General features: G+C 39.5%; 3 protein-coding genes and 1 non-coding gene across 5 annotated transcripts; 2 read left to right on the top strand and 2 right to left on the bottom strand.

Moving 5' to 3' along the window:
- Positions 1-4304: 4304 nt before the first annotated feature.
- Positions 4305-11778, bottom strand: COMMD6 (COMM domain containing 6). 2 transcript variants are annotated; one of them, XM_058824418.1, is made up of 7 exons: positions 11711-11778; positions 11453-11511; positions 10919-10984; positions 10713-10789; positions 9240-9408; positions 7995-8147; positions 4305-6983 (listed from the first exon to the last, which is right to left on the bottom strand). In XM_058824418.1, exons 1-7 carry the CDS (start codon positions 11757-11759, stop codon positions 6933-6935), a joined length of 624 nt encoding a protein of 207 aa, XP_058680401.1. In that variant the 5' UTR covers positions 11760-11778; the 3' UTR covers positions 4305-6932. The 2 variants fall into 2 exon arrangements, with proteins under 2 accessions (XP_058680401.1, XP_058680408.1); XM_058824425.1 differs by lacking the exons at positions 10713-10789; positions 10919-10984; positions 11453-11511; positions 11711-11778 and adding an exon at positions 9877-9937 and having other exon boundaries at positions 9240-9403.
- Positions 11779-15756: 3978 nt separating this feature from the next.
- Positions 15757-56809, top strand: UCHL3 (ubiquitin C-terminal hydrolase L3). Its single transcript, XM_058825218.1, has 9 exons — positions 15757-15836; positions 16073-16084; positions 25551-25679; positions 28760-28916; positions 29256-29341; positions 30412-30459; positions 52598-52673; positions 55256-55314; positions 56580-56809. Exons 1-9 carry the CDS (start codon positions 15795-15797, stop codon positions 56661-56663), a joined length of 693 nt encoding a protein of 230 aa, XP_058681201.1. The 5' UTR covers positions 15757-15794; the 3' UTR covers positions 56664-56809.
- A 5840-nt stretch (positions 56810-62649) lies between these two features.
- LMO7 (LIM domain 7) lies at positions 62650-194367 on the top strand. Its single transcript, XM_058822655.1, has 35 exons — positions 62650-62750; positions 97619-97689; positions 101108-101177; positions 120257-120363; positions 149474-149504; positions 149894-150007; positions 150452-150650; positions 151783-152035; positions 152476-152775; positions 153134-153421; positions 153699-153899; positions 154366-155082; positions 156619-156648; positions 158918-159035; positions 160181-160323; positions 161592-162045; positions 162792-163109; positions 165964-166078; positions 171646-171807; positions 173206-173390; positions 174066-174126; positions 175125-175181; positions 175334-175375; positions 177309-177334; positions 177643-177747; positions 179502-179594; positions 180937-181307; positions 182970-183035; positions 183373-183438; positions 185106-185158; positions 186678-186897; positions 187793-188065; positions 189409-189517; positions 191251-191353; positions 193636-194367. Exons 1-35 carry the CDS (start codon positions 62682-62684, stop codon positions 193656-193658), a joined length of 5613 nt encoding a protein of 1870 aa, XP_058678638.1. The 5' UTR covers positions 62650-62681; the 3' UTR covers positions 193659-194367.
- An 85005-nt stretch (positions 194368-279372) lies between these two features.
- TRNAK-CUU (transfer RNA lysine (anticodon CUU)) lies at positions 279373-279442 on the bottom strand. The gene has a single exon. It is a non-coding gene; the product is annotated as a tRNA-Lys (tRNA).
- Positions 279443-288358: the final 8916 nt, after the last annotated feature.

Raw genomic sequence — 288358 nt, forward strand, 5'->3', positions numbered from 1 at the left:
TTTTTAATAGGTCTCCTGCCCCCCCAAACTGCATCACATCAGCTTACCAGAATCCCTGTTGTTGAGGTTATACTGAGTTTGGTAGCTGTCAGCAGCTCAGATCAGCTGCAAAACTAGTTACTGCAGGAGATAGAGCAACATGTGCAACAAGAACTTCCATATTCCCTACTATTTCTTTCGTAAAAAATGAGCCATTTACTTCTCTACTATTCCCCAGCCACTGCAGTAACAGTAACATACAAAAAAGGAGAAAGAAGAGATGAAGTACTGTGACTACTGGAGTCTACTTCTCTCCTAACAGTGCCTACTACATCTACCTCATTTGTGATTGGGAAGGGATCTTGGTCTGCTCCAGTCCTCTAGCAATGGAAACTAAAACAGAATTTCTTGTCATGGCCAAAGTTAAAAAGAACACATTGATATTATGTCACAAATATATTATTACAAAGGATGAACCACAGGCTAGAAAGGTTTGTGAATCTGGACTAGAGTGCAGAAATAACACAGAAGAGAGGATGCTTTGAAAGGCAACAATACTCCAAAGGGCACAAATTATGTCTCTTCAAGAGGAAAATGCAAATACCATTATGATTTCAAGTGTATTCAAGTATTATTGCAGCTTCTGCACTTGGTACTGTATGTGTGTAAGAGAAGGTACAACTTAGCATGAACAGCAGGGCACCAGTAGGCTCAACACAATACCAAGAATGGTGCCAGTGTAGCTGCAAACATGAAAAAAAAGAACAGATGGGAACTCCTTAATCCTCTTTCTCACCGTCCTTGACTCTCTCCTAGGTAAATCGACATCTGTTGTCTTGACTCAGTTGGCTGCTGAGTATCTCTCATCTCCCCCCACTCCCAACTGTGAGAAGCAGCGTGCCACAGCACACCAGTGATTCATGCCAGACATGCGTTACAGTCCTCATTTTAAATGTAAACTTCAGCACCATTCTCAAGCTTCGTGTCTGGCTGCAGCATCCAGGACTTCCCTGCTCAGCAGCATCACTGGGAAGGAAGCCTGTCTTGCTTTAATTTGGGCAAGCTCTCAGATGAATATTTTTTTTACAAACACCTGTAAACTGACAAAGGCTCAGCTGCGATGACATTCATGGGGAACAGAAAAATTCTTTTCAGCTTCAATAATACCAAGAACATCTGAAAATGACTTTTCAGATTCAGAGGTAATTCATAGTGTAATTCAGCACCCAGGCCACTTTCAGTGGTATTCCTAAAAGTGGCACAAATACACTGATAACTAGATTACATAACAGAATATGGAAGAATTTTAGACTGGTCAAACAGCATGAAAACTTTGCACAGACAAATGCAAATACTTTTTCTATTATCAAGATACAGATCTAGAAAAATCTCCGTGACAAATGTATAAACAGGGAAAAGAGTAAAATGAGAACAGGCCCCAAATGCAATATGATACTATTTGAAGACCAAGTCATAATGCAGAAATGTTAGTATAATTAAGTTACAGATTTAAACTGCTGCAAATATGCAGTGTATGGTGTGTATTCTGTTACCATTAAAATGCTGAATGTTGTTTATGTAACTGGAAATCTTTGTGTTCATCTCGATAATAATTAAAAAAATAAGTTAGTTAGTTTCCCTATAATGTAAGAAGTGGGATGGAGGTTATGGTGACATGAATTTATAGTTCCAGATCAAACTACAGAGGTTCCCAAAAGCCAGAGGTCCTCATCCTATAAGCACCCTGAAGCCAGACATGGTGTCAAAGGATTTCTGTGAGGCAGGACTGTATGTGGCACTGCCACCTGGTGACTGATGCTGGGACAAATCCTCTGGAATTATTATCTAGCACAGAGACTTATTGTATGAAATAATAAATTTTCCTTACTTTTCCAAAGCTCATTATGTGAAGTGCAAAACTAATATTGAAATTTCCAATTTATATAAACATAACAATATTTGTAATGTAAACGCTGACAGTATTTGGAAACTATAGTACTTACACAAAGGGTTCTTGAACCAGGGCAGCTTTGTCATTAGCCATAGCAGGTAAATGCAGTTCAGGGAAAATACTAAAATTAGCCTTCCTTCATGGAGAAGATCAGCCATCTCAGCTTCCTTATTTTCTCAGTGACACAAACTCATACATAATTAAGAGACATTTCCCAGTAACTCAACTAAATGCCAGGTCATCTCTCTACCTTCTCCCAGAAAAGCCTTGGAAACAAAAATCAGGAAGTCTTTCCAAGCATCCAGGACTGAGTATGAGGAATGCAGAGTACCATCCTTCTGACTCATGTGCTCCTATTGGCTAGGGAATAATTCCTTTTCTCCACAGGAGCTAGTAAGGGCTGGTTTGGATTTGTGCTGGAAACATTGTTAATAACAGTAGAGATGGGTTTTTTGTTGCTGAGCGGCTCTTACCGAGAGCCAAGACCTTTTCTGCTACTCACACCACCCCACCACTGAAGGAGCTGGGGGTGCATGAGTACTTGGGAGGGGACAGTTGGGACAGCTGGTCCCAACTGACCCAAGGGACATCCACTACCATAGGACATCATGCTCAGTCTATAAACTGGGGGGAACAGTTGGAGTGATGGTGTTTGTCCTCCCAAGTAAGCACTACACAGGATGAGACCCTGCGTCCCTGGGGATGGCTGAACACCTGCCTGTCCTTGGCAAGCGGGGAATGAATTCCTTGGTCTGCTCTGCTTGCCTGTGCAGCTTCTGCTTTACCTACTGAACTGTCTTTATCTCCACCCATGAGTTTTCTCACTTTTACCCTTCTGATTACCCTGTTATCCCCCAGCAGGAGGACTGAGCCAGCAGCTGTGGGGTGCTTGGCTGCCAGGTGGGGTTAAACCACAGCACCTTGTACACTCAAGAGCCAAGAGCAGATCTGTATGAGTGAGTGTGGCCACCGTGCAAAAAAAGCAAAAGTACAGGAAATATTTGGCCAAAATTTCACAGTGACAAGCAAATCCAGTAACGAGCTGGGTGAGCCTCAGGAAGGAAGCACTGCTACAGCATACCAGGCAAGCTGAGGTCAAGGCACTCAGGTCAGGTACTGACCTGCACCAATTCAGCTTCCAAATGAAGCAAATGCCTGGCAAGTCATCAGCCCAGCCAGCAGGTATGTAACTGTAGTAAAAATCCATCTGGGAAAGGAGCTCTACCATGAGCAACCACAGAATCTTGGAGGGGACAGAGACTGCTCAGTTTTAAGTGTTTCCCCCCCACAGTCCCCAGCCATTAGTCGAGGTTCTTCAGAGATATGGCATTTTTTTTCTCTGCAGGTAGATCAATTGACTCACAACACATTTTTGAGTTATTCTAGTACCTACAAGGTCTTAACAGAACCACCCTGCATGCCTCTGCAAAGGAGTGGAAATTACCCTCTCATTACACCTACAGCCAAGAGGGTAATAATAGATTCAAACAGGGCAATAATACATTCAAACAGGGCAAACAGGAAAAAGAAACTTTTTCCCCCCAGTTTATCACCTCTCTACCTTTGTTTTCAATTCATCCAAGGCAATGTGTCTTCAAGTGCTCAAATAGAGTGCAAAGGCTTATAAGAGGGAAGGTAAAAAATAAAGGGGGTGGGCTCACAATGAACAGGAAGGTCACATACCTTCAAAATGTGGTTTAAAAAAGGCAGTACAATTTTATGGAAGCAGAAACAGAGACATGCTTTTACTCGGCCTAAGTGTGCAGAAGCTAAATATAAAAACCACCAATGCACAGACATAGTCCAGCTATTTGTGCACTCCTCCCGTGGAGCTTTCTACAAAATAGCTTTTTGCAAGTGTGCTGGTGTGTTTGAACTGTATGGAAAAAAAAGTCATGTAACGAAGACAACAGTCAGGGCTCAGACATTCCTTCATTATTCCCTCCCCTGAATTTGTTGACTGTGCAAGACACCACCCCCCTCCTTCCTTCCGTCTGCTCTGTTCTAAGCAAATGTTGAAAAAAATAAAATGTTTACTTGTCTCCTAAATACAGCTAAGGAAAAAATCACTTGAATGTAATTTCCTGCAAAATTTCATTTATCTCACATGTCCTCTGCCTCTTCCTGGTTCAATACAACATTTTGTCTAGCTTTCAGTAATTGATACAAAGAGTCCTTGCAGCCTGCAGTTACCCATTAACTCCTTGGTAGCCCATCACAGAGAAAGACTGCATATGTCTGATCTTCATCCTAATTTAATAAGGAAAGAAATTTAGTCACTGTCGAGTCCTGAACTTTACTCATTGCAGTATCTGCTAGACAAACTTCCATGCAGTAGGCTTAAAACAAAACACAGACAAGCTTTGTTGTTATTACCTACATGTTTAATCACTGTCTTTGGACTTACAAAAATATTCATGTTATACAATTTTTATTAATCAACAATTAGAATAAGGAACACATAAGGACTCCTGATTTTCTTTGAAAAGATCTGGTTTCTGCACATATAGACAAACAAATCACCAGCTTGTTTGGACGTATTAGTATTGCTACCCTTAAAACTCAAGTTTTTTGTTTGGTTTCCTTTTAATAAAATACTTAATTCTTCCATTACTCAGTAGAGGAACTCCTGCTGATAGTGATCAGGACACATTTCAAAGGTTTGAGTACACAGCCAACTTTAAATCGTAACTCCTCTGAAAATTCTCAAGACAGTAAACTAGTATAGTATACATGTCCAAGCATCTTCCAGCCAGAATTATAACATGCTGGAATTCAGGGACATTTAAAAAAAATATTCATCAATACTTCTAGAATATCTGACTTGACAAAATAAAAGTCTTTACAAAGGCTGACAACTTTCTCCCCTCACTGATGGAGCAAGCAAAACTGCTAATTGGGTGTTTCCTCATTACCTTCCAACATCTACTGAATTGTTAAGACATGATTTAATTAAATCTTTTTTTCCATGCAGCTCCAATGAAGGCACAAATATTTCCAGCTATATGAAGAATTTATGTGCATTAGAACACAGAGGAAGTTATTTGTAAGGCTCCAGCTTTACTAAAAAAAGACAACCTTATTTTTTTCTGGAACTCTTGCATTGATGTAAAACAATTAATTCACTAGGCCAAAGCATGACAATGTTTTCCAGTTATAGCAGCCTTACACTCCAACTTCTGCACAGTAAAAAACAACAACAAAAGAAATCAGCTGCTCACATCACTTTTCCATACACATTTGTTTGCTCTATCCTTCAGCCCTGAGCCTTACAGAAAGACAAGGGAAGAGGCAAAGGGGAAGTGTGTTCCCAAGAGCATTTTGTGACACTGTACCAGGAGGATCCCAGAAATGAGCAATCTGCACTCCCTAGCCACAAAGCAGACACCTCAGACTTCAACCAGCATAAACAAAGTATTATCCAGATCCATGGACATGGCCAAAAACTTTTGTCAAAGCCAACACTGTTTCACTTATTTGGGCTTCTAATAAATTCCAAGTACTGTTTATATGCATCATGCACAATGCCTAAAATAGGGGCATTCCTGAAAGGATTGTAGCAAATGCAGCACACACAATGTGCTGCACTTTATTTTCATAGCACAAAAAGGCAGACATAACCTGTCTCAATGACTTTCATCCAGCTCTTAAAAATGTTAATTTAAAAAACAGATTTGACTTAGAAAGGTAGAGTAGATGTTCACATTTTAAGTGGGCTTGAAATAATTTGAGGAGCTGTCCCAGCTGAAGTTGAAGCAGAAACTTCAATCTGCATATCAGTGTGAATTAGCTCTCTCCAGATTTACTTGTTCTAGTATACCACCAACACATCTGGAGATGCAACAGTATTGCTCTCATCACATACCACAATATTTGCAGTGTGTTTTGTTTTCTGGAATATTCAAGGAAAAAAAATTAAGAGGCGAGCGTGCAAGCGCATTGGATTAATCACTCCCCTTTAGAAATGCCCCCATTTTCAACATCACAGTCAAAGTTTTGTTGGTCAGGACACCTTCTTAGGGCAACATGCAGAACACAGTCCAGTGGCTGCTTGTTACAGTGCAACGCCCAAAGAAATCTTTTAGTGTGGTCCTTTCTCTGATGTGCTTGGCTACCTCTCCAGACAGAATTTTCAAGTTTTCTCTTGACTTTTCTAGTTCAGAGGTTGAAGTGAGGTAACCAAATCAATATTTTAATTTCATTAGAAAGAAGACTTTAGACCAAAACATCAAGCAGAATGCCACAGATTAACAACGGATTAAATGAAAAAAAACCAAAAACCCATTAAAATACTTTTGAGTTAATTTTCCTTTCTACCTTTATGTAAAATTAGCCTCTAGGCTTCATTTCAGAGAATTTTGAAATGAAAAATTCTCAGAAAAAACTTAATGTATTAATCCAGTCATTATAAGCCCAGGTGGTGGGAAATAAATATTTGAAATCAACAAGCTGTTAGGACAAGTACAGTCTCCAGTTAAAAAGACTGGAAGCCAGATCTGCAAATAGCTGCAATCAACATCCCAACAATGCTGTTCTTCAAGAGTAGCTGTATGCCTGTAACTTTATACTCTCCTTATATGTAATAATACTGTTGAGTCCAAGCCCATCCTAATTTTACAGATAAAAACATTAACGTGGGATTTACACTTCTGTCAGTATCTTCCCAGTCAACATTTTCAGATGTCTTTATGCACCACAGAATTTAGTGTGTAGTTTCTTACGTGAGTATTAGGAAGTCTACAGAGATGCTTCTCCTTACACATCCTGATCTTTTGTCTACCAGGATGAGCAAAGCTGGACACATTCTCACAAACACTGCAGAGTTGACTTCAAGTTATCAAAAGCGAAGGAATCTTCACAGCAATGCAAGGATGATGCTGACCAAGTCCTGTCAAGAAGACAAGGATACATACCTTGCTGAACAATGGCACTTTATTCCCTATGCAGAATGGAAAGTTTACTTGATCTTCCTCCAACATGTCACTGGAAATAAAAGTTCCCTTCAAACTGTTTCAAGAACAGATGCCATTTCCTTGAACTGTCTGACGAAGTTCTAAAAAGCAAGAATTGGGACAAATTTCAGTTGCTTGAAGAAAAGCTCAAACTGCAGTTCAAACTAGTGTGTTAGACAAAAAATACTGTCCATATTTCTCACTTTCAATGTACAGCTTGAAAATATCTGCTTTCCTTTCTATGTGCTGGCCGGCATTTGAGTACATTAACTATCAAACCTACGAAGGTGATGCCTTATTAGCATGGCATTAATAGGAAAAGGTGCTACAAAAGAAAAAAAATAAAGTAGCTCTCATGCCATAAAAATAAAAAAAAACCTTTCTCACATGAATGTTTCTACTCCCATCTGAAATAAACCAGACTTCTCAAATGTAGCATTCATTTCCTGAAGTAGCCAAAGAACAAATTATCAAACAGGCTTCAACCAGAATAAATACAACATTTTACAACACCCAAGAATTCAGAATATCCTTCTCAAATTTCTGCTAATCAAATTCCAAGGATCTATTTAAGTTGGTATGATATTCTAGGTGATGTACTGACCCTTTAAACAGGAATGACAATACAAGGGCCATGTTTATGCAAAACTAAAGTTACATAAATTCATAGATGGAGACACAGCAACTAAGAGTCAGTCATGATAAAGCAGACTGATCTCCATTCCTAATCATTAGCAATTTTTAGGCTTAAGCCAAGTTTTAGATTTTGAGGCTGGGGAACAGTTCCGTAGATCAAAAACATTCTATGAACTCCTAATATGGCAGAAGGAGAGCTGGCAAGCTCTAAAAGATTTTATGTCTTTGTTTGTTAGTTTATTTGTAGGAGAAATGATCAATTACTGCTCAATTGACATTTTCAGTTAAGTGAGGTAGAACTAAATACTCAAGTAAGTATTCTGTGTTTTAAACAGTTATTTAATGCTTCCTGTTTGCACGACTATACAAGTAAACAAGCAGCACAAACAGATGCACCAGGGTACACAGCTGACCCTCCCAACAATGGCACTGCTGTTTTCAGGACACTGAACATTCAAGTAACACTCAGAACAGACCTTGAACTGTGGGATCGTCATTTCAAAAGATTTGTCTGTTATTTGTCCTGAAGGGTCTGCCACTGTTAGTGTCACTGTGACATAGGGGTACTTCAGAGACCTGCAGGTGTCAGAGCTCATCGCAACTCCCAGCTTCCATTTCATATCTACAAACTACAAAGATGAAAATCGTTGGAAACAGTGTCACAGACAGAGATCTACCATTGCTATTCACTTGAAGGGATAATTCACAGACAATACAGGACATCTAGAGATCTTATCCAAATGGAAAACAAACATAAATATTCAAGTTTTATTATGACTACAAATCATCTGCCCTTCCCTTTAATGGTGAATAAATAGGTAATTTAATAAGTTATTTCACTTTATCTGTTCTCCTTATTCAAGTACAATCAACAGGCAAGTACACTCTTCTTAAAATTCTAGTAAGAGGAGCTTAAGCCACAGAGTTCACCCAGCTTGTATACAAGGCAATCAGATTTTTGACGGTTTTTTTTCAAAGTTTCAAAATCAGAAGCTTCTAAGTCTAAACCAAGTAATTCAGAATAGCAATAACAGAGAAAAATTATGGCATTTAATAACTACGTTTTAGATAAATCAAAGTACATAACAGATACATTTCAGACAAGCAAGTTATAATTTTTAGCCTTTTGTGAAGAAGAGCCTTTAGAAGTTTATATCAAGCCTCAGAAAAAGATCCTCCTTTCCTAAGGCTATACTCATTTAAACTGCTGTCAGGAAAAAAAAAATCTTAAAATTTAAACAAATTGCTACTTTTTCAAGTAAAAAGGGGATGCTGGAAATTGACATAAAGTACCTTTAAAAATAATATTTAAATTTAAGGGACACAAAAAATGAGCAGTCAAGTGGTGGTGTTAACAACTTTAAAGAACAATTTACACTTAAAACAGATTTACATAATGAGCTAATAGAATAGTCTGCCAGACTGACTGCCATTCATCTTCCCTAAGAATAGTACAAAACATGAATTTTTAAAAAGGCAGAAAATGTGACTTTATAATCCAAACAATAATATCAGAAAACTGTTCAGCACGCAGACAACCTTTATTGTATATGCTGCTTTAACCGAGTAGGTATTTGGCAACACGTAACTGTGCACACAGGTAGGAAAGCTTTCAGCAGCCCATCTACCTCTGCCTGCCTGACAACACAACACACACAGTGAGACACTGACATGTCTGAAACGTTCACCATCAGCTCTGCTGCTCTTTGTCCTTTAGTTACCTGCCCCACTGTGGCCGTAGTTGTTGCATCTTCTGACACAGCGATGGCTTTGCCCTGCTCGTTCCACACGTGCCGAATGACCTGAACCGCGTGTTTTGGCAGAGTGCTGACGCCACTGCCCAAGGAGGTGACGAGTTCCTCTGTAGAGAGGTTGTTCCTGGCTGCTGTGCTGCAACAGATACATCCAGAGACCTCGGCATCAATTTCATTCTCCACCACCTTAATACAATTCCTCATTTCACCCCAACGAGACAGCTTTTATTTCTACCTTACGTGTACTTTAAAACAATTCAGCAGCCCATGATTACTTTTTTTCCAGAACCTTATTGATCTTCTATATCCATGTGCAGAAAACAACAAGACCTTAATGTGCCTTAATATGCAGAGGCCTAGCCTTGCTGGGCTTGCACAACATCCAACATCAAACCAAAAATAATCACCGCCTCCAAGTGCTGCACCAACTGGAAGAAGGCTGAAGTCAGTGAGGGCTGTGTGTGTAGAGTTAAACAGTATCATTATTTTAGAAACAACTCAATTTAATTAAACACGCAGGTGGAATTGAAGAGCCACCAAAAGTAAGGACTTCAAGGTCACAGTATAATGGATACACTAACGGGAGTCAAATGATGCCACGAACCCTTCAACTGAAAAGGCAGCCAGTCTAAAGGAAAACTGCCTCTTGATTTCCTCTACAGAAACAAGTACACAAAAAATCCTTCTCTGTGTTTGCTCATGCAGGTTCACTCCTCCTAAAGAAGCATCAATACAAGAGAAAGTGAGTTAGTCCTCCAAGTAGCATGGTTGAATATAACTTCAGATATTCTTTTTTATAGATGGAAAACTAGTATATTAAATTTCTACTGATATTTTCCTGATCTGTATTAATGTTACATAAAACATTTAGATACTATATATTAAAAGGACAAGCAAGATCTTGAAAACTTTATCTTTCTAAAAATAGAAACATTTATCAACTAAAAATACTTCCTAAAAACTTAATTCATGGCAGAATGCAATATTATAAGCTCTGTATCCTTCAAAAAAGCACCAATGCCGATTTCTGATCTCCAAGAAACAAAAAGTTTTTAAAATACACTTTTTCCAGGATGAGCAAAAGCCCATCTGACTTTTGGCTTTTTCCAGGATTGTCAAAAGCCCAGCTGACTTAGCTTTAAAAGTGAGCTTAACTTCCTCTATCTTGCCACTTAGGTCTAGAGCTTGCAGATGGCATCTCAGAACCATTTCCTCTTTTTATTTTTAATTACAAAAAGTGATACTATATATTAAGTAACTACACTATTTAATAATCAAACTAAGCCCAGGTGCTCTTTTCTGTGTACTGAGACTTACAAACTTTTGCCTTTTTCCCAAATCAGTTCATTTTATACTGACATTTGATATAATTTTCTCTACCACCATTAAGTTGTGATGGAAGGGAAAGACATGGTGAAAAGTAAATTATTTTGTGCTTACCTAAATAGAAATGAAAGAGTGTTAGCTACTTTTGCCAGGTCACCAATATTAATGTCAACCCCCGATGTTTGAATTCTCTAAAAACAGAATGTTCAAATAATTACAAATAATAAATAATGCATTAGTAAAAGCATCTTTGTATATACAAACACACAAGAAACCCCACATCAGTTTGGGAATTCACAAGGGCTGGTGTGCCAACTTACCTGACACAATTCAGCTGTATTTATACCTGGGATCTTATGGTTCAGATGCTCGATTATTTGTTCACACTGTGGAAAAAAACATGTTTGAAGACATAATTTATACAAAAATGGACAAAGAGAGTGTATAGTGCAGAGTAAAGACTGAAGTAATTGAAATGACTGATTTTAAAATTCCATCAAAGCCAAGGAAAGAAAACGAAACAAACCAAGACTTTAGTTTCTACCTCACTATTGCTAATTAACACACCAGTTTCTTATTAACTGTTCAAGTGCACACTACAGTAAACAAGCTAAATGTTTTTTTAGACGAATTACCTTGGTATAGCATTTAAATTACAGACAAAAACAGATGTTTAGAAGTCTTCTGTGATAAACATAAATTTAAATCAAACCCATTGCTCTTAGCAGGACAGATCTGTTTCATGAGTCAATTCAAGGTTCCCTCTGCATCACACAAAACCTAAAACAGCTTAAATAAAAAGGCTTCCTGGAGCGCTAGAAGCCTTTCCCCATCCCATTTATCGCCCTACTTACCAGCTCTGCAAAAAAGTCTTGAGGTATTAAACGAATCTTATCTGCTGCACCACCACCATCTGAAAAACAGCAGCGATCAGAAGCAAATACATAAATAAAATGTTACAGCAATAAATCAAATCTTTCCCTGAAGAATGCCTAGGCCATCACGCACGCGTTACCGTCACTGAACTCAGTCAATTTTAACTTACATGTCCCCAGAGAAAGCCGCGGCTGCCCTCGCCCCCCACTCCCCTCCCCGGCTCCCGCCGCCCTCACCCAGCGCCACCAGCGCCCTCGCGAGCGCGCCCGCGGAGCCGCCGGCCATGGCGCCGCGCGCCCGCCGAGCCCCGGCTTCCGCACACGGCGCTCCCCGCGCTGATTGGCTCCCAGCGCCCCCAGAGCGAGGCGGCGGCAGCGGCGCCGCGCTGATTGGCTGCGGCGCGGGGAGCACGCGCTCCTCCCGCCGCGCTGCGGCCGCTGCCCCACCCTCGCGGAGCGGCCGCGGGAGGGTGGGGGAAGGGCAGCACCACCCCGGAGCCAGGCACGCTCGGCTGGCGCTACACGGTGTGCGCAGAGAGTGGTTTGCTGACAGGGTTTTCTTGGTGCTCGTTGTCAAAGGCGCAGGCACGCAAATCACAGAACCATAGAATGTTAAGCGGTTGGAAGCGGCCCTAGAGATCATTCAGCCCCAATCCCCTGCCATGGGTAGGGACACCTCCCACTAGATCAGGTTATCCCACCCAACCTGATCTCCAGCATGTCACGGATGGGACATCCACAACCTCTCTGGGAAAATATTCCAGTGCCTCACCTTCTTCGCAGTAAAGAATTTCTTCCTAATACCTAACCTAAATTTCCCCACTTTCAGTTTGTACCTATGCATTCCCCCTCGCCCTGTCACTACATTTCCTGACGAAGAGTCCCTCTCCGTCCCATGTACATCCCCTTCAGACACTGGAAGGTTGCCATGAGATTTCCACGCCACCTTTTGCTCTCCGGGCCGAACAGCTCCAGCTTCGTCAGCCTGTGCTGGCAGGGGAGCTGATGCCTGTTCCATACAGGGTGTGTGTTCCACATGGGGTCACTTGGTACCGAATGACCATGCTTTGTACAGGTGGACTCTGCAATCAGCCCATATGCCTTCAAATAAACTGTGGTTTGGGGGTGACTTGTGTAGGTAAACTACGTATAGGTAAACTTGTGTAGGTAAACTTCAGCTTTATGGGGAAATAACCACCTTTTGTAAAACTACAAACAGTACTATGTTAAATAAGCATTTCATACTGATGTTAACGAAGTTTGGACTGTGGCTGGAATACTAAGGCAACACTAACCCTTCAGCAGTTTCCCTTATAAAAATAATACTTTTACACTTCTCTAGTATCAGTTTTACATTTGCTTTTAGCCTTTTTAATATATATAGAAAGAATAATGTTATAATCTCAGTAGATCAATTCTGAGGCTGTGACAGTAGTAAACCATAAATCGTCCCACAGCAGTGGTGACTAAGCTCTATGCATTTTCAGTAAGTGTTAATGAAAGAATTGATGCCTATATAACTTAGATCAAAGTTACAAAGTGCTTATATAGCTTGAGTTATGAGATATCAATATAACATAAATCATGATGTTTTGTATATCCATATAACTTGATATATCTATATGACCTGAAATATCTATATAACCTAAATAATGACTTTTTATATGCCTATATAATCTGAATTATAGCTTTTTTAAAATAATTGAATGCTAGTATATGGTTAACTAGTTGCTTGATGCTGAATAGACAAGAAAAAGAAGAAAAAGCTCACCACGTGGGTAGCTTTAGAGATTGATAAGTATAGCATTAATGAAAAATTGGCTACTACAAAGCCAATTAGCCACAAAAAAAAGAATTTAGACCAGTTCAGACTAGACAGACCAAGGAACACCATAACTGTGCATGCTCCAAAGACAAAGCTGAAAAGTTCAGATGTGAAGAAGACCTTGGAAGCCTTCATCAAAGACCCCTGACGACCCTCAAACTGGGGAGATGCAAGCACAGTGCAAAAGAACGATCTAATAACCATGAGATCATACTGTGTAAATTAATTCTGGCGTGTATGTGATGATGCTGTAGTGACATAGTGCCACTAAGCAACACTTACTGCATAAATACACCCCAGCACTTGACAAATGTGGGTGAGTTAGGTGGAGAAATCCCCCTCACCACCAGCACTGCAACAAACAAATACCTGCTCTATTAGACATCAGTCTGTGGGGATTTATTTCCAGCCTATCTTTCAGGCATCAAAATCTGTAATATATTTCAGAAAAAGACTAACATTAGGGAACATGGTGTGTTTTTATAAGCTTTATACATTTATGACCTGTCTGATCTTGGCCTCTCCCTTCTAAAGTATCTAATTAAGTGTGCAAATGATTTTGAGCAGTCTATGTCTTTACGATCTCATGGTTGTTAAAATACTGGCAATGTATGCATCACTGAGATCTGTCTCTGATGCTGAGGACTTAACAATCTCTTTGTTCTTAACATACCAAACTCTTAATACATACTTTGTTATCTAGAGAACTTTACATATTACTTTATATTACAATTTCATTAAGTCTCTCAGTAGTGCCCTTAGCACTATGACTAATACTCATTATGGTACTTTTCTTTCTTACTTTCTATCTCCAACATGTGGAGATGGGAGCTGAAGTTTAATATCTTGGTGGTTAGGTAATTACAAAATAATTTGCCAAAATTTTAAAATATTTTGGTTTATTTTAATTGGCATATAAATATGCATTACATGTTTTAATTTGGAACAGAAGTTGGTGAAATATGAATGGATTTTGGCTTGTCAGCCTATCTGTGTAAAAGAGGCTGACCCCAACCTGTCTACAATCTCTTTCCAAATAGCTGTAAAGAGTAATAAGGTCCCCTCCCACCCTGAGCCTCCTTTTTTTCCATGTTAGGCAAGCCCAGCCTCATGGGATGTGCTCTCCAGACCCTTCAACAGCTTTGTTGCTGTTCTCTGGATTCGCTCCAGCACCTCAATGTCCCTCCTGAACTGTGGATTCCAGAATGGACACAATACTGGAGGTGTGCCCTCACCAATGCCATGATGTGTTCCTTTTAGCCTTTCTGAAATAACTTGAAAGAAGGCATTAACACTAAATCTGGTATGTGTACATATATGAAATGTAATCACACTGTACATATGTTTTAGATTGTGCTTCATCTTAGCCAAAACACCAAGAAATGCCATGTTTAATGGGATGGGAAGTATGATGGGATTTGTAGCTACAGAAGATAAATGTTTTTAATCGTGTTTAACACATCTTGCAGTAATTTTCAGGAAGGTGTATGGGGACCTCACCACCCAAGTCCTCGCTGCTACACTGAGGTCTTCTCAGGCAAGATGAAGCCAGGGGAGCAAGCACTGACCTTTTCTCTCTGGCAATCAGTGCTAGGACCTGAGTGAACGGCCTGAAGTTGTGTCAGAGGGGGTTTAGGTTAGATAACAGAAAAAGGTTCTTCATCCAGGGGGTAGTTGGGCAGTGGAAGAGGCTCCCCAGGGACGTGGTCACCAGCCTGGCAGCGTGCAAGAATCGTCTGGACAATACTCTCGGGCACATGGTGTGACTCGTGGGGACGTCCTGTGCAGGGCCGGGAGCTGGATTCCATGATCCCTGTGGGTCCCTTCTGACTCAGAATATTCTGTGATTCTGAGGGGTAATTTAGTGCCACTGCTGCTCAGCAGTTCCTCTGGCTCCCTTTGTCCCGCCTCGCCCCGTGGCCTGCCCCGTCCCCGGCGAGCGTATATCGCTGAACGCTGCCTATGCCTTCCCGCAGCGGTTCAGCTCAGCTGCTGGAGGCCGCTTCGGAGGGGCCGGGCTGCCGGGGCGCTCGGCGGGCGCTCCCGCGGCCCCGCCGTGCCCGGCTCCGACTCCAGCTCCGGCTCCTACCATGCCCCGACCCCGAGCGGCCGCGCCCTCCGGCGGCTGCAGCGCGCCCCGCAGGCCCCGGCGGCGGCGGGGGAGAGGAACCACCCGTTGCCCTGTTGGGAGAGTCCATTGCCGGGGGAGCCAAGAGGGCGGGGAGAGGGGAATCTCCCGGGCCTCGCCGCCCGGAGCACTCCGGGGACGGACGGCGGCCACTGCCGAGCGCGCCGTTCCGGCCATCAGTGCGAAGCGGCGCAGCGGTGCGGGCGGGCGCCGGGCGGTGTTTCCTCCTTCGCCCGCCCCCCCTGCGAGGCGCGGCGCGGTTACGCGGCCCCGGGTCAGGCTGAGGCGCGGCGGCACCGTGAGGCGCTGTCAGAGCCGCGCTGAGAGGTCCGCCCAGCTCCGCACCGGGATCCGCCGCCGCCGCTGCCATGGAGCCCCATCGCTGGCTGCCCCTGGAGGCCAACCCCGACGTGAGTGCCCGGCCTGGGCAGCGGGGCGCTGCCGTGCGCGGGGGCTGCCCGCCCGACAGGCTGCCTGCTGTGGGGATGGCGGGAGGATGGCGGAGGGGAGAGGGCAGAGGGCTCCGGGCCGCGCCGGACCGCATCGCTTCTTCAGGGGTGGCTGGTGGAGGTAGGGATGGAGGAAGGTCTCATTCCTTGGATCCGGCTGAGTCTTAACTACCTTCTGTTTTTTGCTTTCTTTTCAGGTCACGAATCAGGTAAGAAGCTTTTATTTGAGATAACCTTTAGTCTCTGCAGCTTTGGGCCCGTCTCCTGTCGTTTTCGTGTAGTACAGGCTCTGTCTTGTCCAAGGAGAGTGCCCCCTTCCTTCCCTGCGCGTGTCTGCGCTCGTCTTCGCATGTCCGACCGTGCTGGAACCTCTCCCGTAAAGATACGTATGAAAGAGAAACGAACAGTAAAAAGAGAATAGTTGTGGCCTGGCTATTACTGTTATGAAATTTCTGGTGTTTTTCAAGGTGAGTTTTAATTCATTAATTAGTGGTTAAAACATTAATTTATATATAATATGTGCCAGGTGTGGACCTGTATGTGATGGCTTTGGGCACATTAATTTGTACATAACATGTGCCCGATGTGGACCTGTACACGGTGGCTTTGGGCACATGTATGGATCTGCTTGCATCACGGTATTGTAGTCTCATACTTTTTTGGCTGACCATAAAAAATAATGTTATTTTACCATATTTGCGCTTTCCTGCTTATTAATGACAATATGTACATGACTGGTTGTTGCTGTTTTTGTTAGCGTGGTAGAACCCACGCTGGAGAAAGGAAGCTTGTTCTAGTACACAAAACAATGCTCCCGCTAAATAAGCTCTGGCTGAAAGGAAATCACACATACTCTAACCCTGCATCATGTTCTCAGTGACGACTTTGAGCATAGTGTTAATGGTCAGTTGTTGATTTCAGCAGGCCTCTTGGTAATGTTAAAGGTGGTGTTTAAGCCAAAGGCCTCTGAAACTTCCATCAGCAAAATTGTATTCTTAAAACTATATTGTTGAAATATTTTGGAAACTGGGAATTTCTGTGTGTAAAGAATGTTTTGTTTGGTTTTTTTGGTGTTGTGGTTGCTGTAATGTACAAACTACATCTGCAGGAGAGTGAAGGGTTGTTTGAAACTGGGTCATTTTGTGTGTTATAGTTTCCTAGGGCAAATAATTTTACAATTCTTACAGTACTGCTGCTGTGGAGCGATTTGAGAAGTCTGTAATCCCAGTCTTCTGAGTTAAAATTGATGGCCTTTCCTGGGAGCCCGTCTTGAACACATGCTATAGTTTCCTCTTTTTCATTTTGAAATTCAGAGGCTAAATTCCAGAAAATAAGTGACTAAATAAATAACTGAATAAATAACTTCCAATTATCTAACTTTTTCTTCTGACTTTCCAGATGGTGAGATGAGCTCATCATGGTACAAATTAAGACCACCTTTAAAGTAGAAATTGAGGAGGAGAAAATAGTGACATTCTTTCATCTGAAATATCTTGTATCCCTATGTTTTTATGGTGTATGGAGAAAATCCTAAAAGGATGTCAAATGTACAGTTTTAAGTGTGTTTAAAATTCACCTCTTTTGCCCATTGGTGATGGATGTAGCTGTTGTAGATGATCATGGATAATAGGAGTTTGTACCCCACAAGGATTTTCTTGTTACTGTTTCTGTGTAGAAAAGGCCACTTGAAAGCAATTGGATTTCCTCCTTCACTACCAGTCTTGACTGAGCAGGATTGTTATTATCTAGAGAGAGAGATGTATATTAAAAATAATAAATAGGTGGGTGTTGAACATGAATACACTTTGCATTATTAATCATTGTTCTTTTAATCTCATCAGTACAGTGGTGAACTGTGTAGCAACAGGGCTGTTAGTCGTAAGTTATTCATATCCTGCTTGTGTTTAAAACAATAATAGTAATTTGAAATTCTAATGAAGTTGGTAACTAATTTTTGGAAAATCCTGTTGAGTTAATTGCAAGGATGGGCATTTCTTGTAGTACTCTGTACTGTGCTCTGTAAAATATTCTAGAAGTCTTTAGCATTAAAAACCCCAATGATCTACATCTACAAACTGCAATATTCATGTCCAGTAGTAATTTAATAGATGTTTTTGGTCAGACATCTAGACAAGTGCCAAGTGTTTCTTCTTGGGGTTTCTTATTTGGCTTTTTTAGTTGAGTGTTAGACTATCTCTTATGCATACTGCTTTTGTTAGTGTTAAAATTATTGCTAGGAATGGTAGTGAAGTCTTAAACAAAAAAAAATTCCAGTGACCTGTAAGATGCATAGATTCTTTGTGTTAGATTGTAATTAGAACCATCATCAAGTGCTTACTCTGTTTTGATTATTTTGCCAATAATTTTATTCCCCTCATTAACAATAATTAGTAAGGAAATGTACTAAATGCAGGTTCATTTACTTTTAGTATGTTCTTACAATACTGTGTCTTCTCTGGTTTTAAAATATAGGCTATAAATTTGAGGCTTTCAGTCTTTGTGGTAGAAATTCTGATGATAATGGGAAAAAAGGGTATTTCTCAGTTAGAGGTATGTGAAGTTGTTAAAAAATATGTCAGAAGTTTTTCTCTGTCTGAAAGTGTTTATATTATAATACAAGTCCAGGAATTTCTAAGTCCTTAATCTGTATAGAACCTCTCTTTGTACATGTGTGTTAAAATTATTTGAAGGTTCAGAAACTGGCTGATGAGGGTAAACAAGAATATTCTTTCTTATCTCTAAAGATTTCCAGTGGCAGTGGGAATGTGCCACGTGTCTGTAATGATGTTTTCAAGAAGAAGACAGTCATTCAATGCAGCACACAGTGCTGGTTGAAATGAGTTAAGGCAAGAGTTAAATGTACCATACAGTGCTAAGTTATTGTCACAGTACTTCTTTTTCTCCTTCACTTCTACAGTCTGATAGAATGAATTGTTGTCTACCTCTGATACAGAAAGAGTTGATGATTCAGCATTCACAAAGCTCCATTTTGTGTAGAGTGATGGCAGGGAATGAATGGTTTCTTCTCTTTGACCTTCCTTTTGCCAGGGCCTGATGTTACCAGCACTACCCTCCTTCCTGGCTATCTCCTTGCTGAGAGAAAGCTAGGAAATTGTTTTTCAATTACTATCTGTGTGATGTTTGTTATCTTGTTCTCAGTTTCTTCTGAGGAAAAAAAAAAGTAGACTGCATATAAATTTTTTGGAGTGAAAAGATCAGAACACAAGCTGATTGTTCTTTGTCATAATGTTGCTTCAGTCTGGCTTGCAACCCACAATTGATTGTTTAGGAAGTGTAGACAAACAAAAAGTATGGGTGGATATTTTTCTTGATGTCCCACCATTTTTCATTACCTCTTCCCTTTTTTCATCTTACACATTGTAAGAAAGATCCCTGCTTCCTGGATAAGATAACATAAGACAGCTACTCATGCCTTCATTGGATCCAGATAAGGATAGAGTAATTGAGTGCATCTGATTATGAAGCACTGGCTTCAGAGTTTGACTACTAATTGTTGGCCGTGGCTTGAGTTCTTTTTGCCCCATAGGGCTTAGTTGCTGGTTCTTAGTTGCCTTCCAGCATTATTTGTAGGCCTTTGATCCTACTTTTTGGCGGGGCTTTGGAGTTTTGAGTTTTTTAAGCCATTAAGGTATTGAGAGTCAGCTGCGTAAAGAAAATTATTTTAGGTCATGAAACCGTTGACAGCTGTGACTTGAAAGTTACAGGGACAAAAATGCTCACAAAGCATAGAACAAATGGCAGAAACTGGATACAGCCAGTCTTTATCCATTTATGGAGCACCTCTCTTCAGGGTGTCAGGCAAATACAGAGAAGAATTAAGTATCTTGGAAGCAGGACTTAGTCTTCCTGAAAGATCTTTTCCTTTGCTGGACTCTGGAACACTATCCTACAAGCTTTTCCACAGAAAAGCTGTAGTGATCAAAAGAATTGAAAATGTGGTGTGCACAATTCCTGAAGTGCATTGGAAGGTAGTGCTCATAGATGAGGTACTGAGGTGCTGTCTTAGTGTGAAAGGATGTTGGATGTGGAGAAACACACATGTCCTTCTAAAATGCCTAGCTAAGATTACTACTTTTTTTTTTTTTTCAGGTGAGGGAGTGGAGTTTAACTCTTTTGTGGTAAGCAGAGAGAACAATAGTGGAGATAGTGTACATGCTTGGAAAACAGCCTGTCATTACTCATGTAGCCTCAGAAAGTTGAAGACCAGGATTCAGTTTGTGTCTTTCTGTAAACACAGTATCTCAGAAAGGCTTTCACAGAGCCAGCAAAGAGGGAATGTTGAGCCTGTGATGCTGCATAGCCAAGAATAAGCACAAGGATAAATATGAAGGAATTGTAGGTGACCACTGTGAGAACACTTTGTGAATGGCTTCTTCTAGTTTAAAATATCCCCAACTATGTAGTCCTCTTACTGATGTTTATATTTACCTATTTAAATAGGTAAATATGTTGCACAGGGAAAATTGTTACTTGTTTGGGGGTTTAGAGTAGTATTTATATGAATAGTTGAAAGGTTGTCTTAGCTCAGTCTTCGTATGTTCTTCAGTAATTGAAAGCTATGAAAAACATATATTTCATTCATCTACTTGTATTTGCCTCTTCTGGTCCTTCTTATGATCTTTTTTGCTCAGGTTTTTAGTTTTTGTTATGAGGGAACCCTTACTGTCTTGAAGACAAAGGGGAAAACAGGTGACAGTTACACATTATATACGTTATCTCACTGCACTGAAATGCTTTTACCCACTTTGACATTTTCCTTGCTTAAAGAACCAGCAGAGTCAGTAGAATCCAATGGTGGTTTCAGTAAACTGTAAAAAATGAAATGTGTATAACAGCTTATTTAGAAGACTGGATTGATCCAGCTAATTTCTGTTATGAGTAGCTTTTTAGATCATGCAAACAGGTCTGTTAAGTGTTTTTCACAGAATAACAGTATTCTATTTTGAATCTGTGTCTCAGTATCAACACCTCAGGACTCTGCTGGAAGCATTTTGAAGCTCTTGCTCACTGGTTTTGCAGGAGGCTCGGGTCAGCTGGTTTGTCCAGATTTCTGAGTGCTTTTTTTGCATTGTTGCCTGTGGGATGCCCTGGTTGGATATGTACAGCAGTGCCTGGGCATACTGAGTGTTAAGTTTCAAAACTGCTTTATGGATATGTGAAAAATATATACCTTTCATTTTGAAGAACAGCAACACTAACTGTGAGTCAGTGTTGCTCTTCTAGATACCGTGATGTAATGAACACAACTGGAAGGATAAGAATTTTGTGGATGTAAGTTTTCTCACATTTTTGAAAAAAAAAAATTGCGATGGGCTGTATTGTTTGAACTTTATTATGGTGTCCCAAAGTACAGAACCTGAGGATATTAAAGTATTTGTAATAAATTTTGATTTTCCCAAAGAAGTCTATTATAATGGGTCATCTCTTGTTTGGACAAGATCACACTTGTTCAAAGAACAAGATCATACTTGTGGCCATTCTAAGTGAGAAGGAGTTGGTAAAGAAGAATAACGCAGCTTATGTAAGTTCCAGCTATCTCTTTGCTCCTGGTGTGCCTTTTGACCTGCTGTACAGAACTGAAGTTTTTACAGCTGCTGCATATCACTGAAATGATGCTGTCTCTAAAATGTACTGAAAAATTGCTCCTTCATTTTAATTCCCTAAATGTCATGGTCAAAGAATGAAGAAATATATCCTTACAATGCTCCAACAGTAAAATACTGTTTGGGTGGTTCCCTTATTTCTAGAAAGGAATTTCACTTCTCAGAGAGACTTGGTTTTGTTACGTGCTGCTAGAAATTACGTGTAAAGAATTAAAAGCAAAATACTGTGCAATTGTATTTTTAATACAGATTAATAAGAATTGGATACTTTAAGAAATGAATAATTTTCCCTTTCTTTATGATTATTCAATCAGTTACATTTTACTCAATGTCTTACTACAATTTAGGGGAAAAATTACCTTCAATTCAATAAAGTGCCAAAAATTCTTGTGCTTTAAAGAAAAAGTTAGACAATATTGATTGGCTTAATTGGTTTATTTATATGTTGTCCTTCCAGTTTCCTAAAGCCATAGGAACACGTCATTTTTGCAGAGGAAAGTCTTAACTGTGGTTTTATTGTGATATAGAGATGCTTTAATGCATTCAGCAGAAGTACAATAAAATGTAGATGCTGTGGGTGTTTGGTTTATATTTGTGCTTAGAAGAGGATGGCAGTGGTTGGTTCTTCTCACAGAAGCTCTCTTGACTTCTGCATCTAAGAGTCTGGAAATGTTTGTGCATTTTACCAGTCTTACGTTTTCATGGTTTCAACTTTTATATAAATACCACAGTAAGATGTGGAAAAATCTAGGCCTTGAGTATAATGCCTTAGTATTTAAAATGTGACATTGCTGAACTATTTGCAGAAGCTGTCCAACTTCAGTTGCCCTTAAATGTCAAGCTCCTGTTTTGTTTCAGTTTTTGTCCTCACTTTGTTTTTACATGCAAGTGACAGAGTAGAAAAGCCCATTGCTGCTTAGACAGTATTTCAGTTGTGCATTTACTACATAAGTTTATAATAAATTTCACCCTTACATTGACTTATCCTACTTACCCTTTCTGCATTGCCATAAACCTGGTAGATCTAATCTTCCTACTGGCTCTGGAACTGTTGGCAGAAGTAGGATTTTAAATTCACATTAAAGATAACTGCTCTGTGCTTTTTTTTAGTTAGTAGGCTGAAGTAGTGGTACCAGCAAGGAAAACATAATAGCTTATACCACATGCTGCGTAGGTAGAGTGCCTAGAAGTGCCTATTGTAATGTTTTTGCTGTTAACCAACATTTAGACATACAGATTTACAATTTGTGATCAGTTAGAATAGAGTGAGGTAGGCTGGAAGGTATGGTCTGCAGACCAACCATACTCTGTTCAAAACAAGTTGTTCAGCAACCTGTCAAGTTCTGTATTTCTCAAGACACAAACTCCACGGTCTCCTGGACAGTTTGTGGTAATATTTTACTATGTTTCTTAGTTTTTAAATTTATTTTTAAATTCCTTCCTTATGTAGTTCCATTTCCCTGTGTTTCAGCCAGTTGTTTCTCTCTGTTTTACTGTGTGCTGCTGAGATGAGTCTGTCTCTATCTTCTCTGTGCTCTCCCTTAGCTAGGTATGAACACTAGTAGTCAGGTGAGAAAGAAGGGTCTTCTGGAATACTGGGGCAAAAAGGACAGTTTCGTAGCAAATGCAGATAAGGGTGAGGGGTGTGTAGTTGTATTTAAAGTGGCTTTTTGTCTACTAGCTAGCTGAACCAGTGAAAAACCAGAAAGTGTTTTTCAGCAAGGTCCTTTAAAACAAGAAGAAAAGACACAACAAAAACTATGACAACAATCTGTAAAAATAAAGTTGTGAAAAAGTGAATGCTAGATACAGATGTGTGGGAGGGTTTGTGCTGCTGTTGTTCTTCCTGAGATCCTCTAAGACTTCTGTAATATAGCCAAGAATTTTTCTTTTTTTTTCTTTTATAAGGTGAAAGCTCAAAGACCTATAAATTAAGAGTTGTCAGCAGTGTGATAAGCAGTGTCTGAGAAAAAGATTCTGATACTCTCTTGTGCAGATCTAGAGAAATATGAAGCTGCTAATTTATGTTATCTTGCATACATATTATCAAAGAGAAAGTGAACAGCTGAAAATGAGTGAGCCCTCAAAGAACCATAACTGTTCTTTACAGTAGGTATTTGTAGAGTAAAATTGCTTGGATAATCTCTAAATAATTGGAAAGGAAAACAGCAGAGATCTCTCACCTTTTTAGACAGTGACGTTGTCTAAAAAGCGTACTGAACTTCCTGCTGTCCTAAAACAGGAATGACTTTGTCTTCCCCTCCAGCCATCTATTGTTCATCTGTTACCCATCTGTCACTCTCTCTTGCACAGGGACTTAGCCTGCACAGTTTTTAAATCTATTTAATAATTTTCAGAAGGATATTTCTATCTTTTTTTCCAGGCCTGAGTGAAACCCTCTTGACGCACAGAGAGATATTTTCTTTGCCTATTTTGAATCTATCCTTAGTATTTTATTTTTGGTTTATGATTCTACAGTAGAGTTAGTCTGGTTATGTGTTAAGATCACTGCTTGTCATACTAAGCCTATGCTCTTGCTGTTCTCTGTAGTGCTGACTCTCATTGTTTACTGGAAGATAAAATTTCTTGGATTGTAAAGTTTGTAGGTGGTATGGTAGCATGAATAATGAAAGGTGCCCTGTATCAATGGAGTTTTAGTTCTGTTAAATTCTTAATTCAGGAGTTTGAGGAAACCATTCTTGTGTTTGGCTAGCATTTTGTTGACGTTGGGTTTAAAGGGGTTGGTTTTATTTTTGTTTGTTGGTTGGTTGGTTGCTTGGTGATTTTTTTTTTCCCCAGTAGTGTAGAACAGGACAAGAGACTAAAACACTTATTTGTCCAGTAACTTAATAAGATTCTTTATTATTATCTTTTTCTAGGTGAGTGTCTTTTTTATTTTTGGGCATTTGTACCCTTATTTCATATAATATTGCAAAATATCAAATTATATTAGAATGGAAAATGGATTTTTTTCAGTTGTGGTACTTATCCTGCAATAAAAATGATAGCTTAATCACTGGCTTAATAAGAGAAGTACTGGAAGTACTTATTAATTAATATTTTAATGCACCCATACATGTAGTCTCTTCTCTTTTGAACTTTTTTTTTGGCTATTCACAAAGTGGTAATTATCTTCACAATGTAGAAAGTTAGAATAGAAGTTCAAAGTACACTGTCTTCTGTTTCATCAGTTACTAAATGCTTAACACTTTCCCCTTTCTTCATGTTCATTCAAAGATCTGTGTATGCCAGAGTGTACAATTAGTTTCTTCATATAATTGTGAGTGGTCACTATGTGTATAGTAGCAACAGTCCCAGAATTCAGATAGGTTCTTCCAGTCTGACAATGAAAAGATTTCAAATTGTCTTTGACCATCTCTGTGGTCATTGATTCTGCAGCTGTTGTTGAGGTGCCTAGTTTACTTGAGTAGAAGAATATCCCTTTAAAAAGCGAGCATCCAGTCATCAAAATATTACTCCATGAATATATTACTCCATCATAGTTTGAAGGGATTTTTCTTGTAAAAGCTACACTTACTGAAGCGTGTGTCTTGTATAGTTTTGCTCCTGACATCTTTTTGCTTGTAGGAGCTCCAATATGAGCCCTGGTGCCAGGCATTCTGAAGTCATGGAGTCACATAATACCATATGGAGTCAAATAATGCCATAAGTTTGTTCATGTGTCCTCTGACTGATGGTTCTGATGATTTCTAGTTAACATAAATATTCAGTAAAAATAGATTCACAAAATCTTCTGTTTTGTGACAGAACAGTTTTTAGATGGTTGAAATGCTTTGATGCTTCAGTAAATAGTGCTGGGAGTGTTTCCACTTCCCTTCTGTAAAGACTATTTAAATACATAAAACATGGGAGTTTGTGATTTATTCAGCCTTATTTATTAAAACTTCTATCTCCTTTATTCTCCTTAAATTTTAGAAAGCATGGGTTTTTTTAATGTATTTCACATTGTGGATACTCTGTTATTCTTCTGAAAAGATAGATGTTTGAGTGTTCTTGTTTAATATTATGGGTTTTTTTTTTCCTCTTCCAGTTCCTGAAACAGTTGGGTATACATCCTGACTGGCAGTTTGTAGATGTTTATGGTATGGAACCAGAACTGCTTAGCATGGTGCCAAGACCTGTATGTGCAGTACTACTTCTCTTTCCAATAACAGAAAAGGTAAATGTTTATTTAATAATCAGTTAATTGCTTTTGTCAAAAGTGAAATGGGAATGTAAGTTTGAATCTTGTACTTGGCTGTCATATTAGAATCAAAATGGGACTCAAGCTTTATTCGAGACTTCTTCATTAAAAATAACACAAAAAATGCTTCTTTTGATAACCTTGCATGTATATTTCTGATTTCAAATCAGAATGGGAAAAGCTAATGTAGAAGCACAAAGAAATATGCCTCACACTTTTCTATTACAGGCAATTTAAGGTATTTTTTATAATAAGCGCTGTGAAATGGCTCAGTTTGCTAATTTTAGCAGAAAGCTCCAACAACATAAGGAAAATAAGAAATAAGGTGTAGGACAATATGCTACTCCTTTTTGAGTTTTTGTCCTGTTACACTGACAGTCCTTCAGTCTTCAATCCACTTTCAGTTTGGTCATCAGTATTGATGTGGCTTTCACTTCTTGGGATGGGATGTACTATTAAGATGAAAGACAATTTCCCCTCCATCTTTCACTGTGTTGGACTTTGATTAAATCTTCAATGTGCTTATTTTGTGTCATCGCATGCCTTTACTAGTGTGATTCAATTGATCTTTCAATTTATAAGAGTATTACATGATTGTGATAAGGTCAGCCAAAAAGGTTGAAGTGAATCTGTCCACAATTAATTCTTTTAATATGTCACTCCAAAAGAATATGTAGCTTATAAGGACAAATCACTTGGCTATTGATGCTTAACTTCTGAACACAAGGTGTTTAAATAGACAGGAGTGACAGGTCAGTCTTCCTGCACATTATGTCCTGTAAACCTCTGCATTCTCAGTTTCTCCAGAGCAGCTATGCAGGCAGTACTTCTCGAGCTTGATTTCAGCCACCTTGATAGTTTTGAGCTTAAACAGACTTTCAACTCACCTGTCCTCAGGAAATGTCCTTTTTTGTCACCTTTGAGGCATTGTTTTCTGTGTGCTGCCATTTCTGTCTGGCTGTTGGAGGTACAGGTCTGACTGTCACTTTTCTTTTGACTCCCTGCTTGTGCAAACCATTTTTTTGGATCATGCTATGGGAGCATTATCCCGTAGGAAAGAACCTTGCTCTTGTCCAGAAGGTGTATCTGATTTCATCCTAAAGAAACATATGACAAACCAAACCAGAGAAACAACATTTGCTCTGTTGCATCAATCAGTCAAATCTGAGCACAGCCAAATGTTCAGCATGTTAACCTTCGGAAACATCAGGGACACAAATGTTTCTATCACTGTTTAGCCTGGCTGTGTGAACAGTGAATGTTTCATGGGAGGTCCCAGTGTTATGAAGCTTTTGTTGGTCACTGTGAAGTCCACAAGACCCTTGAGCATTATTTGGTATTTCTAGAGTAGTTTTTCCCTCCTCAGTCTCCCTTTCAAAATGGCCTGTAAAATTACACTTTTATTTAATTTGTGATTTATTTGTTTCTTGGCTGTGTCTAGAAGGTGCCTATTAGTTTTGCTGCCTATTTATGAAAGTACCTATTAGTTTTGCTGCCTTTGTTAACACTTTTTTCACTGTCTGTCTGTTCTTCTGTCTGGAAGTTCAGTGGTTCTGTGGTTGCTGTATATCAGTTTCCTAGAACTTGCTTTTAGGGCAAGCTACTCTTGTTAGCATTCAGATAATTTTAGGGTTGTTGTACACTTTAAAGGTCAATGCTTTCTTAGTCCGCATAGTATGTTGTAGACAAAGTGAATATTGTGAGTGCTGGCATTGTGGGCCTAATGAATGAATAGACCCAAATGAATCTAAATTTTGGGATATAGCTTAGCTTAGGAAGAATCTGTTGAGATCTGGTCTATCCCTTGCTCAAAATTGTATGTTTGCTATTCTCAGCACTTATATGTTTATTTTTTCTGTGGATTTTATTTTAGTTGGGAAGGAATGAATGGCAGCTGTATTGTTCACTTCTCTAGTCTGAACTTTTTGTCTGATTGAACTCTGTGAAATTTTTATCTCAATTAAGGCTATTTTTTGTTAGCTTGTAGATAAACCAAATTAAAATGGTTTATAATGCTCTTGCTATTAGTTAGCCTATTCAGAACATTGAGGCAACCTACAAAAGTGAAATATGGTGCTGGAAGCTTTTAGTTTTGTTTGTCATGACAGTACAGACAAGGGAAATTTCTCAGGAGTTTGCAGGAAGAGTTCCTTGGTAACATTCTGCAGTCTTACTTTACTTTCATCATACTTGTATAAAAAAGCCCATCTACTTCAGAATTCTTTTTTTTTTATCTGCAAAAGTACCTAATAAAAGATGCAAAGGAAGAATCATTAACTGGAACATTTGTCGATTTATTTATTTCTTTTTCTGTTTGAAATTAAAATTTAACAAAAGCAAATAAACAAAAATCTCAAACAAATCCAGTAAAAAAGCCCCATAACAGAAACCTCCCGCAAAAGATCCAACAAATCACAGCCAGCGACAACAAAAAAAAAAGCATAAAACTGACACACTATTGCACAGTATAACAGGTTTTAGTCACATATGATCGTTATAAAACAAGTATTTTAGATTGTTCAGTCAAAGCAAATTCTCTTTTTGCTACAGAAAATAAAAGTTTACTTTATGAATATTGCTTCAGAAAGGCCTGTTTTGATGCCTTGGGTGTTATATAGATCTTATTTTAAATTCCTGGGAAAAATGAAATGTAACAGTGGAACATTTAAAGAATGCTTTATGATGATTAATCACCTGAAGTATTATGGCTTTCTTGATAGCACTTTGACACTTCTGTCCTTAAAAAGCCATTAAAGTTGCATTGAGGAGAGATGGTGACATGAGCTCAGATAAAGGAAATACTTTGAAAATTTTTGAAGTTGTTTTAGATTACACATATTCAAAATGATGTTTCAAGTGTGAAGGCATTGGGTTAAGAAACAGCATAGAGCAGTTCAGGTAAGTTTAATACACTTGTTGGACCACATGTGTTAAACATTTCAAATGGCAGTAGTAATTAGCTGTTGTGTTTTATAAATTGTTTTGTCTTGAATGATGAAGCTATTTGTACTATTTGTTGAATAACTGTAACTATTTGTGTCTAACTTTCCTTCTAGTATGAAACCTTCAGAACAGAGGAAGAAGAGAGGATAAAAGCTAAGGGACAAGATGTCAAATCATCAGTGTATTTCATGAAGCAGACCATTAACAATGCTTGTGGGACAATTGGGCTCATTCATGCTATTGCAAACAACAGAGATAAAATGAACTTTGGTAAGATTTTTTTTGTTTGGTTTTTGCTAGCTTCTCCCTTTTTTTCCTCAACTGTGGGAAGCCATGGAGGGAAGGATATGTTTTGTACTATTTTCTCTGAATATAACCATTCATAAAGGCTGAAAGAGTGCATTTTTACCTATAATTACAAAATTATTATTTTATACTAATTTAGGAGCTAAAGCACTTGAAACATTACAAAACATTATCAGCCTTCTGTGTCTTAAAAATACAGTGCAATTCTATCTTATCTTCAGATCTTTTGTTGGATTCTGTAAGCTGTGAATGAAGTTGGAATTAAAACATGACACTAATTATGTCTTTTTAAATTTTTTTAAGAAACTAATTCTTCACTGAAAAAGTTCCTAGAAGATTCATTATCTATGACTCCTGAAGAGAGGGCCAAATACCTAGAAACTTACGAAGTTAGTATCATGTGTTTTTACTTATATTTAAAATGGTGTAAGAATTACTTGCATGAGCAGGTGCTGTCCTTGGGGGTTGACTCAGTGAAGCAGCTAAACAAATTTGATTTTACAGTGAACTTGTGGTCAGACAGTTGCTACAAAGGAAACTCTGCTTTGGTATTTTAGAGTTTTCCTGCCTGCCCATAGCTCAGTCAGCAGAACGGATTTTGTCAATGTTCTCATCCACATTAATTCCCTGGCTTAGTTTAAAATTACTTTGAAATGCATGAGAAATGTGTGCATAATCTTTTCTTTTTATGGGTTCAGAATATAGTTTAATGGTCAATTTAAGCTGATCTGAGAGTATTGCTGAAAGGATAGTCCTTTTGCTGCCTCTTTTAATTTGTGCCTTCTGGTCATACCTCCATGCTCTTAGCAGTTGAGGCACACAAAGAGCTGATTTGGCTGAAATATGATCTCCTTCCCCTACCATGCTCAACCATGAGATGAGGTAGCTGATAATGTGATTAGCCACATCATTAGTATTGTTTGAAAGGATGTGGCTGAAACATCTGGCCAGTGGTGGATGGAGGACAGTGCTGTTGCTCCTGATGGTAATGAGGATCCTCTCTCAAAATGAAAATCTTGATGATTTTTAAGTCAAAGCACATTGTGAAGCCCTCAGGAACAGAAGTGTTTACATGTGGCTAAAGGAAGTAGTAACAAACAGAAACAGCAGAGATTTATGACATTTTCCATGGAAATGTTGGACACAAAATGACTGATGGGAGCTTCTATCTAAATTATTTTTTCTGCTCAAAATGATAGCTAAAAAAAGCATTTTCTGTGTGCAAAAGTCCCATTACAAACTGAGATATTTGACCTGAATTGACTGTTATGAAACTGAAGGAGTGGTCTTCTGAGATCCTTGGAAGTGGAGATTATCAATTTATTAATTTTCTTATTTATTATAAGCACTGAATAATGTAGTTACATCTATGTAATTGATAAAATGAAGTGCAAGAATGGTTCTTACAACACTGAAAGTCTCTCATTTAATGTCTGATTGAAGTATATTTTAATTTTAGGCTATTCGTGTCACTCATGAATCCAGTGCCCATGAAGGTCAGACTGAGGTATCCATTTTTTTAAAAAGTCTTTGTTTATATCTACTTTGAGTTGAATATAATTGATGTGAAAGCAATCACATGTTTCAGGTTTTCAGTGAAATTGAGATTATTGCTTGGTTTTCAGAATTGTGTCATTAGTCCAAAATTAAGTGACATTGCTGGGGGGGAACCAAACTTGAAGCCTATGGGCTTTTTGTTTGTTTGTGGGTTTTGGTGGTGGGAGTTGTTTGCATTAGGTTTTTTTAGCTCTTAAATAACATGAAAGATATTTCTAAGCTCCATTTCAGAGTAAAACGGACAGAAACTTGAGGTTTTCATGTTACACATTTGTAGTAAGACTGTAAGATTCATAGTAACCATACAAGTGTATCGAACATTTTATGAGAGTTTAGAAAATTATAATTCAGGAAAAGAATTAGTCCAATAGTTGGTTTGCAGCTGTGTGTGTGCCGTCTGTATACAATACAAATTCAGATAAATTCTCATGCCTACATACATTTATAAGCATTTATGCCCCAACAGATTGTGTGTGATATGGAAAAAACAGCCTAGTAGCTGACAAAAGAACCCTGATATAACCATAAACTTGAACATTCAACATTTTTCTGCTTCAGTCATACTAAGTCAGTTTTCCATCTTTCCGGTTCAGATTTCACTATCTGGTTGACAAAAAAAAAAAAAAAAAAAGATTATATTGTTGCTAGCATTGCTTTGTTTGACAAAAAGAGAAACACTTCTGTGTTTGGCTGTGGCTCCAGTGACTCATCCATTCTCTCTTTTTGAAGTGCAGTAGGTAACATTTTTTTTTTGTGCAGTGTCTTCTATACAATGTAGGAGAAAGCAAATCAATCCTTTCTGCTCCCCCTTGCCCTGTCTTGAAATGAAAATTATGAGAATTGGTTTAACTCTTTATGTTACAGATACTCAACTTCCTTTGTAGTGTTTTATTTAAAAAACCACACCACTCTCTCTTTTTATCTCGCTCTCTAAATTAGCCAAGGTTCTATATTTCAAGAAGAAGGATCAGAACAAATTTGTTGCTTTTTCCTTTTCTAAGTAAAAGACTCAAAAATATGGTCTGTTTTTTTTTTTTTTTCTTTTTTTCTCAAATGAGTTCATTTCTAGATATTCTTGGCCAGCTCAGAAAGAGTGATTATCCCAACAAATTGCTGAAGATTGAATCTTTTCCTGAGATCCTTGTGAAAGAGAAACTTGTGTAGTTGTTTTGATGTACTGTAAGGTTCATGTAGGGAACGATCTGTCTCTGCCTTCTTCTGGCAGATATTATGGAATGACTGAGAAAGAAAATACAAGGGCTGCTTGTTTTGAGTGTCTTCATGAAGATTCAGGAAGCACCTAAGTGATGATGGAATCTCCTAATAACGGACAGTTAGCTTCTTGAACTTCCACTAATTAATTTGTTTCCTGATCGAGATAACCACAATACAAAAGATTAATAATTGCATGGAAAGATGAAGACTTCTTTTCATAATAAAAAATTACAAGATTGTCTTAGCAACCATGCCTCAACACAGATATTGAATAGCTAGTTTCCTTGCCAATTGTTTATTATTCCATTTTTTATAACTCTATCTGTAAGTAATTCAATATGGGTATTCCTTAGACTAGTGAAATGACTTTTTCCTGTCTTTTTGTTTCCAAAGTTGAAATAGTACAAAGACTGAATATATTTTCCAGGATCATTTTTTCAGAATAGTTCTCATCCATCAGTCAAGGAGGGAAGAAACAAACAAGCTTTGTTACTGGAACATCAAATTGCCTGGAAATCCTGTCCTACCAGATGGTAGTTAAACAAGGCACCAAGGCCTCCCCATTCATTGGTACCTAAGGACTTGCTTTACTTTAAAGTAAAATTCTTTTTAAGTGAAACAACATATATATATATGAAACATGAATATGCTGAGAAGTGTAACTGAGAGATAAAGTGAGTTAATCTCTTCTTCCTTCCATGGGTACATTTTAAATGTCACTGTGTACTCTCCATGTAGGGGTTGAAGGGACTGATAAGCAGCATGATCCTGCAGCTGCTGAAGTTACCATATGTAGATCAAATGAGGTTGTTGCCTTGTCCTTTGGGGTAAGTTGAGGATTTCTAGCACCTTTTGGGAAAGAAAGAAGAGAATCCTATTCCTCCTGCATATCCATTACTTGTTAGGATTACTTTCCTGAGAATTTAAAGTTCCTATAAGAGCACTGGAAAGGAACCTATGACTGTGGTTTTTGACCTCCATGCACCTCCTCCGCTGTCCATATAGTCAAGGCATGTTCCATAGAGATCTTTCCTTGAGTAAAGTGGTTTATTTAGTTGCTTAGTGATAGTAAGTGCTGTATAGTTAATGCTTTGTGAACAAAAGCACTTTCTAGGTCTTTACAGATCTTTTCTAGGTCTCTTACAGATGTAAAGATTGAGAAAACATGCAGGCCTACTTTTTCTTAGGATGATTAACTTGGCTTGTGTTCTTCCTGAGAAAATCCTGCTGTATGGGTGGTTCTGTCCCTTAGATAGGTGTTGCATACTACTGTCCACTCACATTTTTAGAAAGTCTTGCTAAAACTTATCTGTGTTAGACAGGGTAACTTGCAGAAGTGGGATGGATAGCAGTCAATTCCATTGATTTGTTTAGGAAGGAAGGACATTTCCTTCCACCATAAAAAACACATCATCATATAATCAACATAAATTTTCTGGAATCATGAGCTGCAGAAGGTTTAAAAACAGCTCAGAGTACAGACAGGTTCTCTTCTGATAATTCTGTTTGGTAGGTTTGGGGTTTTTTTCTATGTTCTGATGTTTCAGATATTTGAGGATTCAATCTTTAATACTTCTAAGTAAAGTCTTTATTTGTTGATTGCCCTTGACAGTCTTGCTATGTCTTCACAGACTTTTTTATAATCTCTGTGATGACTTAGTTTTTACAATATGCTCATGCATTTTCTGCTTTTTTCTGTTTCATGTACATAAGTATTTCAAACCTCAAAATAAAGTAAGTCTAGCTAGAGGTAAAAATCAGAAGTAATAGCATAAAGTAGTGCTGTCTTCCTAATATTTCTGTATTTTGTCATCCTGTCTGGTGGTTAGGATTTGTTTCTGTTTTAGTATAATCTGTAATTAGATTTTTTTTCTCCTAAATTTTGTTTGTTTTAAAGAGCTCTTCTCAGGGGGAAAATACCCTCACACTAGGCAAGATATTACTTGTAATGGGCTTCTAGATTCCAGATGATGACTGCTAGAATTTACAGTGGTCAGTTTGCTTGTGGGATGTATCATTACTGTGGGATCTATTTGGCTGAACATGAGGATGAATTGATAAGCGGATTGAAGCTGAAAACTATAGAATGTTCTGCCTTGTTGGGTGCTTTAGCAGGCTTCCCAGGTTTGATAGCTGTGATTCATTTGCTTAGTTAAAAAAAACCAACCACTTTTCTTAAAAGTCAAAGAGATTTTTTTTCCTTCAAGGAGATTAATATTTCAAGAACTGTTAAGCAGTTTTCATTTTGATTATTCATTTCAAGTGTGCTAATTAAAAGGGTTGTAAATTTGCACTTAATCCTTCAGGCCAGGTTTTGGACCAGGTTCTGTTAATACTTCTGGGTTGTGTGGCTCCATGTCTCGCTTTATTGCTACAATAAATAGCTAATGCAGTCTTATGGGAACTTTTTATGGATACTTCTGTGTAAATAATGTAGGTCTGTTTAAAATTACTTTGGTAGCAAGCAGTAAGACTGGGAATGGTTCCACAGAAGAATTGTCTTGTTGGCTTCAAGAGTGGTTTGATTCTGGTTGTCTTTTCACGTACCATAATGAGGGCAATTAATGTAAGATTCCTGGAACAGTATTTCTGTTGAAGTTTATGATGATGAAGCTTACACCTTCTTAAATGACAGGTATTTCATATCCTAAGCTGCCAAAAAAAAAAAAAATCTAGGTCTTTACCTTAAAGCTTCATAGATCTGGTGTATTCTTTTCTGGGTGACAGCTCCTGAACTGCAACTATTGTTGAGAGTAGAAAGGGTCCTAGATATTCAAGATTCTCTTTATTCTTCCATGAGTCTTCTGCTGAGCATGCACTTCTATTTACAATATCTAGGATATCTTAAGATGTGGAAAATAGAACCTGTTTCTTTGCCCAACTGTACACACTTTTAAGCTGATCCTTATTTTATTGCTTTTGGCTGAGCCATCTTTGAGTTTTCCCTTTTGTTTTGCATTTGGGGTTTTTTTACCTTCTTGTTCTTCTGATGCCTCCTTGAGGAGCTCATAAGCTTTGAAACCCTACTGTCACACACCTTAACATTTTGGATACCCTTTTACAAAAACAAAACCACACTCTCCTTTGAGAAACCACAACCCTTCAAAAATATTAAAATGACAGATTGTGGATCTACATTAGCTGTCTAATCAGCAGTGATCAATTACAACTAAGTTATAGCAATATTTGAGGGAGGAAAAGTACCAGTTTATAGCAGTGATCAGGATGAGGTTCATCCTTACTTTCAAAACAATTGTAGTAACTATTTGCAAGTAACAGAGCAGAAAATCTATAGGGAACATTTTTTTGAAAACAGGAAAACGTTATTAAATGAGAGTGACTTCCAGGTCTAGAGTCTTTGCAGAGTAAATAAATTTTGAAATTTGAATTGGGGAAGAAACTTATTTTGTATCCTACCCCTCATTTCCATTAATATTATAAAGTTACTATATAGCTGCCTGGGAGAGGAGGAAATGCAAAGGCACACTTTGTGTAGAAATAAGCCAGTAGAAATTGTTTAACTCAATTAAACAATTACATGCTTCAGGGAAGTTTTTCCAGGTATAAAATAGTACCTGATTCTTGAAATAATTTACCTTTTTAATATGTGAATATAATAACATGAATAGAAGATACTTTTGTTCTGCTCTCATATTACTGGCATCGGTATCCAGTAATTTTGCAACTGTGCTTCATTACAGCTCAAGACTGCAGTAAGGAAAATGGCAAACTATGCCACAGAAATCTTTTAAAAATATTAATTGGCCTTTAGGCAAGGAATTAGATCCAGAGAATAATTTGTATTCAATTTCTACATTTCTCAAGGCTTTGACATGCTTAGCTCCTGTTCAGGTGCTATTTTGGTAATACTATCTGAAGTTTTAGCCAGCTGTGTGTATCTGTGGCCGTAAAAATCATGCTAGATTGGCAAGTTTCCTACAGTGTCTTCATGGGCTTCCCAAACAGCTTCCTCAAACAGCTGATCCTGTAGCCTTGTAGGAGCTAATGCTGGCACAGAGGGGTTACAGGCACACTCCTGGAAAGACAGGAGAAAGTTTAACAGACTAGACTTAGATCAGTTTTTGTGAACAGCAAATACTCCAATAATTGTGCTGTTAAGTGATTGGTAGGCTCTTGGTGTAACATAAGGTATCACTAGCTGCTGCCAATGGCTCTCCATATCACTTTTTGATGTAAAGTACAAGTGATGGAGTGAGCTTTTTGTTATGTCATGTGGTCCTTGTGGCATATGGAACCACTTTTGTGATGGAGGTCGAAGTTATTTTGGACCGGGGAGTTTCAGCAACGTTTATGCATTGCTGCTTAGCAGAATGTGATCTGTGGTCCTTGGGAAATTCACTTGTTTAGGTGTTATTACAGCATGGCTCAAAATGATGTTTCAATCAAGCAAATAAACACAAGTGATATGGCCACTTGAAATACCTATGCTGGATATTGGTTACAGAGTAGTAAGAACTGTGTTGGATATTGGCTGGAGAGTAATTAAGAGCTTTTGATTTTGTTCATGACCTAAATTCTTAGGAGAAAATTAAGAGCTCTGACATTCATGTATTTTCTTTCCTCTTCCTTTGAGGCTGATGAGAATGTCCAGCTAAACAAAGTTTACCTACAGTGTTTAAGATTAGTTGTTAAGAAGAGAAAGATAGAAGAAAACAGAACTGCAGAATAAAATATATCAACTATTAAGGGAGGGCACAGAAAACACTCCTTTGTTCTTAACTCCTCCTGTTTAAGTTATTTTAGTACACTTTGTACATCTATCTCCCATCTGACAGCTTTGGCTACTAGAACTGTATTCTAGTGAGATGAGGCTCAGACTTGAATGGACAGAGGTGCAGCATCTGAGCTGCTACTTCAAATGGAAACAACATTCTTGCACCTCATTAGACTCTTATCAAAAATATTGATTAAAAAATCAGCCTTTGAAAATCAAAACTGGTGTTTATACTGAGAGAGTCAAAAATCACAAAAAAGGTCATGTCTCAGATGTTCACGAAAAGCTGAAATACTGGCACACATCAATGTGTTTATTTAGATACTCTTTTGTTCACAAATTTGATCAGGAATATTTTTAACACAGATTGAAGTTGGCAGCCTCTAAAAACACTACCACAGCTTGATTTCTTCTTTAACTCAAAACATAACTGCAAACTGTAGTCTGTAAACTTGTTTCATGTGCCTGGAGAACTATAATCTTGCTTGGAATGCACGAAGTTAGACTTTGATCACAGTAACAGTCGTTAACATTGGCAAGAGCTAAGTAGAATCAATGCACTCTGTTCCCAACTGCTATAAAACTTGAACTTCCAAAGATCTCTGGTCCCCTGGGGCATTACAATTTATTGTTAGAGAAGAAACAGAAAGAGCTTCCCTTTTGCTCCTGCCAAGAGCATATGGTGGGATTTTTTTCTTAAATCACCCATATTCCTTGATGTTTCTTCTGAATAATCCATAGTCCTCTAAAGAAACATTTGCATCTTGAGAGAATATAAAATCAATGATGGAACTGTTTCATGCATTATTTTTAGCTTAGCATTAGAGAACAAGCATATAATCTCTCCTGTAAAGGTGGTGAAGTTCCTAAAAATTTTAGCTATGGCCTTTCTTTTTTCTTTTACAGTCTACAAAGTAAAAGTGTGAAAAAGAACTTACTGGAATCACGTGAAATGTTTTAGAAATTGTGCTTGGTTAGTCTGTGACTCATTGCATTGCCATGTTACCTAATGTGTTAGTGTTTGAGACATGCCTTAATCTGATTTCTGTACTGAGCAAATTGCTAAAAAGGTATTAATACAGTAGAATTGTTATTCTGCATCCTATGCTTAACTATAAAATCTGCATGAAGGAATTCTGATTCCTGGGATGAAACATAACTATAGAGGATATTCGCACCCATAAAGCCACCCACAGATTTAAATAACAAGTTTATAAGAAATAAATAACACAAGTGAAAAAATATTTCTACAGTTTTGCATCCAACATCTCTACCAATCAACTGCCATAAGTTTGTTTGTTTGTTTGTTTATTTTGTTTGGTTTTTTGCATCTCTCCAATCCATAATGCTTCCTGTGCTGTTCTTGCACTATCTGTAAGAGACAGCAAGCAGCAGGGTATAGCCAGGTGTGACAGGTGATGGCTGAGGTCACAGTCAGCCTCTTGCTCTTAGGCAGAAGAGAAAATTATTTGGCTCTCTCCTGTTTGGTTTTTTTTTCCTTTATCATACCACTAATTTGGAAGGAGAAAAGAAAAGAGTTTACAATTCTTAAGACTTGCAACATTTTACCAATATGGCTGAAGCGAGACAGTGGGCTAAAACCCCTCAGAGAATTGATGTTGCATCAACTGACTTTGCTCGAGGAAGCACTCCAAAAATACAGTATTTGGTGTGCAACAATGCTGTTCAATTTATTTCAGAAAAAAAATCTTGTGAAGGAAAAACTATTTGAAAAAAAATCTAGTCATTTAGCCTTTGCAGAGCTCCCTAACCTTTGAAATTTTCTTCTTTTTGTTGTGATTACACTTTTTTTTTGATCACAGAAGTCACCATTGTGATAATCTAGCTTGACTTTTGCCTAACATAGACCATAGAACTTTAAGTCTTCAGGGAGAGATAAATGACCACTAATTTTGGAAAGATTTTTTTGGGGGTGCTCTAATCTCACAATTTTTCTTGTCTTTACCCGTATGTCTAGCAAAGTAATACTCTTGGGATATTGTCCATTCTTAATCATGGGTTAAACTTACATGGAGAATACTGTAAATATTTTTTAGTGGCTGCAGAAGGACTAACTAAAATGACTGGCTCTGATGTTGATCTGCTGGCAGATGTAGCCCAGTTTGGTCTGTAATCTCAGTCTCAATAATATTGGTGTTGATAATTGTAATGTTGGAAAAGGAGTAGATCTGTGAGGACTGGAGTTTCTGAATCTTAACTTTCTAAGAATTTGCATGTTGGTCAGGTTTTTGTTGCATGTAAGGAATATCTAGTTTGGAACAAGCTTTTCTTGCAATCGAATTGCACGCATCTCTAGTTCATGTGAATTCTGTAATGTTGGAGATGAGCTCATGAAGCATCTTCTGCCTCTGTGGAATTCTTCCTTTGTCAGATCCCTCTCCTCTGTCTGGCTGCTTATCTTTTTATAAAAATATGAAGGAACTTAATGTCTCTCAAGGTTTCACCACCACCACCAACAAAGGCTTGAAATGCTGTTGAGAAAGTTAAAACCCTTGTGAAGGAAAGAGGAGGAAGAGGGTTTTTTCAGACAGTGTGATACATAGATTTAATATGCATGTTAAAAACCCCAGTAATGGTAATGACTAAGGAAGAAGAACACTTAGTTTTAACTGTAATACAGACCCTTTAAAATACTGTGTTTAATTCAATAATGAGCAATTATTTAAGAAAAACAAAGCTGCAAAAGGTGGTGGGGAAAAGTGATTGATAGATACTAAGTACACCCTCTCTGAGAATAATCTTAAAGCTGTAATAACCCTTATATTGCCCACTTGGCTGGAAAAGTTGTACATTTTATTGTTGCTTCAACCTTCTCCCACCTCTGCTCCAGGGATTACTCTATGGGAACTGTATAATGAGCAGCATGTTGGGACGAGTCCCTGCATGCTTATGGAACAATGCAACTGGGCAGATGCAGAACATGTGCCAGGGCCTCTGATCCCAGGCTTGTGCCTATGAAACAATGACCAGGACTGAAAGTAAGCTACCTCCTTCTGTTTCCCAAGTTGCCAGACATGTTGTTATGTAGTTAAAGTTCATTTTATCTCTGTCCTAGTGCAGCTGGCGTTTCTTTCTACACAGTGACACAACCTCAGAATGGAGAAAAAGAGAAAAGCCCCTGTCCCAGCACAGGTTGTGAGCTGATAGGCAGGGAAGCTTCCAAAGAGGAAGGTAGCATGGGCTTGAACATCTCGCTGCAAGGATGCTCTAGACCTGAGTTTCCAGATAGATGAATTTTTGTGGCCACTAGCAAGGTAATCAATAATATGTATTTCTGTTTAGAAATGGTCATGCAATACCAGGTACTGCTTTGTCCTGTCAGGTCCTCAGTGCATTACACATGGACTGAAATAATTTGCTGGATTGGGTTCCACAAACAAGATGAGCAAACAGGTCCCTGTTTCTAGAACCTGACAGGTTTGGTGTGAACCAAGCCACGAGCTCTTCAGCACTATCAAACTTAGGCACTTTTAGGTATGTGCAGAAGCACAGCTCTTGGTGCCTGACAAACTTTGCATGTGATTCCTTTTAGATCTTAGATTTTAGTAACAGCTAGGAGTGAATTTTGGATTGGGGCAGATGGTAATTGCCTGAACATTTTCTGGACCTACTCCATGAAGCTTTTAACTTCTTTATAATGTATTTTTTTGCATTTCAGACAATAAACTTTATGTGCTTACTGGTTTATATGACAATAACATTGAATTCTCTTTCAGGGCTTTTGTTTTACCACTTCAGATGTTTGACCTATTATAATTTTCAGCACAGGAATATGCTTCTGTGATCTTTTCTTCTTGTGAAGTCAGACTAGTTCTTGCTTTTCTGCAGTTTCTAGCTGTTAATAAATTTTGTTTGAATAGGGTGTTTCAAGTTAGGATTTGTCTTCCATATTTTAAATTAAATGTGAAATGTATGAATTACCATTCTTTTTTTTTGAGATGTATATTTAACATTAATTTCATAGTAATATTAGCATGTAATTCTAATTTAATTTTAATATTCATTTTAAATCAACCTCAGTTCACATAGCTTAATTTGTGCTTATTATTAAAACCATGCATAGAATTTTCTGGTTATTACAGCCTTGTTAATTAGTTTGTTAATCCAGTATTAAGTTTGCTTTTCCAGAATTCCTACATATTGTCTGCTGAAATTCTACTCTTACAGATGCAAAAGTATATTTTAAATAGAGGAAAAGTTTCTCGTTCTCTTAGTTTATCTCACTAGGGGACCCACTAGTACAGGAAATAAAGGATAAAAAGATTCAATGAATGGAAGTAAAAATCAGGACAAATACTAACTAGATATACTAAAGTGTTCGTTTCCCCAAATAGTATTCTATGGTGTAAATTCAGTTTTGAAAAGCTAAAGTATTTCTTGGTCTCATTACATTCAGGCAAGGGGTTTTTTTTTATATTTTCTCATTATTTTAGCAATATTGGCCAGAAAACAAAGAAGTACAATGTAGAAGAATGGTAGAAGTATAGACTTGTGGTAAAAATGGTAGCAAAATTAAAAGAAGGCTCTCTAAAGAAAATATTTCAATATTGTGGCTATCCCTCTACTGTTGAACAATTCTTAAATTTGGTATTGCTCAAAATCTTACTAACAATTTCACAGTAATTACACAGGGGTCCTTAAAAAGTAGGATTTTTTTTCAGAGCAAAAGTATACAGTTTAACAGCTTCCAGTCAATTTTTAACTATTTCTCACTAAAAAGATACTACAATTCAGATTCTTGGAAGACTTATCAATCCTGTCTGTTATGATGGCAGCACCTTACGAAATTGTAAAACATAAAAGTGTCTCTTGCCTTTTATCATAAACTGTCTGGTCAGCAAAGCTCTTAAACTTCTGCCTGACAGCAGGTTCTAATCTCACAGGTTCCTCCCTGCATTGGAAGGTCCGTGGACTATGAGGAATTCTAGAAGCAGTCTTTTATCAATCATCTTTTAAAATTTCCTTAAGCAAGCTGATAACAGATCATTTCTAAAGCCATCTGATACATTATCTAAATGTAAAAAGTCTCATTTTAGATCAGTTCTTCAAGTGAAGCATATGAAAAAACCCCAGTCAGTAGTACAGGTAAACTGTAATAGCAATTAAGCTATTGTAAGACATTGCTGAATTCCTTTTTATTCATGTAGTTCCATTTTTGGATTGGAGGTTTTCTAGTTTTCTCCTCTTTTATTAGGAGCTGATGAGATGTAGGTGGATCAGAATGCTTGAAATTAAAGGAAAAAACCAAACTGTGACAACCCTGTGGAAAATTGTGTTCTCTGGACAGTTTATGAGATTTGGTAAAGTTCCATGTCTTTGAGCTTTACAGTTTCTACTGTACTTGATGCTTGCTCTTCATGAAAAATCCTTAACCCTATCTTCCTTCTTTAAGGTCAGCAATATGGGAGCAGAAAGAACCAATTCATTGTCCCTCTCTTGATAGGAAAAAAAAAAAGAGAACTAACATTAGTTGCTTCAAAAATAATAAATAATGCAAAGAAAGTAAATAGTTTTAACTGGCATTACAGTGACTTATTTTGACTAATAAGAGTGAAAATTATTTATTTTTTCAGAGAAGCTATCTAATGCTTGGGTTTTCACAGCCCGTACTGCAGTCATTCCATTGAATGCACCATTTGGGACATACCTTAAGGAATTGCAGTTTCTGTTCTGCCTGCCCTAACTTTGCAGGTCTCAGGGCAGATAAGTGGGGTGTCAGTGATGAGTTAGTGTGTTAGCTTGTGGGTCTCTGCAGAGGCTGGTTCTAAGACCTGTACTATCAAGTAGTCTGTCAGTGACATGGAAGACAATAGCAGGGTGACCAGGTTGCAACTCCTGAGGAGACAGACTATGCAAGGGCTTGTCCTGACAGGACTAAGGGCAATGGCTTCAAACTTAAAGACAATGGGCTTAGATTGGACATTAGGAAGAAATTCCTTACTGTGAAGGTGGTGAGGCAATGGAAAAGGTTGCCCAGAGAAGTTGTGGATGACTCATGCCTGGCAGTGTCCAAGACCGATTTGGGTGGGGCTCTGAGCCACCTGGTGTAATGGAAGGTGTCCCTGCCCACGTGGGAGTTGTAACTAGATGATCTTTAAGGTGGGCCCTTCTAATCCAAACCATTATTCTGTTATCCAAACTATGATTCTGTTACTAAAATACACCTCAAAGCTTACAGGCAGTGGAAAAAGATCAGCAGATATTAAAGCACAAGACATCAACACAGGACAATCTGGATCGCCCTTTAGATTAGCTTCAAACAAAGGAGTGTTTTTCTGAGGCCAAATAAAAGCTGTGTAATTAGCACAAAAGATTAACTTCATTTCTTGACAGAAGGCAAGGGGTTCTCTGAGAGGCTCTAGATAACACTGGGGATTTTTATATATTCCAGGATAATAGTGGATGAAATGTTGAAGATGAGCTCCTGGTTTGGCATCATGGCCAGATGAATGATGTAATCTATTGTTCATGTTATGTCATCATTGAACAGGACTAAGAAGTTTGCATTTTCATTTATTATGAATTTTAGTAAACTGTATGAATATGCTGCTTATTGTCTCTATGTAGCTATAGACAGGATTGATTGAATTTTTTATTTGTTCTGATTTTTTTCAGTAGTTAAAAAATTGTTAAGCTTGAATGTTTGATTTTGTTTTATGAGTATGCTCTGATCCATGCAAAACTTGAACTTGTTTGGTCCTGTGGCCTGTGTGGGACAGAAGATCAAAACTAAATCATCACAATGGTCCTTTCTGGTCTTAATATATTTACTATAACTTTGTCAGTTGGAGCTGAGAGTCATTTTTAATACTTCTATGGTCTTTCTTCTAATAGTAACAATTTGAATGGTTTAACATAGTCCCACTGCTTCCACGGATACTAAAGGGATCCTGAGTGTTAATGGCAGTACTGCCACTGGCCTGCTATTTTAGAAGAATAGGTGAAAAACTTAGGAAGTTGCATACCTCACCACGGTAAGCTTCCCTTTTCCTTTGCTTTCCTTTTATGTTAGACATGAAACAGTAAAGAAAGACTCTGGGTTCTGTTGCCATAGTTACTTGATTCATCTTAAATCCCAGAGCAGCACAGTCTAGCTATCCCAAATTGCCAAAGAGCTATTGCTCACAGCCCTTGTAGCTGTAGACAAAACTGATTCATTCTCTTTCTGAATGATTTCTTCTATTAAATGATGCTTAAATCCCCTCCCTCCTCACTTTCCAACACTGTCTCTTGAATGAGTCAGTTATTTTGTGTTCATGTTGTCAAGTTCCCTGGGTGTGAATAACCTCTAGTTTATCTGTCTGTAAACTTCAGATTTGAACAATGTCTTTGCTTATTTGCGGTGTTCTTTCATCTTTTCATTCAAATTCAACACATTCTTGATTATTATCTGTGTGATTTGAGCAGTTGAAGGACAGTATACTCAATAGTGGACATTTCTGCAGTTGCTGTTTGCTGCAGTTGCAGGGATGCTATTTCAGGTTTCAGTGGGCTAAGTATGTTCTTTTTTAATGTTTATGTAGTCGTCATCGTCCTCGCTGTCTTCACCACCATGCTCATCGCAGCCTCAGGTTAGCCACAGCAGAACGAAGGCCTCACCATTGTGTCACTCAGCATCCCTCTCCTGGGCCAAACGTAATCATGTAGGTCCTGCAAAGGCTCCCAGTCCGTCAGTCCGTCTGCGCCGGTGGCGGCCCTTGATACGCCTTCCATCTGTCGGGCTTCATTCTGTTGTAAGTGTAGTCCATCTTCAGTCTTTTCTTACTCTGACACACTGGCCTTCCGCCACGTAGCTTCAGTCTTGAAGGCATCATGTTTTGTTGGGGTCTTTTCTCAACCATTCCTAAGATTTCTTTCTTCCTGGTTTGTTTTTTTCCCTTTCCACCATGTCAGACAGCAAAAGTACATCATTCCACGCTTTGCTGTCCAGGTATTTTTGATTCCATACATATGCTAAATCATTTTCAAAGCATAAAAGAAGTTTACCTTTCATTAACTGGCACTTTTTTTTGCCATAGGCTCCACATCCAGCCTCTTCTTTTCACCTCATCTTCATGATCTTTCATTTGGATCTGCTAAATCAAGGGGCTTCTAATTTTTTGCCACGTGGTATTATTTCTTCTGTGTTTGAGACCTGGTTTTAAGTTCTCATATCCTAAACCTAGTCTCCTTTTCTTTGCTTAACTCTTGGTTAATGGTCCCTGGGTATTTCAATAATGATAAAATATTTCCTTTAATCCCAAGGGGCTGGTTACTTTCTCACTTGACGTCTTGTTTCTTCATATAGTTTGTACTCAGACATTGCAGTTGAAAGGGAAGATGTTCCAATAAGAAAAGCTTGTCATCAAATGAAAACTTTATTCCTCCTTCACTCACCGATCACAAATGTATCTTGAAAAATAAAATTATATGTACAGAGTAGCCAATGTTTCTAAATGGCCTAATGGCCACCAGCAGAAACATCAAACTGAAGGAGTCTTTTAGTGCTATTTCATCCTGCATTTAAGGAGTGATCACACTTCTATTCATGTAATGCATACATGAATAGAAAAATAAATCTTGATGTATAGAAGTTAATGCTCTTAAATGCAGAATTGGGACATTGATTTTGTTTTTATCATTCTTTGATACTGATCACATTTCACCTGTGTTCCTGGAAATTCTTCTTTGAGATAGGTGGGTTTTTTACAGAGGTGAAATAACTACTCTAGCTGTGGTCCAAATAATTTTCTTTTTCATTCAGATGTGCCTTTGCACATGTGGAAACCCTTAATGTTTTACTGATATTAAAAATTAGTGTCAAATGCTTCCACTTCTTTATCGCTTTTTTATTTTCATCCTGATAAATATCTCAAGATGAGGCCTTTTCCCAGACTCTTTTCTCTTCATGCAAATAGTAATTGCTTTTATTAAGTATCTAGCTCTCATGTAATATTCAGAACTATGGACCATTCTTGATGTTATCATTTGGAGCTAGTTAAATATTTTGGGATCTGAGGAGTTGTGAAGTTAAGTACTGACTTAAATTCTTCCCAACTCATGCTCCTTACCCTCATTTGTTTTGCTGACATTAACAACATCTGACATTTTACCTGGGGATTTTATTGTTTAGCAAACCTTGAAAAATTCTATGTCATGTTTCTGTAATTTGAAACTGGGATCATGTTTGAATTTGACTTATCTGTGCTTGTTGTTAAGAAAACTTCTTGAAGGAGACTTGAGCTTGAGTGTGCCTGCTTAGAACAAAATCATTAATTGAACATGAGTTTACTTCAGCAGTAAATAAGTGATGACTTATCTAAGACATTACAGCATAATCTGTTGTCATTATAGCAGAAAACCAAGCTGAGAGTTTTGTTAACTTCAGAAAATGTCTAAAAACGAGTCCTCATCCACTAGTAGCAAACATTTCCTTTAAAAATGTTCAGAAAATTAGTTTAGCTTTCAGTACAACTCTATTTAGCAAAGCAGAAGCTTGCTTCTGAGAGGTTTTAAAATATTATACCTTAATTCCCCCGATGTCCTGTCTTCATCCAACAGATTAAAATTTCAAGGCCTATACATAAAGATTCATCAGTGAATACTGATAAATACTATATAGTCTGGTATGTATTGGTGACTAAATGTTGTTCTCATCTTTGCACATTCGTATAACATGCCTTACAAGAAAATTAAGACCACCTTTTTGTAAATTAGTTTATTATGGAAGAAACCAGGCAACATTTTTGGCATTAAAGCTGTCTCCGTTGGCTTTGTAAAATTTGAATGACAAGGTGGTATTTAATGTCCTGTCAACAAGTAGTATTAGTACAGCTCTGATATTCTCCTAGCTGTACAAAGAGGCTGAACTGCTCAGCATTGCATGAGACCAGCATTGTATGAGAAATGTATGAGCACTTCAGTATTGTTTTTATTAAGAAATCTATGCTCTTGAATTTAAAGGGGTGGGAACATCCTGTATATTGTGTTTAAAATGTAGTTGAACTTTCTTGTAGTTCTGAGTACATTTCTACCACTAAAACATTGACAAACAGAAAAAATATTGTTTCAAAATCTAGAGCAAAAGTTGTGATGCTGAGAGGCTTTTTCTAGGCTCCTTAAATAAAAGCAGTTTTCCTAGCTGAAAACTTTCCTTGACTTCAATGGTGGTTGACCTTGGCTGAACACCAGATGCCCATCAGGCAGCTCTGTCACTCCCCTCCTTTGCAGGCCAGGTTGGGGAGAAAATAAGAGAAAAAAACTTGTATGGCAAGATAAAGGCAGTTTAGTAAAGCAAAAGCTTCACATGAAAGCAGGGGAAAACAAAAGATTTATTCTGTACTTTCCATCAGCAGGGGATGTCCAGACACTTCCTGGGAAGCCAGTCTTGAGTGTGTGTAGTGGTTGGCCAGGAAGACAATTGTCACAATTACTAATGTTATTAGTTCCTTTTCCCTTTTTCCTCCTCCTTTCTCTTAGCTTTCATATCTGAGCAGACCTCATATGATACAGAAAAATCCCTTTGGCCAGTGTGGGTCGCCTGTCCTGGCTGTGTCCCTCACAGGGCTTTGCCCGCCCCTCTCCTGCTGCCGAGGGTGAGATGTGAGACAGGGCAGGGATGCAGGGCCAGCGCTGCTCAGCAGTGGCCACAGCACTGGGGTGTCACAGCCCCTTTCCAGCTACCAGTGCCAAGCTCAGCAGTGGGAGGGCTGCTCTGGGGAAGCGAGGCCCATCTCTGCCAGACCCAATACATCCTTTTAGAGCAGGTCTCTAGATGAGTTAAGGACATATATTAGGAGGGGGGGGGGGGGGGAATTGAAAATACTGTCCTGAAGCGTTCTGTACAAATCTGATAAATTGCAGTAGATGTGGCAAATTTTTAAGATAAGCTAACAGCATGCTTGTTTAGTAATGTTGACTTTCCCTCCATCCTCATCACTTTGTCTTCCAGATCATCTATTCTTTCAGTGTTTCTGTTTGCCTTAGGGTTGCTGCCTTTTATATGACAAACTCACTGCAGTATATTGAGCATGAATAGAGATGTCACTGTTTTGTGAGAAAAAGCCAGAAACAGTCTTGAAAACTTGTGACCATCATTCCAGTGGTCTTTGTTTTAGTTGCAATACTTTAACTGAGACCCAAATGCCTTTCACAGTCCTACACAGTGTATTTGCCCAAGCACATCCCATGCTGCAAAACAGAAGTTACAGATGTCTGATCTATTCAACAGCAATTGCATCACTTTTTCCATTTTACTTCAGAATTTATTGAATATAAACCATACCTAGTAGTCTTCTTTTTTGGATCTGTTTTCCTTTGGCTTCTTGTAATATCTGGTGTAGATAAACCTCTAAGGTTTTTTTCTTCTCTTAAAACTGTAGATGCTTTTGTCATGATCTTTCAATTGGATGTATCTGTATTTTTTTATTCTCGAAGGTTCTGCAAAATTCTCTTCCCTATCAGTCTTCAGTACTCTTCCATAACTTAACAGACTCCTGATGCCAGTTTCTTGACTTAACACCAAGTGACTTTTTCCTTTCCCAGTCACTACCTGTATTGCAAAGTATTCTACTAAACTGGTTCGTGGGGCTTCTTGCTTTGCTTCTCCTTTCAAAAGCAAGCGTAAGGGAATAATAAAAATACAAGATACAGTTGGAAGAAATTGCCTGAAAACTGTCATGTAACACTGCATCTGTTCTTATAATGTGGTCTTTCATAAATACATTTTAAGCTGTGGTAAGGCTTGTTCAGTGGATCCATGAGAGCAAGACCATTTTTTTCCTCAGTTGTAAGTTTGTCACAGAAATGAAGTTCTTAGGAAAAGAAACCAGTTGCACATAAACTTGACAAACAGTTATGTCTTGACTGAGCAACATTTGAAGATCAAAAGATTTAAAATGCATGAAAGTTGAACACCAACTTTTAGATTGGGATGATGGTCTAAGTGCAAGAGAAACTGTGCAGGTGATGAAATATACTTTATTAGACAGGCTGACACGATTGGGCAAACAGTGATGTGGCATTGTACCATTGAGTTTCTGAAGGTTAGTGCAACAACTGGAAAGACTGGTTTAGTTCATGAGGAGAGGGCAGCATGCACTGGTGAAAGGTAAAACTAAAGGAATTTCTTAGTACAAGAAGGCATAGGAAGGGTTATCATTTATATTGTGAAAACTTTGGGAAATGCAGTTTTAATTATAGATTTGATTCCTGCTAGAGGAAGAAATGTAGAGGTTCTGTTTCAACTAATGGGTATTGACCTGAGACAAGTCAATTCAAATTGATTTCTCACAAAGGTCAGCACTTGTTTATTATTCTATTTGAATGTCCAGGTTAACAGAGACGGCAGTCAAATCCTCTGAAAAACAGGGACTCTGATATCGAAGTACTTTTAATGTGATATCCAGAATTAGAGGGCAGACAACCTTGGCAGTCTCTTTTGTGTGTGCAACTGAGTATTCATGAAAATATTCTGTGTTATTGTCATTGAATGTTACCTTAATTCCTTGGAAAAAAGTTACATTTGAGATGATGTTCTCAGAACCATCACTTTGAGCACTGAACTTATATTTTTCTTCTTTAAATCAGTTTTGAGTCTTCTGGTTTTTATTTTTTAGCATGTTTTTAGTTTGGAGAAGTAAATTGGAAAAATTATTTCTACTGACCCAAATTACCAAAACTTACTTCTTATACTATGATTGCAACCATAACAGAAGTTTTGTGAGCTACTCAAGGTGCTGGTATTCTTCCTCTTTATGTCTTTCCTGCATAGGAGAGAAGTATACATTTCCAGTACTCACCATGACAGCTCTTCAGAAGACTTGAAAAATGAGTCTTGAATCCCATAGGTCAGTTCCAAATCCTAATTAGACAATCGCATAATTTATACTCCCACATCTTTCTCCGTGTGGTTCATACACACATGTGGTCCTTCAAATGTGCTTTTTTCCTTTTGCACACTGACTGGGCTTTTAAGTGAAAAAAATTAGAGGAACAGATAATCTGAACATTTGATTGATGTCTGTGCTACTGTAGTCTTTGACAAGAAGAGCAGTCAGGAGAAAATCCTCTGTAACTGTTCTAAGCAATACTTCGTGATTAATGTGCAGGAAGACTTCTTAAAGCTATGCTCCTTGTTCTTTTAAACATTCACATAGACGCTTTATTAGAAACTTGAAAACTTGGCCAAAGGTGTAGCTTTTTGAGGAGACCACAAAAGACATCTCCCTGGAGCTGACATGCCCACTTTTTTCCATTCCTTTGAAATTTAAAGTCTTCTGGTTCAAGTGTTAGAATTTCTAGGGCTTCCCAGTGAAGTGGAAATTGGCCTGAGTAGGCTTTTCATGTGGTGTCTGTGTGTGTTTGAGTGTGCTTGCACACATATGGATGTGTTGGGGGCTTTTTCCCTAAGGAGGGGAGGAGTGGAGGGATTTTGAATCAGATTCATCACATTGGGAAAGATTAATCCAGTTACTTGTTTGCTTAAGTTATGAGCAGCAGATTTTTATGATACAAAGTTTTAGGTCATTGTGACTATTTAGATCTTATTGTTTTGTTGTGCTTATGATTATGCAAATTTTTTCTGTCAAAAATTATTGAAATCCTATTTTTTCAAGACATATAAAAATCAACTTTACTGCTATCTAGATTAGATGGAAAGAAATCTTAATGGAAGGAGACTGCATACACTAGAACATATGGTAGAAAACTTAATAATGGCATGGCACTTTCATTCTCTCTGGGATTGGGGAATCAAAAATGTAAAAACACAGCATTTCTCACGGTTTATGGCAATAGCACACTGAAAGCATGTTATTTAGATTAGTCTTGTACAAAAACTCAGCAGGATTCTATAGCAGTCTGTCTCTAAGTAAACTTTATGAAAAGTCAATCATGCTTTTTTTGATGGCTTACTTATTCATCTTCTTTCTATATATAGCCTCAGCATTCCAAGCATGCCAATGGTGTCTCTCTAGAGAAAGGGTGTTTATTAGAATTTGACAAAGAACTTAACACCCAAAATGGTCAAAAGGGCAACTATATGTTGTTTCTAAATGTAGTAAAAATCAATTCCTGAACATCTCAAAGTCCTCAGAAATAGTGATGTACTCTCCTGCTTCATGTCACCTTGAGCCCAGGTAGAGTATGTTTAGATGTAGGCTTTAAATTGTTAAGCCACCTCCTTCCTAAAGTGACACTAACTGGCAGTGGTCTTCTTCCTAACCATGACATTTCTTAAACCCAGATTTCTTAGTTGATATGTTTAATTGATAAGTGAACAGCTGTGAAGTGGTATGTCTATGAAGGGAATTAGGTGACAGTGTGGGATTTTACAAACCTTGCCTGCCTGCACACTTTTGTAGCACTACAGTTTAGATGTCTGTAAAAAGTTGGGTGGTCAATAGCAATAACAACAATTGGACATTACCTGCTGTCTTGTGTGGTTTTATGGAAACTTCTGGTTTCCATAGTTTGCAACTGGAGTAGTCAAGTTCTTGGGGCTGTTTGGTTTTGCTGAGTCCTGGCTCTGTTTGGCTTTCTGTGGAACAAAATTATCAAAGGCCATTTCACTCAGACAGCTTGAATTTCTGGTGGAAAGATCCTCTTGCCCCTTTGATATCAGATGCCTCATCTTCAGTGGCCAGAATGCATTTTCTCCATTCTAGGCTCTCTGAAACAGTGATGAAATAGGATGTTTGTGCCTTTCACACTTCTGACTGGTCATGGAGATAAATCTTAAATGAGAGTGAAGGGAAGTTGTGTGGTATTCTGTTTTCTTTTTCTTTTTTTCCCATTTTTGAGCTTGCTGCACAGAATTTCTGTAAGCTGTTAGCATTTCCTCCACAGCACTGCATTCGTTGGCCTTCTTAATGTATTTGAAGGACTTGTGGTGACTTCTTGTCCTTCACTCTGTTGTTCTGGTTGTTTGCCAAATTTCTTCAATTTATATCATCTTTTAAAGTCTTTTTTCATGGCCATTAAAAAGGAAATTTTGAGCCCAGTCTTTAGAAGATGATACAACTTTGAGGTTCTACAGCTTATTTTACACTCTAATCTGTTTTTAGCAAGTTTTTACATTTTTGGAGTCTTTTAGAAAATTCATGTAAGCCTAGCAGTAATTAAAGATGAAAGAAAATTCATGAAATACATTTTCACACAAGTCAGGTTTTTGATAATTAAGAAAACCTGAAGTCCTTTTTCCCATTTGATCAAAACAATATCATCTTAAATTGTGTTCAGATGCAGACTGGACAGACTGATAAGGAATTAACACCATCAGTTGCTATTAAACACAACAGTGGTGATAGAGGTTTTGGCTCAGAAGTGATGAATGATCTTCTGGCTTACAGGTTCCAACACCACTGCTCAGCAGGTGCTGGGAACGTGTGTTGGTGGAGCACCATGCTCTGGATGCCCACAAACTTCTGCAAAAGCTTTTGCTGCTTGCTGTAGTTGCCAGCACAGTACTGGGCTAGGTGGATCTTTACTCACTGTAACCATTTTTTATGTTGTGTAACTTGGTGCTGTCACTGCATTTCAGTCCTTACTGGGTATAATGAGTATGATGCCACTTGCAAAATTCAGTCTGGGCACCTCTGGCTATTATCTTTCCTCCCCACCTAAGATGTGTTTGTTTTGACTGCCTGTGAAGAGGAAACTGGTTAACTGGGGTTGGCTTATGAGGAAAAAATTATTTTGACCAGTGAATATTTTCAGTTCTGAAATATTACCATTTCAGAGTCGAGTCTTGCATCACTTTCTTATGGGAGATAGATTAGTGAAGGATTAATTATTTATATGAAAGTCTATTTTTGATGTTTATGTATTTGAGCTGATTTTACTTCTAATTCAGTAATGAAAAATAGAGTTTTTATGTAGAGCTATAATCAGAAGTATTTCCAGATACTTTAATGCATGGATTCTTACTGATACATGCATTGCAGACAGTTCCTTTGTATTCCAAAATGTCCCTCACTTGACTTCTGCCATTCTGTATAGATCCAGAATTACAATTGCTTCCCAATTGTAATCTCTTTTGTCCAGGTATATTTTATATTATGATGATACATGCTCATTAATCATATAGCAATAAGAGTTCAATAAACACAATTTCTTTCTGTCTTGTTTTGTCTTGCAGGCACCAAGTATAGATGAAAAAGTAGATCTTCACTTTATTGCATTAGTTAATGTAGGTGGTCATCTCTATGAATTGGGTAAGAACACTTTTTATCCACTCTCCATTTTTTAGAAACAAATTCAAGTAGTGATGCTGTTAACTGTCAAAGTTTCAGAGAGATTTCTTGATGTTATGTTGGGCTTAGATTCTTTTCAGCTGCATCTTAGGGTCTGGGGATTTCTTTCAAACAACTGCAGCCTTCTTCTTAGTTTTTTGGGATTTTTTTGGAGGCGGGGGAGTTTGTTTGTTTATTAGGATTTTTGGTTTGTTTTTTGGGTCTTATTGTTTTCCTTCCCTTAACTCCATCCTATTAAGGTAAAATGGTACAGAATACTAGACTGCATCCAAACTTCTACGGGCATTTATAAGGACAGGAAGCAAGAAAAATGGATAAACACTCAAAATTTCACAGGACATTTGTTATGTTTATGTTCCCAAGCTGCTTGTGGAAGTATTAAGTTAACTGTGTGCCACTTCAGAAATGTTAGCTGTATTATTAAGCAGCTGTGTTTAATAAGCACAGCATAAGTGATAATGTTTAAACTCAAATTATGTAGTCAGGTTACTAAGAGATATTAACACTCTGCAACTTGTTTGTAATAGTCTTGTATTTTTTCCTTTACTTTTTGTGGTCAGTAGACAGTTAACTGTGCAACAGTAGTCCTTATTTATTTTTGAAATACAGCTGTTTTTTCCTGTTCAGATTGTGTAGCACTTAGTTTTGCTCAGATATTCTCTAATGACTCCAGTCTTAAATATGTTGCTGGGCAACTAGGTTTTCCAGCAGGCTCTTCAGAAACCCAGCAAACAAGTCAGCATGTAAAAACTGCAAGTCACTGATCTTTCCTAACATAATTTTTGCAGTATTTTATGGTGATAAGACTTTAATCTTTTGAAAATCAGCATGTAATTAAGCAATGCCCTTAACAGGTGATAAGTAATCACAGCATGGGGCATAAGCAATATATAAGAAGTGCTTATGGTAATATTAAGTTGATCTAAGGGGTATTAGCAGGGATAAGTCATAACCAATAGGCACACATTTTTGTATTTTATGATGCTGTCTATTTGTCAGTGGACTAGATCAAAAAGGTAAGTACTGTAGGATGCAATAAATATTTTACGGCTCTAGATTTCAAGGCATAAGGGATGACTTTCACTTTTTCTGGTTGTCTGCTGTGATACATTTTCATTGTCCATGAATTTATGCTGCTTGAAAAGCTGACTACATACTATGATGAGCATGTTTACCCAATTTCTGTCGGTATGATGTGAGAGAAGCCCCATTTGAATTTTTCCTAAAAATAACAAATTAGAAGGAGAAGAGGCATTTAGTTCTGATGTACAGTGGAATGTCAATAGTACTATTTCTTTTGTTCTTAAAATAACTTCTCTGTGTACCAGTGGAAGGAAGCAAAAAACCCCCAACTTAAAAGTAGTAAAATGGAAGGTTTTTCAATTGATTCACTGGCTTCAGACAGTGTGGGCAGCATGTGGGCTTTGGCATGCAGAAAATGCTAAGGAAGCACATGGATATTAAATATATGTGATGTTTCAGTCATAGAAAACACATTATTTATAGACACATGAAATTAAAATGTTGTTCTGACAGTAAGGACACAAAAAAGCCCCAACATTAAGGTAAACTTGCAACAGTGCAGGGAATTCAGTTCTGTTTCCCTGGCATTTTCTGAGGGTTTTGCCTTGTATCTGCAGCCCTGGTAGTTACAATAATGAACAACATCTTGTTCATATAAATCCAAATGTTTTTCAACATCAAATCTATTTTTAGTTATGGAAAATGTAGTTTGGAAGTGTTGTCAACTTTGGTGGCAACTTTGGGGAGGGAAAAGCCTTTTACAGGGAAGACAGAGGCAAAAGGATTTTGTTTTGTATTTTTAAAGAAATATTTCAGATAACCTGACATAAGTTTTCATACTGTTAACTCATTGCAAGTAACCTGAAGCATATTTATATGAATGAAATTCCTTTTTAAATGCTGAGAAAGACAAGCTTTATTCTATTGGAAATGCAAGGAAAAAAAATATAAGAAAAATAACCATAGCAATCCTGTTTAAATGCTGGGAAAATACTAAATATTTAGAGCTGTTGGGTTTTGTTTGCTAATCTATTTTAAATAACAGAAACATTTTCAGTGATGCCAGACTCTTCAGAATGGTGGGTTTGCTACTCTGGTCTGTTGTGGAGTCCTTGATCACAGCTGTCAAACACCACAGACATTCAGCTGTCTGTCTGTGTAAATCCATCAAGCGTAGCTGAAATTTTTCTACTCTGTTTGAAAATTGAAGTACTATACAACCACTAAACCAACAGCATCTTACAGTTTTGAAGTTTTCAAATTAAATACTGAAAAATATTTCATTGTTTTTATTGGATTATTTTTTAAAAGCAATAGACTGTATATAATGATACTGGTAGAAGCAGTCAGCAGTGGAGAGACCAGGGAACATCTAGCTGCATGTGTGAACTTTATGAAAAATGTGATAGCATTTTGGAAAGCAAAGTACAAAAGATCTGCTTAAATAGTTTTAACTGGAAAAAACAAAGCTTTTATAATTTTATAAATGTGTTATTCAATCCCACTTTGTCTTCCAACAGATGGGCGCAAGCCATTTCCAATAAACCATGGGGAAACCAGCGACGACTCTTTTTTAGAGGTAGGGATACAGAACCTCCTTAAATGGTGCTATATGAAATTCTTGCTGTGTTTCTACAAAATTTATAAAGTAGATATATGAAAATACCTATACAAGTCTAGCTATATTTGTAGTTGGATGAGGAATAGAGCAAGTGGGACGGTGAGGCCAAATTAGGTTTGAAAAGAGATACTTTAGAACACTTACATTGTGGCTGTGGATGAGAGAGTATCGTAAAATAAATATCATAAGGGTCGACTACAAGATCAGACTGACTTATCTTCTGTGCTTAGATTTTCATATACTCCTGCTCCTTTCAATTAGTACATCTAACAAGAAGTTAGCAGACTGAAAACTTACAATTTTTCATCCTCTTTCCTTTGGTTTATAGTTTGATAGGTGTCACGCTGACAGAAGCTGATTTCCTTTCTGACCCATGCTAATGATTGTTCTTCTCTACTTTCACAGCTTCTTTTGGGTGCTTCTTTGTGTCATGAGCTCAGAAAATAATTGGAAAGGGATACACTGAGTTGGGAGGATAAACTGTCATCCCCACAGAATGATGCAAAGTTGAAGTTGAGAGAAGTCAATGCATAGATCTGAGTTTTATGATATCCAGATTGGATTAGTATTACAAAAGGAAGAAACCAGAGAAACTAAAACAAACAAAATAGAAAATTATTTTGTAGTCTAGAAGCATAGACTAACGTCTGTAAAGTTTGCAAATAATTTGTGCTTGCTTGGACAGGGGAAGAAATTGGATAAAGCTTTCCTTATTCTTTATGTGTCTTTTTCCTGTTTTTGCTGATAACATGTGTTCTCCAGATTGCACCCTAAAGCTAGATGAAGGAATTACTTAAAATCTTTCAATCACCCCACCCAGCTTAGATTCATCTTTAAACAAAGGAAAAATTTCTGAAGGCTGCAGTACTAGTTAAGGCAAACTTCAGAGATGCATTTAGAAAGTCAGAAAAGCAACACATCTGCTGCACAAAGTAATATTCAGTCACAAAAATCATCATTGCTAAAGGTCCTTCATAAAACTTTTTCTTTTAGGCTGCCCATATGAACACTGTAAGTAATCTTGAGTCATGGTAACTCACATCAGAAATACCATTTATGTAGGTTTGTCACACTATTTAGGAAACCTTTATGGAAAAATCCATTTTGGGCCTAGTTTGGATAAAGCATATCTTCGTTTTCAGTTGTGTTTTGTTTGCTTTTTAATAACAAATATGATTTATATTGTTTTTCATTTTGATTTTCTTTGTACTTTTTTCCCCTAGGATGCAATAGAAGTTTGCAAGAAATTCATGGAACGTGACCCAGAAGAATTAAGATTCAATGCAATTGCACTGTCTGCAGCTTAAAAGCCTTTTCCTGTGAGGCAACTCTATTGCAATGTATTGTAAGAATAAAACCATTGCCATATGTTAATAGTACAAATTTTGATACTTCCCTAACATCTTGAGTAATTGTAGCATACATGGAATAAACTTTGCATTTGTCCTTGCTATATTTTGCTGCTTGTTCCTACTGCAACTTTGGGTATTTCTCTACAGGCATGCATTTCGTGCAAGATTTTTATGTGGTGGGTTTTTTCCCTTCCACCCCCTTAAAAGTTTTGGGATACTTACTATCTGTGATATTTCCTTGTAATAATGATGAGCTGCTTCAGAGCAGGATTGTCATTTGTATCATGCACAGGTAACATTTTGAGTGGAGTATGGTGATATGGCTGAAAACTTGGAGTATGAGGTTATCTCCATCCTTTATTTATAATGGTGCAAGAATACTATAAGAACTTCTTCAGGTGACTCAAGTGAAAAAAACATTTTTTCAGTGCATTATTTTAAAATAAATGTGTGGAAGAAAATAGGCAGAAAAAGGACTATTCTTACTGTTGGTGAGCACTAACATTTTAAAATTATCTTAATGTTTACATTTTGAATAAAAACTTCACTTTTGTTTCTCAAGTCTAATAATGTTAATAAATTGTCAAAAACTTTAGTTAAACCAATGTTTGCTATTTATATTATATGTGGAAAAATGACATGGGTTTTTGCCCCTGAAAAGGCACATTAAGAAATTCAAATGGTAGGACTGTGGAGGGCACACACAGTTGAATACAGCAATGTGAAGTACCTCACCTAACTGAAATAAATGATAGAAAAGTGATGATTGTTGTAATGAAGTTTGTTTAGCAACAACAAACAGACTGGAGGTTTTAAGGCAGCCATGATAGTCATGTACTTTTCTCCCCTGTTGGAATACGTCTTGTAAGTTTGTCAGGTGGCATTACTGAATGCTATCTGATAGCCTTCCCCTGTGCCATCCCTCCCACTCCACCCACTGATCTTAAGGTACTGTTGACCAATTTCTATACCTGAATCAGTAACATTGTGGTTGTTTTGAGTTTGATCTTCCTGTTTGGTTTTGGGTTTGGGTTTGGTTTTTTAGCTAAGCAATCTTAACACTAGGATTCTTGTGAAGATTGGTTTGGGTTAATGTGTGTGTTTTTGACATTCCAGAACAATATTCCTTATTCACTCCTTTGAAGTGGAATTATTTAGGTTTGCTTCCAATCAAACCCACTGCCAAAGGAAACTGAGCCCTCCACGTCCCAGAGGGTGCTTTCATTCTCTATCAATTGTCATTGCAGGAAAAATGAATGGGGTTATGCCAGAAGCATTCTGGCAGAGTTTTCCTTCTTTATAGAAAAGAAAGAGGCCTGGCCTCTGTCTTATCACTTAAGAACATCTCTTGCACTCTAAAGAAAAAGTTGGCATGTCTGTCTAAAACATGTCACCTGGAGAGTCCAGTAACAGCAACAGTCTGTTTTCTGTAAGTGAGCTGCTTGGAAAAGCAAAGGAGAAGAATAACACTAATGAGCTTCTATTTTTGAAGCTTTTGCTTTTTCACCCTAATAAAATGCAGTATCATTAAGACTCGGTTTATGTTGCCATGCTCATTAGTAAAGCCCTGAAACTTGCTTTTAAATAAAAATCAGAGGCTTTAGTAACCGAACCAGCTGTGTTGTCTTCTTGCTAATATCAGCAAAATCAAATAAAGGTTGTCACCACTGAATTGGGAAATTGCATTTTTTAAGCTAATGATGACTTGGAGGATTGCCTTTCAAGTAAGCCATAGTTAATATTGATAAGGCCCTTTTACGATAGGGGAGAGGGTGAGGACAGAGAGGAAGTGCAGTTCAAAGCTGTTAAACAAGATACATCAATTGTCTTCTCTAGAGAAATATCTCATCATATATGATCTTCAGTGTTCAAAAGTGGGTTTAAGTAATCAATGGTGTGTCTCTGTTTTTGTGCAGCTGTTTATTGCAAAATCCCTTCAGAAGTGGAGCTCCTTGTTGAGTAAAAGGACTGACTAGACAAATTAGGACAAACATGATAAGGTTAGAATAGTAAATTTGGGGGGGATTTTCTGTGGTCATGCTGAAAAATACATCTTGAATCTTAAGTAAAAACCTATAAATAAGAATTCTTAGTATTTTGGCAGTATTGCAGTTTTGCTCAGCATCTATGTAGTCTTCAAATCAGTTGTTCTGCAGGGTAAGGTTTCACTCTTTTATTTGCCCTGTTAATTTCTGGTTTATTAAAATGTAAGATGGTACATTTTGAGATGCCAAAGGAAGAGCGGTGCACTAGTTTTTGTGCTGAACTGTATCTACTCACTGCATGGTCTCTTGGAGAAACTGTGAAAGACTGCACTGCGGAAATTCATCTCACCCAGCATGTACAGTGTAAGAGCCCTCCAGAGCTTGTGAGGCCATGCTTTGGCACAGGCTTTGGCACTGTCTCAAGGAGCACGGGAAGTAAAGGGATCTACAAGCTGCTGGAATATCTTCCTCATGGACATAACCTGTACAACATGGGTTAAAAAAGTGAAGTATGAAGACTTGGCTGACTTGTAAAGCTGAGCAAGGTCCTGCTAGAGGCTGATAAACCCTGTAGACCCCATGATGCTTTTGGCTCTGTGATGCCCCAGTGTCTGCATCATCACATGAGCTGTACAATCTCTGCTTATTAGCTCAAGCTCTGTGGGAAAATAACACTGTATGTTCTATCTTGTGCAGCCCTGCTAGAGCCTCAACACCTTCGTGTGGAGGAGCGTGGCTTGGCCGTGGGCACACAGTGCAGGAAATCCCTCTGCAGTCTGGGCTGCCTGTACACCCCATTTTATGGAAATGGTGTGTGTAGGAGTGAGGAGGTGATGCATGCTCCACGCTTGCATTAATTTTAGCTGTGTGGAGCTGGTGTGCTATTAAGCAGTCAGGATTGTTCAAGCTTTTTAAGTATATTGGTGCAAGTTTTCCTGTGTTATTTGCAGACATTTTGTTAAGAAATGATAATTTAATAACCAGTACAATGCCCTTTCAGTCATGGCTGCATGATTCATTTAAGGGAAGAAGAAGAAAGTTGTTTTCTGACATTGAAATGTATGTTTGAAAATAAAGAGACTTAACAGCCCACACTTACAAAATAAGTACGGTCTTCCCTTAAAGAAAGAAGCCTGCCTTGGTAGAAAATATTATTGTGTCAAATATTTGTAGAACTCTTCTTGAAAAGAATATGACATAAGCTGTTGCTTGATTTATCCCCAGGAACACACACATTGAAAGGGTTTATTTTTGTCTGGTAGAACAATATTACGTTTGCTACTTTTGACAGCAACAATTAGCAGTCATATCTGGTATATGTAATCTTTCTCTGATCTAGGACTCTGATGACTTACATTGTTAGTGCAAAGGAATAATAAAACTATTTTGGTTGCTCAGGCTCACATAGATAATTTATCTGTGACAGTTGATTTAAAATTCACTTTGAGGATGAGATTTACATGTTGGAACTTTTTTTACTTAGTGAGGAACTTCGACTTGAAAGTTGCTGTGATCCATGCAGTCTACTTAAACACTTAATCAAATTACATGATTACTCAAATTACTTGAATTACTTGATCTAAAACATTAAACTCTTCATTTGTAAGAAAAGTGACTTGATTTGTTATGAAGTGAAATAAAGCAACCAGAAATAAGTGAGAAATGTGATTTTTTTTTTAACATGACCTCTTTTGAAGCCTGTTTTATAGAATTCTTAGTTACTTTCTCCTACTTAGGGACAAGCACTGTACTCTTAAATGAAGTGAAAGTCCTTAAAAACCTGAGAAAGGCTGCTGTAGTTCTCCAGAAAAATGTTTGGTAACCTCAGGTAATGCAAACTGATGTCAGCCAGCAGCAGTAGCTGATACATGTTTTATTTAGACATTTTTAAGCTTTGTAATCATGGATGTTAAATAGTGAGATGAGAGGGTTTTTTCTGATGTTCAGGCTTCCCACTCAAGAAAAATGCAGATTCTTCATTTGTATCTGGTCTTGTGGCTGATCTGGCTTGGAACAGGAAAAAAGGGTAAGAAAAAACCCCTTGAAATTACAGCTTTGGTTATCATATTATTCCTTGCTGACTCCATAGCATAGATGTCTCAAATCATACCATGATGAGGAGCTAACTACATAACTTCTATACATTTGTAACTTTAATAAAAGGCCAAATTTCTCCCGTGGAACTTATTTCAGCAAGAGTCACTGCATTTTCCCTCCTGAGTCTAACACCAGCAACACTGATTTCCATATACCACAGAAACTGATGGTTCATAGCTTCTTGGCTTATTGATCTCCTAAAATTCTTATTCTCCATTCTGAGAAGGTTTTTTGTAAAACAAGATGTGTTCCCAAGTCAGCCTCTCAGGAGAAGTGAATTTGCGTGTAGTACAACAGCTTTAAGTTATCTTTTCTCAGTAGTCCTTTAAAAATTACATACGTTCTGCCATGGGCTATAATAGCAAAAAATGTGTGCAGCAACTCAGTTTTACTTACAGAAAAGACATGGAAAGAAAAAAATAATACAAAAAGTTCAAGTAGGAAAAGATCATAGAATTGTGAAGGTTGGAAAACACCTCTAAGATCATTGAGCGCAATGTTAAACTAACATTGCCATGTTCACCACTGAACCTTGTCCCCAAGTACAACATGCACACTTTTTGAACACTTCCAGGGATGGTGATTCCCCTACATCCCTGGGCAGCTTGTGCCAATGCCTGAGCATACTTGCATTGAAAAAATTTATCCTTATATCCAATCTAAACCTCCTCTGGTGCAACTTGAGGTCATTTCCTCTTGTCCTGTTGCTTGTTACCTGGGAGAAGAGATTGAGCTCCACCTCGCCACAGCCTCCTTTCAGGTAGGAGTAGAGAGCTTAAATACAATGTCAAAATGAATTCTAGTACTCTGAAAATCCCAAATAAACCAAAGCCAAAACACAACAACCTAATGCTGTGGATTAGTATTCTAGAAAACGGCTCTTTTCCCTGATACTTAACTTTTCTGCTTAGCACTTGTCCACTTCCGTATTGGAAGAAAGGATTTCACTGTTCAGCCAGCAAACCATCTCCCGGCTGCCTCCCGCGCTCCGGTTTGCTGCAGCACAGCGTGATCCCAACCTGTGGAGCCGTGCTGAGACCGGGCTTTACCTCTGAGCCTGGGATAGCGCGTGCTATGGAGGAGTCGCAAAAAATCTGTTGCACTGAGCCGGGCACAGGGACTCGAATGAGCCAGAGTAATGGGCACAAGTGTGGGTAGTGGGAGCTAAACCAGAGCTGAGGCTAGCGGGGCTGGGGAGGGAAGCATGGAAGCCGAGCCGTGCGCCTCCAGCTCAGCCAGGGCACCTCCGCCTCGGTCACTTTGTAGGAAAAGCGCTGGAAACAGAGCGTGGGTCTCTCACGCCCCCGTAGCTGAGGAAAAGGCTCCTAACTTCGTCCCCAGACGGGACACGCTGCGGAGCGCAGAGCCGCTTCCCCGGGAGCGCTGCCCGTGGCTGGCCGGGGAAGCCCCATCGGTGCGGAGGTGAGGGAGGCGGCCCGGGCTCCCAGGGCTCCCGCGGCCCCGCCGCAGCGAGGGAGGGCGCTGGGTAGTCCTGGCCGGGCGAGGCGGCAGGTGGCGGGGGCCGGGGCGGCGGGGCCGGCCCTGAAAGGTGCGATTGTCCCCAGCTATTCCTGGTATGCGCCGGGGCGGGAGCCGCCGGGGGCGGCCTCCAGCGGCCGGGAGCGCGAGGGGCGCCGCGTCCCGGCGGGAGGGAGCCGCCAGGCCCGCGGCGGCGCGGCCCCTCCCGGGCGTGCGGCTGCCCCGCGGGTCCCGGCGCTGCCACACGGCCCGCGGCTCTCCGGATTCCTGCGGCCGCGGAGCGCCAGCGAGCTCCCGGGAGGGGGAGTTCCGCGGGGAGGAGGCGGAGGGGGAGGAGACGGCGCGGGCAGCGTTTAAAGGAGGCAGCTGAATGACAGCGGCCGCCGCCGCCCCCCGCTCGCTGCTGCTGGCCATGGACGGGAGAGAGGACGCGGAGTACGACTTCCAGGCGGCGTTCGCCGAAGCCCGGCGGTGGCTGGAGGTGAGGCGTCTCTCTGTGCTGCTGGCTGCCGGCCCCTCGCTGCCCCGGTCCCTGCCCGGGGTCCCGCTCAGCCCCGCACGGCGGAGCGCGCAGCGCGCTCCCGCGGGGCTGCCCCGCTGGCCGGCAGCGGCTCCCGGGACGCGGCCCCGAACCTGGGCTCCCTGCGGGCACATGCGGACTGCTATTTTTAGAAAGTATCGTGGCAACTTGCAGAAGTCTGTCTGTGCAGTATCGCCACCGCCCCCTCCTCGCAATCCAAATTAAAGGCTGGCTTGGTTGCCCTCCTGTCGTTAAGGCTTATAATTTCTTGCCATCTTGTAAATTACCTCTGTAGCGCTTGCTCCGAGACAGTCTGAATTAAAGACACTCCTTCCTGTCTCGAAAGAGTTCAGGACAGAGAGCAGCCTGAAATTAACACTCATTTTCTTCCCTCCTATTTTTAAACATGACTGTCTGACTGCACACAGCGCTTGACGTAAATATCCGTGTTTCTGTGTGACTACCCCGAGTCACACCGGGGCGGTACGTGCCACAGCTTGGGGAGAGAGTTGTTCCTGCATGTACCTGAGTGCCACCAGGGCAGCATCGGCTGGGCGAGAGAGGCTTGGGAGCTGAGAAATGTTAGGAATACTGAACAGCCTCCCTCAGAGTTGTGGTGTGCTTTTAAAGAGGAGCTTTAGAGTGCTGGTTTAGATGTTTTTTAACATATTAAGCTTATTTCTTTGTTCTTAGTCATTTAAGGTGAAACTTAGTGTTGTCAGCACCACTATCGCAGTAACTTTGGAAGGGGGAAATATTCAAAAAAAGGATGTTTGTTACTTTTTTACCCCTCATCTTTTAAAGCTTGTCAAGACCTGAGTTCAGGTTTCTTTGTTTCCTCTGTAAAACAATGACATCTAGTGCTTAAAATCTATTGAGGATGTTGAAGTGAGCGCACCAAAGGCAAGGGTATTGTGAATGACCTCCATAAGTGTCAGTTTTGTGTCCTCTGTTAATGTAGGTAATTACAGCAGTCCTGGCTTCCCCGTGTGTCAGTTCTGTAAGAGCTAGCTGTGGGTTTAAGTAATTAAAGCATTCCTCTCTCACGTATACCTTTCTTACATTGCTTTCTTTAAATTGGCAAAGCTCGCTTTAAAAAGCTTCATTAAGGTGTTATGTTGACTTTGAAAATCCTACTTTAAGGGGTTGGAGATTTGTTTTAATTATTATTAGATTTCATATGATACTGGCTGGTTGTACCATTCCTACAAAAGGTTTTGTGTCTTTGCCTGCCAGTAGCATGTGGGAGCTCTAGCAAAGTAATATATGTAGTGTGCACTGTTTGTATAGGGGGAAAAAAACATATGCTCAGCTTCCCCCTTGCCCAGTCCAATTTGTGTGGCTATCCTTTGATATGTGAAAGCTGTTCTTATTTTAAAGTAACTTTTAAACTTCCCCCTTGGAGAAACATTTTACTGTAAAGAGAGTAACTTGCAAACCTTAAGGTATTGATAAACAGGATGCTAGGAATTCCATAATGTTAAAGGAAGATGTAAATATTTATTTCCCTATGAAATGAGGTTTGTGTTTCAGAAGAATCGTTGTGTTTCTCTGCGCTTTACATCCAGATGGATTAAAAAGCCAAGACTAACCATTTCCGTTGTATGGAAGAGTAATGATATTTTTAGGGTAATGAGGCATGTCCCAAGGTTGTGTGTGTCTTGGTGAAACAAAGTGGTGTATACATGACAGTGAAACTTGGTGAGTCCTAGTGATTAAACAATTAGTTTTGAAGAGGAGGCAGATTTTCAAATATTTATGAACTTGAACTTCTGATGTTTTGGTAAGTTTTTGTGTACCAGCTTCTCCCTAACATTAGAGGAGATGAAAGCATACAGACACCAGCTACTATGTATTTAAGGGAACAAGCCAAAATATCTTTGTAAACTGTTACTCTTTCCCTTTGCTAATGAAAGCTTTGTTAACATATTTCTGTATTTCAATGGAGAATTTTATGGACTCTGAGACTTTAGAAAAAAAACTCCAACCTTGAAGCTGAGGGCTTTTTAGTAACAGGAATGAGCAGCTGTATTTGTCAGATCCCAAGAGGAGTAAAAAATACCCCAAAACCATGAAAAAATGTTACCCTGTATTTTTTGAAGTTTTTGGTGAGAGGAAACTGTGTCCTGGTCAGGTTCCTTTTCTGCATGTTCCCAGCTGAATTCTCCATGCTGTAGGGCAGCCACTGGCTCACTCAAATATTTGTTCCTAGTTCTTATGCTACAAAAAAAAAAACCCATAAAGCCAAACCAACAAAAAAAACCCCAAAACTAAATAAACCCCAAGCCTCCCCACCCCCTGCAACCTAAACCTCCAAACAGCCCTAACCAAAAAAGCACAAGAGCTTGATTAAGAATAATAACAACAAAAAAATTGCATCTGATATCTGGTGTTACTTAAAGAAAGACTTTGTTCTTTAATTCAGGTTCATGTTGAGACATATTTTATGATAATGCAGACAAGGAATGTCTGAAGCCTTCACAGTGCAGAGACCTCTTAAACTGTGGTCCCCAACCTCTTGTGTTTCATGTGTTGGGAGCTGGGAGGAAATGTTGCCTGTAACAAGAGCTGGAGTCACTGTGGAGCTGCCTGTTGAGGATGTCTGCTTCTTTGGGGGAAGGAATGGTCATTTGCTGGGCAAAACTCAAGCTCTTCTCAGGTGTCCTTTCTACAGAAGGCAGCAACGTTTAGTGCTGTTGGCTTCTTGCATCTGAGACTTTTGGCACTTTCTGAGCTCTGCCTGGAGCAAGTGGTGCTGATCAAACTCATCCAGCCTTCACCTGGCACCTCAGCTGGGCAGATGGTGCGTGCTGAGAATAAAACATTGAAATACCATGACTTGGCAATAGTTTCTCAAAGAAAAGACTGAGGAGAGGCCTCATCACAGTCTCCAAATTCTCATGAGGGGAAACGGAGGGCAGGCACTGATTTCTCTCCAGTGACTGGTGATGGGACCCCAGAGATTAGCATGGAGCTGTGTCAGGAAGGTTTAGCCTGGCTATCAGGGAAAGGTTTTTCACCCAAAGGTGGTGAAAATGGAACAGGCTCCCCAGGGAAGCAGTCCCAGCACCAAGCTTGGCAGAGTTCAAAAAATGTTGGGACAATACTCTCAGACACATAATGTGACTCTTGAGGCTCTCCTGTCCAGGTCAGGAGTTGGACTTAATCCTTATGGGTCCCGTCCAGCTCAGGATTTTCTCTCATTCTATGAAAGGTAGAACATGTTTGCCAAAGCTAGAAATAGCTGGGTTAAAATGTTTTACTGTGTTCTGTTCCATATTATAACTTCAGCAAGCCAAAAGCTGTTCCTCCAAACCAAAGCATTCTTCCCCCAGCTATTAAATATCCCAGACTGCCGAGTCTGTTTTCCTGCCTCAAGATGTGGGAGGGCAGTCTGCCTCTCCCTTTCTGCAGTCCACCACCAAGTTCACCCTTGTGAATGAAGGGGAGACACAGTACCTCTCTCCCAACACATGCTGCACTGTTTTAGGAGTGATGCCCTTTGAAGAGTTCGAGAGGAAAGAAGTGTATGCTGTTTTCTTGTAAAATGTCTCAGCTTCTGATTCTACTTCTGTGTTTTAATCAAATTCTAATATTCTGGTAAATGTCTATTGTTCGAAATTGCTTGCTAAAGCAACTTGAAACCTGACCCACAAAGTCTGTAAATCTTTAGTTAAAGTGCCTTGAGGCAAATAACGCTTGGATTTTTTTCCCCCTGAAGTAGTCAAATGTACAGATCCAGTCTGTGGAGGGTGGCCAGCGAGCGTGTGCCTGAATGAATTGTTGGAGTGAAGCTGCAGAGCTGTAGGAAAGCATGTGGAGCAACTTCAACAAATCCACTGAAGTGAAAAAGGGGTATTCAGCCAAGTAACTATTAATATTGCAAATTATTACAGCTCTTCTTGTGAGCTGAATTTCTTTCTCTAATAACTCCTGTGGAGTTGTAAGTCAGTTATTCTGAGAGGTACTAATTTCATCAGAGTGTGTTGAGATTGTCAGAATCAGGACCTTGGAATCCTGGAATTGCTCCTCACGCAGGGACACTGCAGCAGAAGTTCTTCCTGGTGCTAAACACTACCCAGTGATGATGGAGAGATCTGTTTCACCATGAAGATTTCTATAGCAAGATAAGGTTTTTATCAATTTTAATAGACAGTGTTAGCAGAAGGAAGCCCAGCTTATCTGGACAGCAACTAAAGCCACTCCTCTCTGTCATGACCATTAAATAGATAGTGAAATTGCTTAATTATTTATTTTGAATGCTGATGTGTATTGACAGCTGCATGCATTATTGCATTACAGTGGATGTTGGAAATTACTTAGGGCCTTTCTTTTCCAGGAGAAAAAAAGTTTATATATATGTATGTGTGTGTGTGCACCCCCTGCCCACATCCTCTCAAACCTACTCAGAAAATTGAAAAAGCAGATTTGCAAAGTAACTTCATAGAAAGAGTCTGCTTGAGGATAAAACTTGAGAATCAGGACAACTTATTGAAATCTTTTGGTTTGGAACAACAGTACAGCAATCAAATTTAGGGAATGGTCTCTGACATGTGGTCACCAAATGTTTCTTTTCTTTTTTTTTTTTTTGAAGCTGTTTGGAGTTTGCATTTCTCCTGTATATTTTCATGGCTTCTGCAAATGCAGCTAGAGGTCTAGCAGTGATGTTTTCCCTGTATTTGCATAGAGATCTTACCCCAGTGATTATTTTGTTTTGTTTCTCCCCCAAGCATGAATCTAATGCATAGAGTCTGGTATGGGAAGAATAACTGTGGAAATAGAAGACTAATTTCACTGTTCAAATCCTCTTCTTTTAGGTACCTTTATTTAAGGTGAACTAATCAGTATGAAAAAAAGAGTAGTGCTAGAATAAAAGATGTGTGAATGAGAAGGCAAAATCTATATATTCTGTTCCCTAAACCATGTTTAATACTGGGTAATTCTGTCAAGTCATAAAACCTGGGTGGGCTGGTTTCTGGAGAACTTCCTACAGCACAGCTGCCAAAGTCCTGGCTCACGTTTACATAAGGGGTGTATTTAACCCTGCTTTAGGTGGATGCATCAATATTTTATTACTGTGTGTATATTCTTGGCAATGTGTATTTCATGGAATACATCTAAGTGTATCTAGTTGATGTATAAATATTAATTGATGTATAAATGTGCATGTTGTGAACTAAATACTGTGGGGATTTTAATCCTGGAAATAATATTCTCTCCATTGCCTGCAGACTATGAAAGTGCTGTGGTAAAATGCCACATAATAGGGCTAGCAACAATGTGTTAGAGAGAGAGGGTGACAGTAATGCCCTTTGATCTGGCTGAACACTTTTCTCTGTTTCTTTGTCCCCTTGCTTCCAGATCTCAGGAAAGGTGTCTGTAATATGTTTGAGAGGAAAAGGGGACTAATTTTTGCTTAGAGAGTAAAATCTATTTCCTGGTTTCTGCAAGGTGGGTTTATATATTTTCAAGTCTATATTTGGAAATTCTCAGGGATAATCAAAAATCTGTCTTCACATAGTCCTGTGTGATGGGCATGCATAGCTTTGAGCTGAGTTCACAATGCAGTTTCCTTTATGAAGTTTCTCTTTGTAGTTTTGAGCGTTGTATTAAAATTTTGCATGAAAGCAGCATCTGCAGGCACTTTGAGAAAGAATTCACTTGTTGACTGTAGAAGTGGATATGTCTTCTATACTGGGGAAATGCATTGCAGTTTAAGGGGAACTGCAGACAATTCTGACCAGGCTTTTGTTTTCTTCCAGTCTGTATTTTGTGGTTAGCAACTAGAGTTAGTTGTGGCATTACGTTTTTTTTGTTTTTTTCTCCTGTCCTTTAGTTTATTTTTTTGAACTGTGTCCTGATCCTTTCTGCAGTTTTGTGGGTCAAGCATTTTTTTCTGCCCATAGTTTAGGGAGAGGGTGAGATGATGATAATGATTTCCATGTTTAGTATGCATTGCCCCCTCCTCCCCCACTACTATGGACTCACTTTTATCACCTTTTCTTTGTCAGGTGCTTTTTTTGGTCTAAATTTTTAAGTTTATAATGAGCACTTGTGCATATTATGTTAGACAGTGACCTTGCTGAGCTTTGGAAAACACTTGGGTTTTATTGTGTTTTAAGAACCAGATACATTGCAGCTGTTTCTTGTACCTACCACTCCTCCACTTTAAAGTTCCTCTATCCACTCCTGCAGGACATTTTTTAAAAACAAAACAAACCCCGACCTTTTCTGCTTAACAAGACTAATACAGCTCTTAACTATCATTTTCTAAACAGGCTTTCCAGCTACAGCAGTTTAATGAAAAACAGCATGTGCTCCCAGACCCAGTGTACTAGAAATGCTTCTGCTGGCCTAAGGTGTGCTTGACACACCTCACTTATTATCCAAATTATCTTGGGAGGAGTGTTTTGGTTTTGCTGTTTTTCACATTTCTGAATGCTGTCAATCCAAGTGAAAACCTAACTTTAAAGGAATGTAGTGAATAAGTTGCTTTAAAATAGGTTCTGTTGCTCTTCATGCTGTGAGCTTCTGCAAGGGGTTGTGAATTTAGTGTTTATTATTAGTGCTAATTTTTTATTTTTCCAATGAAAAGAAAGATGTATGGATCTGACTCACAGCATGCTAGCTTCCAATTGGATACTTAGCTGTAAAACTTTCATTTGTGTTTTATTGAATAGAGAAACCTAATTTCAGGAGTGTTTTCCATTTGTGGTACAAAACATCTGGGATTATCTTGGAAGGGCATGAAGATTATAAGACTTGCTTTATATTTTTTTGCCAGTGTTGGCACACGTTGTGCAAATGTTGGCACATTTTTTTAGTACCAGCTCATGTGAAAGTTCTCAGTTTTGTTTCTGGATGTGATTCAGCTTTCAGTTGTTACTATTAGAAAAGAACACAATATACTAACTTTGGGCAATAGTTATTACTGTGTTGGCCAAAAAAGTCAAAATCCTTGTAATGTATCACAGATTTAAAGGAGTTAGTGTAGCTGAGATCAGTTCAGCTAGCACAAACAGTGAAATCTGTTGTTTGGGCCGAGCTGTCCTCCTCCAGCAGATCCCACGACAATGTGGTTTTGTGTTAGTGCTGAGATGTTATCCCAGCAGGGTGTCATTGAAACTCCCGTGCTTGGCCCGTGCTTCCCCTGCCTCCTTTTGCTGTGTCAGTGGTGTTCCTCTGATGCTCTGGTGAGGTGGCTCAGGGGAAAATCAGAGTGTTTTGTGGTGTTTGGTATTTGCTTGGCTCCTGAAAGGCAAGAAGGAGACCAGTGCTCCAGCCAGGGAAGAGGTAGTGCTGATGGGGTGGCCTTGTGGCAGCAGCTCGCTGTTGGGCTGCAGCTGACTGGTGGGATGAAGAGAGGCAGGCACCTGAACTCAGACAAGCCATCTCTCTCCCTGGAGGTTTCTCAAGTCAGCTGCTTCTGCCATTGCCTGGCTCTCTTCCTTACATGACTCAGGAGCTGTTTGCTAGGTGCCCAGGGTCGAGGTAAAGGCTAGACACCTGGATTAGTGAGGCTGGCTTCCAGCCATAAATAACTTCTTCTGGATGAATTTCATAAGGTTTGTAAATACAGTTGGAGCTGTTTTAAATAGAAACTCTGCCAGGAGTTTCTGAGCCAAAGCATTTGATATGCCTGTGCACTGACTTCTACTGTGGAAGAAGCAGTCCTTGTGTCTCACTGAGGCTGTGTTGGTTGGGAGATGGTCCTTCAGAGGTACTGGGATATCTTGCCCAGAAGTTCTGCAGTCATCATCACCTGCCCTTTGCAGGGGCAATCTAATCCCAAAACCCATTTCCAGTGTTATTTGTAAATTCTTACCTGGAATTGCTTTACTGACCCTGCTATTTGTTATTTGTTTATTATTTTTTCCTTCAGGAAGGAATTGAGAAGTCTAGCTTCTGAAGTTTGATCTGAGATTTTCTGTGTGGTCAAATGACCATGTCAGCTAATAAATCAAGATGTGGTAAAGAGCAGAAACAAGTGTGGGATGTTTTTTCTTCTTAGTTTAAGGAAGTGGATGAAAAAGCAGCCAGTACACCATGGGGCTCCAACATGCCTTTTGTGCAGCTGGTGTCAGAATTTGGGGATGCTGGAAGAGGTGGATGGATGCACTGTGTCAAGTTTTTCTGCCAGTGGTAGCCACATAGCCTGGGTCAGTCATGGCAGTACTGTGCCATTTGCTGATGCCTCCAAAAACAAGTATCCAATTTCTATTCATTTGGCATTGAAAGAAGCAGAATGTTAAGCTTGATGATCTTTAAAAATATTTTCCAACGTTAATGATTCTCTGAAGCCAGATGTCAAAGTGGTTGTGGAGGAGGAAACAATAAAGATCCAGGTTTGACAGTACAGCATTGGAGGAGTTTTGTAGCATTGCCTGTTGCACTGCCTTGAAATGTTTCTTTGGAAACTATTTAGGATTAGGTGAAGCAGGGGACAAAGGCATTACTACATTTTTGCTCTAGGAAAAACCTTTTCTTCCATGTGTCACCATGCTCTGTTTGCCTAAACAGTGCCATTGGCACTTGATGAACCTGAAAATGTAATCCTAAATGAAACAGGGCCAGACATTTGGTTGCAGGTTCTTTTGCAAATATAAGGCGTTGTAAAAAAAATTGACATTTGACTGTCTTAACTAACTGCAAGGGTCTCACCTTGGTGTGTATGTGTGTATGGGGGGTGAATTTGGTTTATTGGTTTTTTTTGAATGTCAAGTGGGCATCTTCATTGTGAGTTCTCAATATTGAATAAAAAGGCTGCTTGTAGTTGACCTTATTCAGACTGAATGGAAATGGAGTGAGGATGAAGGCATGAGCTCCAGGTACAGATGGATATCTTTCACAGACATTTGCCTGATGTTGTGGAGGCAAAAAAAAATCCCTGATATAATAAACATCAACTTGATGATTATTCAAGAGGGTATTGCTTCACAGCTACAAGTCTTACGTGTGGATGAAGTTTTCAAAGCCAAATCCCCATTAAAATGCACAGACTGGGTTGCTCACTAATGACCTAGCTTTCATGTGTCTGATAAAATCCCAAAGTCCTCTGTGTCTTTGGGGTAGGTCTGGCAAAGTGATCTCAGACTCCAGGAAGGTCTGCATGTCAGGTGTCAGTGGAATAGGGCTGGGATCTGTGCGCTCCGAAGACATGATAGAGAAGAGAGGCTTGGAAAGGGACGAGGAGAAATGTGCACCTCAAGTTACTTGTAAATAACTACTTTTTCCTTCATTAATTTCTCACCTTGTAAGTATTTAAATAGTGAAATTTCATAGAATGTGCCAGCTTTTTCAATCTGTTGTTTTCTGGTGTTTTGCATTTTGTTTTGCATTTAGCCATTTAAAAGATTGGGGGAATGCGGTCTCAGACTATTCTAAATTTCTGAATGTGTTACTACAGTTATTTTAATTTTTCACATATTTTAAAATTAGTATCTCATCTGCTTTACTTACCATGGAACATGGAAGCCTATTGTTATACCTGACTGAAAAATGCTTATGTGTTCCTTTTTTTTTCTTCTCTTTCTTACCTCCAAGCTAAGAATTTCTAAAATAGTTTTTTTTTTCTTTACTGTGGTAACTGAAATCTTGTGTCAATCCATTTCCCAGTAGAATCTTTGATCTTTCCTTGTGAAAACTCTCTTCCTTTGGAAATGATGGTAAAAACGCGAATGTTCTTTCCCTAAACATACTTAGATATACCATAGTCAAGGAAGATAATGCTGTTGTGTGATTCTCAGTGCAATGGTTAATTTTTTTTGTCAGAACACAGGGTATTTACCGTGCACATTTCAGCACCAGGGTTTGGCGTGTGCAGGCAGGCAGGTCTCTTGCAGGACCCTTGCGGGCTGTGGCAGTGCAGCGGCGGCTCCCAGCAGCGTGGCAGATGTGGCTGGGATGAAGCTGGCAGCAGTTCTGTTTCCTGTGTCTGCTGCAGTGGTGGCTTAGATCTGATCCAGCCGTGCACATTTCCAGTGGTGACTCATCTGATTATTCTCTCTTCCCCCTGTGATTAGCTGAGGAGGTAGGATAGAGGAGGATGTCTCTCTGGAGGTGGAAAACTTCTTTGTCACGCTACATTTCCGATATGGGGGAATGGAATGAGGAGAGGATATTGGTGTGTCTTGGCTGTTCATAAAGGTGTGCCAGTCTTCCTCACCCTCCTCTTATTTTTGTTGTTTCCTTAGAGTGTTATCTCTAACTCAGCTGTGCTGTGGCTGTAGCTTGGCCATGTCTTACCTTTATTTTTGCACTGTTCTGGAGTATGGGGACAGGTGAATCTTGTGCACACTCAGCTGAACACACACTGATCCTGGGGGCAGGATGTGGAGATGAAATCTGGATCTCCAGGTTCTTCTCATCTCAACCTCAGTGTTTCTACACTCAAGTAAAGTAGTGTATATGTCTTTTTATTTTTGGGTGGGGTTTTTTTTGTTTTTTTTTTGTTTTTTTATTCCTGGAGGCAGGAAATATGTATTCCCATTTGGGCAGGGGCACTTTTCTGCAGACTGCTAGTGGAGGCAGATGTGAAGTGCACCAATTTTACTAATTTTTTAATCTACCAATGCATAAAATGTTGTTTAGGTTGCATGTAGTGGTAGTAATTTTTGATGAGCTGAAAACTGAGACTTCTACATGCTTTGATATTGTCTGCCTACCTGATGTAGGCTGGAAATTGGAAGCAGCATGGCTGCTGACACACAGAAGTCCTTGTGAGCCAGTATAGGTCTGGCAAGAATACCCACAGCATTATGCAATATGAATATCCTTTGAGCGTAGATTGCTATGCATTAATTGAAGCCAGACATAGGTCATTGTTTCTTCATCTAAAGAGCCTGGATCTTGCTCACTTTTTTTTTTAATGTTTTGTGAGAGAAGATATGAAGTATGAAACTTGCTTCAGTGCTTTTATCTGTCAGGAAGACCTGTTTACCAAAGTACTAGTACACAGGTGCCTCAGCTATTGTTAAAATACAATGTCTCTTCAGCCTTTCAAGAGCTTTATAGTCTTAGTTAGGGAATGCATCATCCTTATCATGAGAAGTGTCTGTTGGAAAAGCTGTTCTTGAGAAAGCTGCTTCAAACCCGTTCATGTTTAGAGATTTGTGGATTTCATGTGCCCTTTTCTTTCCTTTATTAGATCTTAATGACATATTATGAGAATTAAAGTCTCTGTGTAAATGTTAGTATTATGTATCCCCTCCTGTCTACTTTTCAAGTGGTTTTAATCCTGGGATTTGGAAGAGAAATAGGAACATAAGGGATATGCACCTAAAAATCCATCCCATGCCTGGGACCACTCTGATAGACAGTGTGATGTATTGACAATCTTGGTGCACAAGAAGGAAGATTTGAGGTTTGAAGGTTATGGTAGCACCAGCAATCAAGTACTGAACACAGCTGCCCATTAGATGCATGGTGGTGCCTCAGCTTAGAAGTTTTGGTCATCATCTCAACTTCCACCAGCAGCTCCTGTTTACTGGCTCTGTTTAAATGATCATGTCTTTTTTAGCATAGGTTTTATGGTAATGATGCTCTCTGGTTTTCTGCCAAGAAAAATCTGGTTTTGATATTAAATTCTGAGCTGTGGGTTTTTGGGAAGTGCTTAGAAATAGCCATGAGGTTTCAGTATGAACTAAAAGTTCAATTGTTTCCTGGTTATGAGTTCCAGGACACTTTCTACTTTACAGTGAATTTGACCAGGATCTGTTGCAGTAGCTCCCAGTGGTCGCTAAAACATTGCCTCTGCTGCTGTTGTTTCATTGCTACATGAAATTTAAGTGACATGGTTCAGAATATTTGCATAGTGCACTTCTCTGTATTTAACTTTTTAGCATAATTAGGCTACAGCACTGTCACAAGAACACAGTTTTGGTAATGTGGGATCTTTAATGACCTCTGGAACATTGCATAAGTCATAGCTGTCAGGCTGCAGTTGTGAAAAAATCTCTGAAGCAATGGCTAGTTTCAGGGAGAGCGTTCAGCAGTCAGAAAATTGGCATAATGCTGTTTTAGGCCATAAAACCCCTTGCTTCAATTCATATTTTAGGGTCAGTGGGAGCTTGCTGATGATGCTTGTTGCAGATATCACATGCTGCAGTCACAGACGATGGGGAAACTGCTGCATAGAGCAAACAAGCAGCTCATGCTCTCCCTCTGCATAGATTCATTACTGGAACCAAGTTACATATATGCAGTCTGGAAATACTAGAGGTCTTTGATCTTTAAAACTTAATGTTTGAAAATGTAAATGATGCGCTCCTTTTGATCTGCTTCTTAAATTAAATGGTAATTGTGAAAATTACATTTGGCAGTTTTCCACTTAAGGGCTTGTACTTCTCATTTCACACTATGTTAATTTTAAGCTGTATGTCCTTGCTGGTTTTCTGTCAGTGAATTCTGGTGAGGGGGTATTCCTTATGTTTCTGCATGGCCTAATTGTCAGCAGCGTGTGTATTTGGTGCTATGACTTCAACATGCAATTCCTCTAAACCCAGATGCCAGGGATTGCCAGTTGTGCCTGTATGTCCATGACTAGGGCAATGGGAATCACTGAGGCTGAGCAGGAGGGCACTGTGAGGGTTTGAGCTGTGTGTGCCCAGGATGGAGACCCTGGCTTGTTCACCTAAGGTGTCAGGAGATGCTTGGGCACGTGCTCCTCTGCAGTCTGGTGATGGGTCCTCACAAACATCTGCTGATAGCAAAGTAGCAGAGGCTTTTTATCTGTGTGCTTCTGTGCTCCTGGACTACTTGCCTTTCCAAATTACTGGCATCATCTAATCAAAAAACTACTGGATAATTTAGGGCTCCTAAAATGTTGATGAAGCTCATGCAAAGCTCAGTCTTTTCCTTGCATCAGCTTTCTAGTGTGTAGAGGATTTGTCTCTTATTTACCATAAATGATGATAAAGACTTCTCTGTCTTTGTCCTGTTTTCTTATGAAAGGGGCCTTTGAAGTCTGAGGGCCACATCAAACTGCAGCAAGTCACTCACAAGTTTATTCAGAAACTTATCCCTGTAATAGGTTCTTTTAAGCTCCTGTTGGTTTAAAGCCAACTCAAAATCAGCTGCTGAACTGAAATGAAGTTTCTAATTACCCCCTTAGCAAAATCACTTTGTGTACTTTTCAATTATTAATATTTGTTTCACTCTGCAGAGATTAAATTTGTGGGGGAGAAGGTTCAAGGTTGTTAGTACTGAATGTCTGCCACAACTTTAGGATGTATTCATGGCTGGAGGAGGTTTTCTGTGGGTTTTTGTTTTATTGGGTCTTTTTAGGAGGAGGTAAAGATTCTTTGTTTCAGATCCTAAACAGTCTGTGGAGTGAGGTTTTCTGTTTTGAATATCATCATGTGGACCTTCTGCTGTAACTCATGCTACAGTCCCCAGATTTGTCTTGCTTCCCATCTTCTGTTGAATACCTTTAGGGATGTTTGCATTAAGTTCAGCATCATGCTGAATTAGCATATTGCTGATTTTGCTGATTTCTGTTTGTCTGTGTGCTGGCAGATTGGAGCATTCATCCCCAGGAATTTGCATAGGATGTTAAACAATCTGAGCGCTTTAGTGGCGCCCATCAGAGTGAGGAAATTGCCCAGCTGAGGTGAACAGGAACATTGCAACTCAGACCTGCTACAGCAGCCTGCCTGGGAATTTGATTTTTTTCTTTTAAGCTCAAAATAGAAAATATTTCCAAGTGGCGATAAAAACAGTTTCCAGGGAAAGTAAATTTTAAGTATCTTTCTGAGGTTATGGGAAGCATTTACCTTGTGTTTGTGCTTCAGAGTAACCTTTCCTTATTAATTTTTTTAGTAAATAATGACTTTAAAAACCTTCCAGATAAGTTTTCAAAATTAAAATGAGCTCTTACATTTTTTTAAAGTTGGAAATTGGATGCTTAAAATTTACCTCTCTTTGCTGGGGTGTGGAGGATTTGGGATCATACTGTTTCAAAATTTCTCCCTCCTAAAATGTTCCTTTGGCTTCTGCAACATTTTAGGTAAGGAAGACTTGTAGAATTATTAAACCCCTTCCTCCCCCCACAATTTCACTTTTATACGTGAATTTAAATTACCCGATGGAAATATTTGTGTGGGAAGCAGAGGGTGCCACAGAGGCCTGCTATCCCTTCCTGCTGTTAGCACAGAGACCCCCACCAGAGAGGGCTGGCTATGAGTGGGACCCTGCAGTCTGTGCAGTGCCATTTTAAAGATGTTATTTTAAAATATCATGTGACGCTGAACTTTTTGTTTTCACAGTTCCTTCGTAGTGATTAAACTAATTTGAGGCCTAATTAAAGCGAGTCATTAATTAAAGCAAGGAATTTTTTGAAGTCCAGATTTTTTTTCTCAAACTTGAAGAGCTTGAAACAAGTGAATTTCATAGTTTGAATTTCATAGGTGCCTAAGAGCAGAAAACTTGTATTTCTGGTGAATGATGTAGCCAGTTTTAAACCTCTCTCACTGCTCCTTTAAGGCTAGCCCAGAAGTAAATAAAATAAAATAGAAGACCTTAAGCTTCAGACCAAAGCTTTGATTTTGAATGAATTGCTCAGGATGAAAAAAGAAGAGGTGGGTGTGTTCTGTTTCATGGAATTTAAAAAACAAACAAACACAAAGTAGTGTCTGCAGTCAGGAGAGCTTCTTTCCTGGAGCCAGACATTCATAAACATTCTGGAGGTCTTCACTTGACCCAATGTAATGTCATTTTTAGCCCTGTTTGGGGGGGTCTCACAGCCTCTGCAGAGTGGAAGGTTTTCCTAGAGACCAGACTACAGAGCTGCCATGGCTCTGTAACCCTCAGTGCAGCTCCTGTGCCAGAGCTTGCTATTTCCTGTAAAACTCAGTAGGAACAGGATCCTGATAGGACAAGTCTCCTTCCTTTTTAAAGTGTGACAATCCCATTTCTCTTGTAACCAGAAAAATAGATGGTTAAACAGCATTGGGCCTGGTTGTGTTCTTCTTGCCCTCCCCTCCTACTGGCACTATAGGAAAAGGCTTGACCGTGACATCTCAAGCTAAACTGGCTCCTCAGGGGCTTGGTTACCAGCAGAAATGTAGGTCCTTGTTTGAAATCTTAGGAAACTGAAAGGGCCAAGATTTAGGGTTACATAAAAATATAATACAGTTGTACTTATATGATGGCTTCCTGTACCTACTGGAAGCCATCAGACGTCCTTCCCAATTTTATGATAAATAATATATGCTGGGGTTTGGCATTAGATTATAAATGGTGTTTAATTTAAACCCTCATGGTTGGATAAAATTGGCTTAGACAGGCTCTACTTTGTTTTGGTTCTCTAGAGCTAATCATTTACAAATTGCTGAGCTAAGGGGCACAAATTAATGACATTCCAGCATCTTAAAATATCCCTTACTATGTCATACTGAAAAAAATGTGTATTCTGCATTCAGATGTTATGAATTTCACAGATGCTTCATTTATGTGAAAAATTAGAATCAAGACAGAAGCTGAGTTGCTGTTTTGTGTCAGTTACTTTGTTTATGAACTGCTGTGTATTTTTGAGTAGCACAGAGATCTTTACAATGTTTGCAAAATTGCTTTCTAGTAAAAAGTTGCAAAGAATTTTCTGCCATAGTATTTCCCCCATGTAAGGTTTTTTAATATTTTTAATGGAGATACGGGTTTCACATGTTTATTCACAAAAAAATTCTCTCGATGTCAAAATGTTTACTTCTTAACTCAGTTTCACTTTGTGCTGTTTTCAGATTTGTTAAAGTAACAATGTCTTCTATTGAAGAGTGTTGCAACTTTCCAAGGATTCAGAAGAAATTTTGCAGGGATTTTCAATTTACCATTGCACTGTTTATGAAGGAAATCTTTTGTTTCATAATAGGATGTTTTCAAATAATGTTAAATATATGTTTCAGAATTGTTTTACTGTACCCCTTTGTTTTTGGCTAAATGTGTTTTGGGTAGTTACGTTGTAGCCTTCTTCCTGCATGTAGGTAAGAATGTTAACAAGACTTTTGATTGTTTTGTTGGATGTTATTTAATTTTAATTTGTTTTTTCTGAGTAATTAATGGACGATGGGTAATTTACTTTATTGACCCCAGATTTGTTCTTTGACATCTATTAATAAATCTAATGCAAAGACTGACAGTGACTTTTCACAGCCATATCTTTTGATAGAGATATCCATTGGTATGAGTTTTGTACATTTTAAAGTGTGGCCTTGACTACTACAAATCTTTGTCCAAACAAAACCTTGAAGGGCAACCTCCGAATGTCAAAAGCTAGTAAATCATATTTGATTTTTTTGAGGTTCTGCTGCCAAGCGTCATTACTATGGAATATTTAGTCACCAGGCCTTGGGGCTATTTCAGTTTGCCAGGTTTCTGTGTACTTTCCCTGAATTCAGCAGTGATGTTGCCCAGGATCACTGGAAGCAGCAGTGGAACTGGAATTATCCAGGCTTGCAACTTCTCCAGCATGTGTGGGTTTGGATGAAGGCAGGAGACCAAGGTGCAGCAAATGTTGTGTCCCTGTTGCAGACCTGAGGCAGGGTTATGTAGGGCTGTGCTGGGTGCTCTGCTGGTCTGGGCTGGAGGGGATAGGGCAGAAATTAAAGTGGCTCTTCTCATCTTCCCACCCCCCATTGCTCATATGCAAACTGGAACAGCACATTTTCTAGGGTTCTCCACTTTTGTCCTGTGCTTCTGTTTGCACCTCTGGCAGCAAGGCTATGTTCAGGTTTGCATGTTCTTCCTTGAGGTAGCAAAAACTTGATTTTTTTTTAATTTTTTTTTCTTTTTTTAATGTGTATCTTAAGTAATACCTTGAGCAGGTGGATTTATGTACCTATAACCAAAAGCTATGTAATGAAGTCCAGACCTGCTTTTACTTTGAATATTTCCTCCCCTAAAAAATAAAAGTTATTTTTCTTATGTGGTTTCTGGAGGTTCTTCAAAGAAGACCCTGCTGTGGTTGTAACAATTCTCTCCACAGGTGTCCGCCTTATTCCCACATAACTGTCATTGCAGGAGCCCTTTGTCCTTCAGAGCTTGTAGGTCAGTCATTTTTACTAGCTCAAGACATCAAGGAAAGGGAAACCAGATTTTTTAATTTGTTACCTGACTATAATGTAGTCTCTGTGGAAGTGCAGAAATGGTGCACAGGCATCCTCAGCACCACCACCCTGCACCCTCCCATCTCTGCAGGCATCTCCAGGGTCACTGGAGAAGCACAGGTGGGCCATCCCTAAGCAGTGTAACACTAGTAACCTTGCACGTAAAGACCAACCAGTTTCTTCCTCCCTACCCACAGCAAGTGATAAGAATTAACAGACCATACAAAAGTATTGATTAAAGTGTTCATTAGAGAGTGTAAATTGGATGTAGCCTTCAAATTATAGTAAATCCTATCTCTCTGTGCATCTTTTACCACAACATTATTTGCAGAGCCTGGTGTTTGGGTAGTGTAAATGCCACTTAAATGATGTTCCCTCAGAGTTGGCAAGTATCCTGATCTGAATAATTAAAGATACTTGTGTCAGTCCCTTCCACCGTGCATATACAATATTTCTTTTCTGTTGCTTTAACAATGCCATGCCATAGCAGGCATTACAGGTTCAAATTTCTGCTTTGGCACTTAAGAGTGTATGTCATAAAATAAACTGAATTATTTTTTGTAGATTTTTTTTTTACATCTAGGTTATTGTGTGCTTCGAGCAGCTGCTGCAAAGTACCTGATTTCCAAAACACCACCAAAACTCTCCCTGAAACTCACTTTGCTCTCTCTTGTGCCTTAAATCATGGAGATACACCTTGCTTAACTAAGAATTTTTACTGGGTTTGATATTTAGATGATGAGACTGAGTGAGTAATAAGTTCTTTTATGTAGGAATTGCATATATATGCCTCAGAGAAGCTGAGGGGTCACGTAGTTCATGTCTACTCTTTTGTAAAATGAATATTCTTATACCTGGACCATTCCTGGCATGTCTGTCTGTCTGTCTGTCTATCTATCTATCTATCTATCTATCTCCATATATTTTAACCTCTTAAAAACGGGTACTTAACTTTCCTGGTTAACTTTTCCTCCCTGATGCCTGACAATCTTCTTTGCTGTGAAGTAAATCCATTAGTGCAAATTTTACTTTGATACATTTGGAGTATGTATCTCATCTCCTCTTTGCAATAACTAGTCCTCGTACTCCTAAGTGTCTTTTCTTGAAGCACAATACATGAAATGGCATGACCCAAACTAAGAGCAGGACACCTACTGCACCAATACAGACTGGTGAATAACAATTTAAAGCAGAGTCATTGCATAAAAGAGTATGAGGATGGCTGAAGGAAAACTGACATTGTCTGTTGAAAAAAAAAGTTGTAAAAGTTGTAAGAGATGTACAGGAATATTCTATTCATATGTTTGGTTGCCCTGTTTTAAGAGCAAGATTTTATAGCCAACCCTGAGTTTTTCTTGCTGAACTTTTGCACTAGTGCTCCAACTTAGGACTTGAACATGGAATTTTTGTTTCATACAAGGTCTCAGGTTGAGTTGGTAAATAAATGGTGGTTGTCCATCGCCTAATTCTGTTAAGAACACACTAGAGTTATTTAAAATAGCTTTTCTTGCATCCAGTTTAGTACCTTATCCCAGTGAACACACCATAGAAACCTGCTCTTGACATGTGTTGTCTTCCAACTTTCATGTCATGGCCTTTTAATCTCCTTACCTAGACTGCATTTCCACAGTCTGCCTTTAAATAAAATAACAAGGGTTTTTTGCAGTTGCATCACTTCAGTTAATCTATAGCACACTTGCTGCTTTTCTTGTGTCAAACCAGTTTATTTGCCAAGGCAGGGAAAAAAGTGTCTTTTCAGACCAAAGTGTTCCTCCCTTTCAAAAGTTATGTCCTTGTGTTGGTGATGTGTCAGCAATATCTAATACCCTTCTAGAAGCTAAAGTTGGGGAGAGTAGTCTAAATGTTTTTCTAATCCTTTTTCTGCTTTCTTTCTCATGTCATCATGCCTCAAAAGGGGATCTTTATTTTTTATTTTTTTTCCAGTCAGTGAGGTCTTTCCAACCCTTTGAGTTGAAGATAATTGTTAATGGCTTAGAGCGTGCTCTAGAACAGACAAGAACTTTAATTATGCAAATTCTTCCAGGCTTTGCCATCTCAACACTTACACTCTCAGCGGTTGTTTTCCCAGTCCTGTGCTTCTCTGAAGCATCTGCCAGCTCTTTAACTGAACATCATAACCATCTTTTCATTATCTATTTACTTTCCTCACGCCTGCTCTGTCCTTTCTGTTTCCCCTAGTAGGACCATAGAATTTCTTCTCTGTATGTTGTATTTAGTTACTTTTTAACCTAAACTTGCCTGACTCCTATTTTTGGTAGTTGTATGAATTTTATTCACTTCTGTTTTTGTGAATTGATTTCTCAAACTTCCTGATTAATCATGCTGTACTTTGGCTTAGGCTATTCAATTTCTCATCCTATTTTTTGAGAGAATACAAAATTAAACTAACCATAGTACTTTATTTTTTCTTTTCAAGGGTATTACAGAATCTGACAGATGTTCAATCAAATTAATAAAGCCTTGAGACCACTTGCAGTAAGCTGCTGGGTGGTCTCTCTACGAAGAGAACACAACTAAGGCTTCCGCCTTATATCGTCCAAAACTCTTATATTTATTAATAAAATTTTTGGGTGGGAAGCTGAGGTGTTTTAACATGTTTTATTTAAAGTAGTTCCATATTTTTAAAAGTCAGCTGTAATGTTAAATCCTACAGCACACATGTGGAAATGTGTATAACTCATTGTTTACCATCCTTGCTAACAGTCTAGGCATCAGTCACTGGAGGTGCAGTAACATTTTGGGGGTCCACACTGGTTTGGTTTCCAGCAGATGGTGGTTTTAACTGGGGCAAAACAGAATGTGTGGGGATGTTTATTGAAATGGGGAGTGTGTGTAAGCTAACAGGCTGTCTTGGGACGTCTGTATGGTGGGATAAGGTGCTGTGCTGGGCTTTAATGGCAGCTTGTTTTGTAGCTGGAGTTGAGGATCCCATAAGAGTCTGTGGTTTATCTGCATTATGCAGTTGCATTTCCTGTGTTTACTCCAGCAAAGGTGTGAAGGCAAATTTCCATATGTTTCTCTCAGTAGAAGCAAAGTATTCAAAGATTAAAAAAAAAAACAAAACCAAAAAAACTATGCATGAAGGTGAAAATAAAGTTGTTGCATGCAGAACAATAAAAAAATTCATTCATTTTAGTATTGCTTAGAAAGAACACAGTTAATGGTGAAAATATACTGAAAATATCTGAACAAGACTATTTCTTATGTTTAGAACTACAAGAGGTAGGTTCTTAGGATAAATGTGAACTAGCTGATTTTAGATTAGGGTCTGTTCCCTAGTTAGACATAAAGATAAAATTAGCATTTGGTGCTGAAACGCTCCTTTTGCACTGTGTTGCTGCCTTTCTATTACTTAATCAAAAGGGTATTCTGACTGGGAGATAGTCTGAATTCATACTGCTTATAAATATTTGATCAAGTACTTTATCATCTCTCAAACTGTGGGGAATCAGCAAGTCTGGTGGAAATCATGTAAGCTGCACATGCAATTTTATTTTGAAGTGTGACAGGTGTTACGATAGGAAAAGGAGAGGAAATGTTCTTTGAGCATTTGTGATAAGTACAGTACAGGTTCAAATGTTCAAATTCAAGATAAGGTCTGAGAGGAGACTTCTTATCCAAAGAGAAAGAGAAGTTTGGAAGCAGAGAATCATGATGGACACCCTCTCTTTCTTCTTTTCCCCTCAAAGTGTGCCTATAACTTTAAAAAATTGTTTTGCTGCTTTCAAAAGTTTGCCAGCCAATATACCATCCTTCATTCACATTCACATTTTTCACTGATGTTAATGTATGGCATATTTAGAATATGATTTCTTTCCTATATACAGGAAAGAAATACTGTCAAAATTCAGTGCAGAGTCCTAGACTCGTACATGATTTAGAGCTTGCTAGGCTACTGTAGAGTATTTTGGTGGTGAAAGTCCAACTGGCACTGGAAAAAAAAAAGTACTGTCTAAAATTAGTATGAATGATTTCAGATTAGTGGTAGTCTCTGTTTTGGTATGTGCTGGGTGTTTTTGCTGGTATCTGTCACAAAAGCCTAAAACAATTCATTCTCAGAGAGATGACTGGGAGCATACAGAGTGTCTAGATCCCAAAAAACCACCAAAGTATGTGTATTTATGTAATAGTCAAATGATGCAGTTTACAGTAGATGACAGGATGGCAGAAACATGAGGGGGAGGGAAAAAGTATGGAAACTTTGTTTATGTTTTATGGTGTAAAATAAATGTGATTTTCCCATAATTTCTTCTCCCTTGATAATCGGAGATATTGAAAGTTCTTATTCAGCTGAAGGAAGTGTTTTAAAGAAAAAAATTGTCAAAATAAATTCCACTTTATAACAGCAGAGGTCAGAATATGTCAAGAGATATGAGATCAGTTTTGCAGTGACTCCCAGCTGGTGTATGAATTCCCACTTGATACCAACACAGGCTCTCAATCTGAGGCACCAGGCTTGGAGAATACTGTCCTGCATAGGATGCATGAGTTTTTAGTGGGATATTCATGGGTACATGGCCTTAGTTAAAAAGGCATTGCATACATTTATCACCTTGGACTTATCACAAGTTAGACTTGTGTTCGGGTTCTTCTGGATGCACATCTCCATAGTTGTATAGTGCAAACAAAGACATCTTTAAGCAACCAAGTATTTTAAAAAGCTTGGCTTGTAGGCACAGGAGGAAGTGGTGGGTGACATTTCTCCTTTCTGTAATGATTTCTGATGCAAGAGGAGTGTTTATGAAAAGATGTATTGCTCTCCCTATCTGTGTTTTTTACTATTTAATTATAGAGAAGGCTAGAACACCACTGCTCTAAATATGAAAGTGCTGGTGTCCTCCCTCCCCACCCTGCAAACGCGCTGACGTACCTGCTACGTGTCACTGCCAGGCTGAGGATGCTGGGTGGGATGGACAACTAGTTTAACTCAGTGGAGTAATTCCTTTGTTAGTCTTTAAATGTTGTGCAAGTCATGTCTGGATGCTTCAAGTTGAAATTATATCCAACTTCTTGTTCTAACAAATGATCTGAGTATGTATGACCAATAAAAGACATGGTTTTGTGATGCCCCCAAAACCAGAATTAAATCTTGCATTGGAAATAGCATCAGTGCTACGAAGTGTCATTCCTTTCTCTCTGGAATTTTGAATTAAAAAATCCACAGAGACATGATTCTGCTTTGATAAAGCACTGGACCTAATGTTAAAAGCACTTCCCAATTTTGTTTTTGTTTTTGTTTTTTTTTTTTTCCTTTTTTATGGTAGGAGAAACATCTTTATGAGCTTCAAATAAAATGGTAACATTTTTCATGTAGACATCCCAACTGCTTACTAGATCAAGCAGCAGAAATTGGCATAACTTCATGCAACATGTATAGAGTAAAATGTTTAAAGTGGGGGCAGTCTGTGCTTTGTCTGTTGCTAGGCAAAGTTTCAGACATTCCTGGAGTTTGCATGCCCTGGAAGACAGCTGGTCACAGAAACCATTGTGGCTCAAACCCGAAATGCTTGAGGCGTCTTGTCTATGAGAAAAGAAAATCTCAGTCTTCCAGGGCATAGATAATTCTGTCTATGAAAAAACTGTATGGATTACTGATGGTATTTCTCCATTTAATGCCTTGTTATTTTTAAAGACAAAATTAAGTTAAGCTAAAGACAAAAAATGCCCAAAGAACATGCATCTGTTCATAATCTAAAAAGAAGATTCAAGGTACAAACATACCAAATGTGTAGAAGAGAGTAGTCTTTGAAGACTGTTTTTATAGTTTTCTAGTGCAATTTGCCTGCTTGTGTGTCAGAGCTTTTTTGTGTGTGTTTTGTGGAGCTTTTTTAATCACTGTAGATGTATCATTAGGGGAGATTATGTGAATGTATGTGAACCAGCCCACTGCTTATTGAACACTCTGTTTTTCTACACAGGACTTAAGGTCAGAGTGTGTCTTTGAGAAAGGCTGTATTTGCCATATGCAGATAAATTGTTTAGTACCCTGCTGACGTATTTTCCTCTTAATAAGAACAAAAAAAAAATTCATCAACATGGAATTTTCTAATTATATAAAAAGGTGGATATCAAGGATTCACATTTTAAATGCTTTATGGGTTGAATATAGAGACTGATGTAAATTTTTGCCTCACCCATGCAGAATATGGAATTGTTTACAAAGAGTTGCGAACATTTCTGCAAGGATGTCATAATAAATACAAGCAAATTATAATTTTCTTATGTAATCAGGGGGAGATAGACTGCTTTTGACTGGTAATTAAATCCTACCTCTGGGCAGTGTACGTAGCAACTCTGGGTAGCTGCTGTGATAGTCAATCTTATCTTGGGTTCCTCTGCACACCCAAGCAAGGAGGCAAAAGCATTTTGTCAAACCAGTTTGGCTCCTCAAATAATGAAATAAATAACGCTGCATTTGCGGAGGAGCAGTGAAATGGCTGGAGGAAGTGTCATGCTGGAGGTGGTTGAGTAACACCTGGGTCATGTGCAATGCTCACCTGTGTCAGAAGTGGAGTGATGAGTGATGGTGTTGAAGAAGAAAGGGGGATGGGAAGGGGGAGGTGTTAAAAGAGTTTGGGAGAGCAGCAGTGCTTTCCTTCTGGACCTCTGTGCTCTTCACCTTAATTCTTTAATTGCAGTGCAGCGATTATCCCTGCGTGGGGCTGTGTGTGACTGGCAGCTGGCAGTGCATCGGCTGTCTGTGGTTTTGCAAGCCATGCATCAGGGATCTCTGGAGAATAAGAGCTGGCTAGTAATGCTTGGCTTAATAAATACTCCATCAGCTTCACCAAAACGTTTAGCTAGGAAGGACACGTGACAGGGCAATGTGGTGCTTAAAGAGGGACCTTTTCAAGAAATGCTTAATTGTAAAATAGTGTGAAGTCCTGATTTTGAGGTTGTTAGTAGCCTGATCCCTGATTTCTGCTAGCAATGACCTTTGATTTTTTTTTGTAAAGGCAATATATCTCAAACAGTGAAGGAGTTTGATTTTTTTTTTTTTTTTTGAGAGAGTGGGGGAATATATCTATAATTATGAGTAATGTGTGGTTACTGTTCAGGGTGGCACTGTGCCTGCTGTGAGATGATGGAAGGGTCTTGAAGGAGCTGTAGCTACAACAGGATCCTCTTAAAAGCTGAAAGCTGTGTGGTTAAGCCCAAGAACATAGTCATTTCAGAGTTCTCAAAGTACAAAAACACTTGACTAGCTTGCTACTTGTTCACCAAATATTCCCTTTTATTTAAATGCTGTGATAGGGCAGATTCATATTTTGGAACTCTGCAAACACCTAATCAGTGACAAGCGTTGGGTAGCACAACTTGCTGAGCCTAAACTTCCTTATTCCTTTGCCCCACTGATACTCTGCCTCATCTAGTTGTTCTCCTGTCATCATTTCATATGCACGCCATCCTTTTGTGGCTCCCTTGGACTTCAATTTCCTCCACAGCCATTCTTCCTCCTCTGACTGCAATTATTTAATTTCTGTGCCAGAGGCCATTTCTTTCATGTGCTGCCAAGGAGCGCAGAGCCCGTGGTCATGAGTCGTTCGGGATGTCTCCCATTAGATGGTGCTGTGCGGCAGCGGCGATGGCCTCTGCTGGGATACAGGAGCTCACTCCTGGCGGCATCATCCCCAGGGGCCTTGGGAACGGGAGCGTTTGAAAGCCTTGCTCCCAGTGTACTAACTTGGTCCATGCACAGTGCTTTCCAAATAGCCCGATATAGTTAGTTGTATGTGTTTGTATTCCTTTCAACTCCATGTCTTAAAATTTTCTAAAAAACAGCTAGGAAAACCCTGAAATAATTTTTTTTCTTGGTGTCACTGTTCTATGTAGCTTCTCTCACTGTCTACCTGCTATCATATTATAAATTGTAAATGTAGTTAAGAAAGTCCCCAGCTACCAAACAGAAGCTTTGAAATCTTGCTTTTATTGTTACTTAGGTCAGATCCAGTGGAGTTCTTTTAAGCTAACCCTTCCCCTCAAGTTGTTAAAATTCCAGAGAAGAGTGTAGTATTTCTCCACCTGAAGTCAGCATTAATTTCAGTGACTTCCACCTGATTGTTTATTTCTACATAACTGCTGCTAAATAATATTGACATTTCCAAGCTGCATTGTTTAAGACCTGCAGTTAATGCCAAGTGCCATAGTTTTCTGGGAAGTGATGTTGTGACTACTTTTCCAGGGTCTGGACATGCCACTAATTGCCTTTACGGTGTCTTTGACCCTGTTAAACGTTCGCTTCCGCACAATTTCTTTTTTCACTGTCCATCTGTTTCCTTGTTAATGAGCCAAGAGAGCCTGGTGAAACGGCTTGGAAACCAGTGTGTGTAGTAGAGAGAGATGTAAAAGTCAGGGGATGTGGGGGCAGGAGGGAAGATGCACAGAGAAGGCTGTTGGTTCCCTGAACCCCATGTGCAAGCAAATGGGTGTGGTGTGAGAGAGAGGGGGGGAGAGTTGGGAGAGAGTGCTTTGGGCTGCAGAGGACTTGTGCACGTCTCAGTATGTATGCTGCTCAAAGTACTGCTTACAGTAAAGGCTGAAAAATTTGAAAGGCTTGACGAATCTCTAGTAATAGCAAGAAACTACTTTTATGCATGAATAACCTTGCTAAACATGGGAAAACAATTGTATCTAAAGGATTTCCCCTCTGTGTGCATTTTCTTTTATCTAATGCCTTTTTTCCTCCTCCTGCTGAATGTCATTTCAAGACCTTGTGGTTAGCTCCCTGGTTTGCTCATGGCACCAGTGCTGGTCTCTGAAGAAGCATGGAGAAGTATTTAAAATATATGAAAAATCAGAGTATTGAACACAGCCAGGATCAAAGCAGTAAATTTGTAAGAGATAGCTGTAATCTAGGACCGAAGCATGCTCTGGCTCTTGGCCCTTTCATCTGATATCTCTGTATGTCTCTGCCATTTATATAAATAATCCCAACAGGGACCTGCTTGCAGGTAGCACCAGAGTTTTAGCATGTTTTTCTTAATCAGCATAAGCAAAGATATTGTTTTCTTTAAGGTCCTTCCTGTAAAAATAGATGCCAGTGGATTGAGAGCATGTATTGAAATTTGCAGCATAGACTCCAACCAGGAATTATAACAGTAGTAAAACTGAACTTAGAAAATACAAACATCCAAAGGCTTTTTACAATTTGCCTTTATCTTTTGTTCCAAATTAGCAATACCAAATATTTAGAAATTCAATTACAATGAAATGAAGACATCATTTAAAATACTAAATATAAATACATTAAAATGTTAAACAAATGTTATTTTATTACATCTACAGCAAAAAGGTCTAAGCTGTTACTGGCTTTAGTCCTTTTTTATGTTTGCCTTAGACAAATATGATTTTTATTATCATAACGTTTTATCTGTTAATATTGCAAGTAATGCCTCTATTTGCATTGAAGCTTTTAAAGACTTTTTTTTTTTCTTGTTCCCGTGAAAGAAAACTGCTGCAGTTGTCATAGGCCTTTTATTCCCCTCCTTTAGCAAAAGAAATTAGACAAAAATTTTGCACAGAGGCTTTTGGGGCAGAATTTTTGACTGCTGCTGTCTGAACTCGAAGTTCTTCATGAAGGCAAGTGACTCCCTGTCCCATTGGTCACATACTGCCTGGCTGCCAGGGCACTGAATCACTGGATCTTTGGGTATGCCAAGCTTCTCAAGAATCTGCATAAAATCTGAATGTTGTCCTTTTCTTATCTCCAGCATGCTGTGGCTCCAGCCCTTCTCTGATGCTTGGCCCCCCTGTTTCAGCTGATATGCTCATTTTTGGGGAGTGGGAGAGGTGGTGGGATGTGTGTGAGGGAGTTACATGGAGATGGGGTTGGGTTTCTTTAAAATATATTTAGTACTATACTGAAGCACAAATAGCCTGGATGATTGCAGGATGCTTCATAAATGCAGACCCTTCACATGGGCATGCGGAAAAGAGTGGGAATAGAGGCTCTGGTGCAGTTCCAGGATAGCAGGAAGATCATGGCTTTCTCCTGTGACTGGACTGCTCAGCCAGCCATACAAAGCCTTGTGCATCTTAAATCTGGAGGGAGATATTGAGAACAGACTGATATTCTGTCCAGGACAAGCTTTCTTTAAGGCCCTGGTGGACACTACACAGGAGGTATCTATGCATGTACTCATTTATCCACCTGCAACAGCTATGAATGGATTTGTCTCTTGATTGCTTATCCCCCAACTTGGAAAGGTTTTAACAACTTGAGGTCAGATAAGAACCAGTGCAGTGATGAATATGTAGATGTTTCAGAAAAAAGAATAAGAAATGGTGTATGGAGAGACTGACTTTTACAGTGGGCAAGTTCAAAATCTGTCTAGCATGAGAGCACATATATTATAAAACACAGTTATTAACAGATATCTAAGTAGTGAAACTGCAATTTCTCCTTGTAATTTCTTCTGTTATCTCAGTTTATGACTTTTCTGGAAACCATTCCTTCATAATTCTTGTTCTCAGGGTATGTTTAACTATTTTCTATTAACTATTGTCAGAAAGAAGCACTGAAGTCTAGTACACCACTGTTTTACTGTGAATTAATTGAAAAAGACAACTTTCAATAAAGCAGGTTTTTACATACTTATGGAATTCAGTGCTTGCTTTTTGCTTATTTCAAGGGTGAACAGAATGTTTAAATGTCTTTTTCTTCATGAATGCTTTATCCTTTTCTCTGTTTAATAAGGAACATTTATGGTTTAGGGGCCCAATACCACTATTCTTTTACCACAAACTACTAAATTAGTAGGGAGCTCAACTGGAAAATTTTAAAATACTAATGTTATTATTCTGTTGCCTTGGGAAGGTGAACAAATGCCCACTTTTATTTAACTGTAAATATGAGAAACTGAATGTGTGGTTAAAGTTGAAATCAGCATGCATCACTTAAGGTGGCAGCTTTAGAGCTTGTGTGCATTCAAATGGTGTTTGCAGAATTAATAGTTTCCCAAGAAATCAGATGTAGCTATGTAATTAAAAATAAAATGCCAATGCTTTATTTTTTTCAGAGATGTCTAGTCATTCAGATTTCACTTTGCATTGGCAAGCTTTGTGTTACTGGAACATCTACCTCCATCTAGTTGATGCCGCCCATATCTGCACATACAGTAACACTTCCTTGTCACACAAAGTAATGTATGATGGTTTTCCCAGTTTGACACCTGTCAGTACAGTCATCAGGATAAACAACAGTAGGCTTATTCATCTTGTTTTCCTTTGTGAGATGGATGGTCTTGTTTGTGGGGGAGAAGCTTGATTGAGTTTATGGGTCCCAAATGTTTATCCCTGCTCTCTTTGCAGCATTGTTTCCCCAAGCCAGGCGTTCCGTGAGCCATTGGAAGGAAAATTTTCCTTTCATCCTTCAGATTGTGTTTCCATATGTGGTTTGACAGAAAAGCTGAAATGAGCAGAGTATAAGGATCTGATGAGCAGAGATCTGTGCTTTTCACACCTACTGCAGCAGTAATGCTTTCCCTTCTTGCTCACCCCTTACTGTTTTTCTTCATCTTTTGTAAGAATGTAGCTGTGTGTTATTTCAGGAGTCTTGGTATGTTTGTCCAGAAGGCATACCACAATAGGACCCCATCATTATGTTGATGATAGAAAATAACAGTTAAGACCTTTTATTTTTTCAATAATGAACCATTTCCTTTTATAAATATCTGTTCTGGTTTGCTATCAAAGGCAGTTTGGACTGAAGACTGAAAAATCTCTACATTCTCTGAAATGTAATGATGCCTAGGGATTTGGGGTATGGAGTTAAACAGGGGAGTACAGCCTTGCATTGAACCAGAGAGAGTGAATTATTCCAACTGAAAAATAGAGATAAAGAGGAGCATTCACAGGGCCCAGCATAAGTGATCAATGGCAAAGATACTCATTTCCTTCCCTTTTCTTACTTTTGCTACATTTATTTGTAGATATTTTTCTTAGTCCAGCCATCCCAGTTCTTTTCCTCAGTGGCAGCATGCCTGTCACGGATTTTAGCTGTGAGTGTGGGGATTTGAGTTAAAGAGCTTTTTTTGTAGAAACCTAGGTCTTGCTCTTGACTCTTGTGCAGGTTAGCTTGGGCAGTGTCATGCTTTCATTGCTGGAGAGCTGACTGGGAGAGCTTCTTGAGCACTTGTTGACTGACCCCTTAGGAGTTTGTTGGACTGTGAATTAAATTGTTGATCAGGAGGGAAGATAGCAGCATTTTTCCCACAATAGCAGCATTTTTCCCACAGTGACCTTGCCTGCTTTGGGCCTGGCATCCCTGCTGCTACCAGAAGTGAAATGCCAGTAGTATTTTCCCGTGGATGGGAACTGTGAATGCTCATTCTTTCTGTACATTTTCTTGGGGCTCAAAATTCAGGGAGACAGATCCTGCTGACCTCAAAAATGAGCTGCTGTTTTGTACTGCTTGACCTTGAGAAATCCAGTCATTGCTATGGTTGGGCTGATAACTGCAACGTCAGAAGTTTTCTACCCAAATGGCTGATTTTTCAACTTCTGTTCAAGACTGTGTACAGCAACCCTCTAAATATGGCTCCTACCACCCTATGCCCTTTGGGAGGGATTTGGATAAAGAAAATTACTACAGGAGAAAATTGAGGCAATGTTATTGTTTGGGTTTTTTTGGGGTTTTTTTGTTTGTTTTTTTAAAGAGGGAGGAGATTAAAAAATTTGGGAGGAGAAGACTGTATGGGAAGACTGTAAATGCCAGGCAGCACAAGCCATTTACTTCAAAGCATAATGACAGCATTTTCTGGTAGCTACCACATAAGCTGTTCAAATGCAAGCTCATGTACTGCATGGCATTTAAATGGAACTGCAAATAGCCATGAAAAGGGGAGGCAGGACTTTGGGTAGTGCCTCTGAACGTAGAAGAGGGAAAAAATCCTTACTGCCTTTTTGTATTTCTTTTTTTGATGTTGCTCTTCTTCCGTGATGGACAAGAAAAATCTGTCAAGCTGAGATATACCATGTTTTGACAATTGGGTATAAAATGCAGTGGACTCAAAATGCTACTTGAAAACATTTTGTGAATCTACTTGCAGACCTGGTTATGCTGTACAGATGCCAGCACACTGGGAGTTGTCTGCATGCTTGCTTGTTGGCTGGGGTGTAGCCAGTGTATCTCCTTATGCGTCTTGCAGGAGCAGTACCATTCTGCACTGCATGAAGGTAGTTATAGCCAAAGGAATTTTGTAAATGGAAGAATGCAATGCTGGGGTTATTTAAAGACAGAGCCATTTGCCATGTAGCCTGATCCAGATTTGTGGTAATGGGTAGGGAGAAGAAAGGCCATTGGAAAGGTGGGAATTCAGACATTCATACGTACATGGGATGATCTGCTCAGGCAGGCGTTGTTACATGAACTGGCAGGTGTAGCCAAAATTCTGTACTGGGGATGGCACCATTGCATCACTGTTGCATCACTGTCCCAGTTCCCTGCAGAAGACAGCCAGTCCTCTCTTCAGCATGCAAAATTTGTCTTTTCTTGCTGCAGACCATGCTGGGGACCTGAAATTGATAAATCAGTGTTGATCTGATTAATTGCCCTCTGAGTAATTGTTTGCCTCATGAGATCCTGGTATAAGCCTTCCTTCAGGCAGTTGCTGCCATCTGTGGTTCAGTATCTTGCATCTTCCTTCCATCCCTAACCTACGTCCTTGCATCAGGGAGCTGTGTGCTTCTAGCTGATGCAAGCAGCATTTCTCTCAAGTTGAGGCATAGGGACCTTGCATGGTTTGAGGTGTTGTAGTCTAAAGGAAGGGTGGCAGAGGAGCTCTGAATGAGGTGGAGAGAGCAGGCTGGATGGCAAGTACCTGTGCCAAGGCATTGCTGAGATTGCAGGCTGGGCGTGGTGCAGCCCTGCCTCCTTGGCTCTGGGCAGCTAACGCTGTTGTGATGGAGAACTGGTCAGCCAGCATGCCTGGGTACATGGTAGGATTCTTGCATTGGTTGGGCAGAGTCTACTTGGGCTGTTTCCATCACGGCAAAGTTAAATTGAGAAACCTACCAGTCCCTTCACTTTGAGTTTCGTGTGGTGGCAAACATTGACTGGCCTGTGGTAGAGCTGCCTTTTTTTTGCTAGAGCCATTCAAACCTGTGTAAACCATGGAAACAACTTGATATGAACTCCCTCAGTAATTTTTTTAATATTAACACTGAAAGAATCTTTTAACTTGGGATAGATTGTAAGGCAAAAGAGCCCTGCCTTATGATCAGCTATATTTGGCCTCCAGTATAGCAAGCCAAAGAAATGTACTCAATGATTATTTTGGTATTTAGACATACAATCAGCATATTCTGTGCTATGTGCTTTTTGTTCAGTTCATGATGAGCTTGATGTCATGCCATGCTCAGAATGGTCATCTGGTTGTTCTTGATTTGTCTCCTGTTACAGGAATCACAGCAAACCTGAAAATAAACTAGCCCTCTGTGTGTAAGCATTTTTAAAATGTCTAAATTTAAATAAAGACTTGTTATGCATACTCTTTGAAGAAAATTGGTTGGACCTGGCAATTGCAAATTACCTAAGTATTAGGGGACGCTGTCTTTGAAAAACAACATTAAACTGTTTTATAGCAGCAAATAAATTTGATTTTATTATATAGCCTTTAATTATGTCATTGCTCTCATTCTATCAAAAAAAGCAGTGATCGAAGCAGAATATATTCAACTGAATGGAGGAGAGAAAAGAGACCTATAATTTGGAGAAGGATGTTGTTCAAAGATGGATAGAAATCACTCTTGTAAGGTATTTTCTTTATTATTTGGTGGCTCACATGGCTAAATGGTTGAAAAATTGTTCAAAATCAATTATGCCTATTACATAAGAGTACCACACCCAGTATAAGCAGTTTTCATGAACAAACAATGACTCAGAAACCATAGACATAGTTTGAAGATGTAATATCTTAGGGTGGAATTCACTTTGTCTTACTTAGGTTCACCCAGGGAACTCTGAGGCAGTCTGTGTCTTTGCATTTTTTTAATGGTACCTGTTTCCTGGTAGACTATCATAGTTAGAGCTGAGCTTGAAGCTCTGCACTGGGTATAAGCCAGATGAAAATCCATAATGAGATAGTCCTCTGTCTCTGTACAAAAACAGATTTTAAAATGGAGCACTTACTTTTGTGACATCAACAAATTCAAGTTGTTGTGCAACTTGGAAAATGTTTTGGTTTCATGCACCAGTGTTAAATTGTTCTTTGAGAATACTTCCTAATTACTTAATTATTAGTTATCCTTTGAAAGTCAATATTAATGAAACCTAACTTGGCAGAACCAATGCTTTTATTTTAATATCAACAAGCCATGTAGTTGTCAAAATCAGTGGGTCACAAGATCAGTCTGACAGTTCCATCCTGTGTAGCAAATCAGTGTTGATTGCTGCAGCAGCTGCACAAATAGCTTAGTCAAAATGCTTCCAGTGTAATGTCTTCTAATGTAGTTTTAAGAGGTCTGCAAGTCTAATAGAGGCATTCACAGCCTTGTACTCAAATTGGAATCTTGCTGTTCAAGGAAACAGGATTATGCATTGCAGTGTGGCATTCTTGTGTTCTGGAGGGGCTTCTCTGAAGTGTATTTTGTCCTCAGTGGCACATGTTTCTTGTCTTCCTCTGAACGATTTTTGAGGAGATTTGGTCTTAGCTACATACTCAATTCTGGGACACCTTTTTTTTTTTTTAAAAAAAGGAGGGATTTCACTGTGGAGGTTGATTGTGGGTTTAGAAGACATTGCAGGCTTGGGATGGGTTCAACTCTTGTTGAAGGGAACACCTTGTCATCTATTGAGTGCATGACTTTACAGTAAACTCTCTATAAACACAAACATTTTGACTGTGTAGTCCTGTAGATGTCAGTGACAACTCCACAATAAGAACAACTTAAGGATTCTTAAGAATTTATTGGAGATTGAAGCATAGCTGTAAAGCTAGATTCCAGAGCTACGACCCTTATTACAGTACAGTTCTAATGTATGGCATGCAAATGTCAAATTTCTAACTTGCAGAATGAAGGGCATAATTTTAAACTAGGTATTCCTATTCCTCATATTCCCTATAACCTAGGGAACATAAATATTTATTCCTAAAGTTTCTGTGCTGTTGTTATGTTACATTGGCTAGCTTCATCAAAATCATTATCACAAAATATACAGGTTTGGAAACAAAATATGCCACATATGAGATAAGGGTAGTTCTCAGATTCTGTGTTTTTAAGTGATTATTGACAATTATATTTCTAAGATGCAACTTCTAGTTTTCTGTAGGAACAGACTGTTGTTATATGAATATTGTATAAAGTGCAGTTCTCCTAGGGGAATCATTATCATCCTTTCTTTCCCTGAATTTTGAATTTTTTCTTATCTTGAGTTGCCATGCCATCATTCATTTTCCGTCACTATCTGTTACATTTTAGGAAAAAACCTTAAACACAAAAGAAGATTTTTGTAATATCTAATTTTCTTCTCAATAGTAAGATTGACCTTTTAGCATTTGAATGAAAAGAAAACCTATGTTAAAGCTAATTACTTAATTTTTAGGATTTCTGGTGTTAACGTGCATCCCTCTTGGAATTAAAAAAACCGATAGGGTGGTAATGTAATAATTTTACAGATCCTGAAACAGCTTCATCCTGTCCTTTGCTCTTTTTACCAAGCAATTTCCTTACTTACTGTGATAACCAGTAGCTTTGCTCTTGATGCATGCAGGTTCCACAGCACTTTGAACTGTGTGCCTGAACTCCTGCACAGGATTGAGGATGGTCAGGATCCCCAGAGGCTGGCTTATAATTAGCTGGTTGGCTGAACATGGTGACATCTAAGCTCAAATAAATACAATTCCTAGTATTTGATTTCTGTTCCCAGCTGGCCTAAAACCTCTCTTTTGGACTGATGGCAGAATTGTATAAAATTCCTTTTTTGACTTGGATGTGGGTTATTAATCTGGGTGTTTAGAAGAAATCTGCCAGATTTGGTCTCTGCAGGGAATGTAGGCACAGGGGGGGGATCTAGTAGTGGCTCCAAATGAGTACAGGTTTGAGCAAATGCTTTGTTTTTTGGGGTTTTGGGGTATTTTTTGAAAACTACTTTGCTGAAAACTTGTAGTCAATTCTTTTGGTTTTGGGTATCTTAAGTCCTTTATAAGATGTTGTTCTTGCTCACTGTTTTTCTCCTCTGAGTATACAAACAAGTCCCATTAGTATAGTCCTGCCACTTGCCAAGGAATGGGAATTGATGTGCACGTGGTAATGCAGACTTGGAATGGTTCTTTAGTCACACTGCCTTAGGTGCAAGTGGCACAAAAACCCCCACTATTAAAATACTTTGTGCTAGATATCATGGGTATACACGCTGTAACATGAAGTAGGAGATAAAAGACTTTCTCTCTCTTTTGCATTTCTGTTTGAAATTTCTTTTATGCTTTTCAATGTGACTGGTATTGCTTCAGAAAATAAGTATTCCCACAGAATTTAGCTGAAGATTGAGTTACACTAGAGGAAACTATTTTAAGATGTTGGATCTGACTTCTTTTGAGGCATAAAGAACCGCCTTTTAAATACTTGCTTCTTTGAAATTAATGTAAGAAAATAATAGTATGAACTAAGTGTTAAATCAGGGTTTGTTTGTTTTTAACTACTACTACTAAGATTTTCTTTCTAGTGCTGATTTTGTCTGTGTGTCAAATTAACTCTCAACTCTGATTCTTATAGGCAGTTACCAGGCAAAGCTTTGGAACTAAAGACTTTCGAGCAGCTCTAGAAAATGGAGTCCTGTTGTGCGAGTGAGTATTGGCTTACTTACCTATATAACAACCCTTCAGGTTAACATCAGCTGGCCTCTCTCCTTCCTGGCCTCTGAATTTTTTCTTTTTTTTTTTTTTTTTGAAGTACCAAAAGTATTTTGTAGTAAATAACTTAAATTTATAATACCTGTTGTTTGTCATGGGAAGTAAAAGCAGGTTTTGGACATACTCTTTCCAGATCCAAATGTTCACTGTGTTGTCCCACACACTTCTTTGTCTGATACTGAGAGGACCGTGCTGTTGTTGATTGGTTATATTGGTTTTGGTTATAATGCCCAGGATATCTCTGGGCTTTCTCTTCAGCTTCTGCAAGGTGGTGTGGCTGTAGCTGGGATCAAAGCACACAGTTACTCCTCTACCCACTGCTGTTGTTTGGGTTTGGATTTCTGTCTTCCATCCCCTGCCCTTTAGTGTTGATTTCATAAATCCTGAAACTACCTATTCCTGTCACAGAACTTTACACTCAGCTTGTTTTGGAGCACTTTCTGTAAGAAGCTTCCTCATGCTTATATATTGTAGGTTTGGCAATGATGGGACTTGCCTGGTTTCGTTGTTAGACTGAGTCAGAGGTGTAAAATGTCCACTCAACAGGTCTCATCCACATATCTGTAATTGGCTTGGTACCTACTGGAACAGGTTTCCAGGACTGGAAGTGGTGCTAATCCCTTAGTATTTTAACAAACAGCAGTTGTAAGTGTCATTAGAACACCAGTGCAAGAGCAATATCGTTAGAGAACTACCTGGGGTGGTAAAAACAACAACAAAACCAACCAAACAAACCTTGAAGAAACCCAAACCCACAAATCTCAGGACCACTCTAAAATCAGTTCAGCAAAGCTGAACTTTTAGAAAATATTTGTGCAAGTTCAGTTGTCTGAGCTTCTTTTCCTATACATAATTTTTTCCTTCTGTGTATATTGCCATGTCTTCTGTCCTTACCTTTATTTTGCTTTGGACTCTTTGCCTTCCAGTCTTAACTTTAGAAGCATCTAGCAAGATATCTGTGATATGAGGCATTAATTAATTTTCAATAATATTGTAGAGCTGGATGCTCTATTTTCATTACTTATGTAATTAAATTTTAATGAGTGTGAATGTGGTAATAAAAATAGTTTGTACTTTTAATAAGAAAGTATATGTTTAGTGGGATGTATATATTGTATTCAGATGTTTAAGAATTGGCTATTAACTAATACATACTAATCTTCTGATATCTTCATTGTTGATACTTACTTGACAATAGAATGAGGATCCCTCTGCAAAATGCAAGTCAGTTAAATTTATCTGTAATTAATAATAATGCAAGAAAAAACATCCTGCAATTTCTTCAGTGTCTTGGTTTGAAAAGACAGGTGTCTGCTAAGGAAGGCAGGAGTCTCTCTTGAAATGGAAAACGTAAACCCCCTCCCTCTGGATTATTATAATTTTGAAATTAGGGGCTCTCAGGCAAAGATATGGGAGCAGGAATAACTGTTCTTTATTAGGAAAAAAATAATTAATTTATACAAAACAACACTGACAAAGTCAGAATATGACCTGACACCCTGTGGCTCAGGGTGTCGGTAGCAGTCCCATTCAATGGTGGCTGCAGTCCTCCTGCAGTGACAGATGTGCTTCTGCTGAAGCAGTGATCCTGTAGAAGGGTGTAGTTTTCCTCTGAAGGTCCAGTGGTGGTGTTGATGGCCCTGGTCTTCCTCTGGGAATCCAGTGGGAAAAAGCTGTCTCTGTTCTTCCAAATCTCAGATTATATCCAGGTGGGAATGCTTGGCTCCTCCCCCTGGGTGGAGCATGTCACAATGGGGTGGTGTAATTTTATCAGTGAGACTCAATGGCCCATTAAGAGAAGATATTTCCCAGAGGGAGGATAGGTTGTGGAAGAGATAAAGAAAACTGCCCCACCTGGTTTTAACAAGTGGCAGCCACATCTTGCATTGCAACCCAAGACATTCTAGTGACCAGGTTGCCTTAGGAGGCATGCAACTTTCTTTAAAGCAAAAGATGCCTTATTATGTTGTACTAAAATAGCTGTTCTCTTGTGTCATAATTTTCATAGAATTTCTGTGGAAACAGGAAAGAGCAGATGCCAAAAATTTTCACATGCCCAGTTTTCACCAACGACAATATAGTGCAAATAATTGAGACAAACTAGAAATTAGATCGTCCATTTCCTTGGTTCACCTGTAGCATGGCTAATTTAGGTGGATGTATTATCTCTGTAGATTGTAGATCTGACTTAAACCACAGCAGATAAGACCTGTACTTGCACCACATATTCCTATAGCATTCACTCAGTTTGTTTGTCCTACTCAATGAGTAAGTGCACGCATTGGCTGAGTGATCAGTAGTTGACAAAATAAAGCCTTTTACATTTTGCCAATTCTAGTGTGCACACACTAGAGAAAGAAATTTACTGAAATTTTTCTGGTCACATGCTACATCGTGTTCTTCAGTAAAATAAATTTTAAAATTATGCATGTGGAAGATTTAAAAATAAAAGGGGAGGAATTCAAACCTTTTTTTTTTATTCCACCTCAACAGATCACTTTTTTGGGTAGGAAAAGTGATCAAATGTGTCTTGTTTGCTAAATAACTCAGTGTTATTAAAAAATCTCAGGACCTGCAGTTTTTTTGTTTTTTTTTTTTGTTCCTGCAGGTATTTAGAAATGTATCCTTCATTCCAGTGTATAGGGGTCAACTGTTCTTTGTGTTTATTCCAAAGTACATTTTCTGCCTGAGCAAAAGACGCTTTTCCCCCACAGAGAGTTGTAAACTCCAGGTCTTGTCTCTGCACCGGTGTGGGCAGATCACAAAGCCTTGCTGATGCTTTGTGTAGGGTAAAGGGTCTGGCCAGAGAAGCAGCAACAAGAAATGAGAGCAAGTAAAATATCCTCAAAGGTATAGAGGCAGATGAAGTCTGCAGGGTGTCCTGAGGTCCCTGTTCTCCACTGGCCCTCTGGTCCAGTGTGTAATTTGGTGATCCACAATATTTCAGTAGCTTCATTATTGAAAACTTGGGTATAGACTTGCAAGGAATCCTGTGCCTCATCTTTACTACAGGATAAGGTATGCATTTGGGCATATGTATTCAATAGTGATGTGTTAGTCTGTCCTATCTTCTCAGCTTAATTGTGAATTTTATGTGAAGAATGATATCAGGTACAGTCTTTTCTTTCTCGCTTTGCTGTTCCCAGCAACCTCTTTGTGTGTGACTTGTTTCATTTTTGTTTCTACAGTCTGTTCTTGCTTGTCACTTCTTGGGAGTGTTAATACATTCAGCTCAAATTCATTCAAATGATGTTACGTTAGGACCACATGCAAAGTATTTCTTAATAAGCATTGATGCTCATGCTTAAGTTCAGTAAAGTATTTAACAGGAAATCATATAACTTTTTTTTAGTTTGATTAACAAGATCAAACCTGGCATCATTAAGAAGATCAATCGTCTGCCAACTCCAATAGCTGGCTTGGTAAGTAATGGCATTGAATCTAGTATCTGGCATATGAACCAAGTGATCTCTGTTTTTAAAGAATTTTCAAAATTTTATCTCTATTTTCTTTTTTTGTTCAAAATTGTACCATTTCTATGTTATCTTAGACTGCAAAGGATACCTAATCTGTCATTTGCATCTGTAACTTCAGTCATCCTGTCACTGCATCAACCTTCATCATCCCCAGATTTATCAAGCACTGGCTCCTGTGCACAAACCTCTGTGGCATTACTTGTCTCTATTTAAAGGCCACCATCCTATCTTAACATTTAGAAGCCACTTCCAATATCCCTTTCTTAGGGAATGGGCAAAGTAAGAAATGTTCTGTGTAGTTAAAGTATTTTTAGAACCTGTTTCACTCCACCCACAACAAAGCTTCAGTTGCATTAAAATAACTCTCATGATGCAAAGATCTCTCTGCAGGCTTCTGCTGAGGGATTTGCCAATGTTTTGGCTGTAAATCACATTGCTGGGGGTAGAGGTGGGAGATGTATGTCATAATTTTTACAGGAAATGTAAAAGATTTCCTGTGTGCTGTTTGGAAAATTTGCTGCCCAGAGCCTAGATTAAGTTTTCTAGCCATTTAGCATCAGAAACCCTTCTGTGGCCAAAGGAGTTCAAAGAATTCCTTCTTCATCACTTTTTCATTACAACAACCTTGTTGCCTGTTCATGTCACTTAGGGTGTCAAGGCTATTTAGCCCTGTCACAAATGCCATTGGTCTCATATTAAAAGATCCAGGATGAACAGGGACATATGCATGATTCCTCTGACAAATGAAGATCCCACCTTATGACAAACATGCAACCTTAACATTAGGGAAAATTACCTGGTTTCTTAGTAGGAGTAGAATGCAAAACTTCCCTAGATACTTTTATTTATATGTTTTAATGTGATGAGCCAACAGAACATTGGCTTTTGCTGGTCACCCATGCAGCTCATTAGAGAATAAGTGTAGTTAACTTGGCTGGAGGTCATAAGATTAGGTTAAATTGCCATAAGTTATTGCATAAGCTGAGAATGTGCATTTCCACATCAAATGAATGTAGAAAGTGTTAATTGCCTTTGTCCCAGACAAGCTTAGGTATTTAGGCTTGTGAATATGACTGCTGCACATTCTTTTCCTGTGAGGCATACAAAAAAGAATTCAAATGAAACCAAAATAATTCTGGGGAGGACAGCACAGTTATTTGATCAGTGGTTTGATTCTCTATGTGGCCTCTGAAGTAGCCATTAGATTCAAGACAGAAAACCAGAAGCTAGATTTCATTTTTGTGGTTAAGTGCTGTCTTGAATCGTAACTGCAGGCACTTTTGTTTTTATATGCATTTTTTATTTCCAGATGTAAAAATGCAGACTGTTCACTTGGTGTGTAATTTATATTTTCCTGATAGTGTATTTCTGTTTTTTGAAGTTGCTTCTACTTCCTACAAGTCTTCAAAAATAAAGGAAAGGCAAATGTTTCTTGTAAATAGAGCTCACCCGGTGTTATTGTTAAAACACAACTTAAAGGTAGTAATTGAGAGAGCTGATGTTTTCTGTTAACCTGTGGAAAACGTTTTACATAAACACTTCAGTTTCTGAAGACAACAATTATGAAGACTATATCGGGATGGTTTCAGAAGATGGTGCTTATGGTGATGATAGTGGAAGACTGGTTTTTACACACTTGAGAGGAACCTTCTCAGTTATACCAGCTTTGAAGAGCCCAGGTTTCATCCCAGCATGTAGAACTCAAACTAAAAATTATGGGGATTTGCATTTATAAGAAAGCAGGCATTGATACCTGACAGGCTCAGGATACTATGGTTGAAAGATAGGTTTTAAAGATAGAATAAAACTTACTAGGAAATTCAGTGGTAGGCTTGCTTGACATGTTCTGGAGACATTTTCATTGTTTGTAGGTTGCTTCTGCCACAAATTTGCTTCTAGTATTTTCTGTGGCTTCATAAATGTTACATATACTTCTGTGGCTCTCGCTTCTGCTGTCTTCAGTGCCTTTGAGTCTCACACTAATTGCTCCCTAGCAAGCTTTCATGAGATCTAGAAATCACTGTTGGAAGGGCTGAATTTGGTTGCCATTTTTTGTCTTTTTTTTTTTTTAATCCAGATGAAAATTTTAATATTGAGAGATGACGGGGTTTTTTTCTAAAACAAAAAGGGATTGGATCATGTTCTTTCTACAGCTTCTTCATGATCATCTAGACTCATATCCTGAAGTCCATTTCCAAAACATTTTATGCCTTTATTGCCTAATTAGCATCCATTTCTCTCCTGAGTTTTCTGATTCAAAGGAAACAAACCCCCCATGGTTTTAAGAGTTTTATGGCTGTCTGATTATCAGAAGGAAACAAATGCTTTGAAAGACATCTTGTTTCTCTTCCCCCTTCCCCCCTCAGCTTTCTCTCCCCTTTGTTTTTCTTCCCCTCCAGAAATTCCTTGAATTTTGGTTTTGTTCCCTAGGGAGTTAATATATTTCATTTCCATTAAGTATGTTGTTTAAGCATTGTGTTCACTTCAACTATTTGACAGGCTTTTTCAGCTGTACAGAAATGTGGTGTTGAATAGATGCCTTTGGTTGAATCTCTAGAAAGGTTTTGTTATGTCACTTCTTTGTATTCATGGTTATTTTGAAAACAAACTGTTTCAGTAAATTAGCAAGTGAAGGCCTATAGGTATAATTAAACATTCTGTTCTATATGGAATATTGTGCGCTAGAGTTCTTTTGCATTGAGTTAATGTGAAGTGCTGCTTTTAATGAGGTCAGTGCATTATTGATTTGTTGGGTCTTGTTTTCTTTTATGACACATTACTTCTCATAAGATCTGATAGGGACTTTATGTTAGTAGGAACATTTTACAGAACTTGGATAAAGCCATAGCTTTTACCTTTATTTTGATTGTAATACTGCCTAGTGATTTTTAGGTGCAGATTGCAGTGGTTCAGGTTCATTCTAATCATGACAGAATGGAAAAATAAATAGATGTGTTTTGAGGATTAAATACTAAAATAAAAGTTGGTATTCAGTTAATTTAAAATGCTTAATTGCTACCCGGAAAGTTCAGAAAATTGATTAAACTTTTCCCCCAGTATGGCATGGCATGGGAAATCTGGGCTGCAGCTTGTGTGGGAGGATTTGTAAGAAGTCTTTGGCAAGAAGAGTTGGATCTGGCTATAACTTGGTATCCATAAAACAACTTTTTGCTTTAGCCTCACTGTTCCAGTTCTCTCCTGAGGCACGTGTGTGAGATGTAGCCATTGTCTTAGCTGCCTGTTCATTTCTGTTCCAGTTTGGAAAATGGAACTCCTGGGGGTAAGGCAAGTGCCAGAGTGGCCATAGGGACGCTGTGGTCAGGAGCAGCTGACTGAAGAAATGTCCATGCAGATTTTATGGTGGTTTCCCGGACAGTGAGGTATGCCAGCTGCAGGGTGCCAACTTCTAACTCCAGCAGTAGTTGCAGAAAGTTGCCTCTTGTGGCAGGTTGATTTTAACAGCATGTGGCAGATTTTGGAGCCCGTGATGTTCCCATATATTTCCTGAAGGGAGTTAACTGGGAGGTAGCTGTTGGGGTTTTTGCTTTAATTTTGATGATTTTTTTAAAATGCCGTTTAGGACCTTTGCACTAAAATAGTTTCTAGAAAATTAAAATTTAATTTCTGATAATATGTAAGGGGATAGAATATAAGAAAATAAAGATAGTATAGAAAGTAACCTGACCCCTAAGGAGTTGCAGCTGGGCCAATAATCAAAGATTAGGAGCAGGCCTGGCTTTAACAGGCCACAGCTGTAACCAAAGAGAAGAAGAGTGCTATAAAAGAGTGGGGTGGCCAGTTGAGAAGGGAACTGGGGTTGGCTGGCTGCTGTGAGAAGCACAAAGAGTCAGTGTTCTGAGGAGGTGCCCACGAGAAACCACCAAGAAGTTATGAAACTTTTGTGATAAGGAGACAACAGTGTGGAACCCCTGAAATAAGATGACAACAATTATATTTCAGACTGTCTAAAATATGGTTTGTATAAAAAGCAGTGCACATATTTTTTCCCAGTACAGCAGAGGGGCAAGCAAACTGGTGGAGAGTAGGTCCTGAAGCCCTCAGGTGTTTCTGGGGGGTATTGGAAGGGTAACAGAAAGGTCAGAGCATTGTGGAAGCTGAGATTTCATTATGAACAGTAGAAAAAGTGCAGACTGCACTTTGTTACTATAAAGATCCACTTTTTTTGGTCTTTATTTGTGTGAAACAGAGATGGTGTTTAAAGAAAATTACTCAAATTGATAAATCTTGCTGGGTTCAGACCCTGCAAAATTATTTTGATTACAGTTCTTGGGTAGTGGGGTGGTAAAATAAATGTTTAGCAAAAGCAAACTCAGAGGAATTTTTTTTTCTCAAAAAATATAGCATTTTCAGCTGGAATCCCAGCATATAAAGATGGTTTGAATATAATCACGGGGAAGATTTTGTGGTTTGACAACATATTTTCCAACAAGGCTTTGCTGAACAGTTTCAGAGGCGCATCTTTGTCTGCAGCACCATTGTTCCACAAAAGCCTCCTGTTTTCACCTCAGATGGATGAACACAGAGAATCATAACCAGGAGTGAAAGTCACCGGATGCCATGAGACAGCTGGAAGATGAATGAGTTATATACAGTTTATGCAAGCTGAACATATCTCTCAGAAGAATACATTGCTTGTTGCTCAGGAGGAACAAATGTACACTCTTCAGCAAGGCAGAATTTCAGTGAAGGTATATTTCCAGCTGAGACCAGGTGGTGAAGCAAATTCTGAGGTAGAAGCCAGTGTCTCCCTTGGAGAGGGGGAGCAAATGGAAATCTTGCTTATACCAATTTTTGCCTTGCAATATCCCAATTTGGTCTTCTAAGACCATCTATTTTTGCTTGCAGCTCCTGTGAATAAGATGGAAGTGCAATACTTTGCACTGTGTTTGGGAAGCTTTTTCTCACATCCCAGACATGAGGGCTGTGATCATACAGCAGGGCAGAATAGGAAGCTATTGGGTTTTTCAGAGCTGTAAATGAAATGACATTAGCACCTTGGTTTCAAGTTGGTCTGTGATTTCAAACAAGGTGAGATGTTGCTAACTCAGACAGTTTTCTCTGTGTGTGCTGGATGAACACAAGCACAAAATATCATCTTTATAAAGTTCTTCAGCTTTGGAAAAGAGATTTTTTGTGAATTTATGTTTCCTGTTCAGACACAAAAAAAAAAGTTGCGCATCTCTAGGCAGTGGCAGGTTTGAAAATGTTTATCTGAAATACTGTAGAGTGGGATTCTTTTTTTTCTAGTGGGGAATTAGGGTTGCTTCAGGGTGGAGAACATCTTGATGCTTTTCCATGCAGATTTTTTCAAATGTTTGTTGTCCTGATTCAACAGGAAACATATCCTTCTGACAGCTGCTACTCCAGCATCATTGCTTCTCTTTAATGCAGTGTAATATAATGTCACTCTAAAATGTGCTTATTGAATGTATCAGGAGGTATTAATACCACTTGCAACAAGGCAACCACCTGAAACAGTGTTACTGAGGCCATTGGCATATACCTTCTAAGCCAGGAAAGTGGGGAGTAATAGAGGTAAAAAGAGACAAATATAATAGAAAGCTAAACTAAAATGAAAGGGGAGATAAAGAAAGGGGTGGAGAACATGAAAAATAAAAATATTTTTCTGTGCCTAACATTTTGCAAACCATGGAACCGCCCTGGTATTTCCTTATCTTTTGTCATCAAGGAGAGCTGGCCAAAATTTCCTTTTCTGTGGGAAAATTTTCTCACCAGGGTAATGGGGTTTTTTGGTGGTGTGGGTTTTTTTTTTTTTCCCCTTCTGTAGCAGGGGAATGGTATGCAGATGACGTTTTTACTTTATTACTGGACAATTTCAAAACAAATTTTCAGGCAAAGTTCATACTTGTACATATTAGTTCAGTTGTATGCTTTACTTAAGACTTAGCTACAAACTTCCTTTTCTAGATTACTTAGAATCAAATTAGTTGTTTTCTCCACTTAAATTTAAGAAATCTAATGATATATGAAAGGCTTAATTTGATCTAAATTAATTTTTTTTTTCAAAGCACCACTACTTTCAAAGTTCATTCCTTCATGCTGATTATTTTCTCTTGCTGTTCACATTCTAGTCTTTAGCATAGCCTTTATGTTGGTACATTCTTTCTGTCTTTCTGCATTATATATTTTTTAAATAATTATTTTTTCATCCTAAACTCCTGCTCTGTGAATTTGACTAGTATGCACTACAATAGTAATAATAAAAATAAATATTAATAATAAATAGTAATAAAAATAAGAAATAAAAATAGTAATAAAATATAAAATGCATGTTTAACAAATGCAAACACAGAGGGAAACTTTTTTTCTCAAAAAATACAGAGTTTTCAGCTTGAATCCCAGCATGTGGAGATGGTTTGAATATAATCACGAGGGGGAGGATTTTGTGGTTTGACAACATATTTTCCAACAAGGAAAAGGTATCTTGTCTGCTATGAGCAATTTATTATAAAAAAACTTCTCATTTCCATTCCTCATGAAAAATGAGGAAGGGCAAGTACACAAATACTTGAGGTAAGTTATGGAAAAGCTGCTGTTGCTTGCTTTGCTTCACTACAAAACACCAGAAAATATAGACTTAAGTTTCCTGGTTGTACAGCAAAACTGCTTGTAAGAAATAGCCTCATAAATTTTGGTCAAGATCTGACTAATGAGCTGATAAGCATTTGATGTGCTCTGTTTGCTTTTTCTGACCTTTTTCTTGTCTTTTTCTTGTTTTTTTTTTTCACCGATGAGGGAGTAATACTGAGTGATGTGGAGTGCTGCTATTTCTTCTGAAGGTTTAAGTCACCTTTTTGCAGACTAACAGAACACATCACAGCCAATGTGGGAGCTGTGGGCTCTGCTTCCAGCCCTGCTTCCATGGCCCTGTCTTGTGGCTGATCTGGGTCATGGGGTTTTGATTTGTCAGTGTCATGTACATTCAGAGGTACAGGTGAGTGCACATGCAGCCCTGCTAAGAGTGAAGCTGAGCAAGTCCTGTTTGATGTCATTCTCCAGGAAGCTGATTAGTCTGGTAATGTTTTTCATAAGGCAAGGCACAAGGTGATACCTGTATTATTTTTTTTGTTTTTTTGAAAGTTGTTAATTTAAACATGTAAACAAAAATAAAGAGGCATCATTACCTGTTTTCTGGATGACTATGCTCAGCAAATTTTTTGGAAATTCAGAAAGACAAGTATTTTGAGAGACTTATTACTTGGCATAATCCTTACATGAGGGAAAAATTCTGTTTTACAATAGCTTTGTGAACTTTACTTCAATAAATCTAAAACCAAAGAGGAAGAAAGTGAAAGTGGGTATGACCTACCCAAACTCATGCCCTGCATCCAATGTGCTCTTCTTTATAATGCAGTTTATATGTTTAATACAGGCTCAGGAGCACTTTGGATAGTAGGAATGAGGACAGGTTCCTCTTTATAGTTCAGTAGTCTTATGCTGCAGGTAAAAATACTTACCAAAACTTTCCTTTTTCTTGTGGGAAGCAAGAAATCTGTGGGGAAAGGGAAACACTATACCCAGCTTTGAAAAAGGTTGGAAGGAGGACCCTGGGGACCACCGACCCATCAGCCTCACCCCTGTGCCTGTTTAGAGCATGGAACAGCTCCTCCAAAAAGCTCTCCTAAGGAACATAGTGAACAAGGACATGATTTGGAACTGCCAAGGATAAGTCCTACCTGACCCAACCTATTGGATTTCTGTTACAGAGCGACTGCATCAGTGGACAGAGGAAGGAATGTCACTTATCTGGGCTTCTGTAAAGCCTTTAATACAGTCCCCCACAAGATCCTTCTGTCTAAACTGAAGAGAGAGAGATTTGATGGATGGATGTTTGGTGGATAGGGAATTGGTTAGACAGTTGCATGGAGAGGGTAGTGCTCACAGTTGATGTCCAGAGGGAGATTAGGGACAAGTGATATCCCTTAGGAATTCTTGCTTGGACAAGTTCTGTTTAATGTCTTTGTCAGTGACACAAAGGGATTGAGAGCACCCTCAGCAAATCTGGAGATGACACCGAGCTGAGTGGTGCAGTTAACACACCTAAAGCATGGGATGCCTTCCAGGGGGACCTGGACAAGCTTGAGAAGTGGGCCCATGGGAATCTCAGGAGGTTTAACAAGGACAAATACAAGGTGCTGCACCTTGGGTTGGGGCAACTCCCCACTATTAATATAAGATAAGAAATGAAATCAGCCCTGCAGAGAAGGGCTTGGGGGTGCTGGTGGTGAGGGGCTGGACATGACCCAGCCATGGGCACTCCCAGCCCAGAGAGCCAAACGTGTCCTGGGCTGCATCCAGAGCAGTGTGGGCAGCAGGGACAGGGAGGGGATTCTGCCCCTCTGCTCTGCTCTGACCCCACCTGCAGGGCTGCTTCAGCTCTGGGGTCCCAACACAGCAAGGACATGGAATTGGAGCAGGTTCAGAGAAGGAACACAAAAGTGATGAGTGGCTGGAACACCTCTCCTATGAAGACAGGCTTAGAGAGTTGAGGTTATTCAGCCTGGGAAGAGAAGGCTCTAGGTTTCAATATTTAAAGGAAGGTTATAAGAAAGATAAGGACAAACTTTTTAGAAGGCACTCTGTTGTGATAGGAAAAGAGGTAATAGTTTTAAATAAAAACCATTACCTCAGCTAGATTTAGATTAGATATAAGGAAGAAATTCTTTGCTGTGAGGATGGTGAGGCATTAGGACAGCTTTTCCAGAGAGATGGTGGGTGCTTCATCCCTGTGAACATTCAAGGTCAGGTTGGATGGGGCACTGAGCAACCTGATCTAGATGGATATGTCACTGTTCGCTGCTGGGAGGTTGGACTAAGATTATATTTAAGGTCCCTTTCAACCCAAACCGTTCTGTGATCCCATGTTGTTATTATGAGAAAAAAAATCTTTTCACCTGGGAATTGACACAGCACTATATTTCAAATGTAGCCATCAAATAAAGTGTTAAATTTCTTGCTTATTGTATTTTAGTGCGATTTTGTCAGTGTTCAAAAAATTGCAGTTGGAAATCAGTAACTGTGTTTCCATTGGCAACTTCTGAATTTTACATTACTTCAAACTCCTAAGCAGATGTTTCTTCAAGTTTGGGAACATGATGGCCACAATAACTGGGATGAAATTTCTGTTTAAATAGAAACCAAAAAAAGTTTTGGTCTTTTAAAATGTTTTTGTAAATTTATGAAGCAGTGTAAAAATCTGATTTTTCAATAGTAATGTTTGAGAAAAGTCTTTCTTTTTCTTATATAAGAAATTTTTAATGTGTCATATCTTGGAGTACTCGAAGTTCTTTACCATTGCTTCAGTTCTATACCTAAAGATAGTAGTGTGTGGTTAGTGAGAGTTTTAGTGGCTTTAGTGCTGAGTCACATAGTAAGTCACAAGCAAGTCATAGTAGGGTGGGGATGAAATCTTGACTTTCAGTCCAGTTTTCTCACTGACCACACTGTAAACAAAAAAAAAAGGGTAAATTAGCAAATTTCAGGAGTAATGCAAGACCTGATAGGAATGCATATGGAACTATAAATCACTTTTGCTACTCTTTCTGCTGTGTGATGGGAAAGAGGAATGTGGCCTGTATGGAAATGCCTCTAGCAGACAATTAAGAGAAAAGGATTGTGTGCTAGAAAGGAAGTATGGTTATTAATAGTTAGAGATGACATTGTTCTGTAGTCTTTCAATGCCTGATAGTGGGAGTATGTAATCTCAGCAGTGGTTTACTGATGTTTTGTGCCCCTCTGCTTGAAAACATATGGTACATTTCAGTCTTAGCTCTGAATTTCCTTTAATTGTTTTCTGTTGCTGCCTAAACACTTTGAAATGTAGGGTGTGGAGAAAGAGGAGGTTGATGCAAACTCTTTGTGAAATTTTTAGTAGCTGCTCGAGACATCAATCAGGCAGAGTGAAACCCAGACACGGGGTTGAACTTGACAGGTTTTTAGGTGAGTGATGGTGGAGTGAAATATGTCTAGGAGACATAAGTGGGGAAAAAGTGTATGGATGCAGACCCCAAGGAATGGTGGTTCAGCTTCTTGCCCTGGCCTCTTGTCAGGGGTGCTGTAAGTGCTGTGCCTGCTGGTTGATCTCTGAATCAGAATCAGTATTTTGGGATGCTTTAAATGAGATCAGGTCTTCCAAACCAATGCTTTTAGCATGTTACTGGGATGAGATGTCAAAATGCTAACTAATTAATTATTGCTTAAAAATCTTGTCAACTGACTATAAAGTAATATGATGGGCAGCAAGAACTTTCTAATATGGAAAATTGTTACTCTTTTTCCTGCTTGAAACCAAAGCTCTGAAAAAGTATTACCCTTTTTGCATCAGCTTGCTGTCACTTAAAAAAAAAGATAAATATGGTTGCCAAATGAACTCCGAGAAATATCCATTTATCAATTCAATCAGCTGTACTCTGTGGTATACTCTGTCATTTGTATGCTGGTTTTATTTCTAAAGTAACTGATGACTGTGTCTGTTTGTCAAGAAACATTCCTTCCTAACTGGAAAAAAAATGTTAACCATGTAGAAGAAGTACACACCTTAATTCATACTTGTGACATTTGTAATCTGATTTCTCCTTCCTTTGTGAAGGAAGTGCAAATTTGAGATTCTTTTCAGCACTTAGTGTTTATTTGTGTTAAATCTTCATAAGGTGGACACTGGAGTACCTTTCCCCCCCACCACCTCTGGCTTGTCAGATATTTATCAGCGCCAGGTGCTTAAAATTCAGTTTTCAAAGAAAGCAGATATTAACTGCAGCAGTGATAACTTTCTCTGTGGTATCCATGGTGGGGCTGTGCAGCTCTGCTATCCACCCTTCTGTTTAGTACAAAATCCTCATTCCACATCTCCGAACGCCTGCCCGAACACCTCCGCGCCCGTGTGTGTGCTGAATCACCCTCCTCCAGTGAGGTGTGTGAAAGAACTATTAACAACAACACCAGCAACGGCCACTGCCAAATGCAGTGCTGGGAGCTGTTTCAGCTGCACTGACCGGCTTGCTGTCTGCCTGGCAGGAGGATGGGGAGGGCCATGAGGAAGCCTGGCACTGATGCAGGGGTTCAGGTGGACTCCAAGGCAGTCATCTCCAAACCAGCTCATCAGTCCATGGTGCTGGGAAAGCTTGACAGCATGGGATAAGCCCATGTAGGGCAGGAAGGATTGGATCTGGTACTAGGATGCTACTCCTGTTAAGAAATAAAAGATGCTTGGCTCTTGAAGGAAGCAAACTTCCAAATGCTCTCTTACAAAGAATGAAGCACTAAATAACTGTCTGAAAATCAGGGGCTACATGCGGCTCTGTTTCAAGTCCTGTGTATGAAGAAGCTGAATTTCACCTATATCAAGTTGTTAACCTGTGTGAGCAAAACAAAAAACCTTATGTATACAAATAAAAAAAGGGGGTGGGGGGTGGAGGAGGAAAGCAAGCTCTGCCAAAACTTTGTGTTTTAAGAACAAGATGTCTACTTCTTTATTACTCATTAGGCTTCAAGGGAGTTTCACCTTTAAGTGGATTACTGTCATTCCAGTTCTGTGTAGTGTGGTGACTTGGCATTGGAGTATTTAGCATACTTTGCTTGCAGAGTCTGTTTTGTATAAACTGTTCAGGGTGTAAAGCATATCACTTGAATTTTTATTTTTTTCCTTTGACTTTGATTGGAATGCAACTAACTGGTGTGAAAGTTAAGGCTTGTCTAAACAAGGAAATAGCCCTGGCTAGTTCTTCCATAGTGGCTTTCCAAACCTATACTTTCATTTCAGTATGAATGCCTCTGAGTGGATTAGCTCTAGTAGCAAGGCTTGTCTGCCAACATGCTGTACTTTAGCCCTTCTCCATTCCAGGTTGCCTTATTTGGTAGCAGTGACATCCCAGAAACACACCTGCAGTTTACAACCTGACATTCACTCTCTTATCAATAAAAGGCTCATTTGGTACACATTGTTGCTGTGATATATGTTTGTAATGTCATAGTGAAGGTTATGCTGTAGCACAGTTAGAGATATGAGCCTGGGAGGCATTTTGAGTCCTTGAAGACAGTTGGTCCTTTCCTATGTTAAACACCTTAAAGGTTGTCAGCTCTGAAGTCCTGTTTAAAAAACCCATCAACCCACATTAATTTCTCCTGTGTGTTTTCCTTAATCCAGTTGCTCCTGTTGTGAAGAAAATGTGGAGCTCAGTGCTGCAAGAGGTGGCAGGCAATGGGGTGGGCTGAGCAGAGGTGCCTTCTGCTGGCCATTTCCCATGGTGGTGGGCAGTGTCAGGACCTGAACAACAAGTTTTGGGGAAGATTCTTCCAATACATACCTTGATCTTAGAGATCCATAACCAGCTGCAGTCACTGGAGATGGAATTGGGGTTTGGGAGACAGATTGACCTTTTTGTCCAAAACCAGAATGATTCTTTCCCTAAGGGTGCTTCAAAATGTGGTTTCCATAATGGTTGCAATGGCAAAGGGGAATGTTCCTCCTCTTCCTACAGTTATTGATAGTGGCAGCACCAAGGTAACCGCAAAGTTTGTGCGCAAAGTTTCATTCCTGCATTCTCACAGCAGGAGCACCTGCTTTCTGAGAGGAAAGCTGGCAGTGAATCATTAAAGATTTAGTATCTGTAATCATGCATAGAGCTGGAGCAGGGAATCCCTGTGTCAAGGATCACAGTAATTTATTGTTTTACCCAGTATGGAAAAGCAATGAAGGGCGGGCAGAGGGGAGTGGCAAAGCAATTAACGCAATTTCTGATCTTTGGCCAACACAATGCTCTGTGCACTCTGTTATAGGTGGGATAATTTACTGAACAGGAGCCCTGAGGTCACTCTAAGTCAAATTATGTCTGCAGGATGATTGTTTTAACTGCTATTTTTAGTTTTGGGCCCAAAAAGGGAGGAAAAGAGCAGTTTAAGTATCCTATCCACTCCTCCTGCATTTGGTTCAAGGTTGAAACTGTTGGCCTTCAGAGAAACACAGAGAGCAGTAGGAGCTGGGATCACGCACTACAGATGGGATGGGTGGGTAATGGGCACTGAACACACTGACATTACCAAGGTGGTAATGGGGAGTTCCTGGCTCCCAGGCCTGTGGTCAGACCACGGGGTTTGCGTTCAGCCCTGTTCCCTCCTGTGCTCTCACCCCTTCTGCCCCAGCCTGCGCCCGCAGCCGGAGCTAGCAACCGAAACGTACCTCCGAGGAAGAGCGAGTCACCCAACCCGTTCAGCGAGCTCCTGCTGCAGGCTCCTTCCTTTACCCCACCTCTGAATATAAACAATGTGGAGCTGTGTGGTGATGCTGCTGCCAAATGCAGCTCTGAATTCTGCCTTAAACTGATTTGAGCTGACTTGAGTGGACTGTATAATGCTGTGTCTATAAAAAATATTTTCTGATTTGAAAAATACCATTTTTTTGTGATAGAAATTGGCCTTACTTAAGGGAATGAGGGTGCTAATAAAGAGGGTTTGTCATGAATGCAGAGTTGAAAGCTGTGTCTCCTTCAAGATGACTAAATATCTTGATAAATGCAGTACTAAGGAAAAATGCCTGTTAAATGTGGTCTACTCAAATGACTTTCAGAATTCTGTAGCCAAAAAAATGCATCAGTCACTCTTAAAATGTCAAGAGCTTTTGTTGCTAGGCACTATAGGTACTTGGTGGTTTTTGTCTTTTGTCTTTTTTTTTTTTTTAAAGCCTGGAAACTGAAAACCACTTCTGGCGCCAAATCATGGTCTGGATGATGATGTAACACAGTGCAAATACGCTTCATGGCCTTGCAAGCATAGGGTACCATCTCCTTCATACACTGAAAATAACTGCTTAAAATCCTCCCCAAAACCCACCAAAAATAACCCTTCTCCTACCCAACTCTCCCCTCCAAACTAGAGCTTGAATAGCAGTAGAAATAAGGGATTTGACTGAAAGAGTGGGTATTTATATCAGAATAGGAGACAACCTGGAGCACTGTCTTTTATTGGCTGATACATCCAGGAAAAAACAAAAAACAACATGTTAATTAAATTGTTTTTCTCCCTGTTGCCAAGTGATTTGAAAGATGTGCCATAACTTGTATGCCTACGAGATTTCACTGTGTTTTGGCGCATACACAGGGATTCAGAGAAACAGTTAACTAGAGAGATCAGGCTTACCACACAGCATGACTGCACCCTAAAGAAAGCAAATGTATTTAAGCACTTGTTTAAATTAATATTCCTGTCCCACCCAGATAATCATGATAATGTGGGATTTTTTAAAAATAAAATTGCAGCTCTATTACACAAGCTGAATTTAGTGATGTTGCATTGCATGTAAGTAGTCAAAATAAGATAGTATTTACATGCTGTTATGGGGAGACCTCTTTTAATTAGCTTTTCCTTTAGATGTTTAAATTTTTTTTCTGTTTTACACACTCCACACTCTATGCCCCTTCTCACGTAGGTGACTTTGGGGCTTTTTCCCTACTTAAGGTCAACCTCTTCTTGATCTTTTTTGCATCTTTTGTCTTTTCTCTTTCTTTCCTGTTGCTCATGCTGATTTTTTTTTTCTGGTTTAGAAGTACTCTTTTTCTTTGGTTTATTAGGTGTTGAGGAACCTCTGTACTTCCCCACCACCAAGACCTCACCAGCGCTCTGTCTTTCTTTTCAAATTCTTGCCAAGGTGACATACATTAGGAGCTGATCACAGGTGCAACACAGAACCATGGTCCAGTGGTCCAATGCCTCAATTTTGTTTTTTTTTTAGTTGCTCTTTAAAATTGTTATTTTTAAAGGAAGGTGTCCAAATTCTTGTGTTTCCCCATGGAGTTACCAGCTTCTTTCTTCTTTGTGGTCTGGAGGCTGGTGATAGCAATGAGGAGCCCTGCAGCAATGGCCCTGCTCTTTCCCTCACATTCACCTGCTCTGGAACAGCCTCCCTGCTCCTGGCATAGGAGCAGCACTGAGGACCAGTGAGGAAAGATTCAGCTCTTTCCTCTCCTCAAGTCCATGGAGTTGCAGGAGTGAGAGGCAGTTCTGCTCTGCTCAGATGCTGGAGGGAGGGTGTGGACCACAGTCTCATTTTCAGTGTGGAGATGGCATCTTGGCTCCTTCAAAGCATTGGTTGGAGGGAAATGCTTTAACAACAGGAGAGGGAAGGGTTTGTGTCCAGTGGTGCCCCATGGGGACCAGAAAGTCAGGTACAGAGCTGCAAGTGTGCAGTATTGTTTACCTTTTCCCTGAACAGCAGTATTTAAAAGCCTGCTTGTAGATGACCTGTTTCCCACTGGCAGCTCCGTCTCTCCCATATTATGACTTCGCAGCACTTTTGGGTGCGGTTCACTTTGAAGTTTGAGGCAAAAATGGAATACTGAAGGGTAATAGCTTTATCTAGTCAGTGTTCTACGTTGTGCATTTAATCTAAGTGTGTACAGCATGTGGAAAACTCAAGCCATGCTAGGAACATTTGAAATGCTCTGCTGTTCCATCATGCCCACCATTGGGGGAAAAACTAGCCCTTCCCACAGTCTCAGTCAAACCTCCACACCCCTTCTCACTAAGACACTTAGAAGTAGAAATAGCATACCAGAAATTAATTACACTTGAATTTTGTGGTTTAGACTTCAGGCTTTATTTTTGTTGTGATTTAAAACCTGTAATTCTGTGATGTGTATTCCAACTTCAGATGCTCAGGGAAATGCAGTGATTGAGTTCTCTTAATAACATGAACAAAAATTAACTGATGATTTCATCCCTGTTAGTTCAAGAGCTTTCTCTAATAATGGTCAGAACCTTATGTTTTCTGCAAAAATGTATTTGATCTGTCCACTGATTAATCCTTGCTTTTGAAATGGGCGGCCCCTCTCTCCCCTTCTGGTTTTGCTTCTCTTGTGCTGATAGGTAGCACCAGTATTGCCTCTCATGATCCACTTTATTGGTATCAAATTCTCCAGTTTGTCTTAAGTCCCTTATCTTCCCTTGGCATCATAATTCTTTTTCTCTGCTAATTTGTTTCTTTATTAAATTTAAGTAGCCTCGTGTTTACAGAGATTGAGAACACGGTGGAAGAAGAGGGTAGTGGATGCAAGTATGAACCTTTTTCTCTTGAGGACATCTTGTCAGTGAATTTTGTCACCTGGAGATAGGTTTGGTGTGCTGTGCTTTTCCAGGATTTTGAGGTCTGGTTGTTTAAATAGAACTATTTTTGTGAAGTGCGATGAGATTCGGATTACAGTATGTTCTTTGAAGCTGCAGTGGCAATGACCATTAGTCTTGTTAAAGTACAGTTACACTGGTGAAAAAAATGGTGTAATGGTTTCTATATCTGAGTGCATTAATCTCTGAAAAATGTTCCTGTTCACATGTCTAATGATAAATTTAATTGCAAGGTTGATAACTTGTCTTTTTTTCCCTACTTATTTCTGTAGTGCTATTTAAAATTCATCTTCCTATTCATTATTCTGGTAGAGTTTAAAATGGCTGCTAGCTATTTTAAGACCTGTGGCTTTGCTGATTAACTATGATGATTAGAGATGGTCAAGAATAATCTGGCAAAGACAGTATTTAGGAGTGCTGATTTGTTTAAATGATACCTTTTTGTGTCAATCTCCAAACCTGATAAAAGGTCTATTGGGTGTGTCATCTCTTGATGCTGTGAGGGTCATTTCCAGGCCCTGGCTGCAGAACAGCTGGTGTTGGGGCAGTAACCTGTGAGATGGCAGGCATGATCAAACTTCTGGCTTGGGAGCTGAGGGAAGGAAGATTTGGAACCCTGTTTTATCCTGCACATGAGCACTGTAACTAACGGTGTTCTGCCTTCCATGTTATCTCCTCCTGCTTCCGACCCCATTCCTGATGGTCTTGACTCCTGTCAGCAGGGATGTTCTCAGGGGCTGTAAGTGCTATTTATCAGGAGGTTGATAGGTTTAATTGCTGAAACACCTTCAAAATTAATTATGTCATGTGCCAGAAGTTTGGTGGTTGTGCAGCCAAGCAGCCACTGGTGAGCAACTCCTCTGCTTTGTTTTTGTTGCTGTCAGGGTGTAGACGACATCTGTTTTTCTAAATCTGACTCTTCTTCCTTGTTTACCTGCACAATGTGCTCATTTTCAGCCCTGTGGTTGATGTAACTCCTTGGTTTGGGAGTTTGCTCTGAGTTGCTGTGGTGACTGGGCAGACCAATCAAACCATATTGCCTTCACTGGTGTTGGTGTCAGTTCATTATCTTGGAGTTACTCATTCTTTCTGCTCTGCTGCTTTCTTCTTGTGCCTTACTTGCCAGATTCATAGACTCCCTAGTCCCCTGAACACTGACCTGGTGGTTGTTTAGCAAGTAGTTCCTCTTCTTGCAATGGGACTGTAGCCTGTGGCTTCTTCCATGCAGAGGAAACAATGCCTTTTCAGGTCCTTGCTGGTTTAGTACTAAGGGGACACTCAGGTATAAATTGAATAAAGTTGGCACATCTAGACCACTTTCCCTATATTGTATGGAAAGAAAAAAGGGGCATTGCATGAAAGGAAAAGCAAATGCCCCTTCTGAGGCTGCATCTCACAGCATGAAGCACTTCCCTGGGCAAATGTGCAGCAGCCCCCTGGGCACTGCAGGGACCTGGGCATGGGCGAGGCTGCCTGTCCTCCATCCTTCCCAGCTTCCTCCTCTCATCTGCCACCACATGGTGTCCCCCATGTTTGCCATCATGTTGCACCCTCCTGCAGCAGAGCAGCCCCCATCATGGCACAGCACTTCAGGCCTTGGGGCACAACCTTCACGGTATGAGACACCTGGGATCTTTCAGATGTGGTAACGCAGAGCCCGCAGCCTGCATGGGGAATACCTTGCTCAAATATTTTCCTTGAATTAAGCCATGTTTACAGACTGATAAGAAATACTAGAATCCCAGGGACCTTCAAAACAGAAGGTTGTGGGGATTCTTGGGTTTGTTTTACTTTCTTTATTAGAAGCAGCTGTCATTTTCTTTGTAGATTGTTTTTTTAAGTGTTTTTTAAATGAAGGAATAACTGTTACATCCAGTGATTATGTGTCAAAAAATAATTTTAAAGCATATTAAATTGCTAAAGCAGAGCTTGTCTATACTGTGAAATTCTGATATCAGCACCTTGACTTACAAACTCTTAATGACAGGGCTGTGAGTAGCTTATGAATTAAGTAACTTCATGTACCTTTTCCTTTGGCTTGCAGCTGAAGGAAGCAAGTGCGCAAGAGGGCACATTCTTTTGTTGTTGATAGCATTCCGCCTTAACAAGAAGGAATTTCTTGCCTATTGCCCACTGTTCATGAAGTGGAAAGAGATCACAAGTTGTATAATCTCTGTATATATCATTAGATTTATTCTTTTTTTAACATTTCTCTCATGGGTCAGTCCATCCTGCAGCAGGTGCAGAGAGTGGGTGCTGCTCCTCTATTTTGTGACAGATTGGTGTGAAGTTGAGGAGGGGGTGTGGGAAGTGGAAGGGGAGGGACTCGGGAAGAAACCCCCACCCCAAGTGAGGCGGCAGCAGCAGCAGCAGCTCTGAATACAGTTTGGTTTCTGTCTCTCCGGAGCTTTGCTCAGCAACCAAACCCAGACTCCAGGTGCAGTATTCCCTCATCAGTCTGTGAGCATAGAAACGAAGAGTCCCTCCTCTTCTTCCTCCCCTGCCAAGAGTTTCTGGGTGGTGAATGTCAGTAGCTGGAGTTATTTTTAAAGGCATTGAGGTGAGGCTTGTCGTGCAAAGCTAGGAAGAGGGCGTTTGTTTGCTGAGCAGAGCTGACATCAAAGTGGAGATTGCTGCCTACTGGCTCACTGCTGCCTTATGCCAGGTAATCTTTAACATACCCCTCAGTCCCTGCCATCGCAGCCCAGCCTGCTGTGTGCATGAGAAACGAGCAGCGTTTATGATCCAGAAGATTGCTTTTCCAGTTTCATTTATGTGAGCTGGACTTTGACATTTAAAGGCTAGTACTAATCATCTTGCAAAACCTGCTTAGTGCTCTTAACTGAGCAACTGCTTTCTGCTTCTCTTTGCAGGATAATATAAATGTTTTTCTGAAAGCGTGCGGAAACATTGGACTGAAAGAAGCTCAGCTTTTTCACCCAGGAGATCTTCAGGATTTGTCCAATCGAGTTACAGTCAAGTGAGTTTTGTGGTTTTGTTTTCTCCTTTCTCTTCTCCCTCTAAGCGCTTTCACAGTCTATTTTTTTTTTTTAATGTTTGCCTATGGAAAATTCTTCTTTTAATCTGGTATGAGCAGTTCTGAATACTGTGGTGAGGGTTTAAGCCTTGTTAAAGCTAGAGGATAAGACTTGCAGAAATGTAATTTAAAAGATGAAGTATTATTATAATACTTACTATTATAATAGTAACCTTACAAGCAAACTAATTGTTAATGAATATTTACAGCATTTAATCTGAGATGGAAACTGTTCGGCTTATTTTAGACTTGGGGCAAAATTGTTAAATGATATCAAAAGCATCACTTTTCTTTATGATTTGTGATCACTGATGTAAATCTGAAAGTCTGAGGTGGTACTTCTGATACTTATCCAAATGGTTTTGAGGCTTAGGTATAGTGTTCCTGAAGGACTGCTGGTCTTGCCACTCAAGTATTAATCAGATGTTTGTCTCTGAGTGTTACATCCCCTGTCAAGAGATGTATGTGTATGTATGAGTAGAAATCAAGTACTGAATGGCATGTTTATGGAGATGAGAGTTTTCCTGTGAAATAGCAGTGGCTTGGTTCTAAAATATATTTCGTGGATTTTCATATTTCAAGACTGCTCTGTCTCCTAATAAGAATTTTATTACTAGTTTCTGAGAGACTAAGGTGAAACTTTACTGTTAAGACAGGTGTTTTAAGATAAATGAGTCGAGGCAAAAATCATCCTAGGGCACATTGATTTGTTACAGTGTTAACTGTTTATATTATATTGGGACAAAAGGGTGAATTTATTGTCTCCAAAAAAAATGAAATCTTTAGTGAGTTTTGCTGGAAACCTTGCAAGTTAAATGTGAAGGATTGATTCCTGTCTTAAATTACCAGTTTTATCAAAGATGAACAGGCAGTAAACCTTCTGCAAATACAAGGAAAAAAATACTGTGAAATGATATGTAGCTGCTTTAATTAGAAAGAAATCTCTCGTAGGTGGGTTGAGTGGTAGCCTGTTGACATTCTCTCTGCCTGGTTTCAGAACGAAAGTTCATGCTGTTTTGAGGTCTGATATGTGAGATGGCAATGTGTTTTCAGTCTTTGACTCATACCCAAAATGTAATTTCTCACTAATCTGCTGTTTAGAGACTTGGCACACTTCCAGGACATTGGCATTCTCCCTGCCAGTCCCTACGTCACGCCAAAAGCCGGAGGGTTGGTAACCTCTGCCGTGCTTAAATTACTCACAAAGCCCTAGCAAAAGTTGTTTTGGTGGAGGTTTGCTCCCAGGGAATGGCTGGGAAGGGTTGGAGGCGGTTGGGAGCTGGCGTTCAGCAGCGTCAGTAGCGACAGGCTGGAAGCGCAGGGAGGCCGAGATAGCGAACTCTTGTGCAAGGTATGTTGTCCAACTTGTCCCAACGTGGAACCGCGGCGCCCGGGAGAGGTCAGCCGGGAAATCCGTCCAGTGGGTCTGTAAGCCAGGCTTTTTTGGGTCCTTGCAGCACCGCCAGTTCCCTTCCCGGCTCCGTGAGCAGAGAGTAAGGCTGGAATTCGAAGTTGTCACGAGACAACAGTGGTTTTACATCATACCTTCTCAGCAATGCTTTAATTAGTGTTTTTCAAAAAAGCAGATTTAACTATTGAGTACTTCTTATGGACAGCAGTGTGGGGGGTCTGGGTTAGAGTCAAAAGAGCTGCCAGCCATACAGCCATGTTCTTGTAATTTGTTTCAGTATGAGTTTGCTTCTCCACACATTATATATCATGTGACAGTCCCACAGCGTGTATTAAATGCTTCCAGAGTAATTCAAAACTTCTGTATGTGAGCATGCTGTTAAGTGGTGTCCTAAATATAATAGCACTTTTGATGTATTTAGGAGGTTGGAAAGGGATGGGAGGAAAGTTTTATTCCAAGAAATAAAGGATGAAGATAACTCTCTCCATTGAAAAGTTAATTACAGAAATAATTTTATTACCCAGAGGGCAAGCTATTCTTCAGGGAATTTTCAGAGAGATTTATATTTGTGTCAGGAGAGAAATGCTGTCTGATCAGGAATTTTATCTGATGTGTCCTTTTATTATTTAATAGAAATAAGCAGTTTCATACATTCAAGATGAATTACAAATGTCTTCAAAACCTGTAGGATGCCAGGCCTCAGAAAAGGGGTACTATTTCATGTCTTGCTTTTGTCTTATCCTCTGTTAATCTAGTTTCATAATTAGAAGTAAATAATTTCTTGTCACCAAGAAGTAAAACTTTTCATTTGCTGACTTATTCAAAAGATTGCATTTAACTTTTGGATTTCTAACATTCCAAAGCAAATTCATTTTGCTGCTATCACCTGAGGCTATTTGCCTGCATCTTAAAGCAGCGGTGATATGCTGTGTGGGATAACATTAATGTGTGCCTGAAGCAGTGTGTGTTTTGACACCACAAGAGGACTGCTGTGTTCTGCTGTTGCACCACTGTTAGCACAGGTTTTTTTTATCTACCCAAAACAGATTAAATAAACTGTTGCTTAGAAAAGTCAGCTTAACAGGCAGAGAACAGAGTGCTGGTAGGACATGCATCTACTGTCAGGTATGACAAGGTGTTTGATTTGCCTTGGATGTTGAAAACTGGTCAGAGGAAGGTACCATTAAAAGGGTGGGTCTGCTTCTGCTGCTAAGGAGGACACGAGAGTTGGCATCTTGTGTAAGAGCAAAACCAGTCTTTCCCATTGTCTGGGAGGTTGCATCTCTGTCCCTGTTACACTTGTTCGATTGATCTGTCACCTCAGGAGCTGGGCAGGTCCTCAGGAGGAACACCTCCCTTTTGAGATGGATGAGCTCTGTGTAGTGGTGCTCCATGTGCTTCTCCTGTCTCTGCTGCCTGGCAGTTACCTGTGGTATCTCCTTTTTACCTTGTGGGAAGTCATATTCCCTCAGGCTGTTGCCATCTCAGGCTGCCATCCTGTCCCACCTGGGCAGGCTCCCTTCCCAACAGGAAGAGTTATTTTCTCCTTGTACTTTATTTCTGAGTGTGCTTGCTGCCTTTTGCCATACCTTTGCTGACAGCTGTCTGATGAACAGCGCCACAAAGCCATTCAGAGTTTCCAAACTCTGTTATGTGGTACGGTGTTCTTGTGTCACCTGAGGTAAGGTCAAGACCCTCAGTTCCTCATGAATGGAATCTGTTCTGAGAAAATAATCTTTCTATCTGGTGAGGAGGCTACTACTTTCACTTATGTTTTGTTTTCTCTTCTAACTGAGATGATGCTCAGGCATGATGTGAAACCCTCCTCTATAATTACTAGAAGTAATCTGGGACAAGAGGAGCAAGAATCCTCTTACATACCCAGACTTTCAGTTCCAAGTGATTATGTGATTATCCTTTTTGTAAAGAAAAAGCTCCTTAAAATTTTATTGTTTAGAAGTTTGTATGAAAAAGACTGGCTAAAATTACTGGTTGCTGCTCCAACCCTTGCAAACTTTATGCTTTGCCAGATCAGCAAGATTAGTAGTTGGGTGGTGTGGAAAAATGGTCCTGGCATGGATGATTTCTTTTCTGCCAGTGAAAATGGGAGTGTGGATTAATGTCTGAGATTTATAGTTCAGTCTTTCTGTAAATCTGCAGAAGTTATTGCTCAGTGGTACAGTAGAGCAATATGTCATGTGTTCCAAGAAGGATCATCCAGATGGACTTACTCCTCACATACCCTGTCTGGCAGTCATGTGCATATCATCTTGTTCAGTGGCCAGTTATTTGTGTAAATGCATATGTGTCCCTCTTCAGTTCTTTTGGTATATTTGATTTTTGTTTCTCAGTGTAGTGTTTTATAATTTCTAATTGGTGATGTTGTTTTACAACACAGCAGTTAGTGAAGGATTTTTAAATTTATTTATACTAATGCAAGATTGTCTTAATACTTCATTTGATTCTTTTTTGGTTCTGTCAAAGTAAGAACGTAATACAAGCTTAGTGACTCTCAGTTGTCAGCCTGGTTACTATTTAAAAATGTTAAGCACTTCCTCACCCAGCTCTTTAGGGGTGACACACCCAGTTGTTCCCAGCTGTGGAAGGGTTCTTAATAAAATCATACCAAGGAATTATAAGGGGCAGTTCACAAAGGCAGATACCAAGCATCAATTCAGTGGAGTTTATCTCAATTATCAGTTTTAAAGGAGGCAGCCTGAATGCTCAGAATGAGAGTGTAAATTCAAGTTTGTCTCTGAAGAAAATTAATTCTTCTACATGAAAAAATGTATAATTCTGTAAAATGAGATCTCTGGTTGAAGAATATAATTAAATTCTAATATTAAAAAAAAGGTGGGTTAATAGAGTAAAATATTAAACTAAGAAAAAAAAAAAAATTTACTGCAAAATCCTAAATAGCAAACTTTTCTAAAGCTACCACAGCCCTGACTTCTGATGTTGAAGTTTTACCACACTAATTTCATTTTTCAATAATAGGGCAAATTAAAATACATAGCTGCCACTAATATTGTTACTACATTGTTATATTTAGAGTGTGTCTTGAATGAAACTAAAAAGGGAGGCCCCACCTGGAGCACTGTGTCCAGCTCTCAGGCAGCCACCACAGGAAGTGTGTGGAGCTGCTGGGTGACTCTGGAGGAGGGCCAGGAAGGTGAGCAGGGAGCACATCTCTCATGAAGGCAGGCTGAGAGAGCTGGGGTTGTCCAGCCTGAAGGAGGGAAGGCTCCAAGGAGACCTTCCAGCACCTAAAAGGGGCCTAAAAGAAAGATGGAGAGGGACTTGTCGCAAAGATGCATAAGATAAGTGTAATAGTTTAAACTAGGATAGGATGGGTTTGGTTTTGGATATTGGGAAGAAATTCTTTACTATGAGGGTGGTGTGGCCCTGGAATAGATGGAGCTGTGGATGCCCCAACCCTGGAAGTGTTTGAGGCCAGATTGGATGGGACTTTGAGCAATCTGGTCTGCTGTGGAAGGTGTCCCTGCCCATTGCAGAAGGGTTGGAACTAGATGATCTTTAAGGTCTCTTGCAATCCAAACCATTCTGTGATTTTTTTTTTTCAAGATAGATCGAAGTATCTCATCACCTTGCAGAACCCGGTATTTGGATAAAGCCTTCATCTTTTTTCTGGCCTGCACTTTTCCCACATATTCATTATCAGTCTTGTAATATGTTAGTTATGTAAAGCAAACAGAAAACCCTGTTGGAGAAGTTTTGCTGAAGTGGGACTAAGTACATACATGAGAGGAAATAACAGAGCTATGACTTTGGCCCTGGCATTTCAAAATGTTGGGTAGTTTTTAACTTAATCCATTTAATGTTTCTTTAGCATAATCTTTTTTTATGAATTCCTAAACAAAAAGCAATCCTGGAAAAATTAAAATGCCATTCTTTCTGTAACATAAAGCTCTCTATAACTAAAGCCAACTGGAGAGAAGTGACAACTGTTACATGAATGTTCATCCTTGTGTTCCTGCATTTCAGCTAAGCTTTTGAGACAGGCTCTCTATTTCAGTTCAGAGACAACACTTTCTGAATTTAAAATACCACCCAAAAAAGTGGTTCAGAGAATAGATGCTCCCTAAATAAAAACTGAGAAAATGAAGTGGTTGCTGTGTGGTATGGCTTTAAGGACATATTCTGCACCTGTTGTTCCTTTTGGAGCAGGATATATTTAATGGGGTGCTCTTCTGATTATATAAGAGTGAGCTATTATACCAACCTTAAGTTATTTAAGCATATGTACAGAATCACTACCTTGCATATCGCAACTCTTGTCTCTTATTAAGAAACCCTCTCCTTTTGGGGGCTGTCAGAAGGGAAGCCACCTGGCAGTGAGTTAAGCTAAACACAGTGCTCTCTAGTACCTGTCTTCTTTAGCCTGTAATTTAAATTACAGTACTGCCACCGCAAATTACTGGCTTTGTGGTAGGAAGTAGCTGTACACTATTTCCTGATACAGTAGATACTGAATTAAAAAATATTCTTCTTTAATAGTAGTTGATATTTCTTATGACTTGAATGTTCTTCCTGTCTAGTCCTGGGGAATATGCTATATTTCCTGATTCCACTTCTGTTTCCTGCTCAGGGTGCTTTTTTTCCAGGGTAAACAAAGGCAAAGTGAAATTTCTGTTCTATGGGATGAATGTTAGCACTGTTGGGCAGACCACTGAAAAAAGCAGTCTACATAAAAATTCCTGAAAATATGATCTTTTGAGTGGGAATTGGTTATCAAAGCTCTTTGGAAATTTTTTGAGAGCTTTAACTGTAAAAGCAATACCACATCTCAGTGTTTGGAGGAATTTTTTAGGTTTGCTTTGCCAGAATCATTCAGATCTTTAAACTGTTTGGCAAATCAGGTGAAGCTGAGGTATACCTGAAAGCCTGAGGTGTGATGATGAGACACTCTTTTGGGACTTGTATCTTATTTTGCCCTTCAGGAAGAGCTGTTGTATTTTGCTCAAAGGAGACCGAGTCAAATACCCTGAAAATGGATACTTGAAAAACCAATCAAACAAGACCCCAAACCAACCTCAAAAACAACAATGAAAGGAGAGAGAATGCAGATCAATTAGTGGACAGATAGTTCAGAGCTGGTGTTTTCTGTTGATAATACTGATTTTGTGGTTTTCTTTCATATCTATTTGCTTAGTTACTATATTATCTTGAACTTCTTTTTGCTCAAGAATTGAGTGCTTGCAATAAGAGAGTATGATAGAGCTGAACCTGAACTTGCTGTGCTGATTTTTCTAAGAAGCATGCATTTCAATGAGTTGAAGAACTTATTTTCTAATTTGGCCTCATAATAAAAAAAAAAACCAACCAACTCAAAACACTCACACAACACAGAACCACCCTTTCCTGCCTTTTTATTTTGCGTAGAATAGAAAGTGGTGAGATGGATGAAAGCCAAAAGCTTCAGTGCATGAAGTATGAAAATGATTGGACCAAAACTTGTGTCTCCTTAAATTCTCTTGCTTGTACCTATGTGACTGAAAAGTCAATCATCCCAAAAGCTTCAGCATTTTAGAAACTATCTTTGAATTCAAACTGAGGTGAAACAAATAAGAGACAGCTTTTTGTGTGTCTTGAAAATTGAAATGCAAACCATTTAACCAAAATTTAATTAGGACAATGGATGTGGCTTTCCCCATATTTATATTCAGGGAAATAACATTTCTTACACATATGGTTGTAATAGGCCTTTATTGTGGTAACTAAGTTTCCTAGTGACAGTTCCCTTGAAATGGAAAACTGCAGCACTTCAGACTGACTCTAGAAATGTTTCCACAACTTTGTAAATGTGTAAATTCTCTTTTTGCTATGGGCATTGGCAAAGAAATGTATTTGCTTCCTGAGTATAGCTATATTCTAAATATTGAAATTGCTGTGTTTATTTTTTTAATGATATATCTAATTGCAATATCAGTAATTGCACATGTTTTACTTAGTATTTGGGACAATTATATAGAGATAAAGAAAAAATTGGGTTTTTTCAGTCTTGTGAAACTGATGTGCTTAAGTGAAAAATATTCGTGCTCATGTCACTAATCTGCACAAACTGTAAATCATTCCAGTAAGAACGTTGTAGGCAATAAAATATGTTCCAGACTTTGGACCATACCTGCTAGAAATTTACCTTCAATTCTTAGGTTTAAAGTCTATAAAGTGTTAGGTGTGGTGCCATTTAATCTGTCTGCTTTATTTTCTGGTCATTATGAATAATATTGGAGATAGATCACTTTTGCTGTTGAGTAATTTAAAAGTTAATAATTTACACTTCCTTTATCAGATTATACTTTTGCTAGTGTTTGGAGTTTTGTGAAGATGATTCTGCTCTAAGAATGAAGAACTCTGGAGTTCTGTACCTGTACCTATATGTGTACAGGAGGAGTTTGAACAATTCAGAGTAACAATACAGGTAGCATGTGTTAGTTGTATCAAAAGCAATTCAAGTATCTCTAGTGACACAGATCCACAGGCTTATATTGGAATTCAGGTAGTTCTTCTACAGAAGTGAATGATTCCCTGCAGAAAATTGCAGTAGCTTTCTACAGAATTGCACTGGTTTGTTCAAAGTAATCATATTTGATCCTATTACATTTCAAAAGTATCTCTGGGATAACTTTGGGGTGGGAGGGGCTACAAACCCATTATTACTGAAGGCCTTTATGCTTTTTCAGTGTTTGTTTGCATTAACAGAAGTGTCTCTAGCATTTTAGGATTCCCATGGGAATCCATCTAAATCTTAAATACCTGTATTCATTTTAATCCCCTAGCTTCCCAGGATTAAATGCAGTTTATAAAACAATGCATGAGAGGGAAAACAGCATTTTTGATGAGTAGCAGTGAGTACCTTACAAAAGGAGGTAAAGAGAAAGCCTGCATTTTTTGGTGGTGGCTCTTTTTTCCTCCATACAAAAGAAGTGTTTGTGTCTGATGCTGGAAATTGAATGACTTAACCAACATGAGTTTATTCTTTTTCTAACATCAATTACACAGAAGCATGTAGGCACGTTCACTATTGTATTATTCTAAATTGTATTTTACTGCTAAATTGCTGAAGTTCAGTTAGTTTTTCTGCAGACAACTCAACAGGAAGAGCTGCTATATTTAAATGGTGGGGGAAGCTGACTTCTTGAAGTTTTCCATGGGTACAGGAGTTTGCCAGTTCACCATACTCTGTAAATAAAGAAAGTAAAGCTGAACAGTGTACTGACAGTTTTTGATCTTACTTCATGCAAAACCCTACTTGTGGCTATTTTTATTCCTTTCAGACATTTCAGTTCTAATTATTATTACTGCTTAATTGGAGCACTTATTGTATCCTTTGAAGTGACATTAATGATTTGGGGTTTTTTTTTGCTGTGAATGTTACAGAATGCAATTGGCAATGAAATAACAATTTCAAATATTCTTACAAACTGCATTTCCAGAGGGTTACAGGGTTGTTTTCATGCCGTCACTGAAACCAATTAAACAAAATAATGTCTCACCACATGGTTAGATGATAAGAACAGGCGGAGAGTTGGAAATAAAGAGCCCTAGATAGCAGCCAAGCTTAACCACACAAAGGCATGTTTCTTTTAAATGATAGAGATCTGTTGTCTTTAAGAAACAAAAGGAAAAAAACCCCAACAACAAAAGCAAAAGAAAACCCAACAGGGGAACTGTTCTCCAGACTGAACAAGCTGGATGATCAAACTCAGGATCTCCAGCCATGCACATCCTGGTGACCTCCACTCAATTTGCAATTTGCTCCAGTTTATCCATGTCTTTCCTGTGCTGTGAGACACCAAACCAGAGACAGCAGTGTTACAGAGGTGGCATAGTAAGTGCTGAGGACAAGGGGGAATGATGGGCTCTGTCAGCCTTCTGACATGCTCCATTTTGCACACCCAAGCACCATCTCATTCAGCCCTGGGTGCTGGTGGCCAGTGGTGCCAGGACTGGCTGCTGGCTGAGGTTCAGCCCAGCAGGACCCCCGGGCCCAGCTCTCCTCTCCACTCTGCAGTTACAGGAATTAGGTCCATCCATGGGGCAGGACTTGGACTTTGTGACTATTGGATGTCATATGAGGTTCCTGCAGAGCCAGTCCTCCCAACAGCCCTGCCCTCCAGCATATGTATCCCCTCCCTACCATTCTGTCTGCCCAGGGAGGGAGTGCAGTCTCAGAACCTGACTCAGAAAGCAAAATTCTGGAAGCTGCTGCAGCTGGTTTCTGGGACTAGAGTAAGAAGGTTGACTAATGCTGATGATATTTTCTCTTTCCTTTCCCTTCCAGAAAAAATGTCCTGCAAATGTAAACACGCACACACCTTTGAACCCAGTATGTACAGATATGCATCAACTGACGTGGATTCCAATGCGTTATATGATAAAATATTTAACTGGGGCGGGGAAAGGGAGTCCAAGTTCAAAATACTTCTGCTCTTGCAAAGGCTATTAAATTACAGACAGCCACTTGTTCCCTGTGAATAACCACTGAAATACGCTTGTCAGATTTATGATGCAGTAATGTATTCTTTTTAACTCTATGACCTGATGTTGTAAGATGCCCTCAACTGTGATAATTTTCGGGGGTGAGGGATGTACTTGGTAAAGCGCTAGCTAAAAATGCCTGAGCTAACAGAAGGCAGTTTATTTATGTGTAGTTTGACTAGAAGCTGTCATGTATTTTCAACACAGATCTGTGCAGTTAGAGAATTACTGTACAATTCCACAACTGAATCCTAATGTGTCCAAGTATACCAGTGTTAACTACTCTTGTAAACAGCTTTTAGTAGTAATTTTCAGGTCATTTTTTTCAGTAACTGTGCTCTTTTTATGTATAAAATAAAAGGAAATTTGGGTTACTTTATTGAGAACAAGAAAATTTAGTACAATTTTGGTTTTGTGTATGAAATTATGAGTTCTGGAATGCCTAATACTGCTCAGGCCTGAGGTAAAGGGCTCAGAGGTTTTGTGAAGGCAGTGTTCAGTGCCAGTCATAAAAACCCCAAACAAACAAAAGTACAACCAACCACACACAAAAAAAGAAAAGGACCCAACCTTATTCTAGAAACAAGTACTAGGAATAGGAAAACCAACTGTACTGCGTTGCTGTGGTTTATCTGACATTTGCTGGTGTTGTAATACCATATGAGGCTTTGGGCTTGGATAATTTTCCCTTTTCTTACTTTCTCACTAGCCCAAATTCCCCCAAAAGCAGATCTGTGGAACTGGAATATCTTCACCCTTATGGCATCTCTCTGACTAAAAGTAGGGATAGCTTCCCCTGCACGCTTAGTTAAGCATGCTGAGAGTCCTGAATGAGAGGTGATGGATGAAGGAGAGAGCTGGACAAAGTTGCAAGCTTATAACAAACAAATAAACAAAAAAAACCCCAAACAAAACAAAACCCTAGCAGATGGTGTGGACAAGTGATTGAGCTGGTCACTTCATGCAATGTTATATGAATAATCAGCGAAGGGGAAGTAGGCTTCCTTGCCAACAGATGATGTGGATAATCAAAGTTTACTTGCATTCAAGGGATAGTGGAGAAGTTTAAGTAAGGGAAATATTTTAAGAGTTACTTAGTATGTGGAAATCACATCTAGCTTAGAGAGTCCACAAAGGAGAAACATCTCTCCTGTCTATTTTTGCTCTTCCTTAGGCAGCCACTTGGGATTACATGGGAGGATGAGATCTTGAGCTTGATACAGTTTTTTGATCTGGCCCCATGTGGACGTTGCTGTGTGTGGTTTTGGAAAGGTTGCATACAGTTGTTTTGCTTTTAACTTCTGTAGCTGTATGGAAAACTCCAAGAAGCAAAACTAAGGAAAATATCAAACACAAATCATATGGAAGCAATTAATTTGATTTGATAAATCAATCAAGCAATCATTTTTAAGCTTTAGCAAATGTGGACCATTATATGTACAACTATTTGAAAAGATGAATAAAATCATGGTAGGTCTCTTAATCCAGACCAGCATTCTGTATGTGACCGGGTTGTGCAATCAAAGGGAAAAAAATGTTATCATTAATTATTAGCAATTTAACATATGACAGTTCTTCATTAAGCCATTGGAAGCTTCATGAAAAACTTCAGAAGAATAATGAATAAGAATGGCTGAAAGTCTGTCGAAATAAGCTGGTACATGTGTTTGCCTTTGCTATATTCAACATAATTTCTTAAAAGCTACTTTCGCTTGCAGAAAATCAGTTAATTTAAGAGGTTTTGTTACTGATTTTGGCATGGGAAGTGTAACTGGAAAATCACACATCATATGGTTATGTAGAAGGCACACCCACACAGGTTGAATAAGCACAGAATAAGATGCATTGGTAATGATACTCCACTTGTCCTGCAAAACCCTCTCTCTATGTGCAGAACATTTTATTCTTTGAAATCTGAGCTTGCCTCTGGTATTGAATGTTGGCTGCTGTTGGGAAATCATACAGAAGTCACTTAGTGCTGATGGTTTAGTAGCATTTGCCATTTCATAGTGATATTTTTATTCTCTCAAGAGGAACAGAATCTCTTGCAAAAGGATAATTTTCTTTTTATAAACATTTTGTCTTTCTGAAGCGTGTTCCATGTAGAGATGCAAGCAAAGTCCTTAGTTCAATTCTGTTTTCTCTAAAACTGCTTGAATAATTTGTGAATGTATTCAACAAGCTGGTTTGATAAATAACCTATACAGAAATCCCTAGTTATCCAGGTATTGCACTCAGTCTGGCATCATGATCATGACCTAAATGATGTGACTGCATTTGTAAATTACTTCCATTTTTTGGTCAGTGTTGTTTGTTTCATTGCTAGGATAAGATTTAAATCTACAAGTCCAGGGAATGGTGGCACCGAGTAGGATGAGTCTGAGTGCTTGAGTTTTGCTTGTTTGGGTGCCATGTGAGCAATGGGTGGCTCAGCAGCTGCTCTCAGTGTGCACAGGGCTGCCAGCACGGGAGAACTAAGGCAGGTGTGGGCCAAAGCTGCTTGCTAAAATTCCTTCCTTTAGTGAACAGTGTGTTTTATCAGGAGAAAAGCTGGAATGAAGGACTGGAACTTGGTTTTCTCAGAAAGTGTATTTACACAATGGGACACGGCAGTAAAAGGGCAGACAAGGGGGATGGGGCAAAGTTGCACCCTCAGTCTGCTTGCCGATGACACCAATCTGGGCAGAAGCGTTGATCTATGGGGGGTAGGAAGACACTACGGAGGGATCTGGACAGGCTGGATGGATGGGCTGAGGCCAGTTGGATGAAGTTCAACAAGGTGAAGTGCCAGGTCCTGCTCTTGGGTCTCAACATTCAAATGCTTGGGGAAGAGTGGTGGGAAAGCTGCCCAGCGGAAAAGAACCTGGGGGTGCTGGTTGACAGCCAGCTGAACATGAGCCAGTGTGTGCACAGGTGGCCAAGAAGGCCGGTGGCATCCTGGCCTGTGTCAGCAATGGTGTGGCCAGCAGGACCAGGCAGGGATTGTGCCCCTGCACTCAGCACTGGTGAGGCCACACCTCAAATCCTGTGTTCAGTTTTGGGCCCATCACTTCAAGACAGACATTGAGGCACTGGGGTGTGCCCAGAGAAGGGCAGTGAAGCTGGTAAAGGGTCTGGAGCACATGTCTGGTAAGGAGCAGCTGAGGAAACTGGGGATGTTTAGTCTGGAGAAAAGGAGGCTCAGGGGGACCTTACTGTTCTCCACACCTGCTAGGTGGGGGTCAGCCTCTTCTCCAAAGTAACAAGTGACAGGCCAGGAGGAAATGTCTTCAAATTGTGACATATGGACAACCAATTGTGTGGTTTAGAATTGGGGTTTAGTAAACTTTTCTTCAATTAAAACACTTGTGAAGCATTGCAACAGGCTATTCCGGGCAGTGGTAGAGTCACCATCCTTGGAAGTATTTATGAGTCTTGCAAATGTGGCACTTGCGAACATGGTTTAGTGGTGAACTTAAGAGTGCTGGGTTAATGGTTAGTCTCAATGATCTTAAAGGTTTTTTCTAACCTAAACAATTCTATGATTCTATTAGGGTTCAGGAGAGATGGAGAACAGCGAGCACTCAAAATTTCTTCTTGTCACCTGTTGCCCAAGAATGTGTTTGTGTGGTTCCCATCATTTAAAAATGACTTATTACTGCCTGAGAGTCACACGGGGAGAGAGAGGAGAAGCCTGCTTTCATCTCCCAGGGCAGGAATCTTTTTGATGGACGTGTACCAAAGGCACGTGTACATTACTTATAGAAGGAGCTTTTGTTTGCAGAATTTTTGTCAGGAAAGCAAATATGTTCAAGCTCCTAGAAACTGTTTGGTCAGGCTTAATTGCATGTAGGTTTTGGCATTCAACATTTAATGGAACATGTTACTGTTATTTGTGCATCTGCAGTCACAGGAGAGACTGTCCTCCTTAAGAGCTAAAGTAAGCAGCAGTAAGCACAGTGGAAGAAAACTACTAAACTTTGGAGTTTTTTTCCTACCTCCACATGTGAGAGGGTACTCCAGCTCATTAGTTCAGGTTACTTCAACTCTTGGTAATATGACTTCTTTGTTAATGCAATTTTAAATTATGAAGACTCCCTTCAGTTTCAAAACAGGTGCATTGAGATTTTTCTCTAATTAATTTTTTTTACTTTACCTGTGAAAAACTTCATAATCTGCTTTTACTGTTAATGAAGAGGAGGTAGCATCTGCTTGATTTCTAGTTTCTTCTAGTTTTTAGGTAGTCTGTGTGTCACTGCTGCTGTTATTTGGAATAGCCTTCTGTAACTCTTCAGCTAATTTGGGATACCCAGTAAAGATGCTTTCCCGCTGTTTTCATTCTCTATTGCTCAGATGTCTCTGCCAGGCAACTCACAAAACAAACAGCAACACCAGGTCAGCTTCAAAGAGTGCAGGCTTTGAAGTAGAGAGCAGATGACAGTTATGAAAGGTTAGTCTTTAATGGTATTACAAAAGGTAGCTGTACAGGTTTCCATGCATTTGCTTATTAAAGTGTGTAATGCCCCAATCCTTATGTACAAAAAATAATTAGTGGGTAGTTTTTAGAAAACCTTGTACTTTCCCTAGTGGTAGAGGATACAACAGAGATTAGTTTATGACCTGAATTTCAAAAGCATGTGACTTTGTTTTTTATTAAGGTCAACACAGCAAGATACAGGGACAAAGAGAAGAGTGTAAGACAAATTGGGTATAGATGGTCAACTTAACACTCCTAGAAAAGAGAGGGCAGAAAAAGTTGTCTCGTTAAATATGGCAAGTTTCAATCCATTCTAATCTTGGTGCCTGCAATAAAATTAATAATTACCTGAGAGTAAATACTGTGATATGGTGTTCATTGGATAATTATATGCTTAATTTTTCAGAGACAATTGCTTTTTGTTTCAACGGAAGCTCCATTACTGCTGGTGGTGCTCACTGGCCAGTCTTCAACTTGTGAAAGAACTTTGGCAAGCCTTGGTTGTGCCCCTGAAACACAGGATCCTCTATGCAAGCTAAAATTAGCAAAAATAAAAATCTTTGTAAAGGAAGTGGAATTTAAAAGCAATTTTTATTTTTGTAAGCTGCTCTGTAATCGTGAATGTGTTAGTCAACTTATTTTTGAGGGGAATTGGTATGACACTCAAAATGAGTGCATATGAGATTTTACAAATTGAAAATCAGCACAGACTTAATTTAAATGTGCATTTATATACTTTAAATGGCTTGTTTACTTCACATCCTATCTGTTGATTTCTGTGCTATCAGCATTCATCAATTTTAATTAAAAGGAGAGGAAGTTTGAGAGTGAATTTGAGATGAGAGTTCATTTTTTTCTTTTTGCCAAGAATGATATCTCAGTATTTTTAATTTATTTTTCTTTTCCTTTTGGCTTTCCTTTTTGAAGGATTGCACAATTTTTGTTGGGAGCTTTATTATGCAAAAAAAAGTTCAAATATACTCACCTGTGTACCTATCCTGTGTCAGGGTTTTTCCTTCAGGGCCTTAAGTAATAACTATGTTACTTTTAATAATATTTCAAGTAATTACATGTTTGACATTCTGTCTGGAGTTCATGCAACAGTTCTGGATTTCTTTCCCTAGCAGAAGCTTCCAAAGAATCTTTCCTACCTGAAAAAAATTGGGGCACATATTTTTGCATGTATTCAATGTGCTGTTTTGTAAGGGAAGAGCTTAAAATGCAGTGTGGCAGAAGGCTTCATATCTGTCTTCTTTCTGAGCAGTAAATATCTGACTGTTGGAGCAGTTCTGAATCGGTCTCTCTCAATAAATCAGCATCCAACAGATGGCTGATTTGTTATTTCATGAACTGCTTTTGATAGTACTGATTTCCGTTACTAAAGATGATGCTTGCATAACTTACATGGCAGAATGAACTGGTTTTTAGTATCTTAGGAAACTGGTGTACTGTCCTACTCTGCCATAAATGCATTTCCTTGATGGTGAAGACTGTTGCATATCTTTATACCTTCAGTCGCTAAAAAAAAAAAGCCTACAAAAGGGACTTCTATTAAGTTTATTTTTAAAATATATTATCATAGCAGGTTAAGTGGACCACTAACTGCATCTACACTGAAATGGAGAGAAGAGAATACATTAGGAGAAATTTTTTTCATGGTATTTTCCACCCATTAACTTCATGCAGTAAGAAAGTGGTAGCCTATTGCAAAGCACTTTGAATGTTGTGTGGGCAATGTGGTCAACAGTTTGCTGTCTGGCAACCAAACCTGATGATAATGCTCAAGCTTATCATCCATGTTTACTATCTGTGGGTCAAAGTGTGAAGGTATGTTCACTCTGCTCTTTTCTCCTGTACTTTCTAGGGGTTACCTTCCTGTCAAGGAATAGCTGGGCTTTGCTGCGATTTAGCAACCTATTCCTAAGCCATCAGCAGAGATTGATGTGTCCTCTCCTCATTGGAGGATACTACTGGGTATTCCTCCTCCACACTGAGTTAATTTCTTCTTGTAGTTCTCTTAGCCTGCAGGTGAAAAGAAGGGGAGATCTTGGTAATTATTCTGAGTCTCACTGTTGTGTGTGTTGCTGATGAGACCGCTGAGATGACTTTTTGTGTGATTCTTCTGCAACTGTAATTTGTTTCAGGTAGAATTAAGTATAATCAAGGAGAGAAACATCCCATTAATTTTATTGAGCTGCCTTTAATTTTTCATCCTGTCTAGACTATCAGTCCTAATTGCAGGATGATGGTAAAGTCTTGGCTTTTCACTGAATTGTTAAACTATGGATATAGTGACAGCACTGCTGCTGTTGGGATTTCTGAATAAAATAGGGCCAAACACTTGAGATCAAAAGGGATACGTTCATAGACAATTCCAAGGTAACAGGTCTGGATGTAGCAGTTGCTAATGCAGCATGTGTACTGTCCCACGGGAAGCTGCAGTTTGTAGTAAACTGGCACTATTGACGTATTTTTCAGTTTAACCATTAGTTTGATAATCTTTCCAATGATTAAATGCAGTAATGATTGTGCTTCTCAGAGGTTTTGAGACACCCTGAGTTTTTTGTTAATTTTCTCTTGGTGATAAATAATACCTGTTTTTCCTGTAGAAATTATGAGGACTGTTGGACAAAGAATTCATAGAATAACTCCATCAAGAGCCTGAGGGTTGCTTTTGTGTTTTATTTTGGCTCTGTGGTTTGATTGACTTCTGGGAAGGATAGCTTGCAACCACCATGTGTGTTTTAAGGAACCCACTTCTCCAGTGCTTCATCTGGCTGGGCAGCTGGTGAAATTGTGCAGATGGCTAACTGCAATTTCCAAGACTTGATGCATGTAGTATCTTCTTTCTCGTGAGAAGGAAGATTCCCAATTTAGCATTTACTCATGCACTCGTTAAAGATGTTGGGAATATTGCCATGGCCTCACTTGGAGCAGAATCTGATAGTTTTGTTCCACTCCTTCCCTACCAGCAGACTTAGTTGTAATAGCTTGTTGGAGCACTTTGGTGATGTCTTAATTGGTGTATTAAGCCTATTTTTTTCCTCAGTCATCAGTTTTGTGATACAAATTACATACTTCATGAGTACTGGTGAAAGAGCGGTGTGAGATCATCTATAGTTCCCTGGCTAGGATTGTTTTCCCATATCATTAATTTTCTTCAAGTTTTTATTCTCAGACTCCTCTAACTTTACAACAGAAACTCTTAAGTGACTAATAGCACATTTGGTTTCAGTTGGTTGGGATGGTCAGAATGAATGTAAACTCCAACTTCAGAGGTATATGGTCAGACTAGCTTAACTTCTCTCCTCCCCCCACCCCTCTTTTTTTTTTGCCTCCCACAAAAGTTTTATAACATTCTGGCAAAGCAAGTATTTGGACTTTTACCCATTCTCTCACTTTACAGTAAAGAAGCATTCATTTTTCCAACATTAAAAACTTGGCCAGAAAACCTGGCCCCAAAACGTTAATGTTTTGAGCAAATGTTTAAAATTACCCTCTGACTTGGCTGCTCCAGGCAGCCTTAAAGCACTGTTTTCTTTTGGGATGGAAAAATTGTTTTTCACCCAAAAAAAGCTAATTAAAAGAGGTAATATTTATCCAGTATTACTGATAGCAACAAATTGAGTTTATATATTTCAAATATCATAGAAATAAATCTGAAGCCATAAGGAACCTGAATAAGAATAGCTGAATCCTTAAGGAACTCCATTAATTGTGGATGTTTCAAGAGCTGAGGATAGGAGGTGAGAATTGCAGGAAATATGGAAAATAATATATACTTGTCTTAGATCTTGTCTGTTCTCTAAAAGAAAAGGGACACGTTTTTCCTTAAATGAAGTACACTTGGTAAATTTTTCTTCATTTTTGTATCTTGTTTTTGGTTTAAATTTTGCTGCTACTTCACGCCACATCTTCTGGGAGGGCTGGTTCAAGGCAATACATCCTTTTTCAGTGTTTTTTTTTCTGTTAAGCTTGCATAAATATTTGACTTTGCATTAATTGAGGAGCTCTTTCCTGGCTCTAAGTATATTTTTACAAATGGAGACAGATCAAGAAAACATGGGAAATAATAAAGTTCCGTTGTATCTGCATATCTCATTCCTTTTGGACATATTTGATCACCTTAAGTTAATAGAGAACGAACTTTAATAAAGAGAAGTCAGGTTCAGCCTGTATTTCATACTCTTGTGCTCTGTGTGATGAGTGATGATGTTGTGCTCTGTGTTGCTAGGGTAACACAAAGAAACATAGAGAAAATACGGCAAAATTCCAAAAAGGAAGCATTTTCTTTTTTTTTTTTCAGTGCTTCTTATTTGCTCATGAAATATTTTGCCAGCATATTACTGAGAAAACCCAGTACAGTAGTTTTTTAAAGCTTTTAGTCCAAGTGTACAGACTAAATGAAATTATTCAGTCATGCAGTAGTGATTTACTTAAGGACAAATGCAGCATCACTTCATCTTGTTTCCAAAATCTTTATCATGGACTAAGCTGCTCTTACCTTGTACCTCCATTTCTTCATCTTTGCTCTGCATCTCTGTCAATAAATCTAATTTTTTTTATCACTCTTTCCCAAAAGCTTTGCTTTTAGTAGTCCCCCTTTGAACTGCAGAACAAAAAAGCATTTGTTTTTTAATAATGTAACAAAACTTTAGAATGAAAAGAGGTCTGGTATATACACTGCCCCTATTCTCTGTTCTCCTGCGCAACAGTTTGGCCAGCACTACACTGGAATTGCTCTAGAGGAAGAAATGAGCCATTGGAAATCTTTGAAATGACTCCCAGGTTCTGTAAATTCCATGTATCCCTAAAATGCAGGGGGTCTGCCTCTTCTCCAGAAGATATAACTATCCATCATATATATATATGTGGCATTTATGGGTCTTGGCTTTCCTGAGGAGATGATGACTGGAGTGGACTGAATCCTGGATTACTTTTATGGGCCTAGAATAGGACATCTGTAGCTTCTGCTGGTAACTCTGAGTCACCTGTGTGCTGAATTGTTTTCTGAGTATGTGTCGTAACAACAGCAGCCAAGCAGATGCCTATTTAGACTGGTGAAACTGGCTGTAAGCACAAGTGTGAACACAGCAATATCCAGTACAAGCTACTGTCAGTCATCTTTTGTTTTTTTTATCAGAGGATATGTTCATTGCCAAATATCTGATATAAATTATGCAGCATAGACTTGAGTTCTGGGTTTTCTTTTTTTTTTTTTTTTTTTTTTTTTTTTTTTTTTTTAAATACCCTGAGGAATTGAGTAAACCTTGCTTTTGAGTTTTATAAGCTGTGGTAAACTGTTTTGCTTATACACAAGGCACTTCTGCACCATTGCTTGTTTGCTTGACACAAGGATAACAAAGGATTACATTTACTGGCTCTTTCCCTGGGCATGAAGGGAGGAGATTGAATGAAGGAGATTGTTGGGGTGGATTTTTCCTCTTCCCTGTGTACAGAGGCTATAAAAATATCTCTCTCTGAGCAAGCAGTGTTGTATAACCTGCCAAATCCTAGCTCTTCCCAAGAGACCACCTCTAAATGCTTTATCCAAATTGAACAATTGTGTTAATCCTGGGGGTTGAGTGTAAGAGAGTGCACATAGGCAGTTGCTAGGAGTACTTGGTAGATGGAAAATTTTTTACCCTAACATACCTTGCAGTGATTTGTTTATTCATACCTGGAGTTGGTACAGACAAGTCTCATCAAGGCTTGGTGGGAATTAATGTGGTCAGTATTGAGGGCTATTCTAAAAGTTTACTTCTGGTGTGTGTGTGGAAACTGGGGATGTTGAAATATTCCAGTTAGGTGTGAGAGTTGGGAATAAAAAGGACAGTTGCTTTGGAAATACTTAATAATGGCAAAGAGGCATTAGGTAGTAGAGAAAATGAGTTTTGGTCATGTCATGAAAAATAATGCTGTGAGTTGGCATGGTTGCTGCCGCTTAGCTGAAGCAAATAATAGACTTTTTACATAATTTTTTTTTATAATGCTCTTGAACTATTTTTGAGCAAGCTAGCAGCTGCATGTTTTGTGGTTTTGAATATATTTCTAAAAACTTACAGGATTGCTTTTAATTTTCTATTTTGATACTTACTTTTCAAGTGACTCCCCAGATATACCAACTATTTGTTTTGGAAAGATTGTTAGCCAAATTATACATTCCTCATCTTGACTTCTCTTGAAATTAATGTACAAAATTTAAACAACATGGTCTAGATTTGTGTGGGGGGATGAAGGTCAAGGATCTTTAAAACTAAATGCAAGAGAAGTTAATGTAGATAATGATCCTGATGATCAACAGGATGAGCTCAAGTATGTTGATTCTTGAGGTACAAGGAAGGAGTAAGGTAGAAAGGGGGGGGAAACATTTAATGTAATCCTTGTGCAAAGGTCAACTGAAATATGTACAGGCTTTTAAAAAAGAAAAAAAGGCAGCAGGGAGATAAAAGGAGAGATTCAGCAAAATCATATGCTCCAAATTCTAAATACCAAAACTTGGAAAGAAGTAAAAACCTATAGTATATGCAAGTACTGACATTATAGCTATCTATCAATTGATCTAAAATACTGTGTGCATTAAAGTGTTTTTTTTTTCCTTGAGAAGGAATTAATTTCACCTGTGAAATTAAAAAAGTCTTCTTGAGTGTGAACAAAGTGATTTGAGATTTGATTTCCTAACACTCTGTATGAGCTGAGAGTCAACTGCACACCTTCTAATACTTTGTGCAGAGTCCATCTTTTCTTATAAAAGTCAGTGGATATTCTTATGTTTCTTGGCCAAAGTGTATGGCATGTGACCACTAGATTTCAGAAATAAAATGCCTGCTGGGTTTTTGGTTTTTTTGTTTTTTTTTTTTTTTTTGGTAAGTGCCAGTCTAGATCTGGAATTGGAAGTATCCAATAAAGATTGGCAAAGCATTCTAGTTTTTTCTTGAAAAAACAGTACAAGAGACACACAGTTGAATTGTAATTAGTTAGTGAAGCTGATGAATTTTTAGAGCAAGTTAGGAATAGAGTAAGAAAAAGTCACAAAGAGGGACCAATCGACAAATCTACATCAATTATTATCAATTTTAGGACAATTTGTTTTGGAAACTGTCTCAGATATCATGCAGTCCAACTTTAATTTTCTTTAATAGAGCTTAATATTTGAGCAGGAAGGTGCACGATCCTATCAGCCTCCTTTTTGCCACTGCAACAACTTGCAGCGTGTGCTCCACACCACTTGCCCTGCTCACCACTCAAACAAGAGCCAAGGACTGCTCAGGTTATCATTGAGGCTCTTCTGCTTGTTTTTCTGTGGGATTTATTTTTATTTTTGTTTGACAGGCGTGCCTTCTTCCCTACAGGATGCTAGTTTTCTGTTTGGGAGGACCTCTAGATTGGACTGGAGTATGAGGAAACTGGCAGAGATGGACCACCCAGGGAGGGGTTGGAAAAGAGCATGAGGAAATGGATAATGTTATCGTCTGGTGACTTGCCGGGGTTGATGCACTTTTCTAGAAGTGCCTGTTTTTGTTTTGATAAGGGATTTCAGAATGGTGTGGAGGCATAATGGGTGAGATCAGCAAGGAAGCACCATGCTCCAGAGGCAGTGTGAGAAGACAGGCTCTGAAGCCATGGATGGTGATGTGTTCCCACAGAGGGTGTTGGCTGGCTCTGTTCCCTCTCTGCCTTTTCCTTCTTAAGCATTTCTCCTCCACCCCTCAGCTTTAGGAGGTGGGGGCACAGGGTGGAGACAGGCTGCTCATTCATCAGGGCCCATGGAGCTCCTTGCTGTCAGCCAGGGGTTCCGTAGGGGCACGGAGAAACACTTTCTGCTGACATTTTATACCTGACTCTGTGCTGCTGTGATGTGAGTGGCATTGGGTCTGGTGGACATGTTGCTATGGAAAATGCATGTGCTTTTTGTAGTCAAATAGAAAGGTGTGTTTCCAAACGCTGTTCTCTAACTCTGCAGCCATAGCCTGGCTGGTTTATTTCCAGCATTCTCAGCAGTGAACTGTGGCTCTCGGGTTTGAGTATCAATTTGCTAAGTCCAAGTGCTGGAGGAATGTCCTCATGTTTCTGTACCCATGCAGCAACCACATCTTCCACTGGAGCCTTTCTATTCTCAGCAGCACGTGGGAATTCAGTGAAATCCGATAACAGCAATATTAATAGCAGCTGAGTAGGTGGCCAAAGAGGTTGAAATTTAGCACGAGCCCGCTGCTAGTTGGACAGGCAGCGTTCATCTCCTGCGCAGCAGCACCCGGCGGGGGTGTGGGAGTCCTTCAAATCCCCTGACATCCTCCTCAGAACCGTAAGTGCAGCTGGTCAGTGTAGGGCTGGAGAGCCAGGAGCTCAGCAAGGAGTGGGGAGTGGGCTTTTCTGCAGCCAGCTGGTCTGCTCCAGCTCCCAGGCCAGGGTATGGCTCTTCCAATCCCTTCAGAGGGCATCTTGGAGGTGTGTGACTGCTGCCTTGATGGATGGAAGCTCAAAGGGAGAACACCAGTGCTGCTTTTTAAACCGCAATGTATTCAAGCCTTGTGTTTGTGAGATCAGTAGTTCAGAGGAAAGGACAGAAAACCAGATTGGCAGCTGTTTCTGAAGTATTCATCACCAAGGGATGGGTTTGGCACTGGGCAGGGTGCATTTGTCACTGCCACATTCCTTTCTATCAGTGGGAGTGTCTCTGTTCCTTCTTTCTCCCCGTAAATGGGTTCAGATTTGTCTTATCATTTTGGACAGGACCACATGTATTCTTGGCAGCTAACCCTGATTTTGGGGAGAACAGATCTCCTTTCAAACTTGCTTCTTTGTTTGTTGGTTTTGGGTTTTTTTATATTTTAAGTCTTCAATCGATAACTATATTTAAATATGTTTCTGTATGAGAAACAGACCCTTCTCTGAACAGGATGCTTTAAAATTATCTCCAGAATTTTGCTCAGACTTCTGGTATCTTGGATGTGGTCCTGAGCTCCACATTGTTCTTCCTGGAAAATAATAAAGTGAAGTGTTAAAGTAGATTTGACATCACGAGTTGCTAGTTGCTGGAATTTAATACATATAAGGATTTAGGCAAACAAAACCGTATCCTGTGTCAGAAAAATAAAATCCAAACTATTGAGTTTATTGTTTAAAAAAAATTGAAATAAGTAAAAAAGAAAAAAAATCTAGCTTCTTAAAGTGCACTGCTCTTTTGTATTGAGGCACTGAAGTGGTGTCTGTAGATGTTAATGGATGTGTTTTATAATTGGTTAAACTCCAGTTCATGATTTCTTAAAAGTACGGTGGCCTGCTAGCTCCTCTAAGGTGTATGATTGTCTACAATTAAAAAAAAATATTTTAAATGCCCCAAAATGCATTAAAATAATCTCAGCAGGCTTTCCTCACTCCTTAAAAATGGGAAGCACAGAGCACCTCTGTCTCAGGGTCATCGCATGGGCGTTCTCACTGTATTGGTGTCTGGAGCATAGTCCTCCTCCACCAAGCCTCCAGCCTGCTCCTCTGCCACGGTGCTGGTGCAATTGCTTGTATGAGCATGATATAAAACAGATCAGCAAGCTAATTTGGGGGTTGAAAATGTATATTAGGAAAAACCCACAGAAACAGGTGTAGCCCTCTGGCAGCATGGAACAGCAGTGTGATTCAAGGTTGTGTTGGCATAACCACGGGGGCAGCAAACAGGAGTGGCTGGAAGAGAGAGGGGACGAGGAAATCCTTAAGCTAGAGCTGCTGCCAAAGCCTTTGTATTGTCAGGCTAGGGCCTTGGTGACTAATTCTGCTGTTTAACCTTGAGCAAACAGTGGAGCTGAGAATAAATTCCTTGAGCTGTGGCTCAGCCTTGTGCTGATCTGCCGTGTCACTTTGCTTTATTCTTGTAGAGTGGTCTTTGTTGGAGAAACATGTCAGTCTGGAAGTGATGTTTGTCAATATGTGTTGTGTTCAAATGTAACAGAGATGTTTTGTCTCTAAGCATATCACACATCAACAAGTGAGAGCTATTCCTGTCCCATTTGTCTTTCTTCTGTTTGCCCAAGGATTGACGTAGATGAAATGATTTATACAGAAGGCATTATTTCTCCACAGGTGGTTGTTCCACATCTTTTTTCATCAGTGTTCAACTCAGATTTATGCGGTTGTGCTTCACCATTACTGTTATAATATCCCCCACGTGTTGTTGTCTTGTGGCCTTTAGACTTTAGAGATATTTTCCAGACTGGCTAATCTTGAAGTTGTATGTAAACTTTTATTAATACTGCTGCCAACATTTAAGGTTCCTGCTTTGTGAATCAGGATTCTACTTTTACAATTTTGAGACCTCTTTGTTAGCTGGAATTTGATATTGAGTTTAAGATAGGCAGATTGGTGTTGGGGGTTTTTTTTGGGCTTCAGAATGAATGCTTAAATGCTGAGATTGTGGCAAGAGCAGACAAAGTATTTACAATAAATTTTTCCAGTAAGATCTTAACTGCTGTACTTAGCAGCTTTCTTTGCTTAGTTCAGGCGTCTTTAGCAAAGTTGTATTGTTAACAAAAGGAGATAAAAAAAACCTGTGGGAAGACAGAGAAGTTAATGTTTAAAAATACACAAAGTGATTTAGTAAATAGTGTTGCATTGTCATGTGAGGAGGAACTGAATTATTTCAGCAGATTAGTTTTAAGATGCAGCCTTGGCTGTGCCCTCCTGGGCAAAGCTGCAGCGCACATAAAACTTTCAGTACAAAGGTATTCACCTATTCAAACCAGAAATTGGATTACACCAATAGTCATAAAGAAGATGATTAGCATCCACTGGGCTCTATGACATCTTTGAATGAAAACAGGAAAAAGCAGACTTTCACAGTAACTAAATGTAGTATTGGCATTTATTTGCATTGACAAAGATACTTTAGCAAGTGAACTACCCCATCAGTTCCTAAGTTAGCTGTTGTGTGAGAAATGTCTCTGCAATCAGTTGTGTGTGCACTTCAGTGCTATAGGCTTATGTTTTAAATAAGGCTATAAGTGTCCCAGAGTGTTTGAAAAGCTTTAAAACTACATTGCTGAAGTTCTTGTACTCCATCTTCTAAATAGTTTATTCAAATATAGTGTGAGAAACTGGGTGTTGAAGCCCTGTGTATTTAGAGCCAGGATTGCAAAGGGGAGTTGGAGGTGAGAGCAGGAGCTTGCTGTTAGGTAACAGTTTGTCAGAAGAGTTGTAGGGTCATGCCTACTCTTACAGAAGCAAAGAATTTGCTATGCTTGAGGCTGGTGACTCCATCTTGTCCCCTCCTATGAACCATAATTGTTCAGAGTTATACACAAGACCCTAGATGAATTATTTGCATAGATTGCACAGTAGTTATTTTATTTTTATAACACCTCATGAAGAATTTCCGTGTACTGAAATTATTCCATTTTGTGTTTTCATTTACTGCAATTGAGTTAAAAGCCTTGGTTTTTCGGTTTTGATACTCACAGGGAAAATTAATTCATCCTAAAAGCTCTTCAGTTTGTAGCACACTTCTAACCAATAAGTATTTACACAATATATATTTTAAATTGAGTATCCTGGAAGGGAAATAGGCAATTGCATGTGCAATTAAACACAGATGAGCTCGGACAGATTGTACATATAAAAGGCTTTAAAGGCTCTTATTTCACACAGAGAATGTTAGCAAGCAGATCCAAACTACATCTTCTGCAAGTTGCGTGTCTCAGAGAAGATGTAACTGTGAAATTTGTAGGTCAGAAATTAATTTTAAGACTTTTCAGTTAGGTAACAGCCTTGCTTCTTTAATCAGGATTTTTTTGACAAAAAAAAAATATATATATACCTATCATTTAACACAGATTATGGGACAGTACATTCATCACTCAGAATCATCCTTTTCCTTGGTTAAGCACCATCAAATAATTAATACACACATGTAAAAATGAAGAACAGTGTTCTAGATCAGCAGGGTTTTTCTTGGATTTTTTCCTCTTCTCTTCTGCTCAGGCTGTGTCTACTGTGGCAGGTTGTTGAAAAGGTTTCGAAACCAATAGATGCAGTTCAGAGAAGGAAAATAGCAATGCAAATGAAGAAACTTCATGAATGAAGAGTAAACAACTTGTTTGCTTGCTTCTGTTGTTAGCAGAGTAAACATGAATGAAGCAGGGTCTCTCATTCAAGTCCGTGAAATATCTCCCTGCCTGCATTTTTGGTCTCAGGCTGTCTTGTTTACCTGAATGACCTAAGTTTTGTTTTGGTTTTAGTCCAAATACACAGGCCTAGTGTATTTATAGTTATTTCAGTAAGAAAATTTTATTGAAATATAAAGACAACTAAATATTGCTCCTGTGGCAAAATGGTTGACTGAAATTATCCCAGAGAACTCAAGGAAAGCAGAAGTGGATATCATTGTGTTCAGTCTTGTAGCTTTGGCCTACTTGAAGGCTGGCAGCCTTTTGGATACATGCTCCTGCCAGCTAAGGGCAGAGTTTTCCACTCCTCACTGGGCTGCTCAAGTTTGGGAGCAAAGTTTGGGGCATCCTTAGCAAGGGTCTATGCTTTTGTAATTGCAAACAAAAGCAGAAATTCTAGTAACAAAAGGCACTGAGGGTAAAGAATGCTAACCTAAAGAATGCTCTCTACTGAGTATGAGAAGTGTAATGTTGATGTAAGAAAAGTTTTCCATTCTCTGCTTGGGAAATCAACCGGTCTCTGGTAGCACATTAGGTCACAGCTATGGTGTGCCCTGCAACATGGATACTGGCAAAAAATTTAGCTTACTGGAAAAAAAAAGTGATTTTTTTTTTCTTCAAAAATAGTCTTGAGTGAACAACGAATAGCAATGGATTTTGGAAGGGATTAAAGAACAAACAAAAAAGTGTAAATATTTCACATTAAAGGAGGAGGGTTCTTCCTTATCGGTGTGAAAAAGGTCACTGGCTACAAAGCCACAAGCATCTCTGGCATGAGATACTAAGGAAGCTTCAGGCAAGGACTGTGGAGGTCAGACCCAGCTCAGGACTTTGTGTTCCTGATAGCCTGATTTCTTTATGATCTGGGGATGGGCAAGGCAATTAGAGCCACTGGGTGGGAGCGAGTGCTCTCAAAATAGGAAGAAGGAGGAGGAGGGAAGGGACGGTCTGTGTCCCTGATGGTTGTCACGTCTCATTGACCATTCCATTTCCGTGAAGAGTGACAAAGCCGTGTCCTCATTACACTAACTCCTAACGGTTTCCTTAATGGTTTATTCTCCTTTTTTTCCTGTAACCTTTGGCTAGTGTGTTTCTAGACAGACAGAAATGGGATAAGTACCTTGACACATTATTGGTCTGGCATGTTAAGGAGTTCTGAATAGGTTTTTCTGCTACTGTATGTGAAGACTCTGCTTTTCTGTTTGAACCCTTTTGCTGTGCTGTGTGTGAAGTTTGTAGCTGAACCAGCTCCAAACCAGCATCTGGGGTAGGTGAAGAGTTGTTTGGGTGTATTTAAACCATTTGCCCTTCCATAACTGCTGTCACTGCATGCAGCAATGTTGTTCAACCACTGTCTGCAGTCCAGCCCTGAATGTTTACACCTGGGGACTAAGAGGCTTTTGGAGCCTTCCATTTGAGAAGTTTCTTCTTTTTGCTCTTAAAATGAGTGACAGGAGAACAGGAGTGTCCGTTGGTACACTTCCAAGGTGTGCTACAGACTGGGAATATATATACAAATCCTAATTCCCTAATCTTAGTGATTGCATATGTATTTGATATTTTTTGAAAAACATGCATTTGTATAAAAGAACCCAAACCCATCTTTTCAGCCCTACATCATCTCTCTCCAGATGTCCCAGTTTCAGTTTTTCATTTTTTGGTCTGAAAAGTTTACTCTTGACTAAAGTGCTTTCTGTTGTCTAAGGCAAATACTTTAGAAAACAATACAATTGGGGGAAAAGTTACAATTGAATCTCCTTTCATATGGAATTTACAATCTGAGGGCATTCGGGCTGGAAAAGAGAAGGCTCAAGGGAGACCTTGTAGCAGCCTTCCAGCAGCTAAAGTGAGCCTAAGGAAACCTTGAGAGGGACTTTTTACAGGGGTATGTATTGATAGGACCAAGGGAGAATGACCGAACTGAGAGGGTCAGTTTATATTGGCTAATGGGAAGAAATTCTCTACTCTGAGGGTGGGGAGGCACTGGCATGGATTGTCCAGACCAAGGGGTGGATGCCCCATCCCTGTAAGGGTTCCAAAGCCAGGCTGGATGGAGCTTTCAGCAGTGTGGTCCAGTGAAAGGTATCCCTGCCCATGTCAGAGGGATTGGAAGTGGGTGATCTTTAAGGGCCCTTCCAACCCAAACCATTCTATGAATCTGTGATCTCCCTGGCTAATAGCAGCTATATTTCCCAAAGTCAACAGCTTGTTTTCTACTTCTGTTTTGTTGGTAACTAAAGGAGAGCTAATTAAAAATGCCTAGAACCTTCCTGTGGACCTCTCAGAACAGAAACTGTAATAGATTGACTAGCTTCTCATTTTACATGTAACAATTGAAATAGTACAGAGTTATGACTGTATTTAAAGTGGAATGCTTCTTATTTCTTTTGGAACAGTCATAGTTGCATATTTTATATTGACTGATAATTGGTCTTGAAACTTTTTATGCCTTGAATAATAATTGAATTTTAAGTCAGCAATTTTAAACCATTTTGTTTTCTTCTCTTTTTCTCATTCTCTGCCCTGCTTCAGACCAGAGGAGACCAACAGAAGAGTGAAAAATGTAAGAGAGTTGCACATTAATTGTGATTAATTATTTTTAAATGTTTCTGTTTATGGTACTATCCTATTTACTGTTCTTTTCAATTGTTGATTTATCTGATGCAAATTAGTGCCACTTTAAAGTGATCTCTATGTGCAGCTTACTTTCCCAAATCATTGTAATAATCGAAAACAATACTTACATTTGCTTGCTTGAGATATATGAGATGCATCATGACGCTCTTTAATTGGTTTTGGTGGCAATCATGGCTAACACTGTGTGCAAGATTTTGCAGTGCATTGTAGAAACATCTCTAACAGCATGCTGAGATTCTTTTACACTGGCACATGGCATGAGAGGAAAGTAATTAAGTTTGTATTCAGGGATTTTTTTTTTCTGTTTGTTTTTAGGTTTTGATTACATTATACTGGCTTGGGAGGAAAGCTCAAAGTGACCCTGATTATAATGGTCCATACCTCAATCTCAAAGCATTTGAGAAGTTATTAGGGCAAGCATTGAGTAAGGTAAGGAATCCAAAAAAGGAAACTAAATTAATAGATTGAAGTTTATAGTTTGTTATACAGCAGCAATTCTAAACAGTCTCTTGAGGGTTTCGTTTTCTTAGTTTGGAGAACACAGTAATTTGTTTTGCTTGCTATCAAGTTCCATAGGAAAGGAATGATTTTTAGCTCAGTTCCTCTGCAACCCATATGAATTTCAGAATACATCTGCTCTAATTGATGTGGTAGATTGGGAAGAGCCCTATCTCTATCCTCTTTGGCTGAGATGAAAGAAATTTAACACCTTTTGCAAAGTCTCCTCTTCAAGCTGTTATATGTGCTGTTGTGTATGTGTTTTAGGGTTTTGCATTATCCTTTGCTGAAGTTTGTTTGTGAATTCAAAATGCTCATGAGTTGCATTTGCACCCTAAATTATTGGAAAAGACCTTTTAAAAGTGACTCTTGTAGGCACTCGAAGAGTCCAGCCAGCCAAGCAGAAGTGGCAGAGATAGTGGGTACGGCGATATTTGGTACGTTGACCGGGGAGAGCCTTTCCCATCTTCAGTTACTCATAAAAGAGACGATTCCTTTGATAGCTTGGACTCTCTTGGTTCAAGGTCCTGCACGAGCTTTTCATCAGATATAACCTTGAAAGGTGGCAGTGAAGGTATGTTTTTCTCTCCAAAATATTTTGTTGACATGTTTCTTATGAGTGTGGGATAAGACAATGTATGGACCTGGTACTTGGATGCGCAGTACTTAAAGTCAGTTCTAGTTGTGTAACTGCTGCAGTTGCATTTTGCTTAAGCAAATATTCACCCCTAACAGTTGGTAGGAAAAAAACATTGCTCGCACAGTTCTTCCTAGGAGGGGTTGCTGAAACTCTTGCTCTCACTGACACGTTAGGGGGTGTGTGTATGTCCAGGGTATTTTCCCAGAGTTCTGTAAGGGAAATTGCTAGAAATTAGATCTGGATGGGATTACCTAAAATTCACCAGTTGCACAAGTCGCTTGCCGTGTTCTTAGGGTGACTGTGTCAAACTGCTATGTCTTTACTTCATTTGTGAATATTCAATAAGGTTTTTCCCACCTAGGTTAAATACTGAATAGTATTTGTTGCTTTTAATAGTTTTTCATGAAAATAAAGGTAACAAGAAGATAGTGACACTGGATCCCTAAAGCAGCACTCTAGCCTGTGTTTCTCTGCTGGTTTTAAAGTTCAATGCCAACTTGTAGCCCAAAGTCACACAAATTGTAAGGTGTTGGGTTTTGTTTCATGTGAGTAACAAAATCATTGAGCAGAGGCTCCATGGAGGATTGGTGACCTGTGCAAGGCAACATTTAGCTACATTACATACGTGATGTACCCAGGGCTTCTACTGGATTTTAATCTGGTGAAATGAGCACAATGCTATATTATTTGCTGTTTATTTGTCTTTGTTAGTAAATTTATCTTGCAGATACTATTTAATTAAAAAATTTCTGTGCTGTTTTTTGTCTTTAGTATGGAGGCCAGCACTTTGTTTCCTGCAGGGAGCAGTGATAATGAAAGAATGGAACAAATGCAGGAGGATCATGCAAACCAAATTGAGTTTAATGGATCTTATCACAGCTTTGCCACAGACTTCTAAAAATACTTCTCCTACTGTCCTGTCAGTAGATCAGCAAATTTTCAGCTGAAACATCTAAAATACAGAGATAAATTGATTTTAGAAGACTTTGATCCAAGTTTTAGCTACAAGCACATGTCTAGAGAATGATGTTTGTATCTTTCCTTTTTATTTCCACTTTTTTCTAAGGTTGCGACAGTGACATAGACTCGGAACTGCCTTCCAAAATGCATGACTCCCATAAAGATGACAGGTCTTACCGCAGGATTTCGGTGATTGAACCAAAACCTACCACTGACTTCAACCGTTTCTTACCCAACAAAAACAAGCAGACAGCATATGTGCCAGCACCTTTAAGGAAGAAGAGGACAGAGAAGAATGAGGACAACAGGAGGAGCTGGGCAAGTCCTGTTTTCACCGAGTCAGATGGAGCATTTTCAAGGTACTGGTGTATGGTCTCAGTAAAGTGGGCTTTGATGTAGAAGTTTTAAAATAAGTTGCTTCTCTATTAGCTTAAGAAAAGCTGCTCTTGCTGCAATAAAAAGTCAAGTATTTGATTTTCCATGTTTTATCAAGGGGGACATTTTGGTGTGGTTGTGTGGTTTGGTTTTTGGTTTTGGTTTTTTACATTGTTTCTTGATGTTTGAGTAATGTTTTGAAGCTGGCCAGACTCCAGATGTATTTAAATGGTGTTAAATGCAAGTTCGTGAGAGATAGACCTACAGTTTTGACTGCTTGTTAAAGCTTCCAAAATATAGTGATGAATTTCAGCTGTCCGGCTTCTTGATGCATACAGATGAGATTAGTGGGCAGTTCTTGAGTTTCACCATTGCCTTCGTGCCTTCACTGTCTCCATTCTATTCCTGTCTTGGTCAACCTCAGTGGACGTGAAACGAATCCTGTAGCATCCTGCCAAAATAGCAGAGCAAAGTGTGGGCTCACAAATCCAGCTTCCCTCCAGATCATCTATGAGTATGACAGTGGCTCTGATTCAGAAGATGAAAGAAGGCTGCCCGACGTTGTTTTGGATGACTTAGCAAATCGTAGATTTCTAGTCAAAAAGAGCCCTGTAAGCTCTGCTGCACCTGGACATCATTTCATGTTGCACAATGACTCTCCTAAATCTTGCTCGCGAGAAAGTTGTCCAGCTGGTCCACTAGCTGCAATGCTTGAACCACTGAGGTCAGAGATACTAATCCAAGATCCAGTAACTATTGCATTACCTAAATCGCAGCCCTTAAATAACTCCGTAAAGTTAGTCTTCTAATCGGCATTTTAACACAGCTGATAATTTGATATGCTTTTTCTGTCAAATTTTGTGGTTTTCTCAATGGAGACAGGATGCTGATATAACCATTTAACTTCTTTTAATTTTTTTTTATTTAATCTATTTTATTGTTTCTGGTGCTGCAGTGCTGAAATTGAGAACTAATATGCTTCATTCACAAGGCTGAGCTCCTGAGCCAAAAAGCATGTCTTTTTGCATTGCTTCTGTCAAGTTGCTCGTAAAATATCTTAACTGATTGGATATTTTAAACAGTACCCAGAGGAGGCAGAGGCAATTGGATACTAAAGGCGAAAACAAACCAAGAGTTAACAGTCCTTCACAATTATCTGGGTATTGTGATGAGGACGAGGAAGAAGTAGGCATCCCAAACATTGAAAAAGATGATCTCTATTTTCGCAAGCTAAGTTCTTCAGCGCCAAATACAGTTGTTGCTTTTGACAAATTTCTTCCTAAGTTTTGGACTCCAGAGGAGGAATTGCTATGGAAAAAAGTCAAGAAATCCTCTTTCAAACCCTGGTATAAAGAGATTCAAGGGTTCAGGTGCGTTTTCATGCATGCCTGTTTCTCTCCTGTGTGCAACACTTAAATAAAGTATAGTTCTATGACTCAGAATTTTTAAATTTTGACTGCCAGTGTAGCAACAGGATATTTTTTATTTTTTCTTTTTTTTTCCTTTTCTTAAAAATAATTGAAGTATTATTTTTATTATACTGTTGCACCTGTTGTACTGTTGCCACTGTGCATTTTACTCAGTGAGTATACATTTCATGGGTTTTTTTTTCTTTCTCCTCTGCTCATTCTTTCTGCTGCTGCACAGTAGAAAGAGATCAGATTCTGAGGATGAGGAATTTGCTTACAAACAAAGCTGTGCTATTGTTGCTAATCAACCAAGACCAAGTTTTGACTGGAACAGTAGCTGCAGAAGGGATCAGAGTTATAAGCCAACTGCTGAATATGTGGGAAGCTCATTGTCACAGATTGCAGAAGGAAAAATCTTGGAGTCTCCTGATCAGCCCAGGTTGATACTGCTGCATGAGCTATTCTCTTGGTGCATCAAAAAGAGATGGCTGGATATGCAACAGCTAAATGAAATTAAACTGTGTCCCGTGATGCCATGCTTTTTTGGTTATTACTATTTTGCTGGTTTGTTGGGTTTGGGGTTTTTTTCTCTTTTAATGTAGTTATAAGTTGTTGGCGTTCTGAAATATGTAAATGTGAAAGTGTAACATGCTTCATAGGGTTACTGGCTTTGTGTGTGAGCATGTAAGTGTGATGTTTCTGAGCAGGTTAGGATGCCGGGATACCTTTGTGTTGGTTGGCGTGTGCTGCGCTGCAGTCAGTGGTGGTGAATGCCAATGGTGACGTCATTCTGCTTGGGATACTGCAAGTCTAAACCAAATGTATATTGCAATACGTTGTGATCTGCTTGTCTCTTGCTAGTTAATGATATTTTTACTTCCCTCCTTTTGTTTTATATGCTTCAGTCAGTTTTCGTTACTTCAGGCCCTGCAAAAATACACTGACTACGTGTCTTCTGAAATGGAGACCAGAATTGATCCCACTTCTGGCCCTAGGCTCATAAAATGTAGAAAGAATGTTTCCTTTATACCAGGAGGCAAGCAAGGAGATGAGGAGAATGGATATCTATATCCAGATTTGGAAAATGATGATTTGTTTGTTCGGAAAACTGGGGCTTTCCATGTGAATCAAGTTGTTCTTCAAGACCCCCGGTATTTAAAGAAATTGTCTGAGCAGGAGCCTCCTCTAGAGGGTGAGATAGTTCTGCAACCCAGAGAGGGCCAAACTGTGATTCCAGATTTGGAAAAGGATGACATGATTTTTCGTAAAGTCCTCTCTCAAAAAAAAGAGGTGCCTTTATCAGGTGCTCCCGACAAGTATCACCCAGCACTGTTTCCTGATCCATGGAGTCTTCCAGAAGAGATACGGTCCAAATTTCTATGTTTACTTGAAAAAAATGCGATACCAGAGGAAAGGAAGAGCAATGGCAGAGTGCTGTCACCATCTTTACACCATAAGAAGGACGATATGCTGACCCGCAAGATTGAATCTTGGAAAGTGGGAAGCAACATCCAGCCAGTAAATTTTATCCCAGGTCCATGCAGTGAAGAAGACTGGAAGAAGTGGGAAGCAATCAGGGAGGCCAGCAAAGTTAGACACAAGAAACGGCAGATGGTGGAGAGGTCAGGTTGTGTCCTGCACAGAATGAGTGCACTTGAACCCTTCCCATTCAGAAAAGCATCATCCTGTGCTGAACCATTCGTAGAGTGCCAGTCTATTTGTTCGTGTCGTCCTCGAACAAGCTTTTCATTTGCTTTGAATAGAACCTCATGACTGCAATACCATATTTTCAACAAAAGATTATACAGTTTTCTAGTTTTAGGCTGCCATTTTGGAGAAAATACGCTATCATTCCCTCAGGCTCCATAAGAAACTTATGCAGAAGTTTCTTTCCATGGTTGAACAGGAATAGTGATTATTCAAATGACTATGGAGGCTAGAAATATTGTCTTCTATTCTGCAAGATAATACATAAAAACATTTCTGAAATACATGAATGCTTTAAAGACAAATTCTGGAAATGGGCATTCTGATATTCTTGCTTGCACCTAAGTTTAAAAATGCTTGTAAACTGTCCTACCACAGTTCTGAGATGATTAGATGAAGTGAAAAAAAAAAAAAAGTGTTTCGCCTGCCCAAAGTCATGGTGCATGCAAGTTGTGTGTCTATGTAGTATTAAGTCCACCATGGCATATCTTATTCTGCCAATACTATTCTCCTACTTTCATACAGTCTTGATTCATTCTTTCCCCTAATTCTTTCCTGTTAGCCTCAAAATTTCTCTTGTCTGACTGAATACTCTTTCTTAAGTACTTCCTATCTCTCCTTTGAATTTGTATTTACTGGGGGAGAGTGGGGTTCTAAATGTTTACTTAGCTCTGAAAATACGGCATTGCAAGTTGCAGATCTCCCAGCTGTGCATCATTATTTTGTGACTAAGACACTTCTGTGTTCCGGTTGATATTTTGATGTTGCTGCATTTAATTTTTAAGCTTAATGCTGTTAACAATTTTCAAGCTTCACTGAGAAATATTTCTAAAGTGCTTGGAAATATTGCATGTTTTAAAATTTATTCAGTAGAATTAAATAGGTATATTATAAAATACTTGTATTCAAGAACACTAAAAATCCTCTTGAATTGCCCTGGATTAAGTGCATTCAGGGATTAATATGCTAAACTTCTATTAGGGTCTTTTATTCTGATACACATCAAGTATTACTTTCAGTTAGTATCAGAAATGGTTGAAGTAACAAGAGAACAACCTCTGTAAGCCTCACTTTTGTTGGTACTCAAGCTGGCATTAATTTTATTTTCTTGAAATAAGTCTCTTTTGAGCATCATGCTGTTCAGCAGCACTGGAATGAGTAAGTGGTGCAGAAATAACACAAGGCTCTATTTGTGCAGTATTGCTAAATGAAAAGTGTTGGAAACTTGCAGGCAGCCTTATTCTGACAGTTCTGCCCGACTTTACCCATCATGCAAGTCCTGGTGTGTTTTTTGACTGGTGTCCAATTCCTGATGTGCTTTTCCATGCTGGCTGGTTCCCAAGCTTTCAGTTTCCCCATCACTTAGTGAGAGTGCTGGTCTACTAATGGTGTTAATGTTGTTATCAATATCTAGACACTGAATCTCTTTTTTTTGGTTTCTGATTTCTCAGACTGTTTCAAAAGCTTTCTGATGAGCAAGGGTAAGTTTTATAAAAACTTGAAAGATTGGAATGCTATTTTTTTTGCCTCTTCTCATCTTTATGCATGAACAGTAGCTAAAAACTCATGCTGAAAACTTGTGCATGACGCTTTGTTGTTCTGTTCTTTGCAATTTATGTAATGAATGTGAGATAAAAGCTATGTATATGGCAAAAGTTCTCTCTGCTGTCTCATGTATTAAACTTATGGTTATCAGTCACTTTGAAAATCAGCTCTAATGTTTTATTCCTGCTGAAGTGAAAAATTTGTTGTTCTCTATTTCATTTAGGCTTTAAAATATTCAAAAAATGTAAAGGAATATTAACAAATATTTTATTTTGAAGGCTGTACAGCTAGAATCTGAAAATAATTAACAGCAGTAGTATTTATCATGGGATTGGTGAATGGTCTGGGGTTATTTTATATCTTCCAGGTTATTGAATGCTCCGTGGTACACTTATAGATTTGGGTAATGGGAACTTAGATGTTGTTTATAATCTGTGACTCAAGAGAAACTGTGACTCAAAGAGAAATAATTTTTCCACTTATTTTGTGATGGCATGTTAAGTATTTTGGAATGCATGGTGTTCTACTGATTTTTTCAAAATTTAAATTTATTTATTTATATATTTGCTTCCCTATTTTTACTGTGAGGCAAATTTGGTAAATTACTGAACACTTCCAGAAGTGCAAAATGTTTCAAAATTAGGTGTTAGGAGAGGGAGACTCAGAAGACTCAAATCACTAGTTAGGTTTTTCAGTTTAGACTGAAATTAAAACTAAGACCCAGTTCCATGGTATGAATATAGCTTTTCTTAGGTTATATTTTCTTTGAGATTTTCCTGTTTTGTTGCAGGCAGATACAGTAAATGTAGCTATGTTAGTTTTCTTGAACTCATCTGAAACAAATTTGATACAGCCTTATATAGTATTTGATTACCCTAAAACAGTTCTACATGTGATATAACTTAAGCATAAAAAACGAGGAAAAAAACTGTACAGCAGTTTCTGCAATAGCAACCAGGTGATTCTTGCTGAATTTGGCACTCTTCTCATTCAGAAAATAGATAAGAGAACAGATATGAGGAGTTAATGCCCAAGCCTTTATTTCTAGAGGCCAGAGGCCAGTCTCATGTTACCAATGAAAGTGAGTTCAGCCACTTGGGAGGAAGTGAGAGTCTGGTTTGTTAGTTCAGAGATCTCTTGGAATGCAACAGATTAGAGCAAGGCTCTGTGATGAATCTGTTTTGGTTTTAATCTTGTTTTCCATCATGTAAGAGAAGTGCTACATTTTTAAGTCCTACTGGAACTTAACTGCATCCCTCTATATAACTCATACTTTGGATAAATGTAAAAAAGGTACTTTTGAATACTAAGAAACAAAAAAAACCCCAAGCCCTAGAGACCTAGCTTTCCCTTTGCATTACGCCGTTGAACCTTATGATAAAACACCTGCATTTTGCTTACTGTCTCATAGGCTTGTGGTCAAATCTCATCAGGAGCCTTGTCCTATATCTACACTGAATGTCCTGTTATGTTTATCACTGCAGTGTGCAAGAATAAAGGAAAAAATAGCATGTGGTAGGGGAGAGCATGAAAGATAAGCTTTGAGGAAATTAGGTTAAAGGGAACTAGCAAGTAGGAGTTCCTGGGGGAAACTGTAGCCATGTTGAAGAAGTTGGCAGGAAGATGGCTGTGTTAGCCATCCCAACTTTAATGGAAAGCATCTCAGAGGTTGGGGAGGATCAGCATAGGCTAGTGGGGCCTGTGATGTCCATGAACTGAGCCTTGGGCCGTGTCTGACTCTTAATCTTCTGGAAATGGGCATCAATAACTGATTTGGAAGGAAGGAAAGGACAGGAGGTGATACAGAAGGTGTTACAGGAGAGAAGTCCAAGGTGGGAGTTTGGATTTGGGGAGAGGGGATGCCTTTTGGGTCAAAGAAAGAAACAAGATCAACAAAGAAAATAGCAAGTTAAAACAGAAGTAGCAGTGTTCTAGGAGGAGCTCAATGTGAATGATCAGCATGGAGATGTACAGAGCTGCTTATTCCCTTAACCTGATTTTATTTGCTCAAATACCCAACTAATGACTTGTGTGTTGGCCCTACAGCACATCCCATCGGCTGCCCATGTGCTTCCTGCTCCATTCAAAATAACACTCATGAGCATTCAGTTGTACTAATATAAGCCTTTTTCTCCGTCTGAAGGTTTCACCCATGTAAATGAGGGCTAGGATGTTATAAAGCTGAGTTCTCTTTTCCCTTTCTAGGAGTAAATCTTTGAATGATGTCAGTGCAGAGGAGCTGCAGACACTGCGCAAAATCCGTTATGAAGAGCTGCAGAAGATAAAAGAACAGTTACAAGAGCAAGATCTAAAGTGGCAAGAAGTAAGGACTCCTCCTCACCTCTCCTTGTGCATCCTACTTGAAAGGGTGGATGTCACCTGCCTTCAGTGTCCCTAGTAAAAAAACTTTGGCATATGTGCAGCAATTCATGGGGCTGTCTTCTAAAACAACTCATCTCATACAGCTATTAGAGTTTTTGGGGATGCCTGTTTAATGCAGAACTGAAATTATTTTAAATATCCTCCTAAGTTTCTGATTAATGCTTCAGGATAGAACTTGTATGTATTGTAATAAAGCCTTCAGGCTTGATTTCTGTGGACGTAAAGAGAAGTTAGGACATAGTTTCTTGTGTTATCTGCAATTTTTGAATACTTCTTTGGAGTAATGATTGGAATGTCTGAGTATTTGATCCCCTGGGAGAAAGTGGAATAAATAATACTTCCTTGTGCAAATTCTTGAGGCTCCTATCCACTAATAATGCTGTCTTAAATCCAGCTTGTAAACTGCATGGTAGTTTTGCACAGCATCATAAGCATTTCTAAAGACTTTTCAATTTATTAAAATCTCTGCTTGAGAATGAGTATCAACAAGAAGCCAAAATTAAGAACAAACCCCAAGCAAGAAGTTCACAGTTGTTTGTTTAATGCATCTCAGTTCTAATATTCAGTACTTCCCCTTTACTCAGCTCTGGTATTTCATGGACAATATTGCCAGTTCACATTGCGGTTTTACAGAAATGAAGAAAGTACAGAAATATCTGTTTTCAGTTTAGAATTTAAGGCATATTTATTCTCAAGCTAGTGAATCAGTCTAACATAGTAGTGATTTGGAAAAATAATGATATCCTAAACTCTAAAGCCCTCAACAAAGAAATTCAGATTGCATTTGCATTAGTTTTCAATTATGTGTTTTAGAATAAAATTGAAAATGTTAAGAGGAGAAAAAATGGGCTAAATAGCATATAGTCCAGTAATTGCAATTGTTAACTTAAGGAGGCAGTGAGCCTGCAACCCTAAATAGAACATGACAACCCCTTTATAATTTAGGGGAAAGGTACATGAAAATGTGGCTGTGATGCAGACATGCAAATAAAATCAGGCCAATAAATAGCATGTAATGGGATGCCTCTGTAAGTCTGTGAGGCCTTGAGAAAATCTAATGGCTTATATTTGTGTTATGCTAAACAGGATCTAGCAAAATGGAAGAGTCGTAGAAAGAGTTACACTTCAGAATTGCAAAAGAAGAAGGAAGAGAGAGAAGAAATTGAAAGAAGAGCCTCTGAGGTGTCTGGAAGGAGTACCAAGTCACTGAAGGAAATGCAGCAGGAGAGGTAATAGTTCTAATGGGAATATTATGTGTAAGAACATAAATCTGAGCATTTTTATTCCTTTAAATTTTTGAGCCGCTATTACCAACAAGTTGCAATTGATTCTGCAGAGATCTTGACAATTTTAGTTGCAAAATAAAATGTAGAAATCTAGGCAATTGAAGGGCTGAATATGGTTTTCTAATGCGCTGTTTGCACAGAATGTTAAGCAGTTTTCTCTATAAATGATATTTTACTTTGCTATCCATAAATAAAATATTGAGAAATCAATATTTGCATTCTTTTTAAATGAGTTAAAACAGTAGCACTGAACTGGATAGCTGCCTTTTTTACTCATGGATAAAGTTAACTATTTATCTTCCTTCTTCCACTACATTTGCTATTTTTTTAGCCATTGTTGAGAACTGCAGCCAGAATTTTAATTTATGTCACAGAGCTAAACTTTTACTTGATTTCCCCTTCATCCCTAATTTTTCCTCGATATTTACTTTCTGAAGAGCAAAAAGTGTGAACTGCACAGTACCATCTCTAGTGGTGACAGTCTTATTTATTTATCTATTTATTTATTTCAAAAGCACATATGACTCAGCAGAAGGTAAGATATACATGACATGTATTCATAAAAAAGTCTAATCTTTTGGATTTCTTTAATTTTTTACTTATTTGTGAGGACAAAAATTAGTTGCCTGAATAAAAGTATGGATGGTAATTGTATTGACTATTCAGTATCAATAAGAATCCTGTAACTTATATTTTAAAGGATATCCTTGTAGTGGTTGTTCATTTATGACAAAGGAATGAGTAGCAAAAATTAATAATTAGCTGAATTTCAGGGCACTGTCTTATTTAGGTATCTAAAATTCAGCATAGCATTTCAGAAACATTGAGCACAGTTACACAGTTCAGGCAGTGTTATGGGACTATCTTATTCCTGTTCTTTCCTAAATAAATCTGAATTTCTGAGGATGTGTATCTGTATAATTTACAGATGTGCAGCTAGATCATTTTATTGGCAAAGATTTCTGTCATGGTGGCAGCCTGATAGTATTATGTCTGAATGCTATGAGAGTGCTGAACTGGGGAGAAGGTGGAAGAAGATAGATTAAAAATATATGAAAATATTAAAGTATTTAAATTGTGCTAATAATTTTTATTTACTGGAGAGGCATTATTTGGCTTATGCTCAGCCTTAAACATTTACTAGTTGCAAGACTTTAGGCCTGCCTGTTTGTCGGGTCACTTTGGTATTTTAACAAGCTCTATTCCCATAGGGAAGACAGAGATCAGGAGTCCTATGAGCAGCAGACACAGGAGCACAACTGGGCATCTTCACTGAACGATGATGTGTTCAGTGAAGACAAAGCACCTTCCACAGCAGCAGAAGATTGGTCAGCAGCCAAAGATCACCGTTTGGAAGAAGATGCTTCCCACAGCACTAATGACAGTAAAAGTGTGTACACCACCCAGCCTCCCAAGGAGAACCTGCCGGAGAGCTCGGCTGCTCGAGAAGCTCCTGCTCCTCCAGAGAGCCTGGAGCGGGAGCAGAGCCCAGCGCTTTTGTCCAGTCGTTACTCAGTGAATGCTCAAACTGGGTCAGCTCAGGTTTCAGCTTCTCTCCCGAGAACTTACCAGAAAACCGATACCTCCAGGTTAACATCTGTGGTTACACCAAGACCTTTTGGTGTCCACTCAAGAGGAATCTCGTCACTCCCACGGTCGTTCACGGTAAAATTCTGCTTCATTCCTGAAGTTTGTAAATTTGGGGTCTTCAATAGCTGGGGGAATAGTAGTTTTAATGTTTTGGTTTTGTTTATAAAGTGCCTCCTGTGTGATGAAGGCTGTGTTAATAGAGCAGGAAGTTCTCTCGTGCCTTTAGATGTTTACTTGTGTTTCTGTGCTTAAACACACTCCTAGAATTAAAGCTGGTAGCTATATTTGGTAAAATATTCTTTTTATTACTTGTAGTAAGTCTCCTTTGGGTGCTTTATCAAAAAAATGTCATTGGAGGTAATTATCTGGAGCCAGGTTAACATAATTAAGTGTTAAAGATAAATTTTTCAGGTGATAGAAGTTTCCTCTGCTCTGCTGACTTTGTTGAAATTTTTTGCCAGGCTAAATTTTGTCTGCACTCTAAAGCACTGAAACAATTAAATTAATTCCCTGCCCCATTACTGTGATGATTTTCATAGTTTTCTCTTATATCCTTATTTGTTTCAATTTAAAAAGTGGCAAGAATATAAATAATTCTAAGCAGATTACTTTAACAAGTTTATCTTAAGTTGGGACTATTTCAAGAAAAAAAAAGCATTTCAAGAGGAAAAAAAAATTCTAAGTAGGTAGTTAACAATGGGCACAGGAGACAGAATTTGTTTCAAAGACGGAGGTGGTTTTGTTAAATATAAAAATCACTGAAAGATTCAAGGATTTCTGTTTTAAAGCACTTCTTTACCAAGCTGTCATTTTTCTCCTAGATGGATGATGCTCAGAAATACAATGGAGAAGTAGAAAAAGCTAAAAGAACTCAAACTTTGTTCACCAGCTTTTCACAACCAGACTCTGCACACCCTCTCTCCACTGGTGCATTCAGAAGCAGAGGTGAGGAGGAAGAGGAGGAAAAAGGTGTTCAGTCAACACCTCCTCCCAGTTTGGCATTACCTTTAAAGTCCCAAGACCAAGATGCTGGAAGTAGTATTCCTAAGCCAGAATATGGCATTCCTCCTGATTCTCTTTCACTTGCATCTTATGCAGAAACTGCGACTCTGACAGAGCCTAAGGATTCAAAATCCATGGTAAGTGTGCAAATAATGTGATTACTTGGTTTAACTGAATGCCACAGCAGAATAAAAAAGAAAATAACTAAAAGTACATCTAATGCAAGCATTTTTCTGGTAGTAAGAAGACATCTCAGAGACTTGCTATTTCCTTTGATTTTATTTAGGGGAAAGAGAGTATTTGGGGAAGAAAAAAATATTATTTCACTGAATTTTCCCCTATCCATTTTGTCATGTGCTTAATTTTATTTATCTTTCTAATTCAGAATAGTTATTTTACATATATTTAATTTTGCAAAGTTTTTACTATTCTCCAAATTAGCACACTCTTCATATAATCAGGTGTGACAGTTAGATGAATTATCTGAGCTGCTGTAGCATTCATTTGCACTTTTAAACTGGTGGTGGAAAATAAAGGTCAGCTTTTTAAAGGCTGGCCATAAACATCAGTATCACACTATCCTTTTTTCCATCTGTTGTGACTTGGATGTTTTTTTTGTTAGCTATTTACTTGAATCTAATTAATGTTCATTAATTTTGAAGTAAATCACCATCTCTTTGTGCATGTGCTTGTTGGAAAAGGGGCTGGGTCCTTCAGTGTTCTTTTTGAAATATGTATCTTAAGTGCTGTTTCCTCCAACTGATTGCATGTTTCACCAACAATAGCTTTAATTTTAAATTACTAAATACCTTGCTGTACTATCTGATGATTCAGTTCATAACCCTTGACAGATTTTCATTCCTGATCCTGCTGTAAAACTTAATTGTGCCAGTTGCTTGGGTGAAGGTCATAAGACCTTGGATGCTGATTTATGAAATAGCTTCCCATAACAACTTTAAAAAAGTTCATTTGCTTCCAAACATTCTTCTTCCTAATCACTTTTGGAAAAGAAATACATTGCAGTTTAATACCCTTAATGCCACTTGGCCGTTTTAATGAATTTATCATAATTATTTGAAACTGTGATTGCTGCATAAGGAAAAAGACAATGAGATAATAATATTTTTTTTCCTGTGTTGTAGCAAAAACAGGCAGAGGAATTTCTGTTTTAATCAGTGAAAACTGACAGATTTGATACAAGTTCTTAGTATCTGTTTAAGCAAGGCAAATGAGAATAGCATGTGCTAGGTCCATTTGTTTTTCTCCTGTCATTAGTTAAAAGATTATAAATCTTTCCTCCTACAAGTGAGTAATGGGGGGGGGGCATTTAAAAGATATTTTTAAAAGTAAAAAAAAAATATCTCAGTTGTATTATGTAATTTACCAATCTCCAAGTAAAGGAATGCAAGTTCCATTTGATGTGTTTGTAAATCATTGACAGAGAGATTGATATAGCTCACTAGTCATCAGGGCCATAGCACCAGGTCTGTGGAGCACTGCTTTAGAGATGACCTATTAAAGTGTTAAAGTTCAGTGTACAAAGTCACATTACTCCTCTGACAAGAGAAATCTGAAGAGTCTTGTTGGGATGGTGAGGAAAAAAAATTAGGATCAGTAGTAGTTTCCAGGAACACACTCAAACGGTTTGTATGTTCTCCAGCTCAGTGTGCTAACCTGTTAAGTATATTAAAAATGAATCTACTCACCTAAGGATTTGGGTTGTATGGGAGCATTTGCAAGCCAGTAGCTGTGTTGTGAAGAAAAGACTTAATTTCTACCCTGGGCTGTAATGGGGAGTGTTCTCCCAGGAACATTCCTGTAACATGAGGTGATACCTTGGGATGATGCCGTGCTCTGTTTTCTTCTCTATCCAGTACTCCGGTACTGCTGAAACCACCTCTGGCTGCACCTCCCTGAGGCTGGCTGGCTGCACCTGCTTGTGCAGTGCTGGCTGGAGCTGCCTGTTGCATCTTACAACAGAGGAGCTGGGAGGAATTGGCATAGGTTTCTAGACTTTTAAATATTTTAAGTTAGGGAAAATGAATCCGACTCTTCAGGCAGGCTGGGTCGCTAGGGAACTAAAATGTAGGCGTACATTCAATACGTGTGTGAAAATGTGCAGGGTCCCTTCCATGCACATTTTGCTGGAATATATCCATCTTAACATTGTTTGACAGAGAATTTTTTTTCCTTTTATATCAATGTCAGTGTCATGCTGATGAAGTGTGTAGCATGCATTCAGGTTTTTAATGAGCTCACCTTAGAATGTTAATGTATGCAACACATGCTCCAAATATAGCGTGGGATTGAAAGCAAGTGTTACAAAATGTTTTCCCATTCAGATATTCTTGTTGTTTAAAATGGCAATGTTAGATTTTGATTCAGATTCTGAAAGCATCTTGAAAGTCCAATAAAGATCTGGATTTAGCTGATTTTGGGATTATTTCTATTATCTAAGCCCTCTATTACAAAATCCATAGCAAGCTGGTAGTGTTTCACACAAAATCAAGAAGATGATTGTGCACCCAAGTAAACCTAGTTGTAGCATGAACCTAAACTGATGATTCTTATGGTAGGATATGCAAAAAAAAAAAAAAAAGATTGATTACAGTTATCTAGCTTTTTCAGATCTCTGATGCTCACTGAGGAGGCAGTGCATGTCACAAATTCACAAGACAATCCATGAAGAATGATTTAGGTGTTCAATTTCCTCCAAGTTCTTGAATTTTTTTAGCATTGTGTTGCAAAACATTTAAAATAACAGAAATGCAGAGTGAAAGATACATGTAGAGAAAATATAAATGCAAACTGAAACACCTGTTGGACTAAAAAGCAAATGAATTACTTAACTGACTTCAGTACTGTTTCCTTTGTCTGTGATGCTAATAATAGATGATTAAAGTGCACATCCTCACTTATTTAGAGGATAAACTTTCCCTCATTTAGATTCCTGTGATACCAGATACTGTAGTGTCATGTTTTATTTTACAGGAACAGTACAGTGAAATGAGAATCAGTATAAACCAGAGACCTGGCCACAGTCGCAGCTTTGGGTTTACAACAAATTGGAGTTCTTCAGGAGCCATTGTACAGACAGTTGAAGAAGGTAAATGTGTATATATTCACAAATTTTTGTTCTTATGTTTAATTTGCAGAGGTTTCTCAAGGCATTTGCTGCTAAGAATGCTGCAAAACATCAGGTGCAGAACTGAAAGATCACTATTTAGTTTGCTAATGTATTTCTGTGAACCCTCATCTCTTGAAACAGGTTGAATTCAGAAATACCAAAATGCATTTTCCTAATCAAGGAGGGTATAAACATGAGCCTCTTACAGAACAGTATTTAGGGGCAAATGCAGACTTCCAATGTCCAGACTGTTTCTTACAGCTGAGTTTGAAAGATTTCACTTCACATGGTTTGTAAACACTTGCAGAGGAAACTTAGGAGTTAATACTCTTTGTTCAACTTCTCCTTTCTTAGTCATGCTGAATTCTGGAGACAGCTCATGTTCTTAAGTAGCTGCAACTTCTAAATTGATTTCCAGTGTAGTTTTTTTTCAGTTGTTTAATACTTAGGGAAAGCAAATATTTTTGTCTTGAGATGGCACATATATAAAGTTTATTTCTAACCTATAATAGTCTTCTGCAGAGAATGAGCTTGATTTTCTAAAAAAAAAAAAAACAACAAAAACCGAAGCAAATCACATATAATGCTTGTTTTCTAAACAATGGTATTTCCCATTGCCAGTAATACTTGAGGAATATTGAATTGTGCCCTTCTTTCCACCTAACACAAGATCATCCTGAGAAAGGAGAAATAGCTGGAAACTATTTATTTAGCTAGCTCTGTATTATGCTTTCTTTAGCTAGCTTTTAATTTAGTTAGGTCTGTATTATGCTTTCCAGAGAGGAAACAACACTGTTTAACAGCAGTTAATGAGAAGTCTTGGAATTTTTTTTCTTTTTCAAATTCAAGAAGCGAAGCGGCCTTTTTCCACTATATCTGAGTACTTTTCATAATTGGATTTGCTCTAGGAAAACCCTCTTTGAGCAGGGAGGATGAACCAGATAAACCACTGTGGTTCATTCTAACCTGTTTTGTTTTGTGATTCTGGAAATACTAATATTCGTTTTGCCTGAAGAATAACTTTCCCTTTGCTTTTCCTGCTGCTAGGCTTTGGGTTTAATTTCCGTCCTTGGAGGCAGGGGTCTGTCCATTTACACTGCCAGTTGAAAAGGAGAAACGTGAGGGTAGTGAATGTTCCTGCTGGTCATTCACAAAGGTCCACATGGGCTCTGTCCCAAGGAGAAGGTGAAGGCCTTGTGGTTTTTGTCTTGGTTATGCTTTATTACCATTCTCACAGGAAAGAGCACAAAGTATAGATTTAACTGAGAATGGGCTGTATCTCAGTGCTCTCGTTTGTAGCCTGTGTTCAGCACTTTTTTCTTCCAACAACTGTCCCATCTTGTATCCTTACTCAAAAGCTGTAGCTCCGTTTTAAGAAGTGAAGGATGAAAGATGTGGATGACCCATTGAAGAGTAATATATGGTTTCAGCTAGGCACTTGGGAATGTAGTATTACCTGTTTTTAAGGATAAGTCATAGGATAATTCAGCTTGGAAGATCATGTAGAGTAATGTACTGCTCAAAAAAATGTCAAGATGGAATTCAGGCTAAGTGGCCTAGGGCTTTTTACCCATGGGGGTTTGAGGCCCTCTGAGAATGGAATCCACACAGCCTCTCTGGCATTATCCTCTCAGAGAAAATTTCCCCTACATACCCAGCCAGACCGATCTTTGTCCGTGTTTATAACCACTGTTCTATGTTTTCCTGCCATAAATTTCAATGAAGAGCAGCTTTCCCTTCTCAGGGACCTCCTGGTATGTACTGGGGGGGAACTACTGTTAAGTTCTTGTGCAGCCTCTCTTCTCCAGGCTGAACAAGCCCATACTCTTCAGCCTTTCCTCGCAGGTCCATTGCTCCAGCCCTAACCATCCCAGTATCTTCCCATTTAACTTGCCCCAGTTTATTGATGTCTCTCTTACAGAGGAACACCAAAGCTGGACACAGTATTGTCAGTGTGGCATAAGAGGTGCTGAGTGAATTGAATGGCCACTTGTCTTGATTTGTTGGTCATATTAGCGTTCATACAGCCCCACCACTGCCAGGGCCCCCAGCCTTGCTCTCCAGCCCATCAATGCCCAGTCTGTACCATCGCTGGGATTAGTCCTTTTCAGGAGCAGGACCCTGGATGTGGCCTTGTTGAGTGTCAGGTTCCTGCTCTCAAGAGCAGCCCTGCCCTCCATTGTACTGGCCACCCTCTCACTTTTGGCAAGGTTTGAGAACTTGATGAGGGTGTGTTTTCCTCCTTTTCCTACTGATTGCTGAACATATTAAACAGGGCAGGTCCCTGATACATCCTCATGAGATCCACTTGTGAGCAGCCTGCAGGCAGAGTAAGAGCCATTAACCACTTCCCACAGAGCCTCACAGCCCAGCCAGTTTTTCACCATCTGGTCGTTCTGCCCTGTGGACAATCCTATCACACTTTTGATACCTGGATACTGTGGAATATCATGTCAATGGTCTTGTTAAAGGCAAGGTGGATTGTAACCACCTCTCTTCCGTCATCCACTGAGATCTAGGCAGTTTATCATTGAAGATAACCAGGTTGGTCAAGTGTGATTTAGGCTTGGCAAATCCAAACCAAACATTCTAGTCACCCTTTTCTCTTTCTTAAGCCCAGAAGAAGCTTCCAGGAATACTTTCTCCTAGCTGTATGATTTTCTTGAGATGATACCCAGCATGTATATTTTTTGCTACTTAAAGATGACTCTGTATTCTAAATATGCTATTCATTAAAAAAAATCCTCCAAGAAAACTACTTGGTAGGAAAAATTAACTTGTAAGCGTTCTCAAAAATCTAAGTAAGAGTTAAGCTTGTAACACATATTTCAGTGATACCCATTTACTACATATAAAAAAGGATAGTTCTCATTTTTTAAAGGAGTCTTCAACCTTTACACTAAAAATTAGATAAATAGCCTTAAGTCATTAATCTAGACATTGTTCTGCCAACTTCCCCAGTGCCATATAATCTTTATTGTTTCAGTCCTTCCCCTTTCACTTTCCCTTTGCAATAAATTTTTTGAGATTGTGTGCACAGGAGTGCATGTCTGATCAAACGCTTGCAGTCATGTAGGGCAAAGTAAATCTGATCCACATCCTTCAAGTTTTATTTTTTTTCTATCATTGAGATAGTGTTTATCTATTGTAATAACAACAGATGGAAATAGGTTAGAGATAATTTAGAGCATATGGAAAATGAGTATTTGGTTGCTTTTGTTTTTACTGGGGACTAGTAAGAAAGAAAACCCTTTTACCTTCAGGAAAACCTATGGCAAACATAAAAGCAGCTAGGTACATAAAAGCAGTACATATTTTCTATAATGAAAACTAAGTCCTTTATAGAAATGTACAGAAATTAACACCTATAGTCTTGGAGGAGCTGGACAGGGTAAGACAACTGGTAGCATACAACTTTCGGCATCTAAATTTCTGGGCAGGCTCTGTGGGCTTCTCTGGATGTGAATCAGAGCAGGAGCTCACTGTAGGCACCCTGGTTTGCACTCTTGAGAAGCCCTTTTGTCCAGAGACTGTGGAGGAAGAGCTGCTGGCAAAGTTACAGGCCAAAAATTGAGCAGTGTAAGTTGTTCTGGATATTTTAGGTCCAGATCTAGAGATTGCTGCTATTCATTCAATCTGTATGGTTGGAGTATCATCTGCATATACCTTTCTACTAATATTATAGGAGGAACTGTGAAATCTTCAACTCCCTTCCTTTCCTAAAACTGAGTCAATTGAGATACACTGTTCACACCTCTGAGCCTGGTCTCATCCCTGACAAATTATTTGAATAAAATCAACACAACATTTTTTTGGTTACTGGGGGTTATTCTGTCACAAGTCAAGACAGAAATTATGAGTGCTAATGACTCTGCTGCAGCCTGAAGCTTTCCCTGTATCATGAGCATAAGCCTTAATCCAGATCTGGTTAAACTACATGGTACTAATATCAGACGTGATTCTGAATGTTACATGAAGTTGTTGAAATTAGTAACTTCAGTATTAGTATCTCTGATAATATTCTTAGTAGTACCTTCCATTAACAGACTTGAATATCCATAATTCTTTAACATCTTCTTGACCCCTAGAGATCCATGTTTTTTTCCAGTTAAACTGTTGCCCATATTTCTTCCTTCAGATGAAAACCCTACCTTTTCTTCCACAATACAGTTTAAAAGCAATTAGTATTGATAACTGCAAATTAAGTTTTTAGTCCATATTTTAAGAATGATGCAGAACAATATAGTATGGAGCCATGTTCTTCTAGCAGAGAAGCCAGTGGAGCTTTTTAGTGAGCTATGATTGATCATTATTTGGTGCAGTACTAGGAAAAAGAGCATTTCTTAATTTCTTAACTTCCTTGTGTGTCAAGCCATCTGAATCCTTAGTGGATGAGCCAGACTTACAGCAGCATTTTACTAACGAGTCAAAAGAGACTCAGGATTAAGCATGTGGTGTCTAAATTTTTCTGTCATACTTGTCCACATTTGTTTCTAATAATGTAATAGGGCATTGTTCTTGGTATATTTTAAGTAAGATGTATTTCACTGCTTACTTTGGAAAATCCTTCCACTGTTTAATTCAAACTTGTTTTATTAACATGAGAGTTTATTGTGCAGTCCTTAACTATATTTTTACTTGGCTTTTCTATTTTCTGTTCTGTTAAGGGAATAATTCTTGATGGAAGAACCATTCATATGTAATCTGTAAAATCTTGCTTGGAGAGTCTGAGTTTCTCAGCCTATCCATTTTCTGAATTAAACAGAAAAAAAAGTTTATGAACTGGTCTTCTATGTACTCTGTCCTTAGTGTAGTGAGATTGCCTGCCAATGTGTAGCAGATGAAAAAAGTATAAAGTGCAGCTTGTCTTGCAAAATATCAGTAGAGTCAAAGTCCAACTTGCCATAAAGTTTGCTCTTAATAGATAAAATAAGTAGAATCCAGAGAAGTCTAGTGGGACAATACCCAGCAATATCTTGAGTCCAATTACCAATCAATTTAGAGCTAATAAACTATTCTGGCAAAGCAATAAAGCATCATGCTCTTGTCAGCAGAGGTCAGAAAATGTAAATGAGAATACAAGAAAGCCAGCTTCTACTGGACTTAACAAAGTGCAGGCTGTTTTTTTGGGGTTTTTTTTGACAAATAAGAGGATTACCCAAACATTTGCTGAATTTCAGCTAATCATTGATATAGACATTGTGCTGCCTCTCTCTCACTAACTACCACAGATTATAAAGGTGAGTGAGTGAAGTGAAGACTGAACACAGAGGTTGTTTATTAAAATGGGGAGACCATAATCTGAAATTTCCAAGTCCGGAAGACTGATTTCTTTTTTGTTCTCCTAAGTTCTAAATTGAAAAGCTGCTTTGATACTGAGTTTACTGAGCTTATGTTACAGTGTAGTGAATTTTTCTAAGATTTTCTAAATATGCACCACTAAGCATTTCTTTCAATGATTCCGCAATCCACTCTCTTCCAATCTCAACTGGGATAAAAAGAAAAAATATGGAGACATAATAACATTTTTCTTCTGTTTTCTGCAGGCAGCCCTGCAGCACTTTGTCAGCTGCATGTAGATGATGAGATCATTGCTGTCAATGGCACAAAGGTTTCCCATATGGACCACAGTCAGTGGGAAGAAGCCATCAACAGAGCACTAGAAACTGGAAACCTGGTCATGGATGTCAGACGATATGGAAAGAATGGTGAGTTGTTTCGTCAGGCAGATACTGTATGCTCTGTAAGGCAAATAAGCTTTGTCTCTGCTGTGCCTGACAGCTGAGAGTCCTTATTACCCTTACAGCAGTAATACGTGTCTAAGCTGAGTAGTTTGCCAATGTGTCTGTGGCATTTTAACACAACTTGGCTTTTTTAACTGCTTGGCATTAGAAATGTCTTAACAAGCAAATCTGCAAAACATTGAACTACTGACCTCACTCTTGTGCTCTGGCCTGTTTCTTAGAGGATGGACAGGTAAAAAAAAGTGTGCAACCAGCACAAAAAGGAATCTAACATTTTCTTCCCTGCCATACCACAAGAATTAAGAGGGTCTGATCTCTAGGGCATCACTAGAGGATCACTAGGGGATCACTAATTTTTAAAGGCCCTCTCTCTCAATCACCAGCTCCCTTTCTTCCGGGAAGGAGGATCTTTTTTTCCTTTCTTCAGGGAGTGTTTGAAGTGAGGTATAAGCTTGTGGGTGGTGCAGCACCTGTGTGCTATGATTCTGGCCATTGACCCAAATATTGTGGTGCTGTAATCTCTCTGGAGTGGTCCTACCTATTCTGGGTAGGGAGGGTTTCCATCCTGGCTTGACAGCCTTGTAGCATGTCTTGACTTGCCATGGTTTTAATCAGGAAACCCTTTCAAAGTTCTAGAAGAATTTTTGCAGAGTTGAAGTGTGATCAGTGATTTCTTTCACAGTATAAATACAAAACATTCTTTTAGTGGGATGCTAGGTAAATAAGTTACCAGCAAACTGGGGTAAAAACAGTGGGGTTAGGAAGAGACAAGTAACAAATCACTTTATAGGACCTAATGCAACTGAAGACTGAGATTAGTGGCAAAAAACTAATTGAATAAAATTTTCAGTAGGAGGGGTAGGGAAGGGGGATAGGATGGAGTATGTGAGAAGAGCATCTTTTGTATCTGCCTCATCAATTTGCCACTTTAGTTTAGGCTGCCTTTTCTTCCCCCTCTCTGTGCTTCCTGATAAGCATGGACATGAAAATCCTTCCCTGGACAGTGTATGAGTCTCATTGTACCTGGAGTGAGTAAAGTCAGAAGAATTTTCTCAATCCTTACTAACACTAATGAAATAGTGTCCAATGAATGCTAACTCCTCTCTAATGTTCAGCTGCTGTAGCACATATCAGCAAAACATCTTTTGTTTTGGCAAACTTTTACCTGGCTTATGACTAACACTTTCAGTTTTGGGGAAGGCGGTCTGCTATAAATGCCCTTTTTCCTGTCTTCACAAATTCCACCTGATTTGTGTGTCCCCTCTCCTGTTTTTGTGTTATTTTAATGTTTTCACTAGCTATTGTTCTGTTCTTTGACGTTACTGTCTATATTAATTTCTCAATCGTCCACATACCAAAAAGACTGGGGCAAAGACCTGCCTTCCCTGCCACATGTAAGGCATAAAATCCTCAATCTCACCAGTGTGGCTACCAACATTATAGGTACATCTGAAAATAAATGGATTGATGCAACTTCGGGAGAAAAAGTTTCAAATGCTTCCACCATATCCACAAAAAGAGATTTCTCCAGCAGCCTTCAAAGTTCTGTGAGTATGTTTTTGAAGGTTCATGGGAGATGAGGGGAGGAAGAAAAAAATGTAGTGTCTTGATAGTGGGAGGATGGAGAAAAGAACTTGTGAATCTTCTGTTCCTTAAGCAATACAAGTGTAGAACCCTTTATGTGAAATATGGAGAGGTAGCTATGCATGTATTAAGGTAAATAAGATGTTTTAAAGACTTGCTACTGTCTATTCATGAGAGAACACTGGTGAATGATAAATATTAAAACAGGTGCAGACTATCTTTTGATTAAAACCATGTATAATGTTTGTTCTTCAGAGAAGATTTTGACCTGAATTATTAGCCTAAATGGAAGTTGCAGCCCCAAAGAACAGGTGCATATGTGCTTTCAAATTACTTGCAAATAAAACCTGCCTGCCAAGGCAGGAATTTGGCCTCTGGAATTTTCTTGCAAGCTAATGTGTTTTATTTCTGCAGCAGTTCACAGCTGGTTATTGATTCCCTCAAATGCATGCAGTAGCTTTATTATAAATTACACTGAGGAAGTTTTAGATTGTTTTGTATCTTTCTACAAAATATTATGAAGTGTTTCATGACATATAGTTCCTGATAGGAAAGATGCGTAGTTGGATAAACTTCCACAAATCTAATGAGCCTAAGACATTTATTTATTTATTTATTCATTCATTTATGTATTTCAGGATACAGAAACAAAATTGATAAATGGAATGCAAGGAGATCTTGGCTCTAATGAACAAAGAGGTAAACCACCGTTGCTTTTCATCTGCTAATTGTGTGGTTTGTGACAAGAACAGACGCTAAGCCAGTAATGACTGAGAGTGTTATACAGTGGGTGAAGTGAGACCTTAATGAACCAAAAGCCAGACAGATATCACAGAGATCTTGTTGCATCCAAACTGGGTTTAGCTTGCTTCCACAATTTGCTAGGCAGTTTGAGAACTGACAACAAAGCTGCAACAAAGCCCCGTCTGCGCATTAATGGTTGTAAATTTAATGTTTGGTAGGGGTGAAAGACAAGAAGGCACACCATTTATTGTATTTGCTACTGCATTATATGGTGACTGAGTTAGTATGAGTATTGACTTATTTCACTACCCAGGAAGAGTGTAGAGTACTCAACTTTTTGCTACTTTTTCCTGCCTCTTTCAGTTGTAAGGTTTTGGGGTTAGTGTCTGTTTTCACTATTATTACTTTACTTTTATTCCTGGAGAACAATATTGATGATTATGATATGAATAATAATTGCATATGAGGCTATGAGTAGTTATAGCCTTACTTGACAGCAGTGAGAGAAATCAGGTATGTATAATTCCTAATGGAATAATATCCTGAAGTAGGAACTTTGTGTTTCATTTTAGCTTGAATACACATGGCAATTCATAGAAAAATTCCTCCAAGATATCACTTGCCCTCTGGAGATGTTTTCTAATGGCCTTGAATGGTCATTAAGCTCCTCATTTCAGTCAAGGATGATTAAATTAGACAGGGAGAATCTGAGTCTGAGTTTGACACTTGTGCTGTTTTTATTGTTGGACATTGTTACTGATAAAATGAAATCCTAATTAGTATATGATGTAACTTCCTAAGGTTTTCCTTTGCGTTTCAGGGGCTTTTTGCTTTCAGAAGTGATGTTGCAGTGTATGGGAGGTCTAACAAAAGTTTCTTATCCAGTCATTATAGTAATTTAAAAAAAGGCACCTCATTTTGATTTGTTTGTATTCTTTGTATTTTTCAAATAGCATCTGAACCTATTTCTTTGAAAAACTTAAAAAGGCGGTCACAATTTTTTGAACAAGGTAAACCAAAGAGCTAACATTTCATGTACTTCCATGAAATTGTTCCTGCTGCACACTCTCCCTAACAAGTCTGGTGCTGGGTGCTCTACCTCTTCAGTGTTGTTTCTGCAGTTACAATGAAGCAACATAATTAATTTCCCTTCTTTCCCCAGGGTCATCAGGTTATTCTTACAATTCATGGGTCTACCTTTGTGGTAATGGGTCTTTGCGTGTTCTCTTATATCTATAGCTGTTTAAAATCTTTTCTGTGTTGTTCATACTTTTTTTTTCCCACTGGGTAGAAGTTAGAAGGGTGGCACTCTCTGTTCAGGTTTGCTACTACCTACAAAACAAGAATAATGGTGAATATTCCAGCAAAGGTTTAGAGAAGATCTCAGAGCTGTTGATGAAGCATTTAACTCTGGATTTGAGTTTGAGTTGCAGCTCTGTGCTTTTGCATAAATTGGTATAAAAAGGTACCTGCTGGCTTTCCACTATGTGGTGATGTCACCAGATCCCAAGAAGACCAATATAAATTTTGAATTTAGTATGCCAGCATTTTTTAAAAAGGCAATGAACGAGGCACTCAATTTTGGTTTTGTAGGTTGCTTTTTCAGCATTTTGCATGTCACAGCTCACATACTTCCACTAATGTTTTGTGTCTTATGCTGTATTTGGGCTATGTATGCCTTTCTGTTTTGCTGTAGCCTGAAAGAGTGAAATTCTGGCCTGCTGGAAGCTCAGTTGAGTTTTGCCAATGACTTGTGTGGGGCCAGGATTTTGCTTTTAGTGGTGCTGATTTCTGTTTTTTGCCAGAAGTGATATGTGAAATGCCACAGTAGATACGTGTTTGTGGTTCTGTTTGCTTTTTAAATACTTCTGCTGTATCTGCAATATGGTGGTATTTTGTTGGTGGTTATTTGTTGGTGTTGGGGTTTTGTTGTTGTTGTCTGATTTTTATTTTATGGCTGGCAGAAATTAGTTTTTTCTTTTAAATATTTTCATTACAATATTTGAGGTATTTCACTTGTGCTTGAGGGGGAGGACAAGGTTGTATTTCTGGAGTGCATGTTCAGTACAGCTTGTTAATTTTAAACTTTTGACACTTCAGCTTTGCAATTACATGAAGATTCCTGTGGAGTTCAGCATAAGCTTACAGGGGTGAGAAAAGAGGGGAGCAAAAAAGGTCTATGCTTCCCTTTAATATCTCCTGGCACCACTGCAATAGATTAAGCTGATTGCCTGATTTTCACTGTGGCTCTTGTGATCTGACAGTGACAACAAAATTGTGTATATATAGAACGGATGCTAACCTGTGACTCCTTAGAGTCTTTTGTATCCTAAATATGAACTTTTTTCCACTTCATATGGTTAAACTTCAGAATAATGTTGCAATTTTTTTTTTCTTTTATGCCTTTTTTTAAAATTGAAATTTGGACAGCTAAGTAGCAAGTACACTGTCAACAAACAAAAATAGTGACGGTGCTTAAGAAATTATTGCATTTTAATTTGTGTTTCTCCCCATTTTATCAACTTGTAATAAATTAGTATAATACACATCTCTCTCTAATAATCATCTTGTCACAGGATGACAAGGCCAAGTGTGATAGCCTCAAATAGCAAAAGGTTTGTGGTGAGTGGTGACCAGTTCACTGAATTCTAGTGTGCTTTTGGAAGTTGGAAAGAAGGAAACTTGGAGAGCAAAAATACATGGTTTTGTGGTGGAGGAGATGCCAGCGGATGTCAATTGCTCTTAATTCATGCCAAGGGCAGTAGACTAATAGCTTCTCTACCCTTGTGCAGTGTTCTGGGTATTGGTCGTGCTAAACAGTTGGGTTTCACAACAATAATAATAGGAGAGGTATAGTGAAGAGCCTTTGTGTTGCTACAGTGGAAGGTGTACTGCTAATTCAGGCAATTGCTGATGGCACTTGTGAGCATGCAAAGCTTTGAAACAATTGTGCACTTTAGTTGAAAGCACCTAATAAATTCTGCCCTCGAGAAAGTTCAGCAGGGCAAATGCAAGCATGTCTTACTAAGGAAGAAAAAATTAGTCTGAAGCTCACAGACTTGCCACAGTTACACAAGTCTTGCAGTAGTTATGTATGGGTCTAATGATTTCTCTTTTTTGCCTTCCAAATCTCCCAGGAGGCCCAGAGCCTGCAATGCCTGATGTAAGTACTACTTGTGAACTACTAGTTGGTTGTATAATCCTAGTCCTTTCAAGAAGCTCTCTGCTTTCTACTGCTTTTTATACTTCTTTACAATTTTGATCAAATCTGAGAGTAATGACTAAGATTTGCTTTTTCAAGGCATGGTTGCTTTCTGTCCATTTGAAGAAAAGACTAATTTATGTCCTTGTCACTATAAAGCTCTAGCATTGGTAATGGTTTCTATTTCTCACTCTATAAAATGTTTAGAAACGTGGAGTGTTGATTACATGGCAAGAGGATAATGCAACTTCATTTCTGTGCTATTTTAGCTCCCAGTGCCCTCCATCAGCGCTCCTAGCCGTCGGGTTTGGGATCAAGAGGAAGAGCGAAAACGACAGGAAAAATGGCAAAAAGAGCAGGACCGTTTGTTGCAGGTATAATTCATCTTCATAATCATGGGCTGTCAATCCCCTGTGTGTAGCAACAAGGAAAGAAAAGTAGCACGTGATTTCTGCAGTTCTTCTTACTGATAGCCTGGGGAGACTCTCAGGTGGATTTTGTGGCCTGCACAGTTGCACACATTAGGAGTTTTTCAGAAAAAGGAGGATAACGCTTTAGTGAGCATCATAAAATCAAACACACAATGTGTATTCACTACAGCCAGAAGTGCTCAACCATCCAGGCTGGTATATTCTTAATGACAAGAGAATTTATAGGTTAAGTGAAGAACTAAGGGGTCTTATGTTTTGAATATTAATTGTATTTTTCTCCCCTTAAGGAAATTGCCTCTAGCCTGAGTTTTACCTTCAATTACTGATACTGCCTTGTATTCATAAATGTTGAGGAGGCAGCCAGTACCTGCTGGTTAGAATCTTGTCATTTAGCAGTCAGCTAATCAGTTGGAATTATCTGGTTCCCAGGACCTCTGAGTCAGAAAGCTGAATCTGCTAATGCAAAACCACCCTGATAATCACTAGCTAGAGCTGGAGGGGGGTGTTGCAGAGGGAGGGGGCATTGTTTGTAGTCTTAGGGTAGCAAAAAAACCCAAGCATACATTTCTGCAAAGAGCTCCACTCAATGAAGTGTAAGCACATTCAACCATGTTCAGAGACACATCTCTGCGAATGAAATTAAAGTTTGTTGTCTGAAGTCTGATGGCTAGGAGAGACGTCAGTGAATATCATTTATTCTGCACAAGCCCTCTTTGGCTGTATTCAGCAGAAAACTGTGATGTCAAAGTACAAGCATAGAATCTCTCTTGCTTTTTGAGTGTTGTTCCTTGTAGCTTGCACACTCTGCAGGACAGCAGCTGTACCTTCCTAAACCTACCTGTGGTCTCTGTTATGGTTTGGATGTTCCATTTGATACCTGAAGAGATGGCTTTAAAGACTATAAACCTTGGCTCCCCTTTCTTGAGAGCTGACTCAGCCATCTGCTGTCACTTTTCTTTGTTTCTCCTTTTTTAGTCCTGAAGTGATAAATTTGACCAGAGTAATAATGATCTTTCTCTTCCCCATGATCCTAGCAATGAATTTTCAAATAACACAAAAAAAGGAGGCAAAATCTTTCTTTGCTTATTTCCAGCATCTTAGAAGGAATAATTTTGACATCCTTAAATATTTTGCTTTTCCCAAGATAAAAGTAGTGATTGACAAAACCACCAAAACATTTGCCATGTGCTTTAAGCAATACTTTATATCGATTTCATACCAAATCTAGTCAAAAGACAAATTTCAAGGTCCAGAAATTCAGTTTTGTTTAGGGTAACATTTCAAAAGAATGAGAGATCTTACTATTTCACTTAGTGATCACTTTTTTACAATATTAATGTGCCTAGTTCCAAGTTAAATACAACCACTGTGTTTATCCAGAAATACCTTAGATAGCTGAGTTATTTTGTTCAAATGGTAACTAAACTGAGGGACAGGGACTATTAAGTTGGCTGTTGTGATACTTGGAGTGTAATAAGCCTGGAGACTCAAAAATCAATTACAGAACTCTTTTGGATTGTATTTGAGCCCGGATTTCATTTGTGGCCGACCTAATGTTTTAGTGGAGCTCAGGGATGTTTTTTGTCTGGTCTGTTTGGTCTGTTAAAAAAACACATTAAATTCCAGTGTGCATTTTAATGAAAGTAAAAAATACCATGTTTCTTATTTGCATGTTTAACTTCAATGTAACCTAACAGGAGAAATACCAACGAGAACAAGAGAAACTGAGGGAAGAATGGCTACGAGCTAAGCAAGAAGCGGAAAAAGAGAGCTCCAAGTATTTTGATGAGGTAGGCTGTGAATAAAGCTTTATTGACTAGTTTCATGAGGGGTTTTTTCCTCTTATACTAAATGGATGAAAGCAAGCAAAATATTAGGTTTTTTATGTCATTTATCTTCTCATTTCGGAAAATAAATTGTTGTCTATGACTTGGTAGAGAAAAAAATAAGATGGAAAGAGTAGATGGGATGTATTGAGATATGTTGAATTGGTGTCTTCCTTATGAGCTGTTTACATAACTAACAGGAAAAATATGTTGACAAAAAGTCACAGTATGTATTAATTATTGTGATCATAAATGGAGACTTCTGCTGTTTATTTACCACCTGGTGATACTTGTTGGAGTTCTGCTTCAATAGTTTATCAGGAAGCATGTTCATAAGTGTCTGCCTTGTTATTGGCAGACAGCTCATCTGATAAATTTACATACTAAATCAACTTTAGATTTCCAGTTATATATTTTAAAACACTATATGTGTGTAGTTTCTGTAGATGCTGACTTCTGTGGCTGTTGTTTATGGGAAGATGAACAAGTTTTTTCCTGAGTATGGGAACTGTCTGAGGTATCTCCTCTTTACTGCTAAGTGAGTGTTGCTTCAGGCATCCAAGCTAGATCAGTTGTGTTTACACAGTCGTGAATGAGTAGACCATAATTTAAGGCTTAGAACTCCAATAAGAAAGCTTTTTGAGCTGTTGGAGGACTTTGTTGTACAAGAATATAAACCATTTTGTATTTTCTCTGTCATAAGAGATTTTGATGGACCCATCAACATTATTTCTTTTCCTGCAACTAAAACATCTTTTGACCACTGAAAGGCCTTTTCTCATTTTTGAGAAAAGAGTCATAGAGTGATAGGTCTGAGGCTTGACTTTGAAATGGTAGTAGAATGGAAGAGAGTGGGAGATGCCTCCACATGAGGATTCATGTGAAATTCATTGGTCTGACATAGATTGCAGTGTATATCTTTGTGTATACACTTTTAAATAGGTCTCAGGTTCCTAAGTCAAAACAGTAGGGAGAAATGCTGGGTATCATGGACGGGTTTGTTTTCCATGGGTATTTAAGTGGGGAAGGGATGGTTTGACATGTAAGCGATACTTTGGAAAGCAGAATGTTTCACATAGTTGTGGCCACACTTGCCTGTGGTGCTTGCTAAGGCTGGTGTGTGGATTGAAGCTCTTGAATTAGGAGAATGTGCAACCAAACTGTGCCCTGCATCTTGCACTGGAAGTGCTGGGGATGATTTTTATACATGCTTACCTTATAGAATAAATTACCTTTCCTGAGGGAGCAATCTATTTAAAAAACAGATCCCTTCCCTAAAAACATTATTTTTTTTTCTTTGCTACAGGAGCAGACTGTTCTAACCCTAAATACAACATCTATCACTTCTCAGGCTCCACCTGTGTCCAGCTGGACAGCAAGCCTGGAAGCAAATGCTCCCAAGGAGCCAGAACGAGATGGAGAAAATGAGCTGGCAGCGAGCTCGCTGCATGAGGAGGAAGGAAGGAGGAGGCTTCAGGAGGAACGGATGATCCAGGAAGAAGCAACCAGGCATTTTGAGCAGGAACAGGAACTCCAAGAGCTGGAGCTGGAGAGACAGCGTAAAGAGAGGGAGCAGCAGCAGGCTGAGGAGCAGAGGCTGCAGGCAGAGCTGGAGGAGCAGAGGCGGCAGGTGGAAAAGCAGAGGGAGGCGTCAGTGGAGGTGCCTCAGTACCAAAGGTGTGCACTTGTGCTAGGATGTACTTTCTCTTCCTTCTGCAAATTCAAATCCGTGTCCAACGGGGCTGTGTCTGTCCTGAATGTATGAGGAGATTCATGCTTCAGTCACTAGGTGCAAAATCCCATACCATAGTCTTTCTTTCCAAAGATGGAAGGATCAGGCATAACACAGTCCTTCCCCAGGAATCAAGTGCTATATTTCCCTACTTCAGCTATTTTTTTTTAATGGGATGTGTAAGTACTGTAATTACAACCAAATGAAAGAGGATCTGAAGGACTTAATGAGAAAATTTTGTAAGAATTGTGCACAAGCCAGTGACTCAACGTGACAGCCAGTGACTTAACATACAGAGCTTCCAGAAGAAATACAAAGTTAACACTTTTTCAACAAATGTATGGCTGATTTTTACAGATTTATCTCTCATTTTAATTCAACAGTGTTACAATAAAGCTTAATTGTAATTTAACTACTGGGTTAATTTGACAGGTGAGGGATGTCATGGTATATGAGTGAACCGTTACTTGCTTACATATCATAGCCTGTTAGAAATATCCACTGCAGATATGTTTGTTCCTCTCATTACGTTCTTCAGCAGCTTGATTTAAAAATCAATCAAACAAACAAATCCCCACCTATTAGTTCTCAATTTGTGTTCTTGCCCAGAAGTTTTCAGACTACTGTTACAGGAAATTAATCTGTCTGAAAACAGATTAAACCAGTAACCTTATATTATTTTGTCTCCATTTGCCTTACTGCCTTGTGTATGACTTTTGGCTTCTCTTAAGGTTTATCTCTTTTCCTATGTAAGTAACAAGAGATGACTAAAGAGAACACGTAGTATCAAGCTAAGCCTTAGGAGAAAGTAGTATGATTTAAAAAAACTGCATATATTTGCAGAAGAGGTTGTAAGACCCAGAGTTACTTTAGTTTAATCTAAATGACTGCTGCTTGATATGCCTGCTGAGCAAAGCAGAGATACAATGCTACAATGGCTGAACAGGTTCTTCCTGACAGCAGAGCCAGGATAACTTTACAGTTTTAGCTTGTCCCAGTTGCAAGATGATAGGACTTTGTGTGGTAACTTATTAAGCTGCTGTAATATCTGCATATCTAAATCCCTGGCACATTCTTTAGTCCACAGGGATTTCATTGCCTCTGAGGTTGCTGCCAAAGGATGTGTTTTGCTAAACACGGGAGGTTTTGCTTAATAGTAAAGGAGCAAATTCAGTGAAACTGGGCTTTAAAATATCTGGTGTTAAATATTTGCTATAAGATGATATCTAAAGATAAGACTTGAAATCTGAAACGTTATATAAACACCTGCAAAGGCATGATACTTGCTGCAAAGGGAGGGAGGGGACAGTCAGCTAGAGTGTTTTCTGTGGAACTTAGTGAGTTTATAAACTGCACCTGTACACTCTTCTTCAATAAAAATGTAATTTTTATAGAACAGCTGTGGTTTGACAAAATTTTCCTCCTGGCTTTGAAATGGGTGAGATAATCACTGTTGTATACTGATGCTTGTAATTTTTGCAGCACCTTAGTCTTTGGGATTCTTTTAACAGAGCTGAACTTTCTAAGTTTTCTCTGGGGATACTTACTGTTTGCTCAATTTCTAGAATTTTCTTTTAATATGCATTTTATCTTTATTTTGCTTCTAGACATTACGAGCGCTATGAAGTATCTAAAACAATAGAGGATCGAGCTGGCCATCCTGTCATTGACAGGTAATAAGAAATTGAATCAATACACATTTGAAACATCTTTAGCAATAATCATTCTGGCAGGCTCATGTTTGGTTTCCTTGTCACTTCACAAAAATGTAAGTTCAGGCAGTTTTTCTGTCAACTCTTCGTTTTCTGCCTTCTTTTATCAGTTGTATTTATGACTGTTAAATTAAGACTCCTTAGAACTTTACTTGTTTGGGGGGTTTAATTTAAACTGGTTTTTTGTTTTTGTTTTTTTTTTTTTTTTTTCCTTCAGGATCTATTTTGAATATTTCCTTTAGGAACTATGTGTGTCTTTTTCTGTATGTGAACATAACGTTTCTTTTCGTTCCAATAGACATTATGAGCGTTATGAAGTTTCTAAAACCATTGAGGCACAGCCTGGCCAGTTGTTTGCTGACAGGTATGTCCAATACTGAATCTCAACACCAACTGTAACATCACCATTTCTTTGTTAGAAAACTTTTAAAATTCTAATAAACTTTAGTCATAGCAGCTAAATGGATATGTTGGCCTGCTGCTGTGTTTTGCAGTTTTTATGGCATGTTTTCATATTGAAAAAACAAATGGCCACACTTTTGTCAAATTATACACTGCGTTGTAAGCAACAGTTAGTCAGTGGGATTCTACGGGGAGAAACAAAACTGTGAGGAGGTAAATATGTGGGTAGTACTAAACTTACCTGGCTGGAAAACAATTTCAGATCTCTTGTGGTTGTGTCATAGCATGCTCTACAAACTAAGGTGCAGTCATCCCAATTCGGGTTGTGCAACTTGAGAGAGTAAACAAGAAGGGAAGTGAGAGGCAGCAGCAGGATATTTATCAAGGGGATAGTGCATGTTACTCCCGTAATTTACACAAGTTAATTTTAAGGTACAATCTCTTGCTTTACAAATTAAGCCTTTGTTTTGCATTGCATCTCAGTAGTTCTGAAAGGTGACTTCTGCTGTAGAATTAATCACTTCTTGTAGCTGAAGTGAGCATACCTCTCTTATATAACGAGGAACTCCAAAAATTACAAGGTACATTTAATGGGTCTGTTACTAATGGAATATCTAGATCTAACTTCAGAAGGAGCAAGCACTAAATAGTTACATCTTGGATATATGTGTGAGGAGGACACTGCTTTTTTCTTCACTACAAGCAGCTGTGAGAGTGTTGCATCTTCTTAAATAGATAATAAAACAGGTCCACACCATAGGACAGACAGTAAAAACTTAAGGAAGCAAGATGTGATGTAGTTTATGCATCATTTATCTCTACATAAAAGACAAGATTCTTTCAAAATGTGGTTGTGCAGCCAATGCTGTTATGTGTAAAAACATTAATGTAGCAGCTTTGAGTTGGGACCAAGCAAAGGATTTATTTTAAAATCCTTTCTTTGTGAGTTATTTTAAACTAAAAAATTGGCTGTACTACTTGAGACTAACAATACAGCAGAGGTGTTGCTGAGGCTTCTGGTCTGTACTGTCAGAAAACAAACTTTTTGGCTTTGTCTTCCTGTATATGGCCTTTGACAAATGCCATTTCTTGGCTAAAACTCATTAAAAATTATGCTGCTAGGTATAATCAGTGAACAGAAAATTTTTCCAAAAGCAATCTGCATGCAGGGTTTTGAGAGGTTGTTTTGCTTGCTGTTTAGTAACAGTGCTGAAGTATGATTTCAGTTTCTCATTAAGCCAAAGAAATTGTAAATCTGCTCTGAAAATTCTTGCTTCTTTGTCTGACTGCAGTCTTCACAAAGCTTCCACAGGGAAGAATTTGGTTTTTTAAATTGTTTTTTTGAAACAAGTACAATGATCAGTTCCTTATACCTGAAGCATTGACAACTTTCAGTGCAAAATTTTAACTTTTAATTGGTGGCTATCTATTGAGATCTAAATATTGACTTTTTTTCCATTTAGCATCCTCTTGGTCTTTAGTTATTTTTTGCCTCTTGTTTTAAGTATAGCATAAATGGTTGATGGGAGGAATAGTGAAAAAAAGAGGACTGGTTCTGTCATCTGCAATGATAAGAGCTGTGTCTGTAATGAGGTCTTATAATTAAGACAGATGTTTTTATATCCTTAGGAATAAGTCAAAGTCAACTACAGAACTGAATGAAGTCAATACAATCAGAAATGGTAAGTAATGTCTAATTTCCATTATATTTAATTTTTTTGGGAGGGAGGGAACTAAGAGGAAAAAAACGTGTACATACAGTCACTCTAAGAAAATTAATTTTTAGAGTATTTTTAATAGCTGCATTGTGAATTCATACTATGCCCCAATTTAATGAACTTTCAACAGCAAGAGGAAAATCATACAGTCAACATAAAAGCTGAGGACAAATATGATTAACTACCCATTTGAAGACAGTGATTACAAATGGCTCTTAGATGCCTAAATTTTAACATAAGATTTTTACATGAGATAAAATCAATCATGCAGTTTTATCATTGAAGATATGTATAGTTTTGTAAAAAAAAAAGCTGCACATACCAAGATGATGAACGTATTTAATACAACTTTTTGTCTTCGTAATTTCAGTTAGTGTGGTAATAATAGAGCAAGAAGTCAGCTCTTGATATGTCACAATGGCATATGTGTCCTGGACTCTAGTTCAGATATATGACTTTGGTTATATTAGAAGAATTATGTGCAAAGCAAACAAACCAATTTTATAAATATGTTACAGTCAAAAATGCCTGCGAGCTACTTTTATGTCTAAAACACAGTTTAAAAAAGTAGACACAAGTAATCAAAGAAAAGTAGATGTATTAAGGGATATATTGCAGATTAAAAATGTTGCTTTCATACATTAAAGCACTGTCATTGAAACTAAAGAGAAAGTAAACTTCCACAGTATTTTACAATGATAATCTATACCATTAAATCCAAGAGCTAATCTACCGTCAGAGCAGCATTTAAAAGGATTGAAATTTCAATTGAATGACTTACTGCTGAGTAATTTTCTTAATTGTTTTTTTACTATGAAGAATATGTACTGAATCTAGGAAATAAAAAATTGTTCCCTTCTGATATGTCAACACCTATTGGAGAAAGAATGCTTCTTTGTTTTCCCTTCCAAATTCTCAAAGACCATCTATACCATTAATTTCATTTCAACTGAGTAGTTAACACATAATCCAATTAACTGAAAGATTTACCTGTCCCCTTTGTATCTATATAAAACAATATAAAGCAGTGTTTTTAGTGCCTTGAAGAAAGAAAGAAAGAAATTCCTGTCAACAGAGACAACTTACAGAAGAAAAGAGTATGAACTTTTAAAGAGAAAGAATGTATCCTGTCATTTAACTATGCATTTTACAGATGTTTCAGTTTGTATTGGTGGAAGAGTCTAAATTATGGCTCTAAAAGAGGTGATACCCTTTTAAAAAGAGTACAAATGTCAATGCATATACACTTAGGAAGTGAAGGAGAATGTATTTAAATTAAGCATTATGTAAAAGGCTACGTTAATGGAAATAAAAAAATTTCAGTAATGCTGTATTGGTAAGTTTTACTCGGCTGTAAAAGGGAACTGGAATAACTTGTGCATGGAATGATGAACAATAGCTCTTGGAATTGTAGCCAGAGTGCTGACAGGACCATAACTGCTTCTGTGCCCTGTGGTGATGTTTGCACATGTTGCCTGCACAGGTACCCAGAGCAAGTATTCAGAGAGGTCCTGGAACACGGGTGAGTCGCAGAAGAAGTCTCAGAAGGAGCAAAACCTGTCTGCAGCAGAGCTGGAGAGACAGCAAATCCTTCAGGAAATGAGAAAGAAAACATCTCTACACACGGACAGCAGCTGGATTAGGCAGCGCAGTGCCAGTATACATAAGGAGCCCATTAGTCTGTACAGCAGTAGTATGAGGAGGTAGGAATCACATTAAAAATTAACTCTGTCTCTCATCATACATTGTGCTTTGGTTATTCTGAACTTTAGCCTGTATTACAGAGCCTAGAGACAAATTGAGTCTGTGAAATGCTGTAAGGCAGACAGCATAGCAGCACAGATAGAAGAAGGTATCTGTATTACAGCTGGGATTGAATGGGTTTTTTTGCAAGTAAGGAATGTGGATGTGACCTGTTAGTAACTCAGCTGCTTATTTCTTGGTTGGTACAGCAGCAATGGAAATCAATGGTGTGCCTTGTCATTGACAGATGCATTTAAGAATTTCAGCATGGCAACCTGTTTTGGAAATGAATTCTTGTGGTGAAGAAGTATGCCTTTTTCAACATAGAAATATGTAATAAAGTTGGGATAGTTTTTTTGCTTTATTTAATGTATGAGTGTTGGATTTGTCACTTAGGAAACAGCCAAGTTATCAGTCAGGAGAGTGTTTGATTATTGGGCCAACACCTTGTACCTGGGTGATGCTATCCAGTCTGGGTGGATTGTTATTTTTGATCTGGTATCCCTTGGAGAAAACATAAACAAAGCTGGTATCTGAGGTCTGTTTCTGCACTGTGGATTTTGATACAGCTCTCCCTGATAAGGCTGCAGTGAAGTGTTTTGCTTTTGCCTCGCCTTTTTTTTACCATGAGAACTATGCCTGGACACAAAGGATAATTTCCTACCCATACATTTTAAATTTGTGCAGGAAGAATATTGCTCAATATTCTCTCAAGGGTGATCAAACAAACATATTAATCCCAGAAAATATTAAAAATGCAAGATTAATGGCTTTCTCTTAAAAAAGTCAGGATATAGCTCTGTTGCTCCGTCCGTACTGCCATTTACATTTGAGGTGCTTGTATCTCTGTTGCAGAGGGGAGTCTTTGGACAATCTTGATTCTTCAGGAATGAGGTCATGGAGGCACCACTCACGGCTGAACCAGTCTGCATCCTCTTTATCTCTATCTTCTAGTCAAGATTCTAGCCGCCCGGTGTCCACCTCAAACCGAGCCTACATGTGCACCCCTTCCTCCAGCAAAGCACCTCCTGTGGCCACCTCTGCAAGAGCCCCCTCCACATCCCAGACAGCTCCCAGGGCTCAGTCTCCCCTCTCTGCTTCCCAGTCAGGGTCCCAGACACGCAGCAGGTGAGTGGCTGCCCTTCTTCTGGGAAGATAAAAATGTTGGACAGCACTGAAGGGCAGACTTTGTGTATATGCTGGACTTACAGCATATGTGTTATTCTTGCCCATAACATTGATTAACAAATACCTGGAGTTTTCTAGCTGGAGGAGACAGTGGAAGTATGGGCTGGTATTACCTCCCTCCTCCAGTCACTCAGAAAATTCCCCAGATTTGTCATCACTGCTTGACATTGGTTAAAAAAAGAAAGGAATTTGAATAATCAATCTGCAGTCTCCGAGCTGTGTGTTGGTTACCAAAATGATTAGCAAAAGCCTGTTCCAGATGGCATTTCTGACATTTATTTTCCTTGGTTTGTTTTAACAAAAGATTCCTGAAACCCACGCTTTATGACCCTCATCTTGGTCTCTCCTCCTCACTTCCTGGCATGTCGTCAATATCATCTTGAGGAGCACTCAGGAATGCTCATAACCCATGACCCTGGAGAATTACAGAGTAGGATGTTGATTTTAATCTAGGAGAAGAAAGCAAGAATTGCAACATATTTTGAAACAAAAATGGAATTCAACTGTGGTAGGGTAGAAAACTCTGCTGTTTTATGTACTCAAAACATTTTAAAAATACCTTGGGATAGTACTCCAGAGAATCATCCCACACAGACTTACATGTGTTATAAATAACAACAGTGAACACTACTTCACTAGCTCTTACACTCTCAGGCATTATTGATAAATTGACCGCATTTTTTTTTAAGCTAATCTTTTATATCCTTTATGATGTAAGAAAATTACCTTCTTAACCATATTTGCTAATTTGTTCTCACTTCCATTTGCTAACACTTTGGTAGATCTATGGAAACTGACCTTCATATGGTTTATGTTCAAAGAGTTAACATAATATTTTATGTCTAGGACTAGCCTTCTTTTATCTAACAAGGTGCAGATGGTGTGACTTGGAAATGGTGCTTGCTAAAACTTAGCCTTCTGCATAGTTCCCCACAACTAAGAAGGCAGGAACACAAAACCTTTTTTCTTACTCTCTGAACTTTACAGTATGCTTTTTATTTGTAAAAGCTATTTTATACAATGAGATATGTGCCAAGAATGTCACAGAATTTCTTAACTTGTTCCTATTTAAATTTGATGTAAATTATAACACTTCAGCTTTCCATGTCTTTCAGATCTACTCTAAATAATATTAATTTTCAGTATACTTTCTCCAAGCAGCCTAATAGCCCATTTTTTACCCATGTGTTTTTTTATTTTTAATCTCAAAAAGTATTTTATAACTCTTCTTTGTCTTTTAAACATTTTCAAGCTGGTTTTAAGGTTTTTCGTTCTATATTTAGGTCAGTCAGTGGGAAGAAAATCTGTTCATACTGTAATAACATTCTGGGCAAAGGAGCAGCCATGATCATTGAGTCTCTTGGTCTTTGTTATCATTTACATTGCTTTAAGGTGAGAGCTGGGAGTCACATCGTGAAGGAACAGGAACTAATCAGGAGCACGCATGGCTACTCAATGTTATGCTCACAGGGGTTCTTACTAATCACCTGCTTTGCCTTCTACTCTTGACAGCCTGGTGCATGCATATTTCCATGAGGCAGTCCCATTTGCAGGCATTTAGCACTCTACTCTAGAGGCGTTTCTTAAATTCCAGAGCTAACAAGTAGGACTTTGAAAAGCAAGATGAGCACATGAACTGTGAGATCGAAGATTTCCTTCTTCGAATAGGTGGCAAAATATCGGAAAATGCTGAACCACTTCTCCCAGAGAAAGCAGCTCCTCTAAAAAAAAAATCTCAACCTGGACCCTGGCAATTAAATCATTTAAGATGGCCCGTCCTTTCTAAGCTAACCTTAGCAGACTGTGTTCATGTGGTGTTTTCCAATTAAAGGCATGTTGGAAGAGTTCAAACTGGCAGGATAAAGTCCAGAAAAAAAGCAAAAGGTGTGTTTAATGCTACTCAGCCCTAGTCACCAGCTAAGTGTACTAGCTTATGCCCAGCACTGAGAACTAGACCTACTAACATGATTTCCCATCAGCTTGGGGCATTTGCAGAGCTGAAAGAATAAATATTTGCCTGCAAAAGACAGCAAAGCAGTCTCATTCCCTTGCCCTCGGACTAGATGTGGAATTAGACTGTGACTTGGAGATGCTGTTGGACCCTGCTTCTTCCCTGACTTCAAGAAAGATATTTCTGTGTGTAATTCAGAACAGTTGTCTTCCGTGCCCAGCTCAAGTGCATCACCTGGAGTATTACTAGGGATTGACTCCAAGCCCTTCCTGGTTCTGCCTCCCTGAGCAGGAGAGACAGCACTAATCCACAGTGATCAGTTGCCATACCCTTTTCTGCAGGACGTGTATTCTGTGTGAGACCATCCACCTGTAGCTCATAACCTACATAAGAAAATGCCAAGTTTCTGTTTTTCAAATTTCTGAAAATTAATGAGCTGTTTAAAAGACTGCCATTTACAAGATTCATTACTTGGTTAAGCAGGGAAAGTATCTGTCCTTCATAAATTCAGTAAGGGGAGTATTATGTTTTGGATTACATTCCTTCCAGATGTGGTCCATGTTCACAACAAGTACATGTTCAGGCTACCATAGCTAAATAGTTTAATGTTAGCATGGCAGTGGTCAAGCCCCTCATGTGTTTATGCAAGAAAAATTAAATCAGCCCCCTCTATCCAAATCAGAACTTGTTCCAGTGATGCAAGCCCAGGAAATTGGGAGTGCCTGAGTATTTTCTGCTTTGAGTGCCAAGGGACTGAGGACACCAGCAGCATGTAGTGCCACATGGAAATCTGCAAGTAGCACACCCAGGTGTTCTGTGCCAAAATTCCTGTTGCCATCTAGAGAACAAATTTTTCTTTGTGCCAAACCAGTTTTAGTTTTCAGAGAAACCAAAGTTCAAATTAGATTAAGTGACCTAATCTCTAAAAACCGTCTGCTTTATGTTTGCTTACTTGGTGTAGCATTTCTGGTCTGCTATTCATTGTCCAGTCGTCGCCTTAAAATACTTCCTCAGGGTTGGTTGCATTTTGATCTACTAATCGTTGTACATTTGCTTCTAGTGATTGTGGGGTTATGGTTCAGGCTTTGTTGAGCTTAATCTGAGCTGCTTTTGAACAGCATTTTTGTTTCTTAGTATTTTGGAAGGAGTTGCTAATTATTCCTGTGTGATACAGTGCGTTGCCTGTGGATGCGACCTTGGTGGATCCCGCTCTGGGGCTGAAGTCAGGATCCGAAACAACAAACTCTTCTGCAATGACTGCTATATCAGATTTAAAAGTAAGGCAATCCAACTGCAGTGTGCATGCCTGTATCTCCTCTCTGTGCTGTACAGCCTCAAGTGTTTGCACAGCTGAGCCACTTGATAGCTTTCATGTTTAGCTTTAAATTAGCAAATAGGTTCAGCAAGGTTTGATTGCCAGTTTCTGTCTTTTGTAGGGTAGTCATTCCTAATTTCTAACTCACTGGTAGCTGATTTTACCAAGTTGTTATTACGCAGTTTCAAGCAGACAGCATGGTACAGTCATCTTCCTTCCTTTATAGATCTAAGAAAGTGGTGTCAAGGAGCTGTCAGGTGCTAAACAGGCTTGTCTTGATAACAGAGAAGCCTTTTGAAAAAGTGTCTATATTTTCTTAAAAAGTAAACTGAAATATGTATTTATTCAGTCCTAATACATATCTGGAAAGCAATTAGTTTATCTTGTGCAGGTGGCACAAATGCTGGTTTCTTTTTGTGATGCTATTATTATTGGAATTATAGGTCTGTAATTGGTTATTCGTTTAGGTACAAGTTCAGGAGGAATTGATTTACTTACAGATCTTAATTAAAAGGTGCAGTATAATTTTTTTCCTTCTTATGGTTTGCAGAATTCTGATTTACTGGAGCATGATGTTAAGGCTTTGTGTAGTGGTTTTTAGGTCTTTTTTTCTGCTGTCATAGATGATGGTAGACAACTTCCTAATTTTGATAAGTGTCAGGAATTTTATATGGCTTTTTTAATGTAGCAAATGTGGAATTCTGTAGGATGATAAAAATCAGGGGAGGGAAATATTTTCTGAATTACTTCCTGGAAAAATGTCTGTGTTTCTTTATGAGCCCGGCACATTCTTCTCATGGTGGATTGGAAGGCAGTGAAGGGAACAGGATATTCATGCTACAGTGTTTGAGCAGGAACTGGGCAGCTGCTGGCTGTGGAACCTAGCTCAGGAAAAGAGAAGCTCTGCATCTGATGCCATTGCTGTTTGGAGGCTCTTTTTGACTTCCATGAAGAGAAGTCACAAAAATGATGATGTGGTACACGAGCTAAAACCAGAAAGCACAACACCTCGTGAGGGTAATAGTGCATTCACAGAGGCTGATGTGATCACTGAAAGGAGGAAGAGAATCACTCCCATCTGGAGGTGATCCAGGGCACTGGGTCATACCATGTCTAATTTAAAGTTTGGAGAATGTATCTCCTTGTTGATGACAAGACTACACTGAACTGTGTTCCTATTTGAAGCACCCAAATGTGTGAGAGACTCATTGTGGAGTGTGCTCACATTATTTTTTAATCTGTCTTTTCTTTTGGGGGGAAATATTGCTGGATGAGTTGGATAAGTAATTTTATTATGGATGAATTGCTATTTAATATCTCTTTGACATTACGTCACAGCAGTGCCTTTCAGAAGCAGAGCTGATCTGTGAGGAAATGTTTGTATTCCCTTCCCTTCAGACTGCATCTACCTGGGCCAGTGGGCACCTCAAAACATAATTCTATGAGATACAAGTAAAATCAGGAGTTGTAAGAACTTATAGGTACAGAACACAGTATTCAAATTAGTGATTAGTCATTGAAATCAGCTGTTTGAATAATACAAAACCCAGCTATGCAATTACTGCAGTGCAAATGTATTGGCAGCACAGCACTGCCCTGTGATGTGAATTCCTGTTTTTTGCAGTTGGCATTTGACATCAACCTGGCTAATTATTTGTTAATTTGGAATGTGAGCATGTTGGCTAAAAGGTTTGATAAACTGTAGGGTTATTAATACTCACTTTGCAATTTTATGTAATGTTATGTGATATTTTTGCACATTTTTGTGTTAATTCTGTGGTTTAAACTTGGAACGTTCTACTGTATTGACAAGTACCTACAAAGGTATGCAGAGAGAGTAAAAAAGTTCTTTATATTGTTGCAGTAATTTAGCAAATTTTGCATTATTGAAAGGTAAATTTAGAGAAACTATCACTCTGTCTCTGTGCTAATACTAAAAATAAAGTAAGTTAAAAATAATTCTTGATAATTTGGTAAAGTGCATGTTCTGTGGAATATGACTTGGCCTGAAATACTTGCAGTGCTATAATTGGATTCAACTCAAATTGTATTGTTCATTAAATTTGGATTGCTTGATTCCAAATGTATACATTAGTATGTTACCATTTTCAATAAGTCTTTGAAACTTTAAAATGTTTTTTGGCTATTAAGTGACTGTTTTAAACTTTAAAATGTTAATTGTTGACACAAAAGTTTTTCAGTAACTAGACTTTACTTACAGTTTCTTTTGTCTCTTCCTAACAGCTGGACAACCAACCTGCATGTGAAGCAAATGAAGATATGAAACCACTGTTGCAGATACAAGAAGAGGTGATTGCTGCTGATGTAGATCTATAAATATATATATTGTGTGTATGTGTGGTTTTTTTCTAAGAGCAACCCTTGCTTGTCTAGTCTTCATAGCAATACCTTGTATTCTTCATGTAACTATTTTTATTTATAAGAAAGTAATTGCAGTAAGGAAATAGCTGGGAAAAATGCTTTCACATTTTCAGCTTCAAGTACCGAGAGCACAAGAGAGAATAAGTATATTTTCAGTAATAACTTCAAAATATTTTTGAGGCTTATAATCAACTAGTTGACTTTCCAATGGTATATGAAGAGGGTATTTTGTTTCTAAGCTCTTGAAATGAGCATTAGAGAAATAGCTAATATAAATATATATTTGCAATTGCTGTCTTTATTTTTGACGTATACTGAAAGTGAATTCTCTAGGTTAATATGAAGCTGCATTTAAATGCACACAAATGTGTTTGCTTTCCATATGCTGGTTTCTAAAATTATGTGCTTTTTTGAAACCTAAATACAAAGAATAATCTCAGAATTTGCTCAGTGGTGTTGGCATAATATTCTGTGGAATCCATTTAAGAGAGAGAGTTTTCTTTTCCTGTTTGGAAATGTAACTATCACTCTTTCCTCTGCAAACTGAGTGGAGAATGGTTGTTGAATTACCATATATTTGTAAATAAAAAATTGGATGTTGCATTTATTAGAAGTTTTTGTCCTTTCTGTTCAGCTAAACATGTCTAAGGTAGTGTGTGGAAATATAAAATTGTTTGATTTTCATCTTGGGAAAAATATTTGTTCTGACAGGATTAAGTTGTTCACATAAATATATGCAAGAACAATAGTTCTTTCTTTTCTCTCTTCCTTTGTAGTCAAAGTCTTTGTACAGCTTTTTCATCAAGCTCTTCATGCTCTTTCCCTTGAGTATTCAGTACCAGTGGTGAGGCTATATGCCCATCCCTGAAAAAAATTGAAAGACATGGATGTTCCTCAAAATTTCTCTGCTATTGCTAGAAATAAAGTGCCAAAAATATTTTTGGGTTAGGTTCTGCTCCTCTTGAAAACACAGCTGGAATGTGCTCTATGTCTCAGTTTTACTGTTGTGGTAAGTAATGACATGATAGAACACAGATGACAGCACTGCAATGTGAAGCCCCTGCTTGTCAAGTACAGACTGTAGTCACACTGCCTGCTCACACAGCTCTCTGGAATCCTCTCTGCTGCTTGTGGAAGAAGCTTGTTTCCCTGAAAGCTATTCTGATTTAGGTACTGTGCAGATCTGGCTTTCTCTTAAGGGCACATACCTTGGTGAATATGGTGTGATGCCCCTCTACATGGTAGTTTTCAGACTTCATTTGTTGTAGACAGCATCTACAATAATGAACCAATGAGCCACTGTCCTCCTGGCCCCCAAATTCCAGATATCTACAGTCTCCACTACCAGCCCTGAAATACACTGAAAGACACTTTTTTTTTTGGTCACAAGTCAAAGTTTCTCAGCCTCTAATCAACAAATTGATCTTAGCCTGTCCACAACTCCCCCTTTCCCAGGACTGTGTTGTGCAGCAAAACTGTGAGAAAATTTAGGGATGGTGATGCTGTTTTTGCATCTTGAGCCTAGTCATGTTTCCCTGTCCATGGGAATCATTTGGGCATGGAAATTAGCTGGTGGTGAAAAATGGAAAGAAAGAAAATTTAGCAGCCTGTGGTCAGCAATGCTGCCTGACTCATGTCCCACAGCCTGCAGTGGTATGCTCTGAGCCTGGCTGGCTTATCCTACATGGTGCTAAGTACTTCCATGCAGGTTCCAATTTCATTTTCCCACAAAATGTCTGCAAAAAGGCTGGGTTATGTCATTAGCTTCCTTGTGTACAATTGGGTGGGATTTCAAATTTAGTGGGCCTCAAAGAGCTAAAACTGAAACTCTTGAAGAGTTGAAGCTGAGTTTCCACCCGTGATAAAATCCTGGTTTAAACAAGGCTCCTTCAAATCTGCATTTGTTAATTCACATTGGCAAATGTGAGTAACAAAAATTCCTTTGTCCCCTCCTTCCCCTGGAGGGAACAGGCAGAGGAACCCACCTAATGAATGTTATTTGCCTGTTTTGATCCTTGCTGAAGTATTTGTAGCATGTTTGGTTCTCAAGTTCAGCAAACCTGGTTATTGACACAAGATGGCAGTGTGGAAGTGCACCTTGCACATTAAAAAGCCCTTTCCATTATTGTAATCTTGTACTTAGGGTTTTCCTAAATGATGCTAAAATTATGATGTAAGAGAACTTTGTCTTAATCTTGGCCCTTTCTCCCCACCTGGCATCATGGAAATGTGATGTGCAACTGAATCTGAGACATCCGCTTGGGTTCTTTTTGTTTGTCTTTTTCCCCTATTTCATTAATTAGCTGCTGCTGAAAGCCCTACAAGGTAGGGATAGTGGTAAAGAGAACAATTAGCCAGATGATTTCTAGTGGAGGTTTTTGCTGTATTTTGTTGGATTATTTTTAAGGTAATGTTCAAGGAAGAAGAACCAATTGCTCTCCCTCAGTTCTTCAGCTGCAGAATTGCTGTTTAAAGTTACAGCCTTCAAATGCATGGGTGTACAGGAGAGCTGGAACTCAGCACTGCTGCTAAACTCTGAGTACATTTAGGGCAGTGTGCTCTGCTCAGTATTCCCAGGTGCAGGGTGCTTCTTGGGGTGTTGTTGTCTGGGACAGCTAGCCAGGGCTGGTCTGGATATGGTGCAAGCCTGGGAGATACTCCTGCAGCTGCCAGGGCAGGTTGTGCAGGATGCTGTGGTACTGTTGAGAGGGCAGCAGAGAGGTATGAACAAACAACTGAATGCACATCAGCCCCTTACAGCCAGGGGTGCAAAGCTGTGAGTCCATGGGCTGGTGGGAACATGTCCTCTGTTAGGGAAGGTGCTTGGCTGTCTAAGCTCCACTGACATCAACAGACATGCAGACTGTGGCTCACATATAGACACCTGCATTATTGTACACCTGTTTACTTAATGCTTATTTGGCTTTAAAAATTCCAGAATTATCTGAGAACTCCTGAAATCTCCCCTCTCTTTAGGCTTGCAGGCTGTCAGCTAACTAACTGCAGTGTATGTTTGAATGCAGCTTTGGAAGTGAGTGCTCTATGGGTAACAGCTCTGTGACTGGTCAAGGTTTAAATAGAGTGGCACTTCAAAAATATAAATGTTATGTCTAATACATAAGAACAAATCAGGCATCTTGGAGTACAATTCAAGGTACTGGATATGTTCTTAGTTTTTATGAAAGTTTATTTTAGAGTTTTTAGAACAGGAGATTTGTCAGAAATTTCAGCATGAATTACCTATGAGTTCACCTGTTCAGGCAGGCTGTCACACCACAGGCAATGCTGATCAGTGGCAGGATTTATACAGTAAAGCACATTTTTAGAACCTGATGTCTGAGTTTGGAGTTCACACTGACACCAGAAATGGTCAGAGCCAGTCTCGTTATTTTCAGTAAAATACTTTTCAGGTGAATCCCAAGGGAGGGTTCAAGTGATAAGTTCAACACTTCCCTTAGGTAAAAGCTGTTGTTGCATGGCCCAACCTTGTCACTTATGGAGGGGGAAAGTGTTTGAAATCTGACAATGTGAGCTCAGTGTGAAAAGTGGTATGCTTGCAGCAGTGTTTTAAATTCCAACCAATCATTTGTAATGGATTAGCAAAACCTGTGCCATGGCTGTAATGGAAGGCTTATTAGCAGCAGGCATAATTACACAAAAGAGCAGCTTCATGCTGGAAGCACTTTAGCATTTTCATTTTAGCTCTCCATGCTTCATGGTAGCTAGGGGCACCAACATAAAACAACATATGAGGACGATGTAAAGTGCTTCCTCTCAAAAGGGAAGTTCTAGGGTGAGCAGTGGGATATCAGTTTATTAAAACTGCAGAATTTTTTAAATTGGTTCAACCAACTTGAAACAAACTTGCCAGTTAAGTACCTGCTGTAGGCAGCAAACACTCCAGAGACATGCCTTTTTGTGCACTGGGAATTGCTGGGTTCTCCTTAACAGTTGGTATTGCATAAAGAACCAAAACACTTTTTAAAAATCATGTCCAAGTGTGTATGTACCTACAGTTTCTCTTTATTATTTGCAACAGAAGAAAGAAAAAGCTCAGGCCATCAAATGGGCAGCCCATGAACACAGCCCTGTGAGAGCAGGCCTGTGTCTGGCACAGTGTGCCCTCCTAAATGGCCTTCTGCTGGTACCTGGGCCAGAGCAAGCGTTTCTGATTCCCTGAACTGGAATTTGCTCTTGTCCTCAGGCACTTAACCACATGTGACATTTATTGCTGCTTCAACTGCATATGACCCTTCTGTGCTGGAAATCCACAGATTTCAGGGTCAGACCAGGCTACTGAAATATTTGGTCTGCCTGTATTGCTGCAAAGATCATAATCTCTCATCCAGCAATTCCCATATTGAACACAACGTTGAACACTGTTCACTGTGTGGATGGTGGTGTTCTTTGCTGGAAAGAAGCTCTGTGTAGATCTGAAGTATGCAAATAATGAAAAGTGTCAACATAAATTGTTCCAGTGGTTAATTAGTACTCTTAAAAGTGTTAATTTTATTCTTACTTATCTTAATGAGCTTTCTAGCTTATGATTGTATTTTTGTTTGTTTAAGTTAATTTAGAATTCTGGAGCTAGATTAATTCTCTTTGTTCTTTCTTAGATTGTACATATGTTCTTTTTTTGGATTTTGTTGGGTTTTTGGTTTGTTTTTTCTCCTCTTACCTGTACATAAAGCCTTATTGCTCACATTAAACACAAAATGCAAGATTAACTCCATGGGTAGATATTTTGGATTGAAAGGCATTCCCTTAGTGATCTGCAACACAAAACTTTCCCAGGAGAATTTTTATAACACAGGAGAAATAATCCTGAAGAGCATTAAAAAAAATCTGAGTCTGTAAAAGGATTTATTTGCATAAGGCAAATATTCAAATAAGAGCTAATGTCAATAATGGAATTTTGCGGCATAGCTTTTCTGGCATAATTATTAAGGTTTTGATTTGTCTTTGTTGGAATGACCATGCCCAAAGTCCTGTGTGATTTTGCTAAATTTTCCTGTCTTGGAGGAGCACCTGTAAGAGATTTCCATGCTGATGTGTCTTGACAGACAAGGGGACAAGATGACATTCCATTTCTATTTCTCAGCATGAAGTGTCAGTTGCAGAAAATACAATTAGTGCCTGCTATGTTTGGCAGATACTGATGTGAAAGGTCCGGCTTGTGGCCTTTCATCAGACTCTAGCCCTGCAAAGATAACAACTGCTGGCTCTTGATGCCCATGTAAACAAGATTCCTGCAGAGAAACACTAGTTATCATGTGATACTTGAAATAAAATTAGTTCCTGCCAAGGTAACTGTCATCTCTATGAGATATATGTGCTGCTTGCTATTAAAGCCAGGGGCTCTACCAGCATACTCCTGTCTGCATACATCAGAGGAAAATCCCAAGACAGTTTAGGAAAAGCCCCACTGCAATGGAGGAAGTTGGGGGGCAAGCAGCTTCAGCCAGGCACAGCTCCTGTGTGTGAATAAACCACAGCCATGGAGCACTGCAGAGTGGCAGTCACAAGTTGTGCTATTCTCAATACTCTGTGCAAAATGCATATTACTAATGTGCATGTGTTTCTATCAACAATTTCCATGCATACAAGTACTTCTGTGTCTCAACAAGTAAAAAAAAGTGACAGATCACTTCTTTGCTCTTTGCTATTGAAATAATTGGATGTTTTTGGCATTTTACTGGTGGAGTAAAAGTGTTCTTTGAAGCATTCTGTTGCCTGTGATAGTTCGTGGCATGTCTAGCACCTGCTAAGCTCAGTATTTTGTGTTACCCTCCCTCAGTACTGTGTCAACTCAGCCATAAAGGAGAGGTAATTCTGAACTAGGGGTTGCCTCTGTCAATGTACAAATATATTTAGGCTGCTCAGGCCTTCTGTGTTACACCAACCACCTGGTTTCACTACCACCTTACCCTTTCCAGTTCATCTGCTTCTTCTAGTGATATTGTGCTAAATGGAAAAAAAAAAAAAAAGGGGGCTTATAAATGCCAGTTTGGTACTGAAAATATGGGCAGACGGCAAAAAGGGAGGGATATATAGGCTGCACTATCCATTTAGCTTTATTACACTAATGGCCTTTTTGGTTACTCACTATAGCACTTCGTAGCTACATAGTGTTACCACCTAGCATATTTTTGGTATCCTATACACCAAATGTCCTATTAAATCCTATTTCTCTGTAACAGCTTTGACTTGAAGCCAAGAAAGCTTCCTATTCAGAAAAACTGTTTATATAATCTTTTAATCCTCATGTCTTTGCCAGATCATGAGTTGTTCATAAATCTGGATTGTGTAGAAAATGCCAACTGAAGGTGCTGACTTTGTTAAGCTTGTAAAACCAAAGTAAAAGGTGTAAACCCTTCACTTAGCACTAGAGAGCATTTGAATTATTCCCTTCAGTTTATCAAGGCTATGGTCTCTGAAATATGTCCATAAAAGTATCAAGAGATGTAGAATCCCAGAAGATACAGGGTTAATGTGTATGTCTCAAACAGCAGTAGCTGATGGCTGTGGAGCCAACCATGGATCATTAGTAATAACCTGCTGTGAGAAAGAACAAAATGTGGCTGGAGAAGGGACCCATGCAGAGGTAGTGCAGCACTTTCCAGGATAAAATCCTTGTCCTTGTTCCTGAAGATAAGCACCACACAGTACAGTGCAAGTGCAAGAACAAGAAGTGGGCATGGACTGTAGGGAGGGATCAAGATCACCAAAGAACCCTGAAGCCCTTGGCCCATTTCCAGAGGAAAGGGCTATGCATAATAAGAAATTTACATAGAAAGTGAGAAATCTCTCTTCAGGGCAGGGAAATCTATCTATAAGAAGCTACCCCCACAAAACCCAGGCAGCATCCCCAGGACCCTGGGCTGGACTCACACTGAAACCAAGACTGGTTCTCTCTCCTTCTTTCTTCCCTCTCTCTTCCTTATCTTACACCTCTATCCAAAACCCACCGCCATACGCCCACTTGGCATGGAAAATGGTATGTTAGTCCCTGACCTATTATATAAAAGGTCAGGGACTAACATACCATTTTCCATGCCAAGTGTGTAATTTACTAATAAAACTTCGAGTTTTTGCAGATGCTCTGATTTTTCCAGACCCTCTGATTTTTCCAGACCCTCTGATTTTAGTCATTCTTTTTGACCATGGGCATCTAGGAATCTTGGGTGTTCCATTCCCCACAAGGCTGGGACATTACAATAGACAAGGGCAAAAATGCTCTTTGGTCATCCCTTAAGAAGCATATATTTACACTCACGGATTGTTGAAATCAAAGTAATAATTTTTTTTTCTCCATCTGTCCTGCTTCACTGGGGTTTTTTTCCATGATAACAACAATGGTTACACTATTCAGCAAGTGCATTTATCTTCTGATCAGGCTCGATGCTGAGGCAGCAAACCAGGTGTGTTTGTAATCCTGTTGTCTTGCGTGTAGATTGACTGCAGCTCTGATTCCCACAGGGCCTGGCTGGTTTTATGCGGAGCACTCAATGACCATGAGCCTGGGAGTCGGCCGCTGCCTCTTACCTCCCATGGTGGAACAGGCTCTTTGCACCACCACTGCTGTTCTCCAGCGTGGGAAAAGGCCTCCCTGTGCAGCCCAGGGGTGTGTTCTGCTGTTCAGTAAACCCCAGCAGCTTGTGTGAAAGGAGAGCCTGCTCTGCTGGAGATTTATTTCACTGCTGTCCAGATAGAGCAGGAATGTGACTGAGATCAGCAAGGCCCATTAGTGAGGCTGTGAAGGGATAACCTTGGCTGAGCTGGATACAATAAAGACTTTGCTGCTGTAGAGCATTAGAAAGATTAGCAGAACTTTGCTGGTTTGTCTCAGCTGGGAATGGTGTGCATGGTGCAGGTTAAATTGCAACTACCTTGGCATTCTGGTCTATAAATTTTTGCATGGGTGCTGAAGAGGTCTTGTACAGGTATCACCAGGGGTTTTCTGGAAGTTTGAGAGACAAGCTGGAGATTCAAGGGAGTGATGAAAACAATGTGCTGTAATGCTGGGAAGATGTTCAGTGCTGGAGTATTTTGTTGGACTAGAAATTTTCTTTGTGATGTTCCTGAAGCCTCTGATTTCCAGCTAAGTAAATGGTAGTTTTTATAAACCTGGTAATTTTCTTTTCTTCTTAAAACAAAACAAACAAAAAAAAGACCAGAAGAAATAGTTTAAAAAAAAATTACTTCTGTTTCTTCAGCTAATAGAGTGAGAAGAGTCTTTGATTGACCCTGAGATTAGCTCACTTGTTTGGAGTAGGGCTAACAATATCAAGGTTCGGGTTCAATCCCTGTATGAGCCATGCTCTTAAGAGTTGGACTGGAAGATCCTTGTGGGTCCTTTAATCACAGAATATATTCTATGATAGATTACTTCACCAAAAGATGTTCTGAGGTTGAATTCTTTCTTAAATTATGAAATTGAATTTCAAGCTATCAGCTCATCCTGGACTCTTGAGTGATGGGTTTGTGATTCCACACAACTTTTAAAAAGAGGCTGCGAGTAGTATTTTCCAATTTTTCTAGTTGAGTGTTTGCAAAATGGATCTGTGCAGCTCTATTGATTAATTATTTTCCACATGAGGACTTAAGTTTGAATTTTCCACATGTATTTGTAGCACCCATAAGTTTCAGTGTTTAGCCTATCAACCTGTGAGCAGAATGCTTATAAGGATGATACATGTTTCAGTTTTGGTTTAGATCTAAGTTTGACCAAAATTTGAACTTTTTTGTCTTCAGCACTCAGTTTGTCTGTGTGGAAGATACTCATGGTATGGGAAGGTTGCACTGGAATACATCATCTCTGCCAGTCCTAAAAGGTTCAGTGAGTCAAACTTCTTTCCAGACTAATCCCTTTCTACTGAATTAAGTCAGATTAAAAGGAGCAGTGGTTTTTCTCTGCCCATATACTAAGTCCTGAACCTCTGAGACATGTTCCAACACTTGGAATGGGTAGAAAGTGGCCTTCATCTGCCAGCTTTTCAAAACAAGACTAGGCAAATAACAGCCAGTGCAAATAAATGCTGTACAAGTTCTGCTGTCCCAGTTCCTCTGGCATTGGAGTATGAACTTTCTTCATTCTGCCAGTATGGGATTGGCCCTGTGGGTTGCATTGGACAGAATTTGATGTGTTTGCCTAGTTACCTTCTGACTGGAACAGCACCCTTCTGTGCATTTTCTTCACTGCTGGCTATGGCCAAGAGGCTGGACACACCCTGTACTGTGGCCGTTGATTTTATCTTCTCCACGCTCACGTTCCAGCACTAAAGTCAAATTTTTGTATTCCTGACAAATTAAATGGGAAGAAAACTGATGTTCAGCCTCTGTCAGCCTTTCCTTCTAATGTCAGTAATTGATGGCAGGGTTTCACTTGCCAAGCAGCAAGCCTTGGGCTTGTTGTGACCATGCTGGAGAGGGAATGTGGCAGTCTCATCACTTTCCTACTCACTGTCAGGCTGGCTCAGTGATTATTTACTGCCAGTCATGCTGCTGGCAGAAGAAGTGATGTCTCTTTGGCAGCTAACCCACAAGTGACTTGATAGTTATCACTTCTTTCTATCTGCCCAGCTTCAGCAATGCTTTACAGATTCAGACTGGCGTCAGGTCTCTTTTCTTTGTTCTATGCTGAGGGGATCTCTTCCCCATTGATGTTATAATTAAGTAAAGTTGTAGGTTTTGTAAATCGCTGGCTTTAAATGCAAAGAATTGCTGTATTTTCCTGATTTCCACTAGCTGTGTGGTCTTCCACCATGCAAAGGAAGTTACTTATTTTCAGCAAAATCCACTTCCAGGGGGCATTTAGAGTAATTTAGGGTAAAGGAAGTACAAACATACATCTGTTTAAACTGAAAGTGGATAGATTTAGATAGAAGATGTTCTTTATTGTGAGGGCAGTGATGCACTGGAACAGGTTGCCCAGAGAAGCTGTGAATGCCCCAACATTGGAAGTGTTCAAGGCCAGACTGGATGAGTCCCTGAGCAGCCTGATCCAGTGGGTGGCATCCCTGCCCATGGCAGGGGAATTGGAGCCAAAGAGTCTTAAAATCCCTTCCAACCCAGACCATTCCATTATTCTATTAACTGCTTAGCAGGAGAGCTGTTCATCCCTTGTAGCCCATCTCCAAGAAGAGTAGAAATATGGGAAACTGTATGAAGGGTTACTTCCTGGTTTTGGGTGGTACTGTGGTTAGTGTGTTGGTTTCTGTGAGAGTGGGGTGTGATAGTATATGCTGACTGCAGGGATTTGAATGGCACAGATCACAGCAGGAAGGGGCTGCACCCACAGAAGTGAAAGGCAGCTTTCAATGTCACTGGCTGCAGTCATTAAAAAAATATTTTCCTAATCATACCTTGAGCTTTGCCTTTGGTCATTAAGGAAAATAAGAGACAATGATACAATGCAAATTCATGTTTTTGTGCTTTCTGACAGGTAAATTGTCCTGGTTCTTGCCAGGACAAAGTGAACTTTTGCAATAGCTAGGAGAGGGCAGGGCTACAACCTGGATGTTATTTGATACCACCTCACCTCCTTGCTTCAGACAGGGGAAAGGCACACTCTTCAAGAGAGAAGGGGTTTCTTCAAACAGGGAAAAAATGGCAGAGAGCCATTCAGTGTGGTTTATTGTTGGGGGCTTTCTGTGTAAATAGTTTGTTTTTCATATAACTTGAGAAATCAAGAAATTGCTAGAAATAGAAAGACAGGAAATGACACATAAAGATATTAAATAAAATTTTAAAAACCAAAAAGTTCTAAAATTAAGTGAAACCAATGAAAATATTTGGCTCAATTCAATGCACTGCCTTTCCCTTCCATTCCATTCCATTGGGTTCACTTCATTTCACTCTTCATTCATTCACAATTACATGGATTTTCTCACTAAGCTTTGACCTAGCGTGACGCTGTGGCTGAGGCCCCCTTCCCTATGCATGCTTCTAATGTGAAAGATGTTGTGGCCTTCCATGATCCTCTTGGCATACATATTCCAGCCACAGTGTGCCTGAAGCTCTAGGCTCTCTTGCCATCTCCAGCCTAACTGGAACCCAAATGGCATCTTGTCACTGGGGCTGATGAGCCCAGAGCCCATAGCCCATGGGTGGTCCGAATTTGAAAGATGTAGAAACAGCAATGTTGTGGCCTTGACATGCCTGTTCCAGCCCTGGTGTTCCTGGAGCTGTAGGCTCTTTCATTCCCTCAACCCTAAGCCTAGCCATAACCCTAACCCTGACTCCAATGGCAGCTGGGCACTGTGGCAGAGATCCTCCTTGCCATAGGTGGCACAGCTTAAAAAGTGTGCAGTTGGCAGTGTTGGCACCCTGCCCTGATGCCCTTGCACTGCCTTTTAGAGTGCCAGTGTCCCAGGAGCTGTAGGCTCTGCTGAACCCTGAGCAGAACCCCAAGGGCAGCTTGTGGCTGCTGCTGAGAGCCCCATCACCATGGCCGGCCTGGATTCAGTAAGTGTAGATTTTCTCCCAAGTTTCATATTTAAGCTCTCTGTTTTGCTTTGCATTCCTTCTGGCACTTGAGGCAATGCCTCAGGCTTTGCAGACACGTAGAATGATTAAAGAGTTAGAAATGCCTTTTAATTAATTTTTAATAATGTTTAGTTTATGGGAGGAAGGGGAGAATAAACATAGAGAGGCAGTACTAAGAAGGTGAAATCCTCGTTCTCCTCTCAGCTAGCTTCAGCTGTTGTTATGTTTTAGAATTTAAATTGCTTCAGCCTTTCTAGTTCTGTTAAGAGCTGGCTTTGATACTCAGCTTTTTTCTTGCATAAGTTCTTCCAAACTCATGCAAGTAGTCTTTCTCCTGTGTGTCCTGGTCTGATCCGAAACTCAGAACTCATGGCTAAGAAATCCCAGCCCAGAGTGCTCACAGAGTGTACTGGCCACTTTTGGAAATAGTTAATATTAAAATAATTTTACAAGACTGCATCAATTAACACAAACTGATATTTTATTTCTTTTTTTTTTGACACCCTTCTTCACCCTCAAAAATCTTGTCAGCCAGCATGAGTCTTCCCTGTTCAGGTTAAATTCATTAAAACCATTTCGTGAAAGGTCATGTTCTTTTCCACAAATATATTTAGTGAATGAGCTTAAAGGTTGTTCTTTAAAACTACAATACTTAATCACTATTTTATGCTGAGAAATGGTAGTGGAGTCAATGAACATTTCAGTGTTATACTCACTTAAGTGAACATACCAGTTTCTCTTTTATTTGCTACCAGTGTAATTGGAGTTTTGTTTTCCTTTTAGATTGGATTCACATAATCATCAATTGTATTTTCCTTGCATACACTTAGAATACTAATAAAGCGAAGGGGAGCAAACCAAGTCTTCTAAATGATATTCAAAATGCAAGTTGTAGCTCTTATGTGGTTGCTATAATATACATAGATATAGATGGACAGCCTCACAGATGCCATGTGAGGCTGTCCAACTGTCACATAATTTTTTGTTAATAATTCAAAATGCTCTGTGCATGTCTTAGTATGATTGCTTTTTCTGAGAGATGAGGAAGTGGAGAGTTGCTCTTTAGTAGGACTAGAATTAACTTCCTTTTCTTGATGGTTTCTGAGGCACATTAGTTTGGCTACAGCTACTGCTATGGGTAGGGTCTGCTGGTCCTTATAAAGGCATTTGTGCATTTTGCAGGTCTGAGGTTTGTCTGTTGTCATCACTCACAGGATTGACTGGATTGCCACTCTTGGAACTGGGACAGAGCCCTTCGCAGGCTGGATGCCTGGGATTTTGCCCACATATGGGATCCACTAGAAGAAAAAGGAAACTTTACAAGGCCCATTCCCTGTCCCTAGCTGGGTTAAGGACTGCAGCAATTCTCTTGATCTTTTCTGATCTATGTCTATGGCATGTTACATAAATTCAGCTCCTGACTAAATCTGGGTGTTAGATACCTATGCAATAGGTCTTTTTCACTTTTTTTTTCACTTTTTCTATCTAGTGGAGACCTATGTCATGTAGTCAGTTTTGTCACAGCTGGCCCTCCCTGTGGCAGTGTGCTGCCCTCTCTGTAATGCAGTTGACTTGAGTTTTCTATGACCACTCAGTCATAATTGCCCCTCATTACTGAGGCCACCTGAATACCCCTCCAAAATATGTGTAATTGTGCTCAGATTTAATCTTATCTTTTTCCAGATCATTTAATTCCTTACACCACCACAACAGTCTGAAAAGAAAAATTCTGTGGCATCCAAGAGTAGCCTCTTATTACAGTTCTTCCAGTCTTTCAGTTCATAGCACAGAAAGCCAATATGAGTTATTTTTTCAGATGTGATGGTAAGATACAATATTTAGAGTTTTACTAAAGCACTATACTGTATGAAGCCTACATTCCCTCTGCCTGCTTTCTAATGGTCACTTCTATCTCTGTGTACATCATATTTATTTTTTTCTTTTCAAAATGTACTTAAGTGGCAAATTACGTTGAGCTATAAGCCAATGAAGCCTATATATGTGCATAAATATACTCTTATATTTTTCCTGTGCCATATTAGTGAAAATCATCAGCTTGCTTCCTGACATATTTAAAAGTGGAGGGCAGTGACTGTTTCCTAATTTTAGGTAATTATCCTAATAATTCAAGTTTAATTATTTGCTGTATTAGATATAATTGACAATGAACATATATTAAAAATAAAAATACCTGTTCCTATATTTTATTATTTGCTTATTAAATTGGGCAGTTAAAATAATGAAGACTTTTTTTAGTCAGTCTGTGAGATTCATTCTTCAAGTATTTTGTCATGGAAACAATTGAAATGCTGTTTCCTAAAAAATTTACACTTGCCAAATTGTTGCATGTGCATCACAAAGAGAGAAATTGGGACTTAAGTATTAAAAACAACAAAGGTTTTCTGTTCCCTGTTGTCCCACATTAAAGGGCAGCAGCTTCTGCTTAAAATGAGCCTACTTTTTCTTTTCTTTTCTTCATGCACAATTAGAGGATCTAGTATAAAAACTGATGGATTGTTTTGTCAAAAAGGATCTGGTCTTTCATTAATTTCAACTCAGAGAGATTTTGGAAGGACACTCTTGATGATTTTCCAAAAGCTTCTTTTTCTTTAACAGTTTGACGTGAAACAGGAAATCAGCCCAAATGTTTCTATGCTATTCTATGAGTAGCATATTAAGCCATCCATGAGCATTTTGTCAAATTTTGCATTTTATATATGAATCCCTGCATGTCAATTTTTCACTTGCCTATTATTTGATGATGCATCTGATGTTCACTGAGATTCTTTTGTATTTCTTTGGAAGCAGCTGACCTACTCTTCCCTCTTCATCCTGACAGCTCTTGTAAAAACAACTCTATTGGGCAATAGGATGCTTTTTAAAAATTCTGCTGGTTGACTTTCAGGCAAAGTAAACATCTGTGCCACCCAGGTTTATCACAGAGCATCTCACTAAGTCTTGTGGAGGAGTTGCACCTGTGGAAAGAACAGAGGATTTGTTTACAGCGTGTAACCACCGTGCAGATAATGTATGGATTTTTTTCCCTCAGATGTTACCAGGCTTTCTTTTATCCTGCAGCTGTACTTAGGAAAAGATAACAATCATGCCTAGGTATGGACTCCTCCTGTAAATGGGAATAGTTCACCCATGTCAAAAACATCTTTGCTATGAGGGTGACAGAGAAAGGGAACAGATGGCCCAGAGAGGTTATGGAGTCTCCTTCTGTGGAAATATTCAGGAGCAGTCTGGACACAACTCTTGAGTAAAGTAGTCTAGTGGTCCCTCCTTGAGCAGGGAGTTGGGCTACGCTGGCTGGATCTTCACTGATCCTTTCCAGTCTTACCCATTCTGTGATTATGTGGGCTATCTGAAGAGCCCTTCTCAAAATACTCACTGCTTAAATGGCTCAATATTATTCTCAGTGGAGGAGTAGAGGCGAAACCCACATGGCAGCTTTCTGAAGGAGAAATGCATGACTCCAGTGAAATATTTGGTGAGCAAAGAAAGAATGCTATCAAGTGTCTCTACCCTAAATGTCCAGGTCAGGCTCTCTGCTGGCAGAAATATGACAGCTCTTTGGAAAGTCTGTTGCTGAAGACACTCCAGCAATCAGATGTCAGTGGGTTGCAGCTGTTGTGCACAGGTTCAGGTGTGCTGTGCTGAATGGACACAGAAAATGGGAGGCATAGAGGTCTTGTGTGTGTAGGAGGAAACCTCTCAGAGGGACCACAATGGATAAAACTGCAATTTCTTCATTTACCAAAGAAGAAGAAGAAAAAAAAGCTGCTAGTTTGTTTGCTGCCATCTGCATTTTTTTTTTTTTTTTGACTAATCTATCCACTAAACACAACTGCATTTTCACAGCATTTTTCCACCTGCAGTGTAGGCCCACATGCATCTTTGCTGTGCAAATCCAGACATTTCTGGATACAATACTACTGCCAACATCCCCTTGAAAAAGGTGGTTAACTGTGACAAAAAAAAGCTCTGCAAGCTCACAGTCATTTAGTTCAGCTAAGCTCTGTCCTATGCACTTGATGCTGCCTGGTTTTCTTCATATGAAGGTGGGTTGAGCAATAACTTGAAGAAGAATATTCTCTCATGACTGATATCCCCCCAAAGAGTTCTCTGCTCACAAAGCCATTATCTTATTAGTAAGTAAACCACATCTTAGCTGATCACTCTCTTGATACAGTTTTGTGGTTTGTTGTGCAGTGATCCCAGAGTTTGATAATTCCTTTGTTGTCTCTTTTTTATTTAAAGGTTTTATTTAAAGTTTATTGCCATATAATTCTTTGTAGATCTTGCAAACAAGAAAACAAAATTTAGAGTGTGAAAATACATCTCAGGATAGCCGTAATAAAAAATATATAAAACTTTCATTTATGGTGTTCAAAATCTGTGAAGAGTTTCCCTCTTTTCCTGCATAAGGCAAAAAGAAAGGGAAAGGAAAAAAAAAAACAAATCAAGAGAGTTTATATAAGGGTCATAATTACTGCTTGTGCTGAAAATGTGTGCAATTCTGTCTAAAAAATTGGGCTGCTCGTGGCATTTAGGGATCTCTAACTCACATGGTGAAAAGCATCTACCTTATCCTGCATCCTTCTCCATTTCCATACCATTTGGTCAGTGTCTCCTTGCTGCCCCCACCTCTGTCTAGGTGTTAAGGACCGTGACATGCAAAGCTCCTGTTTGGCATGACTGAGGAAAGGTGTGGGTGAAAACAGGAGAGACAGCTTAAAGTCAGACACAGGCCCCGTGATGTGGTCTTGAGAAAAACCTAGACAGAATTCCTATGGGTGCAAAAAGGGCTGGATCTGTAAGTAGAGAAATGCCACCTGTTTTTTTTAGTCTGAAACAAAACCAAACCAAAACCAACAGAAAAGTACTAATTTTTAAAGCAATTTTCCAAAGGACTTTCAGTGAAACTACAGACAGGAGCATTTTGGGTCTACACTGGTGGTCAAAGAATGTGGAGAAGACAAATGCTATAAGGGTTTGTCTCAGAGGTGTGGTAGGAGGGAACCCACAGAGTCCTACCAACCCCTGGATTTTCTTTATCCAGCACAAGCCCTGTGATCACAGAGCCACTGAATATTCATGGTAGTTTCTGGGTCTTGCAATTTTTTTGAGGCCATGGCACTATTTTCCTTTAGAAAGGAACAACTGCTGAGAAAACAAACTTTCCCATAATTGAGAATTGTTGTCTGATGAGACAGGCTGCTGCCTATTGCTGTCTGACTCCTGTTGTATCCAGGGAAACTGCCTTTTCTCTTCTTTGTGGTACATAGCAAGGCAGTACAGTGATACTGGATGTTGACACTAATTTCTCCTTAATGACTGTGACTCCACTTTAAATTTTACCTGCCAGCCTACAAGAGGATTATTTTTCTCTATTACTCTTTCTTTGTGTCTTTTGCTGTTTGCTTTCTGATTTGTATGTATTTTTCTTCTTGAATCCATGGTTGGGTATGGTAGATGTCCTTGCCTTTTCCTATAGAAAAATCCAGAAAATCCTGGATAAGCTATGAGGATTTACAAATGTAAATCTGGGCAATGCTTAGCAGACAAAACCAAACAAACAGCATTTATGCTGATGCCATTTCTTTTGACATGGCTCTTACTCTTTCTCTGTGACATCAGTGCACCAAAACCCGTAATTTTTGCTTCAGAATGTGTTCAAAATAAATATTTTTACTGGGGGAAGTGTTCTACTTTCAATTCACACATCCTCTAGAATCAGTGAAATAGTAGTTGCTCCCCATTGACTCAGGAAATACCTTTGAAATCTGCTTTTTAATGCTTTCCTGTGAGTAGCAGGTTTCTTTGATTGTACTGTTTCTTTCTGTCAGGCTTTTGTTGGCCAACATCTGCTTAACATGGCAGAGATGTGGCAATCTCAAAACAGACACATTCCTGGGGATTCTATGAAAATGCCAAGTGGATGGAAAGGGCCCAAATCCGTGCCTGAGCTGAAAGCTTTAGATGGATTGAGATGGATCCAGGCTCAGGTGCCACATGCCTTGACTGGCTTGTGTTAAGTGTGGATCTCAACCACCCCAGTCTCTTTATGGAGATGTTGCAGGGCTGGTGGGTACCTAGAGGTGAGACACTGGAGAGGTTTTGGGGGCAGAAGGGCAGCGAGCAGAGGCACCCTGCTGCTGCTTACGGAAACTGCCATTTTTGAACAGACATGGAAATAGCTTTGCAGTGTGTATTGTAAGGTCTTGTCACATTGTTAATGCTTTGCTGCCCATTTTTTAGGGGTTTTTTTCTCCCCCATTGTTTTCCCCTGCCTTACACCCCAGTTCTTGTTTAAACCTGCAAACATTGTTTCTCCTTTCTACAGCTTAAACAGTCTTGAAGCCAGATGGGATAATGTGGAAAGCAAACTCCTTTCAAATGACCTTTGAAGGTGTGTCTGGACAGTATCAGTGGCTATAGCTGGCTAGTATCACTGCACAGCTGATGTCAAGCAGAGAGGACAGCAGCTGTATTTTATCATGGGTGTGAATACTTATTTAGACAGGTGTTCCAAATTTTGAGGTGACATTAACCTGTGTTAAAAGTACCTATATATATGTATAAAAAGTATGCTAACAAAGAGGACACATGATCTGTATGAACAGGGTCCAAAAGCAGGAAAAAAAAAAAGGAAAATATATAGAGGAGTTTTCTTAATGCCTGTCAATACTTTTTCTTATCTTCCTCACCAAAGTAACAAGCAGGTGGGTGTCATAAATACTAGCAATCAATAGTTGGGGCTCCAATTCTGTTGTTGCAATATATATATATCTTATACTGCTTGAACCAGTCCTGGCAATCTGAGGCACCTGCATGGACATTATAGATGTGAGGTGACTGACTGAGACAACTGGATTGCATCCCTACATCTGCTTGCTGAACTGCTCTTCTGCTGCCCTTGGCTACACAGATTTCCACTAATACCAAGTGTGGCCACATCTGCAGGTATCTACGTTGGAATTCGAATCTGGAGCTGATTCCTACTCTCAAATCCCATTTCTGCTATGTGCTTCTGCTGTTGCTGTGTATACCCATTCCCTGACATTAGTTCACTCATTTCCATCTCATTTTTCTTGCAACCATAGAATTTTCTTCCTGCTTTGTTATCCTGGAGATGTTCTATATAACATAGCTGCCTTAAGCCATTTCAGCTAAGATTAAAAAGTTATGCTACAGCAAACTGTCAGAGTGAGAATGAGGAGAATGAGCTTTTAATGACAAACATTAAAAACTCCCACAAGAATCTACAAGGCTTACTTGTGGGGACATGAGATAGTACTAAAGTATCAATGCTGGCTTTGGGATTAAAAAAATTTCTACTGTTTTTCTTACTTATGAAGAATGAAATTGAGACCTGGGCAGCACTTAGACCTGGTTTTTGTGTACATGCTATGAAATCCTGTCACCAGCAAAGTCAATGGGCATCTTACCACTTATTTTTAAAGAAAACATGACAGCACCCTACTGCTATGGCCTTTATGTATGATGTACTTCCTAGGAGGCCTTGTCTTTCCTAATTCTTCAAAAGGCTCTTCTGGAAGGAACTGCTTGTAACAAGGCCACCAGCAAGACAAAGAGCTGCCTTGCAAAGAAATCAAAGTACAGGGAGACTCCCAGCATCTGGAATCAAATACAATCAGCAAAAGTCATCTTCAGAAGGTTTAGCAGGTGAGACATTTAAAGGACACATGTAAAGATTGATTTGTTCAGTATTTTCACCCTTTTCCTTTTATCTCTGACACTTTTCTCTCTTGCATGGGGTGGAGGGAAAGAATAAATGACACATCTCTGTATGGGTAACACAGGGAAGTAAATGTTCATTATTAAAATTGTCAGGCTGACTTTTGGAAAATGACTAAACCCTGGGTGCCTCCATGCTTTTTTTGTTTGTTTGTTTGTTTTATATTGCTGCTTGGTGGGTGAGATAATTAAATAATTGCCTTTACAATCCAAGCACTGGAATATGTTACTTTCAGAGAAAAGCCCTTGTAAGTAAGCTAGACAAAGATCAAGGAGCCTAATGTCACTAGTTGCTTGTGAAAACACAAACCTTTACCCTTTAGAGAAAATGTCTGAAAACAATTGGTAGGAATGGAGACCAGTGGTCCTGGCATGTGAGGAGCCCGGTGCTTCCACCCCTTTTGCACTCGGTGTGGTTAGAAAGCAAAGGCAGAAGGGACGTGGTGTAGCTTTTTGGCTTTAGCAGCCGCTGTATGAAGCCTGTCCTGTCTCCACCTCCACAGGAGAGACAGAGATGCTGGGGAGCGCAGGGCAATGTCAGGGCAGCTGCTCCCTCTGCAGGAAAAGGCTGCAGGGAGCCGGTCCTCAGGGCTGGTGACAAACAGCGTGCGCAGAAACACGGGGGAACATGGGGGGACGCAGCACCTTGGGACAAGTGATTACATGACCGAAGGATATTTTACATGCAGGCAGTCCATGCAACTCACAATTTGCTGGAGTGAGATCTAAAGCCTCTGTGAGCAGCAAGTCTGTCTGGAGGAGCAGCAAGCGGAGACAGCTGTATTCAAAAATCACCCTAACATGGGTTATAGGGTGCTGCTCTGCTCCTTTCTGCTAGCCCAACCACACAGTCCCTGGAGTCTGCTGAATGGGATTTTATCTGTCTGGGAAAGATTCTCTTAGAGCATTTCGAGGGTTGACAGCTTTGGCTGTGAGTCAGGGTGATCTGTGTTTTGCTGAAATCAGGCATCTTGTCTGGCTGTTAATCTCTGAATGTGGTCTCATGCTTTCCACCCTGATCTGCTAAAAATAATTCAGAGTTGGCCCAGTCCAGCAATTTTCAATCAGTTGTTGGACATAACCATGTTTCTCTTTTTTATAGAGATTGTCTGGGCAGAAGTCTGTGTTTTTCATATTGTCTATGTAAAAATAATTAATGGGTGTTCTATGGTGCATTTAATACTAAAATTATATTTAATATGGATTTTTAATTTTACAGCATGAAACAAGAGCTCTGAATCTCCTCAGTTTTCTTAATAAACATTTTATGAACTTAGTGAATGTATCTCTAGAGTAGATACTGAAAGTTCAAACATTTAATGAACCAGGTTTTATAAAATCCCTAAATACATGTTTGCCAAATTTACTATTTAAGTACTGCATATACAACCTTCTGTACAAACCAAGATAGAAATGGGTTTTGTCTACAGATTTGCTTCCAATCTTCTGGTCTTGTCAGATATTAGGAATTTTTCCATATGATTTGGTGAACAGTAGCTGTTCTTCTAGATTCTGTTCTGTTCTATATTCTCCTATTGCTCATGAAAGTAGACTAAATAAATGCAATCATGTTTTTTGGCCTTGACTATATGAATCACTTTTTAAAAAAATACCCCAAGCCAGTACACACTATTGATCCCAAATGTTTGTCTATTAAAAAAGGATATTACAAAAATGATTATATGTCTTAATAATTTCTGATTATGACATACTGAATAATTGTACATATTAACTCACTGGTGGCTATTCAGAATTTTTTTTTTTTTTTCAGGAAAAAAAGGGAGCAATTTAACTGGCTTATCTAATCTTAAGCAGGAAGGGATGCTGAGAACTGATGTTTGGGATCTTGTGAAGGTATTCCCAACATTCACAGTAAGAATATTTTAGTTGCTCAGTTTAGGTTACAAGCTGAAATTCCCTGTAGAGCCATGGGAAGAGTTAACTCCAGAGAGTAATCTGAACCACTGAGATGACATATATTTTTGCCTCCCTCTTTAGATGCTTTCCAGATGCTTTTCTTCCTTCGCTGATTGAGGAGTCGGGAGTCTGCAGCTCAGCCTTTAAAATTAGATGATATCATGTCAGGAGACATTTCTGAGGGACAGTGGGCAGTTTCAGTATCACTCTACTCATGATTCACAAGGGCAGGCTGCTGCTGCTCCTTCTCCCCCTGAAAAAAGAAGTACAAATACAATAAGTTGTGTTTCAAAAGCTTTTAAAAGAATATATATGTATATAATTATGCATACATGGAATTATTTCTGCAGAAATATTAGACTGGAGGGCAAATGAGTACTAGCATTTTTGAGGTAATCCACAAATATGGAATTCTTTTCACAAACTATCCAGACTCCAACTTACAATGAAAGTGGGAAAAATGCCTTTTCTTCTTGGAGAGATTACTTTCAATACATACTTTAGGGAGATAAGAACTTGAGAAGCAGCTTTTCTGTTGCTGGTTCATTTCCCTCCTTGGTGCAGAGCACTGAAGAAGCCTCAAGCAACCCCAGCCTTAGCAAACCCAGCAGCTGAATGAGTGGCATCACTGCAAGTCACTGCTTTAGTGTTAGGGCACTGGAAATGGATGAAAAGCACAAAAGGATTTGCTCCATTTGTGCACACACAGAGGGCACTGCTTACAGTGCTGGGCTGGAGCACTTGTTCCTGCTTTTGGTTTTCCACTTCAGAGTACCCATCACCAGTGCTAAACACAATGATTTCAGCTGCTGCTTTGGCTGTAAAATCCTGAATATCTCTTTTGTCTCCTTCCCTATCTCTTTCTTGAGATTTCTCCTGTTGTGGTCTTAGGTACTGAGCTTTGAGATACAGCAAATGCACTGAGATTTCAGACTGCAGGAATCTGTGCACATTACTTTGCATAAGTTTTGAACCAGGTAATAGCTTATCTCTTTGGGGTGGGACTGAAGAAATTTCTGCTTTTTAATTGTTATTTACTGTTTTGTCATTATTAATCAAATTATCCAGACTCACTAATAATCTTTTACTGTTATTTGAGAATACCCTCTTAAATCTTCATGTATGGAGCAAGCAATTCCATATGGTGTATATGATTTATATTTAAATTCTATATTGGTTTATCAGCAAAAGGAACCTTCTCTGGCAAAACCAGGAGTTACCATGAAGTTCTTAGAAGGATATTAGAAATTAACTTTTTGTTTGTCTTTTCATGGATATATCCTAGAAAATTTTATAATTAATGAATAAGGTACTAATCATTGCTAAACACACATGAAATTGTATGCTGTAACATAGGAAAGCTTTTCATTGATTTGAGTAAGGCTGAAATCAACATCTCACTTCAGCAAGACTGAAGATATTAAACAGCTCTCTACTCTTCATGTTGTGGACAGCTTGTTTTCCTTACCTCCACTTTACTCATTTTAAGTACTAAGGTTTTTTTTGGGGTTTTTAAAATTTGTTTATTTGGGGTTTTTGGGTTTTCTTTGGTTGTTTTTTTAAATGTAAGTTTTATTTTCAGGCCCTGTGTCTGAGGAAGCTTAGGCTGCCACAGTGCTATGTTATTATTTGATAACTTAAATATGTTATTAAATAAAATATTTAAGCAAATATGTTATTTGATTAAAACCAATCTATTTCTGTGGATGTCTTAAAGCAAAACTGACCATACACTTCCCTTTTTTTCAAAGTCTAGATTCTGAGACTGAATTCTGAGGTAGTAAATCTGAGTTTAAAAGTTTCCTTTGAATCCTTGCCATAACCCACCTTATCCCATTTTCAACAAACTTGATTTTTGGAACTTCTCCTTGTTTAGGCACTGGCTGTCTATGGGAGAACTTTCTGACAGGTGATGGGGAATAATGGGATATCTCTGCTTTACTGTGAGTCTTCTTGAAAACAGCTTTGCAGCAGAAACAGTATCTTTTTTCTCTTCATGCTTTTTCAGGCTGATTTTAAGTCAGTCTGTCTCTGCATGTTTTTTGTCCAGCCTTGGTAACAGTGTGTTTATTTTCCTCAATCTTTTTGCTTTATTTGCAGTGGTGGTGTTTAAACTGTGTCTAGGGTGAGGGGGGACCCCCATGCAAGTTTTGCAAAGGAAACTAAGAAAAGCAGTGGGTTTAAATCTAGGCTGTGATTATCTGTCACTTCTTTGGAACCTTTTCACAATCAACATATGAAGAAAATTTCAAACCACTTCTCAGTGCCATACTCATATTGCATCCATCCTTTTTGCATGGGTAAGGATGACATAAGAAACTTCACAAGCAACTACATATGCTCTGAATTTTTCTGCACGGAGCTGGACTCTGATCCTCCTGTCCCAGATGGGCCGGCAGCAATTCATATCTGCCAAGCACTAGTGCCAAGTAACTGCCAGGGATTCATTTCTGCTGGATACAGATGTGGGGGAAATGGGTGGCACATCAACATGAAAACAGTTATCCTGATCCACCAGATCCTGCAGAGTATATATTGGCTTCTTATTACAGTGGAGTTTAGGACTTAAAGTGTATACTGGCACTTTTTTTTTTGAGGATCAGCTGCAAAACTAATGTAATCAATATTCAGCATTCTGAATCTCCATTGGATTGCTTTCAACATAATAAATTCACCACAGTTGCACTAACCCTAAGAACCTCTTCAGTATGTAAAATAATGCACGCTGGTGTTTGGTTTCGTATGGTTTTGTTTTGTAAATTATTTGAATGGTTTGGGTTTCTGATGTGTCCTTGGCTGAGAATTGAATACAGGATGATTTAAGCTGCTCTTGTAATGGATGCATTGTAATATCTGGGTTGTAATTCATGCCATTGACCATTCTGCATTACATAAAAACACAAAATAATGTGAAGGCTCAGAGCTGGGAGCTGAAGGTGTGTGAGAGAGTGTGTTCACAGGCTGCCAGACAACAGCCTTGTGCCAAGATGGTAGTTTCCTTCTCTGTTGGCTTCTCTATTGCTTTGCTTAATTTAAACATATTGGAGGTATTTTTCTTTTGCTCTGCGTGGGATTAAAAGGCAGGAGAGCCTGGAAAGGCAAAATTGTCATTGTGCACCTTTTTGTTTTGCAGAGCTCCAAAGCTCTTAAAAAAGCTGCTGTCAGAGCAGAGGAAGACTATTTTTTTAATATCTGTATATCTCAGCTGTCGTCATAACTATGGCAAATATCAGTACTTTGGCCTTGAGGTGACAAGGGAGCAAAGATTGAAAGGTATTTCAATGTATTAAAGATTGAAAGGTATTTCATGAAATTATTTCTTTTCACTAAGCTGGGCCCATGTAATGTTTTTTGGTTTGTTGGTTTGTTTGTTTTTTTGTTTTTTTTTTTTTGAGGATGAGCCACAATACCTAGAACAGCACTTCTCTAAATTAAAAGAAGGCTGCCACCAGAATAATTTCCTGCCTTTGTACTGCAAAACCTAGATTGATGAAGTACGTACTGCTTTTGAGTTATTTTGCTCAGTATATAGCCCTTGCATTTTTAAATTTGCTTTTGGTTCATTAGTATTGCATTTAAACCAGTAGATTGAATGAATTAGGTGCTAAGGCCTGTGAGCTCATTGAGGAATAACACTTTCACAGTACTTGCTATAATATATGATGTACTAGTCTACATTAAACTGTGAGCAGGAATGTGTTGAGGAGAGATTTGGAAAGCTTCAAAAGTTTTCTGCATTCGATTTTATGTCTACATTAATCCATTTGAAAGCTGTCTTCTTTTAAACTCAGTCTTAAAGCAGGGAAAGATTATGAAGTTTCACGCAATTTCAAAACTATTGCTGAAAAGAGCTTTATTTCATTTCCTTTCAGTGTTTGCATTGCAAAACATCACTGTCTCTTGAGAGGAAAAAAAGAGTACAAGTACCCAGTTACATATTCTGCTCCACTCTGCCTTTTGATCTCGTCTGCCTTTACCATTTTCAAAGTGCTCCAAGAGGCACACTTGAGACTGGGATCTCAGTTCTTCTAGCATTTAAAACAACTTTTCTGCATTTAAGTAATTTAGTATGTATAGACATAGCAGAACAGAGTTTATTCCTTTGTGTATCTGTTTCTTTTTGGGTTTTCTGTTAAATCGAGAGCTGACATGATGTGTCCAAGTTGCCTCACTAAGAAAAAAAAAAGAAGTGAATTGAAGTCAGGGGATTGAAGTGAATGACAGGTGAGCAAGATAACTCAGAAATAGCAGTTTAGGTGAGTGACAGGGGAAGATTAAAAGATATAACTGAAGGTAGCTGCCAGCAACCCATAGAATCTAGGACACAAGATGGTGCAGAATAAAGGAATTTTGGAGTAGAAATCAATTCAGACAAGGTGAGAGTGAAAGGGGATCTGCTATAGTATTTCAGTATTTTTTCCAATAGGAAAAAAAAAGCATTTTAATATTTGATGGTGTTATGGTTTGGGCCTGGCAAAGCCAGCGCCCCCATGAGTGGGGTGGAATGTGGTGGTTTGACCAGAAAGAAGGGGGAATTCTGGGATGTTGTGGTCAAACCAATGGGTGCTTGGATTTTGATATTGGCACCTGGGGTAGCCAGTGGGTTTTAGGACACACCTCCGAGAACACCCAGGGGTTAAAAGCAGAGCTTCGGGCCCGGGAGGCTGTCTTAGGACTTCGAGGGACGGAGGTCGGAGCTCTCCCCCATCCAGCCGCTGCTGCTGGGCTGAGAGGGGCAGCCATGCGGTAGGCCTGGGCCTGGACAGACGTGGGAGTAAGGAGGCCTTGGAGGATGGAAGGGTGGAGGAAGAGCCCCAAGAGACATCGGACAGCCTTTCCCCCCGCCCCCCCCCCCCCCCCCCCCCCCCCTTCCCCCAGAGACAGAGAGAGAGAGAGAGAGAGAGTGCAGCCTGTGTCGTTACCTTGAAATTCAGTAAATATGTGCTGGCAGCAGGCAGCCCGGCTGAGGAGATGGGGGGGGGTGCAGCCAGGAGTCCAGCCGCCTGGAGGAGTTTTTAACCCCTTTTGGACAATGAAAACCCTACAGAACATTAACCCTTCCTAGACGTGTGATAAGAGTGGAGGAGGACGAAGGAAATGAACGAGTGATGGAGGTCTGGACCAGAGAGAGTGAGAGATGTTGAAAGAAGGGAGAAGATGGAGTGGCATTTTATGCTGGACTCTTTCGTGTAGCCATGGACAGAGCTATGTTTCTGTGAGATACAGAGACTGAGTCCAGGGGGAGAAATGTCCCAGTGCCAAAGAAGATTCAGTGTGGGTACCCCTCGGCCCCAGGGTGTATATAAAATATGGGGGGGATAGATGTCCCAAAGGTGAGAAGGTGAGATACTGTGCTTTTCTGGAACTGGACAAAGCATCCTTAAAAAGACAACCCTGGAAGCAGCCCTGATCCCTGTTCGGTGGTGAGAGCACCGGAACAAGGACGGAAGAGGCCACCACGACACACGGAAGGACTCCCTCTCCTCTTGAGGAGTTGAAAGTTTGAGCAATCTAAAGGGTGGTGTTTGACCTAGAATTGGTGATTTTGGAGGATGTATTGTATTGGGAATTTAGGGGGGAGGAGGGGGAGAGTGTTTTTTTGTGAGGTTTTCATTTTCCTCGTGTTTTTTTTTCTTTTTTTTTTCTTTCTTTCTTTCTTTCTTTCTTTCTTTCTTTCTTCTTTTGTGTGTAGTTTAGTAATTGTTTGTGTGTAGCTTAGTTAATAAAATTTTCTTTATGTTTAAGTTTGGAGCCTGCTTTGCTTATTCCTGGTCACATGTCACAGCAGACACCGGGGAGAAGGTGTACTCATGGGGGCTCTCTGGCTTTGCCAGGCCCAGACCATAACAGATGGGGAAAGAGAGGAGAGGAGAGGAGAAGAAGGCTTCTCTCTGACAAACAAACAAGAAAAGTGAGAAGGAAGGAAAGCGAAGTCTTTGCAATAGAAAGGAGAGTTCAAAGGGTTAAATGTTTTTTTCAAAATAAAATAGAATTATAGTTGGTATCTTTTGAGGAGGCAGGATTAGGTATAGTTCAGTGGCAGAGGCCTTGGGGGCAACCCAGAGCTGATTTTTGACTACCTTTGGTGGTGTACTGAGCAGAATTCATAAAGCCTCCTTCTTCCTCTGTTTTCATTGACCAGTCTGGGTGTTTCATGAATCCAAATGTAAGATTATACATATACTTTATATATATACTTCGGGTAATACACTTGGGAAGGCAACATGTTCCACTAACACAAGTGTAAGAATTGTAAAAAAAAAAAAAAAAAAAAGGTGCAAACCAAGAACAGGTGACAGATTTGAGGGAGAACCCTATCATCCAGCCCTGCTCCTTCCTTCCTTTCTGCCTAGGCCTGACAGCAAATTCTAGTTAGAAACTGAATTAACACTTCTTGGAAGCTGTTGTTAGAAGGTAGAGTTGATGGGCTGCTTATTGGCAGTCTCATTTAGGCAATTTTCTCAACACGCATCTGGGCACAGCCTTTGGAGAGCCCACACTGGAGCAGGGTAATCCTGAAGGACTGCCACTCATGGAGAGGACCCATGTCTGTGCAGCTTTAAAGGACTGGATCACATGGAAGGGACTCCATCCTGGAGTAGGGGAAAAGTGTGAGGAGGAAGGAGCTGCAGAGAGGAGATATTATGGACTGATTACAAACCTCACCCTCCTTCCTCCTGCCCTGTCTGGAGGGGTGGAGGAGGTAGAGATATTGGAATGAATAAATAAAGTTTAGCTTGGGAAAACAGGGGAGCAAGGGTGAGGTGCTGTTTTACTTTTGTCTCTATTTCTCACCATCCAACTCTATATTAATTGGTAATGAATGAAATTAATCTTTGAGTCTGTTTTGGTCATGATGGTATTTGATAAGGGATCTTCCTGTCTTTATCTCAGCCCATGGGCTTTTCTATCTCATTTTCTTCTCCATCCTGTTGGGGAGGGGGAGTGAGAGGGCAACTGGAGGTGTGCCTGGCAGGTGCCCAAGATTCACCCACCACAGCTACATTGCCTGCGAATGTTGTGAGCCAAGAGAAGACACGGGGTCAGATCCTTACCTGATGAGACTTGGCAGAAGTTGCTGGATTTCAAGAGTGATTCTGCTGACAGAGATCTCAACCTGTGATTTTTAAGTCTCACACACAATGCAAACAGTGATATTTAGTTGTTTGGAACAAGCTACATGTAAAAGTACTCAGATGAAGTCTGGGGTGTTTTGGTGGTTTTTTGCTCTTGAAGAAGTAGAGTTGTAGTGGAAAGCTAGGCCTGGTTTTGTTTGCACAGCAACAATCTCAGGTCTTCCCTGTGGCCTCTCCCCTGTGATTATTAATTCCCTGAACCATTCTTCTGACTAAAACTTAATACTATTCTGGAATTTTCTCTTTTCTGTTTGAACTTAGAATCAACATAGTAGGATACTACTTTTCAAAATGAAGTACAAACACAAAAGTGAGGAGAGATAATTTTTTTTATTGTTCAGCAAGAATATTTCTGCCTCCCACCTGCCTTCTTTCAGCTTCTCTATGCATTTTTTTCCCCTGGAGATTTATGGCACCATAAATAGTAACCTTTTGTTAGCTGGCATTGTAATGTTATTGCTAGATTTCTTTAGTTGCTGGGTTTCTGGGTTTCTGTAGGTGTTGGACAAGTTAATGGCTATTTTTTTCCAGTAGGAAGCTCTGTAAACTTGAAAGGAGACATATAGTATAAAAGGAGGGGAAAACAGGCCAGTCAAATGCAGAATGCATGCTAGCTACCCCTCAGCCATTTTAGAAGATTGCTGCAGAAAAGAGCAGCAGCATTAACTAAAAATCACCCTCTCCTTCTCTGCAGTCACCAACCTCATGTGTTGCTTTTGAGAGCTGTGCAGGCTCAAGGGTGGATTTGCATGAGCGGCAATTGCATTTTGAATGGGGAAAGCTGCATTTCTTAGTTCATGTCTGGAACTTGTACCACCAGATAAACCTCCTCTACACACATGTGAGCAGGTGGTGTGAAATCCAGGTTCGCTGAAAACTGAGCTTCAGTCATCAATTAGCTTCTGAAATTTCTGACCAGTGCCTTTCTGATCTTCTTTGTGATGAGAACATTAACTTTGATAAGTGAAGTGCTGACACTTTTTTTGATACTGAGGGGATAAAAAAGGATCATGGCAGGATTATAATCAGAGGTGGAACATCGCACGACAATGATAAGAGATATACAGATCTCAGCTGTGTCCTCAACTTAATAAGAATCACAGAAATGCCTCCAGGAGAGTACATGGTCCAAGTAATAGAAATGGATCTGGTCTATTAAATACAGCACAATGTATGTGCTTTTAGCTTTTGAGGACTTTATATTTCCCCAACAGCATTTTAATGTTTCCATCTGTTAAGGCTCTCTCTAGCTGTATGGATGTTACCCCCAAACTATTGGTTTCACAGTCAAGAAAAGCTAAAAAATGTAACTGGATCCTACTAAAAAGTGGGTTGAGGTAGGGTTTGACTTAGCTACTCAGACGAAATGTTTTCAACTCATTGGAATGGGAATTTCTTAATTTGTGGTTGCAGCCTAATGGTGATAGGGGTTGTAAATATTACAGTGTATTTCTGGAGTAACCCAGTGGGACCACTGACCGAATACTGAACTTTTAAATTGTGGAAATACCTTTTGAAAAGTATAAGTAATGCAAATCTATGCAAATTAGAGTGAAAGTTTAGCCCAAGATGTAAGAATTCCTTTACAACCTTTTGGTTAATTGATTGGATTATCCTCTCAGTTACACTGCAGTAACTCAAGTTTCCCTTCAGTAACTTAAAGCGGGTGTTTGTCTCTGACGTGGTTGGACCTCCTGTGTGAACAACAGACTCAGACCTTGAGTCCTTGATTTTACTAATCAATCCAAGCCCCAACTCTAATTTAACCATGTGAAGCAAAACCAAATCCACCAGAGATAACTCTAGATAATGCTCAGACTTTTCTTTTTGTTGTTTTTGCTGAAGAGATGAAAGAGCTCCATGAATTTCTTTAATGAACAATAGGAGATTGTTTCAATAAATGCAAGTCCTAAGTAACTGAACTCAATCAGGGCCTCTTTATAGCAGACTTTTCTTATAAATATACAGTCTACATACAGTGCACTCAAAATATGCTAGCTCAGGGAGAGCCTTAGATTCACATTACAATATCATAAGACAGGAACACACAATTCAGAAATTACCACAATAGACATAGGTAGTAATTAAAACCTCTAAGCAAACACAATTTAAAAAAAAAAAATTATTCACTCTGTGTGATTATCTGACTGCTATTAAAAGTAAGCTTGAATCTATTTGTCTATTCAGGCTTTGCAAACTCACCCCATTGCTATGTTTTTGTCACCATGAAATTTACCTGATGGTCTTTGGTGGTTGACCTTGGCTAGACTCCAGGTGCCCATTTAGCCACTCTATCACTCCCTCAGCAGAACAGGGTGGGGAGATTATAAGATGGAAAAAACCTTCTAGGTCGAGATAAAGGCAGTTTGCTAACACAAAAGTGAAGGTCATGCTCTCAGAAACAAAGGAAAAACTCCAGAGGTTTTATTCCCTACTTCCCTTCAGCTCCAGCACACTTTGCAGTTGCTCCAAAAGATGAATGTAATTGGTATCAAATGTTGGCCTTTCCTTCTCCTTTCTTTTAGCTTTTGCATCTGAGCTGACACCATGTGGTGTGAAATACCCCTTTGGCCAGTGTGGGTCGCCTGTCCTGGCTGTGTCCCTCACAGGGCTTTGCCCGCCCCTCTCCTGCTGCCGAGGGTGAGATGTGAGACAGGGCAGGGATGCAGGGCCAGCGCTGCTCAGCAGTGGCCACAGCACTGGGGTGTCACAGCCCCTTTCCAGCTACCAGTGCCAAGCTCAGCAGTGGGAGGGCTGCTCTGGGGAAGCGAGCCCCATCTCTGCCAGACTCAGTGCAACCTTATTGATATTCCAGCTGGGAAAAACATATAGAGAGGAGATTCATGCAGAAGTACCTCCTTCCAGAAGAATTTTTCTAGGTTTCTCAAGCTTAGCAACCAAGGTCATGTTTATAACCTTAGCACCAGGGCCATGTTAATACCAGTGTTGTGGTAGTCCTGTGACTGACTGTATCTTGATTGAAGCAAATGAAAGATTTCTGTGGTTATAGTTCCAAAATGGCTATTCTTACCATGTGTCATTCTTACCATTCTGTCATATACCAGACATATATTCTCAATTTAATAGGACCTGAAATCATAGTACTATTTCTTCATAACAAGATATCTGTCAAAATTACATCACTCACTGCAAAAAGGTTTTCCTCTGGCTTCAAGAAAAACATAAGATACAATGCCTAGAAAAGAATTATGCATAATTAAAGGGGGAGAACAACAGGTATCCAGTCCTCTGGGAGGATCTTTCTGCCTCTCAGATGATACTCAATATTTTTCCATTCCAAGTAAATATTAAGATATTAATATATATTAATATTAAAATATGACTGGCAGTGCCAGGTGCTATCCAAATAAGTGTGAAAACATAGTTCGTACTCACACACGTTTAGAGACAAGCTGCGAAAAAACCTGGAGTGGGAAGGTGTCAAAGCTTTGGTTTTGTGACACTGAGAACTACAGGAAGATTTACCAGCCAGAGGCAGCAATGAAGCATGGCTAAATTAACAAACAGATGCATCCCCAGGTCACTTCAGTCAGGGGTGAGAAAGCATCCAGGGAACAGGTTTCTGGGCAGGTCCAACAGCCTCCTGCTGCCCTCTTTGCCTGCTCTGGGGTTGCCCAATGGGCAGGATTAGTAGCCACTGAAGACTAAAAGGAACCCTGTTAATGCAGAGCCACCTCACAATGGGGGACAACAGAACCAGGCACTGGGCCCTGAGGTGGATTGACTTTTTGAAGGATCCTGCCCCAAACCATTTAGCAGCAACATTTTGGGTTTAAGTGGCCCTCAGCAGCTTAAGGGTAGCTAAGAAATAAGCGCATGTGTGTTTAAATAAATGCATGTGTGCATCTATGTCTTTAAAATAACTTTCTTCAACTCTTCTTCAACTTCTGTACTTTGTCAGTGTAAAAAAATCTGCAAGTTTAGGAGCTTTTTGTCATGAACAAGACAAGTTGTATTCTTCCCCTGAGCTTTCCTCCAAAATTATCTTGTGCAAGTATGTAAAAAAAATAGTTTTTGCTAGGATGCCAGAAACCATTCAGTTAGGGCTCCAATACAGATCCAACTATTTCACCTGCTCTTGTTCCTGTTTGTATTCATTTGAAGGATTGAAATCATATTAATCACCCAGAGCACATAGGGGTTAAATCCTGCTTTATTTATTGAAAGAGTCATGTGAAATAGACATACTTGAAGATGCAGAGGATTCTGGCGTATATTTAATGTACTCATCATATATAATTAAGGTAAAGGTATTCTTTTCCTTCTGCTTTTTAACTCATAAGACATCTCTGGCCTGTATTGCCAACATTTAAGCTGGTTTTGGGGCAAAATTTTTGCCCTCTCCATAAATTCCCAATTAGCACAGGTTTTTGTGTTAAAAATCCACAGAACTTTACATAACTTAAAGGACTCCTCTTGCTCTGTAGGCCCTAGTGAGATCGTGCTGGGATTGAATCCTTTGATAAACATTTCCTTTTCAGGCAGGGCTTCATAGCCCTGGGTGCAGAAATCTCAAAACTGGACACCCAGCTGTGAGTTACACATCCTGCCAGCTCCTTTTAATTTCTGTAGAGTGGAACAGATTTTTTAAGAGGGCAATTTGTAAGATCTCTCTTATATATTCCCCGAAGACATTGTATGTCATCCTAATAAAGATATCACAGGGCATTTGGAAGAAGCCTTGCTTTTCTCCATAAACTACAGAGACAGATGATTTATGAACTATTGTTTGCTCTTTCTTCAGGCATTTGAAAGTGAAAAAAAATCTCTGTCAACAGGTATGGACACTTGCAAATTTTGTTTAATTTAACCCATTGTGTAAGGTACAGTGTAAAATAAGTATTCAGGGGCTGAACGGTAGCTATTCCTTGCAGGAATCTTCATCCATAATCTCACAAAAACAAACCTGTACCCAAACCTTCCATTTAAAGCAAGGCATTATTTTTTTAACTTAACTGGTAGCATTTTTGCTGGTAAAGAAACAAGAGCAATTGGATGATGGTCGTTCTCCTACCCATTTTTTCCCCCAGATATGAGTACAGAGTAAGTTCAGAGAGGATGCAAATGCAGTAATATGTATCTCTACTGTCGTGCTGGAACTTACACATTCTCCTGGGAGTCCTTTATTAAAACTCTTTTAATAGATTGAAGAAATTAATTTCCATACATCTTGTAGAACTCAGCATTTATTCCAGGCCAGACATGACCTGTGATTCATAAAAATACTTCTGCAAAACAGCTTTTATTCTTTGGGACAGAATCAGTTTGCCACAGGAACGACAGTAGAAATACACCAACAGCAAGGACTTTCAATAGTTAATTGTATGCATTAACTATTATAACATAGCTCTGTCTTTAAGTAATAACTGAAATTGTGTTGCTCATTCAAATATTGTTAATGTGCTCTCATTAGCCATGTAGCTGCAGTGCATTTTCTTTCATTGGTGGGTGACGTCGAGAATGTGCTTCATTAGCCGGAAAAATTGTTGACAGCTGTAGAATCTGTGGAAGAATACAAATATGCATCGATCAAATTCAGATTCACAGGCTTGAATAGCATGCCAATAAAAATAGCCCATGCTGAGGAATTAAAATGAGACTGAAAGAAATTCTAAAGTAAGAGTGAGATTATCAAATGAGTTTTGCCTGTTCTAGTTTTCCTTGCAGTGTGTGCACAAAAAAATAATTGGTAAATTACAAAAGAAGATTTTTTTCCAAATTAATATTCAAAGATTCCTTTTAGTAAGATGCAGCATTGTGGAGCTTACTCATGGGTGAAGAACTAAATAAAGAGAAGAAGCGTAAGCAATGCAATTTTCTTTTTTGATGAGATTTGAACAACATGAAGATATTTCCCATCTTTCACTATTTTGAACTCTGCTTGTTTCCATGAGATCCTCTATTTATGAAACCAAAATGAGCAGGTGAGAGAAACTGGGAAGTTTTCCACTGCAGTTCCAGATGTCTCACCAAGATATAGATACTGTGGCATGGATTTCTTGAAGACAATTTTCAAATTAGGGTTGGGGATCCTAGAAATTTTAAGTTGGGATTTTTCTGCATTTAAGTTCGTGAGTGTTTATGGAAGTTTGCTGTACATGTGTACTGCAGAGAGAAAACTGCTTTATTATGAGCTGTCACAGTATTAGCTGACACTTCTTTACAACCTCATTTATTGCCAATGCCACAGAAGTTTATTGTGTTCTTTGGGTCAATGACATGTACAGAAGTTCTAAAGGTGCAATATATGATACTATAGATGGAAAAAATAGCTGTTTAATATTTACTGTAAGATTTTTTCTGTTGACATGCAGGCTGGCAAGAGGGGGTGTTCAGGAAAAGAAAGTGAACATTTTTTGAGAAATATTCAGCTAACATTAGAGAAAACTCTTGTGAATCCTCAAAATATCACAAAAAGAAAAGATGCAGCTGAAGTTGTGTCGAGAGACGGAGCTTCATTTTCTTACATAATTCTGTGTGTGAATGCATAAAGAAAATAAGTAAAGAAAATTATTCAAAACAGATGAAATCATCAGAGATTATCTTGGAAATGGTAGGAGAAGTACTACAATCGTACATGCATAGAAGTTCTAAAAGCTGCCCTCTAGTCCTTTGACAGGTGGGGACAAAATATCACCCTATCCTATTTATTTAGTGTCTTTGTAGTGCCTCTACTTGCCTCCAGGTGTTCCCTACTGAGGTCTGTTATTCCTGAGCAGACACCAACCCTCAGTGCAGTCACAGCGAATACATGCATAAAAAAGATAAACAGATGGGTGGTTATTTGAAAACATATGCTCTATTTTCCCTGATAATGGCAGCTTTGCTGTTCTGGCATGCTGCAGAGGGCACAATGGTGCACGTCCTCTGTAGACCTGCCTCACTCCAAGCTGAGCACTCAGCAGGCCAGTTTCTCCCAGAAATCTCAGGAGGGATTTAAGCTGTCCTGGGATAGTGAAGCTGTTACTTAACAGGGGCAGCACAGTCTCCTGGTCTTCTCCTACTCTGGCTGTGCACTGTGTGTTTGGCTCCCACCACCTGTGCTGTGACAGAGCAGCTGCTCAGGACATGTTGGAGGCCAGGAGTCTTCTCCTCCAGAATGCCAACTAAGAAAGGGACAAACTTCTCTACATCCAAGTGTATCAAGATAATCCCTGAACAATAATCGGCTTCTCTCCCCAGCACATGGCAGAATGGTGGTCAGTGTGGAGACACCTCATCTGCCTCCTGTTTCTGAAATGGGAAATATGCAGGAACATGTGGCCTCCATTCTTAATGATCTGGGAGATGTCAGGATGTAAGTACAAAAATTTTGGAAACGCACACATTCCTCTTAAAGGTGGAACAGGCAGAATATTGGGAGATCTCATGGAATAGACAGCATGCAGCAAGCATTTGTGTCTCTGCCAGCCCATGTGAGAAGGGAAGTACTGCTCCTGTTGCAACATTCTCAAAAGCAGCACTCTAGACTGTGCAGCAGAGGAATAGGGATAAAAGCACAATAAAAAACTTCAGCAATAGTGATAACTGCTTTACCTGTCTAGTTACCTCAACCAACTGGGTTTCTTTGTTTTTTCTTTCTCTCTTTTTTTTCCCCCTTTTTTTCTATTGCTCTTCTTTCTTTTCTCTTTTTCTTGAAGATATAATTCAGACCTGGCTATGGGTCCAGCTCTGTTACTTGGCCTTTAGTGTCTTCTATATCGCATAGGATGCCCTCTGGCTCTACAATGTATTTTCTGTTTTTATCTGCTTTTTCCCAGCTCGATGTCATATTTACTGTTTTACATGGTGGCTTTTTCCCAGTTCAAAGTATCTAAAATTTCAGATGGTTGTGGTATATCTCACATGTATAGTGGCATTTTTCTAGCACAAAAATAAAGTAAATTTAATGTGACATGAGGGCTTGAGGAAGAGTTGAAATGAGTAGAGACCACTGAGATAGTCTTGAAGGAATCCGTTTTAACAAAGGAAAAATATTTGATAAAATTTCAGCAAATTTCTGTAAGAAGGGTCTGGATCCTTCATAGTCCCACCTGAGGTCAGGTGACTTCAGAGTTTCAGAATTACAGAACTGATTGTTCTGTGCATTCAGTGCAGTCCCATATCTCAGACAAGGTCTGCAAGATGTGACACAGGGGCTTCACCAGTCCCCTGTTCCAGGTTTCACTAACAGTTCTGGAAGTTACTAAGTTTGCAATTTCAAGGTCAGCAGGGAGAAGCAGGTCTCAGCCTTCATAAGAGGTAAAGTACCCTAATTTGTCTTTCTTTCAGATCTGCCTTCTACCTGGATTATTCTTTTCCAATAAATTTTCCAAGTGTCTGGACTAACTTTTTTCTCTTTGTCTACATATCTATATACCTGTATCTATGTCTAGATCTATCTATAAAGTTGGTTTTGTTTGCTTTGTCACCTTGTCACTTTGGATCACATGCTGTTAGCCCAGGTGTAACAGTCATCCACATGCTTCTTCAGAGTCGCAGACACCAGTTTTATTAGTGCCTAATCTGCTTTTCCTGGCTGTGTTGACCTGTTTCCCTCTTAGATGCTGAATTTGGTAGTAATTCTGTGGAATCCAGAATTGTCTAGGAGTTCACGTGGCTTTGAGCTGGTCCACAGTTTGTGGTTACAAAATGAATGAACACTGCAGTTTCACAGTCTGTAAAATCCAGGCATACAGAGAAAACAGAGCTGCAGTTTTTTGACGGAAGGTCTTTTGAGTTTAATTTTAATAACACTCTGTTATATCCCTCCCTACCCTGGCCCCAAACTCTGAAACATAAATATCAAAGATAAGCCTTATTATTGTCCTTCTTACTTAATGTTAAGCTTCTTCTCTCCACCATTTGTACACCCCACCTCCCAATAACTTACTCTTGATTTTAGTAGGAGGATTACAGTCATGTTCCTTAGAGAACTTTTCCTACTGTATAATTCAGATGTGAAGAAATGCAAATATTCTGTAAGAAGTTCTCCCTTTTTGAGGAGTAGTGGATAGAGCTCAAACTGATCATTAAAATATTGTGTTAAAAATAATTGTAAAATATTCATCAGTAAATGTGCACTATTGATGCTGAGGTCTCTGGAATTTTTATTAAAAATTCACAATTCAGTACCTCTTATTTCCATGGAAAATCTAAAACGAAAAAAGGTAATATGAAAATGTTAAAAAGCAATTTACAGCGCATATGCTGTCATTAAATACATAATTTTAAAGGGAATTATTGGATTTCTTAAGCCTGTAATTGTGATCAAAATACACAGGCCTGGTTAGCTGACATAAACAGGAAATTAACTCATTTTGAGACCTTGTAAAGGAGCAAGGAGATATTTTTTCCCAAACAAAGACATTCATGACATTCATGGTCGTTCCCACACAGATTTCACTCACCCTCAGAGCCCTTTGAAGGTCCCTTCCTACTCAAACAATTCTGTGATTCTGTGACTCACCACCACAAAGCACAAGGACTTGTGTCTGAGTGGTCTGTCCAGGGTCACTTGTGTATGACAGGGAAAAGGTACCCCAGCAGCTGGGTCCTCATCATTCCACATTGTTCTTCTCTGGCACTGTTGAAATATTTTTACTTCTTTTTACAAGGCTTAGTGTGATTATTTTGACTCAGAAATTTTTTTTCTTAAGCATGCCTAAAACACAGCAAATTTTCATCAGTATTTCTCCATTTTGGATCTTCTCACAGCACTACTCAACTTTCCTGCTGGGATAAGAGGAACTGGATAGCACACACACTGTGGTATCACCTTGTTGTCACCTGCCTGTTGTTAGCATGCAGATCTTCTGCTGAAAGATAATGTGTGCAGTGGTTTTATCAGATTATAGACCTGTAGATCATGATGAGGGTGGTGAGAGCTATTCCTGAGTTTTAACCAGTCCATTGCTGTCAGCCATGTCCTTGACTATTAATGCATGCTTTTATTTTGACCTTTGTTCTCTATTGAGTTTTTGGTACTTTCAGATATTTCCATCACTTCCTCCTTCAGACCAATCAATATTTCTCTCAAAATTTCTGTGCTTGAATGGTTTGGATCATTCTCTCTAGTTTTGATATTCGTTGTCCTTTTTGCAAGTATTCATGTTCCCTGTTTCCATTTCCCCTGAAACTCCTTGACTCTTACTATATATCTGGTCTTTAGAACAGCTCACTTAAATACATGGTTCCAAGCAGCCTCTTTATTCCAGTAATTGATAATTTTCTTCATTTCCATCTAGCAGGCTCACCTGATGTCTTGGAATATTTTTATTGCAAAAAGCTGAAGTTAGCATGGAAGTCAGCATTTCAAGGCACTTAGCATCTATTTTTAATAGGTGTATAATAAAATGTGAGGTGTATAATTGGCAGCAAAAGCTTCCAAAGTAATTAGATATTCCACAGGTTAACAAAACCACTAACAAGTAGGATATATTAACAACTGGATCATTAGTTACTTAAATTTTTCTTAAAATGTTTAGTAAAAAACATTATTTCCACCATATCACTATTTGGAGGACATTCTTGTTCAAAATAAGCTGTTGATTCAGTGCTCATGTAATATTGCATACTAGGGCTCTCTTATTCTGGATCATTATACAGGAGCAAGAACATTTTATTTTGTTGAACAGGATTCTTATACCATAGATTATCCTATGTCTTCTCCAGTAGCTCCTCCAATATGGACCATAAGGTAAAAAATACCCCATGCATAGTGCAGTGTTTGGGGTTTATATTTGCAATTTATATTGCAAGTTCTTAAAAAAGGTTGCAGTTTAATATTTCAAAAAGGATCCTGCTCTGAATTAGTGGATTTAGTCACGTATTTCAGCAAATTGTCTGTCAGTTGTGGATCTTGTCATGTCAACACAGTCATGCCAAAGACATTTTGGTTAAAATGACAGCACAGACGATGAAGGGGAACCTAAAATAATTAAAAATTTTTAGACTTTGATCATCTCTAACATTTCTATTGCACACATCCCACCAGTAGTTCTATATACAACCCACTCAACTGCACAAATAATTATTCAAAGTAACTGAAAATAAGGGAAGAAAGTTAGAAACTTTACTTGAAACCACATTGAGTTAACCAGCTGTGTCTATGTCCTTTTCAGTTTAATTTATATGTAAAACATTGAAAAGGCATAAAGTCACTGAACTACAAAGCAAATGAAGACTAATATATTGCCAAGGAAAGCTGGCTGCAATATTTTTAATGGAAAGCTGTTGCTTCAGCAAAACAGAAAGAGTTGCTGAAGCTGTATGAATTTTACAAAAATTTACATGAGGAAGTAACTGAAAGAGAATGAAAAGCAAACCAAGTACTTACATGGAGTGCAGTACTTCTATTTTTGACAGCAAAAAGTTAGATATGTTTGTATGACTGTACAAAAAATGGCAAATTAAATTTTGCATAGACAAGTGTAAAAAAATGTACATGGAGAAAACCTAATCTTATAATTGTGTAAAATGCCCGTTATTACTGCTGTAGAGAAAACCTCTGGAGTTCTGATAGATAAATGAAAAGATAATCCTAGTAGCTGATTAAAAAAAACTGATTAAACACTAGGAATCATTAAGAACAAAAAATAAATCAATTTTTAAAATCCCATCATCTTACTGCCGTACAAATATCTAGTTTTTTCCCAGCTGATGCTCTAAGCAGATTTCTGATCACCATGTCTTTGAGGGAGACTTTACAATTGGAAAAGGGTGTGAGAAGTGAGAGTAGTTAAAGGATGGAGAGTGCTGTAGGGGCATAGAACATAAGTAAATAAATGTAGTATAGAAAGTAATCTGACCCCCTAAAGAGTTGCAGCTGGGTTAATTATTTAAGCTTAGGAGAAGGCCTGACTTTAACAGGCCACACCTGTAGCCAATAAGAAGAGTGGATTGGTGGGCCCTGGAGTTAGTTGGTTGCTGTGAGCCCAAGGAAGAATCAATGCCTAGGGGAGCTGCCTACAAGAAACATCAAGGAGGTATGGAACTCAGGCAATGCGGACTCTTTGCAATATAATGATAACAGAGTGCCAGTACAGCTTGGCAGAGGTCTGCAACCGTTGAGTGGCACAGAAAGTAGAAGTCTGTTTGCTTCCTCCTCCATTGTGAGGCCAAAGAACCATGAAATGTAGCCAGACTTAAAACAACTGTAAGGAGTGGGTTCTTTGTGCCATGAGTAGTTGACCTGTAGAACTTCTTGCCAGGGAGTGCAGCCCTTTGTACTTGTGCATCAGCTGATCTTTGCGCAGATAAATGGCATCTTGCCATTGTTATGAACATTTACTCTGCCTGTTCTCACTACTACAAATTGACTTTTCTTGAATCAGGTCCTTTATTTTTCAAACTGATTACCTATCCCAGCTCTTTCTGGTACTATAGTGGAGTTATTTGTCTTTGCTCTTACTCAATGCTTTCTACAGTGAGACGTCACACATGTGACTTGTATTTCCAAGTCTGAGCAGTTAATGATTACAGTGGTGGCTTTAAAGCAGAATCAGGAGGTCAGGATGGCTGGCTTCTGTTTGCAATCTAATCACTGAGCTAAGGCAGTCAAATTACTCTCTTACCTGCACTCACAGCCTGTTTGTAGATAGATGTAAGAATAATCCTCAAAGTGGGAGAACAGAGGTGTGCTGTGTGCTCAGGTTTTCCCTGTTTTCCCAAGGTATGCTCACTACTTCTAGGGAAGGAGGATTTTATTTAAAGTCCAAGCAGAAGTTATGTGGAAAAGGCTGCTCTTGCACTAAGCAGGAGCTGTGGGATCAGCTGGAGTTGTGAGGTGCTGTGCCCTGCTGCCTCAAGAAGGCTGTATGTCCCTGAGTTGTGCATCCATAACCTTTGGGCAGCAAGAGGAGGTCACAGAGCTCCTCTGCTCTCAATACCTACAGCTCCCAGCACCCCGTGTCAGCTGGATCAGGAATACCCTCCTGTGGTGAACCTCTTGTGGGTCCTGGGTAATTGCTAGAGTTTCGTGGGTTTGAGTGTCTCTCTGCCTATCACAATGCCAGCATTCTGCTCCCATGAAGTGAGCCATGCCCAGGGCCTGCTGAGCTTTAACACATTTTATTCCCCTGAAACAGCACTGAAATCACACAAGTGGAGCAGTAACACGTCTTCCACATGAAAGCTTAAAACTCTACTGTAATAATTCTACATATAAAAGGTGGTTTTGATCCAATAACCCAAAGTAGAACCAGTTGAATGGGAAGCCCTTTCATGATTATCAGAGCCCCAAGGATACAGCTGACAACTTTGTTTCCCTTTCTTTCTCTTTCTGTCTTTGTCAGTAAGCTATAAACCTCTTACTGTGCTGTAAAAAAAAAAAAAAAAAAATCAGCAAAGGCTGAAATGAAATGGGGACTGCCACTGCAAAGCAATTTAAAGAGTGCCCTTGGTTCCTAGAGCCAACCCATTACAAATTCCCTGGATTTTTTTCACTCTATTCTTGGGAAACCACACAAAGAAATCTACCAATATAAATATTAACTAATTGTTAAAATTTCTTAAAGCTAATGGATCTTCCTGGCTATCTAGGTCTGCCAGCTTGCTGAGCTTGTGTCTAAAAGAGTAAATAGAGCTGAGTCAATAGACCATTAAAAACTTCAAGGACAAAAGCCTGAGAAAAGTTTTTTTTGAGCAAAGGAACAGTAAGAGGTGCTGTATGTGAGTCTTCCAGCTGAACATATACTGAAACAACACTCCAGTACTTCTGCTGTTTTCTACTCCCTGAACTCCTTACATGATCACACTGAGCTGTTTGAAGGCCGCACTGATCATTATTCCTAATGTGCCCCAGGTCCTTCTTATGGGGAGATATGACTTTTGTTCTAAGACAGCATCCAACATGCCATAAATTTTGCTTTTTTTGTTTGTTTGTTTATTTTTTTTTGTTTCTTTCTTTCTTTCCTTTTTAATAAGTCTGAACTTTTCCCCATGTTTCATTTTTTTCTCTCCTATGCTGAAAATTCCTGTCCAAAGCTGTGTGTGCCTCACCACGTATTTGCAATAGTGGAGATGCTGATAGCCAACAAGTCTCAAGCTTAGAAGATGATTGGCAAAAAGTATCATAGTGAAATCAAACCTTAAGTCTTACAGCATTTCTTTAGAAAGATGGGTCCCTGCATGAACCTTGAAACAGTAGCTAAGTCTGAATTGTGCTGTTCACAGCTCCAAACCAATATTTCTCAAATATGTGTCTTTCCTCAATTATTTAAACAAAACTCCTCAGGAGACTCATGATATACCAGACAGTATCTCATCTGGGAGCAGAGGATTCAGAATTGCTTATTAGTGGTGGCAAAGGAGTCTAAAAAGCTTATACTCGGTGAGTTTTGAAATGTTTAGCAAGGACAGAGAAATTACATGTACTGTGGTCTTGAAGGATTTTGGTCTTGGTGGTTATAATCCTTCACATGACTGCAATTTCATGATGTTCAGTTCTAGTGATCTGCTGAATTCTTCTACCAGTTCCAAGACAAAAGGGTAATGGCCCTGCTTTTGACCTAGAAAAGTCCTGTAGCTCATCTCAAGGCTACTACCTAATCACTTTATCAAGACACGTGCACAGTATTACTGAGGAGTCAATGTTTTGCCTATGAAATGAATCAGACTGAACTGTAGTAAGCCTGAGTTTTCAGACAAATTCTCAACAGCAGCAACTAGGGGTGCTCTCAGATCACAGGGTATCAAAGTGGAGACCATCCTTTAGGTGTCTCTGGAAGCAACAAATTAGTAAAACCAAAGCAATAGATAAATCTGGAGCTAATGCATTTTCACCTGAGGTGTTTTCAAACATAACATGTTTTTTAAGCAATGTTGAAGTCGTTCATTAAGCAACCCATGGGCAAGAATTACAGGATAGTTCTCATGGTCTTTTTGTTTCTGAAGCTATGAATCCTAAGATAACTTGTTCACAAGCTCAAAGTATTGGTTTTAATCAGATTGATTAAAGAACGAGAGGAAATAGTAACAGTAAAGAATAGGAGCAAATACTGCATGTTCTTGCAAGGCCTTTGTCTACACCCTGTCAGCTCAGAGAGACTCTGACTGTAATTGAGCCAATCACAAGAATATATAGGAAATAAACTTCAATCTCCCTTTCCTTTGATATGTGACTTAACTAGTGAGTTCTCTGTAGAAATTTGGAGTAGAATCTGAGGAGAGAATGTAGCAACAGCAGTATTTCAGAAGAAAATTATTGCCCCTGTGTAACATAGCTGTGGATTTATGACAGTTGTCAGTGTGCACTTACTGACAGGAAATGATTACTAGAAACCTGTAGGGGAACAGCTAATTTCTAGACCCTGAGTGATGCTGGACATTAGTCAATTGCTGAGAAACTCTCACTTTGAAAATAGTGATGTCTCCAGGACTAGGCAGCAGATAAACAGACACTTGAAAAACTACAATTTTGAGCTTAGGGGGCCTAAATTCTGTCTAGGTTCTGGCTTCTTTCATTTTCAAATTAAGTTCATGTCAAATGATGGCTATTCATGCTCTCAGGAAGTCCCTACTGTGAGAGTTCACTCTCCTGGACAGTTCTGGTGAGCCAGAAATCTTTAAAATGTGAAGAATGATGGCTTAGAAGTTCCTGGTCTGAATTTCAGCTAAACCTGCATTCTCTGTGCACCTGGCATCAGAAGGTTGAGACAAGGACCTACCCCTAGTTTATCCTGTCTATGCCATGGATTATCATTCCTGTTCTTGTCCACAGGTGTATTTCTTTGACTTTCTACCAATCAGTTTTTCAGGACACAACCTAAAAATCCCTGGCAAATGCTAATTTTAGATGACTGCCCCCCTTTTTGTCTTTCTGTATTTTCTGTAAGTTTAATAGAGAATTTTTGGGGTCAAAATGAAAAAGTTTTACAACTTGCTTTCTGTGTCAAGATTAGCATGAGCAAAGGAAGGACCTTTTTTTTGTTAGAGCTCTTTGTTAAAATATTGGCAGCACATCACAAGACAGCATGCATCTTTCATTGATCTTTGCAGTTTATTTGTAAAAACAGTGCTTATTATTGTAACAAAGTTGTAAGCCAAATTTCTTTTCTATACTTAACTATAAAGTTTTCCCTATAGGGTAGAACAGATGAACAAGTTGATGTTATTTCCAGGACATTTGTTGCTGAGGAGAAAAGGTTTTGCAGACCTCGGTCAACTCTTAGTATGGTTTCTATATATAATTGCCTTTAATATTCATCTTGAATGAAAAACTCTCAGGCAATGTGTTGTGCCTACAAAGGATCTGTTTATGAATTGAAACTTTATTGGGAGAATTCAGTCCTGAAAGATGAGTTATTGTGGCTCAGAGGAGAGTATTGTGATAGGCAGATAAAAGGGAATCAGTATATATGGTTTCAGCAGAGAAAAGAAAGTCTGATTGCTTTGCTTGTTTGAACCATAACAATTTATTTAGGAGTATTATTACTAGAATAGCAGTCCAGTTTATTTCAAGCTGATTGGAGTTGTTTCAAAGGTTTAGAATTTCTTTTCTTTATGAGTTTTATGTAGGTTCCAGTTCACACTCAGGCTGGTGCTCTTGCTTTGTGCTTATTCCTGATGCTGCCTCACTTTCTTGTTTTACTGGGATAGCTTTCATAATTTCTCAGGGAAGCATCATTTTTTCAGCCAGCAAATAAAGTATCCCAGTATGTTTCCTGACAGCTATAAAAGACAAAAATCTCCCACTGATGCATTTTCAGACACGGTCCCTGAGAGAGCTTTTCTACCTTAATGGAATAAGTAAGGTCATGATTACACCAGGGCTGAAAGGTCAGCCTGATGTTTCCATACTGTTGCAATTATATTTCTTACAAGAAAGAGCCAGTTTTAATGAACTAGTACATATGGAGACAAAATAAGCTTAATTTGTAAGCAATAAAGAAGTTAAATAATCTAACTTGCATTTTTGTACGGTCCTTATGTTCTTATTTGATTGACTAATGATATTGTTACAGAGTATGTCAGAAAAGAAAATCCTATTTTTCTAATTGGAGTTCTTTAAATAGGTTAAAGGAATGGTTTTCAGCTGTATGCTTAATAGAAAAGCAGAAAAAGTGTGCACACAGCCAAAAGTCCCACTGTTTTGGGCAAATATTTTCAAGTGGTCACAAGCACATTTTTTGTGCATTTGGTTTTTTGGGGTTGTTTTTTTCCTGTTATTCTTGTTTGAGCAGCTGTTGGCTTTCCACTAGCACCAACAGTCTTTCTTAAAACTTTTTTCTCTTCCAAAAGACATTTATCTCATACTGTGGCTACCCTCTAAATATCTATTGATCTCAGAGCCTCTCCTGATGGCCATAATAGGTTTCTGTAGAGCAGTCTGATCATCTTCTCTCTTGGTGAGAATTAGGTCCATCACTTTTATTGCTTTAAATACTGTGGGGAAATCCACACTTCAATTTCCTTTATTCACTCCATCAGCTTTCTGGGGCAAACCATGCATTGCTGTTTGCTTGCAATGCTAGTATCAAAGTGATAGCTGCCACATGAACAAAGTTTGCTGCCCCTCTGGCAAAATTGCTTTCTATCTTGGGGAAATTACAATTAAATAAACCCAAAATGCTGTGTCTTCCATGCTATGTTTACTTGGTGTTGCTCTCAAGAACATAGATCAGTATGTAGAGTATCCTAGTTGCAGAGATTGACCCAGCTGAGAGTTTCATGGTGATTGGTTCCTTCCTGATGGAGAAGGTGCAGAGGAACAGGGGAAGGAAGTTAGCATCATGCATGAGAATGAAAAGAAAGGTAAGAGACTTGTACTTGTGTCAGATCAAAACAAGAGTTTGGAGGTGAGTAAGAAAAAGATCAAACTAAAGCTCAAGGATGTTGACTCTCCATCTGTGTGGGTGTATAGGTAGTTGGACAGTTGATAATGTTTTGCATGAATTGTGTGAACTGTAAATGCTGAAAGAGGCCAGGGAAGAGTAAGGAGCAGTCAGCTACCTGGCAGAGTTTACTTGACCAAGTATTTACTGGAGGGACAGAGGGAGAAAGTCAGATGTGCAAGGCAATTTACCTAAAAGCACTTCTTGGTGGGTTGGCTGATTTTTTTTTTTTTCCTTCCTTATCTCACTGCCTTTCAATGATCTGTCTGACTTTCCTTTTTGAAATCATGTTTCTGTTTGCCTTACATTAATATTCATGTCTTGTTCCTCTGTGTTATGTTACCTTTGAAGTGCCTAAGCGTTTGTGCTTCTCATAGAAAGACTTAGTACTGAGAAACCTTGGTATTAGATACCCTTGAGAAACTGCCAGTTCTCTTATTTGCCACTTTGTTTATGACAAAATATCACTCCAGTTATTTTTATTTTTTTTTTTTCCCCCAAGCTAAATAGCCAGGTCTTTGTTTGTGTTCTAGAATCAGGTCACATCAGATGCATCCAACATCTCTGGCTGTTATGCACCATGCCCTGTCATGCATCTCCTGAACTGTTCTTTTGCATTTTGCTGTTTGAAGTGACTGTGTCACCCTGCTCTTAACACAGTGAACATACATAAAATGTCTTGGCTCCTTATGATGAAGAGAAGCAGACATGCCCATGCCCTGGCAGCAGGCTTCCTGCAGCGGTGCTGACAGCTTGTTTTCTCCCAACTAAGGGAACTGCAGGGGTTGGAGGAGCAATACAGCACTGGAAAAACAAACTTGAGATGAAAAAAAAGATTTACACCTGTGACAAAGGAGATCAGAGAAATAAGACAATGGATAAACAGGCAGCCATTGAAAACACCCCAAACAAACATCATCCCATCCTCTAAAGCAGACAAGTGGGTATGAGAGCAGTGTCTGAACACAGCAGTGCTCAACAGGGCTCCAAATCCAAAACCTGGGGACTGCAACCCAGCATATTCAGAGGGGGTTACTTCTATAAACACCCAGATGAGCAGCTGCGCATGGCAAGCATCAAAGGAACGTGCTGCTTTTCTTTCACTCCTGCCATCCATGATTCATGGAAAAGACCCCCTCCTTCAGGAGATCAGAGTAGTGTTTGCTACCAGATACCTTGCTCACATAGGAGGAAACAGGAGAGCTTGGAAAAATCACCAGTTTTCTTATGTCCTGCCTAGATGCGTTCTTTTATCTTTTTTTTTTTTCCTTCCAGGACAGAGAATCAATGACTTAAAAAGCTAAGAGATCAGTGGTATGTTGAACCCCAGACACATTTTTACACATTTATGAACACTACTAAAATTTGAAAGGTTTACAATAAATAAAAAATAATGGCTCTGGTGTCACCTATATCCTCTCTGTGTATATATAGGATGCAAATATTTGTTAGAAATAGTTACTTGAGAAGATAGCCAGAAGTCAAGCAAGGCAAGACTTAGATGCTGTGAAATAAAGATAGAACATCTGCCTAAAATAAGTATCTGTCTTTACTATACTACTACTTCAGTAGGAAATACTCCAAATGTAAGACCCAGGTTCTGTATTTCTCCACAGAGGAATTGATATTTTTTTATAGATAAAGACTGCCAGAAAGCACTTGTAGTACCCTTTGAAGCCTTTGTATGTAACTTTCATACTTCAAAATCCATAAAATTTATTGCTTTCCTGCAATTTCAGACCAAATGGAGTCAGAGCTACATTTAAGAAACTCCAAATATGATTAGCAATCATCATCACTCATACATTATTTATGGCACCATCGTTAATGTGACAATTTCAGGCATTGATACTCAATTTCATATGTTCTTCTCAATTGGCAACTGATTTTAAATTATAACCCTTAATTTTGCACTCTAGGAGGTGAAATGAAAGAAAAAGTCTCATCAAATATCTGTAATCTATGACTTTTTGCCAACAGAGGTCATCCTAAAGTTTACTTTATCCACTGGCGCCAATGGAGTTTGCTCAGCAAATACAAATGATGTTGAATTCCCCAGGACTTAATAGACAAATCCATTGACTGTTAAGTGACATGCTCAGTTTAACAGTCTGAAGATGCTTAGGATGTTCAAAATAGCACTAGAATTTGATTTATCACAACAACAGATGTGAGCTATTTTACTTAGTATTTCCATTATCTATAGTCAAAAAAAACCAAACCCCCTAGCTATTTGACTATAAGAACTACTTTAAAATCAAAATTAGTCTTACCTTGGTACATTTTTTGCATCCAATACTTCTGTGTATCTGAGGATGGATTTTTGTTTAACCTGACAGCAATACTGGAAACTATAATTTGCAACCGTGTTTTTTAGGCATAAAAGTCTTCACAATGCCCCTCAAATTCTCCTGTCCTTCAGATTGGAAGGAAATAATTCAGTAGGCTGCTAAAAATTCTCTTTCCAATGTGTTTATGGGCCAGGAAAAGGAGATGGCACTTTAGGACAGCCTAATTCAGTGCAGATCAGACTCAGTGAGACCTACTGTTTTTTATAAAACACACCTCTAGGGTTATAAATAGGATGTTCTACTTAGAAATAACCTGTCTGCTTATTTATTTAAGGTGAGATTTGCATCTAATTAGCAATAGACCATACCAACTGGAGTGACATGGGAGTTTCTTAATTGCTTTCCACTACCTGGAAAATAACTAGCTGTTCATCCTATCTGCTAATGTGACAGCTCATTGTTGTTGTGCTGTTAGGCTGGCAAACTCATTTACAGATGATGTCAAACCCCAGCATTTAAATTGCAGAAAGGGAGCTGTTTCCCCAACACACACAGTTTCCCAAAACAACCCTTTTATAATGGAGCTTTGGTGGGGATTGTCTCATTGCGTGCACGCAGAGCTGATGCCTTGGACAGCTTCGAGTGAATATTCTGTTACAGTGTCGTGGGCTGTTTCTTCCTCAGCTGCTGAAGTGCCTGAGAGCCAGGAGAGAATCCTGCATCATGTTATTACTGCCGTGTGAACAAGGAAATTCTTCAGAAGGTAAAGAAGAGAATCTGACAGGCCAGAAGGCACCTTCTGGATGTGTTTCATACAACTCCCCTGCTCAAAGCCAGCGTCAGGATTTGCTCAGAGCCACATCCAGATATCTTTTAAGTATTTCTATGGATGGAGATCCCACAGCCTCCTGAGACAACCTCTTCTAGTGTTTGAGCACTCTCATAGTGAAAATCTTTTTTTATAGCTATTCACATTTTCCTGTGTTCCAATTTCTGCTCGGTGTCTCTTCATAGATAACCATGCACCTATTAGAAAAATCTGATGCTGCTTTATCTACACCTTCTTATCTGGTATTGTTATATATATATGTATATATATATATGAAAAGAAATATATATATTTATATATATAAAAACATAACTTATATTACATATAAAATATATATTTATAACAATAATATATATATTTAATAATATATCTATTGTTATATATATATTTGACAATACTGTATATATATATATGGTATTGTTATATATATATTGGTATTGTATTATTATTATATAGTCCTCCCTTCTGCTGGCTGAACATTCTCAGACCTGACCTCCTTCTAAAACATGGTATCCTGCTACAAAGCTGCCTGGTGGCCTCTTGCACTTTTACCTGCGTGTCAGTGTCTTCTACTGGGGAGTCCAAAACTGGACACAGCATTTCAGATGTTATCTCACAAGTGCTGAATATAATCTCTTCCCTTAACCTGATGGATTAACTTCTTTTAATATAGTCAGGATGCCTTGGTGTGATGCAAAGGTGCATTGGTGGGTCACGTTTCAGCCTTCCAGCTGAATCATGGGGTCATTTCCTTCGAAGCTGATCTCCAGTCTGCCCTGACACTTGAGGTTATCCCATCCCACATGCAGGGCTCTGTATTTACCTTTTGGTTCAAATTCAGGAGGCTCCTGTCAGCTCAAGAAATTGAGAAGAATCATGTTAAATTTTAATTGATTTGTGTATTTAAGAAGAGACAGTAGAACTAAGAAGTTGGCTCCAGCAGAGATTGCATAAGGCCTTGAAGACTCTTATTTGGTGCATGCTGAAATCCACAGGAAATTTCACAATGCTGTTAGCTTCCAAAAACTTTCAAGTTTTCAAGTTTCCACTTGAAACTCTATTCTCTTTTTCTGAGAAATTTCAAAATATGTGCATGCAAATGCAAACACCTACTTACAAATGCATATACATAATAATACCACCAAGTTCTCTACTTTCCACTGAGATCCATGAGAACACTCAAGCCAGAAAGCAAGGGAAGACTCTTTCACATAAGGAATTATATCCATTATGCAAAGAGCTGTAGAAAACACAAAAGTAAGTTAGTATAAGTTCTGTTAATTTGACAAATATCCTCTTGATTACGGCATCATGATTGTGAGGCTCAATTATTGCAAAATTCAACTGTGTTATTGGCTCATTTGATAGTCAGTTACTCTGCTGTGCATCTTTTGGAACAAAGAAAGTTTAACATGGCTTGCAACAGGGGCTCATGAGACTTTTAAAAAAGCTGGTGAACAATTCAGATGAAAATTTAAAGTACTGATAAGACTGTCTCTGAAAAGTAACAGCCACAAGATGGAGGTACACACTACAACTGGAATGATACTCAAGAATTTCTCTGAGAATATGGTCAATATGGAGAGAGTTCCATGTCCTCTACTTTCCACTGCAAAATTAGTGGCACTATCCTCAGTCTTAACTCACTGTGGAGAATATATTGAGCTCATTGCGGGCTGAGGAATTTGTGTACCAACACCAGGATATATTGCTTGAAATCTTGAACCCAGTGAAGTCAGGCAAAAATAGTACTGATTCAGACAAGGCTGGCTTTTATTTCTAGAATATTTTACGAGTGCTTGTCTCGCACATGTTTGCATAAATGTCAGCTAAATAAAAGACCCAATATCTCTTCATCAGCACAGGTTCATTTATCTTACACGCTGCCATTGAACTCAATAAAATGTTTGTGTTCTGAGCTGTAATATGTCATTAAATGATGTTTAGAGCTCAGGAAAACAGATGTAGAACCTTTAGGGCATGTCAACTGGTGAAAATAAAACTATAATCCTACTGCAATGTACAGGTTGTACAGGACATGAAGTTACACAAAAACTAGAATTTGCATATTAGCATGGCTTCAAAGAGGATTTAATGTGTGTGTATTTGTGTGGCTGAAATATTCATAACCTGACTGAGAGCATAAAAATATATTAATTTAAAATTAGTGTCAGTACAGAAACAATATCTGTGCAAAGCAGTGTCATTTTAAAGCGTTCTGGGGAGCTGTAAGTCAGGTTCAGAAAACCCACTGGCTTCCAGAAACTTCATTGGATGCCACTGATGGGAATGGGATGCCCCCAGCCTTCCATGGGTCAGGATTTGATATGCTGTTTGCAGTGTTAAGGCAGAATCTGCCAAAATCTGCTGGCAAGTGACCTTTCATCACAAAACCCGGCAGATGGCAGCCTACAGCCAGTATTTTTTGCTGTGCTGTTTGCTGCTGTAATAAACAGAAGCTCCTCATGAGAGGCTTTTGCAGGGAAGCTATGATATATTTAGGTGCATGGAAATATGAAAATGGGTATTTGTACTGTTCCCTCCTGCCTTGCCTCTGTGCACAATTGTGCTCAATTGTAATTTTTGTGTGGAAGGAATTCTCCATTTTTTCCCCCATCCAGCTGGTGAAATTTACTGCTGCAATGTAGTCAGCTCCTCAAAGAAACTGAGCAGAAGCAGCTGATCTGGGGACAGCAGGAATGGAAGTTTTAAGCTGTGGGAAGCTGCTGATTACAATTTCTGCTGAAGTCAAGAAGGTCCTTATGAATTTTTTTTACTTTCCATTGAGCTATTATTAGTGAGGTTTAAAATAAAAAATGGTGAAATTACAGAAGTAGCATCTCCCCTCCCCTGCTGCTGTGCTAGAACACTGTGCTGTGAAAGGCTAAAGATGGGTGTGTACTCCTCAACTTCGGGATCTCCATCCTGCCCTTGTAGCCTAAATGCAGCTACGTTAGGCTGAGTAAGGTATATTAGGTAGGTACATTAAGGTACCCTACCTGAGAGTAAGCTATACTTACACTCCAAATGGCAGAGGGTCTGAAAAGTTTATTTACTGTCACAGAATGCTTTGAAAGCTGATTTGAAAGCACTTTGAGCTATGTGCAGGGAGAGCAGAAAGTTGCATGTATCCATGGCTCATATTTATCCATACACATGAAGGAGTGGCCTGCAATGTTGCTCAGCCCAGAAAATATGATCCCAGATCTTGGATTTGCTTTTTTAAGGTTTCAAATTTCTTCTGTTTCAAGTGTCTGGTCCTTTCTTCTCCCCTGTTCTGGTCTCCTTTGCCATCCCCAGGACCCAAGCAAGGGAGCATAGGGTCTCAGAGGAATTAGGTGTCAGGTTTAGGTCAGATGCTAGGAAGATGTTCTTTACTGTGAGGGTGTTGAACCACTGGAACAGGTTGTCCAAAGTTGGAGATTCCATATACTTGAAGGTATTCAAAGCCTGTTTGGATGGGGCCCTGACCTGATGGGTAGCATACCTGCCAATGGTGGGGAATTTGGAACTAAGTGATCTTTAAGGTCCCTTCTGACTCATTTTGATTCTGTGATTCTATGGAATACCCATATGGGGCTGCCTCTGCCCACAGAGACAGGCATATCTTTGTGCCCTGTAGCACTTTGCAGTAATTCCTTGCCTTGCAATTCTTGCTTTGGTGTAGTAATTGGGATGTGCAGGTTACAAATGTCTTTTGTGCAAAGATATTTACAAAAACAGCTAATACAGTAGTTCTTCTAATACTCAACTGACCAGAATTACTTATAAGTCATCACCTAAGGATATCAGAGTAGAATGGCAGTCAATTTGTAAAGGATTTTCTTTGGATCAATAGAGAGAAAAACTGAATGTTTTAAAATATGAACTTTCACCACAATTTGATTTTATAGACATGAAGAAAAGTTTTATGTATATTTATCAGGTGAACTATGAGCCAACTTCTTTCTTTAACTTGCTGAAGAAAAATCTGACCACAGAGAGGTTTTTAACAGTATTAAAAAAGCCATCAAGAACATTGCCAAAAGAATATTTCATCAATAATTCAGGATATCTTTCACAAAATACAGAAATATTTCTAGGACTTCTAAAATGGAAAATTACATAGTTTCTAAATCCTGTTTCATAGGAGAAGTCCGGTCTCATCTCAGTTGCTAGCCATACAGAAAAAATGTGGTGGAAGTCACCTTTGATAGTACTCATGGAACAGAGTCTGTTTTTAATGTGAACTCTCACATGCCCTTTTCAGCCTTGGGATTTGCCTCCTTTCATCAGAAAATACAAAAAAATATCATCTTGGAGCCTCAGCTTTGTCCCTCTCTTCTGTATTCTTGTGATGGGTAAGTCCTGGCCCCACCCAGTCACTCATTCCTGCCCCAGCGGGATGGGAGAGAGAATCACAAGAGCAAAAGCAACAAGACTGTGCTCAAGATAAAGGCATTTAGTAGGTGAAGCAAAGCCGTGCAAGCACAGCAAAATAGGGCATTCATCTGCAATTTCCCATGGGCAGAGACATGAAATCCCATTGGCCACTTCCCTGAAGGCGCTGCCTCAGCAATGGAATGCCTGCTTGGAGAGACGACTACCATGATCACAATGGTCCCTGCATCATCCTCCTTCTCCTGAGCTTTCATGTTTGAGCACAGCATTAAAAAGCATGGAATATCCCTTTGCTCAGTGGTCAGCTGGCTCAGCTGTGTCTACTCCCAGAGTGTTGTGCTCTCCCCAACCTCCTTGCTGGGGCAGAGGGTGCTGGACAAGCACTGCTCAGCAATAGCCAAAACATTGGTGTCTCATTGACTGCTTCAGTCACAATCTAAATACAAAATGGGGTGCTATAAAGAAAATTAACACCAGTCCAGCTGGACTCGATACATCTTGTATTCTCCCCTTCTTTTGACATTGGATCAGCATTACATAGACAAGAGAAGATCAATAAATTCAACCTTTCTGGTCTCTCTAAATGTGTCAGCTATTCAGACACATATGATATATTCTTATTTCAGTTGCTTGATGATATCTCCTGTTCTGTAAGATTCTTGTTGGGAAAAAAGGAGTTAGTCTGCATTTGAGAGGGGTTTGGAGCTGCGGTGGGGGATGTTGGGGTTTTTTTGGGTGGTGATAAGTTGGAGTTTTTTGGTTCCTTTTTGCCTGCAAGGTGTTAATTTCACTAGTTGTCATGGTTCAGGAGTAGGGTGGAAGTTGAGAGTATAATTAACAGCTTTACTGGAGAGTAATTTTTCCCTTAATTGTTCTTATAACTATGAAATAATAGAATCAGAAACAGGGAGTATTAACATATTGCTGTTAACTTCTTTTAGTGGCTGAAGTGTGACTACAATACAGAAACAAATAATTTATAAATTCTCTAGTCCTGCAAAAGCAACAGCTCAAACCCAGACCCTCTTCTTGAATGGCATGGTAAAGCTGTCAATCCCCTTCAAAGAGCAGTCATGTATGAAATAAATGCTCTGTGCCTCACAATCCTATCTTTGGACGTCTCCTGTCCTCCAATGTGTAGAACTCCAATCTGTGTGTTAGGTGTCAGATTGTTAGGGTTTAGGTAAATACCAAAGTTATTAGATTGCATCCTTCCTCATTCTTCACTCTCTTTCTCAAATCATGATTGCTGTATTTCATGTTGCTGTAATAAACTTTAGCTAACAGGACACTGTGTTCCCTAATTGGCAGCATATCCAGTAATGAAGAACTTAATTCCAATCAAATATGCTTGAAATTATTAGAGCAGAGGTTACAAGAAGGTTTTTAGTTTGTACTGGCTAACCTCTTTGTCAAAGCAGGCAAGTCAGTGTGCAAGGGATATCAGGAGGAAAAATGGGGAAGACGAGGGAGAATGAGGAATGAGAAGGGTAGTCTGAGAATGGCAGACATTATTAAAGTTGAAAGGGACAGGTTTGTGCATGTGCAATTTTGTTGAAGATTCAGAGTTTTAAATTTTCTCATGTCGGTGCTGATGCAAAATTTTATGTAAGGGAAAAAGAAAACACAAGTACACACACCCCTGCCTCACTGCAGAGACCTGCATACAGGGTTTCACCTTTTGGATCGTGGCTGTAGAGGCTGAGCTTTTCCAATGTGCTCCAGCAGAGTAGAAACTTGTTTTTATAGTTGTTGACAAAGCTGTTTGATAAAGGCAAAGAACTTATTTACCTTGGGAAAAAAATAGTAACAACATAATGGTATTTAACCTTAAAACTCAGAAAAGAGATGTGCTAGAAAAACAGCTCTTTCTAGCAATTACAGATTCTGACTAAGCACTGCTGTAGATGTTGTGGTGCTGCCCTCTTTGTTAAATGTTACCTTTTAGGAAGTACTATTTTCTTGTTTTGAAATATTTGTTTAAAATGAGTGAGAAACAAATATATAGCAGCAATTTCTTAAAACTTATTTTTGTTTCCAAAAATTGAACAAAGAGGTTTTTTTTCATTTGTGTGACATCTAGGGACAGACTGTTTCTTATATTTGTACAATTAGTAAATTGAGAGTTTACATGCCAGACACAGTGGTGTGTCAGTGAGATCAGTCCTTTAATGTAATAATATATGAGGCTTTGTTTCTGATGTCTGTATTAATCTATTTCATGTTTCATGATTTAGTGACAGTGCTTCTTTCATTACCTGCATTTCTATGGTAACCAAATATCCCATAATGGCTCTGTTATGATGCCAAAAAATGTTTCAATTTAAGCTAATCTATTCAATCTTAGATCATTATGCTGCAGTACTAGCAGGGATGACATTACAGCCCTTTTGGTTTTGCCAGGCTTATTTTGGTGCTGAGAAAAGGAAAAAAACAACTCTAAACAGACTGTTGTAAGAAGCCCTGGGACGTCCATGAATTCAGAAAAGCTTTTATAGCTGTCTGGCATCTAACTCAAATATATTTTGTGATCTTGTCGTCCTCACAGCTGTATCCAACAATTGATTTTTACTTTGAAAAAACAGCAAAGTCCTTCTTTGATTCTTGTGTCCTACTTTGATTCTTGTGTCCTTGCTCTATCTCGTATGGATTTTGGATATCTTAAGTTTCCTCTACAAGAAACAAATATGCAAGCTTTTTGTAGCATATGATCTCTTATGTTTAAAAATATATACTTTTTATTCTTATTGATTAAATAACAGTTTGATTGTGATAATTTATTTGATAGACAGACCTCCACTTCTAGTGGCAATAATTAGATGTAGCATTATGTGTCTGTGGTCTTAATACTGAAGGACTTGAGTCACCAGGGCTCTTGCAATCACCTGTAATTAAGCTTCTGCATAACAGTTTGAAGAATCAGGCACCAAATGTAATTTTTCATTTTGTTTTGTCAAATCAGCGAGTGAAACAATGGGCTTATGAAGGTATTTCTCAGCACAGTTCCCTCTAGTGCAAAAAGAAGTAGCTAGTATTTCAGCAGAGTGCCTGGGAATCAGTAAGTTATATGCCTATTTTTTCACTGTCTATCTGCTCTGTATTCCTCCTAATTTCCCCTGAGATTTTCTCACACAGAAAAACTTCTGCCCTGATATGAACAAACTGATGCAGGAGTTATTTCACTGTTGTATCCCTGCAAATTCCTGTTATGAAAGTACCACCAAGCCTCCTGATTTGATGAAATTAAGCAAAGCAAGAAACCCATTTATAATTCTCGCAACTGCAGCTAGTAAATGTGTTTTGCTACTAGAACATGACAAGATAAATGCCAGCAACAAAATTGAAGCCGAAGAACTGAGAGAAATTGAGTGACTTTGCCTACATTGAATTAAGGAGATATATATTTTTTATAGGAACAGAAGATGAAATAAACAGTGTGGATATATGAAACATACTCAGTGCTGTAACTGCAATAAGGGCATACAGTACCCAGCAGATTGATTGTTAGAGAGTGTGCAATGGGGGCAGACTAAGTCACAGCTGGGGAGTGTGGCTGATGGATAGACAGTGTCACTTGCTCTGCTGAGGAGGGGAGAGGCAGCATGTCTGAAGTTGCTCAGTCTCACCAATGCTGCAGGATATACAATGCTCAGCTGGAGTCTCTGGCCTGGCAGCTGAGCACAGACAAATGGAGGCAAATGGTGGCTAAGATTTGTTTTGGAAGGGGAGGGAAACAGAAGGGAGGAAGCTTTCTGCACATACTCCTTGCAGTGGGAAGTAGGTAAGTATTACAGCGGCCTGAGTGGGTCGCTGCTGGTGAGAGAGAGACGGTGAATCTTGTATCTTGATCAGAAGGCTGAATTTATTAATATATGATATAATACATTATAATTATACTAAAAAGAATATAGAGAGAGGTTTGCAGAGCTGCTAGCTAAGCTAAGAATAGATAGAAAAGAATCCACAACAAAGTTGTGTCCAGGGACTCAGTCCCCTGGCTTGCACTGATGATTGGCCCTTAATTATAAACATAGAAAATGAGCCAATCAAGGTGAATCCTATTGCATTCCACAGCAGCTGATAATAATTGTTTACCTTCTCTTCGGGGGCCTCTGGCTCCCGAAGACACAGAAATATGAAAGAAAAGGATTTCTGTGGAGAAATGTCTGCGACAGGTAAGTACTTTGTATTTTTTCTGTTCTAGATCCCCTGCCTAAAAACCCAGTCTATTGCTCCTGACCTTTCCATTATTCCATCCAAAACGCCCTTTCTGTCCCTTTCCCTATCCTTTCCTGCCCTCAGGGATGACTGAGTTGGCTAAAGAGACACTATATCCTGCACCATTGTCCAGCTGTTTCTGCATGAGGCTGCAGAATTGCTCCTCTCCACCAATGGTGCCAACCATCAGCACTGATGGTGAGAGCTCAGCTGTGGAGGCATCAAATCGCAGCAAGAGCATGCAGACACCAGGCAGACCAATTCTGATTCCTGTCCCTAAATGACACACCAGAAAGAACTGAACTGATAAAACTATTTGCCTCAAATATCCCCCATTCATTAAGTACCATATAATTGTATTAAGTTACAGAAAACTGATAAAAAAAACAGAAAAAATCCCACACTATAATACTGAGCTTTATAGGCCACTATTTCTTTATATGTGGCAGGGACTGGTACCAAGCTTTTTTGAATGTAATAATCAGTAATGACATACCAACCTTAAGCAATAGAGATGTTACATGTCAGATGCTGTAGCTAGCTCTTCTTCAAAGTTCAATGGTAAAAGAAACCAAGGAGATGGAAACAATTTTGTTATGTTGACATTGCAGCATATTGCAGGATCTTATTGCTGTAGTATCTGAAAATATCAAGACTCAGGAATGTTTAGCTGTTTATTATTGGATATCTGAAAATGAACTTAAATTCATGATCAGTAGCTAAAGAATGTCATCACAGAACAGACTCTGATTTCCTGTTCTGTCCAGCTGTATTCAGTAAAAAAGCCACAGTTTCTGTCAGCTGAGCATATAAGCAAGGGCCTTCACATAGCTCATCAATATTGTGCCATTTTCAATCTGTTATGAGAGTACTTTTCTAAAACAGAACGTTGTTATTCTTGCATTGAGCATTTCTTGTGACTCGGTGGGATGCTATGTTTTTCCTGGAAAGAGCGAGCACTGGTAATGCAACATTACAAATGACAACTGCAGAAGATTCACCCGTTCAAAGTCCTTTGAAACCCATCCAAGTGCAAAATTAACTAGAATGTGCAGAACAAGATAATGAAAGATTAAATTTGTATTCTTCACTATCCTTGACAATTAAATACTGGCCTATTTATTGAGAGAAGAATGCTGTTAGTAGAGCAGAAGCTTATCCTTCAAAGGCTGCCTTCTTCTGGCCAGTATCCCCTTGTTCATCAATGGAAAACAGGCAGAGCTCTCCCTGTCTCTCCCTTTTGGCTGGACATTCATCTTCTGTTTATCCCCTTAAGCCACAAAATTTAATACCGTCAAAATTCACTGCTTTCTTTATAAGACAGCGTGATGCAACAAGTAAAAATACTTTCAATTTTAAAATCTGACAAAGAACAAGCAGGCAACTCAAGCAGTGTCTGCACAATGACCTGAACATGTTAAAAATGTGTGCTAAGAAATATTCACCTCTCCTGCCATTTGTAGCGTGTGGTCTGCTATTTTTAAATGTATGGCTCTTCAACAGCTATACCATTTCCCTCATGACTTTCCACTGTCCCATACTGCACTATTTGGATGTAGTGTGGTAATTTCAATTGTTAGGCTACAATGCTCATCACAAGTGTAATAGTGAAGAGCTTACACTTAGGTTCACAACACAGAACACAGTTTCCTTCTTCAACTTAAGTATTTTGCTACTTTAATACTGAAACAAACAGGAGGAGTTGAAACTTCTAAAAACACACAAAAAATCACTGAAGGTGTTTCTCAACACCCACTGAAGTATTTGTGTGCAAATTTGTTTCTCTTTTTTGTAATCCCGGATAGAAAAGGAAGGTGATGAAGAAGCTGGTATGGTCCCTATCCTGCAAGTGAGGATCTGTGATAAAAGCAGATAACCAGCTAAAGACTGTGTACTTAACTATACTGTAGAGGTGAAAATAGGCATAAACGAGCTGCTGTCTGATCCACACATTTTCTGTTTGTCCTGTGAGCTACTGTCACAGCTGCAGCTCAGGCTCAAAGCACCCAAGCAGCTTAGAAAGAGGCAAATTTAAGATGACGGTGGATTTTGCTGGACCTTCATCAGTCCCACCGTGCCTAATCATTTTACATTGTATGAGCATGAACTATTATCAGAACATAATACAATCTTTGACTGCACTTGCAACAAATATTCAGGGGGAAAAGTCACCTGGGTCAACAATGGGCTTAGTTCACTGTGTGGTTGACATACTACAGACATATACAGGATCACAGAAAACTCTGGTTTAGAAAGGAAAGAGGCCACCCAGAAAGAGCATGAACCTTATGTTCACTGGTCCCAGCTGCAGTATAATAGAGGGTTTGCAATGAGTCTTGAGAGTTGACTCACAAAGTGAAGTACTTGCAGTAGTAGCTGTACATTTTTCTCCTGAAACTTGATAAAGTTTCTACCATATACAAAGCATTGTTTCATTCCTGCAGAAGATGGTGACAAAATTGAAATATGTATTAAAAAAATGCATTGTAAAGTCATTGATTGCAGTATTGCATTAATGGGAAGTGCCTGACCAGGTATCATAGTGTGGTGTCAATCTTACTGAATCATTTCCATGTAAATAGGCCCAAAACCACTCCTTGGCTCTCTTTTCTGCCAAACAGCCTTCCTTAAGCCTTATCTTTGTCATTGTCAGAGAAAATTCACAATATTCTGACTCCGTGGGACTCTTCACTTATTTTAGACATCTTTAAGGTGGATATCTGGCTCTCAAATTCCCAGATTCCTTTTAAAGTCACTAGAGAGGAAGGGTCATTTTGGAGACCATTGCCCACTTCATTCCCAAGTGGGTGTATGTTTTTAAAGTGACTACTTTACTGCCTATCATTCCTTCTGTCATAACCTAAGCATGACCCTGTATCTCTATAATCTCTTGTTGAGATCATATACTGCTATGGCCAGAGACCATCTTTTGTTTTTGTGTTGGTAGGGGCATTATCTGAATGGGATCAAAATTGAGGCTCTGCATGTTCCAGTCATGGGCATAAGAACAATAAAAGAACAAAGTACAGAATATACTTCCAGATAATTATATATCTCCTATCCGATGTCATTCTAGTAATTTAAGGGTGTTTGCGTTTCCAGATGTAAGATGTACACATGGTTCAAAAATAGGCAGAATTCAAACACCAAGTCCTTCGTTCCTGTGACATGGCTACCACAATTGCAAATCTGTGAGCAGGAAGAGGAGACTCATTTATTACAACCTGCTCTGCTATGGTTGATGAAAACAGCTGTAAGGTAGAAATTCCTGAAACTCAGAGAAGAAATAGTGGCATAAAAGAGTTTTTTAATTTTCTGGGTAGACTGTAACGACTAATCGTATGTCAGTCTGGCTAAATAATGAAAAAACTTTCTTCTCCTCAGGAAATTTGAATTTTTAGCCTGTCCAAGAGAAGTTTTATGAGCATACTTTCAAAACATTAAAATGCATTCCTGCAATCCGTATCCAATATTACATGCAGTCATTCATTTTAGTTTTATAGCATTCTTCCTACAAGTGCCACAGAGAGTTTGTCTGCAAAGCACATTTAATTAAAATACAGCTAAGTAAATAGGATTGGATTTTATAAACCACAAGACACCTATCATTTTAATCACATATGGAAATGTGGTCCATACACAAGAGGCATGCTCGAGATTGCTATCTAAAGTAACTGCAAAAACAATTCTGCTTTTATTTTTTCTGAATTTCACCAGCGATACTAAAAAAATTCAGATTTCCTATATAAATATAGAGTGTTGGGCATCTGGCGCTTAATGTTCAGATATCTGAATACTGAAAAAATATTTTATGTGTGTAATAAAACAGGCTATAATAGTGGAGGGTTAAAGCCAAATGTCTATTCCTCTTTCAGAAAAAAGAAAGAAAGAAAAGTTCCAAAAAATATATGCTCTTCAACTTGGAATCTTCATCAGCACAGTAATATTGCCTTCTCCTTTTTTTGTTTTCACAGTAATTATGTTGGTGTTTTATCACTCTGCTACTTTTCTGGATATTACATTTATGTATTCAGTGTGATGCACAAGAAATGAGCCAGATAATTATGAGTAAGCTGAACCAGCTGCAAAAGCTGATAAAGTACATTCATTATGTTATAATAAGAAGACTGTACGTATATGAAGGTTTGTATACTGTGTTTGTGTCTGGGTTTTTTAGCTGTGATGCCTGTACTGTGAGACATGCAACAAGGTTTTCATGCCTGTCAGGCTGCTATTGCCACGCTGGACTCCTGAGTGCCCCCTGCTAGTGGACTTCATGGCAGGGCTTTGTGACTGCAGCTGAAAGTCTGCTTGGAGTAGCAAATATCTCACAGCAAGACCATGAGTGCTTAGCCACTGCAGCCCTGATCCTAAGAAAATTCTTCTTGCTAGGATTAATAATTAACACAATTTATTAAATGAATGTTTCATGGTTCAAATGACAATTTGAATATGAATTACAAACCCTATAAACAAAACATAGGCCTCTTGACTGTGAAGGGAAAAATATTAAAACTACTGATTAAATTGCTTCTTGAAAGGTGAATGGGAAGCTCAGTGCATTTGCACTTGACAGGTACTCTTGTTGTCATAAAATAATTTTGACATTTAAATGTCAAAAGATATGCTATTCTTACAAGACTTTAATTGCCTTTGATTATTCTGGTATTTCTGTCTGTGTCTTTCAATGCTTTAATTTCACTGTGGATTTATATCTGATGCACTATGTCCAACATTAACCCAATATACTTTGCAACCTATTGGAAAAATGGTGATCCTTGCAACTTCTTTCCTTGCATACCTTCTTCCTTCCCTGACTTCCTTTCTACCACACCTCTTTCCTTCCCCTCTATTTCCATGAACTTTGTCTTCCAACACAAAAGTGAGAGTTGTGGATCACCTCAGATAATGAGTGTTATCACACCCTTTTGCCTTGTCTATTTAGGTTGCAGTTTTTCAGTAAAGACTGCAGGTTACCTTGTCTTGCTCTGTTTCATCCTCAGACTTTATTCCAATAAGCAGGATTATGAATGCTAAGTAGTTTTCAGAGTTAAATATAGCATAACATTGTTTTGACAGAGATGGGTTTATACATTCCTGGGGGGGGGGGGAAAGGTGTGACTTCAGTTCATGGAATGCTTGGTAAGTTCCTTAAAGTGAAGTTGGGTGAATTCTTCTTCCCATGTAACTTGGGCATCTAAACAGCCAACAAAGGTGTACTTACCTTCATGAGTGAGCAAAATGCTGAAGGTTACCAGGGATGCCTAAAGACAGGTGAGAGGGATATGACCCAAGGTCCCCATCCAAAAAGTTGTTTTGGCTGGTTTTCTGTTTTGTGAGGGGTTTTCTTGTTTGTTTGGTTGGTTTTTTTGTTGTTGTTGTTTTTTTCCAGAAAGACTTCAAGAACAACTAGCTCTATCACAAATTAATTTCGGAAACTGTGCCATTTGTTACACTTTCAGGGAAAGTAAATTTCTGTCTGAGCTAGACCTAGGATCTCTCAGATGCTCAGGAGGATGCTTTATTTCTTTATACTTTTTCTTTCAGTACTTTTAAAAACCCTTAATCCAAGAGCCTAAAAGGGAAATATATCCCCTCTAATGTGTTCTCTCGTTAGTACTACTTATACAGCTTTCACCAGCATTTCATTCCACTTCATTTAAATAAAATATGGCCTCTGTAACCAAGAAGATAATTAGTAGCTGGTGGAAGCTCATTTGTAATTATATTGAGTTGAAACTGATAATTATTACATTACTTTATATGTACAATGTTTTCCTTCCAAATCCCCTCTGATTCCCTCAGAGATGCCCATAAATTTTGCAGCAAATTTGCAATCACTGTTGTGGGAAATGGACGAGATTCCAGCAGGTCCTTGTTACCTTTCTTTCACTGAACAAAAAGGAAATAATTTCTCAGCTTGTGAGGGAACCATCCTTCTCTAAATTATATTGTTTAATCAGAGACAGTTTATTACTGGGTTTCATTCTAGAGCATCTTGCTTTGACACTGACAGAACTTCCTTAAATGATACAGGTTTGTTTTAACTTTGTAGCAATGGAATGGAAATTTTTTAGTAATGGAATATTTCCCCAGGTCCCCTATAAGAACCCTTCAGTCTTATTAACAATTTATGGTGATAAACACTGGGATGAGCTACTAGTTGAACTTCTTACATGGCTTTGGGGGAGAGTGGCTATTTAGTGAAAGATGAAAGGAAAGCCCTGCCACCAAGATGCGCCTCAGCAAAGCTCTGCTCTAATTGACACAGTGTACTCTCCCCTAAAAGGCAGATTTTGCCTCTTCCCTCTCAATGCATTCTCCAAGGTCTCTGAGGTTTCATGCAGAGCCTGGGGACATTTCTGGGGGTTACACTTTGATGTGTTAGCACCACTAAATATTGTCATAAGTATCACAGCTACAGGGGGGGTGATTTGCTCTTCTACTCTGGCCCCCTGCAGAAAACTGCTTGTTCAGCAGCAGAATGAATCAACCTAGCGCATCTCTGTGAAAAAGCCAGGCAAATCAACCTAGGGCATCTCTGTGAAAAAGCCAGGCGAGTCTAGGCTTGAAATTCCCTGCCTCTATGTGCTAGCTTCTCTTTATTAAGGGAAAACAGAAATTATCAGTCCTTAAACATGGCATGTCTCTGAATATTTTCCTGATACTTTACAGAATTTTGCTGACAGAAATTTTTTTCCATGTGAACAGGTGTGGAAGCTGACAGCAGTGCATGAGAATATCTTCCATGCCTTTTATTATTTTTTTCTAGACTGTGACCCGATCTCTACAAATAGCTCTCTGCAAAATTCTTTCCGCTTGTCACTACCTTCTTTAAAAATGTTGATAACAGAGCTCCAAAAGATTTTGCAGATGGTATGTGGAGAGGCAACAGCACCTTCCTCTTCCTGTTTGATACCATTTGCCCTACAAGCTATCACATTGCTCTCATTCATTACCATGATGCACAATATTTTTTTTCTGTCTCTTTACATTGAAGGAAAAAACTGGCTTCATGTAACTGTGGTATCAGTTTCTCCTTGAATGTTTCTGACAGATGGGATTCATTTTGAGATTAAGACAGATCATCTAGACTGATAAATTTAGTGCCCAGTGGTGTCTGTGGAGGAGAATTCAGAGTTGGTGGAGATGTGAGGAGGCATTCAGTGGACCATCATGAAGGATATGGTTCATTCACAGGACAGGACATTTATGCCACTTCCCCTGTCCTCAGCAACCTCATCTGGTGCTGCTCTAGAAGGGCAGCAGTCTCCCAGAGGTCCCTATGACACCAAGCATGCCTAGAGACATACCAAATGCCTCTGCAAACCCACGTGTGGGCAGCTGACTCATCCTCTAGAAGTCTGTTTCACCATCAGCTGAAGTGCTTTCTGGGCTTCATTGCCTGTAATAGGATTTTAGACATCTATAGACACCTACATGGAGACATTTAAAGTTTCCTAGTCTGAATTGACTTGGGCCCAAAGGCTCAGTTTAGTTCCCTGAAAGCAGATATTTACCAATTCTTCAGTCTTAGGTCAGCTTGCCCTACTTTTTTCTCTAATTGCTGCTAGGGCCACATGATGGGAGACTGTGCAGGGAGAGAGACTCTAATGGTTTTGATACCCTTAGGTGCAAGAGGCCTGCAGTTCCTCAGTTTGAGAACATTTAGCTTTAACAGTTAGCTTGTAATACTTACAAAGTTCAAATTTTTCAGACTTGCCAGGGAGCTAGGAGCTATTCCATGAAGGCTGGAAGATTTAGTACATCTTTCAGTTTTCCCCTGAGACAAGGACCTCATGTATCTGTTGGATGCTGCTGCCTTCGGATCTTCATTGCTGTGGTGTCAGCAGTGTCTGGTGTCAGGACCAGTGCTGGGACTTCCCTTGCCCATGGTATGCTGTATAAATAATGTGTCTTGGGTATTTTAGCATTCCAGGTACATGACTCTGGTCTTCAGGAATACCAGTGTGATCATATTCTGTCTTTTGAATCAAACAATTCTGGTTCCTTGTTTCTATATGTGGGACCACTAATGCAGGTCTATACAATAGAAATCAACTTCATGTCTCTCTACCAAATGCTGCCATAATATTTGGTCTTTGTGGTCTTATTAAATAGTGCAAAATTACATTCTACTCCTCTCTCAAAGTTCCTTTCAAAATAATGGCAGTGAAATTCTTAAGATTAATAAAAAGATATACGACAATCTTTTACTTTTTGCTTGGACTATGAAATATTTTTATTTAGATTTAGAATTAGAATTAGGAATAATGTTGAATTCAGATTTACATGCAGTAGAAACACAGAACTTGAGAACTATAGGATTTGGATTACAACTCTCTTTCCTAGGTTTTGAGATAATGTTCTGTAATGTTTTACAGACAATTTAATATATTACATGCTTTTATTTTTATTTCTGCAGTTTATTTGTTAAGATTTATTTATGAATGTCTAAAACCAAGATGCTTGAGTGCAGGCAAGATAAAAGCCATTGTCATCAATGCTGCCACACATTCTTTTCCATGTTGTATCATAGGCTCTTTAGGACATAAAAGCATGCTGAAAGGGTACTGTAAAGATGTTGTATCTGATGCTTCTGCCATTTCACATAAAAGCTTATGGGCTGTACAGCTCAGCTGGTGGTCCCAGGTGCATGTGAACTTCATTTCCTGAGGTATCACTAAGAAAAAATTATTATGGGCCTAATAATTGCAGGAGAAAAAACACTGCTGTGATGGGAACTGCAGTATCATTAGCTTCTTTAAATTATTTTTCATCCAAGTTGTTGTCTTAATAGTGCCTTTCATAGATACATTAGATTAGCATACTCATGGTGGGATCCATCTGCCAAAATGTAAGAGTCTAAAAATTAGACATATAATTCCAAGTTAATCATCCTAAACTACACTGCCTTTTGAGAGATATACACACCTGCAGAGGAATATTCAGATTTAAGTCTTATTTTATGATAGGCTGAATTACTTTTTAAATGTAGCTATCCCTTATTATTCCAAAGGGAATATACAAGTACAAGTTTAGGTTCAGGTATGTAATTTTAAGTTAACTGCGATATTTAATTTGGGCAAATGGATACTTGGTTGACTGTAACTAATGATTATTTTGTTTTTACAAAAACTTTCCCCAAAGAATCTATTTTTATTTATATAGCACAATAGAAATTAAATTTTATCATTTATCCCAGGAGTAACAGAGATCCAAAATACAGGAGTTTTATGGTATGGCATCACACTGGCAAATGACCTGATCTCAAGGATTTTGTCCTTGATCAATGTCACGAAGGAAGAGAAGGAAGGAAGGCATGCTCTTTTCAAAGGGATGGAATTGGCTGTGCTTCTCCCTAGGGTTATGGCTTTGTGAGGAAGCCCAGCCCAGAGCTGTTTATTTGGCTCCATGGCTCTGCTGGGGCGCGTGGTGGCTCTGCAGGACTAAATGCCATCTCCTGTCCCTGTGGCTGCTCTCGGGTTTCTCTCACTCTCCTGATGAACATGCAAACTGTTTTCAGGAACATGAGGCTGGGGAGCACATCCTGCTGTGCCAGGCATGCAGTGTAACAAACAAAAGGAGTCATTTCCTTAGACACAGAGGGGAGATGTGAAATTCTGGCAGAATAAGTGCTTTCTTGCACTGATAAAAATCAGACTGTCTTTATCTTTGTCCTCTGTGGTTTTACATATTTATGGAGACAAGGATCTTGGTTCATTCCTTTGCACTGTCAGCTACAGTTAGCATCCTTAACTGATATTATCTTATTTTGTTTTCATGCAAATAGACAAAAGCATGTTCCTTCCTAATAAGCAGCAGCAATTATACTTTAGATGAGCCATGAATGCTGCAAATTGTATTTCTGTGTGATTTTTAGGTACAAGTCACAAATAGGCTAAAGAACTTTGGCATTGAGACCTGCAGGCAGGAACAGAGAGTAAATACAGGCACCTATGGGATGTCTTAGGGCAGGGAGAGCTGTCTGTGAGCTAGCCTGGGCCCTGCTGAGTTGCAAGGTCTGCTATAGAAAGCCTGAATTCTGCTCTTTTTTGAAATAGTTTATAGGAATATTGGTTTATTTTCAGTTGTTTGAAGTGTGTTGTCATAGTTGTGTAGTGAATCATGCTGCCTAAAAATACCTTTCTCTGTATTAATGTAAGGTAGTTTCAATCTTATATAATGTTACATAAGGCAGTTGAACCAACATCTTCAAAGTCTTTACTGCTTCAACTATTTACAGATAAGCTGTTTGAAAAATACCTTTTTTCCTATTTTTTGAATTTTTTCAAGCAAAAATATTAGGATGGGGTGTTGGCTTACTGCTGCCTGGAGAGGCCTGTGCTCTGCTCTGCCTTTGCCAGCACCATGGCATTTTAGTTGCAAAACTGAAATCAAATACACGCTTGGCTCAGTGAACTGGGAGCAATTCCAAATGCCCAGGCTGTGTAGCATTAAATTTATGCAAAGTGTTTGTGATGGTATCTAAAATATTACAACCTTTACTTTCATTTTCCAGAGACACATCATCATGTTTCTCTGGAAGCCAGAATACCTTTAATTGTTTCTGTGTAAGTATTTTTGCAATATTTGCTCCATGTCACCCAGGAGGTAGAAGGTGTAAATTAAGCCATGTCTCTTTTACACAAACTAATATGTTTGAAACAAGCTAACTTGCTATCCTTGAAGACATTTTATGGTCCACTCTGTGAAAGCCTTAGAGACAATTGCAATCAAATACTATACCTATGTCTTTAAATAAATCTTACCCTGGTTTACAGCTATAAAAGGATGGAAACAGAAGTTCTGTTAGTGTGAGAAGGTATATTTACCCTGGGATAAAAAAATATTTTCACTTGACTGAAATGTACTAAAAGTAAGGAGCTGCCTGCATTGGGGACACCACTGTAGCCAGAGACAGAAAACCAGCTGTTTAAAGGGTACCTCCAACAGGTGGTTTGCCACACTTTTGTGAGAACTACTATTTGCCGCCTTACTGATACATTTCTTCTTCTTCTTCTTCTTGAAAAATGATGATGGGCCTATCCATGCTGGTGCATCCTTTTCCAGGGGCAGATGATTCACTCATCTGATTTCCCCTCTGAATATTGCTTTTAAATCCAAGTGCTCTGATCTCCCTGAAACAACCTCCCCTAGGCTTCAGGCTCTAAAAGGAGCTCAGTGATCCTCCCTTTATGGTAGATGATACCTCTGATTTATTTTTAATTTTTTTTCTGAAGATAAATATATATTTTATGATAAAAATAACTCGTTAAGGTTGAAGTTTGGATAAAAAAATCCTAGCTGTGGAAACCTTCAAGTAGATCCAGGACTTTTTATAAAGTAGGAAATAAAAGTGCTTGTAAAGTAATTTTTGGAACCAGCTAGTCCAAACAAATTTGGTCTCCTTTTGTTCAGGTCCACAAAGCAGTTTTTTGCTTTTTAAAACAGTATCCCATTAGTAAAATATTGAAAGCCATGTTCCTGGACACTGTGTTCTCTCAAGAGCCTGATGCCTTGAAGTGAGGCCAGCCTCATTTGTCTAAGAAACTCAGATCTGGTGCTAATAGCAGTGCTACTTGTCTGATAGATTCTGCTTTTCTGTTGCCTCCTGCTGTTTTATGTTCCTTTAATCAAAATCTTTTGTAGTTCTCCTTTATTCTCCCAGTAGATTCTAATAAAAACCCTGTTCTTATCTAAGATGGAACTACTCATGTTTTGCTGTTGGCTGGGGAATGGCCTGAAGTTGTGTCAGGGAAGGTTTAGGTTGGGTATCAGAAAAAGTTTCTTCATTCAGAGAGTGGTTGGGCACTGGAAGAGGCTCCCCAGGGATGTGGTCACAGCACCAGCCTGGCAGAGTGCAGGAAGTATTTGGGCAATGCTCTCAGGCACGTGGTGTGCCTCTTGGGGATGCCTTGTGCAAGGCCAGAAACTGGACCCAGTGATCTTTGAGGGTCCCTTCCAACTCATCTTATTCCATGATTATGGGATTTTTCAATGATATGTGACTTTTACTTCCCAGCACAAACCTCCTGCCTCCTGGAAGAAGGATGTCTGCCACCAGGTTCTTTCTTTTTTTGGCATTACTATTGCAGTCAGTTTACCAGCAAGGACCTCCATAATCTCATATATGATGATGCAGAGAATTGTCAAGTGTGCATAATCCAGAGGTACATACTTGTCACTCAGAACAAAAAAAAGAAAATGTGCCTGGCTGACTCCATGCTCTTAGAAGGCTAATTTATTATTTTAAGATACTATATTATTGTAAAGAATACTAAACTAAGCTGTACTAAAGGAAACAGAAAGAATACAGACAGAAGGCTAGAAAGATGCTAAAGAAAACTCATAACTCTTTTCAGAGCCTCGACACAGGTTGGCACTGATTGGCCATCAAGTAAAAAACAATTCACATGAACCCAATGAAACCTGTTGGGTAAGCAACACATTCCAAAGCAGCAAAACAGAGGAGAAGCGAATCAGGTAATTATTGTTTTCATTTTTCTCTGAGGCTTCTCAGCTTCCCAGGAGCAAAGTCCTGCGCAAAGAGATTTTTCAAAAAATATGACGGTGACATGCAAGAATAGTAGAAAAGCAGGATTTTGGGCAGAGGGAAATCTTTGTAATGCTGTATGAGAAACCCACTTTAAGTTCTGGTCTTCAGCTTGAGTGACAGCTGTAAGTCCAGCTTTCAAAACGTATGATGTCTGAATGCAATGATCACAGAAGATGAGCTCTTAACTAGTATAAACGAATGTTATTTGTCCCATTAGGTATTGAGGCAAGTAAAGGCCATCTGAATATAGGATAGGCTTCTTCAGATGTAGAAGTGGGATTTTAACATCTCACCCAGCATGGCCCTTTGCAGCAGACCATGTCCTGGATACAGCTGTGCAGGGATCTGCTGCTTCTCCCAGCCACTTACAGGGACTCATTTGTTCAGCAAGCATGTCTGGAAAAACTTATTTTGGGCCCTACAAATGCCTCCTCACTGCCTGCTGCAAGACACACTAAAGGATCACACCTAGAACTCTGAAAGGATTGTCCTGCTCTCTCTATCTCTCTATAATACTGGGAATTCTTGCCTGCTACTTTGTCAGGGAATAAGAATTCCCTGACAAAGTTATTTGGTCAGGTTTGTTGGTATGAAAAACTTTGCAGGATCACACTTCAGTGAGATTCTAAGAGCAAGAAAGTGGAACTAGATAGTTTTTCATGCGCATCCTTTTGTCGTGGTATCACTGTCTGGGGTGCTTGCCATGTCCCAGACATTGCAACATGATTCACAGGGTGACTAAGCAAGCTGCCTCACAATTCACTGAAACTATTGCTTTCTCTTTAGAGAGATTGTTTTCATATTATAAATAATTAAACTGCATGATTCATTGTCACATGATATCATGGAGGCCAAAATGGGTTCACATCCCTCAGCATCTGTTAAAATGGTTATCTGGATGCAGTGTCTGGTGTAGGAAGTACACTCATAGCATTCAGATATCTCAAAGTTACAGGACATCGTGCTCTGTGACTTAAACTTTGTGGTCCATTCAAATCTTTCAGATCCCTATGCATACCCATTCTCCCAAGCATCTTTTCAAGCCACATTTCAAGACAGGCACTTGAGCAGAATTGATCTTTGGTATTACTCAATTCAGCTGATTTTGTGTTCTTATCATTACAGGATCAAGCTTAAATGCATTTGACAGATATTATCCAACAAAATATTTTTACTGACATCAGGCAGAGTTTACTTCTCCCAGCAGTTGTATTTTATGAGTTGCAAGGCCTACATAGAGCGAAATGGCTTAAGTCTTGGATGAGCTTCAGCTGAATTTCTTAACATAAATCAATATATTTCAGAGATCTGAGCACTTTTTTTGGTTCATTTCTGACCTCCTAATTTCCTCTGTTCTTTGACATTATCATGAAAGAAAATATTTTGGAGGACCTTTCCCAGCCCCCATCAGAGGAATGAAGTTCTGTCCTGATGCAAAGCAGCAGTTGGTCAGATAAAGATTTTAGCTGAATTCCTGACTATTTGCTTGGTTTCAGAAGACAAAGAGAAAATTATGATTAATTTCTATGAACTCATCATTTAATCATTACTTTCCAGGCACAGCTCTCCCACTAATCTCCTATCTTTGACCTTGCAAACATGGATAAGTGGTTCAATGGTAAGGAGTTTCTTAACTTCATTATGTTCCAGCTTCCCATCTTGTTAAGAAGAAGAGATAGAAAGTTTATTTCTGTAACAAATTTTGGCTCCTCAAATGCAAGTTGGTGTAGGAAGTACAATATAATCTCCTAGAGGAATGTTTGGCCAGGTATTGTATATGCCTGCTTTAGGCATTGTGAGAATTTCATTAGGCAGCATGGGGGAACTTGCCAGTTCCAAGTATGAGTTTCTGCCCTGATTACAGCTCCTCACCCTTTTCCTCCCCATCTTCTTCTTTTCTGTGTGCTTTCTAAAAGGAAGCTTGAACAAACACAGCTGCGCAAGGAAGAAAGAGGGAAAGTCAAGGAGAGAGAAGGTCTGTTTTTTCTCTTTGTTTTATGTGTGTATTTTTCTAAATCTTAAGATGTTATAGTATTTAAGGGAACATTTGAAATTTCTCTTGTCTATTCTTTGAGTTTAGGACATACAATGTATTCATTTATGACATGAAATTGTCTGCAGGAGTCTCTTCCTATCTGGTATATAGGATAACAGGGCACCAGTAACACAGGTACACAGGGAATTCTTGTAATTAGGCAATGAATCCAACAAATATGAATAGGGTGATGGGCTTTTTGCCTTCATTATTTTCATGGTGGGAACATAACTAAGCTAACACTAGAGCCTTTCTGTTTGTCATTCCTGTTCATGTTCTTCACAGCCAGCCTCTAATCCTCCTTTGATCTTCCCTCTATTTATTCCAAGTCGCCCACAGGGCTCTGTGATTTACAGCCAAAGTTTCTAGGGTTTAATTTCCCTGAAGGGTCCTCTCCAAGGTTATGAGTAGAAGCCCTCTTTTGGAGAGGAGACTAAATGTAATCCTGATGCAGACAAATTTCTGAAAAGCAAGAAATAGAACACAAAATATGTTTTCTTTCTCACATTTTATTAAAGTGAAGGAGTTCTCTGTTCTTTCCAGACTAAATTTTTTTCTTCAACAAAGGTGACAGATGGAGAACTTGAAGAGTATGTATTGATGGCAAATATAGTAAGTATTTTCTGAGGAACTAGTGACTCAAAAGAGGCCTTTTAGGCAACTTCCACCGAAAAGCCATTTGGGAGATGGAAACATGCAGATAAACAAGCTCTGAAACTAAGTTTGCTGCCCTTGACCGTTCTGTGATAGACACATCAGTCACATTTTTATTTTTGCATCATTACCTTTCTAGAAAACCTTTGCTGCACTTGCAGATGCCTGCCCACAAAATCTTCTAATCAGAGAAGATGACATGACAGATTGATAGGTCCTGTTTCAATGGAAGCTCTTGCAGTTTCAGCTCTGTATCTGTGCAGTATTTACTGGCTGTATGACTGTGCTTTCAGTTTGACAGCATCAGTCTCACCTGACAACCTCGCTGTTAGCTTCACTGCCAAACAACCCTTGAAGTAATAACTTGAATATAATATATTCTCACAGCAAAATGGTAATTTATAAAGGTTTAAGGAACTGGTGACTTGTTGAAGAGCAGCATTTAGAGCTGGGCATTTTCATTGTAAGAGTAGCTGCTGAGATTGGAGAATATGACAATTGTATTTATTTAGAAGTGTATTGCAATTTTATTGTTATAGTTCAGGTAGATACTCTGCTGAGGTATTTGAAAAGGCACAATTTGCACGTTGAAAAGATCCAATTTGCAAGTTTATGAGGAGGTTTTTTATTGAAATGACATGGATAATGGCTTAACTCTTTATGTTATCAAAAAATACAAAGGGAATGTGTCATGAGAGTACCTTGAAAAAGAAGAAAATAGCATAGTGAATCACTCAGCACTATTTCCACAATCCACTGATCAGTTTCTACTGCTCAAGTTCACCTGAATTAAAAAAAAATAAATTGAAAGGTAATACATGCTTATCCCAACTAAAATAAAGGATTTCTAAAGCTATTTACTATCTAAATAAAGGAACTATAAGGCTAAAATAATTATGAGGCAACATTTCTTTAAGCCCATAATTAATATGAGATATGAGTAGAATATGTAAACTGCTGCCCTGTACAGCTCCACACTTTCAGTCTTAGTAGCTTCTGTGGGCTAACCAATTAACACAAAGGTCATTGTTCTCATTTTCCCAGTATCAACAGAACATTACAGCAGCACATCTGTGATTGTGTTGCTAGACAAGGGATGCTGCAGCTGAGATGAAATTTCAGATTCTCAAAGGCTAAGACCAAAGTTCATAAATTTAGCAAATAATGTACTGTGTACTAAACTTTACTGAAAGAAGACAAAAGGAACCATCATGAAAGTGCACAAGCAGGGAGAAGTGGAAAGAAGGATGGCCTTTATATTTTGATCAGAGATGAATCTAATAATGATAATATAATTTGTGTTGAGGAGTTGGTAGCATGAGTCAAGTGCCAAAAGTTGCAACAATAATGTGCAGATGCAAGTACAGCTAAGCTGGTTTCCTGTTGGGTTGCTCTCTTCCACTACCTGAAAGGAGCTTGCAGAGAGATGGATGTCAGTCTCTTCTCCCAGGCAGTGTCAGGATGAGAGGAAATGTCCTCAAGTTGTGCCAGGGGGAGTTTATAGTAGATTTTATGATTTTTTTTTCTTTATGGAAAGGGTTGTAGATCATTGGAACAGACTGAACAGGGAAGTGGTGGAAGCACTGTTCCTGGAAGTGTTCAAAAAACATGTGTGGATAAGGCACTTGAGGACATGGCTTAATGGTGAATATGGATGTGGTTATGGGTTCATGGCTGGGCTAAGGTGACCCTAAAGGTCTTTTATAGCCTTAATAGTTCTGTGATTCCATATGACCACTGTATTGTTGATACTTAGCTTAACTGGGAATGTGTCCTTTTGGACAATGCTAGCAGGAGAACTACATTCCTTTACATTTTGCTCTCTTTATCACAGAATCCTAGAATGGTTTCCACTAGACCACTTTGCTGAAAGCCTCATCCTGCCTGGCCTCAAACACTTCCAGGAATGGGGCATCCACAGCTTCTAGGGACCATAGCTGGGTTGACATGCACTCAAAAATGCAGAGGATTGTATAAGAACACTTTAAAGTTTTTCTCAGGTTTTAATTGCTTCTGATTGCATCAGAAATATAAGACACAAACTCTTTTTTTTTCATCACCAAATGATATTTTTTCTTTAGATTTAATCAAGAATAATGCAGTGCTGATATTAAAGAAAAGGAGGAGTTTTTTTTTTATTTCACTTGAGTTTGGTCTTGAATAATGGCAGGAGGCCAAAAGGATTCTTAATTTAACTAAATAACTTCTCTGTGTCCTCCATGTAATTGACTTCTAATGCCATAAGGTAAGATCCTTCTCACCTCTTTTGATTTCTCATTAACTCCATGTAATGCAGACTTTCATATCCAGGAATTACTGCATCAAATGTAATTTTTGATTGAGAGGAACCATATCTCAAAAAACTGGCATTACGCATAAACATACAAGCCAAAGAATTCAACAAGGAAATCTGATGCTCCAAGTTAGGTCCTGTTGCATAAGGATGGCCAAAGACAACTTCAGATGTGTCTGAAATAGAAAGAACAGAGGTCAATGAAGGTACTCCTGAGTTATCTATTGTTGAGAGAAGGAATGAGTGCTAGAAACAAGTCAAGTAGTCTACAGATTTGTGACATGGGTGCTGGGCAAATAAACCATTGGGCTCAAGGAGCCAATGGTTCAAAGTTTAACAGGTAGCCAGTGGAATAAACTATTTGATGGGTTTATTATGGGGTCCAATGCTCTTCATGACCAATCAGGACTACATTAAGGAACATATCCTCAACAAATTAAAGGTAGACACATTTGGAGTAGATGGCTGGTAAGAACATTTGCCATTATTAGGGTCCTTGACCAGCTGGAGGAATTGGCTGACAGGGACCTCTAGAAGTTTATTAAAGATGGATGCAAATTCTGGAGCTGGAGCACAACAGCCTCGTTGAGCAGTTCAGACTGGGGACTAACTGGTTGGGTCAGAGCTTTGCTGAGAAGGGCCTGAGGTCCTCATAGACAGCAAAATGATCCTGAGTCAGCACTGTGTGCGTGGCAGTGAAGGCTGGCCATCTGGGCCACGCTGGTGAGAGAATGAGCAGGAGAGCTCTGAGTACCTGTAGCCCTTTGCTTGACATTTGTCAGGCCACATCTGGAGTTCAATTTGCTTTTGGACTAGATGGTCTTCAGGGTATTCTTCTGACACAGATTCTTCTGTGATTGTGAAAAAAAGGAATGTTTTCAAAGTAACACTTGAAAATATTGTTTGGCACAGCTCCGTGACGTATGGTGTTGTTGTGATGTGTTTTTAAAGTCCCCCAGTTTTCTCCCCTATTTTATGTATGCTCCCCCTCTGTTCTGTGTTAAATGGTTCCTCCCTACACAGTTTTCCCGCCACTGTAGACCTGACAGTTAAGTTACCATGGATACCCCTTCCCCCTCCACTGCCAATCTCTTATGTTATGTAATTTCCCCTCCCAGGCTTTACCCTATAAGTAAGTCTTCCCTCCCCCCTGGGCCCAGTCAATCACCCCCACTCCTCCCAAGCTTCTAGAAACTTCTCCTCCCTGGGGGTTGTGGTTGGCTGGTGTCCCGGGGCCCCTCCTTTGCTTTACATTTAGTGGCTATCTCCTCATGTCAGTTATGTTTTGTACCTCCCTACCTATTCATGGATTGGTTTGCCGGGTTTCCCTCCCTTCTCCACCCCTTCACTTTAAAACCTTGCTGCTCCCCCTGTTCCTTGCCATTTGCTGGGGGTTCTACCATCTGTTGGTTGCCCTCTGCTGTGGGATTCTCCAATAAACCGACGTGTTTTCCCCTAGCAAGTGGTCGCCTCCTCATTCGTCCTTTATAGCGCAAGCAGTCCGATTCCGCGATCCAGCCCAGCCCAAGGCCAAGACGCCAAGGGGGGCTGGCCTCCGATGCGTAGGGGCGTCGGCCACTCTCACCCCTTCAGCTAGCCGGACTTAGGGCCGCATACGCCCTAGCGCAGTGTGGCGCCCAACGTGGGGCCTGAAAGTGGACGCTTGGACAGTTGACCACTGACCGGACCCCGCGGAGTTGGAATTACAGTCTTCCATTGGCCGCTACACTACCTCGGGTAGTAGCAGACCCCGTTTTAGGGGTAGCGCTCCCCGGGGATTGGAGTCCCAGCCCTCAGCACCGCACGAGGAGGACTCCAGGGACGGAGACCACCACCCAGTTTTGTTTTTTGTCGCCGCCGGGTTGGTAAGTTCGGGCCCTGCCTTGGGGACTCTCCGGGCTTCCCCCCTGCCTTTTTACCTCTCCCTAGGGGTATATGCCCTGCCTTGGGGACCTACCCCCTGCCCTCTTTCCTTGAGGTACTTCCTCATCCCCACGCCTTTTTTGTTTTCTGTTCCCTGTGGGTGCCGGCTTCCCCAGACGTGGGGCCCGGACCCATCCCCTAACCTCCTTTTCTTCTCCGGCCGGCTCAGAATTTGGGGCGGTGGGGGGAGTGCAGGGGCCGGTGGCTGGCGATCCGTTGTTTTAGTTTTCGGTATTCACTGGGCGAGTGGTTGAAACAGCAGAGGATTTCCCCCCTTTCTAGTGGCGGTAATTCCTGCGCTAGAAAGGTGCCATGGGTGCAGGCTTGGGGAAATCCCAGAAGGAGGTTTACTATGTTGTTAAAGGGTTGTTGCTTGGGAATGGGCAAAAGCCCCCCAAGCAGGCGTTGAAATGTTTGATTAGATGGGTCTTTTCTAAGTTCCTCGAAACCTCCCCGGAACTTGTAAAACAGCCACGGTATTGGGCAGCTGTTATAGCAAAATTAGACGAGGCCATAAATTCCGGGGAGGCGAACTTGGCCACTGTGGCTTATTGGGCGCGCAGAGTGCATGCGGCACTCCGTGCGTTAGGGGAGCTTCAGAAAAGTCCCGCTGGTTCTAGTTTATCCCCTCGTTCCCCTCGTTCTGTTGCCCTTGCCCCTCAAACCTTACCCTCATCCCGCAGGCAGGAGCCCTTGAGGGGGATCTTAAGGGCCGACCAGAGGCAGGGGGTCCATCCCGCCCCGCTCCCCCTCGACCTGCTCGGCCTCCCCGTTCGAGGAGCCCTGGCCAGGCTCCTTCTCTTCCCTCTCCCTCTACCCCTATACCCAAGTCCCCAGTTCTGAATCCCAAGGTTGTACGGTTTGGTGAAGAATCTCAAAATGGCTCCCTTGGAGCCCAAGATGGCGGCGGCCATGCGGCCGCTCCCACCAGGGCTCCTTCTTCCCCTCCTAACCCTTTCCTCCCTGAGGCCAACCCCTTCCTTCCCCTTGACCCAACCCCTTTTTCGGTTGTCCCTCCTTCATACCCGCCCTCCGTTCCACCCATTTCTCCACCCTCTCCTCCTCCTTCGGCTCCTCCCCCGGTTCCTCCCCCAGTCCTGCCCCTTGTTGACTCCTCCCCCGCTCCGCCCTTGTATTCTGCTCCGCCTCCGAACGCCACCAAGGAGGCGGAGACGTGCGGTGTGCCGCGCCCACTCCCTCGCCCCGCTTTACTACCAGACCCCGCCTCGACCTCCTCCAGTTCCGGTTCCCACGCTCCCCCTTCCGGTTCCCACGCTTTGTGTTCCGGGAGGTGGGGGGTGGATGACCGGAAGCCGGAGCAGGCGCCTTTATTGGAAGCCGCTCCGGTCACCTACCACCTTAGTGGGGAGGGGAGCTCTCAGGCCCACTGGGTGCCACTTGCGCAGGCCCAGATCAAAGAACTGTGCAAGGCGCAGAAGGACTACTCCCGGGAGTCAGAGTACTTCCGGGGGATGCTCCGCAATGCCCTTGCGCGGGGAGATCTGGTGCCTGCGGACCTGAGGGCCCTCTTCTCCAGCCTTACTAGGCCCATGGAGTTCCGGGTCTGGGTGGCGGAATGGAGGAGGGAGATCTTGGAGGCTCTCCCAACTCTTTGGAAGAGTCCTTCAACATCTCACGATGCGGATGGGCTGGTGGTTTCTCAGGAGCATCTGTTGGGCGAGGGACAATGGGCAGAGGGGGCAGTTCAAGCAAAAGCTCTGTTCCCGTCGCAGCTTGTGGAGACCGCCAGGGCAGCTGAGCGGGCTTTTTATAAGCTGCACGCGGTGACCTTCCAGTGGGAGGACGATGAGGTTCGGCAAGGGGCACAAGAGCCATACATGGCCTTTATCGAGCGCCTCTACAGATATGTGGAGGCGCAGGCGACCGGGGACGAGGACAGGGAAAAGATGCTCCAGAGAATGGCATATAGTAATGCCAACTCGGAGTGTCGAAGGGCAATCAAAGCACTCCCTCGGAGTCCCCGGCCCACGGTAGAGGCCATGATAGAGGCCGTGGTAGGCCAGGTCGCCTTGACATCGCGACCTAAGAGGTCATCAGTGGCCTGTGTAGAATGCCCCAAGCCGGACTTCTTTGAGCTGGAAGCTGCCCCCGTTGCTGGACCCCCAACACCAGGGTCCGGCAGGAGGTCAACGGCCACCCACCCTTGCCATCTCTGCGGAAAGACCGGGCACTGGATGCCCCAGTGCCCGATGAGATTAGACTATCTTGAATACCGCAAGAAGCGAGAGAGGGAGGAGAACAAGAATCAAAAAAACTAGACCAAGAGCGCGGCCCCTCCCTGCGTGATGATAGAAGTGCGGCGGGACAAGTGACATCCAGCGGGGAGGAGGGAGATAAAGGAGAGCCGCCGTTTGCATTGCCGGACTTGTCTTACCTTTTACCTGACGTGACATACACCTGTGGTATTCAGCCCACACCTGCTCTTAACATCATGTCCTCTGCTTCCCCTTACAGGCTGCAGCTCACTAGGGACATACATCTTCCTAATAGTGATTTACAGCTGGTGTCTGTTGACCTCCAACATCCGGGTCACTGGAGGAAATTAGGACGTTGCAGGTGGACCGTCGTCGGAGACACAAAGCACACGCCGCGAGACATTTACATCGTCCCGGGTTTGGTAACTACCGACCGGGACCGTTTCGCGGTAGGGCTGTACTGTGTCCGACCCCCGCTCTTTCTCCCCAAAGGACAAGTTATCGCCCAGGCCATTCCGGTTCCAGGGAAAGATCATTGGAAGAAGACTCCAGAGCAGACATCGCCTCCGACAGTGGCCTGGGCGCAGGTAGTGGGGAGGGAGAAGCCCCGCCTGACGTGTCGACTTTCATTGGGCGGGGATCGGAAGATAGTGAGGGGTCTATTGGACACAGGGGCAGATGTGACGATCATTCCCTCTCGGGAGTGGCCGTCACATTGGGACTTGCAAAACGCTGCCGGCACGATTCAGAGTGTTGGAGGGCTTCAATTGGCCAAACAATCAAGGAGCGTTGTCCAAATTACGGGGCCTGACGGGCAATTGGCTTCTGTGCGCCCGTTTGTTTTAGACTACACAGAGCCTCTCTGGGGGAGAGACCTTCTAGCCCAGTGGGGAGCCAAAATTGACCTTCCCAAGGCTCCCCAGGTTTTTCGGGCGGTGGCCACTGAGGAGCGCCGGACCTGGAAGCTGGATTGGCTGACTGATGAACCAGTACAGGTCTTGCAGTGGCCACTTAATAAACAAAAATTGAAGGTGCTCAACGAGCTCGTTCAGGAGCAGCTACTTAAGGGCAACATTGTGGAGACAATGTCTCCCTGGAATTCTCCAGTTTTTGTGATCAAGAAGCCCAATAAAGATAAGTGGCGGCTCCTGACCGACCTTCGCCAAATTAATGATAAAATTGTAGATATGGGGTCTCTCCAGCCAGGGATGCCTTCCCCAGCAATGCTCCCCCGAAATTGGGATCTGGCAGTGATAGATATAAAGGATTGCTTTTTTCAAATTCCTCTCCACCCTGACGATGCCCCGCGTTTTGCTTTCACGGTTCCGTCCATCAACCGTGAGTCCCCAGCCAAGCGCTATCATTGGCGGGTTCTACCACAGGGCATGAAGAACAGCCCTGTGATCTGCCAGTGGTACGTCGCTTCGCTGCTGTCTCCAATACGTACAGCCCTCGGGGATGTTGTCATTATTCATCACTACATGGATGACATCCTCGTGTGTGCACCCGACCACAGTCTGCTTGCCCATGCGCTTGACCTGACAACCAATGCGTTGGTTGCTGCAGGGTTCGAGCTCCAGCAGGATAAGATTCAGCGGATGCCACCTTGGAAATACCTGGGCCTTGAGATTACCAAGCAGACCATTGTTCCGCAAAAATTGGCTATTAGGACAAAAGTCCAGACCCTAGCGGATGTTCACCAACTGTGTGGGTCTTTAAATTGGGTGAGACCCTGGCTGGGCATTTCGACCGAAGACCTAGCCCCCCTTTTCAATTTGTTGAAAGGGGGAGAGGGGCTTAGTTCCCCTAGGGCTCTCACCCCAGAGGCACGGGTAGCCTTGGAGAAAATCCAAAAGGCCATTTCGGCCAGGCAGGCCCACCGGTATCACCCGGGCCTGCCCTTTAAGTTCATAATACTGGGAAAGTTGCCATACCTCCATGGCATTATCCACCAATGGGACATCGAAGTAAGGGACCAAGGGCTGGGTGACCCCCTCTTAATAATAGAGTGGGTGTTCCTCAGTCATCATCGGTCCAAAAGAATGACAAGGCCACAAGAGTTGGTAGCCGAACTGATCCTCAAGGCAAGATCGAGGATCAGGGAGTTGGCAGGATGCGACTTTTCATGCATACATATCCCAATTAAATTGGAATCGGGCCAACTTAAATTAAGGACCTTTGAAGAACTGCTGCAAACTAATGAATACCTACAGTTTGCACGCGATAGCTACACTGGGCGCATTGCAGTAGATCGGCCGGCCCACAAATTGTTTAATTCGGAGTTTAAATTATCTCTGAGAAAGGTTCAAAGCAGGGAGCCACTAGATGCCATGACAGTTTTCACGGACGCGTCTGGAGCATCCCACAAGTCAGTAATGACTTGGAAGGATCCTCAGACTCAGCAGTGGGAGGCTGATGTTGCTATTGTGGAGGGTTCTCCACAGATTGCTGAGTTAGACGCAGTCGTCAGGGCATTTCAGAGATTCCCTGAACCTTTTAATCTGGTAACAGATTCTGCGTATGTCGCGGGTGTAGTGTCTCGGGCTGAACAAGCAGTTCTTCAAGAAGTGTCAAACAAAAGACTGTTTGAATTACTTAATAAGCTCGTGGAATTGGTCTCCCACCGCGAGCATCCCTTTTATGTTATGCATATTAGGTTGCATACTGATCTGCCTGGGTTCGTAGCGGAGGGCAACCGTCGAGCCGATTCCCTGGCCGCGGCTGCCGTGACGCAGGGCCCACTCCCAGACGTGTTCAGCCAGGCTAAGATCAGCCACCAGCTCTTCCATCAGAATGCGCCTGGCCTGGTCCGGCAGTTCAATCTTACGCAGGACCAGGCTAAGGCGATAGTGGCCACATGTCCCCAGTGCCAAAAAGACCAAATGCCCACTGTGACCTCAGGGGCTAACCCCCGTGGCTTGGCGAGCTGCGAGGTGTGGCAGATGGATGTAACACATGTCCCATCATTTGGTCGACTGTGTTACGTCCATGTCTCAGTGGACACTTTCTCCGGGGCTATCTATGCCTCCGCCCACACAGGAGAGAAGGCAGTGGATGTACAGAAGCATCTGCTTCAGGCATTCGCTGTCTTGGGCATCCCTAGGGCCCTAAAAACAGATAATGGCACTGCGTACACATCCAAGGAACTGCGGAGCTTCCTGCAGCAATGGGGAATAGTGCACAAAACTGGCATCCCCTATTCCCCGACAGGCCAAGCCATGGTGGAAAGGGCCCACCAGAGCCTCAAGAAGATCCTATCCCGACAGCAATCGGCGATGAAGGTGGAGACCCCCCACGTCCGTCTGGCAAGAGCTTTATATACACTTAATTTTTTAAACTACTCTTTTGACAGCCAGAATCCTCCGGTGGTCCGGCATTTCGGTAGTCACCAGCAGCTGCAGCCGAAAGCCAGGCCCCCGGTTCTTGTAAAAGATCCGGAGACCTGGCGGACGGAGGGCCCTTTCGACCTGGTGACCTGGGGGAGGGGATACGCTTGTGTGTCCACTCCCTCAGGCCCCAAGTGGGTACCATCTAAATGGGTCAGGCCCTTCGTCCCGAAGCAGAGGACAAAGCAGGAGGCGGTACCACAGGTCCGGCAGGCTTGTTGGCGGCGGCGAAGGAAGTCCAATAATCCTTTGTCCTTCTCTCCTGATCTCCCCCCTGTGACTGAGGAGCCCTCCCCTCCTTCCTCACCTCTACCCCTGGATTTCTTATGTTATGTTGCCTCCCATTCGCCCCCGGCTCCAGTTATTACCCCTCGCACATTCTATTTAGATTGGTTATTTGGAGAGGAACCATTTTTGTGATTTTGTGATACTTTTACTTGTCTCTTTCGTTTTAGTTACATCTCCTCAATGGCCCTGGTGTCAACATCGCTGGCTACCAACCCTTGTCTACTAATGATGTTCGTGGCAACCTGCGGACTCCTGTTGTCACCTTCGAAGCCGTGGGTCATCCCCCAGCCAAAGGTCAACGTCTGGCGTGCCTTGGCCCAATCGTTAGGACAGGACAGTATATGCCTAGACACCGGCGCAGCAGAGGACCCGATGTCGTCTTGCCTTGTGGGGATCCCTTTCTCTCCAGGCGAGTTCCCTGTTACGTTCCACATGCCTTTTCCCCAATCCTATCCCAGAGTCTCACCATTCTCCCCAATTTTGATTCATCCAATGCCTGGAGAGACGGAGTGGTCAGGCTGGATCCTGCACCCTCTGAGCCCACCGAATTACATCTTCTCGGGTCTGCCAACGCCTCCATTTGTTTTCAGTTTGATTATGGCATTACCCCAGTTGAGAAGGGTAGTGAGGTGGTCCGCCAGTCCAAGAAAGAGTACCAAGCCAGGCAGTGGTGCCAAGCCGTTCTTAAAATCCTCGGCCCCACCACTACTGGACGGACCCCTTACTCCCTTCCGAGAGGCGAGTTTCTAATTTGCGGCGACCGAGCGTGGGCAGGTATCCCCTCTGGCCTGGTCGGAGGGCCGTGCACTTTTGGCCGGCTGACGCTGTTTACTCCCAACATCATCCAAATTATTAATTGGAAAAGAACAAACATCACAGCTGAATTGAGCAGAGCCAAAAGAGATCTGAAGGGTCTCACAGAAGACTGTGATGACGAAATTACACATTGGTCGCACTCAAAATCCGTTGCCTTTACCATTCTGTTGCCTTGGGTATCGGTGGCGAAGGCTCTAGGTGAATTGGGCCGCCTAGAGTGTTGGGTAGCCAAACAAGCGAATCTTACATCAGCTGCGCTTTACGACCTCCTCACAGACGAGGAAATAACAAGGAAGGCGACACTCCAAAATAGAGCAGCAATAGATTTTCTATTGCTGCTCCATCACCATCATTGCGTGGAGTTTGAGGGCCTCTGCTGTCTGAACCTGTCCTCTCGGGCTGAGGACGCCAGACAGTCCATCAGAAGACTTCAAGACCTGTTGCACCAGGTTAAGCAAGAAACATCTGACTGGCTGGGGGACATTTTTAAGGGTTGGGGCCTAAGCGGGTGGGCCAGTTCTATTCTAGAATCGGTTGCTAAAGTTGTGTTGAGTTTAATTATCATTTCAGTTGTGATTGTGTTGATCCGCGGGCTGGTCCAGAAACTGGTAGCCAAGGCCATCTCGCCAGCTGTGAACCATGCCACCATTCCATCGAAAGTGCCCTTCGAGCTGGAAGACCTCACCCCAGAGGTTGAAGAGGATGCAGATGAGGAGAGGTCAACTGGGCATCCTCAAGAACACCTAGACACTGACGAACTCCAGCTCGAAGGAGGCGAGAAATAGCCGGGCCAGCCGCGGATTCCCGAACTTTGAATTTTCATGGATATTCCAGCCTCTTTTATTTTTATTTGTTAAGAAACGGGGAGATGTTGTGATGTGTTTTTAAAGTCCCCCAGTTTTCTCCCCTATTTTATGTATGCTCCCCCTCTGTTCTGTGTTAAATGGTTCCTCCCTACACAGTTTTCCCGCCACTGTAGACCTGACAGTTAAGTTACCATGGATACCCCTTCCCCCTCCACTGCCAATCTCTTATGTTATGTAATTTCCCCTCCCAGGCTTTACCCTATAAGTAAGTCTTCCCTCCCCCCTGGGCCCAGTCAATCACCCCCACTCCTCCCAAGCTTCTAGAAACTTCTCCTCCCTGGGGGTTGTGGTTGGCTGGTGTCCCGGGGCCCCTCCTTTGCTTTACATTTAGTGGCTATCTCCTCATGTCAGTTATGTTTTGTACCTCCCTACCTATTCATGGATTGGTTTGCCGGGTTTCCCTCCCTTCTCCACCCCTTCACTTTAAAACCTTGCTGCTCCCCCTGTTCCTTGCCATTTGCTGGGGGTTCTACCATCTGTTGGTTGCCCTCTGCTGTGGGATTCTCCAATAAACCGACGTGTTTTCCCCTAGCAAGTGGTCGCCTCCTCATTCGTCCTTTATAGCGCAAGCAGTCCGATTCCGCGATCCAGCCCAGCCCAAGGCCAAGACGCCAAGGGGGGCTGGCCTCCGATGCGTAGGGGCGTCGGCCACTCTCACCCCTTCAGCTAGCCGGACTTAGGGCCACATACGCCCTAGCGCAGTGTGGCGCCCAACGTGGGGCTCGAACCCACGACCCTGAGATTAAGAGTCTCATGCTCTACCGACTGAGCTAGCGCATGGTGTTTTTTTCTAAAAAATATCTCTGTACTTCATAAATGGATTCATTTCTGCTTCATTATGTTTAATAAGATTTTTAGCTGAGGACATGAGATTTTTTTGGGGATGGATATGCAATGTGATAGCCTTAAGGCAGGAACTTTAATATGAAGCCATATGACATTTTCTGAGATAATGAAGAGAAAGAAGAATGTGAAGAATTTATTTTTCAGTTTTGGAGTTTTCCAAGAAGAGAAGCTGCTTGGCTTTAAACTGAAGCACAAATAAGAAACATAACTTCATATTATTAACTATATTGGAGTGAAAATTAACCTAGTATTAATGCCTAGAAATGTGCAGAATTTACAGAATGGTGTCAGTGTGATCATGTTTTCAGATACTGTAGCAATGTTAAACCTCTATTTTCAGCTGGCTTGTTTTGCGTAATTTCTGATTGTTTCAGCATGTTGACTTTCTATCTGTATCTTTGCATCAAGAAAACCATCTAATCAAGAAATCATCTTTGGTTTTGCTACTAGTATAGAATAAGCTGTGGGTTTGTTTTAAGCATGGATTAAATAATAAAAAATGGTGGAAGAGTAATTTTTCCCCGTTTATGCTGAAACTGGCAGTTGATTTTGATGGGATTTGATTACAATGATGTTTTAGGTTGTGATACTTATGTAGATAGAGAGATATAGAACCGTAGATTCTTTAACAATTTTATATGGAGTTTCAAGAATGTGCTGCATTACTTCAAAATCAAAACAGATTTTTTTAAAGTGAAAGACTAGTTTAAAAAAACCAAATAAAAGAACACCCAATGAAAATCAAAATACCATATCCAATACTTCTCCAGCACTGCTTAAATAAAGTTTTTTGGTTGCCATAATTTATCTTAGACCTGACTTGCACAAGTCATCTAAGATACCTTGCTGTCTCACTATTAATGAATCTCCTATTATTTAGAAACCACTCATTCTCTTGAACTTTCATTGCTAAGACTGAGTGGGTGTCTAATGGAACTTTTTAAAGAATATGTTTAGACTGTATTTTCAGGAAGTTTGAAAAATAAATTAAAATTGAATTTGAACTTAGGGTGTTAGATCAGCAGGGCTTGTTAGATTAGACAAGTTAGATCAGCTTGTCATACACTGATGTTCTCCAGCATATATCTGATTAATCTGTTTTCATACAAAACACATTTGACTCTGTTAAATACAGAGATGAAAAGTTGTTAAGTTAGGGGAGGTTAAGTCCTTTCTTAACTGGCGATACCCCAAACATATTTTAAGTCTGTCAGTCTTTTTAGTCATTCAAACTTCCAAATACCTGGATAAAGTAAGTGACGACTGACCCTGGGCAATCTAATTACACCTCTCTGGGGAAATTCTTATGTATCAGGAAAAGGATTCAGCTTGTTCCAAACCATTCTGAAGTACAACAGAAGCACCAGACAAATTGCTCATATGTGAAATATATTAGACACAAGCAAGAAGCTCCATTCTCTAATGTTTCACAGAAGGAAGAAAGTAAACAGAAATTATCTTTGATGACATAATCAATGGGTGAAGGAGAATATAATAATTGTGGCTCTTTCCCTCTTTCGACTTGATATTTATGCACCCCTTAATTACATTCTCATTTTTTAATTTCTGTTGCTTTTTGTGAGAAATTCCTCAAAGTGCTCCTTTCACTGGCATATTTAAAATGCTAAAAAAAGCAAGTGGTGAAAAAAGAGAGTCATTGTCAAGCACCATCCAAAAGGCTTGGTATTATTTGTTTGAAAGGACATCTTATTTCAAAATTTCATTTGAATTGTTTGGTTTTTTTTAATTTCAAAATTAGTAAAAAAAGAGAAGACCAGATACTAGTAGTCTGCTAACTCTCTAGAACTTACTCTTCCTAATTCTTTTCTATTTAAGCTAGTACCCTTTGTTTTCGTACAGCCTACGCATGTTAGAATTGCATAATCCTCTCAAAGATCTAAGTATATACCAAATATATACTTGGTACCCTGTAGGTGTATCTGTATGCATGTGTATAAAGGGTAGGTATGCAGACATGTAGGAAGCTGAAAAATTTCATGCAAAAGCCTCTCAGATTAAGTTTAGCAGAACACATTCCTCCTTGGATACTGCAAAGGAAATAAGCCACGACATTCACCATGGGAATTGTTCACAGCTGTGTCGGAGGAGGTTCAGACATGATGTAAGGAGCTATTTCTTTATAGAGACAGTGGTTAAACACTAGAACAGACTGTCTGAAGAAACGTTTGATACCTGCAGCATGTTCAAGAAGTATTTGGACAATGCCCTTAACAACTGCTTTAATTTTTGGTCAGCCCTGAATTGGTCAGGTAGTTGGGCTAGATGATTGTTGCAGATCCCTTCCAATTAAGATGATTCTATTCTATTCTATTCTATTCTATTCTATTCTATTCTATTCTATTCTATTCTATTCTATTCTATTCTATTCTATTCTATTCTACTCTCTTCTATTCTACTCTGTTCTTTAGAGCTGCAACAGACTGAGTTATTCCTATTCCCATCCTCCACTATGCCACCATGTAGATTCCCATATGAATGTGCTAAATTTAGAGACAGCTTCATGTTTTCCAATGTTCGTCTAGTAGCTGTACTTCCAAGCCCAGGCTTGAGAGGGAAGTGCATTGCTGCACAGCTTGCATATGTTCATTTATCCTGTGAAAAGAAATAAACGCATGGGAAGAGCAGACCCACTGCTGCCTGTCTAGTTTAGAGGACAATATTTAGGGTTACAGGAACTTCCTCTAGAGTCCTTCAAAGTTATCTCCCTGTCTTCATTAAACCTCTAGGAAACTTCAGCTCTTATTTTGGAAGGCTGTTTTGCTAGAAATTGTTCATTGGCTTGCTGTGCTTGTAAGACAGGCTGACTGGATTTCAGTCTAGATGTATCTGGATTTCAGGGATGGTTTACTTTGCTGCATTAATTCCTGAAGTTCATACTTACCTCATTTGTCTTTCTTGCCTTATTATATTCAAATCAGGAGGTCAAAATTCCCTGAATAGGCTGTGCTCTCTTTCATCCCTTAGTGGTTCAGATGCTTTAACTTTTTGATAAAAAACCCCAGCAGCTTGCAGCTGCTGGTAAAATAATTAAAGATTTCAAGAAGGTCCAGACCTGAGTAGTCTTCTGATGAGTGCTATAGGATTCAGCTGTTATGTGGAAGGCTTGTTTAATCTCTAGCTGAACAAACAAATACCACTGCAGTAGCTCAGGGGTTGGATTCCTCCTGCAGATTTTTGACTAGGCTTCCTACATGTGGTGAATGTGGGGTGAGTGGGATCTGAGAAGGTGCCACTTGAACCAGCTAATACAAAAACAGCAAGTACAGGGGAATCCTGCTGCCATCTGAAGGGTACACTCTTGCCCTCTGTGTGTCTGAGTGCTCAGGTTAGGTGCCCAGACTGTCATAGCGAGGCAGGGCACCCAGGCTTCCTTCCATGAGGAAAAGTACGAGAGTGAACTGACACTTTGGATGCACAGACTTAGGAGCTGGAATTCCCATCTGTGCTAATTTAAAATTATTCGTTGCTGTTACTGCAGGCAGAGTGCTGTGAGGGGCTGCAGGGTACCCTGAGTTTGCCCATTGCCTTGTAAAATTTGTGTTGTTGAAAATACCCAGGATACCAAAGGCCAGATTGCTCAAGCTGGACCTTGGCCATAGTGCTTCCAGTATTTAGTGTGCACAGGGACAGTCCTGGCTTGTGCTTGTTGTGGCAAGATGGTGGCTATGCTACGTACTAAGAATGTAGATGTGAATTAGGCAAAATCTGCTCACACTATGGAAAACAGAGAAGGAAATAATCAAGGGCAGGACAAGTGTCCAGGGAAATTCAAAATAAAAAATCACTTTATCTTTCATATAAGGTGAAAACTGGAGATTTGATTTCATATTTAACATTTCCTTGTTTTGGTACCTAAACCAGACATATTTATATATTTTGGGGTTTAGTTTTATGCATTTCTTTGAACAAAAAGAATCAAACATCTTATTTCTGATTCAATTTAGCTGAGAGTATTCAATTCCTTTGAGATTCTTTTAAAATATTATTGGAAGTTTCAAAAGTCTATGTCCAATTACAGATTTATATCAAGCAGTAACCCTAAGATACATCTGTGGTCCAAAATGAAAGTAATTTGAAGAAAAGTTTTTCTTCTCTCTTCCTGCCCCATCTTTTCCATGCTTGTAGATTCCAGTGCAGAAATGGTAGCAATGACCAATTTAGCAATGCCCATAACACGAATTTCTTTTTCCCTGGAAGTTAGGTATGCCCAGATGGATTGCTAGTTGAAACAGGGAATGCTTTGGTAAATTTATCTCCTTGGTCAATTGAAAATATCCTGCAAGCAGTGGCTGCTCTGTAACTGATAGGAATGAGTTGCTGAAACAACAGCAGTGGGTGATCTCATCAGTCAGAATCGTCAGTGACATTGACGATAAGGCCACATGGCATCAATTACTATATAAATAAAATGTGGAGAAGGGAAAAAATGTCATGAGGACAAATGCATAAAATTTCAAAGAACTTTTAAATGACAGATCTGAAATGGCAGTATTTTTTTTTTTTTATTGCAAAAGACTTTAAAAAGAAATAAATTATCGATAAATGAAATGTGTCACATCTATCTCCTTAATTCTCTTGGTCTTGATACAATTATTCACTCTCACTACTCAGTTATGAATTTTTAATATGACATTCAAGATATAATCTAAAATTGCTACCCTTGTCAAATCTGTGGAGAAAAGAACAAATGCTCTACCCTGATTACTAAAATGAAATATGTACATTAGGTGAGACCCCTGGTCATCTGGGAAAATTCACTAAAAAACAGAGTCAATGCAGTGCTTTTGTACAAGTTATGTCACATTTCAGTCTGGTAAACTTTCAGTGACATCAAGAATAGCAGGTCAGGTGAAAAACTTTGAATTAAAATTACCTACTTTTATCTCTTCCTGAAAGCCCCCAAATTCTTTAAGTCTGATGTGATTTTTAATAAAAGCAGCAAAGTTTAAGAGTCAGACTTGAAAAGAATAAGCAATACGAGAATTTTTTATTAGAGTCTCCTTGCTTAGATACTTTCATGAGAGCTGGAAGAAGTCTGCTGCTAATGAAATGACATTTTGAGTAACCATTAAGAACTCAGTTTAATGTGATGTATGAATTCAAAGGGGACACTCAAATGCTAAATGCAAATGCTGTCCACCAGCTGAAAGATTGCAGACTACTTTCCTTCTGATTTTGGCTTCAAACTGTACTGCCTTAAATTTGCAATTGGGCTTAGTTTGGTAATAAGAGCTATTCAGGTCAGAGGGCTTTCAGTGTGTGCAGGGGTCCACAACCCAGGATTGCTGAATCCAGTGCTGAATGCACACAAATACCCCTTTGCTGGATAAAATGACTTTCAGTAAAAGCCTTTCTCTAAATTTATTCACTAATTTTGTGATTAACAACTTCTTTAGAAGCTACATTTTCAAGAGGCAGAATCAGCTTTCATGTGCAGCATAGATTACACCTCTGTCTGCACAATAATTTCTTTAAAAAGGAGCTATGCCCTGAGCTAACAAGCATCTATTATTTCTACAAAGCTACATGTGTGATTCTTGGAGAAAAATTGGACTCTGAGATAACTTTTAGTTATGGAGTGAAAGGTTACTTTCAAAAATTGTCTACAGTGTTAAACATCCCTTTCAACAATCTTTTAATTCGGAGAAAGGACCAATTGGTCAGAAAATTAATGGTTTCCTATTATAAATGCACTAGTTTAATACTTTTTGTGCTTCTGGGCTCTGGTTTTAATTTCATGTGAAAGCACTACATTTTCAAATTTATATAGAAAAAACTCATGGCATTTTGTTGCTATGGCAATATAGATCCCTATTTCTTCATTTATTAATAATAATAAAAAATATAATTAAATCTAATTACATTTTTGTTCCAAAATTTCCTGAAGCGAGAATTTCATGAAGACATTGCATACACTCAATTGAAACAACTTTATTGCTTTCTCTAACAGGATTTTACGTTCTACTTGGCTTTCTTTTTTAAAGCTCTAAGCATTTATTTTAGCTTATGGTACCCCATTGGCAAATGTTAATGCATAAATACATTAACATAAATACATGGAGTGTTTAATAAGGACAGTCAAGCAGTGGAACCTGTTGCCCTGACAGGTTGGGATAAACTTCACTGTTGGGTTTTATCCCAGCAAATTCTTCTTGAAGCAAGAGGCTGGACTGGGACTATTCTGCATTATTTTCCTTTGGGTCCATCTTACTTGCAGCTCCCAAGAGCCCCGTTTACATTAGCTTGGAAACATAAAATGAACATTTTTTTCTAAAGTCTCCTGTATCTAGTTTAGGCAGGTAGCTGGCATTGCTGAGAAAGTCTCTTCTCAAAGACTTCATCACCGTGCCTCATTTTACCCTAATGTTTTTACTAGTTTTAATTTTGCCTTCTGTACCACTTGCAGTCACACATTGACATTTTCCTTGGACCGTTCAAGGAAATTCTTAGGCCTGAAAGATACCACATTTTGGTTCTTATTAACCTTTACTTCGAACTCCAGCTAGAAATCAAGTGTTGTAGTCTGATAGTGCCATATGATGTTATCTCTTTCTTCTCAAAGGAGTCAGACTCTCAGGTTTAGGCTGAAAGACTTTCTAGGAACACACTCAGGTAGAAAGACACAATGAAATCAGCCTTTGACTCCACAGAGTATGAGCCGAGTTCTGCAAATTGTATCTATGGACCAGTGGGCACTTTGGAACAGACCATTTATCAACTGATGATTTTCTATTTGTGTATATATATATGTATATATGTATCTGTATATGATGCCTATATTTGTATTGATAAAACAGAAAAACCTCTGTTGTTTTATATATATATATATATATACACCTGCTGGAGAATAGGGCCTCAATATTTTTATAATGACACTGTTGTGTAAATTGTTATTGTATGGTGAAAATTTCATTGCACCTTCAATTATAATATGTATCGTTCATATTCCTAAGTGATATTCCTAAGTGTCTTATTCAGGTCAGTTAACTATAAAAAAGCTAATTTTCCTAAATTGTATTTTATTTTCTGTCATGGATATTCTAGATTTTAAAATATGATCCTTGGTGGTCTTAGTCTTTCACTATCATATATATATTTATACATATATATATATATATATATCTGTAATGCAAAAATAATTTAAAAAATGCTATATATATCTTTACTATATGCCCAAGAAATGTATGCAGAAGTGCAAAAAAAAATATATATATACATATATATATGGGTATATACACACCATACAGAGAGCAAATTTAAGGGCCTTTTTTGCGCTATGTTCTGTACTTCTAGGATTCCAGACAATTATTTGAGACTTTCAAATTAGAAAGATCTGTTAAAGGGGAGTTTGTCTTTATTATTCTGATCTGTCATTTCTTTTATGTAACAAGCCAGCTGTTATTTGAACAGCATCATTCATTTCCTCAATGGAATGATGACACTACAATCAGCCTTCATTATCTTCACATGCTCTTATATGAGAACTAAGTGCAGAGGAAATACTTTGTAATTACTCTAGGCAGATTTCCCACATGTTAGAGATGCCATAGATGGGATTAATGAATATCACTTGAAAAGGTTGAAGTAGACAAAAACAAAATTAGGCTTCAGTAATCGCAACATGCAGATGGGTTGAAATGCTAGTGGGAAAAAATCCCATCAGCAATTAAACTTGCTTCTTGGAACAGCAGATGTGCATAGTCTCTTTACTGAATATTGAGCACACTTGAAAGGAATTTGTAGAGGAAGAATGCTGAAATACACACAGATCTGCTCAGGCAGGGCTGAGACAAGTGACAGGCTTGTGCTTACTTTATTTAGTGAGCATCATGACTTGCCCCCATCTCTGCCCAAAAGAATTCCAAAATTCTGCTTGTCAATGGGTGCTCTTCTTGCCACTTCTGCTGCTTTCTGTTCTGGAAATCTCTTCCACCATCAGAGACCTATTAAAGGACTGATCTAGGACAGCAATGATATGGGACAGATTGGCTCTTTAATCTCTGAGGAGTATCATTGGTTCTGCAAAGGAGACATTTCTCAGGGCCTATTTTACAGCAATAGCAGAAAAGTGTCTCTGTTGGCTTCCTCTACAGATAATCTTTAAGATTATGTACTAGTGAGAAAAATACAGCTGAAAAGCCACCAACACAGCCAATTTAGCCACGTAGAGAACTTGCTCTGAATCACCAACCAGGGAACTTCAATGTAGAGAGGTACATGCATCAGTCAACAGCACAAGTATTGGACCAGTTGTTTCAGTTTGTAGTGCCTGGTTCCAAGCCAAATCTGACTTGCATCATTTCAGGATGCCTCTTGTTACAACACCTGGGAAAGTGGGAAGGATAAATGAGCAAAGAGGCATGCTCATATGGATTTCACTTATGTGTATTTTTCATTGACAGCTTTTATTCTTATATATGCTGCTGGTCAGTGTGTAGAGTGACCCCAGAGGACTTAAAGAAGGTACTATAACTACTCAGTTACCTAAAAGTGGACTCCAGTCTCTTTTGGTTGTAGCAAGCAGAAGGAATTTGACTATTACAGAGCTGTCATCTTCCACATTGTATGAAAGTAGTCCTTGACCTGACCCAGTGGTTAAAGATACAACATTTACTGTGAAAAAGAGCTTTTCTTCTTTAAGGCTGAACCTAAGCTTCCTTCTCCATCTCCTGTGATGGGAAGAGAGTGGTTTCTGGTGTTCCTAGACCACAGGTAGGTTTCAGGCTGGATCCAGAATCTGGCACTATGGACATGATAGATAAAGATGAATGCAGCCATGGAAGCATAAGCATATAAAGAGGTGCAGCATTTTAGAAATAACCAGTT

The sequence above is a fragment of the Ammospiza caudacuta genome, chromosome 2, assembly GCF_027887145.1.
Source record: "Ammospiza caudacuta isolate bAmmCau1 chromosome 2, bAmmCau1.pri, whole genome shotgun sequence".
Lineage (NCBI taxonomy): Eukaryota > Metazoa > Chordata > Aves > Passeriformes > Passerellidae > Ammospiza > Ammospiza caudacuta.

Bases quoted from the DNA above. Each gene is read 5' to 3' on its own strand.
- COMMD6 (XM_058824418.1), bottom strand. From the start codon at position 11,759: ATGGCCGGCGGCTCCGCGGGCGCGCTCGCGAGGGCGCTGGTGGCGCTG. The intron at 10,985-11,452 runs GTAAGTAGGGCG...TTTTTTCCACAG, and splicing joins AAGACTTTTTTGCAGAGCTG to TGTGAACAAATAATCGAGCA. The intron at 9,409-10,712 runs GTAAGCACAAAA...TATCTGTTGCAG, and splicing joins ACTCTTTCATTTCTATTTAG to CACAGCAGCCAGGAACAACC.
- UCHL3 (XM_058825218.1), top strand. From the start codon at position 15,795: ATGGAGCCCCATCGCTGGCTGCCCCTGGAGGCCAACCCCGAC. The intron at 25,680-28,759 runs GTAAATGTTTAT...CTTTCCTTCTAG, and splicing joins TCTTTCCAATAACAGAAAAG to TATGAAACCTTCAGAACAGA. The intron at 29,342-30,411 runs GTTAGTATCATG...TTTTAATTTTAG, and splicing joins AATACCTAGAAACTTACGAA to GCTATTCGTGTCACTCATGA.
- LMO7 (XM_058822655.1), top strand. From the start codon at position 62,682: ATGGACGGGAGAGAGGACGCGGAGTACGACTTCCAGGCGGCGTTCGCC. The intron at 150,008-150,451 runs GTAAGGAATCCA...TGACTCTTGTAG, and splicing joins TAGGGCAAGCATTGAGTAAG to GCACTCGAAGAGTCCAGCCA. The intron at 156,649-158,917 runs GTAAGTTTTATA...TTCCCTTTCTAG, and splicing joins AAGCTTTCTGATGAGCAAGG to GAGTAAATCTTTGAATGATG.